The 288,358-nt window shown below is 36.3% G+C and overlaps 16 protein-coding genes, 1 long non-coding RNA gene and 7 other non-coding genes across 45 annotated transcripts in view; 17 read left to right on the plus strand and 7 right to left on the minus strand.

Moving 5' to 3' along the window:
• Positions 1-16,356: 16,356 nt before the first annotated feature.
• LOC132097922 (serine/threonine-protein kinase PLK2-like) lies at positions 16,357-22,493 on the minus strand. Its single transcript, XM_059503924.1, has 14 exons — positions 21,673-22,493; positions 21,306-21,413; positions 21,100-21,216; positions 20,881-21,010; positions 20,603-20,786; positions 19,920-20,118; positions 19,680-19,827; positions 19,509-19,603; positions 19,259-19,388; positions 19,082-19,162; positions 18,807-18,966; positions 17,822-17,951; positions 17,559-17,669; positions 16,357-17,000 (listed from the first exon to the last, which is right to left on the minus strand). Exons 1-14 carry the CDS (start codon positions 22,057-22,059, stop codon positions 16,809-16,811), a joined length of 2,172 nt encoding a protein of 723 aa, XP_059359907.1. The 5' UTR covers positions 22,060-22,493; the 3' UTR covers positions 16,357-16,808.
• A 502-nt stretch (positions 22,494-22,995) lies between these two features.
• On the minus strand, positions 22,996-26,346 carry LOC132097923 (ATP synthase subunit C lysine N-methyltransferase-like). 5 transcript variants are annotated; one of them, XM_059503925.1, is made up of 6 exons: positions 26,246-26,340; positions 25,618-25,797; positions 25,327-25,431; positions 24,429-24,569; positions 23,670-23,720; positions 22,996-23,379 (listed from the first exon to the last, which is right to left on the minus strand). In XM_059503925.1, the coding sequence occupies exons 1-6, from the start codon at positions 26,321-26,323 to the stop codon at positions 23,218-23,220; spliced, it is 717 nt and encodes a 238-aa protein (XP_059359908.1). In that variant the 5' UTR covers positions 26,324-26,340; the 3' UTR covers positions 22,996-23,217. The 5 variants fall into 5 exon arrangements, 2 of the variants coding, with proteins under 2 accessions (XP_059359908.1, XP_059359909.1); XM_059503926.1 differs by lacking the exon at positions 24,429-24,569; XR_009422799.1 differs by lacking the exons at positions 24,429-24,569; positions 25,618-25,797 and adding an exon at positions 25,045-25,094 and having other exon boundaries at positions 23,297-23,379; positions 26,246-26,346.
• Positions 26,347-27,107: 761 nt separating this feature from the next.
• LOC132097220 (ras-related protein Rab-3C-like) lies at positions 27,108-31,501 on the plus strand. The gene is made up of 5 exons (XM_059502860.1): positions 27,108-27,257; positions 28,452-28,673; positions 29,156-29,274; positions 30,339-30,463; positions 30,829-31,501. The coding sequence occupies exons 1-5, from the start codon at positions 27,240-27,242 to the stop codon at positions 31,017-31,019; spliced, it is 675 nt and encodes a 224-aa protein (XP_059358843.1). The 5' UTR covers positions 27,108-27,239; the 3' UTR covers positions 31,020-31,501.
• Positions 31,502-33,787: 2,286 nt separating this feature from the next.
• LOC132097925 (cAMP-specific 3',5'-cyclic phosphodiesterase 4D-like) lies at positions 33,788-139,482 on the minus strand. 8 transcript variants are annotated; one of them, XM_059503934.1, is made up of 16 exons: positions 138,777-139,482; positions 49,244-49,435; positions 49,045-49,081; positions 48,883-48,959; positions 48,735-48,743; positions 46,711-46,725; positions 45,314-45,458; positions 40,110-40,203; positions 39,597-39,772; positions 38,790-38,888; positions 38,532-38,696; positions 38,320-38,419; positions 36,857-37,011; positions 36,576-36,698; positions 36,229-36,411; positions 33,788-35,276 (listed from the first exon to the last, which is right to left on the minus strand). In XM_059503934.1, the coding sequence occupies exons 1-16, from the start codon at positions 139,052-139,054 to the stop codon at positions 34,788-34,790; spliced, it is 2,337 nt and encodes a 778-aa protein (XP_059359917.1). In that variant the 5' UTR covers positions 139,055-139,482; the 3' UTR covers positions 33,788-34,787. The 8 variants fall into 8 exon arrangements, with proteins under 8 accessions (XP_059359917.1, XP_059359916.1, XP_059359910.1 ...); XM_059503933.1 differs by lacking the exon at positions 138,777-139,482 and adding an exon at positions 112,846-113,376; XM_059503927.1 differs by lacking the exon at positions 46,711-46,725 and having other exon boundaries at positions 45,314-45,426; positions 48,697-48,746.
• Positions 139,483-142,401: 2,919 nt separating this feature from the next.
• On the minus strand, positions 142,402-147,711 carry LOC132097294 (cAMP-specific 3',5'-cyclic phosphodiesterase 4D). The gene is made up of 2 exons (XM_059502924.1): positions 147,624-147,711; positions 142,402-142,638 (listed from the first exon to the last, which is right to left on the minus strand). The coding sequence occupies exons 1-2, from the start codon at positions 147,663-147,665 to the stop codon at positions 142,402-142,404; spliced, it is 279 nt and encodes a 92-aa protein (XP_059358907.1). The 5' UTR covers positions 147,666-147,711.
• An 11,014-nt stretch (positions 147,712-158,725) lies between these two features.
• LOC132097943 (elongation of very long chain fatty acids protein 7-like) overlaps positions 158,726-288,358 on the minus strand; it is a 343,464-nt gene continuing 213,831 nt past the window's right edge. Inside the window, exons 2-9 of one of the 4 annotated variants that reach the window (XM_059503959.1) lie at positions 168,760-168,884; positions 162,928-163,010; positions 162,138-162,328; positions 161,192-161,272; positions 160,859-160,915; positions 160,265-160,370; positions 160,042-160,178; positions 158,726-159,943 (exon numbers count right to left, since the gene is read on the minus strand). In XM_059503959.1, coding sequence (XP_059359942.1) covers positions 159,716-159,943; positions 160,042-160,178; positions 160,265-160,370; positions 160,859-160,915; positions 161,192-161,272; positions 162,138-162,328; positions 162,928-162,991 — 864 coding nt within the window. In that variant the 5' untranslated portion in view covers positions 162,992-163,010; positions 168,760-168,884 and the 3' untranslated portion in view covers positions 158,726-159,715. Of the gene's footprint in view, positions 159,944-160,041; positions 160,179-160,264; positions 160,371-160,858; positions 160,916-161,191; positions 161,273-162,137; positions 162,329-162,927; positions 163,011-166,255; positions 166,449-168,238; positions 168,327-168,759; positions 168,885-288,358 lie in introns of those variants that run through there. The other 3 variants (XM_059503961.1, XM_059503958.1, XM_059503957.1) reach the window with 3 other exon arrangements.
• Positions 176,358-178,567, plus strand: LOC132097926 (NADH dehydrogenase [ubiquinone] 1 alpha subcomplex assembly factor 2-like). Its single transcript, XM_059503935.1, has 4 exons — positions 176,358-176,565; positions 176,862-176,951; positions 177,221-177,261; positions 177,467-178,567. The coding sequence occupies exons 1-4, from the start codon at positions 176,451-176,453 to the stop codon at positions 177,710-177,712; spliced, it is 492 nt and encodes a 163-aa protein (XP_059359918.1). The 5' UTR covers positions 176,358-176,450; the 3' UTR covers positions 177,713-178,567.
• LOC132097928 (small integral membrane protein 15) lies at positions 179,006-180,181 on the minus strand. Its single transcript, XM_059503936.1, has 2 exons — positions 180,069-180,181; positions 179,006-179,626 (listed from the first exon to the last, which is right to left on the minus strand). The coding sequence occupies exon 2, from the start codon at positions 179,589-179,591 to the stop codon at positions 179,367-179,369; it is 225 nt and encodes a 74-aa protein (XP_059359919.1). The 5' UTR covers positions 179,592-179,626; positions 180,069-180,181; the 3' UTR covers positions 179,006-179,366.
• depdc1a (DEP domain containing 1a) lies at positions 181,129-188,876 on the plus strand. Of its 2 annotated transcripts, XM_059503937.1 has the most exons (12): positions 181,130-181,392; positions 181,789-182,054; positions 182,137-182,269; positions 182,350-182,468; positions 182,733-182,863; positions 182,952-182,999; positions 183,136-183,273; positions 183,746-184,618; positions 186,033-186,205; positions 186,357-186,530; positions 187,427-187,606; positions 187,865-188,876. In XM_059503937.1, the coding sequence occupies exons 1-12, from the start codon at positions 181,345-181,347 to the stop codon at positions 188,006-188,008; spliced, it is 2,427 nt and encodes an 808-aa protein (XP_059359920.1). In that variant the 5' UTR covers positions 181,130-181,344; the 3' UTR covers positions 188,009-188,876. The 2 variants fall into 2 exon arrangements, with proteins under 2 accessions (XP_059359921.1, XP_059359920.1); XM_059503938.1 differs by lacking the exon at positions 183,746-184,618 and having other exon boundaries at positions 181,129-181,392.
• LOC132097931 (retinal Mueller cells isomerohydrolase) lies at positions 190,009-193,972 on the plus strand. The gene is made up of 14 exons (XM_059503941.1): positions 190,009-190,124; positions 190,412-190,494; positions 190,689-190,839; positions 191,032-191,139; positions 191,257-191,398; positions 191,887-192,034; positions 192,124-192,205; positions 192,299-192,431; positions 192,568-192,707; positions 192,887-193,016; positions 193,125-193,239; positions 193,378-193,472; positions 193,558-193,669; positions 193,759-193,972. The coding sequence occupies exons 1-14, from the start codon at positions 190,114-190,116 to the stop codon at positions 193,905-193,907; spliced, it is 1,599 nt and encodes a 532-aa protein (XP_059359924.1). The 5' UTR covers positions 190,009-190,113; the 3' UTR covers positions 193,908-193,972.
• On the minus strand, positions 194,119-200,673 carry si:ch211-198n5.11 (methylcrotonoyl-coenzyme A carboxylase 2). Its single transcript, XM_059503940.1, has 13 exons — positions 200,538-200,673; positions 199,431-199,748; positions 199,113-199,309; positions 198,494-198,672; positions 198,333-198,413; positions 198,024-198,202; positions 197,282-197,474; positions 197,098-197,189; positions 195,722-195,878; positions 195,432-195,554; positions 195,182-195,306; positions 194,969-195,050; positions 194,119-194,390 (listed from the first exon to the last, which is right to left on the minus strand). The coding sequence occupies exons 1-13, from the start codon at positions 200,555-200,557 to the stop codon at positions 194,304-194,306; spliced, it is 1,833 nt and encodes a 610-aa protein (XP_059359923.1). The 5' UTR covers positions 200,558-200,673; the 3' UTR covers positions 194,119-194,303.
• osbpl9 (oxysterol binding protein-like 9) lies at positions 201,490-228,042 on the plus strand. The gene is made up of 24 exons (XM_059503942.1): positions 201,490-201,642; positions 203,300-203,350; positions 204,857-204,935; positions 210,009-210,082; positions 213,891-213,986; positions 214,088-214,135; positions 215,134-215,163; positions 215,260-215,310; positions 215,849-215,887; positions 217,748-217,847; positions 218,122-218,226; positions 220,022-220,181; positions 220,539-220,645; positions 223,368-223,486; positions 223,581-223,666; positions 223,987-224,164; positions 224,272-224,356; positions 224,576-224,686; positions 224,769-224,832; positions 224,944-225,084; positions 225,240-225,318; positions 225,398-225,489; positions 226,253-226,388; positions 226,610-228,042. The coding sequence occupies exons 1-24, from the start codon at positions 201,532-201,534 to the stop codon at positions 226,682-226,684; spliced, it is 2,217 nt and encodes a 738-aa protein (XP_059359925.1). The 5' UTR covers positions 201,490-201,531; the 3' UTR covers positions 226,685-228,042.
• On the plus strand, positions 228,771-231,119 carry LOC132097221 (uncharacterized). 3 transcript variants are annotated; one of them, XR_009422691.1, is made up of 6 exons: positions 228,771-229,452; positions 229,657-229,688; positions 229,869-229,898; positions 230,090-230,139; positions 230,333-230,363; positions 230,537-230,720. It is a non-coding gene; the product is annotated as an uncharacterized LOC132097221 (long non-coding RNA). The 3 variants fall into 3 exon arrangements; XR_009422692.1 differs by lacking the exons at positions 228,771-229,452; positions 229,657-229,688 and adding an exon at positions 230,781-231,119 and having other exon boundaries at positions 229,696-229,898; positions 230,537-230,598; XR_009422690.1 differs by lacking the exons at positions 228,771-229,452; positions 229,657-229,688 and having other exon boundaries at positions 229,696-229,898.
• Positions 229,054-229,132, plus strand: LOC132098289 (small nucleolar RNA SNORD74). Its single transcript, XR_009422856.1, has one exon. It is a non-coding gene; the product is annotated as a small nucleolar RNA SNORD74 (small nucleolar RNA).
• On the plus strand, positions 229,287-229,362 carry LOC132098293 (small nucleolar RNA SNORD75). Its single transcript, XR_009422860.1, has one exon. It is a non-coding gene; the product is annotated as a small nucleolar RNA SNORD75 (small nucleolar RNA).
• LOC132098292 (small nucleolar RNA SNORD75) lies at positions 229,497-229,573 on the plus strand. The gene has a single exon (XR_009422859.1). It is a non-coding gene; the product is annotated as a small nucleolar RNA SNORD75 (small nucleolar RNA).
• LOC132098287 (small nucleolar RNA SNORD79) lies at positions 229,945-230,025 on the plus strand. The gene has a single exon (XR_009422854.1). It is a non-coding gene; the product is annotated as a small nucleolar RNA SNORD79 (small nucleolar RNA).
• On the plus strand, positions 230,174-230,258 carry LOC132098291 (small nucleolar RNA snR60/Z15/Z230/Z193/J17). Its single transcript, XR_009422858.1, has one exon. It is a non-coding gene; the product is annotated as a small nucleolar RNA snR60/Z15/Z230/Z193/J17 (small nucleolar RNA).
• On the plus strand, positions 230,398-230,481 carry LOC132098290 (small nucleolar RNA snR60/Z15/Z230/Z193/J17). Its single transcript, XR_009422857.1, has one exon. It is a non-coding gene; the product is annotated as a small nucleolar RNA snR60/Z15/Z230/Z193/J17 (small nucleolar RNA).
• LOC132098288 (small nucleolar RNA SNORD47) lies at positions 230,981-231,053 on the plus strand. Its single transcript, XR_009422855.1, has one exon. It is a non-coding gene; the product is annotated as a small nucleolar RNA SNORD47 (small nucleolar RNA).
• LOC132097933 (torsin-1A-like) lies at positions 232,556-235,135 on the plus strand. Of its 2 annotated transcripts, XM_059503944.1 has the most exons (6): positions 232,556-232,856; positions 233,213-233,335; positions 233,485-233,750; positions 234,220-234,395; positions 234,495-234,619; positions 234,783-235,135. In XM_059503944.1, the coding sequence occupies exons 1-6, from the start codon at positions 232,691-232,693 to the stop codon at positions 235,028-235,030; spliced, it is 1,104 nt and encodes a 367-aa protein (XP_059359927.1). In that variant the 5' UTR covers positions 232,556-232,690; the 3' UTR covers positions 235,031-235,135. The 2 variants fall into 2 exon arrangements, with proteins under 2 accessions (XP_059359927.1, XP_059359926.1); XM_059503943.1 differs by having other exon boundaries at positions 234,220-234,619.
• Positions 236,721-241,009, plus strand: LOC132097934 (calreticulin-like). The gene is made up of 9 exons (XM_059503945.1): positions 236,721-237,003; positions 237,341-237,442; positions 238,530-238,733; positions 238,828-238,922; positions 239,016-239,225; positions 239,453-239,566; positions 239,957-240,100; positions 240,204-240,296; positions 240,402-241,009. Exons 1-9 carry the CDS (start codon positions 236,910-236,912, stop codon positions 240,606-240,608), a joined length of 1,263 nt encoding a protein of 420 aa, XP_059359928.1. The 5' UTR covers positions 236,721-236,909; the 3' UTR covers positions 240,609-241,009.
• On the plus strand, positions 242,582-270,839 carry LOC132097935 (epidermal growth factor receptor substrate 15-like). Of its 3 annotated transcripts, none has more exons than XM_059503946.1 (25): positions 242,582-242,683; positions 245,181-245,222; positions 251,056-251,145; positions 251,398-251,445; positions 251,534-251,629; positions 252,037-252,099; positions 252,227-252,352; positions 252,570-252,629; positions 253,204-253,404; positions 253,549-253,694; positions 253,852-254,005; positions 254,736-254,821; positions 259,112-259,184; positions 262,732-262,893; positions 263,313-263,510; positions 263,620-264,003; positions 264,108-264,194; positions 264,440-264,542; positions 264,738-264,782; positions 264,865-265,184; positions 265,490-265,562; positions 266,760-266,830; positions 266,954-267,083; positions 267,194-267,378; positions 269,837-270,839. In XM_059503946.1, exons 1-25 carry the CDS (start codon positions 242,657-242,659, stop codon positions 269,975-269,977), a joined length of 3,111 nt encoding a protein of 1,036 aa, XP_059359929.1. In that variant the 5' UTR covers positions 242,582-242,656; the 3' UTR covers positions 269,978-270,839. The 3 variants fall into 3 exon arrangements, with proteins under 3 accessions (XP_059359929.1, XP_059359930.1, XP_059359931.1); XM_059503947.1 differs by lacking the exon at positions 269,837-270,839 and adding an exon at positions 268,800-268,913; XM_059503948.1 differs by lacking the exon at positions 269,837-270,839 and having other exon boundaries at positions 267,194-268,219.
• The window catches only part of LOC132097937 (tetratricopeptide repeat protein 39A-like), a 24,364-nt gene continuing 8,906 nt past the window's right edge, over positions 272,901-288,358 (plus strand). The window contains exons 1-6 of one of the 2 annotated variants that reach the window (XM_059503949.1): positions 272,901-273,156; positions 274,584-274,634; positions 274,846-274,896; positions 284,022-284,126; positions 286,388-286,519; positions 287,592-287,635. In XM_059503949.1, the coding sequence (XP_059359932.1) occupies positions 273,116-273,156; positions 274,584-274,634; positions 274,846-274,896; positions 284,022-284,126; positions 286,388-286,519; positions 287,592-287,635 (424 nt within the window). In that variant the 5' untranslated portion in view covers positions 272,901-273,115. Of the gene's footprint in view, positions 273,157-274,583; positions 274,635-274,845; positions 274,897-277,300; positions 277,618-284,021; positions 284,127-286,387; positions 286,520-287,591; positions 287,636-288,358 lie in introns of those variants that run through there. The other variant, XM_059503950.1, reaches the window with a different exon arrangement.

Here is a 288,358-nt window from a genome sequence, read left to right on the forward strand (position 1 = left end):
GTCAAAGCAACTGAACAACATTAATTAGGAAAACAGTATGTCAATACTGCAAAATTACAGTTAAAGGTAGTTCATCATTTAATTCAGTGATGTCATCATGCAGCTCAGTTCAGTTTAAATAGTATCTGTGCAATCATTTGCAATCAAGTCAATTATGTCGCTGTAAATGAAGTGTCCCCAGCTAAGCAAGCCAGAGGCGACAGCGGCAAGGAACCAAAACTCCATCGGTGACAGAATGGAGAAAAAACCTTGGCTCAGTCGGGGGGCCAGTTCTCCTCTGGCCAGACGAAATCAGAAGTTCAATTCCAGGCTGCAGCAAAGTCAGATTATGCAGAAGAATCATCTATTTCCTGTGGTCTTGTCCCGGTGGTCATCTGAGACAAGATCTTTACAGGGTATCTGTATCTGGGGCTCATCTAGTTGTCCTGGTCTCTGCTGTCCGGTGTTATGGAAAGTGTTCCCAGTTCCGGTTTACCTAATAAATGCAGCCTAAAAATCCTTTGACGGATTTGGATATTAGAAGCGTATTAGTGTGTTATGTGTAAGCCAGGTTAAAGAGATAGGTCTTTAATCTAGATTTGAACTGCAAGAGTGTGTCTGCCTCCTGAACAATGTTAGGTAGGTTGTTCCAGAGTTTAGGCACTATATAGGAAAAGGATCTGTCGCCCGCAGTTGACTTTGATATTCTAGGTATTATCAAGTTGCCAGAGTTTAGAGAAATGCAGCGGATGTAGAGGACTACAATGTAACAAGAGCTCATTCGAATACTGAGGTGCTAAACCATTCAGGGCTTTATAAGTAATAAGCAAGTTTTTAAAATCTATGCAATGTTTAATAGGGAGCCAGTGCAGTGTTGACAGAACCGGGCTAATATGGTCATACTTCCTGGTTCTAGTAAGAACTCCAGCTACTGCATTTTTTTATTAAGCATGCAGAACAACCACCCAATAAAGCATTACAATAATATAACATTGAGGTCATAAATGCATGGATTAACATTTCTGCATTTGACATTGAGAGCATAGGTCGTAATTTAGATACATTTCTGAGATGGAAAAAATGTTTTACAAATGTTAGAAAATGTGGCTTTCTAAGGAAAGATTGCTATCAAATAGAACACCTAGGTTCCTAACTGATGACGAAGAATTGACAGAGCAGCCATCAAGTCTTAGACAACGTTCTAGGTTATTACATGCAGAGTTTTTAGGTCCTATAATTAATACCAATGTTTTTTCCCGAATTTAGCAGTAAGAAATCACTCATTATCCAATTTTTTATGTCGACTATGCATTCCGTTTATTTTTAAAATTGGTATGTTTCACTGGGCCACAGAGAAATATAGAGCTGAGTATCATCAGCATAACAGTGAGAGCTAACACTATCTTTCATGATGATATTTCCCAAGGGTAACAAGTAAAGCGTGAAGAGTAACGGCCTTAGTACTAAGCCTTGAGGTACTCCATCCTGCACTTGTGATTGATATGATACCTCTTCATTCACTGCCACAAATTGATGGCGATCATATAAGTACCATGCTAATGCACTTCTATTAATGCCAACAAAGTTTTCTAGTCTATGCAAAAGAATGTTTTGGTCAATAGTGTCGAACACAACGCTAAGATCCAATAGCACTAATAGAGAGATACAACCACGATCAGATGATAAGGGCAGGTCATTTGTAACTCTAAGAAGAGCAGTCTCAGTACTATGATAAGGTCTAAATCCTGACTGGAAATCCTCACAGATACCATTTTTCTCTAAGAATGAATATAATTGTGAGGATACTACCTTTTCTAGTATCTTGGACAGAAAAGGGAGATTCGAGATCGGTCTGTAATTAACTAGTTCTTTGGGGTCAAGTTGTGGTTTTTTGATGAGAGGCTTAATAACAGCCAGTTTCTATCGAGATCTATAGTGCACTGTCTGATACGATACTCTAGCTGACGGCTACATGGTTACAATTTCTATCTCTAATAGTATCGATCTTAGAAGTAAAGTAGTTCATAATGTCATTACTGCTGTGCTGTTGGGGAATGTCAACACTTGTTGATGCTTTATTTTTCGTTAAATTTGCCACTGTATTGAATAAATACCTTGGGTTATGTTTGTTTTCTTCTACAATAGATGGAAAGTAATCAGATCTAGCAGTTTTTAATGCTTTTCTGTATGAAAGGTTACTTTCCCGCCTAGCAATACAAAATACCTCTAGTTTTGTTTTCCTCCAGCTGCGCTCCATTTTCCAGGCTGCTCTCTTTACGGTGCGAATGTGCTCATTATACCACAATGTCAGACTATTTTTCTTAATCCTCCTTAAGCTTAAAGGAGCAACTGTATTTAAAATGCTAGAAAAGAGAGAGTCCATAGTTTCTGTTACATCATCAAGTTGTTCTGAGGTTTTGGATATGCTATTGAATTGGGATACATCAGGAAGATTACTTACAAAGCAGTCTTTTGTGGTAGAAGTGATGGTTCTACCATACTTGTAACAAGAAGTAGAATTTACAGTTTTAGCTATATGAAGTTTGCACAAAACAACATAATGATCTGAGATATCATAGCTTGGCTGCATAATTTCAACAACATCAACATCAATTTCATGTGACAGTATTAAATCTAGAGTATGATTTCGACAATTAGTAGGTCCTGAGACGTGTTGTCTAACCCCAATATAGCTCAGAATGTCTATATATGCTGATCCCAATGCATCTTTTTCATTATTAACATGGATATTAAAATCACCAACAATTAAAACTTTATCCACAGCCAGCACTAACTCGGATTTAAAATCAGCAAATTCTTAAAAACCTTCTGGAGTCGATCTCCGCGTATACGCGTTATGAGGCATTTTCTCCTGGATAAACCTGAAAAGAACTTAAATTACACTTTCAGTTTTAATCGTACACATAAGAGCAATACATCAATTGAATCTGTAAAGGGTCTACTTTTATTTGTATACAGACATAATAACAACAAAACTTTGTGCATTTGTAAAATAAAGATAACAAACAAAGTGTGCTGTCTGCAGCCTTGGTCTGCGGTGATCTTCATTGAGAAATGTGTCATTAAAATGAGCTGTAACTCAATGAATACTCAACAAAGAGACATGATAGATATATCTATAGAAAGCTTGACATGTCTACTTCTAAACTATACAAGTGCTACCGAAAACAAATATTCTGTGATAAAGTAATCCATATGAAAACAATGTGATGTCCGTCTTTCACGTCTCCCTTCATTATATCTAATGCAACCACTTCCTGACTAAGTGTATAATCAAGTGAAACATTATGAAGTTTCAATAACAATATACACTATACCATTCAAAAGCTTGATGTAAATAATAAAAATTTAACAAATAAAATGTAAATGTAACAAATGTAACAAACAATGCTGTTCTTTCAATTTATCCCCCAAAAACCTGAATAAAATATTCTCAGCTCTTTTCAACATTAATAATAATAATAACAATAAATGTTTTTCTTTTTTGTAGAAAATCAGATTCTTAAAATGATTTCTGAAGGATTGTGTTACTGGAGTAATAATGCAAAAAAATCAGCTTTGAAAGTCAGCTTTGATTGTTCCTAATAAACTGTTTATTTGCACTCGCAAGTTAATATTACATTTTGTGGGATAATTAAATATATTCTAAATAAACTACAAAAATTAAATTATATACATTTATTGTGTCTTCACATTCTTTCTTGTAACACTTCCCTCTCAGACACAAACCTGACTGAATGGCTCATTATGCAGCTCATTATCCGGGTCTTTGTCTTCTCAGGTGTAAATCACAATATAATGCTAATGGTTCACGCCCTCTCGCATAGACCCTTTCTACACAAAAACTGTCTTAGAAAATTTAAATCAATATATTGTTTTCTGTGAGTGAGTAAACAAGATGATTTTCACATAATTTAGAAAGAAAAATTCTAGGCTACAATCTCCAGTTCTCAAAAGTCCCGGGAACCAATGTTCTGTATGTGTTATGGTCTTATTCAAGTAATTTAACATTATTAGTTTTTCACTAACCATGCATAAACATTGTCAAAACACAATCATGTACATACATGCTGTTCTAATATTATCATAACCCAATTTGTGATGATTACAGTTATATTAGATTTTAGCCATTTAGATGTTTATAAGCAACAGAAAAAAGCACAAATGTCAGGGCATGGCGAAACATCTCCAGGCCCCAAAAATACCCTTAGACCTCAGAGGGTTAATAAAGTCTGTATGGTGCCCTGGTGAGCTGTATACAGTAGCCAGTACAAACTTCACAGGGGATTAATTAATAAACACTTGTTTCTCTGGATAATGTTATATGAAGCACCATTACTTCAAACAAGTTATACTTGAAGTCTGCCCTCTGAGAAATACTGAAAACATTGTTATAAATTGAAGCAACACCTCCCCCTTTACATTTTGGACGTGGCTCATGTTTGTATATTTAATCTTGGGGGGTAGACTTTATGGTTTGTTTAACCGTATTGCATCTTTTTTTTTATTTGTTGAACCTCAATTAAATTGTTACTCTTAAATTGGTTGGGACGTTTTTGTATTTTCTAGGGGAACAGACACAGTCTCTATAGTGTGATATCTAGGTGAAAGAGTCTCTATGTGCTGAGAATTAACTGACTTCTGTGATGTTAAGCGGCTAGCAGAAGGTCGGTTTAGCCAGTCTGTCTGCTTCCTGACCTGGACTCTACTTAGTCAAGTACAAACTCTAAGATTATGTGCCATATTTCTAGAGAGAAGAGCAGCACCACCCCAGGAGGGATGAAGACCATCTCTTTTCAACAGGTCAGGTCTGCCCCAAAAGCTTGTCCGATTGTCTATGAAACCTATGTTATTCTGCGGGCACCACCTAGACATCCAGCCATTGAGTGACGACAGATCTATCACCATGGTAAGCTGGGAGGGGACCAGAGCATATTATAGTGTCTGACATCATGCTTGCAAGTTCACACACCTCTTTAATGTTAGTTTTAATAGTTCACGCTTACATATAATTAGCTGAGGTATGGAATGCGTATTTGGCGTGATGTCCGGGGAAGGGCTCCGAGCTCGGGAATGGCCCGAACCTAGAGTACCCCCCCCCTTCCCCGTCTATTTATAAAGTGAACTTGAAGTGAGGAGATGGGGTGGAGGAGGGATGCTGATAAACCGTCAATGGATAGAGGTAAGTCAGCGATATTTATACTATGGGATTGATTACTTGATTATGGTCCACCTGTGTTGATTAGGCTAAGTATCTGACGCGCTCCTCCCGAATCTTATTAATAAAATTACATTTTAGTGATCTCCAACTGGCGAAGTCGAACATCATTAGCGCCGGGTTGAATAACAATCTTGGAAACTATTTTAACCATGTTAAGGAAAGATTTGTGACTAGCTGTTTAGTTTCTGAAACAATGCATCATATTATGGTGGTTAAAGGTCCCCTGAAGTTCCTTGAAACCCGCAGCATTATTCTATGTGGTTACATAATTTCAATTGAAACAGGAAAAGAGAGCAAGACATATATAGCAGCCCCACCCCCTTTTACAAATAGCCTATAGCATTTTGTTTAAATCTGCAGGAGCCAGAGCTGTGACAAAATAGTGGTTATAATCATGCTGAGGCTGTGTAGTTGTAAAAGTTTTTTTTATATATGCCGACTGGCGCATATGATCTGCTTCATGCGATCGTATCTCTGGACTGGAGCCAAAGTCTGGGTCTGACTGTGTGCGCAGCCTCAGTTCGCATGAACCAATACGAAACCAGACCTCATTTGTCCCAATCAAAAGCATATTTACGCCATCTGAATTGTTCTCTATTACCTACATTGTGCACTAGGAGGCATTTACTGTACAGGAAATACTACACTGAGTGATCGATCTCAGCCACAGCTTCAGCATCTATCTATAGTGCAAGGGGCGGGTGCTTCGGATTCTAGAGAGTATTTGATTGGTCAGAAGATCTGATGAGAAAATGAAGTACTGTGTGACGTCAAAAAAAATGTTGAGCTGTTTTGGCGGATGTGATGAACTGAAAGCTTTAAATGCTTATATCTTCTATATGTCACTGTTTTGGAGCACACTGCCGTATAGATAACCTTAAGACTAACATATTTATACTAACACCCAAAAACTTTAAGCAGTGAGTTATGTTGTTTTATGGGAAACACACCCCTGGGTGGTTTTTTGAGCATTGTTATGTTGTTGCTAAACCACATAATTTGAGAAATGCAAAGCAGTTTCCAAAGTTTGCAACAGTAACTATTTTGTTGAAAACTGTGGTTGTAAAGGTAATGACATAAACAATATAATCTCATATACAAACACAATTGAAGGGTATTGTCGCTGAATACCATTTTGTGATAGGAAGTGCTCTTTACTGTTACAAGTTAACATCCTTTGGCTTCCTGAACTAGATTCAGAATTCGCTTTTTAGTCAGGTTTGTTAGCCAAGCCAAACGAACCATATAAGCCTATGCTAAGAGTGCAGCCACTGCTTGAACACAGAGAAGATAAATGTTTCACAAATGTGCTTACACAAGTGTCTCACTATTTACATAAAGTTTATGAAGTTTATAAAGCTGCTGAACCTGCTCCTGGTGCTGTTTTTTTTTTTTTTCACAGTTTCCAAGCACCTGGGCTGGCATGCCATAGTGCCAGCCATAGAGTATTTCATAAGCACGGCTGTTAGAACATCAGTTTATTGAAAAATAAAGCCTCTGGCCACAGTCTCTGAGCTCGCAAACCAGATGTGACACACTGACATGGCATAACAGCTCCCGGTGATTTCTCAGCCTTTCAGCTGCTGTTTGGGTTGTGTGTCATTTGAGGGGGGGCTTGAACATGTCTGTTCTTGACACATCCTTCTCAGACCTTAATGAGGAAGATCCAAGGTTCTGTCTGCCTCCGTTAAAGCTCAAGCAGACATGATCAATCTCTGCCCACAGACAGAGCACTGCATGAATCACACACCAAACACACACCCACCACTTTGCGTCAAGGTAAAAGCGATGTGCTATAAGCAATGATGCATAATAAGAATTTTATTTTTCAAAGTCCAGTTTTCTAATAATACTAGCCCGATTTGGGGTCATTCATGGGCACTAAAAGGTCACAGCTTCAAAAGCTTCACAAACCTGCCAAGGGCACCGTGTTGTCCACAAATCACTGAATGGGCTGAGCATCATCTGTGCTCAATTACAGAGCATCAGCCCTGCAGATCGCCAGCAGGAGATCTTATCCTTCTACTTGTAAAGTTCGAGCTGTCCTTGTGCCCTCAACCTATCTTTTAGTAATGAGAAACTTCCCCCTCAGGACAAATTGTGAAACCTAATGAGAAACAAAAGCAAAATGTCAGTAAAATTTGGAAATTTGAATAACATTTGCTTCATGCATGTTGATAACAAATCCATACAAAATTGCTGTGAAACTAAGTGCACTAATGGTAACGTCCTTGCCACACACACACGCCTACACCCACAGTATTGTTCTTTCATCCGACTGACAAACATGGGATATCCACTAGGATGCATGTCCAGGATTTCACAGAATAAATACACACCAACATTGTTAGTTCTGCCACTGTTGACAGAAACTTTCCAACTAGCATGTTTGTCTTGGGTGTATCCAGGCCTAAGAAGAGAGCAGCTGAGCACGAATTCTTCACACTAGGCATGTTTTCCGGTATTTCAGTGAGAATTTTATCTAAGATGGCATGTGTCGTTAGGAATTTTCTTCTGTAAGTTAACACACAGTTTGACAACAAGAGCAAAATTGTTCCTCGGAACTAAGATCAGTTTTAATAGAATAACCCATTTCAGAAGCAAAAACATAATTAAAGTGTTTCAGATTAAACTATACATCATTGTGCAAACAAATTGCATTTCTCTCTTATCAGCGCATATGCCCATATGCAGCATGATGTCATCCCATTTTTGTGGTATGTGATTGTCATTTTGTGGCAGCTTTTCTCCTGTAAGCAACCACTGAACCTTCTCTGGTAAAGATGCATTCAGACCACTTGTGGCCTAAGGGGAATCGCTTTTCCCCAAAGCCCTGACAAAAACAGACACACATTAAACTCTGTTCACTGATAACATTTGAAATGGCATTTCTCTGAAATCATATGGTTCAGAAAGTCAACATGCCCCAGGGATTTGGAAATCTCAGGTATTTTTAAGGCTGATAAAACTAGAATAGAATAAAAGTAATTGGAAAATTGTTAAGTGATAGTTTCACTCAAGGTTTGGGGTCAGTAAGATTTTTTTTTTAAAGAAATGTTTCTTGAACACCAAATCGCCATATCAGAATGATTTCTGAAGGATCATGTGACACTGAATACTGGAATACTGGCTGCTGGAAATTCAGCTTTGCATCACAGCACATAAAAATATGTAAAAGTACCAGTTATTTTAAATTGTAATAATATTTCACAATATGAATATTTTACAGTATTATCCAATCAATGTATCCCTGGTGAGCAGAGACAGCTTTCTTACCGACTAAAATCATCTCGGGTTACTTGACTGTAACCCTGTTCCCTGAAAAAGCGGGAACGAGATGCTGCGCTCAATAGCGCTAATGAGAACATTCTTTGTTCGAACGGTTGTGAAGCACGTGTGTCAAACACGCCAAGAATTGGCTTAAATAACCTCGGTAGGTGACGTCACATATTACACGCACCTGAAGGTTATAAATAGACGTGACACGGAAACACCCTCAGGTTAATATTTGTCTGAAAGGACGTCCGGGCACGTTAACAGTGCGGCATTGAGGCGCAGCATCTCGTTCCCGCTTTTTCAGGGAACAGGGTTACAGTCAAGTAACCCGAGACGTTCCCTTATCAAAAGCTACTCTCGATGCTGCGCTCAATAGCGCTAATGGGAACGAGAATACCAACACCGCCGCACTGTAAGTGTCTGGACCCCCCAGGGTTGTGTAGAGTGTGCGCACAAACATCAAAGAGGTCTCAGACATGACTCTGGAATGTGGACTCAAGGACATGGGAGCCCGGAGTTGCATGGAGCTATAGAATCTGACAAATGTGTGCGGAGAGGACCAACCTGCCTCATCACAAACTTGCTGCAATGGTGCACCTCTTGCTAAAGCCATTGAAGATGCCACCCCCCTGGTTGAATGAGCCCTAACTCCTAGAGGCGAAGTTTGATCACGTGCCTCATAGGCTAGGGCAATAGCATCCCTCACCCAATGTGAAATTGTTTGCCTGGTGGCAGCCGCCCCCCGGTTGCGCCCCCCATGGCATATGAAAAGTTGCTCTGACTTACGCCACTGGCTAGTGCGGTGGACGTAAATCTGAAGAGCACGTACTGGACACAGTAAGTGAAGTCTTTCCTGCTCCGGTGTCGTGAATGGCGGAGGACAGAAGGCTTCAAGAATGACCGGATGTATGGTCGAGAAAGGAACTTTCGGAAGATAATTAGGGTGAGGATGCAAAATAACTTTAACTCGCCCAGGGGCAAAATCTAAGCAGGATGGCAGGACTGACAAAGCCTGTAAATTCCCAATTCTCTTTAGAGAGGTAATGGCCATGAGAAAAACCATTTTTAGAGTCAGAAGTCTGTCAGGCGCTGATTCTGGTTCGAATGGTTCGAATGGGGGGCCAGCCAACCCTTCGAGCACTATGGCTAAATCCCATGAAGGGACCATAGATCTAGTGGGTGGCCTCAACCGCTTAGCCCCACGAATGAAGCGGGCGACTAGAGGGTGCTTTCCCACAGAAACCCCGTCAATTAAAACGTGGCAAGCCGAAATAGTGGCCACATAGGTTCTGAGAGTACTAGGGCCTGTGCCTGAGGACAATTTCTCTTGAAGAAACTCCAGTACTGAAACAATTTGGCAGTGAGCTGGGTCTACATGGTGTGTCATGCACCAGTCCTCGAAAACACGCCATTTGAGGGCATACGTTCTTCTAGTGGAGGGAGCCCTAGCACTTAGAATAGTTTCTATTACATTTGCTGAAAGGCCAGCATCTCTTAGTTGGTCCCTCTCAGGAGGGATATTAGATCTGAGAACCAGACTCTGGTCAGCCAACAGGGCGCTATCAGTAAGAGGCGAGACCCCTGTTGACGGACCTTGGCCAGGACTCCCGGCAGCAGAGCAATCAGAGGAAAGGCGTAAAGACGCAGTCTGGGCCACGCATGGGCCATCACGTCCAGACCCAGGGGAACTGGATAAGTCAGAGAGAAGTAGAAGGGACATTGTGCTGTCTCCTGTGTAGCAAAGAGGTCCACCTCTGCTTCGTAAAATCTTTCCCAGATTTGACTCACTACTTCGGGGTGGAGTTTCCATTCCCCTTGTGTCACAGCATGTCTGGACAGCAAATCTGCTCCCACATTCATATGCCCAGTAATGAAAATCACCTTGAGGGACAGGAACTTGTCCTGTGTCCACAGCAGGACCTGCTGCGCTAACTTGTTCAAGCGGCGCGAACGCAGTCCGTCCTGGTGATTTATATAAGAGACTACAGATGTGTTGTCCACCCGCACTAGGACATGGTAGCCTCTCAACTGCTGGAGGAAGTATTTCAGGGCCAGTAATACAGCCTTCATTTCGAGGCAATTGATGTGCCATTCGAGAAGATGATCTCTCCAGATCCTTTGGGCTGGACGGCCATTTAAGACCGCTTCCCAACCTGTGAGGGAAGCGTCTGTCGTTAGCATCTTGCGATGACAACACGGACCTAGAGTGGGACCCAAAGTCAGAAACCGCGGATGCCCTGGAGTCGTAGAGGAGCCAGAGCTGCATCCATACATTTCGTATACGTGCAGGGTGACAAAGCTAGGCCGAATGGAAGAACCCGATACTGGTAAGCTTCGCCCCCGAAAGCGAACCTCAGGAACTTCCTGTGTTGTGGCAAGATCTCGATGTGAAAATAAGCGTCCTTGAGATCGATAGTCAAGAACCAATCGCCTGACTGGATCTGAGACACAATCATCTTGATTGTCAGCATTTTGAACTTGTATGTTCTGAGGTAGCGGTTCAACCCGCGAAGATCTAAAATTGGACGCAACCCCCCATCTTTTTTGGGAACAAGAAAATACCGGCTGTAATAGCCTGACTGTCTGTCTGGCAGGGGAACATGTCCTATGGCCCCTTTTTCCAGTAGAGTTTGCAATTCCTGTGTCAACAAATGCACTCGTTCCGGTTTCACGGAAGTGGAGACCACGCCATTGAAACGCAGAGGACGATACGCAAACTGAATTCTGTAGCCTTTCTCTACAGACCTTTCTACCCATGGGGAGACATTTGGCAGTAGCTTCCACGCTGCCAGCTTCTCCGAAAGGGGCACTAATTTTGACACTCAGTTTTGTTGGGGGATGTTAGATGTCTGGTGTCCTGAAACATGGCAGGAGGCAACCGAGCATTTAACATTTCGCTGGAGGCCGCTGCTCCCCGAAACACCGGTGGTGGCGGAGATAAAACAACGGGCTCTGGAGGGTGCCAGGAAGGAGTCTTTATTCTCTGTTGGAATTTTACGCGCCCCTCCCGGAGGGGGCACACCCTCACGGTCCAGGGCGCGCCAGCCTCAGGACTTCTTGATGCTCCGCAGGTCCGGTCATTTAGAGGCGTTATCTCTTTAATAGATAACATATCACAGTGCTCGCATTCTCCCTCGAGCCCGAGGGCAGCGTGCTCTTCCCCCAAACACTCAAAACAGAATCTGTGAAGATCATCCTCTGAGATGAGCCTCTGACACGGAGGCACGCATCTCTTATTTGATTCTGTAATTCTCTCTTTTTTTTCTCTTTTAATATTCTACTGCAACGCAGTGTTTTATTTATATTTTCTATCTATTTATTTTCTTATTTACTCGACTCAAGCACACACATACACACACAATGCGGTCCTTGAAGACAAAGAAACCTGAGGGTGTTTCCGTGTCACGTCTATTTATAACCTTCAGGTGCGTGTAGTGACGTCACCTACCAAGGTTATTTAAGCCAATTCTTGGCGTGTTTGACACACGTGCTTCACAACCGGTCGAACAAAGAATGTTCTCATTAGCGCTATTGAGCGCAGCATCGAGAGTAGCTTTTGATAAGGGAACTTACCGACTCCAAACTTGCTAATCAATCAGTGACACTGTATATGGACCATTACCATCTGATACCATTACTGTACTGCAGTACTTTTTTGGCAAGGCTCAACTGAGCCTTTTAATAATGAGACTAAAGTGAGGCTAAAGTGAGACATGACATCATGTTTTACAATGTCAAAAACTGTTCAGACAGGCCTTACACTGAACATCTCTGACAATGTGTTGAAAAAGGAGTGATATAAAAACAGCGCTCCATTTTATAAATAAGTTACTTTGTTCTGTTCAAGATATGATTTCTGACGTCAGCAACTAGATTGGGCTTGTAAAGCAAATGGGAAGCCACTGTGCGTGTGTATGTGGGAAGCTTTGGCATTTTCAGAAACAAGAAAGTTATTCATAGTAAGACAATGTTGCCAATTTGGCTGGTTCCACGTGGAATACATGTGATTTGGGGCCCAAAGGAATTCTTCTCCCAAGACTGAAGGCAAGGAAACAATGTGAAACATCCCTTTTTGAGTTTCACAGCACTGTTGGTACAAACCTCTTTCCCTGGTATCTGAGAGCATTTTTCTTTGATCGAAATGTCAAGTACGCTGTGGATTTGATTACTCGAGTGATTGCAATATGCCTTGTCCAGATTATTTGAAAATGTTTCATCTTCCTACGTCAGATCGCTTCAGTGTACCCTCCATACACCGTTAACTCTTTCTTTAACTTCCAACCACATTGTATTTCTCCCTAAGCAACCTCACAGTGTGGTAGAGAGTGGGCTTATGAAAATTATTTTCGGTTGAAGTTCAAATGCCTGAACTCTTCTGATTATTGATTTATTTCCCCTTCTGCTTTCCCTTCAAGATGTATTCCACCCTTACAGGGTCAAATGTGAAATCTGAGGGATGGATCAGTTTGGGAAATGATATAGCACTTGAACTAAACAACATTTCATCTGGTTCTCAAGCCTGTGATGAATCTGTGAAGCCCACACATCAGCGCAACACGTGCGTAACCAGCACAGCTTTGTGACATTACTTCAGAAAGTACGTCGCACACATGCACATACGCATAAACAAATGCCAGAACAAACACTGGAGCACATATGCATAAACACGTTCACATCAACACATGCATACACCTCCATGGAGACGTTTGCCTGGCTGCAGAGTTGGCAGATCATTTTCTAAAGGAGTATTTGAGTCATCCTTGCTGAAGATTTGGCTTGTTAAAAGCCAGATTAATTTTTTTCAAAGGTCAGGGAGTAACACGATGTCTTTTAAAACAGCATGGTGACAAACCAAGTATTTCTTCCCTAAATAACTTTATAAAAGATTTGTAGAATTCTGATTATGTCCGTGTGCTAATATTGAGAAATGCAGTGAACAATAATTTCACTATTCTTGTACTGTATTTAATTTTGTACAAATGCCCGCTGGGAGTATGGTGAGGACAAACACTTAGAAAGCACTTAGATTTAGTCTATTTTTAAATTTAAATTTAGCTTTAATAGCTAATTCATTCTCTTTCAAGATAACCTGTCAAATGGTTTTACAAAAATTCAAGGAACACTGGCATCAAAACATAGTTAGCTTTTGGGTTGTCTTTCAGACAATTGCTTGATTGTGGGGGTTTTGATCCCAAGATAAAAGGTGCTAAATATATTCCACTTACATAATACGATGTGCCAGTAATATTCGTAATTCTCTGTTTGAGGTGTGTCTAGGTAATATTCTTATGTTTCCTGGAAGTTTGCCTCAAAAGCTTCCTTTAATTGTAAGATGGAAGTAGTTTATTTGAGATGTAATGCCACACGAATGTGTCATTTATTTGACTTGTTCCCAAATAATAGTGTAATGTTTCCTCCTCCTATTATCCAGCTGATGACTGTCTAGATTCTAGAAAGTTGACATCATAGTTGTTTATCGTATGCTTAAGTAACTTTACATAGGCTTTTTGATGATGGGCCTTGCCCTTTGTGTCACTCTGTAAACTGTCTGATTGTGTTACTTAAAGGAATTGAACAAGCTATCTGCAATGTGAAATACTGCTGCAAATTGAACATTTTAAATACATCATAAATTCAAACAATGGAATGTAGTCTTCAAGTACTTTTCAGTTAGCTACATAAATATTCAGAATACAAGTAGATAGCCAGCAATTAATTGAAATTACTTCCTTTCAGTGTGTGTGTGTGTGTATACATCTTCACAGAGATTATTAAAATAAGTGAAGTAATTCAAACAAGCAGTGAGTTATTTACATTACCTTTTCAACACTCGGCTGTATCTCAATTGCAAGAACTGCAGAAATCTATTTTACATTAGAATTGTGTCCCGTCTTTTTACATTCACTAATTAATATCACGCTGTAAGCATTCTGAACAAAAGCACTTAAAATTCCACTCATAGTATGTTCCTAACAGCAAGACGCTGCTTTCAGGACCATAAGTGCAAAAACTATTTATTACAGAGCATGCGGTTGTGCGCAAAGATAAACCGCCTGTGTGTCAATTTATACTACAGGTGCATCTCAATAAATTAGAATGTTGTGGAAAGGTTCATTTTTTCTCAAATTGTGAAACTCTGTGCACTAAATTGTATTGTACTCAATACTTGGTAGGGTCTCCTTTTGCTTTAATTACAGCCTCAATTCGGGGGGCATGGAGGTGATCAGTTTGTGGCACTGCTGAGGTAATAACATATTTTAATCTCATCTGCATTGTTTGGTCTCTTGTTTCTCATTTTCCTCTTGACAATACCCCATAGATTCTCTATGGGGTTCAGGTCTGGTGAGTTTGCTGACCAGTCAAGCACACCAACACCATGATCATTTAACCAACTTCTGGCAGTGTGGGCAGGTGCCAAATCCTGCTGGAAAATGAAATCAGCTGATCAGCAGAAGGAAGCATGAAGTGCTCCAAAATTACTTGGTATGTAACAGGTGCAGTGACTTTGGTTTTCAAAAAACACAATGGACCAACACCAGCAGATGACATTGCACCCAAATCATCACAGACTGTGGAAACTTAACACTGGACTTCAAGCAAATTGGGCTATGAACTTCTCCACCCTTCCTCCAGACTCTAGGACCTTGGTTTCCAAATTAAATACAAAACTTGCTCTCATCTCAAAAGACGACTTTGGACCAATGGCAACAGTCCAGTTCTTCTCCTTAGCCCAGGTTAGATGCCTCTGGCGTTGTCTGTGGTTCAGGAGTGCCTTAACAAAAGGAACAGGACAACTGTAGCCAAATTCTTTGACACGTCTGTATGCCTTGACCCTAGCCCCAAATTCTTGAATCGATTTTGCTTGACAATCCTCATAAGGCTGCGGTTCTCTTGGTTGGTTGTGCATCTTTTTCTTCCACACTTTTTCCTTCCACTCAACTTTCTGTTAACATGCTTGGATACAGCACTCTGTGAACAGCCAGCTTCTTTTACAATGAATGTTTGTGGCTTAACCTCCTTGTGAAGGGTGTCAATGATTGTCTTCTGGACAACTGTCAGATCAGCAGTCTTCCCCGTGATTGTGTAGCCTAGTGAACCAAACTGAGAGACCATTCTGAAGGCTCAGGAAACCTTTGCAGGTGTTTTGAGTTGATTAGCTGGTTGGCATGTCAACATATTCTAATTTGTTGAGATAGTGAATTGGTGGGTTTTTGTTAAATGTGAGCCAAAATCATCACAATTAAAACTACTTCAGTCGGTGTGCATTAAATTTATTTAACACACGAGTTTCATTTGAGTTGAATTACTGAAATAAATAACTTTTCCACGACATTCTAATTAATTGAGATCCACCTGTAAATTCATAATAGCATACAATTCTTACTTTTTCAGCTTATATGCCATATCTCGTGTAGTGAATTGAGTCGGTACACGCTACTAAAGACAGACTGCTATTGTTTCAGTTTTGCAAATTCAATATTGCTTTATCTAAATAACTTCCTCAACATCTTGATGTGGCTTTGTACACCTTGACACTGCGTGTATGTTGGCATTGTTACTTAAGAGCCATGAGTTCTTTTTCATTTTGCACTTGTTTTATTAAAAAAAAGTCAGAACCCACGCTGATTTTAGTGGCGTAGAATAGTATATTTGTTCAAGTATTGGATATCTACATGTGGCACTCAACTTAACCACACCCCCTTTTGAGTACCAACCCTCCCCTCCTAAATCTAATATGATAATCACATATGGTAATGCACATAAACTGATCTGTGTGTGTGTATACACACACACACACACACACACACAAAAAAACAATAATAGTATAAAGTATAAAAGAAATATTAACTGGACAAAAGTTGTTAGAATTTTTGGATTTTATTCATTAAATAAATAAATAAGGAATTATGTACACAATAAATATTTGGTAAGGACAGAGGGAAAAAAACAATAATTAAAAAGAAACAATAATTATGTTTGAAGATTAGGACATGCATGTGTGATCCATCAACATTTTACCACACATACACACAAGAAGTCTGTTTCTTGTCAAACAAGGCCTGGTCCCAGCCCAGATTTTCTTTTCTCTCTATTAATGTTTTTGATCACATCATTCTTCTTCAATCCAATCTCTGAATTTCAGCATTTGTAAATCAACAGAGTCTGTCTTGGTTATAAACCTTTCCATAGCTCCATCAGGTTCTCATCCAGTGGACATCAGGTTCAACAAGCCCTCCTCTGTGCCCTTGCGCCGAAAGAAACATCAGATCTTGCTGAGTCAGTGGCCAACTGTTCTCCTCATCTGTCAGTCTCAGTTGCATCTCTGCAGCAGCATGTTCAATGCATACTCCAGACGACTCCGCAGGTCCGCAGTGCACCCAGTGCTGAGCAACGTGCTCAGTTGGAAGGTGGTAGAGGTTCGCTCTTCATTTATGTACGTCAGCAGATATTCGTCCTGCTGTGTGCACAGGATGAGCTTGGTGTGGTCGTGGTAGAAGTTCACCTGTTGGAAGATGAAGAAAAAGGTTTTGTTATTCTGGAACAGACGTGAAACACTCTCAGAGGATGCAGGATGTTATTACAGCAGGGTTTGTGACCTTCTTCTTCCCACAGTGCTATAGTATACACAGCTTTTTATCTGAACAAAGACAGACCTGACTGATAACTACCCAGGGGTCTGATGGGCGTAAAACACTAGACAGTGGCTTTTTACATGAGGAATAAAGTTCTACCAACTGCTGCATTAAAGGAACAGTTCTCACAAAATGAAAATTCTGTCATTTCTGTCTTTCAGAGACCAGAAAACAGATGTCTTTTCCATACAATTAAAGTGAATGGTTACCACTTGGTCTGCCAAGCTCCAACACTGACAAAAAAAGCTAAATGTTATGATGCTTTTTGTCCCTTTTCACAAGTCCCTTTCATTTTATGGAAATGACCAACTTAAACATCTATCTTAACATCTCAATTTAAACTTCAAAAATGACAGCAAGTTATTCGTGTTCTGCGATGACATTATATACAGTTTTAAGAGCTGCTTTGTAATGAATAAAGATTTTACCTGGAATGTGCCATCGTTGAAAAGCATCAATAAAGCTCTGTCTGATTTCAGCCACTGCAGAAGATATATTCTGGTCTTCTGGGTGTCTTGTTCACTTATCATATCACCTCCCTGCATGAAAAACAAGGATAAACAATATATTAACACAACAATGTCTTGTACAACCTGAAGTCTAGACCAGAATATTAAGTCTTTGAATTCTAGACTGTAACAATTTTAATACTGAATACAAACATAAGGGTTGAATCTAAGAGCACACTCACATCCATCAAATTCTCCTCCATGTAGTGGGAAAAGTACTTGAGGATGGTGACCTGGGCCACAGCATTCTCGGGAACCTCAGTAACAGAGAAAACAGACCTCTGGCTGAGGGCAGCATACTGATAAACTGTCCTATAAAAAACAAAGACAACATCGATTTATCAACTACACAGTCAATTCAACCCAATGCTCCCAGTTTGTATCTGCAGCCTTACATATATATGAGGTCTATGACTAATGCTTGCCGTTTTATAATATTTCATGTTTAAAGCCATTTGTCTTTCAACTGACATTTCTAGGATATGGGTGTAGTTTTTCTTTCTTTCTGAAAACTAGGGATAAGAATCATAAGGAATAATATTGGGTATACTGGATATACACTACAATTCAAAAACAGGTCAGATTTTCTAAAATGTCTCTTATTCTTATCAAGGCTGCATTTATTTGATCAAAAATTCAGTAAAAGGGCTAACAAACATAATATTGGAAAATATTATAATATTTTTAGATATTTAAAAAATAATAATAATAATAATAATAATTGCAAAGCTGATTTTCACCAGACATTCCTAAAGACTTTTAGCTTGTAAACAGTTGCTTAATATTTTTTTCCTGAAAATATTTTATATATATATATATATATATATATATATATATATATATATAACAGATAAATATAAGTCTTCAATTTTCACTTTTGATAATTTGAATGCATTAACAGATGTATTGAATTTATAGAAGGTTAGATTTTTTTAAAACAATTACTGACCCCACATGTATGAATGTTGGTGCATATCAGAGGATATTGTATTGTAATAATTTCATAATGAGGAACTGCTAAATAATTATGTGTTGTGTAATGCCTGCCTTTTTAAAAAATGAATCAGATTGAAATTACATATAAACATTTGTTTGGGGTTAAACTTTTAATGAATATTTTAAAAAGAGCGGAACTGAGTTAACAAACAGTCAGCTTGAAGCACCTACTTCTTGTCAGAGAGGAGACTCATGTGTGTTCCGTTGTTGAAAAGGACGCCCACTGTATTGTCAGACAGCTGATAGCCAAAGCCATATTTGTTGGAGTAGTCAACCCACTTAGTCACCCACTTCAAGCTATTACAACCATTTCCTCTGGGAAGGCTGTCCGCTGTGGGAAACAGGGCACTGTTAAATGCAAAGATCGTATATTTTCTTTACTCTGTAGAATGGAATCGGTATAGAAACCAAGGTGTGAAGTGTAACGTATAATGTGTCTTATTTACCTTTAGGCATGTGTTCAAGACAGCCTCTCAGAACACTAATAACAGCCTCTGCCACAGTGCCAGTGGTGCTGTCTTCAAGACCTATGGAGAGACAGTGGGATACATTGCATCAGCTTGTGAAACTAATGAGCTGGAGTCAGACCCAACAGGTGAAACACACGTATAACACACACTTACATTCACTGCTGCTGCTGCAGCTGCCCAAGCTGCCTCTAACAATTAAGTGAATGGTATCTCTTGTCTGCGGCCTTCCAGCAGTTGCCTGGGTAACAGGCTTTCTTGTAGGTGCTGACGGATTTCCTCCTTCCTAAAGAGGAAAAATCGCAGCATATGTGTCATGAATGACCTAACACTTAACTTTCATTAATATCTCAGAGTTGGCGATGAATTCCTTATTATAGCCTACTATAAAGGGTACAATGCTCACCTCGGATGAGTGTGTAGTAATCTGATTACTGATGGAAGACTTTCTGAAATCTTGACGGAGCTTGAATATCTCTTCCTCTTCTTTGGCTAAGCGATCTGTCGGACGAAAAACAGTTATTCATGGGGTCATCTGAAATGAGTAGTGCATTAGTTAACTGTAGCGAGAACTTACTTATATTTTCATAGTACTTGGCTTTGTCCTTCTTGCCACCGAAGAGAGCAGCAGCTGCCTTTTTGAAGAAGCTCTTGGCTGGACTGGAAATGTGGAAGTCTGGGGTAGAATGGCAGCAGCTGACAGGCAGAGTTTCTGGCATGAAGCCCTGCGGCGAAATCACGACACAAACATTGGAGGAAAAGTCCAACTGCTTGGCTGGATATACTTAATCTACTGCGGCGCAACAAATAAACTTACCTGGGTGAAAAATTCATGGCGAATGATGTCATCCAGGTGCGGGCGGTCCACAGGGTTCTGTGCGAGCATGCCGGAAATGAGCTGTTTGGCGGGGAGAGAGAGCGAGGCCGGGATGATGTAGCGGGCCTCTCGGATACAGCGGTATGTGTCCTTCAGGTTAGTGGTCTCGAATGGAGGTTTACCCAGAAGCATGGTGTACCTGAAGAGGAAGAAGTGAAATGTGTCATTAAGAATAGTTGCACCAAAAAAAAATAGTAATTTACTAAATCTCATGTTCTTTGTCCATTTTTTTGTAATGAACATGAATGTAGATTGGTAGCTTGACAGACAGCATTTTTGACTAGAGCAACCAGCACATTCTTCAAAAAGGAACCACATTTTGTTTGTGTTCATTGGATGAAAGAATGACATTTAGGCTAGAAATGACACGAGGTTGAGTAAATGATCCCAAAATAGATCATCACTGGTGACAAACTGTAAACCACATGCTGTTAATATGTCATTCAAGCATAAAAGCTGAAGCATAATCACCGATTACAAAGGCATACACAACTAGAATGGAAAAGTAGACATTCATTGATAGAGCGAGTATGAATCGGCAATCATTGCCTATTCACACCAAGCGATTTATAAATATAGAGCATATAGAGAAAACCTTGTAAATCTGAGGGCGATAAACTTACATGACACAGCCCAAAGCCCACACGTCAGACTCCCAGCCGTGGCCCTGTTTGTTCAGCACTTCCGGGGACAGGTAGTTGGGTGTACCGCAGATCGTTTTGCGTCTGTTGCTGACTGGCTCCAGTTTGGCAGCCAGCCCAAAATCTCCCACTTTCAGCTCCATTGAGTCATTCACAAACAGGTTGCCTTTGAATGGTAAAACAGAAGATTTTTAACTACTTATAAACTGATGAAATGTTAATAAACATCATGCATGTACAGTGAGTGTACGCATACATACCTAGTTTCAAATCACGATGCAGGATTTCTAAATCGTGAAGGTATTTTAAAGCGGACACTGTCTGTTTCAAGTAATACCTCACTTCAGGTTCTGTAAGGACTTTACGTGCCTTCAGTATATGGGCCAGTGACTAAAAAAGATTACCAGGAGTCAGTCAGGGGGCATACTGTCATTTGCATTACATATTACACATTAATACACTTAGACTTTTAAACGTACTCTTCTACTGCAGTACTCCAACAGAATATAGATGTTGTCTTTGTCTTCAAAGTGGTGGTAGAAATGCACTATGTGTTTGTGACTGAGAGCTCTGTGCAAGTCAATCTCTCGATTTATCTGGAACAGCAGAATACAGAAGTGTGAGGTTTTGGATCGATCGTTTGTGCACTGCAATTTATATAGCCTATGCCACGTGTCTGTCCTACCTTTTCTCTCTGGTGCGGTTTTGACACACGTGAATGCGGGATGATTTTGGCTGCATAGACTTTACTTGAAGACAGGTCGGTCATTTCATAGCACTTTGCAAAGCCTCCCTAATGTCATAGAGAAAGTATAAGATAACTATAATGTTAAACAAGATAAAGAGATTTTCGAGAAGCAATGTAACCATAATCAATGCATGCACAGACAGACAGACACATTAAAAAGTAAATGCAAAAAAGTAATGCAACCATGCACACTGAATAGCAGTACATTTTCAAATAGAATAATACATTTCACATCAAATAATAAAATAATGTTGAATAAATAAAATATTGTAAACAATATCAGCATTAATATTGAGTCCATTACCTTTCCTAGAACTTTTCCCCGGCAGTAACATTTCCCAGTATTGGGGTCTGTAATAATTCTGGAATACTCTGTGCCGGTTCGACTGTTATCCTCTGACTTTTTCCATCCTTGCTCACTTATTTTATTGAGCTCACACATCTTGTCGTTGTGTGTCGTTACAGCTGGGTAAGAGGTATTCCTCAGCGTCTCCACGGCTCTGTGTGTTACTGTGTGTGCTGTCACAGTGCTGCTGGACCGGCGTGTCTCCTTGCTTTTATACCACAGCGCCGCGCGCGTCTGCTCTAGACGAACTGCGTCACGAGCGAGGAAGACCCTATATGGTGTGTGAGATCTGTCATCTGTGAACGACCTCACTGTATCCATTATTAAACATCCTAGACACCTCATAGACAACTACTAGGCAAAGATTATGGCTTAAAATCAGGTCTATAAGAGCTATGATCTATATCCACACAGCAATCTCTCGCATAGTGATAAATACACATCTTGTATGTCAGTCAAAGGCAGGCGAATATATCTACAACATTTGAGAAATAAGAGAGATATTGGCAGTTTACTGATGTTGCCAATTTATCGTGGTTCAATAAGCTAAATGAACGATGGTAAAGACATTTGTACGTTTGAAACCGTCTGATTCACAGAAGAGTGCCAGAGCATCACCATGTGGCCAAGTGACACACAACATCTTGCATGTTCCCTTTTTAAAGCATTATGGTAAGTTTTTGAAACATAATAACTACTAAACATTCTAGATGAACTATTACCTAAAATATAATTCAAATAGCATAGCTTAAAACACTTCAAATATCAGTATTCCCCATTGAAATGGGTATTTTGGCCATCAGGGCTTGAGCTTCTTGACTCTGTAAAAATTAAAATCATACAAGAATGTTATAATTTTGATGTTAAGTAGCTTGAAGTACTATTATTTATTATTTCGTTTTACTTATCAAAACATATTTAGTTGCATATTTTGTGTGCAAACCTTTTACTTAAAAGTGTTATATTGTAAAAAAAAAAAAAAAAAAGTCAAATGTGACACCCAAGTAATAACGAGAGCATATGCTTAACAGGAAAACAAGAAACATGTAATTATTTTTCCTTAATATTTATAAAAATTTTGTTTTTACTGCATTCATTAAGCTCAACCATTCAACCCTTTTACCCAGACATAAGAAATATATATATATATATTCAAAATTTGTGGGAAGAATAATGCAAGTCTGACGCACATGTAATAGACAGCCATGTAATCTTCATAATTTTTTTGGGACTTTGCTAGGATATAATAAAATACATATGAGCAGTTTGTTGTCAGCAGAGTAATTTTTAGTCTTTATTTCACGGTTCATTTTACAATTTAACGACAGACAAACAACATGTCATAAAACCTACCTGCAGTAACAGAAAAGGAAAAAAATGCAGTCCTTACAATAAAAAAAGTAATTATTCTATACTTTATTATGCGCGCATATGTCTTCTAAAAATGACTGGTACCTTTCAGGCAGTGCTAAAATGCAAAATGGAAAGCTTTTTGACACAAGGTCATGGTAGCTTGTGTATATCCTTTATATCATATGCCCAAGTCTGGTCTAGTCCTTCACCCTCAGTGGCTGTGGGAGTCCAGTCAGGAAATGGGAAGCGACAGGCAATCACACGAGCCTCATCTGGTAACTCCTTCTCCAGTTTCCTACCCAACACCTCCATCTGTAGTCCACAAAGCACATTGTATTGAGCAAGGTAATCATTGGCAAGACAGACAGGTATTTTCTGCATTAGTGTTTTGCATTTACAAGCATGACTTCTTCTTGTACAACACATAGTTTACAATTATGTAAATTCTCCAAAATTAGCCTAGCCTAATATATTCTTCAGAGTAAATCATAGCACTATCAAGAATATATTTAGATGATGTAATTTGTTGCACTGATTTCTAAAGAGACAATTTTAATACTCAGCTCAGTATAAATGGAGAAAGGACATCTGTGCATACTTACCACTCCGGGTGCCAAGAAAACAGTCACATTGTTATATTTGGACAAATCTGTCTGTGGAAGCAAGCGACAAAACTGAATCATCGACACTTGGACATGTGAAATTAAATCAGAAATAAAATATGCACGTGGTGCATGTGTATTTTTTCAATAGGTGTTTTTCCAAACAGTTGTAGATTAGTGCAGGTGTTGGTCTGAAACTGTTGACCTGTTCTCAACCATTTTGATGCAAAGGACCAAATATTAACAGTGTGTATATATAAATGTATTGTATAACAAAAAATTATTATGATGTTTTAAGAATGAATAAAAAGGTAAATGAGGAATAGAAATAAACGCTGAAATAAAATATATGATTAAAGTTTAAAAAACACATGGTTTGCTGCAAAAAATAATTTTGTAACAGAAAACACATAACATTAATTGGCCAAGCTGACATGGTTATTGACTGATATGATCATCAACTACATTATTAACAGAAATTTGGAGTGTTGATATAGGTACAATAAATTGATGAAAGATAAATAAAAATAACAGATATTGGGGCAACTGTTTGTGTGAAATCCCACCTGGTGCTTGTGCACATTGCTTTAATTCCCCTTTAATATCTGTTTTAGTATCCCTACATCCCAACATTTACCTAACCAATGGAGTTGGAGGCGGAGCTATTTATTTTACTGGCCAATGGAAGAGAAGCTGAAAATCTGTCTGAAAACCATTATTTTTATAATTCCACTGAACCTATTACATCCTTTACCCTACCTTCCAAAAGTCCTGGTTTATAAAAGTCGCAGTTCTGGATGGTATTCCCTTCCACTTTGCTTTGACTCTGGCATATCCAGATAGGATAGAATTGATTTCAAAGCCAGTGCACTGGAAACCCTCTACAGTGGCAGCAAATACCTACAAAACACATAAAGCCAAACCTACACTTCGAGAACCAGGGTCTGTGATATTTATGTCAGTTATATCTGGACAAAGCAGACTGCCTGTGGCTCATATTGTTTGCTTGCCATGTTTAAAAGTAACCAAGAAGAATATTTTTAACTGTAAGACCAATGATTCTTGCTATTAAATATGTGTGCAGGGGGAAAAGATTTTTCCATCCAAATTTGAGATTTAATGAGATCTATTTTTGAACACAAAAGAGGCAGCCCCAGGTAGGCTGCCCAGTGGCCATTATCTTGGTGAGAAATGACTGTATAAATAACCCAAAGATTAGTCATTTCATTTTTGAAAGCCAAGCCCCAAGATCTTAAAAGTGAGCAACATCTAAAAGCGAAGTCATGCAAAATTATAAATAGCCTGTTTTCCAATATTTTTCTTTGGTTTTTCATTTCGTATACATTATCTCCCACCCAGCTACTAAGCATCTCACCATGTATTTTGGTGAGAAAGTAGTCATCTGCAGAAAGCCATCAGAAGCATCTGAAACAGAAAGTGCTTAGAAGCACAAAACTTCATCTGTAAATCTGTTATAACACTTAGAGTTTTACATATATATATTATTAGGATTTTTGTTAGATGTCATTGTTAGCTTTATGATTAAACTATATGCATTGGTATTTTGCAGAATGATTGGTAGTAAGCACAGTGTTTGGAAATACATGTCATACAATCAGTTCATTATCATTTAACATGCTTAATGTTAAAGACTCACCAGTCTCCCATCACCAGATCCCAGATCTGCCAGACACCCTGCTCTCCCATGCAGGAGTTTCATTACATTCTGGGTCTGTGTTCTACTGGAGGGCAAATACGGCACCTAGGCAATATTAATTTCACTTACATCAGTGATTAATTGATTGATTGATTTTCTCTCTGCAGGACTATAAATCTAAACGTGGTAAAGTGCAAATTGTTGCCATCTAAAGTGATCAACAGGGTATTAAAGGAATAGCTGAGCAAAGTTATAAATAGCTGCCAATACATTGTATATGATTTTCAGTACCTTGAGGCATATGGGTACTTTCCGAAAACCAGGAAGTGCAAATAATGACCAGAGGCCATAAACTCCCACAAGCAAAGCACCAGATGTTGCTGTGACAAGTGGCTTTTCCTGAGCATGATTGGAGAGCTTGCAACTTTTATGCTGTAGGATGACCTCCACTGAATCCTCCATAATGGAAGACTAGCGGGAAAAAACAGAAAGCCTAATGTACATGACTCATCTGGAAAATAAATCTGATCAATTCTGACTTGCACCCCATCAGTCACATTTTATATGAAATGTTTTCCCCTCCACATGCATGCAGGTCATAGCTCAAAAGTACAAAGTACTTTGTAGAGGTCTTCAGCCACTAGAGAGCGCTACCAATCCACAGTGGAAACAAAGTTTAAAACGTTTGTTTACCAAAATAAATTATTATATAGCACAGTCATGAACAGAGTATGTAGGCGTAAGTAATATGTTTTACCACCTGAACGCTAATATCAGATATTCAATTTCCTTTAAAAGCATTGTCCACAAAAGCGTGAATGCGTTTACTTCAAGTTTACAGGACAAACAACCAACCCCTGCATAATTTACCAGCAACACGTTAAACGACAAGATAGTAGACGACTAAAAATCGGTTTACCTTTCTCATACCACTGCATTTACTGTGTGTTTTTTGTACGAGGAATACGTGACATTCCAGTAAACAACACATGCGCATGCGAAAGTGGGATGGGCATTAGTTCTACTATGACGAAGGCCTAGCTCATTAATATTAATAACATTATACTGGCATCCTTTTGCGAGGTATGATCCTATTAATATTAAATACATGATGACACTTTTTTTTGTAACCGCCCCTATAGCGTTAGCTCAGCTCATGGACATTAAAATGTGCGTTATAATTGTAGGATTCGTAAACTTTACATTTCTTTTTTTTCCTTTTTTTTTGTGGAGATCTCTAAATTAATTAGCAAGTAATGCCGATATACGGAAAATGCTCACGTGAGGATAAAATAGGCTGTATATATACAAATATATTAACCAGAAGAATCCCATTGAGAGTTCACAGTCTCTTCTTCCAGGGAGAACTTGTCAAAACGGCAGCGCATAGCGTTGAATCAACTGAAACACTTTCAATTACAATAACAGAAATTATTAAAGTGCATTATTATATTATTAAAATGAAATCTAATATTTTTGAATTTCACAATATGTTCTTCATGTTTTCTATATGAGGAATGTTTTTGTGTAGGCTACTCTCTCCCATTTTGTTCAGTCGTTTTTGTTCATTCACAATTGTAATATTGTATAATTGTTTGTAATATTTATCATATTATTTATTATATACTGTACACATAATCTTTTTATTATTTTATCTAGTCCACAAATGTAGGATATAGTGAATGTTTTGCTATATGATGAGATGCAGTTGTTTCTGATCCGCCCCCTGCTGTCTGCAGACCGCACTCACACTCTGGCCGGATGTGGGATGAGTTGTCTGCTGACGTCCATTGCGAGCATCACTGCATCCAACATTTATCCCAACAGCCGACTCCACCTCTCCAAAAACGAAAAAAAAGCTATAATTTATTAGGATTAAATAAGAATCCGTTCATTGTATTCTTTTTAAAACAATGGAGTTATACGGAAAGGTAAGTGAGAAACGGCGTTTTATATATATATATATATATATATATATATATATATATATATATATATATATATATATATATATATATATATATATATATATATATATAATGTTGTTTGGTCTTAATGGAGCCACGCAAAAAGAAAAATAAATAGCTAATTTAGTCATACTGTAAAAACTAAGTGTCGTTTTATAAGATTTGTCATTTGACAGCATCCATAATAATGTCCGGCCATGAAAGATTTATACAATTTATGAAAAGCAACATCAGTGACGACAAAAGCATTCAGCCGTAAAAGCTAATTTATTCATAAGAGCTGTTTATTCAAACATTCTTGGTTGTTTATATGTAAGGATATTGTGAATACACGTGTTGGTTACAGCTATAATTTACAACTCAAATGACTCATCTATGGCCCACTTCATATATAGTTTGTATCTATTATTATAAGCATTAGTTGTTTGAAGACTATTAGCGTTTAATATCCAGGGCTTGCCTGAAAATAAACGCTCAGCCCGGAAACTGAGCTGCCTACCTAGACAACATCTCTGGTGTATGATAGCCACCTTCCGCGTACGCACGCGCCTCTTAAACAAGTTAATCGCAATTTTCCCAGCTAAATGTGAACACATAAAGTTTCTAAAACATGATGTTATGTTTTTTTAGGACACAATTTTAGTCAAAAATAGAGTCAAAATTTGTTTATTTGTGTGTGCATGTGTGAATATATATATATATATATATATATATATATATATATATATATATATATATATATATATATATACTTCAGAACTTGTGAAAAATACAAATTACATTTTAGATACAAATCTTAAAGATGGGATTAATGGGTTATATTCTAAAATGCTGTAGGACACTCACTAGTCTTCACGGCAGTCATGGACAGCTCCTGGTGCTGACTTTCAAAGACTGACATAAAAAGACTGGTTAAAAACACAGAGAGAGCTGAGTCTTTAATGAAATCCAGAAGGCCTCTCTCTCTCTCTCTCTCTCTCTCTCTCTCTCTCTCTCTCTCTCTCTCTCTCTCTCTCTCTCTCTCTCTCTTTTTATAATATCATGTTACTACATATGAAATACTATAATTACATGTTTACCATATTAAGAGTTTACACAATATTGTCAGGCTGTAAACCTTTGATCTATTCATTACACTGTGTCTTTGTGTTCTCACAGATGGCTGCTACGCAAGACAACAAACAAAAGGAGAACTCTGATCAAAACTTTGATTACATGTTCAAGTTGCTGATCATTGGGAACAGCAGCGTTGGAAAAACATCCTTCCTCTTCCGCTACGCTGATGATACTTTCACATCTGCCTTTGTCAGTACGGTGGGCATCGACTTTAAGGTCAAAACTGTCTATAAGAACGACAAAAGGATCAAGCTTCAGATCTGGGTAAAAAAAAACGCACAGACTTTAAATCTTCTTTAACTCATCATTAATAATGTTTTTAATAGTTGGTAAAGCTTTGAAGGGTTGGATAAATAAATTTTAATATCACATGGGCTGATATTAACACTGGGTTATGGAAACAGAACATAGGCTATTGACACCTTATCTAGGCCTTTAAATCAGCATCAGCAAAACTGATTTTTCAGATCAGATCGTGGCACACTTTTCTATTTGAGTCTTTCAGTGAAAGCGCTACTACTTTTAGAGGTGACAAACCACCGTCTCGATCGTTTCTCAGACTCGAGCGCTCATTCATTTCACACATTTGTTGTATTGAATGTCTCTCCCAGACTAAATTAGACGAATAGTTCACCCCAAAATGAAAATTGGCTAAAAATATACTCACCATCAGTTTATTTTTATTTTTTGGTGAAGAATTTTTAACTCGGTCTAACAAAAAATAATGCTGGTCTTGTTATTTTTAGGACACAGCTGGGCAGGAAAGGTACAGGACTATCACCACTGCCTACTACAGAGGGGCCATGGGCTTCATCCTAATGTATGACATTACTAACGAGGAGTCTTTTGCTGCTGTGCAGGACTGGTAAGTGGATTTAAAGCTTAAATGGTGCGTTATGACAGCCAGAGCTTCTGCTTTCAAAAGAAGTATTCATGAGCTTTTCATTGTGTGGGTTTGCAGAGGTGATCCTGCAGTTTCCATCTGCCTGAAAGTGTGAGATATTCATGCCTGAAAGGGATAGTTAATGAAAAAATGAAAATGATGTACAGTAATCATTATGTCACCATCATGTCATTCTAAACTTGTATAAGAACTTAAAGGAAGCTGTTTTGAAGAACATTGGTAAGATGTTCTATATATGGATCCACTTTTCTTAAAATATCTTATTTTGTACTCCACAGAAGAAATAAAGAAAAGAAACAAATATTAGAATGGAACAACATTTTTGAGTGAACCATACTTTTAAGAGATAATTTTATTAAAGTAACTTCATAAAATATATTTTTGGTTCAGTGCTCAAAATGGTCAACGTTATTTTCAGAAAACAAATATTGTTTAAAAGTATAAATTCAATGATTTTAGTTTTATTTCCAATTAAATGCAAATTTTGTCATCATTTACTCATCTTGGTGTCTTTCCAGTGACTTTCTAGAAAGGAAATTGTGCACTGTATTTCAAGTCTTCTGAAGCCATACAAAAGCAATGCGTGAAAGATATTTTACTGTTCCTCTAAATTGCACATGAGCTTGATTTATCTTGTTAGTTGAGTAAGATGAGAAATACGTTTTGTACAAGAGAAAAAGATTTAAGTCATAATGACCTGCGAAACACAATACCTTAAATTGGTTTGAAAGAAATTGTATCACTTGAGTACAAATACCCCCAAAATACACTGTAGTAATAACGTGCCATTACATAAGGAACATGCTGCTGTAGAAATGAGAAAAAGGAAGAGAGAGGGACACAATCTGAAGAAGTGTGTTCGACATGCGTTTCCATTGATTCTGTGTGGCATGATGACATATTCATACAATAAAACTGTCAAAAGTTTTGGTATGAGTCTGGCACATCTTGTGCTGGAGGATGTATCAGTGGCATTTGTACTGATGACAAGCATGTCTGCTCGCTTTTGTCTCATCTTGTGTCAGGGCGACCCAGATTAAGACATACTCTTGGGACAATGCCCAGGTAATCCTCGCAGGAAACAAATGCGACATGGAGGAAGATAGGATAGTGTCTGTGGACAGCGGGAGACTGCTAGCAGAACAGCTGGGTGAGTAAAAAAGTTATAAATATATACATTTCTATACATCAGATGCATCACAGTTCCCCCAAACACATTAAGAAACACAACTGTTTTCAACATTGATAATAATGTTGTCTCGAGCATCAAATTGACATATTAGAATGATTTCTGAAGAATCACGTGACACTGAAAACTGGAGTAATGGCAGCTTAAAAATCTGATTTTCCATCAAATGAATAGATTACAAATGTACTCATTTTTGATCACCTAATAGAAGTCTTGATGAGCATATAAGACTTAAAAAACGTAAAAATCTTACCGGCCCCAAACTTTTGAAAGCTAATGTGTATTCCCTTGACATATTATACTTACCAATCTCTCTTTCCGAAAAGGATTTGAGTTTTTTGAGACAAGTGCAAAGGACAACATCAACATCAAGCAGACTTTTGAACGCTTGGTGGACATCATTTGCGACAAGATGTCAGACACGCTTGAGGCCGACCCCTCCGTCACCACAGGAACGCCCACAGCCAGACTGACGGATAACCTGACGCCCCCACAGCAGTCTGACTGTAGCTGCTAGTGTTGTCCATCCAGGCCATTCACTTGTCTTCTGACACAGAATAAGTTACTGAACCTCAAATCTTTGACCTGGCTTTTGGTGTTAATGACATAGCAAACTAGCAAGATTGTGCCAAACACAAGTGTCAAACCTTGTCCTTCCTTTATGCCATAATACCAGTATACAGGTCTTTTCAGGGGTTGTTAGTGTACCTGTATTCCCTGCACTGCAATATCTCTCCTATTAGTCATTTTAGCAAAAGCAGAAATGAGTTGAACTTTAGATGCTCTGCAATCATTCCCATGTCTCTCAGGGGAATTATAAATGTCTGCAAATTTATAAATTCTACTATATGTCCAAAATATGTGTAATAGATTGAGAGGATGTTGTACTCGCATTTTGCCGGTGAGTCAGTTGGATATGTTTGTGTGAGACCGCGTGTTCGGAAAAGCACTGCGAAAGCTAAAAAAATTTAGAAAAAATAAATGTGGCCTTGAAGTGGTTCTCTTGTCTAGATCCAGTCTTTCACACTGTCCTGTACAGACAGCTGCTATTAAATCTGTATCTTTGTTAAAATAAAATAAAATAAAAAAAAAATCTGTCTGAACCAGGCTTATTATACACAGGGTGTTTGATTTAATTTTAATTTAATTGATAATTGATGTTTAATGTTGCTAGGAGGAGGCGCAGAATAAGAATTTCATTGTACTGTGTGACGACAGTTTCCTGTGCATATGACAATAAAGATTTGAAATTTGAAATATAGTAAACTAAATTATAATAAACTATTATAGTGAACTCAAATAAGATTAAATATAAAAAATGTAAACTTAAAACCTTATTTTATTTCAGCTAGCTGCTAAGAAAAGAAAACATTTGTCATTTTCATTTAGTTTATGTTGACATACTAAACTAACTAAAACTGGAATAAAAATGAATAAACACTGTATTTAAAGATAAATGATATTATTAGAAAAATTATATATTTAATAAACACACAAACAATCAGATCAGGCATAATGTAACTTGAACAGTCCATCTGAAAAAATTTATAAAATAAAACTAAACAAATCATAGATTTGGTTATAGAAAAAGTATTTCAGAAGAAACAAGAGACAGCATTATAGAGTCAACCCATGCTTTTATTTTGGTGCATATTAAAAAAAAAAAAAAGGAACATTTTTATTGGATTTTACCAGTTTTCGTACGTAAATTTTTAGTTCTACAGTGCTATCCAATAGACTGCAATAAACAAGGAGTTCAATAAACAACTACACGGTCTTGTGAAACCTCCAGACAAGTTTTGTCATTCAAGTCACATAACAAAAAAATAGTTATCCCTAAATATCATTTGTCAAATTCTGTTTGTGTGTTTTTCTCATGATTTAAAAAGAGACGAGAAGGACGCACTGATTTCATCCATTTAGGGTCAATAAGAATCTACAGTATATGTGTCAAAATGAGTCCCAAATTGAGTTCTTGGGCTTTTTGTGAATGATCTGGAAATCAAAATGCCCTGTTATTCCCCAAACAGAAAGATGTTTTCTCTCATATTGCATGAAACGCAAAAGTCTTCGAATGTCTTAGTCAGACGAACACAGCATAGACAGAAACAGGATGGAGGTTCTTACAGCTGGTCGCAAACCCAAACACATGTCACTGGCCTGCTTTTACCCTGTCCGATGAGGTCTGACAACTTTTGTCTATTTTTTGTTTGTTTTATGCTGGGAGCATTTATGCCACTTAAACAGGAGGAAAACGACAAACAATTTCCAGCCAGTAGTTTCTTTAGTGCAGCAAGAGGATAAAATCTAAAGAGCTATCTGTAAGGCACAACCCTCAGGCCACGGAACCACTTTCTTTTAAAAAGAAAGAAAGAATGAAAAATGACCACAGTAATGACTATAATTTGGCTTTCCCTTTCTCTACGCAATCTCTCTAGAGACACATATCAATGGGATCATTACATACTAATAATAACAAACATTCTCTCAGTAAGAGTTCCATAATACAACACCATCACCAAAAGGGATGATATAATCATTTACGACCACATGATAAGAGCAACAATATGTACTGTACGGCACAATAAATACATGTTTGTAAACAGAGAGAAATTAAAGACAATGTACAGAATGGAGACAATTACAAAAATATGAACTATTAATAAAAAAGCAAACTTGGCAACTGAATCAGTTTTTAAATAAAGTAAAGAAAGCAACAAGAAAGGGGTCATTTCAAAAGGCTTCGATATTATACAGAGTTTTGTACATTTGATTAGGTATATTTACTGCACATGTATAATTCAAATAATATATTAGGAAAACTGACTCATAAGCCTGCACTGCCAATGCTACAGTTCAATTAAAAACGCTTTAATATGCTACAAGCACATTAAAGAGCATTAATAAATAATGCCAGCATGAACGTAACAAAACGAAGAGATGTTTGTACAGTAGGACACTTGACAGAGTGAGTAAAGCAGCAGTTAAAATCATTGTGACTGGAACTGTTTGGCAATGTCAAAAATAACCAAAATAAATACTAATTAGAAAAAGACAAAAAAACTAGATTCACACTTACAATGAGGCTTTGCACTGACGCTGATTGTCACATGATCACGTGACAACAGAAACCACTAAACTGAGCTTGATCATTCATGACAGCTGTTTTCTGTTTAACTGGCCAGGGACGTATGGCACCAAACAGCTGGCAGACATTTCTGAGAAACAAATGAGCAGGGCCATAATAATAATAATAATAATAATAATAATGATAATAATAACAATAATACTATTATTATTATTTAATTCTAATAATAATTCATATTGTTATTTATGAAGTGATAACCAGGATTCATTTTACTCCACTTGCTAGCAAGATAGACGACAATGATAGGTGACAAAAACATTTAAGGCTTATTCAAGCTATTATCTTATAATAGATTTATAACAGAGTTTTTGTTCTTGGGGGAATAAGATATTTATTTATTTATTTTAAGTTTAAATATTGTCATAATTAGGTATTATTAAACTGAGCAACTTATTATTTAAAAAATTATATTTAAAAACTATTTTCAGATCTGGATTGAATGCAACAAATTATGGTATAAAACTTTTCTTTTTTAAAATGGAAAATACTACATTTACCTATTTACCCCAAATATGGTAATTTAAATGAAAGTGAGTATTTTCAGTGTGAAAATGGTGTCTCACGAGTTCTTTTCACTTTGGTACCATGTTCATTCACTTCAAATAATGACCGATCCACAAACACAAACAGACGGCTAAATCCAGATTAATAACACATTCGAGGCATCAGGAAGACGCGAAGTTCAAAGCATGAAGGATTCACTTCTAAAGTGTTTGTCTGCTAAAATGCTTCGAATTGCCACTTTCCTTCAGATAAACAGGAAAAAAATTGTGTCTCGTTGTTGAAAAACAGCTGCTTTCGAAGGTAAATGTTTCTGAAATACTGTTTCAGTCAAAAAAATTAAAAAGTACCTCACAATCAGGAATACAAGTCGAGCTTTTCAACCTTTCTTTTGTTCAGTTTGTCTGTATGAATGACAGGTGGGAGTGGAAAAGACATTCCTGAGCGTAAAAACGTTTAAAAATAAAAAATAAAATAAGGAATGAAAAATAAAAAACAGGTTAAAGGCGGACATTTAAAAAGCACTTCTGAACAACGTATGCAAAATAGACAATGAAAAAAAAACTAATATCTTAACCATAAATAAGTGTTTCTCATCTCTAATATAAAAAAGTTCAGGTGCCGTGTCATACTGTGTTATGTGTTGGCAGTGTCATCTTCCTCCTCCTCCTCCTCCTCCTCTTCCTCCTCTAAAACACAGGTTTCTGATAGTTCCCTTTCCTCCTCCTGCTCGTCCTCTTCGTCCTCGTCCTCCTGCGCGTCCCCCACCTGTTCGTCCAGGGGGATCTCTGTACATTCGGAGTCCTGTGTGCAAAGGGTTTTAGAGTCACTGCAGCTGTTTTCCTCCTCTTCCTCGTCCTCTTCATCAGGAGGGCTGCTGCTGTCCTTCTCCGTGTCAGATTCTCCGTCCTCCTCTAGAGTCAGTTCAAACTGGAACTTCTCCTGGCCGGCGGTGCGTCGGCCCTCGCTGCTGGTGTCCAGCGCTGGAGAGGGGCTCTGGGGGATGGTGCTCTGGTACCACTCCCTGTTGTCCTCCAGCGTGTCCAAAATGTCCTGGGCGTCTGGGTGCACCAAGTCTGCCCACGTCTCCCACAGTGGATGCACAATGTAATCGATGAAGCCCACCTAAAAAAGAAATATATATATATATTTCCTTTGAAAGAAGGTTTGTGTACTGTAGTCAAATATTTATTAGTAGTATACACAATATATTGAGTTAACAGTTTTTACATATTATCTACTGAGGTATTTAAAAGGATTTATTAAATATCTGGCATGTACATTACCATTCAAATGTTTGGGGTCAGTAATTGAAGCTAGGACAAAAGACATTTATATAAAATATTTCTATTTCAATTAAATTCTGTTCTGTTAAACTTTCTATTTATCAAAGCATCCTGAAACAATTTATTGCAACTGTCAAATATTAAGCAGCTCAACTGTTTTTAACATTGATAATGAAAAGAAATGTTTCTTGAGCGACAAATCTGCATATTAAAATGATTTCTGAATGATCATGTGATACTGTAATGACTGCGGAAAATTAATTTTTGCTATCACAGGAATAAACGTTTTAAAATATATTAAAACAGAAAACAGTTATTTTCAATTGTAATAATATTTCAAGATAATCTTGTTTTTACAGTATTTCCGATCAAATAAATGCAGTCTTGGTAAACATAAGAGACTTACCAAATTCTTACCAAACCCAAACATTTGATGCATGAATTAAATCATGAGGAAACCTCTTTACTTTTTCTTTAAAATAAAATATAATAATTCAATCTGTTTATTTTTTTCAACAATATATTTTATATAACAAGACCAACTCCATGGGATTTATGCTGTAATAAATTATAATACACAAAAATAAACATAATCAATAAACCGGAAATCATCACATGGAAGTTTGGATGTAACATCCTGCCCTGAATGGTTACAATTGCTTTAAACATCTGACTCCATGCACAACGGTAACAAATAAAAACGATTTAGGAACATAATATAGAGTTAAATATATATGAAATATATGTGTTCCACTATTTCATTCGTCTTTACCCACTCTGAGCTGGCTTACCTGGGACTTCTCAACTGAAGCGTTGTGCTTGTCGCACATGGGGCTGATCTCCATGCCGCGCTCCCGCTCTCTGTCGCCCTGACTGAAGAACTCCTCCATGATGCGGTCCGTCCACTGCCTGTACAGCTGCAGTGGTTTGGTGGGGTTACTGAGGTCTGCACAGTGCACCATGTTCTGCAAGACCTGAGACACAGCCAAAAACAGTCACTTAGGCATTCAAATGAATATTTATACTCATTTACATATTCAATAGTATATTATCTGAGAAACACTACTTCAACAAGCTCAAATCATCATCTTTATTGCAATATCTACAATACAATATGAGTTTTAATAAAAGGACCGACCTGTATCCTGTCAGAGTAGTTATCCAGCAGCAATACGCCAGAACTGGTCACCTTTTTGGTCTCCACCATGGTTTTCAGATCAGCCAACAAATTCATGTGCTTAGACATGTCTGTGGCCAGAACCTGCAAAAAAAAGTCCATCAAGAGAACCCCTTTTTTCACATAAAATAAAGTTTAGTTCCATATTACAAGTATCAGTGGAACTAAACTGCAAAAACAGTCCAGTGTGATAAATTATAGCTAAACTGTAAACCAATAACACATTTAACATCGTGACTCACAATGTCGATGACCATCTTGCGGAGTGACTGTCTCTGTTTCTTGGTCAGGTTCTGGAAGATGTCACAGTTCTCTTCCTGCAGCAGTTTAAAACCTACAGCCAGATGATGATTCTCCAACACAGACGAATCATTATACATGAGGGCCAGCTCAGAGTCTGAGATGGGAGAGAAAAAAAGAGGAAGCACAATTCATTCAATACTGTACTAACTCGACAGCTCTTGTACTTGTAATTCTTGGTGAATGTTCTATGTATAGCAACCTAAATAATACATTTCAGTTCATTGGAAGGCTACAGTGAGCACACAAGTCATATGAACCATTTTCATCGTGCTTTTTTTTTTGGAGCTTGACCTTATAGAGCTGTGTAACGTTTCATCAAAATGTCTCGTTTAGAGTTCCACGGCTAAAAACAGCAGCATATAGGTATGAAACAACATGCATCCTCCTCTTGTGTTCAAGTTCCTGCTGAGCTTGTGACAAGCACTACTGGTCCCTCCATTAGTCACTGAGGGGATTTTACCAGTGTGTGGGTGGGACACGTGAGGTTTCTGATTCACCGATACATGTAGCCCACCTAGCACATGCATCCATAGAATGTGAAAATCACCCGATTGACAACTTGCTGCACGTGATAACAACTTAAACATATTGATTTCTCTTTGTGTTGGTCTGCTACTTTGAACAACCTTGATTAAGCTAAAAGTGGTTTTGACAGCGGTGGAAAAACATTACACACATGTAAATTGTAGGAAGCAACGTGACGTTCCTTTACGGACACAACAGGATATTTGATTTAGTATAGTATGTAGACTTTTCCCAGTCAACCTGGACCATGCAACTTTTTAACATTACATCACTTGATCACCAATGGATATTCTGCAGTGAATGGGTGCCGTCAGAATGAGAGTCCAAACAGCTGATAAAAACATCTCAATAATCTACATAAGTAATCCACACAACTCCAGTCCATCAATTAACATAACAAACTTTTGCTAAAATAAGAGTACTCTATCCATAATATTGCTATTATATCATATCTGATATATAAAGTCATATCCATTTGAATCAGTAGAGAAATATGAACAGGTCAAGCACTGTTCACAAGAAATAAAAAACAGCCAGAAGCAACAGTTTAAATGTAAAAGTCTTTGTTTCTTACAAACATCCAGATTTTCACTTTACAAGATGTTAATTGACATATGGATTACTTGTGGATTACTGTGATGCTTTTATCAGTTGTTTGGACTCTCATTCTGATGGCACCCATTCACTGCAGATGATCCATTGGTGATCAAGTGATGTAATGTTAAAATTCTCCAAATCTGATCAAACAAACTGATCTTGGATGGCCTGAGGGTGAGTAAAATTTCAGCATTTTTGTGTAAACTATTTCTTTAATGCCACAGCAGCAAAAGAAAGTTTAATAGTAAAGTGTCATGTGCTTAGAGCTAGAGCTACTTACTAGTGTTAATGAGAAACTGGTTGGAGACGCCAGGATGGTCAACATCATGTATCGCACTGGCAAATATGGCAGCAAGAATTTCAAGGTCTGTAAACACAGCCTGAAAATAATAGACACAGAAAGATTTTCTTAAATCTCACACCGTAGTCCACTTTTTTAATACCTAACAATCAGAAGAGACAGCATTGCATACTGGGACAGCAGTATCATACCTCAAGGGCAGGGGTTGATAACAGGACGTGAGTGGACTGTGTGACATCAGCAGCGTGGATGTTGTTGTGATAGGCAACATCAGCATGGTAATGGTCCTCTAAAGTCATCAGATAGGTGATAAACGTGTCCAGGGGAATTTTAAACGTCTTTAACAAGTCCCTCTCCTACAGAAAGACAACCCATATGGTTTGTCCTTGTTAGCAGCAAGACATTAAAGCAAACTTGAGCTTGAGTGAACAAATACTGTAAAAATATACCTGGAATATTGTGTACATCATAACCGTTAAAGGTCTGTTCCCAGAAAATTCTGACACTTTGAAGACATTAAGACCCCATTTATTTACATCTTCAAGCTCCTGAAATGACACAAAGTGAAACATATAGTTTGATTTCCTATATTGAACTTTTCTGCACATCTCTAATTTATAGCCATTTTATTTTATACACTACCATTAAAACGTCTGAGATTGGCAAGATTTTTGTTAATGTTTTTGAAAGAAATCTCTTATGCTCACCAAAGCATTTATTATATCAAGAATACAGTAAAACAGTGATATAAAAAAATTAAATAACTGTTTCATATTGTAATATTTTAAAATGCAATGTATTCCTGTGATGGCAAAGGTGAATTTTCAGCAGCCATAACTCCAGTCTTCAGTGCCACATGATTGTTCAGAAATCATAATATTATGCTGATTTAGTGCTCTAAAAACAATTCATTTTTTTATTATTATCAATGTTGAAAACAGTTGTGCTGCTTAGTATTTTTGTGTAAACAGTGAGACATTTTTTCTGGATTCTCTGATGAATAGAAAGTTCAATATAACTAAAGACTATAGAATACCCAAGATGTGTCACTCGTATAGTTTTGAATGTTGAAAAATGCAACGCTCAATATGGCTCTATCGAAAGAAGCCCCGCCTTCTGAGGAAAAGAGCCAATCGCTAATCGGTAAAGTCTTCTGAACGGCATTGTATTTTTCTTTATATATATTTAAGGCTTTATTATATAAGATAATTTATTCATTATTATTCTATATATATATATATATATTTGAAGATTACCTTGGCCAGCTCATCTTCTGTTTCAGTTTTGACTCCAAACCGAGGGATGCTAGAGTTGGTAAGGCTGGAACTGTGCGTTAACTTTTTTACACCACTAATCTGGGACATCGGCCTTTTCTTCTTCTCCTTGTCTTTCTGGGACTGGGGCGATGGCATTTCCACCTCGTGTTGCTTGTCTAGAGAAACAGAAATCGCTCAGAGAAGGTTCTAGCAATTTTGGAAAAAGAATAGTGGGCTCACTTGTGGCGGATTATTTAGCTACACGACCATCAGGCTACAGAGCTGCTGCCGACCTGCTTTTTGCTCATAATCAGCAGTTCAGTTGTCCTAGTTCTCTGAGTTTCCCTAAAAATTTCACACAGCTCAGCGCTCCTCCAGTCAAAATGCTTTGACTCGTTTGTTAATTTAAAAATGCAGTGCTTGTTGCCACATAACATTATAGCTGTATTTATACACTCAATGTATGTTACCATCCATGTTTGGTTTTTATTGTGGTTTTCGTGGGACACTCACCTAAGAATGTACTGGAGATGAACTCAGACACCTGGTTACCAGATCGGCTCATCTCTGAGAGGTGAGTCAATTCTCTATTCAACATCCTCTTGAACTGTTGAGAGATAAACAAACAAGGAGAATTAGTATTATTATTGTTATTATTTTTTAGATTTAAACATATTTTGTGTAAAAAAAATTATGACTGTTTTTTGAGTATCCATAATTATTTATGGAAAACTGAAGAAAAAAAAATAAAAATATCTAGTGTGGAGGTGTTGTGTAATAACATTCTAGCACCATTGTCCAAACACCCCCTCATTTATTCACTGCTCTAGTCACCATTTTACCTTTTTTAATCATTTAATGGATTTTCTGTTGTAAGCTATGTCGTTATCTGTTACAGATACACCATGGTTTCAAGGCTGAGTCCTCCAAAAAACCCAAAACATCTGAGTCCTCTCACACTGTTGAGATTGTCAGGTCAAAACGACCTGCTAGGTCACACCATATAAACGCCACAAAACCAAATACCCTTCTCCCACTTTTCTAACAACATTTGCAGACACCAGCTAGAGTTGAAAACCAACGCATACACAAAAATAAACTTGCTAATGTGCGCAAACAAACAACTAAAACAGCCCAGCAACAGCACATGATGTGCTGGTGCTTTTTATAGTAGTTTGGTTCAAATAGTGATACAGCCTAAACGAAATCTGGAAAGTAAAACTAACAAGGCACAGAATAGAAATTTTGTTTTTTTTTAAGCACTGTAATTATGAAGAAATGCAGATTTTAAAAATACATAATCTAAACATCAAAATACAAAAGTCCCATTAATTAATATTCATTCATTTAGATACCTGTCGTTAGATATCATGTTTCTTTATGCAACCTTTCTTCTTTATGTAACCAGATACTGAACACCAGTAATAAACAATAGCAGCCCATCAAACCACATTCCAATATAAGAATACAGTATTTTATGATTGATTAGCTTACCTTAATGTATCCCCAAGAAACTGACAGCAAATAATTTGCCTCAGGCATTTTGAATGAGTAAGTTCAGATAGCAGATAAAATTAGAAAACACTGGCTGATAGATAAGATGAACACAAACTGCTCAGCGAGAGGATCTCAAAGCTCCATGTATTTTTTAATCCACCTGAACTAAGGTTATGATTTTACACTAAACCCCATATGAAAAGTCCAGAAATTCCAGGGCATTCCTTGCGATGGCTGACTCCACTGTTAAGAAACCTGGCAAGATTCCATCTAAGACAGAGGATGGCGTGAAGAAGCCACGGCATTGTCTGATAGCATCTATCCGTGAGCTGCGCACTCAAACCAAATAGATTGAAAAATGTCTGCGCTTTGGAAGGAAAATATGCCCAGTTAACAGCTTCCAAATAAGGCTGCGTTTCACACAATCATTCAGGTGAGAGTCTCTGACTGCAGCCCTGCCAATCAGGTGACTCCTCCAGATTAGAATGAGCTCATCGCTGCAGCCGATTGGCCGAGCCGAGCTCGCATGTAAATCCTCTGGGAGTGCTTTCCTCCTCAGGGCCCCTCCCACTTCACCCTCTAGATGTCTGCAGCTCTGTGTTCTTTCGTACAAGAGCTTTTTAATACAGCAGATAGCTCCCCAAAAAAGGCACACAGTCATTATGTGTGGTTTGGGTTCATGCGTGTTCACGTCATGTTTGAATGTGCATATGTGTGTGGACAGATGCGAGTGTATGGTGGAGGGGTGAGGTAATCTTCATGACTTGATGTGAGGTTTGGAAGTGGACATTTTGTCAGCCAGACTCATACAATATTCAGTGAAGTTCATTCACATAAATCCACAGAGGGGAGTCAATGGAGAACATATGTCATATGAACAAGAACAAAACAAACCGATGACGGCGTGCTAGATTTGTCCTGCTAAATTGTTAATGAGCCCTTGAATAGAGCAAAAACTATGCCGGGAAATATGCCATTTTATTCTTTTACTGACTGTAACTGAAAAAAAAAGGGCTAAACAATACAAAAACTTTCACTGGCCCAGTAGTTTAGACTTTTTACTAGCCCTGCTCTATGGCAAGACCATTAAAAGTGACACTTGTATATTAAATTTAATAAAATAAAATAAAATAATATATATGTAAGTAAATAATACAATTATATTAAATGTAATTTATTTAATTCATTTATAGCTGTCATGAAGCAAATAAAAAATTACACTTATTTACACTTATTTTTGCCCCCCCCCCCCCCCAAAAAAAAAAAACTAAAAAATAAAAACTAAAATTGAAAATGGAAAAAAAAAATATTTTATGCGTTGTAATTATAATAAAATATGCATTTTAAATATATACATAATGAATACAAAAATACAAAAATGCTAATATTTATGATGGCTATATACATACAGATGCTTCTTCCTATCCTTGCTTATTTCTATCAGCAGAATTCTATCAAATTTGCAAAAATTCATTCCAATGAGCAAAATGCTCACATTTTCAAATCATAAAAACCTGCAATCTATATGCAATATAACATAAATATATAAGCCAGGGCCTAAAGTATCTGGCCAAATGTATGACAGCTGTGTATTAGATGTCCAATGGCCTACTATCCAAAACCACACTGTACCCAGAGAGCAAGTGACAAAAAAGTACCTGTAGACCTCGGACATTTTTAGAAACATGTCACTGAGGTATTGTACCAAAACCTGTGTCTTTACACTGAGCTGGACACATCCAGTGGCAGAAATAGGTGCTGACAGAACATGGACAGGGATTATTTTACACTTCTGGTCCCTGTGTACCACTAGTGGGATGCTGAGTAATTTGCAGCTTTAGTGGAGCAGATGAGCCGACGGTAATAGGCTGTTGCGGGTCCGTGCGGACAGAGGTGACTGTGTTTCTATTGTTGGAACATCTAGAGGGTGTTAAAACGTCTCCCAGCAAAGAATGGAAAGATATCACACAATTTGTAGCTGTGATTCCTTGAAAATGTGTTTTCTGGGACAGAGGCCTAAATAATGATTTGTTCCCTGAATCCATCCCTCTAGTTTAATAATATTCCTTGTAGATCAAAAGCAACGTTCATTCATTATTTCTTCTGAACTTGCGAGGGATTTGATAACGTCTATAAATTGTGAGCTCGAAATAACATAATGTTGACTTCAGTTCAAAATAACATAATTCTAATTCTAACATAAACTGCACATATACTATTCCAGCAGACTAAACAGCAACAACTAGCCATTGAGCACTTTTCGATGTATTACAATGATGCATTCATTTTCAAACCTCTCCAATATCCATAACACGCATACATACAGCTTTGAAAAGGGGGATTTCTCTGATGCAATTCAGATGAGCAAGTAATGAACAATATAAAAACAAAGATATCTAAAACAAATTCAGTATTATAAAATACCAGATCAGATAGCATGTAAACTGTACATTTTCCTAAAGTGACACTGTCCAACAGTAACATGAAAGCAGGTTAAATTAAATCAAAAGTTATTTAAAATTAACTTACAGTAAAATGACTTGAAGCACAAAATCATCCCAAAAAATGACTATTAATAATAATAATAACATCTGAACTAAAAAAAATTAATAAAAATAGCATGACATTTAAAAATAATAATAGTAAAATGAAAAAAAAAATTTCTGAAGCATTAGTTTGACTTTGAACTGACTTGGTTGTAGTAGTATAGTTAATATAATAGTGTTTAATATAACAGACAAACATATTATTATTAGAAATAATATTTTACATAAAAATAGGTAGCGCATATAGAAATTTTTAATAATATTTCTTAATATTTACATAATAATATAAAAATATAAAATAATATTGTTAAAACTAATATATTTTAATATAATTAAATATATTATATTAAGATATCTAATTATTTTATTAATAACATCATTATTCATAGATAGCATAAGGTCATTTTGAAATATCTAATATAAATGATGTACCTGGACTGATTTGTAACCCAGATGTCACTGCTTGATTAAAAAAAGCACAGTTCATCTTACAGATGAATCCCTATAGCTAAAAGAATACATTTTAAGAGCTATAAAACAGATCTAAATTGAATTCCTATGGTGAAATAGATATGTTTTTCTGTCACTGAAATGGAAGATGTATTCAAGCACCCAGGCTCATATGAACACTGACTGCTAACAGATCATAAAATGTTTTTCATAACAGTCTAGCTTTTTCTGTTCTGAAACAACATGAAAATAGTGTTATTTATTACCAGTAGAATATAACACTTGTGTGGAGAGTGTGAGGCAGTTTTATATGGGATATGCCACTATTGCTATTGAGCTAAAGCAACAAAGCAAACTGACAGGCCCTGTGCGTTTCCATGGATACTGGGTATTGAGGAGGGAAAGGTGAGGGGGGGGGGTGATCGGTCGAGTGAGACGTATAAAAATGCGAGTATTTGACGCTTCTTTTACTAATGTCTGCTCACCTCTGTCAGACCTTTAGCCCGGTTGTCTACGAAATATTAGAAGCATCTCAAATCTTGTTTTTTTATAAGGTGTTGTGGCTGAGTGGACTAGACAGGATCCACACTACAGGCTGATTAGCATGCTGTATGTGTACTGGGGCCTTGCTGGAGACTGTGAGCATGCTCAGTGCAGCCTGAATGACGATTCTGCTGCTGTTATTGCAAACAGTGCACTGCTTAAAAGACACCGAAGCATGACAATATAGTGACACTCAGTGATGTAAATCAGCCTATTTTTCTTTTACGTAACAGTTTAGTAGTTTATTATATGAACAGACTGCTGTTGTAGAATGTTAATCATCTCAAGCTCATTTTTAAATGAATGTACAATACTGTAAAAGCTACAATCACAGTATCATCAGGTCTACCAGAATTAAAACAAATATATATATATATATATATATATATATATATATATATAGCAATATCCTAAGTCTTAAAATAGTCATTTCATCTTAAGTCAATATATCATACTGTATATTGTGCACAAGTACACATATTTTTTTTTAATAAAATAAATTAAAATGAAAAATATTATGAATTAAAAAAAAATTATAAGCCCATGATATGTGCCCCATTTGTGATTGTGAGTGGAAACTAAAAAACCTGAGACACAATAATTGCACTTTATAAACTTGCAGAACTATCCTAGGGAATCCTAAAACGCAAAAAATTATTCAAGATGCCTAGATCTTCTTACCTTGTTGGATGCCATCTCGCCGACTGAATGCCTGGTTTGGAGGGTCTCAAGCTGGTCGAGGCACCAGTCCAGCTCCTCCAGGGTGTCTGTGGCCAGCTTCTGGTAGGCCTCCTCTGGAGGAAGAGAAGGAGGCAAGGAGTCAGATCTCAGATGCTTTAGGGGTCTAACTGAGGCTCCAAGCAGAGGGCCCAAACTGCTGTAGACCGCCATGTTGGGATATCCCGACAGAACGCATGGGTGATTCTTCATGCTGTGCTGAAGCCCTCCACAGTGAATGATGGGGCCCCAAATTGAGCCAAAATACAAGGTTTCCAAAAACACAGTAATCCAAACGAGGCACTGTAACGACCAGGAGTGGGAGTCAGATCTCGTGAGAAGCGGAGAACACTATATCCCTTACGAAAACATACACAGGGGCCACATAAACCAACACTCACGACGCTCACTAATAAAATGACAGTCAATGCAGAATCTATAGTCCTACATGTCGAGGAGCCCGGAGTCAAACCTCTCATCTCGGGACAGGGAGAATGTCATTGCTGTGGGCAGGCCCATCTCTGCGTGACAGATGTCGGTCTACATCCAAGGAGCTGAGGAGTGTGCGGTGGCCCCTAGGAGCATGCGATCCGACCCATAACAAAGCATACAGGTATAGTCTCATAACAATAACACACAAGCATGCTCGCTCATACATGCATTCGAGCACAAACGCAATGCATACTGAGGGTTGACACCAAGAGATGAGTGATTTGTCCCTGTTTCCAGTCTGCCGCAAAACAGAACAAGGGTGCTTGCATCTGCCTGCCCCCTTCTTAAGAGCAGTGGATGTCCTGCACGAGCACAGGGCAGCCGTAGAGCGTCGCTAGCCGAACGTGAGCCGAGCTTCCTCTTGAAACAGAAGCCTAAAGCCTGCCAGAGCCGCTGCATGCAGGAGAGAGAGGACTTCAGCTAAAACCTGACATGAACTTTACAGGATTTGGAGCTGAGGAGCTCAGGTCCTTCTGTTTGAACAAATTTTCAATTTGTTCTTGGAGATAGTGCTTTATGATTTAGGTTTATAAAGATTGCAAATAATTTAGTATGGAATTGTGGTCAGCATTTAAAGTTTGCTGAGATGGTATTATTAATTAAATACAAAACATCTGTTGCATGTATATTTTTGAAAAAGGTTATTATGACCATATGAGGGCATAAAAATAAGTGAAACAAAATAACAAAAGACTTAAAAAAAGATGTCAGTGCAGCTATGCTAGACATGTTGCTTACTGGAAGCAACTATGAAAACAAAGCCAGGCAGAATGCATGTGCCACATGTACACTCCTTTAACAAAGCATGCATTATCTTATTCATTGCCTGTCTGTGTGTGTCTCTCTCTCTTTCTGCATGTGTGGTACACAGGGCTGGGGTGCCACTTTCTCTGAAAGAGACTGCACTGACGTCAATGACATTCTTCTCATGCTTAGCGCGACATCATACACCAGCCCATGAGAGGGCACTGGCTCCACAAACAGGAGAGCTGTGGCGAAAAGCTGGACTGGATTCCTCCAATCTATTTTTTAAGTGAACAGTTTTTCTAGTTTCTTTTTTTTTCATGTTCATATGCATTTTCTGGGGCAGGGTTTTTCAAACGGCCATAATAGTGGGTCTGTAGAGAATTTCAAAGGAAAAATAAATATAAAAAAGATGCTTTAGCTCAATATGTACAGTACAATATGGTTAAAGGTGCTATATAAATACATTTAAATTATTAGAAGTGGTGCCTAGGCAACTAATCATATAATTTTAAGTAGTAAAATTACTAAAACTGAAATCGATTTAATCTATATAGAAATATAAAAAAATCTATATAGAAATATAAAAAATCTAATGTAAAACTAATAAAAAATGGCAAAAGCACTTATCAAAAATAGAAACAAAATTTGAAAATATAAAAATAAAACTTAATTCAAAATGTTATTACTATACTATATCATTAATATACTATATTAGTATATAAATTAGACCAATATGTATGGTTTAAGGTGCTATAGATACATTTAAATTATTACTAATTCATTGGATAATATTTTAAGAATTTATTTTGCATTCAGCACATAACAACAAAAATGCCAATTAATTTATTATAATTTTTTTTTGTAACAACATGTCGTCTTGATAACATGACTTTTTCTTTTTTTTACACTTAACATATATGGCTTTATATTTTAGAAAGCAGATTTTTCACAATTTAATTATATTTGTGTCCTTAGCATAAAAAGGTTTGATATCCCGTAATTCTAGAGAGAGACAACATGAAGCTAAGTCTTGCTTTAGGCTAGAATGGTGATAATTTACACATCACCCCTTAGGGATTTTTGCCTTCTGGAGACCAGGTTGTATCTTCAGCTTCAGGCATCATCTCATTCTACATTAAGTTATATGGATATATAGACAATCCACACCCACCAGACACTTTTAAGGGTCACATGACATCTACTGTAAACTCAGCACGGGGAGTTAAATTGTATAATGTATCCATCTGCTCACCGCCTCTAGTACAAATCAATATTTTAAATCTATAACACAGGTGCTTTTTATCTCTGCAGCTGGACATTCTGCTCAGGCTAAACATCCAGCAAGCGCTCTGTACTACAGTTCTAGTTCAAACACCTGCATCTCAAAACCAGCTTTTCTTTGCAAACCTTATAAACAGACCCCAAAAAGAAACTAATTTATACAATGAGCAGTGCCTCACGATTATGGCAAAGACACTGTCACATCCCAGGATGCTCTATAAAGCATTAACAAACGATTACAGTGAGTGAAAAAGTATCTTTAAAGCTTTGATTTGGGCATAGAGGTTATTACGGCATATTATTTAATATTTCTTATCCGCTTCAGAGTACATGACATGCACACTGTGATATGTGATGTCTGGAGGTTGCCCTCATGCTGGTTTAGACAAAACTGAAGGTGCCATACAAAGACAACATAATCCCTCACGTCAGACAATATCAAACAGTTCTCCACAAATTAAAACAACCCTTATCCTAACACTAAACAATCCGAAAGGCTCAGAGAAATTGCTCTTTATAATATATCATATATCTGCTAAAAATGTGAACCCAGTGATAATTGATTTTGATAAATAAAATAAAATGAAAATGAAAATCAGAAGTGGTGCCTCGGCAACTAACCGTTTCATTTAAAGTACTAAAATTAATAAAAATAAATTAAAGCTATTATAGAAATATAAAAAGTAATTTAAAACTAAATTAAAATTTAAAGCAAAAACTGAAAATATTAAAATAAAAGTTACAAATACTATATCAGTATATTAATAATACTAAAATAACACTGTTAAAATGGCAATATTTAAAATATAAAAGGGAAGATGCGACACCTGTGTAGGAGGTCTTTGTGATGGGTGGTGGGTTACACATGGGGGATCTCCTGGTTGAGAAAAAAGGAAACAAAAAATGTGTCATTGTGTATGACGCCAACAAAAGTAACACAGACAAATTCTGTCAAGATTCAGTGTTATGATAAAAATGTGTGCATGTGAATGTGTAAAACTAAAAGCACTCACTTGTTATTCGCCCTTTCCTGTTGTACATTTGTTAAAGCAGCAAAATTATTCCGGACAGTCCTTAAACTTGCCAGAACCTGGGAAAAGACACATAAAATGAGTTAGATTGTGTTTCATAATTTCTTTTAATTTCGAAATATTGACAAATTAATATTGCAATACCTGTGCAAAAGGGGTAACAATCATGTCATCACCGTGTCTGCAAAAAAATAAAAAAATAAAATACTAATTACAACATTACAAGCTTTTTTCTTTATAGTTTTCCTTATTTGTCTGCTTTTATGAATAAAACATGAACATTATAAAAATTAATGTATATGCCATTAAACCAGTTCTGCATTTAAAAGGGACATTTGCTCACATGTCACTGGCGATGGAGGAGTTTCTGGACATAGACTTTGGTGAGAGGTCATAGTCGCTGTCAGAGCGGTACAGGAAGGACTCTCTCCTCTGGCTGTGTACAAAGTTGGCTTGGAGGATGAGACCTGACCCCGGGCTGGCCATGGGATCCAGCGGACTACGTCCTGATGAGGTACCATTGTCCACATCAAAGCTGGAGAGACAAAACAACACGTCGGTTAGCGCTGATGTCAAATGAGAAAATAAGAGTAGATGTTAAAGTAAAATGTTTTTGGTTAGGTAACTTTTTTTTCTTGTCCAAATGAAAAATAAATTCCTGCTGTGGACAAAACTGTCAGGACTCATTTTCAAATAAACATGCAATTAAATAATATAGAGATGAAAAATGAAAAAGAAACCGAAATAAACTATATATAACAAAAACATAAAACAAAAAACCAACAAATGCCAAACAAAAAATACACACAAAAAACAAAAAGCAAATATTACACTAATACACATATAAAAAAAAAATAGAAAAATAAAACATTTAACAATAAAACAAACCAAATGTACCAAATAATATAGACATGAACAATGAAAAATGACCACAGACAAAAAAAAATTAACAAATATTTACCAAATAAACAAATCAAAAAATGTTAAAAATAAAACAAAACAAATATATCACATATAGACATGTCTATATCAAATAATATAGACATGGAAAATTAAAAATAACCATAGAACATAAAAAAAAACCATAAAAAACAACAAACAAAAAATATACACAAAAAAACAAAAAGCTAATATTTAACAAATAAACATAAAGCAAAAAAATAGAAAATTAAAACAATTAAAACACACACACACACACTCAAAACAAAAAATAAAGTAAAACTTAAATTTAATCCAAAGTAATGTGACTAACATTATATTTAAATACAGATTTATTAAGGTTGCTGGTATATTGTAGTGCAAAAACAAACAAACAAAAAAACCAGCTCTTCCAGAAAAAGTCACATTTTAGAGGGGCTTCCCCAGCAGAGGGGGAGAGTCATCCTTAACTTTCATCTCCCAAGTCCTTAGATCCACCCAACTGTGCTTACAACATGCTGACCCATAATCCCCGGGGAGCATTAATATAATTGCTCTGCCCTGGTATTTCACTGACGCGAACAGTGACGTGGCTGTACGCATTATTCTCGCTTAGCCACCACCATCACCTCCATGCAGGCTCACATTTGAGACGAGTAACGTGGTTCGGATGGATAAATCCATATCAATGGTTCAGCTGAAGATTGTGTGCTGTACTCTTTCAACCCAACACATCATGGTACTTGACTTTATTTTTGTTTCATTGAGAACTGACTTATTCACAGTTAAAACTAGAACTGGTGGTGAGAGGCCACTGATGTGCTGCCCTCATCTCTCTTGGGTCATATCACAGGAATGCTTACCGTCTCACACTCTCAACTCTAGACATGCATTATGAATGAGGCTGTTCTCCTTTTACTGTAACCCACACAAAAGCACTGATGCTTACTCTACAAAGCGGAATATGACCGCTTATAATAACCATAAATAAATGAACAAGCATCAAAATGAAAACACCTCACTGATTCTAAAAAAGATGGGACAAAACATATCCAGTGATTAGTTTTGAAAACAGCAACATTTCTACCTTTTTAGATTAATCTCAGATTATCACTAGATATATAAATATTTAAATTGTTTTTACATGCATCTCCATCTGTTCCCTGTACAAAGATCACTGCCTGCTTAAACTACACTTAACATACAAACACACACAGGTGTGCACACACCAACACATCTTATAGGTCCAAAAGCACAGCGTTGTGTGTACATTTGAGGGTAAGTATCTTGAAGTGTTTTTGTTCCTGATATACAAACACTCCGTAATTAATTCACACATGACACAAACACAGGAAACCATGGAACAATGGACACTTAAGAAAATTTGTTATACAGAGCAACACACAACACATTTCTAGCAGCTTTAAATCAGTGTCAGATAAAAACCTGTATCACATTAATCTTATAAGAAACATTTCTGTTGAACTCTATCCAAGCCGAGGAATAAGGGTCTTATCTAGCTAAACAATCTTGACTTTAAAGTGATGTTAAAACATGTTCGAAATCATTCTGTCAAGATATATAAAAACCAAAGTGGTTTGCTATACAAATACTTAAAACAATCACAATAGGGTGTTATTCTTCCACAGACTACAAGAACGACTATGGACGGCGTGCCAATCCATTTAATCATACTTTAGTGAAAGGATTAAATACGTCTGTCACTTAAAAAATCAAAGAGATAATTACAGTAGCTCTACTATGCTATCTATGGCATCAGATGTCCAACTGGCCAGCTCTACTGTTGTGCACTAACTGCCCAATCCCTTTGGCCACGCAGTTTAAGCTACTTTAATTAAGACTGGCTGTTCCCCAAATAACTGTTTTTGGTACTAAACCAATCTTTTCCAATTAGATCGGCAGTCAACAATAACAATGCTAAGAGTTCACAGAGTTCTCAATGGAGCTTAAATTATACTTTGAGTACTAATGTTTATAATTAAAGAAAATGACAACAGAAACAACTTGCTCAGTTTTGTGAAATGTAAACCAGACGCAAAACATTTCTATTAACTGATAAAAAAAATTATAAAAAATACAAGTGGGAAAAACAGGAACTAAACCTAAATACATGTGTGTGATTCCACAACTGAATGAATTATCCCTAATGTTAAAAACTGATTGCTAATGAACTAGTACGTGACTGCCTGCCTTCCTAAGCTCTATTTAATGGCATGTGGTCCATTGGGGGCATAAGAGAAGAACAAAAAAGCACAGGAAATATGGAGTCTGACCCTGGGACATTCAGAAAGTTGAACCCGTTGGTTTGAGACCACATGCAAAGAGAATGTAGAAGACATTGTTTTCTTCTGGTGATCACATGAGGCTGTTCCCCAAACACTGCTGGTTTTCTTGTCAATCATGAGACGGAACAGAAATATGCTCAAAATAGACAAATAAAAGCGATGCGCAGATAAAAATAGCAGGCAGGAATAATTCATGATTCAAATCAAGCTCTGTCAAAAGCATAAAAATAACTGTTGTTAAAATAACCATGCTCTAAAATAAGTAAAGGAAATATGGGGAAGTCAATCAGCCAAAGCAGCAAAGTTTTGATCTCTCTTCAGTGAGTTTTTTTTTTTCATTATCACAAATATAAAAACTTACTTTGGTATAAAAGTAACTCTTTATAACCTTTTCAGGTTTCACAAGTTAGACAAACTAAGAAAGTTCTACATCAGTATTATATCAAGATTTATATAAATCTTAAATGCAATGTGATTGACCGTGGATATATAAGCAAAAAACATTTTTAATTTCGAGTTTATTGAACTGATGAAAGCACAAACAAACTTTAAGTGTTAAGCAGATACAATTTTTCCATAAGCTGAGTAAACTCAAAAAATACTGAATCTACTGCCTTAAGTTTCAGATTTTTTTATAGTGTATTAAATTTTTTTAAGGTAATTTGGTCTTAAAAAGTGGTTGTCACCTCTATAAATAACTTCTATAAATAACTCATAAAATCTTTATGTACGGATTGAAATTACAACAGAAATAGATGCGCTCACCTTAACACACACTTCCATGAAATGCAAATATTGCACTTTGCCACATAAAAGCCGTTGTAATTTGATTGCTCTTGATGTGTTTATCTAACAAGGTGATATAATGTGTCAGTGATGTCAAAGCTTAAATAACTGGAGAGGAAATGGGCCATCTATTCCCTCTAATTAGGTGTCATACAAAACATAATAAATCTGCAAAGCCCTCTTTTACATAGAGACACAAATACACACAGATTAAAACACACTACACGAGCTGGAAGATGCAAGACTCTCTTAAATGCAACCACGAATCGGAAATTAGAAATGTCTACCGAGATCACTAATGAAAAGCCCATTTAACTGGTTTGAGTGCATAATATAACCACACAGTATGTAAATTGAAATGACGGTTATATTTTATTAGACTATTAGACTTTATTAGACTAGCAAATTACAATAGTATGAATGACAGGATATGAGATGGCAACTATCACTTAATGATTGGTGTGTGACGTGTTGAGTCCCTGCCATGCGTTAAAATAAAGCAAAATAAACAGGAACGGAAGACAATAGGTTCAATATATGAGGAGAAGGAAACATACTGACACACATACATCGCCCGGTGCACTGATAACATTAATAAGATGTAAGTGAGATTTCCTAGTGACATCTTAACCTTTTTTTACACACAACACAGACACAGACACACACACACTTAAAGATTCTGAAAGCAAGGTCGTGTTTGCTCAGCTGAGAGCCGTTATTCATGGACACGGAATGGAGCATTTCATGAGCAAAGGGGGACTGTAACCTGTCGCTCTTTTTTTTTTTTTTTGCTAGCCTACTTTATAAACCTTCAGACACAAACATAACAGAATTATGCACCAAAATAATCCTGTGAATCATCAATATGCAATATCTCAGAGTTTGCATTGATGGATGACTGCTCAAATTATTCTTCACAAACGCAATACATTTAAACAGATTCAAAACTGTTGTACCAAAATAATCAGTTCTCCCCAAACAATCACAGCTTGCTTCTTAAATAAGCAAATACAAATGGAGAACAAGATGGGACAAGAGAAACAAGGGTGAGGTATCTGCTCTCTGGCACTGCTTGCAAATATGCTGCAATCCAGCAGCAGCCTTCTCTGTGGAAATATCATTTTGCCATGTTTACAATGTTTTTAAGGTGATTGCACAAACATATTGGATAAAGTTTCGATCGTCATTCTATTTTTTTTCAGTAAAATGAGTAAAATGAGCAAATTTCATAACATATCTAATCATGTTCATTATACAAAACGTATGTAACAGGTGGTAACTGCATAAAAATAATTACAGCTCTTACAAATGAAATAATTAATTAGTTGAGATAATCTTATTAATACACTTAATATTATATAATTATAATATATAATATAATTATAAGATTTAATTAGAATATTCGGGGTGAAAAGTAAATGGGACCCAATATGCAATGTGCAATATATTTGATCTGAATTAATTATCTGACTGAAGTTTATTCAAACCATTTATATTTAACTTGAATAAAATAATTCCTCAAATAAAAGCCGGGGCCTTTATTTACCTGAACTGCAGAAGGTATCATTAGCTCCTCAGTTCTCGAATTGGATTCGCGTCTGACAGAAACGGTTCTCGGTTCAGTGTACTGGTGATCTGAAAACCGATGCAACCGGTTCTTGACTCGAGAACAAGAAACGCTCCGGCAGTGGGCCTGCACGTTCGTTATCTGGCTCTACTGCACAAATTTTCCCCCGGCCTTTATTTAAGACCGGCCTTTATTTGTCCGTGTTGACCACGCCCCCGGCCACTATAAGAGGCCCGGCGTTTATTTGACTACTGGTTTTTATTTGAGGAATTACAGTATATATAAAGTGTGTTTTAATATATATTTTAATTAGGGCTTGTAAGTAAACACAATAATTATATTAATTAACTACTGAGCAAAATAACACATTAAAATTATTAATGCATTTAATGCACTTGCCCCGGCCCAGACCTATGTGGATCATCTGCCATTTCATACAGTCGATTGATGACTAAATGAGGCAGGGCAATGACTTACTGTGTGATGGAGCCTAAAGAATATCCCTAAAATTCAAGATATGGGGCAAAATGCCACTGTTTGAAATTTTGTCTCATATTTACACTACATAGTTAAGGGATATAAGTGCAACATCAAAACGAGTGCAAATGCGATAAGTTACTCATCTTATAGAACAGTTCATTAAGAAGTTAATATTTTGTTATTTTAGACACAATGTTGTCTGTTTTGCTCAATTTTGAAGATACCAGAAGAAGATAAAGACAAAGCAGAAATGTTCGGTCTGATGGTGATAATCCGCTTCAAGTCGAACAAGCCTAATGATTCAATGAACCATTCATAAAGAACCATTTACTTCACTCCTGAATGAATCAGCCATTTGAACGAATCAAACGAATGAATAAATGACTCGATGACTTAATCATCAAGACATTTACCACCACCTACTGGCAGTTTTAGTTTATTATTTAAAGTATCATTTCATTAAAGTAATTATTTCATATTTTCATAGTAATAATAATAAAATTAAGAAAATAAATTATTAAAGTTATAGTTCACCCATCCAAAAATGACAATTCTGTCATAATTTACTCACATGGTCCAAAAGAGTAGGCTGTATGTAATACATTTGATCAAACTAAATATTTCTTACTGAACCTACTTTATGTAATCTCTGTTTGATGCTTTACACAACAATGACTTTAAATGATCTTTTCAGAGCAATTCCTCCAAATTTGATGTGTGATTAATTACCACATCATGTAATTAATTAGATTAAAAACTTTAATCTCTTACCAGCCCTAATTTTAATATTTGATGGTGTAATCATTGGATAAAGTATATTTTATATGTATAAAAACTAATTATTTCAGTAAAATAAAAAACACCTTAAATTAATAAAGATAAAAATGTGACGACGTAAAATTGACTTGACAAGCAGGCAATATAATGCAGCAAAGAATGTTTAAATCTATCCCACAGTTACACTTTAACAAGTCAGTGAGAGACAGAGAGTAAATAAAAAACCCAGAGGAAGAGTACTAATCGAAGAGAATGCATATAAAAGACAAATTCCTTAGTCAGAGTGAAACTCAATTTGTAGAAGGGAAGTGAAAAAACAAATGGGTTAATTCTTAAGAGGAAGCAGAGAGTTGCACAAGATGTTAAAAAGAGATATGGAAAGCCAAACGGTTGACGTAAGAGGGGAGAAGGAAACGGCAAGCATGGGGTAATAGGTTTAGGGAGGCAGAAGGAGATAGTCAGGAGGTTCTCCTTTACCCGTCTGTGTTCTTAAGTGAACTGGTGGAGCGAGACCGGGGCTTCATGATAATGCTCATTCTGGACATGGATTTCCCTCTGCTAGCGGCTACAGCTAATCCCAGCAGTTTGTTTTCAGTCCTCACGTGTGTCTCCAAGTGTGAACATGACTCGGTCGAGACGGCCCTGCCTCTGTTTGGTCCACTGACAGGAGCCCCTCGTGTCCCGGGACTCTCAAACTGACCGGACAGGCGCTCCAGTGTTTCTGTAACTCAGCAACCGGCTGCTATAATTCAAGACAATCCGTCTCTCCCTGACTCGCTCTCTCTCTCCTGAAACTCCCACCCTGTGTACTTTCCTCCCTCCCTTCCTGGCTGGCTGCAGGGCTCACTGCTTGGACTCGTGTAGTAATGACGTAGTCGGGGGTAGGGCGCTCCTCGAGTTTGATATGACTGAATGGATCAGACAACTTAACACCTCAACTTGTGAGATTTCAGTTGACAGGGAAAAATGAAAGGTAATGGGTTCCAAAGAATGGGAAGGAGTTCCCAAGTAGTATGAATTCACACTGAGTCAAAATATTTAGTGTGAAAAACTGCACACCCTGTCAAGACTGGAAATTTAAAACCACTTCATCCACACAAGTCATTCACAACGTACTGTGCAATAACCAGCATGTAATAATATAAGAGTCATTAAATGGCCAGAACAGACAACAAGGGCTCTTCAAACATCATGAACGAAAAAAACAAGACTAGTACTCAATGTCATGTACACATTTTTGATTAGAGAACTCTTGAACAAAGAAAATCGAACACTTGTGGTTGTCCTTGATAAGTTTGTTGGAGCTAGTCTAACGGTTCACACATTAACTCTTGCCAAGGGCCCTTAGAGGTGCTCCAGTGACGCATGACATGCATCAACCAATGACGGAGAAGCAGGGAGTAGCCTATCGCTCGCAGCTCTGCTCACTTGATGGTTTCAATAAACATTTAGACAACAGGCTTGATTTTATCTTCAGAGAAAGTTTACAGATCTCATTATGGTAAGTAATTAGTTTAAGAAAACTCTGTCAGTGCTAAATTATAACAAATTAAAAAAGATACTAGCCTTTAAAAGACTTTAATGGAGAGTGTGTGTTTGTTTCACTACATACAGACAGTGCAGTAACTATCACACAATATCAACAGCTGATATAGGTTTGTGCACATCGTCGCCCCCATGTGTTCACAAGAGATTAAACAGATAAGTACTAGATAAAATTAAGAACATCTCCTGACAAAGTCAATTATAGATTGCAAAAACAGAATGGAAACACAATTAAGTATTTATTGTAAGTGAGTGTTGTTGAAAATTACCCACTGATTCATAAATTGACACACTTTTTACACCACTGAATATTTCTTATTCTTTTTTTTGTAAATTACTATATAAATACATACTGTACTATGAAGTTTGAACTATAGCTAAGATAATACATATTTCTACATTGTTTATTATTATTATTTTATGTATAGTTTTAAAGTGTTGTTAAACACCCAGACAAAAAAATAACGCAAGCAGTTAAAAATAGCTCAATTCAAAGAAGAAGAAAAAGAGCTTAACTGGCTTAGTAATGAAAACAGAGCAATTATTGAAAATTTCTACCATTATTAATTAGAAAAAAAAAAGATTTTATTTATTTAATCATTTATTGATGTAGGGGCATGCTGTCACACTATATCAGGTAATGGAAACGTGCTACATATTTGGGGAAAGGTAATGTACAAAGATTTTGTATTGCCATATCAGCAACAAAGACTGTGTTAATAGCAAGATGAAAAATTGGGCGGGAGTTATTTGGAAAAGGTAATATAACCACAAAAAACAACAACTATTGCTTCAGTCAGCAGATATTGTAATAAACAGACCATTCTAAACATTACATCATATAAAACATAAACCCAATATCAACATGAGCCATTTGACATTTATAAAAATTAAGCCATTGTTCAATTACATAATGTATACCAGTGTGGTTTTATCATGTTTACTTGCTTACACAAGAGCAATTACAATAATATGCACTCGAAATTTAGCTTGATTGATCCTTAAGACAGTTAGGATACTTGAGACAGTTAGAAAAACAGACGACCACTGCAAAGAAATAATAATAAAAAATTAAAAAGAAAAGAAAAAGCATTAAACCATTGATGCAGTAACTGATACAGACCCAGTGTGTTCTTTTAACCGGTTAAAAAGGTACACTGTAAGCCATATATCTATTTAATGTGGAAGTTTGTATGTACCTGTGTGACCTGAACCAGTGTTTCCTTTTCTTGCCTTTCAGTGAGTTTATATCAAGCCGACGGCCATTCCAAGTAAAAGTGCTAAGAAAGAGAGAAAGAGGAAAACCACCAGGAGATTCACTAGCCATGGTGTCCTGAGAAAACAGACAGCTTGACTTATCCCAAATAAGAGAGCTTCAGCTTTGTGTGAGGAAAATGTCCACGTAACTACTCTGTCCTCATCCCATAATCCAATAACACCTGTCTGTTCTTGCATTCAGCTGGTATGTCGGCAACACAAGCTTCTGTGCTGGTAAACTATCCATGCAACTATGTTAAAAGTAAAAAGAACAATTCTATGCATCTTAAAAAAGCCAATATCTGGCACTTAATCCTCCAAGCATGCAGTAATTGTTCTTACTTTTGAGGCATGGGATTAACTGAATTTCAGTTGAGCAAGATACAAGAAGGTGCTTGTATAACAGGTTGCAACTGTTCATATATTTTCATACTAAGCATATAAAAATGTAACCAAGTTCAGAGTATATTCGGATCCTTATTATTATTTCAAATTCAGGTTTGTTCTGGCACTCTAATGTATTCAAATTTGAGCAAATGTTTCAAAAACACATTTAAATGAAATGCTGTTCTGAAATTTACCATAAAACCTTCTCACAGGGCCATAATAACAAAACAAAAAAACATTTAATATAAAAAATATATAATAATAATAATAAACTATCAAATCTCACAAACTCTAAAGAACCATTTCACATTGCACAACATGATAAACAGCTGTTTGAACAGTTCTGTGGTGACATTTGTTTTCATTTAGTGCTTTCAAAGGAAATAAAAACTCTTTAGGCCTTAAAGTTTTGAACCTACCCTACACTCTTAAAAATAAAAGTTCTTTATTGCCATGTATTGTTCCATGGAAACTTTCAATTGCACAAAAGGTTCTTTAAAGTAAAGAGTTTTTTAGATGGTTACAATTTTCTTTGCACCAAGGCAAAGTGGTTCTTTTAAGAACTGTTTATTGAAAGGTTCTTTAAGGAACCAAAAAATGACACTGAAAAAAAAAAAAAACCCTTTAGGAATCTTTAATTTAAAACGTGTAGAGTGCTTTTGTGTCATCAGCAAAGAAAGTGGAGAGAAAAAAAATGTAAAATGTCTATATGCAGGGCCTTCAGCTACTCTGAATAATACAAAAGCATCTCATCCTCTCGGTCTGCAGCAGATTTGTGAGATCTTGCTGTGAGATGTTACTTCACTCTTCCACCAAAGCAACTGCAAGTTCTCAAACACTTCAAACACACATGGTTTTCCATTGCAAGGACCATCAGCTGTCTCCCTGTAACACTGTCTTTAGCATCTTACATTATGGACATTGCAGTTTATAGCTCCGCCACATCGGCATCTTCGTTCTGGGCCTTTCTTAGAGTCAGCAGAAAGGTCCCTTTAATGTCCTAAGCCAAGGTACTGTAACTGTGACCTTCATTGCCCGCCACTTGTAAACAACTGGGATCTTAAGGATGGTTCCATAGGTATGCACAAACAAGCATGAAAATACAGATTTTTTTCCAATAAAAAACTGTAAAGCTTATTTTATTATCTTTAAAATACAGTATCGTGATTAAGTGATGTTTCTTATTTTTTTGCTATACAGACATCAAGCCAAAATAACTTTAACAAGTACTTAAAGTACTGCATTGGATAGTAGATGAAATGTACTGCTGCATCTCCACATGCATTCATCCCCATATCACACTCCCACTCACCTACAACCAATTATTAGTAAAAATAAATCATCAGGAGTTGAACTAAGAAAAACTACACTATTTTAAAAAGTGTTAAATATATTCTAAATCTGAAAATGTGCTAAACCTCCTACTCATAATTACTTGGAGGAAATAAAACCATGCAGAGAGGAAGACTAAACATTTGCGGCTGACGCCAGCTGAATGTACAACAGAAGGCAGACGATTTGAATGTGTCTGTGCCACTTTACTGAAAAAAATCCTGTTATATAAAATTACTTTGATTTTCCTTTTTTCTTGATCTGAAAACTGTGAATTTATACTTTGCATGTTATCTGATCTGTCCTTTAACTGTCCATTTGTGTGTGTGTGCTTTATTGGCATTAGCATAAGGCACATATCTGATAGCGATTTTCTGTTGTCAAGCATTTGTCTTTGGCCCAATACACAGACTTACACTCTCACACTTACAAACACACACACACATTTACATTTCTCTCAATGTGTACTGTAGTTATTGACACACACCTGCTCCTGAACCTTTATGAATAAAAATTAACACACATTTCTTATGTAAGTTTCCACAGTATCCGATATTTGCCCAGAACAGGTCACAAGTGCCCCTCAATTCTACCTATTTATTGCCATTTATCTAACCGAGGTCTAGATAAAACAGGTTTATCGGTGACAAGAAGCATTAAAGGATCTTTAAGGAAATCAATAGGCTCATAACCAACTGGTTATCACATCCAATAATTAACCACATATTTATATGCATTTTACTTTTAAATTCAGCATCATATGAATAAAAGCTCAAGTATAACCACTGACCTTCAGCATTCACATAGTAAGTGATCCACTATGAAATACGAAACATCTGGAATTCTTTTAATGTTACATTTTATGAGGACAACAATCAAATCTCACATGCTAACATCTCCTGAATTATAATCTAGTCCTAAATCGAATTATAAACATAGCAGCGGACTGCTCTGATGCATGTCTCACACATAAAACTTTACCATTTTCTCCGTGGTTTGATGTCAATAGGTTTGTTGATGGCATATGGCGAACCGTTGATGCAAGCGCTGCGGTAACGGGCGATCCTCTCCAGAGAACAAAGTTCTGAGTTTGCTGGCAAACTCATCGTAGAGTTACAATCAAGGCTGAACAGGTCCTACTACAGCTGAGCAAGCCTTCCTGGGTCAATCTGACCAGTAAAAATGAGAATGGAGAGTGGAGGGATTGAGTGAGGACTGAAGGATGAGCAGAAAGGAAGAGGAGGGAGAAAGAGAGCGAGAGAGAGCAGGAGGTGGGTGAACAAGAAGCAGGCAGGTGCTGAAATCACTGGTGAGATCATTAAGGTCAATCAGCCATTAGTGAACTTTAATAAAGACCATCCAGAGTCAGCGTGTGATTGTCTAAACGTATAAAATCTCACACACACGTTTCGTGGAATTGTCCTGACCTGCTCCAATCATACTTATATTGACTGGCATTTCTAAAAAGCTTTTATGTCCCAACTCTCTGGCCTTAATCAGACAGACGGGGCTGACGCACATCAAGAACACAGTCTCGCAAATGACAAGATGCCACGGACATTATATTTCTACTTTCAGCTAATTTAACCCAGTGCAAAAGCTTTAGATTGTTAATACAGTCTTTCATGTGTACTGGGCCTAATGTATTGTCATACACTGTATGTGTGTAACCAATTAAACTCTGGCATTCAAATGCATGCAACATTGTTTGTGCTACAGACATGAATAATTCTCCAATTTGTTGTCTGCTATTACTTATCTAAGCAATCAGACTACAGGTCAAAACCCACATGGTGGTCCTCTAAAGCCATTAAAATAATTAAATTTTGAAATGCACTTAAAAACAATCAGAAAACCTTAGCAACTACACAGCAATGCCCTGATAACCTCTACCCCTTAACATTGTGACCAAGCACTGCTGACGGTTTGTACAGAAAACATAGTTTATAATATCAAAATTGAAAACATCCAGCACAAATGACTGCACAGAATAACCCCTGATATTAGAAGCTAAACGATGAGAGATACTAAAAAACTGACAGAGCAGTGAGTTTTAGTTTTAGAACCAAGATTCCTCTCCCAGTTCATTATCACTAAAAATTCTGCTTTGTTCACTAGATGGCAGCAGACCAACAGATTATAACAAGCTCAGAACTGGTTAGCCCCTGTTGGGAGATGCCGTAACTACACCATAATGGAGGCAAAGCATCTATATCTAGACAGCCATTCACTAAAGAATGTTTTATAGAAAACATATAAATGCAAACATTTATTATAGGTGAGCCTGACAGAAATTCTGTAGCTCAGTAACTGTATTTTGTGAATTCTGTCAACCATTTATTTTGCAGTTTCTCCTTTAGTGTTCCTTAGATAAAAGGATAACATGATGGCATAAAAACAGTTAACTATTCTTGTAAGTATTGGCAAAGAACATGGAAATGCCAGTAATTTAATAAGACAAATTTTCATTTGAACAGTGTTCAGTCTGTTAAATATGGAAGCCTGTTCCCGCCACTGGATAAAAAATAAAGAAAGATGTAATTGCAACTCTATAAACTTGCAATTCAGACTTTTTTCTCAGAATTTTGAGACATAAATTTGCAATTCTGACTTTATAACTTGCAATTGTGAGAAAAAAATTAGAATTGCAAGAAATAAACTCGCAATTGTGAGAAAAAAAAATCTTAATTGTGACTTTATATCTCGCAATTCTGACTTTATTTCTCAGAATTGCTAGACATAAATTTGCAATTACCTTGTTTTATTTTTTATTCAGTTGCGGAAACGGGCTTCCATAATTAAAAGTATGTGCCTATATTAACATTGTTAGAAAAAAAAACATTTTATACTATAATAATAACCTCATATAGGATCCTCAGACCTTAACAATCAAATCATTATCTAATTCCAAATAGCCTGTCAAAATACCCAGATAATTCCTCAAAGAATTTGTTTTTAATTATTTAGTTTTTTGCCTCACAGTGCAGAGCTGGAATGTAATAAATAAATAACATAATAAAAATAGCAATAATGAATATTGAAATTAATTCAATTAATAGTTCCAGATTAAAAATATATATATAATCAAATATAATTATTAATATATTAAATAATAATTATAAATGCATACAAATATAATAAAAAATTACATTAACAATATTATCAAATGCTGTCTGCAATTCAGCATTTTCACAAAAGACGTGAAAAAAAGAAAATATTTTTCCAGAAGGTATTTTCATTTATGACCACTAGGGAGCACTCTATCACCTGCTGTGACACAGTTACTTTAACAAGGGTCTCTTCTCACTCTGAAACTGAACATCTCATTACAACAGAAGGGTGGGGGGGGGGGGGGGTGCAGTCACAGCATTAGAGAAATGTGTCCAGGGCCAGAAACCCATTACCACACGACACTTATGTAATGATCATAGTGTTTCAAAGCAAAAATCGAATTTGCCACAAAGTACATGAATATATTATATACACATAAATTGAATGAGTTGCTCCGAAATGAGCTTCAGGCATCCAAGTGTGGCGAAACCTCCACATTAACATGCGTTTTTATCGTTCATTACCATCAAACGACAATCAAAGCTGCTAGTGATGAATATCCCCATAAGCCCTGCCAAGTATAGCCTATAATAAACTCAGCTTATCCAGGCTAACCTGCTATGTAATGCCACTGCAACTGCCCTTCCTGAAGACAAAGTGTACGGCTTTGTTTGTAGGCTGGGAGATAGTTCCCATCATCCATCACTGTTCTTCAGTAGAAGGCGAGAAAAAGCCACGCCATCTCTCACTGTCAGTGAGCACCACTGACGTCTCGTCTGCCTCACAGAAACACTGTTCTCTAGTCTCCTGGAAGCAATGCCTATCGTTATCTTGAAGCTATTTTCTTGAGAGATGACAAAGATCTGGTCATGATTCTTGTACCTGTATGAATCATTCAGCAATGGTCAGGAACTGGAACTCCCCCTGGAGTATCTTAAAGCTAAATAACTCGCTCAAGGGCACGGAGGTAGCAGAAAAGTATTCTAACCTTTCTTACTACACCATTGCTGAGAAACTCACACTTTTCATATATATATATATATATATATATATATATTGTTGCCACGACTTACAATCTGCCATATTAATAATTATAACAATCCTGTACTATTTAAATGAAGTAACTTTAAAGGCCATTCACACCAAGAACGATAACAGTATTAGTGTTCACATAAACGCACCATCCTGTTTTGTGAATATTATTTGAGAGTTATTTGATCTGCAGTCTTATATTTGTAAGTTCTCAATGTTTTTAGCATTCATCAGCTGAATAAAATTTCTGAGAGTGATTCCAAAGGTATCGTTCCTCTTTGTCATTATCATTATAGTTGTAGTATGGACTTATTATTAGTTACCACTACAGTTATTGTCCTTGTCCTTTGAACTGAATAAATCTAACTCATCTGCCATTTTTGTTAATTTAACTTCAAAATGTTGCACAATACATACAATTTTTTATTGAATTAAATTTTAATTAACCTGCATTGAGGTTTAAAATTGTAATTGAGAAATTGTAATTGGTTGTGAAAAGCAAACCAATAATCAGGTAAATCTCTGCACATTTTTTCAGTATGATATACATTATCTAATAATATTATTTTATATTGTAGCAGCATTAAATGGAATTGCAAAACTAATGAATTTTCCCAAACAGATGTCCCAATCACATGTTAGTATGCAAATGTGTCCCCGCCTCAAAATCGCACCATTGGTCAAGCTACAAGTTATCATTCTGGACTTCTAAAACAAACAAGAGCATGTTAAAAACACCACAGAACCACAATTGACACAACTTAAGTCCTCAACCTACGAATGGCTTACGAATAAGACTCTTCACATTAGGCTGGGACAGGAAAACATTATTTGTATTTTATAAAATGACTTTTCAGCAATAAGCTTTTAGTATTAAGTCTTAAGCTTGTTCGCAAAGTAAAAGGCACTAGCCCTCATCCTATGAATTAATTTAACACCCGTAGCTAACAACTAGGTGTGCATACCTAAAGCTAATTTTCCAGCTGGTGCAACTCAATCTAATTTGTCTTCTCTGCTGCCTCAATCAGCTTTGTCTCAAAATACACAACTCTATAAAAAAAACACAAACTGCACATGCCCTCTGGGGATGCAAGTAATGCCCTGGCTTGTAGACTGTGCAGTACTCCTGAAACATGATGGATTTCATGGCCTCCCGAGTGGAGCAGAGGGGTTAAACAGCTTTCTCCCCAGTCACCAGGTTTTCACACAGGCCGGTCTGGCTGCACACACACAGCCAGACTGTCGAGGAAGAGTGATCGGCTAATTAGCCTGTCTGCATGTGGCCAATTGTCACATACCTGACTGGCTTATGACGTACCTCACAGTGCTGGCCTTTGGCCAAAGCTGTGTTGAAATCGGTTTACTCTGTAACCTGTGTGTGGTGTGATTTGCTGTATGTATATGTATGTGTATGTCGACCAACAACATTTCTCTTGGTTCGGGTTAAATTCAAACTCCTATAATGTATATTGCCAATATTTAAATGAACAGCTCATAGTTTATTTTCTAGTTCTTACTAGAACCAGGAAGTATGACCATATTAGCCCGGTCCTGTCAACACTGCACTGGCTCCCTATCAAACATCGTATAGATTTTAAAATATTGCTTATTACTTATAAAGCCCTGAATGGTTTAGCACCTCAGTATTTGAATGAGCTCCTTTTACATTATAATCCTCTACGTCCGCTACGTTCTCAAAACTCAGGCAATTTGATAATACCTAGAATATCAAAATCAACTGCGGGCGGCAGATCCTTTTCCTATTTGGGGCCTAAACTCTGGAATAATCTACCTAACATTGTTCGGGAGGCAGACACACTCTTGCAGTTTAAATCTAGATTAAAGACCCATCTCTTTAACCTGTCTTACACATAACTTACTAATATGCTTTTAATATCCAAATCCGTTAAAGGATTTTTAGGCTGCATTAATTAGGTAAACCGGAACCGGGAACACTTCCCATAACACCGGATGTACTTGCTACATCATTAGAAGAATGGCATCTATGCTAATATTAGTCTGTTTCTCTCTTATTCCGAGGTCACCGTAGCCACCAGATCCAGTACGTATCCAGACCAGATGGTGGATCAGCACCTAGAAAGGACCTCTACTGCCCTGAAAGACAGCGGAGACCAGGACAACTAGAGCCCCAGATACAGATCCCCTGTAAAGACCTTGTCTCAGAGGAGCACCAGGACAAGACCATAGGAAACAGATGATTCTTCTGCACAATCTGACTTTGCTGCAGTCTGGAATTGAACTACTGGTTTCGTCTGATCAGAGGAGAACTGGCCCCCCAACTGAGCCTGGTTTCTCCCAAGGTTTTTTCTCCATTCTGTCACCGATGGAGTTTCGGTTCCTTGCCGCTGTCGCCTCTGGCTTGCTTAGTTGGGGTCACTTCATCTACAGCGATATCGTTGACTTGATTGCAAATAAATGCACAGACACTATTTAAACTGAACAGAGATGACATCACTGAATTCAATGATGAACTGCCTTTAACTATCATTTTGCATTATTGACACAGTTTTCCTAATGTTGTTCAGTTGCTTTGACGCAATGTATTTTGTTTAAAGTGCTATATAAATAAAGGTGACTTGACTTGACTTGACTTCTGAGCTACACAAAAGAAGAAAAGGAGAAAATATTATACTTAGTGTATATTATACTTATATTTATAATACAACGTATATATCATTTTAATTTAGCAGTAAGCAGTAAACCTTTTTTTTCATGTATATGGAAAAAAGCCACATGGGTTTGGAATAAAATGACTATGAGTACTATGAATTATTATTTACATTTTAAGAAACTGTATTACAATGCACACACAAAAAAAAACAATCCTCAGTTTCACCTTGTGCACCCAATGAGCTAAAATGCTCCACAGAATTAGAATAATTTTTCACAACTGCTGGTAGTAGGTTTAAATGAACAAGACAGCTTGAATGCCATATGCGTCTGACCATGAACTCAACAAACAGATGAATTAATTTTGGCAGGCACAGTGTGAACTGAACCGTTAATGACAAAACAGACAGATGAAACAGTCCCTAACTTCTGTCACCGCTTGATGAACATTGCTCCATGGGAATTTTTGTGCGAAATAACAAGGATTTGTGGGACCCTCTTTGTCTCATCAGTTTCAGATTCTCAAGACAACGTGGTATAATAATGCCTGAAGAAAACTATTCAATCGTATTCACATTCATCTCTATGGCAGCTGTTTAATTGTCGCAGAACCCCTTTAAAGGGATAGTTTACACAAAAATGACAATTTGCTGGAAATTTACCTCAGGCGATCCAAAGATAAGTGACTTCAATCACAATAATGATGAATGGTGGATTTTTTTCTTAAAAACATGCAGCTTTTCACCTCACAAGATGTTCATTGATGGACTGGAATGGTGTGGATTACTAGTGGATTATTGTGATGCAAATCAGCTGTTTGGACTCTTATTCTGACGGCACCCATTCACTGCAGAGGATCCATAGATGATCAATTTGAAATGCTAAATTTCTCCAAATCTTTTCAGATGAAGAAACAAAGACATCTACATCTTGGATGGCTTGAAAGTGAGCAAATTTTCTCAAAATGTAAATTTTTGGATGAACTATTCAAGTTTGCCATTTAATCTTCCATCTTTGCACAAAGGAACAACTGACATTTTTGAGCCCTCAGTGGTAAATCACCTCAGCTCAGTCGTAAATGCCATGTGAATAATCATGACAACACAAGAACAAGCACCAAGCCCTAACTAGCTACTATCCTGAGCTGTTAACGTGTGAAACTGTCAAGTCTCACACTTTTAAGAGGCTCCAGAAAGAACTGGACAATGAAAAAAACACCAACTGCAAAAAAAAAAAATCTTATTTGTTCCTTGCAAAAAACATTTTTTAAATAACTTTTTGAATTGATTTTGAATGACCGTCAGTGGATGGTCAAGATGATTTTTAGAACCTGACAGTTTAGTTTGATCTGGATCAAACCTTGAGCACTTGGATATGCAGCTAAAGTTTAAGTAAAATTGCTTTATTTTTCATTCTTTTAAAGATGCAGTGTGTGCCCTAAAATATTTGATTCAGAAGATCAAAGTATATTAGCCGTCTGCCTTGCATGTGTAATTATATGACTCATTTAAACATTAAATAATCGGAAAATGTTACAGGCTTGTTATCTCATTGGGTGGAGTCAAGAGCTCTCAGCCTCTGTGATAAATCTTATACATGCTCGAGGAGCTCCGAGTCTGGGGCTTCAGGGCTCTATCACAGATAAAAGTCAGCTTTAATAAAAAATATTTCAATCATGAGGCACAAAGAAAATGAACACATGAGTTTTTTATAAAGCCCAAATGTTGTTTTATCACTGAATATTCATGTAAAATGACATTTTTTGCGACCATCAAGGCCTTTAAAAACCAAGGCAAATGTTATTACATCTGTATTAAGCTTAATTCATTATATTTTAAAGACTCAGCAGAGCGAGAGCAGCAAAATAGTCAAACTCTATTCAATGTTACCAAGGTTACTGGAGATGCGTTCAAGGAAAACCCAGATGACAAGTCTGAAAGGACAAAAACAAAGTCTTACATACAGTCACTAACAAAGACAGACAAGAGAGCGCAATACCCAGCACTGTAGTGCTGTGGGTCCAAATGGGTGTGTTGCCCATAGATTTGAATATTTAACTAACACAGCCAAACATAGCCCACATTTCTGTATATTATTTGATTTCAAGCTAGTATGCAAAAGAGAACACCTAGGTATTGACAGCACAACAGTAGACAACACAAGTCTCACAAAGCACAAAATCATGCAGCCTCAAATAAGCATTCTAGCTATTCATGTGGCAGTTTGTTTTGTAGCTGGTGTACTCATGTGAAGATACTAGCAGCATGTGGCTGTTGTAATAGAATTACACAAAGCTGAATGATCTCATATTGGTGACAGTATGAGAGCATAATGACATCATCAGCATAGGTTCTAGAACAAGAGTCTGCAGTTGAAAGACATTTAGTAGAGGCTTACTGTATATATCTATATATTAATAATTCATCATAAATATATAAAAACGGATATCAAATTGCCTCTGCATTAGGGCTGGGCGATATACACAAAAAAATGATATCTCGATATTGTCAAAATTTTTACGATATTCGATATATATCTCGATATGTTTGCATTTGCATTTAAATAATAAAAAATAAAACATGATTTTCTTTTGCCCATTAAAAAAAAAAAACTATTTAGATTAAACAGCTAATTTAAGCAGTTAAAAAATCTAGACCAAGAGGTCACTTACTGCTTTTTATTAAATGAATGCATGTAGGCCTATATGTAACTGAAGCAGTGCAAATTAAGTAACAGTTACAGAAAGTGCATTCTTCTTTTTAGTGCATGCAATTCACAATTTAAACTATGCAACTGGGATAAGTATTTTATTTAAAAAAATTTAACAAGTTTTTAAGCTAAGAACACAGGTCTGTCAACTGTCTGTGGTTTTAAGAGAAGCTCTGTGGCATGAAACTATGTTCCTACTGACACTAAAAACCCTCTTAGATGGGGAGCTAGTTGCTGAAGCACATAGCTATTTCTTATATATAAATATATATAAATGAATACCAAAGAATTTTGCATTCTCTCTGTCTATATTATGGAAACTGGTAAACATATCAGTGAAATTCCCCAATAGTAATTCCAAATGGCCATAGCCTATGTTTCTCTATTCAAACATCAGCGTTCGAGTAAGTGCATTTATTTTGCGATCACAAATGCAAACAATACAGTTGAGATCTCACGACAGAACACAGACCGGCTGAATGACGCTTTCATTAGATCGCTCAATTCCAGCTTGTTAGTGTTTTCAGATTATCGTCAGCGGCTCTTCCGCAATGAGGAGTGAGCACGTGCGCGTGGTTGCCAGATTGCTTAAAATAAGCAAACACCGGGCAGAAAATGTATCCTTGTAACAGTGGAGCTCTGATTCGGAGATTTAAACTCTTGTTATCTGGCAACCGCTATCATTACAGCTCTCGTAGTAGAGGGGCGTAGAGCAGTCAGCAGTTACAGGTTCCTTTTTTGGACATTCGGCGCGTTCTTTTGGGAAAGTATGCTTGAATTTGAAATATTCGATATTCCCGATATATTCAAATTGTACATCGTCGTCAAAATTATTCCGATGTTATCGCTAATATTCGATATATCGCCCAGCCCTACTCTGCATTCACATTTAATATTTTGAGTTTTTACCCTTTAAAGCAAAAAAAACAAAAACTATGCATAGGATTTTTTATATTTTTTATTAAGACAATAATTGTATCTCTAAATTCTGATTGGTTGAGCCTGTGAGTGCACATTCTATACTCAAGACCATATGAAATCAACACGTTGAGTGTGCAAAAACAGATTGCTTTGACTGACAAACATCTTTTAATTATACATCTGATGCATTTGTTTTGAATGTAATAAAACCATAAATAAACGTGTTGTCTGTCATTTATATATCTGTCATGTTGCCAACAATTCAAACCATTGGCAAGAGCAGCTTGTTTTTGTTTTTTTCAACAGGAAAGGCATGGTTTAATTTGAGTTCAGCACAACTTTGTTTTGAAACAAGAATGACGCAAAACATGAAAATGGGTTGACTGAAAAGTTATCAATGGCATAATGCATCTACAACAAGGATGAGTTGTTTTATTTAAGAATTTCTAAATACAATCAAACTACAAACCAGACTTTCAATTTCACTCTTTTGTTAAATTTCTAGTCAGCAAAATTAAACACTGAGTATGTAAAAGCACATTCACATCTACAGCCAGGATAAACTTTGAAACTGTCTTCAAGAACTTGAAAATAAATTCAAACTATGAACTAGACTTTAACTTTTGCTCTTTTTTTAGATTTTTGGTCAGCTACTTAAAGCTGAATACTGGCTATTAAGATTTTAGTATAGAAAAGCACAAACAAGTCATTAGCATAGACAACATGCTATCTTTGTCTAAAAGCTATGTGTAACAGAAGGTTTGGCTCCACTAGGTGAGAATGTAAAATGTAGTGTGGATTGTACTAAATTATAAACATCTGAATGTGAGACTTCCCTCACATAGTCTTTTTGCCAGAACTGTTAATAATGAAAAGACTGAATTTTACATTAATGTCAAATGTTCTGACTGCAGGATCAGAAAACTGCAATTTGCACTGTAAACTGTGATTTTTCATTGAAAAGCCTATGTAATTTGTCTGTTTATGGGAATCTGGTCCTAAGACAATGTTAAAATAAAAACAGAATATACAGACAATCTTAACTGTTGAAGGTGTTGTAAATCTCAGAGTCTGGCGTTCAGAAGAACCTGGAGGCTAAATGGCAGCATCAGTGAGGAAGGACCAGAGAAGATAAGAAGAAACACATCCACAGAATTATGTCATTGAATGTAAATCTCAAAACAAAGGCTTACAACTGCTCCTTGCCTCTCTGGTAGCTCCCTGTTGAAATGCTTCATGGACGTTCTTTCTATGTAACGTAACACTTACACTTTTTATGCTTTGTTATGCCATAAGCATTTCCACAATAATCACACTGCAGTACTGACCTTTCTCTTTCCAAAGATTAAATGGACTGAGGGAGGATGTTGTGGGGAAATTAGAACACAATGCAAATTGAAAAAGTCAAGGGCAAATTGCAGTTTCCTCTTAAAAGCTGCGTAATAAAAGTTCCTGGGCTTAGACTTGAGACTAGAAAATGATATACTGTTGAAAATTATATCTGGTTGATATATACTGTATATACTTTGTATGTATGTTATGAGTTTGCTGGCGATTTAAATTTGAACAAAATTGCCTATATGACTTTTAAATATAGTATATCACATTATTTTGTAGCAATAAGATATTGCAATGTACTGTATATCAGATTTCATCAACAGTATAACGTGTTCAATTGCTCCTTTCATATACAGTAGCACTATCAGTTCAGACAGAGTAGGCAATACTCATTTTTATATATATATATATATATATATATATATATATATATATATATATATATATTAGGGCTGTTAAGCAATTAAAGTTTTTAATCTAATTAAAATTACTCCCAGAAATTACTCCCAAAAGATAATTCATTGATAAGTCATTGTTGTGCAAAGCATCAAACAGAGATTACAAAAATTAGGTTCAGCAAGAAATATTTTGTTGCTCAAATGTATTACATACAGCCTACTCTTTTGGACCATGTGAGTAAATTATGACAGAATTGTCATTTTTGGTTGGGTGAACTATAACTTTAATAATTTATTTTCTTAATTTTATTATTATTACAATGAAAACATGAAATTATTTCTTTAATGAAATGATACTCTAAATAATAAACTAAAACTGCCAGTAGGTGGTGGTAAATGTCTTGATGATTAAGTCATCGAGTCATTTATTCATTCGTTTGATTCGTTCAAATGGCTGATTAATTCAGGAGTGAAGTAAAGGGTTCTTTATGAATGGTTCATTGATTCATTAGGATTATTCGACTTGAAGCGGATTATCACCATCAGACCGACCGGTGTGTGACATCAAAGAACCGCAAGAGCTTTAGAGAGCAGATGACTCACGGTACTTTGACGTCATACACCGACCGGTCTGTGCAGCGCCACTTCAAATCCAGTGAACCTATGGCCAATGGTTCATCGCGTTAAATGGTTCACCCAAATAGTTCAAAACGTGGATTAAGAAATGAAATGCCACTGTGGGTTGCTCGGATATGAACATTTCTGCTTTGTCTTTATCTTCTGGTTGGCAAAATTGAGCAAAACAGACAACATTGTGTCTAAAATAACACAATATTAACTTCTTAATGAACTGTTGTATAAGATGAGTATCACATTTACACTAGTGTGATATCGCACTTAGCCTACTCCTCGTGTGATATTTTTTAACTATGTGATGTAAATATGAGACACGATCTCAAACGGGCGTTTTGCCCCATATCTTGAATTTTAGGGATATTCTTTAGGCTCCATCACGCAGTAAATCATTGCTCTGCCTCATATTAGTCATCAATCGACTGTATGAAATGGCAGATGATCCACATAGGTCTGGGCCGGGTTATTAATTATTATATCATTTGTACAAAAGCAAGCCATGTATCAGGCCAATGTAGGAAAAACATTGGCTTGCAGCTGAATTTGAAAAGGAATATATTCTGTCTGTGAAGATAAAACTGTACTGTTTAGTGAGGCATACTCAATATAAAAAAAGGAAACTGACAGATCAATACAGACTTATGAAATATCTGATGGAGAGTTCAAAACTAATTTTCTGTACTTGACGGCCTCTAGTACTGGTTTTGATACAAATATTTTTCTTCTACTTTCTACTATACATACACATATATAGCAGTAAATATTACAAACAAATATAAAATAAATACTTTAATAATTAAGTATCAAATCTGCATGTTCACAGTTCTCTGATGTTGGTTATGGTCCCATGACATGCAGGTAAACAAATAAAATATTTATTTTTTTCAGTGAGTGTTTTATTTTAATTCATTTTAAAATTATTTGGTTGAGTTAAAAAATTAGCTTTTAAAAATTAAAAATTTTAAAATTATTAGCTTTTCATTAAACTCTCAAACCCCCGGCAGTTCTTTCACAAACCCAGTTTAGAAAGCATTGACGTAATATAATGTACTTCATGATGTTGATAACAAATAATGGAATATATTTTCTTACTTTCTGTATTTTTATACCAATATGGTACACAATTATCCTATTTAAATCAATGTGAAACGAGATCAAGAGTGTAACTAAGTCAAAAGTAAATAAGTATCTAAAATGTCATTAATTTCATTATTCACATTGCAAGTGACCCTTCTCCTGCACAGATTAACAGTAGCCAAATAAGCATGAATAAAGTTAACGGTCTTCATATTTCTCGCAACTTAAGGTGTCAAAATAAAATAAAAGGCTCTCGGAATGGGATTCACAAATGTGAGCCACCAATCCCACCCCTGCAGTTGTAAGACAGCTTTTACACAAGAGCACTAATGGCGATGAAACGTAAGGCTGTGCGTCACACGCTTTCAAGAACGGATGCCACCTTGGATCAACAACAGTATTTTACAGCACCATGAACCCTGTGTGTTTGCATGGGAAGGGGGTCTCTGAGTGATCTCCATTCCTCATAAAACCAAGAGATCATTGGAAGTGTTGTAACGACTGGGTGAAGGAGTGGCAGGAAGCAAGTGCGAGATTAATGAGATTTAATGAAGACAATGAGACTATACAAAACTGAGACACAAATAATGCTGGGAGGAATGCACAGTCCAAGATGGTGGTGAGGAATGACGAATTTGGAAGGCGGAGGTGAGTTGGCAGCAGGAGATGGTGACACAGGAACTGCGGGGAAACGAGCCGAAGGTAAGTGGTGTTGCTTTGTGGTGGGTTGTGTAGAGTGGACGGGGTTCCGGGGAGACATGGACATCCAACGCCGAAACACACAAGAAAGCAAGGCATAGGTTACAAACATGAAACAACGCTCTCACGAACACAAGACGCTAGACAAGCCAATATATAGGGATGAGTAATGAGTGACAGCTGTTGCTGATGACAATTAACAGAGACGCCCACAAACTAATCAGTGCTGACGCGTAACACACAGACTTCACCCTTAAAGTACAAAACCCAGAGATCACGGTTTACCAACCGTGACTAGTGTTCCCTCTCATTATTTTAAGTCCTTTTCAACACCTCCACACTGTCTGAGACGTCTTTCAGTACATGGGGCACTGCAAATGAATTGGGGTCGTAGCTTATTTGTTCCTGAGCAAGCTGTTCTCTGGATTACTTCTAGTGCTATGTGATATGCCATGCAAAAGTGCATGCTGTGAGCTCACAATAAGCTACTGAGTGCACAACTCAGAGGCATTACAATTATTCTGCTACAATGTTGTTTTTGACTTTGAATGAATGACTTTGTGTGCCTTAGGCCATGTCCACACGTACACATGAATTTTAATAAACAGTTTTTCCTTTTTCCGTTTTAAAAAAAATCTCTGTCCACATGAAAACGCAAATGCCTGCTATGATGCACTGTCAAGAGCATGCCAAACCAACAGATAGCGATATAATCTCAACTGTAAAGCCATGTTGGCCAATCAGAAGCCTGAAAAAGCCTTTCCAGTAGGCAGAGATAACAGCATAGGCTCTGACGTCACAAGCCAAAACTCCAGTTTCGCTGTCTACATGACAACACTGCAGCTGAAGTTTTTTAAAATCTTCACCCTGGCAGGCGTATTCAAAACTGTTCAGTTTCAATGACCTGGTGCTGCGTTTGTGTGTGGATGAATGGCCAATTCGCGTAGAAAAGCTGTGGTTTTAAAATTAGCCACGTTCGTGTGGATTGGGCCTAAAAGACAAGCATCCACATATAACAGAAAATTAGCATAGCAACTGCTGTCATCCCAAACAAATAAACAACACTGAAAAGGTGCTGTTGAGTAGGGGTGAAAGTTGCATGTAAAGTAACAATGCTGTTTTTTGGTTAGTCACGTAACCCATTGTCCCTTAAAGGAAGCTACAGCGCTAATCCTTAGCGTACTTTCTGTTGCATCCATTAAGCGATAAGCTATCATCAACTGCACAAACAGATTGTGTAAGACTGACTATCCATGTATGAAATGCGGCAGCCCACACACTGACATGAGAGATGTTTTGAAACACACAGGAAATATGATGGCAGCGACGAATCGGGTTAGCGATGGTGGGCCGCTAAAGATGCTAGCCGCTTCAGGCACTATTCTTCCTGCATCAACAGGGTTGGAAACACGGACGAGGCTAACTGCCGCCCGCTGACTGTGCTGACACTGTGTTCTTATTGTGAACTAATAGCGAGACACCCACTCGTTCCTAACTGTTGTCAAGGAGCCCAGCGGCAGATTCAATAAAGCATCTATCAGCCAAGCCTCTCCGCTGAGCTAAAGGGATGAGAAGTGCTACACAAGCGCCTGTATTTCCAGGGAAAATCAGCGCCTTGGCAAGTCCACGGTCAGGGATTACGTGATGGGCCTGCAGTAAATCAGGAAAAAAAAATGTCCCTGTGTTTGATAGAAGAGAGGGCTGCTGTAAAGCATTCATAATTTCATGATAGAAAAGAAACCAGTGCCATTTTCTAAATACTTGTTTTTCATGTTCATCACGAGAAAGCTTTTAAAAAACAAAATCCATTTAATTAACATCACAATAGATCGCATAATGCTGACTATTTCAAATAATTTTTGCAAAATTACAAATTGTTAAAGGATTTGTTTTAAATAAGACCAAAAAAGAAATATTAAAGTATCATAAAGATTTGTTCATTTTGGGCCAGTTTTACTAAACAGGGCAAATTAGTGTTAGAGCACAATTCCATAAAAGTGGCGATGGGAGGGGAAAATTTTCCATGTAATTTACTGACAATGCGCACATTAAAGAACACAGACGCAGTCAGATCACTTCCATAATGACCAGCGCAATCTACCAAGAGCAGCGCAAATTTAAACATTAAACATACTTTTTGGGGATTTAAAAAAATGGCACAAATAATTAATCTCTTCAAACGGTAGTAAATCTGCGTGATTCAATTTAATAATCTCCTCGCATAAATTTTGCAAAGGGAAATTCCACAAATACATATTCAATAAGGTCAGGCGCAAAAATAACTGTCCACACCTTTTCAGCGCTAATTCTTCTCTGCGCGTCTTTAGTAAATACTAACAGTACTATTTTAAAATCTGTATGCTAATTTGCATGTAGAAATACAGACTGTGTAATAATACAGATTAATCAGAAAAACAGAATTAATAAGTTATACATAAGCACTAAGGCCCTGTCCACACGAACGTGGTTATTTGTAATACCGCATCTTTTTCTATGTGGTTTACTGTTCGTCCACACGCAAACATAGCACCAGGTCAAGTTTTTCAAAAACTCCAGTTGCAGTGTTGTCATGTAGACAGCGAAAAGTTTTTGGCTTGTGACATCGTTATCTCTGCCTACTGGAAACTTTTTCAGGCTTCTGATTAGCCACCATGACTTTACATTTGAGATTATATTGCCAGCTGTTGGCTTGCCATGCCCTTGACAGTACATCACAGCATGCATTTGCGTTTTCATGTGGAGAGAGATTTTTTTAAAGTGGAAAAACGAAAAACTTGTTGAGCACCAAATCAGCATATCAGAATGATTTCTGAAAAATCAAGTGACACTGAACACACAGGAATAGATTACATTTTAAAATATGAAACAATATTTCACAATACTACTGTTTTACTGCATTTTAAACAGTCAGATAGATCTATTTTTTCTATTTGTATGTATTTGTGTGTATGAAAATACATTATTTTAGTACTACATGAATTATATTATATACAAATACAATAGCAAATAAAATTATTCAAATATAAACAGTGCATCTCATCCTTAAGAGTATGAGCTAGAAATGAACTAAGTAAAATCATACTTTTATTTTACAAGGTTTTTATAGAAGTTCTGCTCTGATAGGCTTACAAACACAAACTGCTCTGATGAAATTATAACAGCCTCCCTTGCTAATCTGCTTTTGATATATACCCTCATCTGTGAACCTGCTCAGGCGTTTAATGCTGGATGAAGCCGCAGGAAATGAGACCACCATTTAACAGTAAATTTACCCTGAATGGCAAGCTGGCAGATGAGAGCCCGGCAACCTGTGACTAAGCATCAATTCACACAACTGACACACATACACACCCAAACAGACATGTGCTCTCAATCACATACAGTACAACACAACCAAAACAATGAGCACGTAAAAAGTGCTGGATGTTCTTTGACGCACTGTTGTGTTGTGGACGCTGCCTAACCAAAAACACCAACACACATTACATGCTAAAGGAAAGTCTCACCATATCCAGGAATGCCTTCGGAGAGGAAGGCTGCTCAAGCATATCATTCTCCCCTCTCGAACCCTGTGATTGCGGCTGGACTTCATTGAACGACAGATTTTCAAGAGTTTCTCAACAAGCTCTTCATGAATCCTTCTCATTGAGAGAAAAGACTATGTGACTACTGTGGGTTTAAGTGGTGTCCGTGTCCATAATGTCTTCTTCCTGCCATCATGCCATGTGGAGTCTGGTTTGGTTTAATCCACTGTTACTTTGCCATAGTTTAATGTTGATGAAGAAAAAAAACCCATAACCTGTTACAAAATCAGTAATCAAGCTACTCTATTAAGCCTTTAAGAGAAGACAATTGAAACCCCTCTAAAATTTACAGTGGATTGCGTAACGTCTAGATAGAGCAGCCGTCCCAACTGATGTTCGTTGTGTTTATATGGAAAACGCTTGACCACATTCCTCCTTCCTATCCACGTGACGATATCAAATCTTTGTTTTTTCCTGTTGCCAGTGATATATTTCCTCTCGGATCACAAAGAGCAGGGCGCTAGAGTTCAGCAAGTATATAACGCCCTAAGTCCTACAGTGTTTCAATCACATCAGCTTTATCCACCTTTTTCCTGAACATTAAAGTCTGTTTTTGTTTTCCTGGTGTTTTATGTGAGTGATTCATGTACCTCAGGGGTACATGCAACTTCTTAAAAGTAAGGGCAATTTCTACACATAGTAGGTTTCTAAAAGACGATTTTTGCAGTGATGCCATAGAAGAACCTTTCAACAAACAGTTCCAAAACAACAATATTTATAAGAATCTAAAGAACCTTTTGTGCTTTCCCACAAATGTTTAAAGGTTCTTCATGGAACCATAGATGCCAATAAGAAACCTTTATTTTGCTTTTTGGTCCATAAAATTAAAGTCAGTGGGGTACTATGTTGTTTTAGACCCCACTGACATTCAAGATATCTTACGACAGAAGAAAATCAGGTTTTGCAATGGCATTAGTGCAAGTAAATGGTTTTTGTGTGAATCATTAAAAAAAAAAAAAAAAAGTCCGGCCAGTCGACAAAAAAAGTATTTCATAGATACCCCTCACTTTCACACATATGCTCCTGCTCATATATTTAAAACATTTTTGTTTTGTTAATCCGTCTGGTGTTCATTGTGGAGGCAATGTCTCTCTTGAACAAAACATCCCTGTTGTATGAGTGTGTGTTTGTGTGGGAGGAAAACACATTGCAGGCCTGGGTGAAACTACTGTTCATGTGCAGATCTACTTCCCTGTCGGCATGTGGTCATCCTCTTCGACCCCATGACGAGAGCTCCTGCTGCCCTCTTCGTTCCAGCAGCTAAAGCCTATCGATTCGGTCAGTGAAAGCTGGACTCTTTAGCTTTTTAACACAACAAATGACACCTCAAACTGAAAGAGAAAGAGAGAAGACCTTGGGATGCTGCACTGGGGTACGGTGACAAGACAATTTCTCTCTTTTTATCATATGTGACATGTTTTTAGCCAGAGCAAATATGGGTCAAAATGTTTATTTTTATTTTAAGGCAAAAATCATTAGGTTATTAAAGGGATAATTAACCCAAAAATTTAAATTCTGTCATCATTTACTCACCATTATGTCATTCCAAACCTGTATGAGCTGAGTTGAGAAGATATTTTGAAGATTGCTGGTAATCAAACAGTTGTTGGTTCCCATTGAGTTCCATAGTAGGAAACTAAATACTATGGAAGTCAATGGGAACCACCAACTGTTTGATTACCAGGAATCTTCAAAATATATTTTTATGTTCAGCATAAGAAAGCAACTCATACAGGAGTAAATGATGACAGAATTCCATGTTCCATCATGTTGCATGAAGATATTTTTTAAAATTACCTACTGTAAATATATCAAAGCTTAATTTTTGTTTAGTAATCTGTCTTGCTAAGAACTTCATTAAGGCAATTTTCTCAATATTTAGATTTTTTTGCACCCTCAGATTCCAGATTTTCAAATAGTTGTATCTCGGCCAAATATTGTCCTATCATAACAAACCATACCAATGGAAAGCTTATTTATTCAGCTTGTATAAATTTTAATAAAAAAAATAAAACTACTCTTATGACTGGTTTTGTGGTCCAGGGTCACATATATCCACAGAGACACAATAGCAGCCATCTCATCATACCTATTTTATACTTTTTTCATATAATCTAAATATCAAAATATTACAAAAACTGGCACCTGCCAACAAATGATTCTCGAAATTTTGGAGTCTGTAAGAATTCTCATATGCACACCCGGGTTGGATTGTCATGTGGGTTTTTTAATAATATTACTTTTGCAGTTTATAACATAGCTATCCTTAAATGAAAATAATCTGCAAAGTTGTTAATCAAAAAAGTGCATGATAAATAAAGATACTTTCTCTCAAAAGAGAAAGTCAGTTCTGAATGGCCTTTAACGAGTCGTCACATTTGCATAATCCCACCTGTCCGCGAAATACAAACAGTTTTACCAGCCCACAAAGACTTCCGCTAGTTTTGTTTGAATCATGTTGAGAAGACACTGTGTTCAAGGATACCACAGAAATACAATCCGAACCTTTTGTTGCATGCATGTCACCAAGGACTGCTTCTCTAATCTTTGTTGGGTTCTAATCTTCTTTATTTGGACTTGGTTTTTGTATTTTATGTCATTATTATAAGAATGGATTGGAGCACTATATAGTTTTATGTAAAGGTAATTTGTCAGTGGTAGCACTCGCTAGCTGGCTCAAGGACTCCTCTCTGTGCCAATCACAACAGGCTTGGCCAGCTGACCAATCAGAGCAGAGTAAGCTTATGGAAGGGAGGGGTTTACTCCGAACTTGCTTGGATCAAATCGTTTCAAAATCATTGTCAAATGACTTTAATATTAAATGTATATTCTGAGAAAATTACAATGTTTTTTGACCTTAGATGCATTTAAACCTGTTGTAAGGGACTCCAAGGGACACTTCAAAATACCATATGATCTGCTCTATAAATAAAAGATGCCCTAAAAAGAGTAATATTGTGAAATATAACTGCAGTTTAAAATACCTTTTCTATTTTAATATATTTAAAAATGTAATTTACTCCTATGATGGCCAAGCTGAATTTTCAGCAGTATTACTCCAGTCTTCAGTATTACATGATCATTCAGAATTCATTCTGATATGCTGATTTAGTGCTCAAGTAATATATCTTATTATCATCAACATTAAAAACTATTGTTGTGCTGCTTTTTTGTGTGTGTGGAAACTGATAATTTTGTATTGATCCTTTGATTCTGAAAAATATTCAAAAGACAGCATGTATTTAAGATAGAATTATTTTGTAAAAGTATTTACTGTAAATTTTGATCAACTTAATCTATTTTGAATATTAAAGTATCGATTTGTCAAAAAAAAAAAACCTTTTTAAATGTTCCATATCATGCAGTTCGATATCACATGATCGAACAAAGTAATCTGTCAACATAAGCTACAACTGACAGGAAACAGGCATAGAAGAGAATTTTAAAAAGTCTCCTGGAAGTAAATTAGAATACAGAATTGAAGAGAGAGTTTCTTTCTTTGTGAAAGAAAGTTTCAATTATATTCAGCAGTGGAGCTCTTTGATACTTGTCACAAAATAGCTTATTTGCTATTGTACAATGAAGGCATTGTAGGATTTATCTACCAAAAACCTACACACTTGTTTTAACACAGTAGTTCTCAACTGATTTAACAAAGTGTATATTGTTCAATGTACAAAAGCAAACAAAAACCCTTAAAACATTACCATGAACGGCATAGACCCAACAATAAGCAACTCCTGAACCATAACAATAAACATCTGAATTGGAAATCTGACAATTTTGCTAATGCATAAACAATAGCCAAAGTGCAGGAGCGCAGATGGCACTAGGGACGGAGGGGACATGAACCCCCCAGATTCATAGTAACCAGATCCGTCCCCCTCAGTGTCTCAATGAAAGGCTCTATTGGTAAACAGAGGATTAATCTGAGTTTCCGCTATTTACATTAGTCTAAGTAGAAGCGACCCGGCCTGCCGCTCCTTAAATGTGTACTAAACGATTTTTGAAAACACACTTTTGACCGCAGTGTCTGAGTGAGTCCCAAAACACACTTGTAGCCAATCAGCGGTAAGGGGGCGTGTCTTGTCCTGATAGCGAGAAGAGAGCACTCAATTTGAGTGCACACAGGACGCATATTACATTTAGCAGATGCTTTTATTCAAAATGAGCATATTAGCAGATCGACTACAGATTGAGAGAGATGGCAGATAAAAAAGAGGGTTTACAATCAGGCAAGAGGCAGGACAAGGGATGCACCGAAATGAAAATTCTTGGCCGAAACCGAAAACCGAAAAAGAGAAAACCAAGGCCGAAAACCGAAACCGAAAGAAATTATCCCAATTATTAGTACCATTGCATTTATTGCTATGACCGTGTACTAACTTTACTAAAATTAAAACATTGCAATTGCATAAATTAATATTAAAGTTTCAAAGATAATTACAATTACATAAATTATAAAAAAACATAAAAATGCATAATTACAAATTATGCAAATATTTATTAAGCACATTGCAACAATGCACAGTATAAAATAAAATTCAAACTAAAATTTAATCCCACTCATCTGTATATTAAATAATAATGTACAGGCCTACTGGCCTGCAGAAAGGTTTTAAAATTAACTGTTCTCTCATAAAAAGTGCATTTAGGTGAAGAGCATTTGAAATTTTTCTCTGTAGTACTAGAAAGTGCATTACTTCTCCAGTAGGCAAGACTGTTATCACTTCTGGGGATGGGGACTTCAGACAGATAACCATCTAGCTGTTGAGCAGTTGAGCTTGTCATCTGCCTGACATTTGAGAAATATTTGAGAGAGTGTATTTAAATAGGGCCAGGGCATAAATATACATTTTTATCAAATTAAAGCAGAAATCTAGCAAAAAATCTAGCAGAAATATGGCTACAATCTGATATTATGCATGTATATGTATATGTGTGTGTATTATATATGCAGAGACGAGTCTTTTTTTTTTTGCGCTCTGATCTCAGTCTCCTGCGCTTGGCGCTTCTCCGTCTCCACGCGGGTTCTCCGCATCCAGCGCGGCCTGGAGCATTTCTCGTGTGCTCTGCCATATTTCCGCGTCCAAGTAATGGTCTTTATAACGCGGATCAAGCACATTCGCGATGAAGTGCGGAGGATCCGAAAAGATCTCAGTGAGACGTGTGCTAACAGACTCTATAAGACTGTACTTTTCTTTGTTTTCACTTCGTGGTCCGTCTCAATCTCTTTGTTAGGAGACGCTTTAGTGCTGCGAATAAAGGAATAAGAATAGAGAGAATGTTCTCTATTAAGACCCACTGGTGTGAAGTGAATGACGCGGGGAGCTCGTGGTCTGCGCTATGCAGGTGCACGTGCAGGTCGCGGTTTCTGTTTGCGTCATCATAACATTTCGGCCGTGTTGTTTCGGTAATAAAAGTGTTTCGGCCGAAAACCGAAAATGCACTTTTTGGCCATTTTCGGCCGAAAATTTTCGGTGGCCGAATATTCGGTGCATCCCTAGGCAGGACCCACGTAAATATCGGGGCAGCTTTCCAGCGGTGGAGAGAAACTCAAGGATTGGGAAGGGCTCGAATCGGACGCTGAGGTTTCTTTTTGATAGGTGAGTAACGTTGATTTTGCGTTGTTTCACACAACTTATCCACATACTTGCCAACCTTGAGACCTCAGAATTAGGGAGATATTAAAAAGGACGGGGGGGGGGGGGGGTTGTGTGTCGTCATATATATCACATACACAAACGATGTGTCGTCATATATAATATCACATACACAAACGCAAAGAAAAATGTAACTCATTTATTTGACAAATTCAATTCCTTAAGGCCTCTCCTCAGGAGGTTAGACTCTAATTTGTTAGCTACTGTAAATGAAGAGATATGAAATAGCTAGATCTTATCAATAAACATTTATTAATTCATAGCCTAATGCAACAATTACATAAGTAAACTCTCAAAACATTATAATTATGACATTTCATTTTTAACTTTTCATGTAACAGTCTAAAGCTAAATAAATAGCTGTTCTTGCCTTTCATTTCAGACGTCTGCTTCTAGGGGCCGTTCACATATCGCATCTTTTTCGCGCTCAAGGTCGTTATTTCAACCGTAGGTGCGCGGCCGCGGTGAGCACGCTCATAATGGAAGCAACGTGGTGCTCTACTTTTTCCAGGCGGGTTTTTCCTTCTCATCTCCAGAAATATATCTAGTAGTAAAGCTAATGCGAGCCGAGGTGAGGCTAGAAATCAATTAATCCTTTGCTGATACTCAGGGGCGATTCTAGGGTCAGAGCTTTAGGGGTGCTGAGCACCCAATGAGCCCCAATGCCTCCACCCACCCTCTTTTCATACGAAAACAAAAAATATGTCTATTGAAAAATAACTTTATAATTTTAACATTGATTCAACTAACTCCAAAAAATTTTATTTTTTTGAGACCTTTTCAAAACAACAGCTTAATTGTAAGAGTTCACACAGACAGCCCCCTGTAACAAACACAAAACCTTCTTCACTCAGCTGGTTTTCCTGACCGTTAACTCCATGTGCCTCCTTTTGTATCAACAGTCATCAGATTGGTTACATTAGATTCAACTTTATTGTCATTGAACAAAGTAACAGGTACTTGGACAACAAAATGTAATTCATCTTCTGTAAATTATTTACAAATGGCCATCTCTAACATATCTGGATGCACGCCTGTCTGAACTTTCATAAACCAATATGTCATCAATAAATAATAATAAAACAAGCTTCATATCAAGAGTCATTTTAAATGTCTTTATTATTATTATTATTGGGCTTAGAAACTTTTTTAAATGACAAATTCCTTTCACAAGAGAAGCTTGTGAGTTTGAAATAAATAAATAAAAAATAAAAGCAGGGGACCATTGACTTGATAAGTAATTTGATACAACAGCAGCGGGTTTGCATTATCTGTTACTTTAACTTAACTCTTTTCAGCAGAAGAAAAAAAAAACAAGACAGAGGTCATTATGGACTGTCTCGTCTCTCACCTGAATCTGTCTTTTTTCTTTTAAAGAATTGTCGTATGTCCATTGCTCACTGCCACACACACACACACAGAGAGAGAGAGAGAGAGAGAGAGAGAGAGAGAGAGAGAGAGAGAGAGAGAGAGTAATGCTAGGAGTTCAGGAGTTAAGCCTGGTTCAGGTTAAATCCTGTGTGTGATGAATGAATAAATACAGCAAAAGAAAAACATAAAACTTTCTTTTATTGTCTAGTTTGATAGTCAGCCACAACTGAAAAATAACAGATATAAATCTAGGAATTAATAACAATTCTTTTAAAAAGCCACAGTGAGTGTTTTCAGTGATACGTCGTTTGTTTTCACTCAAAACGCCAGGGCTTCATGTTTCCATGACGACTGACGAGAAAAGACGCACGTGACGTCATGTTTACATGACTCCCGAGTATTAAATTAACGATAAACTTTAACAACAGAGACACACGTACGCACTACACAGGTACGCAGTTTATTTGTCGCGCTTCTGTTTTTGTTTCACGCTCTAGCAGTTAATAACAGAACTGCATGCGTCTTGCGGAAGAACATTGTAACCGGCGTTACTTCTCTCCGTTTATGACTATGGACGAGTCACCCAGGTCCTGTGCTACTCCACAGCGGCGGCGACCCGCCGGACTAAAATAGTCAGAAAATAAACACTTATTATAGATGTACCATAGATTATAGATGTATAGAACCACCATGGTGATTCAGGATACTGACTCCAGTATTCACCGATATGGTTTCGGAACTTAGTTGCATCATAACCGATCACAACACTACATCACGGGTTCTCACTCTGCGTGTGTTTCGCGCTGGATGACGGTCGTGCTGAGCGGTGCAGGTACAGAGGAGAAGTAGAAGAAGAGAAGAGGATGACACCATTTGCTATGCGGGGATGTTTTCATTTTCCTCATTAACACCCACAAACTACGGAGTATGTTTTGGACATTATTTGACCGTGTAAAAGACGAACAAAACTTTTAGAATAACAACATTTCTCACTCCAAGTTTTAGGGGTGCTGAGCTCCTTTTTAGGGGTGCTTCAGCACCCCTAAAAAGGGGCTAGCCTCGCCCATGCTGATACTTCTTCGTCTTCATCATGGAGAGCGCAGTTTGGTTGCATAGCAACGACAGACGCCATGGGAGCGCAAGCGTTTGGTCTAAAACGGCGCCCAGTGACGGATGGTGTAGCAATATTGTTGTCCGGGTGGAAATCGGGAGAAATTCGGGAGAAAGGTTGGTCCGGGAGATTTTCGGGAGGGGCTTTGAAATTCGGGAGTCTCCCGGAAAATTAGGGAGGGTTGGCATGTATGCTTATCCATGTTGGCTTTTGTTTGAATATGCTTGTGTATCATCTTCGCTTGTTTCCGCGATCGTCATTGCCATGGTTGCATATGTACGTGTGGGGTGAAGATAGAAAATAGGGGCAAAGCACGGTGGCCGAGAGAGCTCAACGCGCTGCAACTTCACAAAACGGTTCAAATAGAAAAAGCACCAGCAAATTAAGAAAACATCTTCATCAGTTTGACAGTAAACGTGCTGCAAATACTCACAACACAAATACAGAAATGCTCTGCAAATACTCAACACAAACAAAATTACCCCAACAAAAAGAAAATTTAAACAAGGTTTTTTTTACCATTTGTATAACCATAGTTGTACAAATACCATGGTTAAACTATGGTTAGAGTAGTAAATCCATGGTTAATTTGTTAATGATTAGAGTAACAATTTTTTTTGTTTGCTTTTTTTATATATTAAATGTATTTATTAATTCATTCATTTCAATAGTAAAACCATAGGCTATGTTTAGTTTTTGTAAGGTAAATTGTAAAAGTTAGCCAGCTTACATAACCTTTCACAGTTACAGTAATTGTGTATTTAGTCAGCTTATTTAGGCTAATAATATCCATTTAAAAAAAAAAAAAAAGCTAAGGAATCTATGACCAGGATTGTTAAAATAAACGAAGATCTTTTCAGAGCAAACATTGATAAATAATGTCCCAGCCTTGTTTGTCACTTTACGGTTCCCTTAAATATTAAATTTCTTTATTTGTTTGTATTGTGAGTATTTACAGCACGTGTTGTCAAACTGATGAAGATGTTTTCATAATTTGCAGGGATTTTTGTCATTTGCAGCACGTTTAGCTCTCTCGGCCACCGTAGCAGGTCCTGCTGGGGTATGGGTGTGTTTGTTTTGGTGCCAAAGAATCGGGTCAGGGCAGATGTAGGCTGAAGCACAATAATAATCGAACCATTATTTTGTACCCACCTTCTCACTACATGCTGTTCTGTTGTCAAACACATGACAATGGTGCTGCCACTGATGTTTATGTTCTCTGTGTGTGTGTGCTATGAATCCTGACCCCGGGGTCCTATGAGGAGCTGGTAGCTGCCTCAATTGTGCCTGTAGCGGTAACCATAGTGATCTTGTACAGGTGCATCTCCAAAAATTTGAATGTCATGGAAAAGTTCTATATTTTTTGTAATTTAATTCAAAAAAGCAAACTTTCTTATATTCTAAATTCATTGCACACAGACTGAAATATTTCAAGAGTTTTTTGTTTTAATTCTGATGGTGACTTCCAGCTTAGAAAAATTAAAAGTAGGAAACTTTGAAAGAAAAAGAAAAATTAAAATGCAAAGTAGGTTTAAATATGCCCTCAATACTCAAATACAACCTGGGCTTCAATGCGGCGTGGCATGAAGGCAATCAGCCTGTGTCACTGCTGAAGTGTTACTGAAGCCCAGGTTGCTTTGATTGCGGCCTTCAGCTCCTCTGTATTGTTTGTCAGATGTTACTTATCTTCCTCTTCACAATACCCCATAGATTCTCTGTGAGCTTCAGGTCAGGTGAGCTGGCTGGCCAATCAAGCACAGTAGTCTCATGGTCACCAAACCACTTGGAAGTGGTTGTGTCACTGTGGGCAGGTACTAACGTCCTGCTGGAAGATGAAATCAGCATCTCCATAAAGCTTGTCAGCAGATAGAAGATGGAAGTGCTCCCAAAATCTCCTGGTAGATGGCTGCATTGTCTCTGGACTTGATAAAACACAATGGAGCAACATCAGCAGATGTCACGCCACCCAAATCATCTCTGACATCAGAAACCTCACACTGGGCTTTGGATTCTGTGCCTCTCCAGTCTTCCTCCAGACGTTGATTTCCATATGAAATGCTAAATTTACTTTCATCTGAAAAGAGGACTGTGGACCACTGAGCAACAGTCCAGTTCTTTTACTCCTCACCCCAGGTGAAATGCTTCAGATGTTATTCTTTAGTTCAGGAGTGGCTTTGTTCTAGGAATGTGACAGCTGTAGCTCTTTACCTGAAGACATCTGAGTGTGGTGACTCTTGATGCACTGACTCCGGCTTCAGTCCACTCCTTGTGACACTTTCCCAAGTTCTTGAATCGGCTTTTCCTGATAATCTTCCCCAAGGTGGTGGTCATCCCTGTTGCTTGTGCACCTTTTCCTACCACACCTTTTACTTCCAGACAACTTTCTATGAATATATTTTGATACAGCACTCTGTGAACAGCAGCCCTTTCAGCAGAGACCTTCTGTGGCTGACACTCCTTGAGGAGGGTGTTGATGATTGTCTCTTGGACAAATGTGAAGTCAGTCTTTTCTATAATTGTGGTTGCATGTTCTAAACTATCCCAGGAGGTACCCTGTATTTATACTCAAAATTAATCAAACTAATCAAGCTCAAAATAAAATATTCAAATTTTTGAGATACTGAATTTTTAATTTTCTTAAGCTGTAATTCATAGCCATCAGAATTAAAACTATTGAAATATTTCAGTTTGTGTGCAATGAATCTAGAATATAAGAAAGTTAGCTTTTTTGAATTAAGTTACAAAAAAATAGTCTATGTCTGAGCTGTCGATTTTTCTGGACTGCTGGACTTTCTGAAAATTTGACTGCTGGACAGCTTGGTCCCCCCCAGTTAAAAAATCCCATCTGCACCCCTGCCAAAGTGTGATTTTACAGCCTATCATGTGAAACAAACTTAATGCTCCTGAATATACTAAATGCACAGCTTATCGCATAAATACTGTACATCAATGATGTGTTTATGGATGATTTTGCTCTTTGCATAATTCATCACAAAACACAAGTTGGTATGCACAAACATTTATATCTTTATTATCTTATTTATTGTTTTCTCCTAATTATGCATGATAAAATTGTTAGTTTCATCTCTTTCTTTCTCCAGCAGTTCATGGCCCTATCATTAAAGCCCTACAACCATTATCAGATCACAATCCACCACTGCTTTAGCTACAATCTGCTATAATATATCTATCAGATGGTGATTTATAAAACTGCTTAAAATCAACTGCCCGTTCTTTTCTTCAAATGCATTTGCATCAGGTATGCCACATATCACATAAGTCACATTTTTTACTCTTTGTTGCATAACATCCGTTAGGATAAAAGCTTTTAGTGTTAAAAATCCACAGAGCATAAATTTATAGATGCACCACTGAACTGCAACCTGGTTATAGTGCATTATGCAATAGCTTCTTTCCTTTTTTTTACTCATGATCTGTGACCATTATCAATCTCCACCATTTCCACTTCATTCACTTGTTAATTCAGTGCACTTACTGACAGCGAGAGCTAAATGAAATGCATGCTGGTATTGCATTGGGCGTGATCACTGAAGAGTGAGAGATGGAGATGTTATGACTGGGGCTGCTCACACTAGTCCTTCTCCCAGCCCCCAAAATAGACTTTCTGCATTGCGCCAGCGGTCCTTATCTTGCTGTCTGAAGTTTATTTTATCTCTCTACAGTGGGATCTTTCTCCCCCTTTCACTGCTGCTTTACACATTTCATTTTAACAAAGAGGGCCACCAGGAAAGAGTCACATAGCAGCACCTGAGGTCTTAAAACAAAAGCACTTCATAAACTTAGGCCCTTAAAAGCATCATGACCGCAGGGTGATCTATTAGACTATTAGTTCAGGTTTTACAGATTCATAGGAGTCTATAAACAACTGCATGGTTTCAGTAAAGGTCCTAAGAGAAGAACAACCTTTACTTACCAACATATTGCTAGAAACTACACACATCATCATATTCCTCATCAACTTATTCATCAGAGCTGCAACAGCACTGTTTAATTTACAGTGCAAAACAGACAAAACAATGACTCTAAAGAACTGGTTCCTTTTAGCGAATCAAACAACACGTTGCGCAACCAGGGTAGTCTGATTCACAAACGAATCTTATGAACTGGTCCTTTTAAGTGAATCGAAAACAAACAGTGCAACAAAACAATGAATCTTATGAAATGGTCCTTTTTAGTGAATAAAAAAGAAACAATGACTCAGTCCAGTTCTCAAACATGGAGTACAGGTTATTCAGTTTTTTAGGTGAATCAAAAACTCAAACAGCTCAAATTACTCTAATGAGTCAGTTCTTTTTAGTGAATCAAACACTTACAGCTTCCAAATAAACCGGAGCATAGTTACTGACTGGTTGTTTTCAAGACAGTGTGAAGTTAAAGTTGCAAATAAGACATTTTGTCAATATTTCATGAAAATAAATAACTGAAACCACATTTTTTGTTTGTTTAGTATTGTTTTCTAATGTATAGTTAAGGCCAATCATTGGGTTAGATTTATGCTGCTTCTAAAAAACTGTGAAAAGTCATTAAAAATCAGACTTTGGCAAGAATAGTTTTTAAAAATGATTTATTTTTTAAATAATCTCATTAGTTGTCGATGGAACAGTATTTATTTTTTCTAAATATTCATTGCTTAAAGATTGTATTAATAGAGTCATTGGAATCTTAAAGGTACATTAATTGTTAAGATGAATTGGAACTAGAAGCATTTAATTTGTCATGATTCCCATCCATAAATGAGTCTAATTTACATAGAAAGAAGCTTGCTCTGAATGACAATTACTTTATTTAAATACTGACAACGTAATACATTTTGAAATTGCTGATCAGGAAAATGTTCTTATAATTGATTATAGGTGTTCAACATGACTCATAAAAATAACAACATCGACATATGCACAGGAAACCCAGGTATGTTTCAACCTGTAATGACAGCCACAAGATGTGAAACAAGGCACAATGTACTGTTGTTAATGAAATACATGTAAATGAGCTCTTGAGTAAATCATATGAAACATAACCTGTCTGCAAAAGTTATAACCCAATTTCTGTGCCTGAAAGAAGCAGCAGCCGAATATCTTTGTTATATTGCAGGCGCTAATGAATTACTCACGTCCAGAGACTAATTTGCATAATTCCAATTCTCACCCAAAGGCATTATACTGGCTTTTTTATGATTCCTGAATTCTATTACTGTTGTGAAAACAAAACCCCACTGTGTAAAGAAGGTGAGAGATGGTGAAATAAATTGAGAGAAATCTTCAAAGAGCCAGTGCAATGAAAAGGAAGATAATATCATGGCTATCGATGTCATCATGTCTCGTCTGCTATCTGTCCTCAGGACTGTGTAATTACTGTCACAATGTAATTAACCTTCACCTCGTCTTGATGGATACTTGGGTGCTCACAGCATATTGGCGCCGACAATGGAAGCAAGTGTACAGAGATGTCCGATAATGGTCTGAGAGATGATTTGGTGAACCGCAGGTGGCATTTAAATGTCATGGGTCAAAATGTTACATGAGTAAAGAAGTAATACATCCTAACATCAAAAGAAAAAAATCTAATCAAAGAAGAGAAAGAATCTTTTTTAAAAAATCTATAAATATAACTAATCTATAAGTTTTTATTATTAATATATTATTAATATTATTATACACTATTTTATTATTTATATATATATATATATATATATATATATATATATATATATATATATACACACACATATATATATCATTTTAATTTTTTTTAAGAACAACTTTAAAATACATATGGAAAAGTTTAAATTATATAAAAATTTTAAAGGGTGTAGGGAAGGTACATACTGTATAACCGATGCCTATTTTAGTAGAAAAAATATCCGGCAATGGCTTTAGGAAATGACTGTTTTCAATACTGTGGAGGTGGGATATTTCTAATATTTCAAAGGCCCTTACTGAGAAAATGTTTAGCCAGGACTACATTTATTATGCTGTTTATCACGACTGCAATTATAATTATTTTTTGTGTCCTACAGTGACATGACAGAATTTATCCCACAAGGCGTTTAACAATTACCGGCACGCAGCGCTGATTCGCATTATTCAAATCATCCCTTTGTGCAAATCCAAACCCATTTCACCGTGACACCACTGTATCCTCCTCCTCACGGGTGACTCTGGTCAGAAACAGATGTGGAAACCCACGTTCGCTGCTCAACACCCAGTAAACAAGCCCTCTGGTGCTACACAAACAGCCAACCAATAAGTCTTTATCTCACCTCAGTCCATCAGTCCCATTTTTCCAATTCATTAGCTATAATCGCATTGAATGACTCTTTATCGAGTTTCCCACCTCCAATGCCAACGGCAGGAGAAACAGGGAGAATTGTGGAAAGCCATGAAAACAGAAGTGATATAAATAGCAGAAGGAGCAGAATTAATGTGAGAGAAAACAGATAAAGATATAGGGTGCATGATCAGGCAGCGTCTGGGAGAAGGGGCCAAAAAACAACTTGCTCATTGTTATTCGTGCTGATGCGGCGCTCGCTGTCTGCCACCTCATCAACTTATGGTACCAAGCTGCTTCAAAGGAAAAGCTAGCATTTGAATTATGTTTTCCATTAATTATTGATTTATTTTTACATTTATAAGGGTCGTAACATGCTATCGTTTCTACTCATCATCTAAATGCACTGGGGAATTGAGTCGTGATGCAGGCTTGGTAAATGTAAAATCTGCATCAACAGGACACATTAAAAAAGCGTATCATATAATGCAAGCTCATGCTGGAGCACTAGCTGTGAGGAAGACCCTGGTAGTCGAGGAGATTGATGAATTATTCAGTGCTTGCCTCATAGATCCTTGTGGCCAGTGTGAATAAGCTGTTTTGTAACTTCGGCTGGGCGGGATGTGGAAAGAGATTTATTATTGATTCCTTCCATGCACACAGGTGCTTTAAATGGCTGGAAAGTATAAAGCTTTCTCTCTTTCTGTCTTAAAAAAACTCATCCTCCATAATCCCTGCTGTATTAAACAAAAACATCCTTGATACTAATTAACATGAGTATAAACCTTAATAAACATACGAAAAAACAAAATAAAATATATTAAATGAATTCAATTAAAAATGTAATGCTAATATATATATATATATATATATATATATATATATATATATATATATATATATATATATATATATATATATATATATCCTGAAAAATTGTTTTTTTTATTACTGAAGACTTCAGTTAAAAATCTGCTTTGCCATCACAGAAATAAAATACATTTTTAAATATATGAAAAAAAAATTTATTTTAAATTTTAATAATATTTCACAACTACTGTTTTACAGTATTTTTGATCAAATAAATATAGTTTTGGTGAGCATAAGAAAAATTACAAATAAATAAGATACAAAAATAATAACTTTTGAACTGTAGTGTATTTATGAAATTATTCTGAGGTGTATAAATTCATAATACAGTGAATTAAAAAACAAAAAAAAAATAATAACAAAACTATGAACTAAACTCCACCCCCAAAATTTAGCAAGTAAAGATGTAAAGTATTCTACAGTTCAAAATGTTTATTGTAACATACCTTACAGTGCATTGCAACGTTTGCAGTGTAAGCAATTTGCTAATATTCCATTCCATCTCCTAACTTCAGCAGTCAGCAATTCAGTGCTCTCTTAAGCACAGCTATTAAACCAAGGAGGTGCGTGGGGCTCGTTTCTGCTCCAAATGATCAGAAATAGCATCAGTCAGGGGATTTCACCAAGTGTACACCGACATTATACAGCGCAACGGGTACAATTAGCACAGTGCTTATGGGCTGCAAAGGTGGTAAGTGGCTTTCTTTCTCTCTCTCTCACACAGACACTATCAGCACCTCTGTCAGACAGCCCTAATCACCGACTCGCTCCACAGATGAATGACTGCTCATTCATCTGCTCTCAAAAATTAGATTAAGAACCAAATTCAAAGGTGAAGTGTGGAATTCCTAGCGCCACCAAAAAGAACAGAGTGATGTAGTGATTACGTATGTTTGCAGTTATAGCATTTTGGAAATTACAACCATCACCTTGGTTCCCTTGACAAAAAATACAAATTTGGGTAATTAACATCATGCCACGAAATGCTGTTTTTAACCGTGAAATAAATCACACATAACAAAAATCAAACCGCAAGAGCAGAGCCAGTGTGGAAGCATTACTGAACAAGGAGCGAAATGGAAGTTCAGGAAAAGATAGAAAGATGCAGTCAAGTGTAAGGAGAAAACAGAGGTGGGAAAGGGACACCGCATACCCAATATAGCTGCAAAGCCATTAAAACAGTCTACATCCAGTGCTTTGACAGACTATGGTCGCCACCCGGTGCATTAACGACAGCACACAAATAGCACAGTCCTGATTAAATAATGCGACTGGCTCTAACTGTGCACTCGTTGCATAGAAGTGAGTGCTGAAGAGGCAGATGAGAGACTCGCTCTTCGCTGAGAAGGTAGCGTTGTCAAAGGGGAACATTCAGCGGCTGTTGACTATCGATCTGTTGATCTTTCGTGCACTGAACCCTCGCACCTCAGTTCTCTGCATGCAGATCTATGCTGAATCACGGCCTTTATGGAGATATTTTTACCACAGCATGATTAACAAAGGTATAACATATTCAAACTAAAGATTAAAACTCTGCAAAGCTACTGTACCAGCTATAAAACACCTCAAAACAAAATATCTGCTATGCACTTTGCACAATTTAAAATGTACTTGTATTAAGGCCTGTATCTAAAATGACTTTAATGAATTGTTAAACATCTCTCAATTACTGTTTGCTATTGCAAATGAAATAAAAAATAAATATTAGAACAGAAACAGATTTGGAGAAATGTAGCATTACATCACTTGCTCTTCTGCAGTGAATGGGTGCCGTCAGAATGAACATTAAACTGCTGATTAAAACATCACAATAATCCACAAGACTCGAGTCTTTTGAAGTAAAAGCTGCTTGTTTGTAATGAATTCATCATTATGGGGCTTTTCAAACTCTCATTCTGATGGCACCCATTAACTGCAGTCGTCCATCAGTGATCAAGTGCTATAATGCTATATTTCTCCAAATCACTTCTGATGAAGAAACAAACTAATCTACATCTTAGATAGACTGAGGGTAAGATATTTTTTGGTAAAGGATTATTTTAACCATAATATTGAATTTATAAAGACACTAGTGATTTTAGATTACATGTTTATTTATTTTAAGCAGAATTGTAAAGATTTGTAATACTGGCCCTTTATCAGTTATCAACAACAGCATAAAAATAATTATACATACATTTACCAGCATTTTCACAACTTAGCACTGCAAACCAGTCGGCAGGATTTGATTTGCACTGTGAAAATGGGTTACAAAACACATTCTAAGCAAATCTGCGCTATTAGCTGATCTGCATAATTCCTTTAGCGAATCTGGTGCTAAACCAACGCAAATGGTTCACTTAAACAATGTCACACCCTCAGCCTACTATTATTTTTGAAAAATTATATTTTTTCCTAAGCTGTATAAAATCTCAAAAACAAAACAGAGCATGTATTACAGATATGAGGCTTTGCATGATATCAGTGTAATAAGTAATTATGATAACACATGGTGTCATAAATATTGTAACCTTACAGGCTTGAAGATTCATACATAATACATTCATCTCTATGGTGGGGTCTAAAAATAAGGCTCTTTCCTGGCGGTAATAATTCATTGTGGATTCTGTCTCTTTATGTTAACAGACAGCTCTTTTCCAGAATGATGGCTCTGGCTTGAAAGGACAATACAGTTGGGGAACTATTCAAATGAGTGACATTTCCAGGAAGAAACGAATGCTGGACGCACCAAGAAATGTCAAGCTTTGGTATTTTTGTTAATTGGACAAATTCTTGCCAAACGACGGCTCAGTAATTAGTTTACTCCTCAGCAGCATTCATCCTGACTGCTGGCTAAACTATAGCCTTCTGTTTTCCAGTTTGTGTTTTGGGACCCAGATTTTCCCTATGGATTCCTGCCTCGTAGTTTACTAGAATAACCATAATCCTCCATTAAAAGCAACTACAATTGAGATTAATAAATAATTCACACACTGAAAAGTTGCCGGTGGTTTTTGTGGAATGAACAAAAATTTGTAATGTGATTTTTGCAACTTTTGCAAGCAGATCAAGTTCTGATGCCAGCTGGTTGACATGCTAAACTAGCTTGGACAGAATAAAAACAAATATTATAATGATTTTATTTTGCAAGAATGCACTAAATTGATCAAGTGTTACAGTAAAAACATTTATGATGCTGTTCTTTTACATTCTTTTGAATCATAGAATCCTGACTACAGTTTCCACAAAAAAAATTAATTAATATTGAAAAGAAAACTTAATAAAACTCAAAATGTATTCAAATTCAAATGTAATCTCAACATTAATATCTATTTTTATACTCAACATTACAATGTTAAACATTATACATTTACTTTCATTCATTATTTAAAATTCATTATTTATTTATTTATTTATTTATTTATCACATTGGCCAAAAATGTAATATCTGGTATTTCCCATAAAACAGCAAAAACCAGCAAACCAACATGTTTTTTTTTTTTTTTTTAAGGTTTTATTCAGCACAATCTGAGCTAAAATGAAAAATCTAAATCTTAAGTATTGCTCTCACTGAAGGGTCACTGTGTATTTTCAACCATCTGCAAACATTCATGCTTCCGCTCTCTCTCTTCATTTCTCTCTCTATATATCTAATTCACTCTCTGCACAGACCTTCTTACAAATGATAAATACCCTCTAAGCACTAACAGCACTCTTGGGGCTGCAGTCTGTCCCTCTGTTACGCTAAACACAGTAATTCAACGTGTTCTCAATGTCTGCCAGGGCCAATTAAAAATCAGGAATCCAAACCAGGTCTGCCACCAACAGCACACAAACAAACAGGGAAACACAAACTCACACAAGCAAACACATGCACGATATAAGAGTTTACCGACCACCAGGCTTCCCAGTAAACTCATAAAACATGGCGTTATGGATTATTAGGCTCCAAATATCTTATAATGCTTTTAACTTTTTTTTTTTTTTTTTGCATATAACATGTAAATTTCCAAATTGCCTGTAGCACTAACAAAAATTAACTGGAAAAGGAAAATCGTTTTATTGCTAATTTCTTTCCTCCCTTGCTTCTGGTCTTTCTCTCTTGTGTCTTCTGTTAATTTCTAGGCTCAGCAAAATTAGTTTAGAGTTCATTGCAAACAATTCAAACTATCTCTCTCACTAAAGTGAAATTGATTTTCTTCAAAATTTTCAACTATTTACTCTACTGATAGCAGCTCAATTAGATCACATTGCATACAGGAAAAGATAACTATCCTAATCCAGCATGCTTAAAGGAGATCTTGCTATTTTTTGCGGGTAGCCATGAAAGATATTTCACTACAGCTAAAAATAGCCCAACGGTGCATTTTAGCCGTTATTTCCATGCATCATTACTTTGTTTTGATTCGATCTGCAATTAAATCAAGCACTCTGGGATTATGTGCACTGTTGCTGCTCACCATGGAAACCGGAGTTAATTCAATATGTGAAGGTTGCTTAAGTCAGTGCAACACTTCTACAAAGCACATAGCAACACCAGACTGATGGCGGGGTGATGCAGGTCTGTTATCTGTAACCAGTAATCTGTGTAGAGGGGAGAAAAAAACGAAAACGAAGCCAGGTGATATCCATTCTCTATCAAGATGGCAAGCCCACTGCAAACAGATCTAAATGAATTTCTATAAATAGACTTTCTGAGAAAAGAGGGATCTTGGACCTCTCCTGTAATGATATACTGGTGCTAGAAGAGGGGCAACAATTATTTCTGAGCAAATGTTGACTCTGCCATGGATTGGAGCATATTAACGTCTGGCATAGTTTTGAAATGTAATTTAAAACACTGTTTGAGACTAGACTATTAAATTAGGCTAAAATTAGGTCTTTTTAAGACTATATTTCAACTTGGCATTCCATTAAAACAATAGTTGACCCAAAAATGAAAATTTACCAAAATTACTTATAATATATTCACTGTAGTTTGTTTCAGAACAGATTTGAAGATATTTAGCATTACATCACCAGTGGATCCTCTGCAGTGAATGGGTGTCGTGAGAGTCTAAGCAGCTGATAAAAACATCATAATAATAGACTCTAGTCTATCAGTTAATGTCTTGTGAAGGGAAAAGATGAGTGTTTATAATGAACAAATCCATCAAGACATTTTTAACTTCAAATACTTATTACCTTATATATATAGTATAATACTTATACTTATAATACCCATAATATTGCTTTTCCAATGAACAAATCATCTCGCCTGAATCAGGAAAACAAAATAACCAAAACAGTTCTAAGCAAATATGCTGGTGGATTCAGATGAAAGAGGACTACAGGGGGATGAATGTTTTCACTGGGGGAAGTGTTATTTTAGATTATGAGCTCATATTTTGGTCAGAAAGACGGTTTGAAGTTAAAATGCCTTAATGATGCCTTTTCACTTCATAAGATGTTAACTAATGGATTATTGTTTTTTTTATATATATATAAACTGTTTGGACTTCTGGCGGTACCCATTCACTGCAGAAGTTATGTAATGCTACATTCAAATAATGAAGAAACAAACTCATCTACAATACTGGATGGCCTGAGGATTAGTAAATAATCATAAAACATTTTTGTGAACTACTCCTAGCATCAGATCTGGATCCCTTTTACAAGAGTTATTCTTATCCATTTCCAAAATCTGCTTTACAACTAATCACCAGATAACAAAACCACAAGTAAAGACCACATATACCTCAAGGCAGCGGAGCCATTGCTCAGTTTTGACAGAGGTCTAATGTGGTGAGCATGCAAGAAGTCGCAAAGAAGCTGTGATTTGTCAGCGCAAAGGTTATTCTGTCACCCCTCCCTCCCCCTAAAACACATAAGGGAACAGACAGGTTGACGTTAATGTTGTCTCTATTCCCCTTGGATTAGAGTGTCAGTCCGGCAGGAGCAAAAATAAATAACCTACAGCAGTAATGCAGGGGGCTAATTCCGTGTGTGCAGAGGAGGAGGTTATACAGCACCTGACATTTATCAGCTATTCTGAGACAAGAACCGGAAAAGTCTCTTTAGAGACTATTTCAGCTGATTTCAGCCTTACACCATCTGTTGAGTGGGAAAACAAAAATTACAATATACTGTATGGAATCTTACAGCCTGGGTTTATCTTGAAACGTTTAAAGCGCAAGTGTCGTATCTTAGCATGATGGACTGAGGGCTTTGGTAGATGTCTCCATGCATTATTGTGCAAACATCTCCATCAGTATGGAGAGCAGTCAATCAGCCCCATGAGCGTCATGCAGCCTTCATATTTTAATCAGGCAATTAGCCAGCCAGCTAAACTCCTCCATGCTCTCAGAGTTGAGGAGGTGCACATCAACTCTTCCCCTGAGAGTGATCCATGCTTTTCTGCGTTCATTATCTAATATGGTGAAAACACTCCAGTCACAATCAATTACACGCACACACAAAATAAAGATATACTAGTGAAAACACCACTTTTAAGAGTCATTTGTTTGTAAATTGGACTGTATAAATCACGCTGTTTTTTTAAGGGCTATATTTTTGCTAGACCAATGGCAGACAGAGAGTGTGTTTCAAGAAACCTGTTTAGAAACAGTCATTATTTTTACATATCCAGTAGGTGGTGCATGTGGTGCATCTTTGAAAATAGATGTATAATTTCATGTTTAATATTGTTTTAATGCCTTATGTTTCAAATTAAAAAACTTTATTACATTTATCATTATTGTAAGGTATTGTAAAAAAAAAGTACATATAAAAGATTACTCCAAGCTACAGTATCTTAGATTAAATTAGATCCTCCGACTGACGTACATATGGTCAAATATAATTTGTAATATTGTATATTCTCTAAGGTTGCAAATAAATGAATAACAGGATCAGTCTCTAAACATTTCCAGGAATGAGCCTTTGAGTGTTTTCAGAAGAAATCGAACGGTTGAAGTGGAAGATATATTGCATTCAAAATGTCATCCAAAACATTGCGAGCACTCAGAGAGCAGAGAGACACAGCACGTACTGAGACGGCGGCCACAGGTCTCATCTGCAGCACAGCTAGGATTTTTCCTCCGCAATCATTACCTGGTGCTCCTAACAATAAACTTCATTGAGCCTTGACTTTAATTTCATGGGATTCTCAAAGCACAGCTGCCCCTTCACTGTTTCTTCTGATGGCCAGCAGGAAGGAGGTCACAGATTAGATTTTTACACTGATATTTTGTTTGAGTCATACAGTTTAAATGTCAGCATTTAAAGGTTTCATATTCATGAAAAAATATCACTTTAGTTCACAATGTGAAAAACCTGACAAATGGTAACAAAACTTTCAAAACATTTTTGAAAAATGAAAAATATTTATTTAACCATGTATCAAACATAAAAAAAATCATAAATAAAATATTGTGGAAACTGTCCTTCACTGTAATATACACTACCAGTCAAAAGTTTTTGGGCAGCAAAATTTTTAAGGACTTAAAAAAAATTATCTTCTGCTCACCAAGCCTGCATTTATTTGATCCCAAATATAGCAAAAGTAGTAATATTGTGAAATATTTGCACAACTTAAAATAACTGCTTTTATAAGTAATTTATTCCTGTGATTTTAAAGCTGAATGTTTACCAGCATTACTCCAGTCACATGATCCTTCAGAAATGATTCTTATATTATAATTTGCTTCTCAAAAGACATTTAGCATTATTATAATGTTGAAAACAGCTGACTGCATATTTTTTTAGGTTTCTTCGATAAATAGACAATTCAGAAGAACCGATTTGATCTGAAATATAAATATTTTGTAACATTATAAATTTCTTTATCATCACTTTTAATCAATTTAATGCATCCATGCTAAATAAAAGTATTAATTTATATTTCATAATTAAATGATAAATATATAATGATTTAAATATACTGACTCCAAGCTTTCGAATGGTACAGTGTATAATGTTACAAAAGCTTTTTATATCAGATAAATGCTGATATTTGGATCTTTCTATTCATCAAAAAAACTGAAGAAAAAAATGTACTCAACTTTTAAATATTGATAATAATAATAAAATAAAATAAAAGTTTCTTGAGCAGCAAATCAGCATATTAGAATGATTTCTGAAGGATCATGTGACACTGAAGACGAAATAAATGATGCTGAGAATATAGTTTTGATCACAGAAATAAATTAAATTTAAAAATATATTCAAATAGAAAGCAGTTATTTTAAATAGTAACAATATTTCACAATATTACTGTTTTTGCTATATTTTGGATTTTAAAAAAATGCTTGGTGAGCAGAAGAGAATTATTAAAATATAAAATATATATTTATTTTTATTTATTTATTTTTTTTTTTTTTTTCTTCTTTTTTTTTTTACTGTCCAAAAACTTTTGACTGGTATATGTTATATATTATTAGAATTTTTAGAGTAGTTTCTGAATTGTTTCTAAGCAATAATTTGTTTACAATTTTTCTAAATATTAAACCATATCTAAATATAAAATATAAAATATACTATTAAATGTTAAAAATGTATAATAAAAATATTTGAGGTATGACTGTGTATGTCTCTTCAAGTAATGTTTTTACTCATAAACTGAAAATTGTAAATCCAACACCAATTTGTTTCACTGTTAATATGAATACTGCTTTCTACTGCATCTGCTTTCCAAAATTTTCATGAACTGTAAAAATTTAATATAGGCTGAGATTATTAAGCAGTCTGTGTTCTGAACTCAGTACTACTCATGTCCTACGGAACAATCTTCCAAAGGTCACAAAATTAATAACTACACTAAAAGACTTCAAGTCTTCTCAAGAATATAGCTGAGTAGGTGTTCTTCTTAGTATCACATCTTAAATGAGTGGAAAGTGGTCGGTAATGAGATGTAGAAAGTGAACTGAGAGCAAAGATAAGGGTACATTTGTTTATTTATACAGTGCAGGGAAAGACTAAAATGTAATGTCTCTGCGAGAGATGACTAACAGGTTTCAAGTGCAGCGAGAAGCATGAAGATTGGACGATTAATCAATACCGCAGGCAAAGGATTTCTCAGAGACTGCACATCCCACATGCACAGGGATGTCAGCAAGGAGCACCAACCAACTACTGAGAAAATGAAAGTGGATGAAAAGGATAACCTTCTCAATCTGAAGTTTTGACATGTGATAGAATACGCAGGTTACACCTCAAACATTCGCAGAAGCATTCAAATATTGAACCTGAAAAAGCACAAAATGGCGTTGTTAAGATTTTACTTTGAAAAAAGCTTGTTGCTTTGGCTACAGCTGTTCAGTTGCAAACTTGGAAGCAAATTAGCATGTTTCAAAGCACAGGCTTCCAACAGAGTTTCTAGAACAGTGGTTTTGATGTATGAGTGGAGTCTGTAAAGTAAATCACATAAATAAATTAAAAGAAAAACTAAAAGAAAAATAATTATAAATGGCACACATTCTCATTAGCACAAGTATTCACGAAATAAAAAAGTATAATGAAACAGAATAAGTACACACAGCCTCTAAGAAATCTCTAACAAGGAAATCTCCAGGAGTCATTTGGTTTTCACCTCTCACAAAACTCTTTCAGTCATCTCTAAAGAACTGTAGATGTGACACTTGATACTGACACAGCCATGACTCCAAGAGATTCACTTTTTGGAGTTTGATAACAAGTTGGACGCTGGGGGACTGCGTGGGTAAGTTTGTTTTATTTCTTTATTTATTCCTTTCAAATCTTGAATACATGAGCTAGTATGAAAATAGCACCAACACTACTGCCCACTTTCAGTAAGCAGAACAAGGAAGAGTTTACGTTCTTGATAAATGTAGAATTAAATATGTATTGTAATTAGAAAATTCTTATAGACTTTTGCTCTTCAAAACAATTAAGGTGACTGTGGGAGGCATTGTAGGGTGTGAAAAGATAGATCTGATTCTAAATATATATACTAAATGATTATTAAAGACATTTATTGTGGATTTTTGTTATGTTTTTATCAGTTTTTTATACTCTCATTCTGATGTCACCCATTCACTGCATATCAGTTGGTGAGCAAGTGATGTAATATTAAATTTCTCAAAATCTTTTCAAATGAAAAACAAAATCAAGCGTCAATTTTCATCAATTTTTTTATTTTGGGTGATCTATTTCATTTATATACGTACAGCTTCTCTAAGTGGCAGTATATTAAAAATAGCACATATAAAATGTAAATTATAATGTATCACATTAAATATTTAATGATACAACATGTTATACATATTTTCAATATTACTATAATTTTTTATATATTAAAAAGATTATGTTAAAAACAAAAATGTATATTAAAATTCTAAATTTCAAAAAATGTTTAATATTAAATATATTATTCAATATATATAAAAAATATTATTCATCATAAAAGAATACATTAAATATAAAAAAATTCAAGCAATGTTATTTTCCTCATTAATCAAAAGCCGCTATCCTTGAACAATGCAGTGGTGAATTATCCTTCTGGGTTGGACTGCTAATCAATGTCATCATGACTGAAAAGCTCTACAGAAAAACCGTTTAACAACCAAACGCTGCAACACCTCCCGGGCGCAGGATACCACGATACGACTCTGGAATGACGACCGGAAATCCCAGGATCACTTATGCATCATTTCCATTTCAAACTAAATTGTACCTTCATTTCAGCAGCCATGTTCAGATCTGGTCGGTGCACAGGGATAAATAAGGAGAATCTCTAGCAGTGAGAAGAACAAAGGTTAGGTTGGTTTCAATCAAAGCCTTGCTTTTCATTTCAAAGGACCGAAACAGTGGAGGGACACTGCAGCTCATTAGACCACAGCTTAATCAGTTCTCTAAAAAGCTTTGAAAGCGCAGCAGAGCATCTGGGCTGCCAATGCCCTTCCTTTTTCCTGCCCACATTGATTCATTTTTTTCTCTTTTCAGGCAGCCCTCAGTACACCAATATTGTGCCAAGCCCAATCTCACGTACAACGCCTCACAGTTCCTTCCGGGAGACCTTCAGCTTGCGACAAACCACCCTGAAAATCCACATACAGTTTAAGGATCCTTTAAGCACAAAGAAGTGGATGGCGACCTCTCTGTTATGATGTGGCCATGGAAACAGACTCGCTCTCAGACTGTAGTTCATCCACAGTAGCTCTGTTTGTTTGAGAATGGCTTTAATTCTATTTGGGAATAAATGATTGGTCTGTGAGTTAATTTAATTGATTAATAATTTAGAAAAGATTTAATTTAGTGTTTCCTCTGCTCAAATCCGACTTGCCGCTCATTACTGAGCAAATTACACATGGGTGGAGGAGATAGGGAAAATGAAGGAAAAGTAATTTGCATAATTACTGCTAATAAACACGTTGCACACTGCAGATGTGCGAAATGATTAGCGCATGCATTCACGTCTGCAAATCAAAGAAACACATGCCAATTGCCATATTTCCATCAGATGTGACATTCATCAATACAAGTACCTTCCCTCTTGTCTTGTTAAAATTAGATGCACTAGGGATGAAAAAACTACCAATTTTCATCTCTTTCATTTACATCTATTTATCTATCAGTTAAAAACTCTTTAATCCATCCATCCTCTTTAATCCATACTCCATCCATCCATCCATCCATCTATTTATCTATGCCAAGCAAATATTAAAAGTTTCTCTTGATAAACTTTACATTTACAGTTCAAAATAAGTTAATTATACTTCCTTGCATTCAAATTGCAATTCTACATCCTGTTTGCAAATGTGATTCAAATTCAGGAATTAAAACTTTAATTTAAAATATATTCTTTTCATATCCCCCCTGCCAGAGACACGTCTAATAGTTCAACTATTTAACATGGAACGTTGTCTTATAAATCTTAAAAATAGAGTGAAACAGAATATAGCTAATGGCGGAAGTCCTCTGTCTGTATGTGTACAAAAACACATTTAAAAAAGCACACAGATTGAATTCAAATTAGCAAAATATGTATAATTTTAGCTAAAAGTATTTTATGGAAAAAAACTATTATTGCAGCAAATATTCATATTCCTTACCAAATAAAATAAAAAAACAGTGACTTATGGATTATTCATGACAACAGGTAGGTCACAGCAGAAGATTTAAAAGCCGTCACTAATTGTCTTGAAATGTATTGCTGAAGCCTGTGGATTTGTAACTGTTACTGATTTGCAGCTGTGCTTTAAAAAGATTAATTTAGAGACATAACTTTAGAGACACAACACGGTACAAACAAGTGGCTTTTTTTTTTACTTTTTGATGTCGCAATTCTTATGTATCTTATACACAAAGATCCATTTATATTTATATGTTAAAGGGTTAGTTCACACAAAAATGAAAATTCTGTCATTAAATCAGTGGTTAAACCTTTTTTATGAAGCTACAAGAATACTTTTTGTGTGTGCAAAGAAAACAAAAATAATGGCTTTATTCAACAATTACTTGAATCACTGATGTCACATGGACTACTTTAATGATGTCCATACTACCTGTCTGGGCTCTGAACATGGTAGTTCCCTTGCGGTCTATGCAGGGTCCAAAGATGAAGGAAGGTCTTGCGGGGTTGGAATGACATGAGGGTGAGTAATTAATGACAGAATTTTCATTTTTGTGTGAACTATTCCTTTAAATGCATGAAGAAATTACATTGACAAGCTTTATTTTGATGTACGTCAAATTAAATCTGTAAGCCTGAAACATTTATCATTTAACTTTATTAATACTGAATTATATATGTTTTTGTTATTTCTGCAGACTCCTTAGTGCCCCCTTTGCATCCAAGCGCAACTTGCACTAAACCACATAAATCTTTAAAAAGTTCCTCCCCGAAATCCGTTCCCTTGAAAGCACTGCTGCTAAATATATTAAATCAAGTTGACCTCACAAATCAGCTAATCAGTTGGTGGATGACTAGTCCACCCTCCTCCTGACCCATCAGTAACAAGCACACGCACATTACTGTGTTTGTATGTGTGTATGTAGAACAATAACGCAGCTGTGGCTTGAAACAAACCGCCAGCTAGAACAAATCTGAAGTGTCTCTTTATGTAGCTATGCATCAGTTCATGGCATCTCTCTTCTGCACAAATGTCTGCTGTTGTTGTCGCCATGACCTTCTGTTTTCTCTGGCTGATAGTCACCCTGTTGCATCTCTAGTCTAGAGAAAACAATCGCTTTGATCAAGTTATTGCCTTCTGTGAGTACAGCTCAAGCCTCCCACGCATTGCTGTTCTGCAGGGTGCTTGGTGGAAAGCACTGCAACTATGTTGCGAGATTGCCTCGTTTTTTTGTAATACCTCTGTATTGCATGTACGCCTGCTATCTGCTCGCTGCTGGTTGACTCGGGCACCTCGACTGAAGTCCAGCTTTTCCCACCCACGCCTTTTTTTTCTGCCTCTCCAGCACTTTTGAAACTTTTCCTCTAGCATGGCGCGCACTCACAACTCATCCATATGGAATCAACGCTCTCGGCTCTGCTGCTGTGAAAGCTAACAGTGATTTCAGCAAATCTTCAGAGTCCTTCAGCTGAAATGAGATAGCGGATGAGAAAAGGGACATACAGTATGACAGGGAAAAAAAATCAATGTGCAAGGCATTGTAGTGTAGGTGTGGGAGCTTCAGCTGTGGGGGGTTTAATGGGTGAGCTGCTGGGAGATTTGGACTCTGAACTTCTATAGGATCATGTGACACTGAAGAGTGGAGTAATGGCTGCTGAAATGTGCAAGTATAGTTTAAATCTGATAACAGTGGTATCATAAATTTCGCTAGTTCAAACATAATTGTACCAAAAAATATATTATTTTAGTATTTAGTATTATTTTATAATAATAAAAAATTACTATAATAAATAAAAATAATAATTAGTAGTAGTAGTATCAGTATTATAGTATTATTATCAACAATAAAGCAATAAATAATAACAGCAACAATATTCAGCCCAGATTCAGTCAAACGCAGCAAAGCAAAAACCCAGGAGTTTTTGAAGGTAAAAAAGTGGTTGATTCTGGCCAGGTCAATTTCCTGATTTCAACCCGATTGAGCATGCATTTCACTTGCTGAAGACAAAACTACAGGCAAAAAGACCCACAAACAAACAACAACTGAATTCAGCTGCAGTAAAGGCCTGGCAAAGCATCACAAAGGAGGTAAATGGTTGTAATTCCTAGTAGTGTTGTCAAAAGACCCGGTACTTCGGTACCAAGTCGGTACTAAAAAAATGTAAATGTGACGGTACCAGGTTTCTTTAAGTACCGGTAGTCCCGTTCAAACCCGGTTCAGCGCTATGATTTCCGCGAAGCAGAAAACGAGGACGATATCTCAAAATCCAGTCATGAAAATGAAACTTACATTTTAATATGGACAGTCATGGAATTTGTCAAAGTTAGCATTAATTAATCAAATCAAATCTCCATATGGACCAGTATCTGTAAATGTTAAGCTGCAAAAGTTGTTTGAAATATGAATCCGTGTTCTGCGCATCTCTGTGTGAATTAATGAATGGCAGAGACGTGCGGGTTTGTTTACTACATAGACTGAAGCGCATGACGCTTGCATTAATTTCAGCATCTGAGCTTCAGAGTTCAGAGTTTTCAGTTTCTCACACATGCAAAGAGAGAGAGAGCGAGAGTCTTACCACACTGAATCGACACGCTATATGTAAACTATTCTTTGTTGTCTTCTCCTGTCAAAATAATGGAGTTCATTTAGAATTATTCATTTTCATTTTTGAACAAACAGAAGACATACCGGTTTCTCCGGCAGTGGGTGGAGCTAATGCGCAAATGGCAATTTCATTGGCTGGCGCTGATCTCTAACCGTCCCTGTTTTGATTTCAGCAAATCATTTTGACCAACGCAGACAACATGATTAATATTCATGAACCCAGCAGCTCATCAATTCATAGTGCATTGTATATACATTAGTATGAAAGTAGAATTAGTAGTAGTATTATCTTTTAATAATAATTAATATGATCTATTACTATTTTTTTGCAGAAACCCTCAATGACCAAAAATATCTTAATCATCACCACCAGTCTTAAGTTCAGTTAAAAGGACAAATATGCATTCATTAGGCGTGAAAGTTAATTTTTACTTAAAGGCATTGTGCTACTAAATATTACTATTATTTAGTAAAATGTATGTGATACTGCTACTGTTGAAAAAATTTATAAAACTTTATTTTTTAAAGAAATAAATCATAATATTTCTTCAATGTTTTAATTTTAATAGCAAATCCCCTTTATTTACCAAAAATAAAATGTGTTTAAATTTCATAAATGAAAAGACAAATTAAATTTGGGAGAAACTTGTTTACTGTTTTTCATAATTATATAACTTGTAGAAAAACTTTAAACACAATTGTAAATAAGTATAAAGAATGGCATTGGTTTTATTTTTAGTGCTAAAAAGTTTTTTTTTTTAATTAGCATATTTTGTGTTTTGCTTTGGTACCGAAATTGGTACCGAGAACCGTGGATTTTCACTGGTATCGGTACCGAATACTGAAATTTTGGTACCGTGACAACACTAATTCCTAGCATTTTATATTTTTGTTCAACCCCTTGAATTAAAGCTTAAAGTCTGCACTTCAGTTTAATCTTTATTGTTTTATTTTTAATTCTGTTCTGGTGGTAAACAGAGGCAAAATTATGAAAATTGTGTCAGTGTCCAAAAATACAAGGACCTCACTATACATACATCAGAAGAACAATTTATAACTAATAATAAAATATACGTTAAAAATCAGTTCTGGATATTGGTTAACAGCCATTTAAACATAACAACAATCTGCAAGGTCATGAAAAAGCTTTAATGAGCATTATAGATTATCTTGTTAAATTTTTCTATAGTGGTCCTTATACCGTTTTTGGTTCTCCTCTCCATTCTGCATGCACACTTTACATCTCTTCAATCCAACCTGCAGTGCCTCTTACATCACTCCTCACATTCTTTAGTTCAAGGCCTCTATAAATCTCTCAAAACATTTTTTCTAACTTATTACTAAGGTAACTCACAGTGCTGGAGAGCAGGAAAGAAAGGGAGGTGATGGAATCGTGACTGTGTGTACTTCTGTTTGTTTTTTGTGCATTCCTGTGTGAGCGAGAGTATGACTATGCTGGAGAGCGAGGGAGAGAGAGAGATAGAGAGAGAGAGAGAGAGAGAGAGAGAGAGAGAGAAAACGAGCGCACAGCATGCATGCAGTGGTGCTGATGATCTGTATCATACATTTGTTGAAATATCTCTAGTTTGTCTCAGTGATAGTGAGAGGAAATATAACAAAGGGACTTGATTTGAGGACTGTTGTAAACGTTGCTTCCTCTCATCTTTTCAAAAATGTACCATGACTTTGAAGTGCTTCATTTTGTCACAGTGGGCATCCAGCCTCATACAATGTAAACCACATCCAGTCCAAATGGTTCGGAATAAAAGATTCAAAAGCCCTATCTGGCTTGGTAAAATCTAGATAAAGACCAACATTCGAGACACACTACCTTCTAAGCCACGATTCATAAGAAACATTAATTGACATCTAAGTCCATTAGGATTACAAGCGATTCCTAATAAGCGTTAAATTATTATTTCATTCTGTCATCTGACCATCTGTTCTTGCAAACAAGACACATGTAGGTCATTATCGTTATGCACTACCTTCTGAACTTGTACATGTGTTGTAATTTAGGAATGTATTTCAGGGTACGCCAGATTTACACATTCACAAAATAGCAAAAATAAGAAAGACAGTGGGAAAAAAAGCATGAGTTTGTCATTGCTAAGTTGTTAATGTTTTGCCGGAAACCAGAGTTGTGCGCCAACTTTAAATGTATGGAAGTAGAAATTCTACAAAATTCAACTAGAAAGGCAAAGTTGGTCAAGACAACTTTAAATATTGTCTTGATAAAGCTTTGTTTAAAACTTTTTTGAAAAAGATGGATGGATTGATCTAGATGGATGGATCAAGCTAATTCAAATCCAAATTTACACTTCTTACATTTTGTCCAAACCTCCTGCAAACTTTTTGATTAAAGAACCAAAAAACAAAACAAAAGAAGAAACACCTGGGATATTTCCTAATAAATTTCATTTCAAGTAATTTTCAAAGTCAGTGTACTTATACACCCAGTGAAATGGTGTAAAAAAAAAGACAAAAACAAAATAAATTATTTAACATTCACTCCAAGGTCACTTCACTGGAATATTGTGACAAAAGAAACTAAGTAGTTATTTCAATCTAAAAAAAAAACATGTTTAATATTTTATCCAATATATTAAGACAATGTGGACATGAAAATGTACTGGAAAATGTAAATACCCGAAATCAGAGAGATTTTTTTTATCTGAGGCCATCCTAGAAATCACCCCACAAATGGCAAAACCTCAGGCTCCATTTAACCTGATTGATGGAACCATTTCCCTGTGCAGGGGTGTTAAAAAAGGCGTTTGAATCCAAAAGCTGTTGAGCAAAAGGATCTCCTTTTTTACCGTTTACACAAAACAGCTCCCACACCTCTGAAATGTGGGCCAATTAATCGCATCTGAAACACAGCAGGGATTTTTCCTCTTTTAGATGGGTAACATTTACAAAGGGATCTCCTGAGAGCAAAAAAACAGATACGTCAATAATGCCTAGCTGTCCTAGTCAATTGACAAACAACAAGCACTTTCTGCACACCAGCAATAGCTAATTGCACATAGCAAGGGTGTATTTCTCATTATCGACAAAACCATGTATCTTTGACTTGGAATTCTGAGTATGCTTGTTACCACTACAAATTATGTCTGCAGATATATGACATGCTGGAAAAATTAGGGCAAATGCACAAGGCCATCTACATTTAAAACAGATTTAATGAGCATAGACACTGACACCTTGATTACACCCCTGCGGTTCTGAATGATGATATTCTCTGGAAAGCCATCTGTAACCAAACAAGCTGATAGACCTTGGATGAGCGCATCAATTCAAAGGCTTTCAAGAATGGCCAGAGTGTTTCTCTGAAGAGAAACCATCTTAAAGGTAGGGATCAATACAAATAATTGCAAAATCAGTAGGAATGTGTGATTTCATTTGCATTAAGGTCGCATAAGAAATGCAGAAGAGCCCTATTTACTGGATGCATCTGATACTGTAAACATTTCATTAGTGCATGTGTTTAATTTTTTTTTTTTTAAATGCTTTGACCTTGTAATGTTTACTCAAAACGGAACGTTCTTCTGGAAAAATCAGACTTCTCTCTGGTGACATGTGCAGTGCTACTCCAATCATTTAACCTGCTTAAAAGTGTATGCATATTGAAAAGTGTTTGAAGGTTTGAGAACAATGCCCACATTTCAAAAACCAATCAACAACGAATGCACAGAACTAAGTCCCGCTCTGCAGTTTTTTTGTTTCTCATAATCCATTACACTTGGATGTACATCACAGAACAGAAGAAAAGATATATCACTACTTCAGTTTCATCAGGGTGGAGACTTAAATGGCACCTTTTACATATGAGAATCGCAACGAGAAGTGTTTCTGCTCAGTACATCTCTCTGGTGTTGGATCAGAAACAGAAAAAAGGCCAAAGAACATCACAAAATTTCTGTTTAATGTATTTCTAAAGTGGTTTGTGACAGTAATCCGGATGACAAGGGGGCGGCAGGAAAGGAAGTGTGAAATTAAGATAGTGAACACAGTAGAATGCAATGTAAAAATCCTTCCTGGAGCCCAATAATCTGTCACCTTCAACAACAACGACAAAAAACAATTAGTTCCATCTCAATTCTGCTGGCAAGGAATTGGAAGATTACGATACTGGAGGATGAAGTGCGATATGTAGTTATTAATCCGTTCAACGTTCGCCTTAAGGGGGAAAGCCTGAAAGAGCTTTTATGCAGGAATGATTTATTCAACAGTGGCGCGAGAGCATCTGCCAGGTGTTATGGAAAGACCGGTAATATCAAAGGAGAACATGCACATTATTATTTGTTTGCCTGCACACCAAAAAGCACGCCAGCGGGCTGAAAACGGCAGTCGCCACTCAAAGTGACGCAGAACCCAGCAGGTGACAAGTAGGAAGCATATGGAAACGATTCCGAAAGACACAACAAACAGAACAAAACTCCTCACAAATTGAAACAGTTTGACAAGACGTACATACAAACGCTCCTTTTTCCAACTCTGATAAAAAGCCATAAATAAAAAAAAAATAAATAAAAACATGGCAGGCAGGGTCCTACCAAGTATGTGCCACGGTGAAGCGCCTCTGCTTGTGGTTGTTGTTGTTAAGAAGCATCCGTCGGAGGAGACGGGGGGAGTTCCGTGGCGACAGTCGGGGCGAAATGGAAGAGGGCGAGCGGCGGTGCCCTCGGGGTCGCTCCTGCTGCAGGAGGTTCTCCCTCAGGATCTTCACCAGGTCCTCGTTCAACCCGACGTGCTTGGGCATAGGCGGCACTGCCAGCGTGTCCTGGTGGCCCACGGCCGCTTGCTGGGCCATCCTCACGCTTCGTCCGTCCTTCTCCCGCTGCTGGGGGCAAAAACAAAAAAACGTCCACTAATCCAGAGGTAAACTCCCCAGGACGGGGGAGCGCAGGGGTGAGTGAACGAACTCGGACCGTCTCTGCAAGCCCCGTGCGGGCTGCTCAGCGCATGAATGAGTGACTGGAATTAATCGCAGAGAGAGCAGGAGAGCAGAAGAGTGCGTGCTCCTGTCAGGACGACTGCCGAGCTGTGATGGTGTGCTTCTGAGAGAGAAGAGGAGAGGGAGAGAGAAAGGGAGGGAGGGAGGGAGGAGAGACAGAGCGAGCTGTCGATCGGCAGCGCATCACTAACTGCTGACTGCAAGCCACCACTTTGCTAAAGAGCCATTCAAATTGTGTGTGTGTGTGTGTGTGTACAGTATGGAGTAAGCGGCCACTGATGCCAAAAGCAACTTTTTCCTTTCTGTATATTTAAATCTAACTAATTAATGACAAGGATGTGTGCATGCGGTCCAAAGAAAATAGTGTGCGTATTTGCTTATCCTTTGATCAATGAGCAGCTGTTCTAAATATGATTTTATGATGTAGACTTTATGCTGGCAAACATGTCACAAAAAGAAAAGCCTCGTGAGTTAAGGAGACACGAAGATTAATGAATCCTGACAGGAGCCGGCTATAAATATTGCTTATGATGATCACAGCATGCTTATTTTAATAGCTGCAGGAAAGAAATAAAAATCTCTTTTATATCTCTATCATTTCTCTTAGAAAATCAAACGAAATGGAGGCTTTTACTGAAAGCATTAGTTCACCCAAAAATAAAAATGCTGTCATCATTTACTCACCCTTGTGTCATTATAAACCTCTATGACTTTCTTTCTTCTGTGTAACATAGAAGAATATATTTTGAGAAATGGCCTCAAATCTTTGGTTTCCAATGTTCTTCGAGATATTTTCTTTAGCATCCCCCAGAAGAAATTCATACACGTTTCACAGAATTCTCATTTTTGGGTGAACTATCCATTTAAATTTCCTAAGATTTTTCTTAAAAGCCTAAAATCCAGTAATATTACAGATAAGATTTCAACAATGTCTCAAACTGTGCTCAGACTCTTCTGAGACCAAATAAGTACTTTCTTTTTTTACATTTCTGTAGCTTAAACTGTAGAGAATGGCACTGGCAGCTCCAAGGTCATGGGTTTGAATCCCAGGCATGAACTCACAGAACACTTTGGGTATAATGGCAAATGCATAAATGTAAATTAAGTGTAAAGTTCTCATCAGAAGAACAATCCTCAATTGTCTTGGCATCTCTTGTATGGTCTCTGTACTTTGTTTTAGTGTGTACATTTTTTATAACTTTTTTTTACAAAAATTACACTTTTAATATTAAGAAATGTTTATTGAGCAGCAAATCTGCATATCAGAATGATTTATCTGTAGGATCATGTGACACAGAAGACTGGAGTAATGGCTGCTGAAAATTCTGCTTTATAATAACAGAAATAAAAATTTTAAATACAATAAAATACAAAACAGTTCTTTTAAATAGAGACTCCAAAGTTTTGATAATAGTTTGGAACCCCATAAAGGTGAGTAAAAGATTGCAAAATTGTTTAAAAAATACAAATCACATACTCTACATGCACTCACTGGCTACTTTATTAGGTACACCTTGCTAGTACAGGGTTGGCCCCTCTTTTGCCTTTAGAACTGCCTTAAATCTTTGTGGCATAGATTCAACAAGGTGTTGGAAACATTCCTCAGAGATTTTGGTCCATACTGACATGATAGCATCAGTTGCTGCAGATTTGTTGGCTGCACATCCATGACGCAAATCTCTCATTCCACCACATCCAAAAGCTGCTCTATTGGATTGAGATCTGGTGACTGTGGAGGCCATTTGAGTAAAGTGAACTTATTGTCATGTTCAAGAAACCAGTCTGAGATAATTTGAGCTTTGTGACATGGTGCATTATCCTGCTGGAAGTAGCCATCAGAAGATGGGTACACTGTAGTCATAAAGGGATGGACATGGTCAGAAACAGTTTTCAGGCAGGCTGTGGAGTTTAAACGATGCTCAACTAGTAATAAGGGCCCCAAATTTAGCCAAGAAAATACCCCCTGCACCATTACACCACCACCACCAGCATGAACCATTGAGACAAGGCAGGATGGATCCATGCTTTCATGTTCTTTAAGCCACATTCTGACCCTACCATCTGAATGTCGCACCAGAAATCAAGATTCATCAGAACAGGAAACGTTTTTCCAATCTTCTATTGTCCAATTTTGGTGAGCCTGTGTGAATTGTAGCCTTCGTTTCCTGTTCGTAGCTGACAGGAGCAGCACCTGGTGTGGTTTTCTGCTGCTGTAGCCCATATGATTCAGGGTTCGACGTGTTGTGCATTCACAGAAGGTATTCTGCATGCCTTGGTTGTAACGAGTGGTTATTTGAGTTACTGTTGCCTTTCTATCCTCTATAACCAGTCTGCCCATTCTCCTCTGACCTCTGACATCAACAAGACATTTTCGTCCAACTGCTGCTCACTTGTTATTTTCTCTGTAAACCCTAGAGATGGTTGAGTGTGAAAATCCCAGTAGATCAGCAGTTTTTGAAATACTCAGACCAGCACGTTTTGCTCCAACAACCATTCCATGTTCAAAGTCACTTAAATCCCCTTTCTTCCCCATTCTGTTGCTCGGTTTGAACTCCAGCCAGTCATCTTCACCACATCTAGAACCCTAAATGTATTGAGTTGCTGCCATGTGATTGGCTGATAAGCAATTTGTGTTATCAAGCAATTGAACAGGTGTACCTAGTAAAATAGCCGGTGAGTGTATATTTCATATTATAATCAGTTTATTCATTTAAGCCAATACTAAAAAGATGTTCACAGATCTGACTCCTTTATTGTGCACTACATAAAATGTTGATGTATAAAGTCCAACAGGAAATACATTCAATGCATTACATCCACCCACGAGTAAGCACGCATAAGAAAATTCTTCATGATCCTTCATGGATTCATTCCATGTTCTGTAAGCATAACTTCAAACAGTCCCCTGAGCTGAAAATTGCACTTCACCTCCCTAAGAGTGACTGATCACATCTGCACCGCAGGAGGAATGACTTAGCTGGAAGATCAGGGGAGAATTAACACATAATCCAGGAAGACAGACAAAAATAGCTAAATGGACAGGAAGATTGGTGGTTGTGCAGGAAGCCTGCAAAGTTCATTGTGAGCAGAACCAAAGAAATCTGATGTACCAATGTGTCATGGTTGATGATCAAGTCTCATCCTTCTGGTTATGACAGTCCACCATAAAATGATGCATAATCAATGTAAAAACATGTACAACACAGGCATTTTATACTGCAAAATACTCCAAGAAATATATTAACAGAGAGAAAGGCTCAATTAAGTCAGTCTTAAAAGATATATCAACATCTGAAGTGGTCCCGCTGTGAAAATACAACACAGTATTGGAAGTAATGTTAATATTTAATCGATTCTTTTTCTCATTAAAAATTATTTGGATCAGCAGATTCTCCAAAAGCTGTATTCCAATTAAATCTCTTGATATCATGAAACAGCATCTCTCTCAGGTTAAAATGTGTGCTTGCCTGTTGATTTTCTGACGTGCAGTGTATGATCTTTTTTTCTCCCACAGTGGAATACATAAACATATATACATATATGTATATATTATATTAAATAGTTTTAGTTTATATTATATATGTATGTGTACTGTGTATGTGACTTGTACATACACTATATGGATAAAAGTATTTGGACACCCCTTTCTTTAGAACAGACAAGGCACTTCCAAAACTGTGGTAACAAAATATGGAAAATCATTTATGTATTTAAAAATTGTATTTCCATCTCCGTTGCAACAGTTTGGGAAGTGTCTAAAATGACTGTACCCATATGTACAAGTCATTGGTGTTCGGTGATTTTGGCTCAAGGTCTGTATTTAACACAAACCATTTGTAATATTATAAATGTCTTTACTGTCACTTTGATCAATTCAATGCATAACTGCTAAATAAAAGTATTAATTTCTTTAAAAAAAATAAAAATAAAAACGTACTGATCCTAAACGTTTGGAATGTTTGTGTATATTAAATTGGAAATAATGTAAATATTTAATCTCTTGTTAAGAAATAAGGCTTAAAGGTGCCATGTGCAAAAATTGAGCTAAAAATATTCAAAAAATTACCTACACACATCAAAAGTATGAGAAGAAATAAGGGCGATGATGTCATTAAAAAAATGTAAAGTTATAGTGCTGCAGAGATATCAACCTTAATTAGCAGTAGCATTACTAGCCCCGGCCCGACAGGTGTCGTAATACCAGTTTCGGCCATGGGAGGCGGTATGCGGGCAACATAACCACCAGCCAACCTGCAATACATGAATAACTCGCATGGCTTGTGGGCGTAATCTAACCTGATGTCAATCGTGTGGAAGGATGGTTGAAGCCCTTGGCAAGAGACCACCACCCGCTACAGGGAAACAACCGCGCTTGGAAACACAAATCAAATCCGATAAGAAAAGGAGCCGAACCAGAGTAAACATCGGCACTGCTTTCAATCGCTGGAGACAACTGATGGACCTGAAAGAAATGAGGTTCGACACCGAACTTGCAACATTTCTTTTGGATTGGTAAGTAAGATGCTGTTAGTATTTCGCTAGAAGTTTGTTTTATTTGTTTGTGTATTTTTTTTCGGGAAGTTATAACATAGAAATGTATCGAAGGCTGTTCTATAAACGTGCTAATGTTAGCGATGGCTAACCGTAGCTGCGTTTGATAATTAGCTTGCTATAACTTACCCATATTTTTATATCATAAGTAACCTGCTCTGTCTAGTCTGTTGGTCTCCGTGTCCTCTTTGCTTCGTGGTTTTTCTGTGCGTGAGAAAATTGATGTGTGGCGTGAAAGCGTGTGAAAAGAGTCAATTGCGTTTGTCTCACGGTGAATGCTTGAGAGTTGGCAGCTCTGGTTACGTTGGTTGGCGCTAGCTTGGTCAACATCAGCTGTCTGATGTTGACCAATGATGTTGACAGAATGCTGTCTGTCAAATTAATTTAATTCCAATAATGCGTATTTACAACTCAATGTAATATGAACAAAACGAATATGAACATATTCACTGGTAAAGGTGAAGGGGAGTAGCTTGAAGATGTCATGTTTCAAAATCACTTGACATCACCCAACGTTCCTCTGTAGGCAAAACGTCCTCTTATAGCAGCGGTTCTCAATTCCAGTCCTCGCGCCCCACTGCTCTGCATATTTTGCACGTTTCTCTTTGTTAACACACCTGATTCAGATAATCAGCTCGTTAGAAATGAACTCCGTGCATGAACTGTTTTTCAAATGTTCATTGCTCCCTACTCTCTGAGCAGGGGAAATCTGTTGAAGTTTACCTCACATCGAAACATTCATTCACTGATTTGTGCTGTGCAGCGTCTTTAAACATGGACAACTGTGACATCATATACCTCTGTAAATCAATACAATTTAAATTCACGTCTTGCACACTTCAATGCACTTTGATTGAAACATATAGCTACGTTCACTTCGAACTGGAATCATGGCTGAATATCCTGTGATGACCACTTCGCAGGGCACTTATGTTCGAATAGAACAAATGTCTGAAGGTCTAAGAGAAACGTTCAAAATGTGCAGAGCAGTGGGGCGCGAGGTCTGCAATTGAGAACCGCTGTCTTATAGGCTTCGGCTATGCTCTAGTGTTGTTGTGAAGGTAGGGGCGGAGCATAGAGACTATGCTGTTTCTCGTTTGTTACTCTAGAGTAGACCAATTCACTTTATTGAGGCATACTGCCCCCATCTAGTATGGAATGTGGAGTATGACTTGATTTTTTTGCCAGATATGACAGATGGCACCTTTAATAAGACCTACAGATGAGTAGATTTAAATATCTTGATATCATGAAACGACATCTGTCTCAAGGTGACCATGTTATTAAAGTGTGACCCTGGGCCACAAAACCAGTCTTAAAAGGGTTAATTCATCCAAAAATGAAAATTAAGCCATAAATTACTCACCATGAAGTCATCCTAGGTGCATATGACTTTCGTCTTTCAGACGATTTCGTTTGGAGTTATTGTAAAAATTGTCTTTGATCTTTCAATTTAGAATTTTCTAAATAACTCCAACCAAATTCGTCTCAAGGAAGAAAGTCAAATACATCTAGGATGACTCCAGGGTGAGTAATTTATGGCTTAATTTTCATTTCTGGCTGAACTAACCCTATGGTATATTTTTAGCAATAGCCAAAAAAACATTGTATGGGTCAAACTTGTTGATTTTTTTCTTTTATTTAAAAAATCACTAGGATATTAATAAAGATCATGTTCCATGAAGATACTTTGTAAATTTCATACTGTAAATATATTAAAACTTAATTTTTGATTAGTAATATGCATTGCTAAGAACTACATTTGGACTACTTCAAAGTCGATTTTCTCAATATATTTATTTTTTTGCAGCCTCATATTCCAGATTTTCAAATTGTTGTCCTATCCTAACAAACAAGCTTTCAGATGATGTATAAATCTCAATTTCAATAAATTAGGTGTTCTTGTCTATGGATGTGCTCATAAGATGTTGGTCCCTGGCCTCACGTGCCCCGTCTGAAAACTGCCTCTGGATTTCAGCTCATTACTTCAAGGACACAGGACACAGACATCCGCAAGTGCTAGTTCTGGGCTGTCAATCTCTGATCTAGTCCACAAAAAAAGGAGCAAACAGCACACACAAAAAATAAAAAAGGCAATAAAATACACCATATGGTGAGATCTATCATCTCTACTTCCTTTTACAGTGTTCCAAATCTCACAATACACTCATAACTTTTGCAATATGGGGATGCTATGATTTTAACTACTGATTTGATACCCCTCACCCTTTTTTGGACCATCAGTATGCACATTTGGCAACAGGCCACCTGAATGTGTGCATGTTCTTTGGGTTGTGTCATAGTGACTGGTAGAACACCGCATTGTGTGTTCGCTTCCCCTCCCCACTTCTCTCTGCATGACGTCTGTGTGTTTCTCCACTGTTACCCTTGGCAACATGGATGGAGAGAGACAAGTGTGTGTGTGTGTGTGTGTGTGTGGTAAGAATTGACTCAGAGCTAGAGATTTAACAGAGGAATGAAAGGAGACTAATCCGCAGAATGCAGCTCCAAACCCAGCACTGGTGATGTTCACATACATATGCATGCATGAAGGCCTCATACAAACACTCGGTGTGTCAATCTCTCAGAACCCATCCAGAGATGTGAAATACGTCTAGGTCTATGTCATATTTCACCTCTAATATCACCCTAATATCACCTCTTTTTTTATTGTTGTGGTGGCATTAATTTCATTGAATTAGGCACACTTCCCCCTTAAATTCTCATTACTGTAAGGCAAAAATCTCATTTGCATCACTGTGATATATAAAGTAAAGGAATAATAAATCATAATCATTATAATTTCATGTAATAATTATAATAATATCAGGGAAGAAATGGCAAGTTTATTTATATAACAAATTTCATAGACAATACTTCAAAGTCATAAAATAATCATAATAGATAATTAAAAGTAAAACATTGTGTTAGCAGCGCAAAAGGTCAAGGGTTCAATCCCCAGAGAACACACATACTGGTAAAAAAAATACCAGAATGCACTGTAAGTCGCTTTGGATAAAAGTGACTGCTAAATGCATAAATGTAAAACAATAAGGATTCTTTAAAAAACTGTTTTAAAATAGAATTTAAAAATAAATAAGAAAAAGTATAATTTTATTATAATAAGTATTATTATTATTTAATTTTTATTTAGATTTGTATTTATAATAATTTATGAAAATAATTTATTAATATTACTATTAATAATTCTTGTTAAATTTCTTTTTAATAAGAATATGTATTTTATTTTATTTTTTACATTTTTTTATATTTCTTTATATATTTATTATTTTTATTATTCATATTTAAGATATAATTGTGATTCTATGATCAGTTTAAACTACACATGATAGTATTCGTTATTGAGAAAAAAAATTTTTTTTTTTTTTTTTAATGATTATGTTACATGAATGCGAATTAAATGAGAATCAAAAATAAACTGACATTTTGAGCACCTCTGTTCCTCATCAAACTCGAGTATCTAATTAACCACTATTGGGAATCATTTCAAAATTACATAATCATAAGAAATACCTCCAGGTGCCTTATGTAATGACAATTTGGGTGGAAACCGTACTTGGTACTCGCAAAAAAAAAGCCTTAATTTCTTAATTTCAGGGTGAAATGTAACCTGAACATGTTTTGTGATATTGGTGGTGCCCCAACCATGCAAAGTTGAATCCTCGAAAATGCATAGACAGTCATGAATATATTGAAGATCCATAAATGAAAAGTGTCTGTCTTTTTGTGTGCAGAGTTGATGAGGCTGCACGACCTCTATGGCCATTTAGCAGTTCATTCGCACTGACTGACTAACTGCCTTCCAGCTGATAAGGGAGAACTCTGTGCCAGAGCACTTTGTGTGAATCATAGCTGTGGCACCCTTCAAACACAACAGTATAAAAAGACCCTTTTTAAAGTCTGACATGCTGAGAGAACGGTGGTATAAAAGGATGTCTTCAAACAAGTTTAATCAAAAGTGAAGAAGTGACACATCTTTTCACACACTTTGTGATTTGATCATTATTGCAGAGGTTGTCATACCCTTGTGCTGTCATCACTTCAAAAATCAAGGTATGAAAAACATGACCTAAAATTAGACTGCATTGTTGTGCTGGCAAAGCTTTCAATGGAATAATGGAGCAAATTTAGATTCTAAAACAAACTATAGCTTGTCCATTTATTTTAGAAACAAAGCCTGAACAAAGTCAATTCAGTCCACATCTGTACATGGACTAAATGAAAATGACAAGAACTGTCTACTTAAGGAACAGTACCTTGAAAAATTCTGCTTGAAACATGTGATCACTTATGAACTGTAACTGTCTCTGTTTACCTGAAAAATTACCAATAATAAATAAATTATTTTTATTGGTGAACTATTCCTTAATTCCTAAACCTGACTTGAAACACCAGACAGCACATCTTAGTGGTTTACAATGCACACAATTAACAAGCAGCATTTTAGAAAGCTTGAACATTTATTACAGTAAAACATCTCCCTCTACTGGACGAATGGGTTCAAACCATTATTTCTTTCCTCTACTCCTTGTAGGAGCAACAATATCTTTCCTTGCTAGGTTCTCTCCTTGTTTTTTCTTTAGAGTAGCAACCCTAAAATATGTACATGCATACCTATACAAGCATTACAGCACCAACATTAAATATATATATATATATATATAAATTAAGACAAATAAAATACAAATTTTATTTTGAAAAATTTAATAATAATATTATATATTTTATATTATTTCCATTTTATTCTGAATTGATGTTTTATAATTATTTTCCAAAGATTTAACACATCATGATAGCACACCACACATTGTTACACTTGATAATTAACTAATTAAATTAATAATGCGTAAAAAAAAAAGCTTTTAGAGACGCTTAGAGATTTTAGCTTTCTGAAAATTCATATTCATATTTATATTATCATTAATATTAATATTAATATTATTATTATTATGTGTTAAGATTATCCTCTATATTATTAAAGAACTTATAACTAATAACAATTCTAAATTAACATAACATCATAAAACACACTAGCAATATTTAAACGTTTTTATCATTTATTTCTTTGAAACTACAGGTAGCAGTATTTATTTGACAATAGCTGTAACATACTTAATGTATATTGCAATTTTACTTATTTTATAACTATAATTGTTCTTTCACTAAACTCAGTTAAATATCCACAACATGGTAATAAAACCTACAATAATATTATATAACACTCAGAACAGAAAAAAATAGAGCCATTATGCTCTCTTTTGGACACAAGATGGCATACTAGTGTCAGGGAAAAATATTACGTTCACACACTTCAAGAGCTACAGAATCTCTGAATGTGAAAACGGCTCATTTTTACATTCAATTCTGAAATTATAATTTAAAATAGCACTGGGAAATTTGGACAGCTACTTTAATTGTAAACCATTTTTACCTGACTCATATCAGAAAGGGGCCAATTTCCACGTTCAGTGTTTTGAGGCCTATTATCTGCTTCCAGGTTGAATCATCGAGATAAATTTTGATGAAGTGCTTAAAAAAATAAGACCTTTCTAGACACCTCAATATCTATATTATCATTCTGCACCATCACAAACACGTCTGATAGTTATGTGAAAAATTGGTAGACCAAAACAAAGCATCACATCCCTTATACAGTATATTACAGATAATAGTGTTTGCTTTGCACAATTCCTTTTTACACTCAACCTTTCTCCAAGTTCATCTCCTCCGTCCACAAAAACACAAAACTCCATCAGATTCACCTTTATATAATCTGTTTTAACGTGATAATGCTTGACTCATTTCTGTTGTCACCTTGAAAATGTTTAGGGAGCTTGTCCTCAGTATTGGGATCCATCAGCTGATGTCTTGGTCACACAAGTTGTTTTTCTATCGCTGGCCTCGGCAGGGCTTATTCTCTCCTTAATGATGCATCTCGCAGCTTTGGCACGAATAATATTTTGGCTGCATGTCAGATCTGCTTCTGTTATTCAACTTTCTGAGCCTCACAGTGGCTAGCCTCCTTCACACTGACACGGTTGTTTTCATGTAATACTGTCAGACACTTGAGACAGGCTCCAAGGGTAAATGCAAAATCAAGACATTGACAGCTCTTACGCACATGCATTAAAAATGCAAAACAGCACACCTGCCGAGGCAGGCAGCCGTAATTGCAAAAAGACGTTGGCTGTCTTAAAATATGGTGCAAAAACAGCTGGAAATATTTTACTGTTTCCACACAAAGGAGATCTTAGCCAAATTGTCTAACCTTATAATTATTGCAATGTTTTCCGTTCCAATTAAATACAGGTACGTGTAAATTATGTTTTGAAGTGTAAACATACATTTTTATCATATTTACTGTTGCTAGACCAGCTTAATTGAGATCAAGTCAAGAACAAGACCAGACAGTGTGTCAAGACCAAGACTTTGAGGGGTTGAGACCAAGGATAGACCAAAACCAAAACCAGACCAACACTCCTCAAATTCTTCTGAAAGATCCACAAATGTGACCCCGGACCACAAAACCAGTCATAAGGGTACATTTTTTTAAATTAAGATTTATACATCAACTGAAAGTTGAATATGTAAGTTTTCTTTTCATGGATGTGTGGTTTGTTAAGATAGGACAATATTTGGCTATTTGAAAATCTGGAATCTGAGGCTGAAAAAATTCATAAATACTGAGAAAATTTCCTTTAAAGTTGTACAGATGAAGTTCTTAGCAATGCATATTACTAATAAGGAAATAAGCTTTGATATATTTATGGTAGAAAATGTACAAAATATATTCATGGAACATGATCTTTACTTAATATCATAATAATTTTTTGTATAAAAGAAAAATCGTTCATTTTGACCCATGCAATGTATTTTTGCCAATTGCAACCAATATACCCGTGCTAACAACTGCATAAATAATGTTATGTATATAATGTTTTAAATATAAAATTTTGAATATAGAAATATAATGGTAAAATAAAAAGCCTGCACTGATATTAATGATAATTAATAAGATTAAATGATAAACATAAAGCTAAAACCGCCAGTAGGTCGCAGCAAATCACTTAATGAGTGAGTGATTAATTCAACGATTTGCTCAAATGTGTTGTTGATTCATTCAGCAACGAAACACATCGGTGTGTTGCTCAGAAATGCAGTACAGTTTGAGACAATACCGGTCTAGACAATACATCACTAAATGTTGCCATTCCAAAGTAGTAAGAATATCAGGCCTGCAAGTCCTTCAGTGATTCAGTCTTCAACATACTCTGTAGTTTATAAAAACGAATTAATTTAAAACAGACACTGAACACCACAAGGTTAAATCCACACTACATCTCTGTGCCTGACAGCACATTTTACAAACAGAGTCTGTAGTTCTTTAAAGAAACATGCTGCATCTGAGACAGACTACCTATGTATGTGCTGATTTTGGTTGATCAGGGAAAAAAAAGGTAATTTTCACATAAAGCTAAAAATTTATATTTAGTAAATGACCACCAGTATGTGCACTTGGATGGGTAAATCCAGTGCACATATTCCAAGTATGGGTTACCATACTTGGCCACGTCACGTCCATTCCTCTTTCCTTTTCCAAAATTTAAACAATAACAGTATTTTCATTTTTGGGTGAACTGTTCCTTTTAGAGCTGCTCTGTAATGAATTAGTGTCAAACATAATTCCTTATGTGAGGAAAATACACTTGAGACGGTCTCATATCTGCATGACATTTTTTTCATTACTTTTTCATTTTTAGCAATGAAAGGATTGTCAAAAGTTCAAATAGATCTGATATTTTTATGATTTATGACGCATTTACCAGGGGGTTGACTCATCTAGACCAAAATTATCTTGCTTTTGAATGTCGATCTCCATGCAGCGCTCTATACAAAATGCATTATACAAATGACAAGCCTTAGGTCTGCTTTTTTTTTTATCAAAATATTCAGACAGCAGCATGATGGTGAAAAATGTATATTTCACAGCAAGATATGAGTCTTAATGCAATCAATCAAAGTAACCAATTAAGATGACAATCATGACAAAGGCAGTGTTTATGTTAATTCACATGGTGGCACTTGCTGTCTATCCTGACACATGAACATTCGCTGACTTCTTATAAGAGCACTTGACAAAACAGCAGAAAGCAGCACTACACTACACCCAACAATAACATCAATGCATATTTAGGGTGGAAAATAATATATCACATTCACTGGCAAACTATTTAGAAAAAAGAAGGTTAGTCTCCTTGATGGAATGACCCAGATATGTCAGCAGAGCAGGAACAACAGCCTGGCACCCTGCAGAAACATCTAAACTATAGAACAGACAGCAGGGCTCACTGTGACCTTGTGACCTCATCAGGAGGAGACAGCTACAGGAGAAATGTCAAAACACCAAAACCTTTCTCATTAGAAACCAAAAGCCCATATAAGCATTTATTTTGAAGGGAAAAAAAAGTTTTTATACAAACATATTTAGAAACAGTTTTAGAAAAAAAATCTAAAGGTAAAAGTGTCTTCATAATACATACATACACACACACACACACACACACACACACAGTGCCCTCCATACGTATTGGAACAGTAAAGACAAAATTGCTCTGTTTGCTGTGGAGTCAAGAAATTTGAAAATAGAATATGAGACAAAACTACAAATTATCACATTTTATTATTGGATGTTTCAACACATACATGTTTTATCAACTTAAAAGATCAGCACTTTTAGAGTTTCATTCCCCTATCTGATGTGAGCATAAGTATTGGGACAGTTGCCTCACAGGTCTTTCTAAGTTATCAGCTGTGTACTTCATATATTAAATCATATAAATTAAAAGCAGAGCAGGGAACGTGTCTTATCAGTTATATCCATTGCTTCTGCATTCCCAGTCTTGCGTTCAATGACGACAGACAAACCAGGATGAGGGGGCTGACTTGGAGAAAAAGCAAGCAATTTGGATGCTAAAAGAAAAGAGGAAGTCAATTAAAAACAAAGGACACTGAGAGATCAAGAGTTTGGAAAGCACCGCCGATATCAGCAGCCAACAACAACCTGATTGGCTGAGAAAAACAACAGCAGCTGATGACAGGCAAATCAAAAATGCTGTGAAATATAACCCAAAATATGTGTCCATAAAATCACCAACAACCTCCAGAAAGCTGTGGTGATGCTCTGAATATCTACTGTCCGAAGGAGACTTTACACAAGCTTTCACTATGCATTCCAGCATCGGCGCTCCTACACTAATTTGTTGTGCGAGGCGTTTGTCCACCCAAAAATAACAAAGTGGCTTATCTTTGTTGCTGTTCCTCAAAGAGGAAGTGGTGTTTTGGAATTTCAAGGTTTGGCACATGGTCAGTTTGGAGCCTGAAGAGAGCACCGAGGACAGAGCATTTACCAGAAACAGGTCACGTTTTACTGAGGGAAGTGGATATAACACATGAGGCTAGAACTCCTAAAATAGATGAACGGCCTCCACAGTAATCATCATTCAGAACACATGCAGAAATGGCCTTCATTCTGTCTCACTCACTGACCAAAAACTCAAGAAAAACGAATGCACAACTAGGACTTACATCTGAATATATAAAGTATTAATATAAAAGGTATTTAATAATATAATCTAAAATTATTTTATATTATCTATTCTATATATAAATATATATACTTATATAATAAAAAACAATATATATAATAAAAATATTTATAAATATATCATAGAAAAATTATTTTAATAGATTAAAAAATTGTCATTTATTAGAATCATTGTATTATTTATTTAGAATCATTGTAAGTAAAAAATTAAACAGAGGCTAATAAATCACACAAAAGGTGTTCAACAGCTGCATTAATATCCCCCACAACTGAATGTGAGGGTGTGTATGTGTTGTCCATCTTTTTCTATCTGATGTCCTGTGATCTGTTCCCTGCCATTCCCAAAGACATGGATCTGTCTGTGGGACTCCAGAGCTGAAAGATTCCCCTTCAGGGGGTCTGACACTTCAAGGAGACGGGAAAACCAAGGAGGCTAGCAGTGAAGCTGGGTTATCACCTCTCTAGAAGCCATTTCTTCAAAAGGCTTTAGAAGTCATCACAACAAGCAGCAGAAAAAGCCACAGACACAGAAATCAAAAAAACCTTCACTGAAATGCTTCACCCTGTGGTTCATTTCCTCCTAAACAATGAAGCAATCTATTAGTCACCAACCTGATTTACGATGCCAATATGGACCAAATGTAAAACTAAATATTTAAGAGTTTTTAAGGCCCGTCTGTTTTGCCTGCCCCCCTAGCATGAAGCAAATATTAAACTTCATGTCCAGCAATTAATCTCATATACACCCACGTTTCATTGAGACAGTGACTTCAGGCTGTGCATTGCCAGAAGCTCCAGTAGGGTCCTCTCTCACAGCAAAGCAAAAAAAAATTATAATAATTGTAATTTGTGCTTTAATAAAAGTAAAAGACATATCACTGCATTGCTCTCTGTACCACTGTACAATTCTGTGTGCTAAGCCACACCGCCTGACTTAAATTATGTCCTGATGTAAACTACGTAAATTACTGCCTGACGTCAACATATAAGGAAACAATATAAAAGAGTCTCTATTTGTGTTTATCAAAGAGTGGTCTGGAATTTTCAAACCATGACATCTCATTAGAGAAGTAAGCCCAGTACGTACCAAAACTGTCAGAAGCCTATTTATTACACACAAAAGACCTTCAGTTCCTTTGATTTACATGTAATAACTTTAGATTTTAAAATCCTGACATGCTTTAATAGGGTATATATTATGCAACATGTATGATAAATGAGAAAGAGAGCAGATACTGTTGCAGCTCTCCAGGGGGGCAAGAAGAAGAAAACAAGACAGAAGATTCCTGAACAAGCAGCGCACGAAAGAAAGTTCAGGTAGCACCTTGAAAAGGTAATTGATCATCAGGAAAGCAGAGCGAAGAATTGCAAAAGAAAGATTGCAAATTGGCCATTTTTGTGTGTAAAAGGCAGAGAACATTGTATTCTGATGTTATTCTGCCTCACATTATCCCACTATATTATTTTGGTTTACAAATTACAAGCTGTTCTCATATATATCTTTATCAACAGCATTGACTATAGAAATAATAAAACTAAACACACATACAGTATATACAAGCCGAAGAAATATCTATCTATATATGCATACACACACACACAAAAAAAAAAAAAAAAAAAAAAAAAAAAAATATATATATATATATATATATATATATATATATATATATATACACACACACACACACACACACACAAACATACAGTACATGAACACATTAATGTGGAATAGGTCAGACAAAACTTGTAAATGTAGAGCAGAAAAAAACAATTTGCCATCTCAGAGAGCTGTCAACAATTGAGCTGGCATCTCATAAATAATCATAGGCCTTCTATCAAACCATTGAGCTATATGGATGGTCTTTGCATCTCATTTGCATAATCTACATTCAGCACAAGTACTCCTATGAGGTAAATAAAAAGTGAGTGACAGCCCGCTACAGTTTTTATTATAAATCCATTGTATTCACCAGAATTAACTACACTTAATCTATACCTTCTGGAATTATTTTACCAATACATTTATAATGAAACAGAGGGAACATCATGTTTAAATTCTCTTTAACTTGTTCCTAGAGGACCATATGCCCACCTGACATAATAAATGTAGCATCATCATATTTAAATGCTCTTTAAATTGTTCCTGGAGGACCAAATTCCCACCTGGCTTCATTAAGAAGGAAAACAGAGTTATTATGTTGGCAAATGCCTTGAGGGCTTCAAGTCTATGTATAGGTAAAGATGATTGGTTACTGACACTATGTATAGCAAAGGTGTACATACAGTGGTGTCAAAATGTCTAAGAGATCTTTCCAATTCAATATTTTGCACTATTATATTATAAGCTTTAAAATCAAGATAAAAGGTGACAAGAACAAAATTCTCCTTTTGCTTTAACATCTCAATCTGCATGAAATCTGCATGAACTGCATGTTTGTGTGTAAATTATCATCATGCTAGCCAGGATTTTTAAAGAATGCTCCAAAAAAGTATCATGTGCTTCAATAGAAAAACATCTGACCATCTGTACAAAGCAGTTCACATGATTAATGTTGCAAATTTAATTATTTGATTAGTGACCTAGAAATATACTTCTATTTACGTCATAATGTCTTAGTATTTTGGAAAATTTGAAACAAAATCTTTCCATTGAATTTCATGGTTAAATTAGATTTTGAATCCTGGTTTTCAGTGCTTTCTCAAACCTTGAGATCCCGCTGCATATTAAGCTGATCTTTATCCATCAAAATAGGTGGAAGAGACTATCTAGCTATAAAATGTTCTGTAAGTTAAACATCTGTTACATCCATTTTATTATTAAACAGAAGGGGGTTAATATGTGATGCACAGTTCCAGTCCTAACAGAACTATTCTTATTTGATATACTGACTGCATTCACAGATAAAATGCTAGATAGGATATAATCACTGTAGGTTGTTAACACAATGGAAACACAATGGAAAATCAATTAAACTGAACTAGTCTTGTAGAGTCAAACAAATATGTAAGCATGATGGTCTTATTTTCTAAAACACAACCAAAATTGTAATTGCTGTAGGCTTTATCTCACATCTCCCTGTAACCTTCCATTATGCTTTATGCTTTATGCCAGGGTGACCTCTAAGGAGAACGGCACGTACAGCCAGGCGACCAATCAGAAAGCAGCTTCTCTCGAGGAGTCCCACAAGTAATCCCGTACAACATTACCTTGATCGAAAGTATAAGATCTCATTCTGTTGTGCTGCAAAGCACAAATGCATGTGTGTGGAGTCAAAAAAAGATCACACATTCATTATTGACACTGAAGTCTCACCCTCTCCAAGCTTCCTTTGCTTTGTCTCTAAATGAATATTAATCTGCAAATAATAAAACACATCAGCAAGTGATTCAGATTCAGTGATCTCATTTTCCTCCTATATTAGGTGTGTGGGTTTCTTAGATCATTCATTCAAGAGCTTTCCATTCCTTTATAAACTGCATGAAGCATACGCAAACAAATAATAAGCATACAGATCTCTAATATATTGCATTTCAGTCACTGCTCCACCCAGTCCTGAGCCCAGATGATGCATGTTCTCTATTGTTGCCAGGGAAAGCGGCATAGTAAGCCAAGCATGAGTCATAAACACAGGTACTGGCTGCAGGTAGTCTAACCCCTGGGATCAGAGCAGCCAGCTTAAGAGACCGGACCTAATCCTCCAGGGGTGTCGTGTAACACCAACTTAAAACCTTGGAGGGAAAAGGGACATGATTGCATGCATTTGGATCAAAACAGAAGAGAACGGAGGTATGATTAAGAAACATTTATTCCTGAGAGTTATATGGTGGTATACATGGTAGAAATGTGTCATCTGGTAGAGATTCAGCTATACTCCTAAAACTGTAAACTAATATCAGACTTAACCCTTGTGCTTAACTCATGGTCTACAGTCAAAAATGTCCAAGCGTAGGAAATGAATGGGAAATACAGAACATTTTTATGTGTACAATCTACAAATCGTCCACAATTCAGAAAAAATTGCACAGCAATGAAGGGGTGAAACTCTAAAACATCAAGAGTGTAAAACGGATACATCCACTCACACACACTTCCACACACTCACAGACACACACATACAGAATTATACATACTCAAATTAATTGGTATGGCTATAACCATAGAGCCAAAATGAGTCAGAAGACTGAAATAAGAGGCTAAAATCAGATAGGGCTGAAACGAAAAATGAAAAAAAAATGATCGAGGCAAATTCCTCTGCCTCGAAGCCTCTTTTAATTTATTTTAATTCTCACGTCAGGTTCTTTCGCAATGATTTTTTTTAATGTGACACAAAACGTTTATGTCACCCACAAAGCAGAAGGAGACACATGGAATCAGCAGTGTTTTGATTTGAGGACGCGGGCAAACGTAAAGAGAACGTCGTGGCATGTGTCCACTGCAAGATAGAGCTAGAATACCACAACTAGGGCCCTATGATTTCCGCGATGCAGAAAACGCGGAGGGAATCGCGGAATCCAGTCATAAAAATGGAATTTAATGTTTAACGCGGAATGGCACTGAATTTGCCAAATTTTAAATGAATTATTCAAAAATAGGTCATTGCACTTACATCAAATCACGATATGGACTAATATCTGTAAATATTAAGCCGGAACAGTCTATTTAAATATGAATCCTGCATGTTCTGCGTGTCTCTGTTAATGAATGAAGCAGAAGCGCGTCTTCATTCATCACAAACACTGAAGCGCGCGTGACGCTCGCGGTAATTTCAGCGTCTGCTGTCTCACTAAATAAGGACGTGAACTCATGAACAACATCTCCAGAACTGCTCTGACAGTCACTTCATGAGCATCTGACCGTTTGATTTGAGTAAAACTAGCGTCTCATCACACAGAACTGTAAAGGTACGTCAACCCGTCAAAATAAAAGTCCGGTTAAAGACTATTGTCCAGCAGAATGTACATAGCCTACTACTAAAAAAAATCTAACTTTTTTTTTTTAAGGTTTAATCACACAACATTTCTTCCATGTTTTATTTTTTATAGTAAATCCCCTTTGTTTACCAAAAAGTTAAGTTAATTTTCAATAATTAAAAGATACATTAAATTAATGTTTTGTGTTTTTGCATCTCAGAAAATGCTTTATTTAAAACCCCAACTGAATGGCACTTAAATGCACTTAATTCATCTGTCAACTTCATTGTCATTGTTCACAGTACAAGTACAGACAGAGAAACAATGGGTAATAATTAAATGTTTATTTATGATGTTTGCATTCTATGCATTTAAAAAATAAAAAAAAAGAATTTTCTAAAAAGGAAACTTAGTTGTTAATTTTAAGAGACCCAGGAGTCTTATTTTCTCTTGCATAATTAATATTGCACTTTAATTAAGCAAAAACACATTTTATCCGATTACTCAATTAATCGATGGAATTTTTGGTAGAATACTCGATTACTAAAATATTCGATAGCTACAGCCCTAAAATCAGATCAGATGCAGAAGGATTAAGCTCTGATAAAGCATTCCTGTAAATTTTTGTTATATTTTTATAGAATTTTAATGTTTTGTGTAACAAAGTGCTTTCTATGTTCAGGTTTGAATGTAGTAATAATAATGCAAAAAAAAAACTACACTTCAAATCAACATATAATACAACAAAAAATATAAACCTTGACAAAAAGAATCTTTGAGAATGCCTTAATATACATTTAAATCCACAACCTAATAAAAGTAAACAATTATGTATAAAAACAACTAGGGAATTCACAAGCCTCTCTATAGAGTCCTATACAGGAATCTAGTGGTCACACCATGAAATTACAGGTTACTCTTTTTTTGCTCTCACCAGGAGGTGCTATTCTGACTTTAAAAATTTGATTTTAAAGGCTTAGTCTCTATTTTAATCTGAAATACTGTATTAATTGAAAAGAAAATAAATGTTTTTACTATTTTCAATGGGAAAAAATTATCATAATTCTTTAATTATTAAAAATATTATTGAACAAAAACCTATTAGATTGATTTTACTGAAGAAAACAAGTGCAATTACAACTGAGTTGTCCGATCACTTTTGACCATGAAGACCATGAGTGTGACTCTCAAATGAGGAGCGCACAAGGGTTTTAAATGGATATAAACTAAACATTCTGATTTTTTTAAAGAAGTGATTTGATGAAAAATCTAGTTAAAACCGCAGTATTGTGAAACATTTTAAAGTTAAAATAACCATTTTCTATTTTCAGATGTCATTTTGTACTTAAAGCACTTTAACTGTGTGGAAGTAGTGCTGAAGTCCAACTAAATATATACTGAAATATACTTGACTGTGCTAAACTGGAACTATTGAAAGTATACTTCAGGTATACTTTAAATATCTTGCATTTAAAGACCATACAATCCTCACCAGTAGTGACATTAAAACATATTTTAGGCTTAATATTAAGAAATGTGCATTGTTCAGACATAGTACTCCAAATAAAGTTTAATTATAATGTTTAAGTTAGTAAGTCTTGAGCAATTTGAACTATAGTATGAAATAAACATATTTTAAATATATTACTTCTTTACTAGGGATATGATCCTGCAGAAATCATTCCAATATGCTTATTGGTTGCTCAAAAACATTTCTTATTATCAATGCTAAAAACAGTTGTGCCGCTTAACTTTTTGTAGAAACTGTGAACTGTGACACTTTTGTTAAGGATTCTTTGATAAACAGAAAGATAACAGGATCATTTTATAAAAAAAAATAATAATAATATAGCATTACTAGATGGAAGATTTTGGTCATACCGCCCACTAGAGAATCTGGAGAATTCATGTTTGTACTTGCTCCCAAAAGAAGCTCCCATCTGTGAGGAAAGATAAGTCTGAAAAGTTTTCCATAAAAATGAGAAAAGAGGTGGGGGGGGGGGTGACCAGCATACATAAAAACTAGAGCAACATTGGTTCCCCTGAGCGCATCAGTCCTCTTCATTTCTGACATAAATTTCTTTTCAGTGCCACAGACCCCCTGAAGCCTGTTTTTCTATGACTAATAATGTCATGTTTGTTTCTGCCGACCATGGGAGTGAATTCTGTCCTTTGCTTGGGAGAAGTGGGTCAGATTCTTTTATAACAGTGCCAATCTATATAATATATTACTGATTCTTGTGCGGAATCATTTAAAAGGAAATAGGTAAAAGTGACGGCAGTTCTGCACTGAGAAGCCTCAACTGTGAATAGAATTCTAAAAATTCACTAATAATCCCATAACTGGAACCCTAGAAGGACCTGTCCTTTTTCTTTACTATGAATTTAAACATTTTTCATGTTAGCACACATCACCACAGTTTGATTCTTATCTGAATTCAATGTGAACACGGATCCACTTGAATTCTTGCCACACATAAATCAATCCACTCATGGGAGACAGTCTATCCATGTGTTTATGGATAGAATGAATGCTCTACCAGTGACAGCGCTGTTCATCATGGGTGAAAGCCTCGGCGGCAAGGCATCAGTTATCACTGCAATCAAATCCGAAGTGTATCACAGGACTTAGACTTACAGAGAATACAAATGTAACTGTATTGATTTGTATTGATGGCAGCACACATACTTTTAGGGCTGATGTCGCTATAAATTTGAATTGTCTAGCTATCCAAAAAAAGGACCACCCTTTTCACAAACACATTAACAGGCCAACTGTTTTCAAAATTATTAATAAGAAATGCCTCTTGAGCCCCAAATCACTAGATAATCAGATAATTAGAATGATTTATGAAGGAATATGTGACACTGAAGGCAGGAGGAATGATGCAGATAATTAAACTTTGACATCACAGGAATAAATTCGATTTTAAAATATTCTAAAATAGAAAACTGTTACTTAAATATTTTTTAACTGTTATATTAATTTCAAATAGTAATAAAAGTAATAAAAATCCAATCCAAAACTTTTAAACATTGGTTTATACATCATTATATAAATGGCTAAAAAAGGTGATCAGTCTAACTATCACTTTATTCATATAACTTTAACAGTCTGATGGAATAAATAAAACTTACTAATTCTGTTTTTGCTACTGAAGTTTAAAAAGTTTGCCATCTGTCTTATAACTCTCATACTCACTATTCGCAAAATTCATTTACACATTTGATAGACTTTCCATTGACATTCACTGGGAATCAAACATGCTGTTGCTAGCACCACGATCACACAAATTAGTCTAATTATAGCCAAATAAACAAGCAATAAAATAATTACAGTGTTCAGAATTGCTTAATTTTATATCACCAGCAAATTCATATTCCTATATTAATATCAATATTAAATGTTATTGCAAATCAGTCTAGTAGGACAGACTACTCGGTTTCTACAATGAGTTCTGCATGCACACCAGGAGCACTCTGGATTTAAAGCAACCATGTGCCAGGACAACGAGAAAGCTTTGTCTGCGTCTAGAGGCAGTTCTGCACCATGATGCATATCAGGTCTCTGAGGGATTTGGCTGTCTGCGTGTGCGGGTTTGTGTACAAAACAGTAGTACAACTGAGACTTCTTTAGAAAGCAAATCCATTCTGCCTGACAAGCAGAATATCTGCACTATAAAGATGTCAATTAAAAAACAGGATTAAAAAAAAAAACACTTTAAAATTAACATGTCAAATTAAATAAAAAAAATGATAATAACACATGAAACACATTGCAATGCACAACGCAGTGCATATGGGTTCATCCCACCATGATTCTACTATCTTTACGGTCCCCAATCATTAGCTAATCAGACAAGATCTTAAGCATCACAACTTACTGATCTCTCTGTTAATAAAGCCATCCATCATGATGAACTCTTCGAACCGAGAGGTCTAATGTAACAACACTCAAATACAGCTTCGCAGCAAACACATTCACATCTCAGGTGTTTCCAGGGACCAGTGCGACAATAAGCTCTTGGGATCAGCCGACACATGTGCATGGTGCACAGATATTGGATCCTTTTAACCAGTTCCTCGAGACAATGCACAAAAGCGTCAAAAAACAGAAAGGTTCAGTCATAATTTACAAAAACATCATCCCACATAGTCCTTCAAACATGTCAAAACAACCAAAGCACTGTTTTACAATCCATTTTACAGCATACTACATCAAGGAGCATAGAAATGGCATTGTAAAAGAGATCAATGCCATTAAAAAGCATTGTAAAAAGGTAACTGCAATGAAAGTTTTAGTCTAAAATCCTAGTCATAAGAGGGACTGAAACTAATTCATATCTGCTCTATTAATGCTAGATAATAATAATTTGATCAAATCTGGGGCCCCTTTCCTTAGGTATCTTTTTAAGGGTTGAATTGATAGCTTCATGGTTTTATTCCTTCACTCCATCTTTAATGTTTTGTTTGATTACGTATGTCTTCGTTTAAGGTGTATATTTTTCAATGTATCTGGTGCCTAGGGGTAGGTGCGATCTCTTTTTTTTTTGTTCTTGTTATTTTTGTAATTATTTTTTATATATATATATATATATATATATATATATATATATATATATATATATATATACTTTTTTTTGTAAAAACGGTCATATATAAAATTATAAAAAAAAGCATAAACCCTAGGTGTTGCTATTTTTATCCATGCAGCTGAAAACGTACATAACTACACAAAACATTAGCTTGAAGCTCCCCATGTTAAGTCAGTGAACTTCATTCCACAAACACTGAGACCAATTTTCTCAGCAAGGAAAACTCGAACTCGCAATGGCCTTGGATATTAAAATTGTGATAACATTCACAAAAGTGAGTCATACAGTCTGGTCGTGGTCTAAATGTGTGGGGTTGAATTTCACCCCCTCCGCGAGTCTCATAGGAAATCCATCTTCGGTAATGAGAAAATGGATTTAAATGGACTATAGAAGCAATTATCGGCATAATGATAGAAAGCAGGACTCGTTTTTCTTCCGTTTATACTGAACACTGACATCATAAATCAGAGGTGCTTAATTTTAAGACAAAAAAATTGATTTGTTTTTGCATACATTATGTTATGAGGTTGAGAGAGGAAGGAGGGGGAATCCTTAAGGAGTAAGGACAGAAAACAGTAAAATCTCCAACGTCTGTCAAGGTGAAAGATGTGACATTTACATTTACCACTTAATGCCAATGTGAGGGAAAAATATAGGAGGTAAGGAAACTTTTTATTGCTCTGAATGAAAGGTATCAAATATGTGACTAATGGTCAATTATTAGCTTGATTCAAGGTTATCTGCATATTTCTGCCTGTAACTTAGGTTCTCTGATAAACACTCACTTTTCTTCAGGGAACATTTGAACCGTTGGTCTCTTTAAACCAAGTACTAGACCATCAGGGACTGGATGTGAACGTTTGGTGTTCAGCTTGCAATGAATTAGTCAGTGATGGGTGTAAACAGTCTCATTCCTCATTTGGTGAATGAAGGGGGAGACGTGAAGGACAGCAGTTCTCCAGAGGGCTCTCCAGAGAGCAATAGACATGAAAAGTACTTGTGCACAAACTCATCAGTAGAAGCTATGCCTCTTGTTCTGAGTCTGGGCTAATTAAAAATATTGATTATGATTACCTTTTTGCTTGGCTATTTGATAACCAGTTTGCACTTTAACTACAGGACACTTAAACCTATTTATATATTATTCTGACCCACATCTGTGTCAGTGTCAGGATTTTGCAATCCATCTGTGTTCCAACTTGGAAGATTCCAGCACCAGACACTTTCCTGTCCAGACTGAAAACAAAAATGAGTGAAAAAAAAATCACAGCTAAAAGAGAAGAGTTTGAGTTTACCTGTTCTCACAATGCATTGCACAGCGTGAAACACATATCTTGTACTTGTATGACTTCTGTGATGCATCTCCAGATGGCATCCTATTTATGGTTTTTCTTGTACTAGTTTGCAAAAACTAACAATTTAAAGTTTAAGATATTCAAACATTTATATTTATATTCTTTTTATAAACATTAAGGCTCAATTAAATCAAAATGTCATGTACCGAGAAAAGCTGGCTAATTGGTATGTAGGCTTGCAATCTTTCTCTGCTCCATAATGAACCAAAATGTTTTATTTTTATTCTTTATCTGACAAAAATATGTACATGCTCCTTTGCATATAAAACAAATAGCCTAATAAATTCCACATTGTAATATATTATGGTCTATTAATGCATAAATTACTAGGCTATAAAAATGTAAATATATGCAAACTAATTGAAATGAAAAGTTAAATAATAATATACTGCATAAAACACGTTTAATGTATACAAAGTATTGACTTTTACCTAACTAATAGAAAAACCCCGGCTTTTTTACTTGGACATTATAGCCAAAAGCATACTCTCACCGTTTAAGTCCTTGAAAGGATGATGGCCATGACATTCTGGACTTCTTCAAACCGGGACGCTTTCCGGTGTCCACGGCATAGCTCCGGTCCATGGTCCTGGGATTCAGGTACTTCTCCGTGTCGGAAAAGCCTCTCTGTCTCACCCGGTAGTTCTTGCGCGGGCCGAAAGAGTTCTGGATCTGAAGAGGAACCGGGCTCTGTTGCCTCCACAGATGTTTTGGCGCATTTCCATCGGTACCAGGAGAAACCAAAGTTGACACCTCGCTCCCGGCGTCCATTCTTGCAGTTAAATCGACTCGTTAAAATTTGTCAAACCACGATATTTTTGTGAGATTGCAAATAGCTTTGGCGCGAAATGTCCGAAACTTGGAAAACATCCGTAAGAAAGCGTAGTGTGAAGTTCACCATTAGTGCTATTTACAATAAAGCGATAATATACCACATAAAATATATACATGAATATAAACCGAAAAGTCAATTTTGATGTTTACTATACTGGATTGACCCATTCTGTCCAATAGTTCATCGTCTTTGGACATCATCACTCGCTTCTATCGCAATGTCCATAATAAAACACAAAACTTCGGACAATAAACGCTTGTCAGGTCAAATTGGTTTCCAAATAAACTAGCAAATCTTCGAGGTCCATGCAACAATATCCAGCATCCCTGTCTCGCGCCTCGCCTGGACGGATAAAACATCCGTGTGCTCTCCTCTCCACTTCACAAAGAAGGGATGCTGGGAGGCGATCAATGTTTATTCTGCACAGGTTGACTGACAGACCAGGGGGAGGAGCCTAATGCTCTTCGCACAATGCAGGAACAACTTTAAGAAACAAAACTTATTTGTTTGTGCCGAATCAGTAAGATGGCTAAGAAAAAATCTACACTTAAATATTTTATAAAATAAAAAAAATTATGTACATTTATAATGTTATAGGTCTACCTGTATTGATTTCCTTTGCAAAAATGTAGTAAATATTTAACTCTGCTGTGAAAGCGTTTCTAATACAGAAGATCTGGAAGTGACAGTAAATTGTACAATGTTCTCTCTTCTGACTGCAGTTATCAATCTCTCTCTATTTTTTCCTCATTTTGAAAGTCATGAAAATACTACTGTGGCGATTTTCTTTTGCTATTTGAGCAAATGGGAATGCATTAAAAATATATTTTATGTAGTTTCTTATTCACAGCTAGAAGTCTACCCAATGATAATTTCCACTTCTGAGAAACCTGGGAATGCGAAGAAAAGGGACTAAATTTTCCTTAATATAGATTACAATTATATTTCAAAATTTTCCTATAGCCTACATAATTATATTTTAGAATTGTTCCCATTTAGTACCGTTTGTGTACAGTGACTTTAAGCATCCTGACAGGTTTCTTCACATGAGCTGAGCAATACTGACAGCATCCTTTAGGTGTCAGTTCAACCTGAGCGAACGATAATCACTAAACAACCACACAGAATGCTGAAGTTATAAGCATGAAATTACTTTTGACAGCAAATCTGTTCTTTACCCCTTCTCTCTTTTATCTAAGATAGATTTTCAATCAAATACAATGTGAATCAACCCTCAGTTTAGGCACTAAAACCAAAGCGCTGTTCGAATGACTGTCCTGCATCTGACATAGCATTGACAGAAAGGCAATTCAAAGATAAGTGTGTGTAATAGAGAGGTGTCAGATAAAGCGCTCTTTCCATTAGAGCCAACGGGGGAAAGACGAATTGAGACAATTTATCCAGTGGAGTCGGCATATTATAATATTCACTGAATTGTAAATAGGGGAGCATGACCTTGTGAATTACAGCCTGGCATAAAACAGGGAAATGATGCATACACACAATCAAAACGCAAGGCTTATTCAGAGCAGAAGATGCAACTGAACATTGGGCTGTGTAACACAATTAAAACAATAGTTCATACTAGTGAGTTTCAGCAACAGTTTCTGAAATGTAAGGCAAAATCTTAATTTGTGTATGGATTATTGCAATTTTGCTTATGTTTAATGCAAAGTGTTCTTAACATCAAGTCTCCAGTCCTCACAGTTGAAGACTGAGGCCTCCTGGGGTATTGAAATAATGATTAACCATAATCAGATGGGAAAAACAAGCCTCATGCATATAAATCCTATGTGGAACTGATGTTGCGTATCACTGTGCACTTGATTGACAGATTCTGTCTCTAGCTGACATGACTGTCAATCATCTTTTGCTGTAGATGCTAATTATGAGAAAGTTGCTTGCTATAATTGAGTTGTCTTTGGTTGGACTGTAATCATTCTTTGGACCACTGAACTGGTCCACCATGTTTTATCAAACATCATGAGGCTACAAAGCCATGTAAAATCCAAAGACCTACAATAAAAAGTGTATATATTTGTCATGTGTAATCTAAAGCAATGGAAATAAATGCAACTAGACATATATTTAGCTGAGATAGACAGATAAAGTGGTGTATTCTGTGCACATTTTTCAAGAAAAATAAGATCTGCTGACTCAAGAATATCAGGTTACATCACTTGCTCACCAATAGGTCCTCTGCTGTGAATGGGTGCCATCGGAATAAGAGTTCAAACAGCTGATAAAAACATCACAAAGAACACCCAAAAACACAACTCCAGTCCATTGATTAACCTCTTGTCTTCACTGGAGAAAGCAATTTTATGGATGGAGGCAAGAAGCAACGATCTGAAATTAAAAACTTGTTTAAAAAAACATGCAGCTTTTTGCTTCACAAAATGTTGATTGACTGGAGTAATGTGGATTATTGTGATGCTTTTACCAGCTATTTGGATTCTCGTTCTGACGGCACCCATTCACTACAGAGGATCCATTGGTAAGCAAATTATGTAGTGCATGATGTAAATTTCTCCAAATCTGTTTTGATGAACAAGCAAACTCATCTATACTTCGATGGCCTGAGGGTGAGCAAATTCAACTATTCATTCAAACTAAAAATGTCAATTTTTCCATTCAGCCTGTTAATAATTTGACTGTTTGTTTACATTAAATGTGTTCGCAGAGGCTACCTTCAAGTTTGTGATCCAATGCTCAGACAATTTACCTTGTACAAATAGCATTTCACTTCGTTTACACTGTTTGTATAGCATTTACCACTATTTGAATTTAGTATAAACTACATGATGTTTGTTGATATTTACTCTTAGTGCAAACAGTAACGCTATTTACAATCTGTGCAAACAGTATCCACCAGCAGTTCATGATCATGTTGATTTTAAGAACATTTGTTTACCTCGGTTCACTTGGGTCACCAATTATTTTCTTCAGTAAAAGTAGTGGAGGTTTTCTGATCTTTTACATGCATGCAATAAAATGTGCTTGCTAAAATGATGACACAATATAAACATTTAGGCTACTGTATAGCCTAGCAATCAGAATTATCCAAGTGCATCACTGCCTTTGACTAAAACTAATTCTCTTGTTTTTGGGTTCTTTGACCCATGATAATTACATTTGAAAGTAAAAGTCAAAATTGGCTTTTAATTCCGGCTAAAAAGTTGATAATATTGACTCATAGCAAATATATACATTCTTTGTTTCTGTTAAACGAAACAAAAACAATCACTGGCAATAATAAGAATATAACATACAGCCCAGCTGTTTACCTGCTTGTATCTGCGGAGGTGATGGCAATGAGTGGAGTTGCTCTCAAGGGGAGGCTGGTGGGTCGAGGCTGGGCCGTCTCAGTCTCTGGTTTTCTCTCACAGTAGTACTGCTCAGCCAGCCTGAAGGCCAAAGGGGGCAGCTGGACGGTTCGGCAGGAAAGCCTGCGGACCGCAAAGGGCTCCATGCAGGACAGTGGACATGAGTCTGGGAAGTCTGGGGAACAATCTGAGACCTGAGAAGGTGACAGTTTCATTAAGAGTCATTTCCCCAAACTCTTTAAAGTTTTCAGAGAATATATGAGACTTTTACAAAAATAGTCCACTCATTTAAGTACAGCTATATGAACTGGTAAGGTGTGAAAATGAACCAGTCCTCAGATGAACCTTCAGACTCAAGAACTTAAGTGCAGATTCTATGTATGCTTTAGAAAAATTACCTATTTGTTATTTAATATGTTTTAAGTGTGATTTTTAGCCTTATACTAAAATTATTAACATTAAAACAAGTGAATTGATTCATAAAAACTAAATGAACCATTTCCTCTGAATTTTATAATGAATGAGTCACCGGTATTCCATTAACCTTTTTACACATTCGAAAATATATAAAATACTGAATTAACATTGAAATCACAGGAATGGCAACATCTTATTTCAAACTAAAATGTATAAAAATAAAAAAGCCAAAATAAATTAAATAAATAAATATTTTAAAAAATCTTAAAAACAATTTCTCACAAGACAATTTTCTCCCACAAAAAGCAGCAACAACTACTATTTTAAAATGTAAACATAGTAAGAAATGTTACTTGAGCACCAAATCAGCATATAAAATGATTTCTAAAGAATCATTTTTTAAATAAATAAATACATACATATTTATTAAATCTTATAAAAAAACAAATGTCACACAAAATAGCTGCAAAATATTAAGAAATGTTCCTTGAGCACCAAATCAGCATATTAAAGTGATTTCTAAAGAATCATGTGACAAATATCCATCCATCCATTTATCATTCCTGTTTGTTGCGATTATAAGTCCTCTCTTCTTTTGACAAAATGCTCTGAAGACACATGAGAGAACCCTCACTCCCTCTGGACACAACAAGGAGATATCGATTTGATACAGAGAGAACAGCTCTCTTCAAACAGCCTCAGGGCAAAGTCGAAAACACAAATCACCATTGATTTACACAAAAAGGCTCCCCACTGATTTTCCCAGGGCACCAACCCCTAAATGCAATGAAAAACAGTTCAATTACCCTGAAAGATACATTATTTCATAATTTGTAGAAAAAAACATTCAGATATTTGACTGAAGGGAAAATGACTCGGTACCTGTGCTCAAAGACAGGTCTACAGGGTATTTACTTCTTTTCTAACATTGACATTTTCCATGTACAGAAACATCTCTCAGGAGGTTTACATTCAAACTTATCACCTCATACATTATTAATTACTTAATTGTGTTCCCTCAGATAGTGCTGCAAGCCAAAACAAGGTATCCCATGTGAATGGAAGTGTTTAAAATAGTTCTGGCCTCCAGGAACAATTAATTTACCTCTTCATAGAAAGCATACCTCTTCATTATATATATATATAAAAACACAAACATTATATATTAAATTGCATCTTTTTAACAGACTGTTTTAGCTTTGATAAATCAGATATTAACTAAAAAACTAATCTAAATTATAACTGCCCAAATGTGAAAATAAATTTATTTCGACTCAAAGTGAAAGCAGTAAACAATGTCTCATATTTCTACTCTAATGGCTGTAGTCACATCCCGTGAAAAACACATTACCTGCAAAGAAACACGCTCTCTTTCGGGGGGAACACCCCAATCTTATTGCCTGAATGAAATATTCAAACCATCAGCAAACTCATAAATAAATAAGTGAGTAAATACGCAAACCTCTGATCCAATTACCAGTGTTTTCACAGAGGCGTTGAATATATAAACATTTTAATTATCATCACTGATGCTTTGTAGAGCTCCACTGCGTTTGAAATATTGGAAATGTGATTTCAGAAAGGAACGATTAAGGTGTCACATGGGTAAAGACCGGCACCCAGACGAGGTGCTTTATCAAGTGAGATTTGATGATATTTAACTAGCAGGCTTCAAAGCAGATTTTATTCTTTCTTCTTTTACTGTGGATTGAAATACATGTTCAGAACTGCTCAGGGATTCAGTCGTCAGGTATCTGAAAGTGTTCATATGAATTTTAGGGAAGGTAAATCACTTGGATGTTTAATTAGTCATTCCAACACTAAGGAACAATAAACTGCTCATTTAATGAAATATATTAATGATGATAAAGACAGAACAAAGGATGATTTAAAAATTAAATCAACTCAAACTCAAACATAATGGCTCTTCTGACATTAAAACGTCATTAAAACATTTCAGATATCACAGAGTCCTGAAGTGAATCAGAGTGATATGAAGTTCTTGCCCCGGGGCTTTTGTGATGTGAGCAGTAACGCGGGTTACACAGGTGATGACAAGTGATGGCAGTTTCTTATCATGTCGCCTGGAGCTAAATGACAGCAGGTCAATGACAAATCTCAATTCATTAATCTTCTTATAAAGGACGACACTTCATCTACCTCCTTGTCTGTAATGATATATTTAAGAGACATATTTCAGTTTAATAACTTACATACAGGCAGTAAGACTAAAGGCCTCCCAGGGTAGAAATAAAATACGCTTTGTTTTATGTTCTCACGAACTGCTAAATAGCAGCCACTTGAAATACTTGCCACTACGCAATACAAAAATATCTTGGTCTAAAATATTATAGTGTACTGGGTAATACTTTATTTTAAGGACCAATTCACACTATTAATTCATTGCTTATTAACATGCATATTACCTAGTATACTGGTTGTTTATTAGAGTTAATTACATACATTTAAAAAAAAAAAGAGTAAGTAAAATATTTTACTTGTTTTGAGTAAGTGAAAGAAAATGCTATACTAGTAGCACTATAGCAGCTCCCTGGAGACCTTTGTTACACCACATTATATTAACATATTTTAAAAAAAATAATAATAATAATTTACCATCTTGTTTTATACAAATTATATTGCTATCTATCATCAAGAAGATCAGGCCCTTTCTTTCGGAACATGTTACACAACTCCTTGTTCGATCTCTTGTTCTGTCAAGGCTGGACTATTGCATTGCTCTCTTGGCAGGTCTTTCAGCCAATTCTATCAAACCTTTACAATTAATCCAGAACGCGTCAGCAAGATACATTTTTAATGAGCCAAAAAAGAATACACGCCACACCTCTGTTTGTCAATTCGCACTGGTTACCAATAGCTGCTCGCATAAAATTCAAGGTATTGATGTTGGGCTACAAAACTACCACTGGCTCTGCACCCATTTACCTAAATGCATTACTCCAGACTTATGTGCCCTCTAGAAGCTTGTGTTCTGCAAGTGAACATCACTTGATTGTGCCATCCCAAAGAAGCACAAGTCATTTTACGGACTTTTAAATTAAATGTTCCCTCCTGGTGGAATGACCTCCCCAACTCAATCTGAGCAGCTGAGTCCTTAGCCATCTTCAAGAATCGGCTTAAAACACATCTCTTCCATCTTTATTTGACCCTCTAACTGTAGCACTCACTATTCTAATTCTATTCTTTAAAAAAGTCTAACTACCTTTCTAATCTTTTTGTATTCTATTTTCTTTTAATTTATTATGCAATTATGTATATATATAGATAGATAGATAGATAGATAGATAGATAGATAGATAGATAGATAGATAGATAGATAGATAGATAGATAGATAAAGACCTCTAACACTAGCTTGCTCTATTCTTTTTCTATTCTATCTGTTTTCTTTTTATTTATTATATTATTTAAAAGCCTATGCTACGTGTATGTGTTAAGCTAACTGAGACTTGTTATGGCACTTATATATCATTGCTCTTTTTGTTGTTTTTGATTGCTTCCACTGTCCTCATTTGTAAGTCGCTTTGGATAAAAGTGAATAAATGTAAATGTAAATGTATATTACACTGAAAATATTTGTACACTGGTTTAATCGACCTTAATAACTAGATTATTAAGCCCTTAAAATGTGATTTTTACGAGGGGAAGGGGATTTGATTTTTAATGAGGGATCCCTTCGAAAAGCCATTGGGCTAGTTTTGGGTTAGTTTTGAGTAGCAAATGGGTGGGTTTTGTTGTGAAAACCTGGCAACCCTGGATTTGTGTTATGTTTTGAAAGACATTTACTTGATCAACAATAAAAACATTGATATAATGAAGAATAATTACAATTTAAAACAGCTTTTCTATTATTATTTTAATATATTTTAAAATGTAATTTATTTCTGTGATGCAAAGCTGAATTTTCAGCATCATTACTCCAGACTTCAGTGTCACACGAACCCTCAGAAATTATTCTATCATGCTGATTTAGTGTTCAAAACACTTTTATTATTATTTATATTGAAAACGGTTGTGCTGCGGTTGTGCTGCTTATTTGTGGAAACTGTGATACAGATTTTTTTTTTACATTATGAAACATCAATTTAATACATACTTTCTAAATAAAAGTATCCATTTATAAATAAATATCTTACTGACCTCAAACATTTGGACAGCAACACATATGCACATTCCTCATATAGAAGAATATATGCAAAAATTGCACTTTTAAGTGCTGCACAAGGACACTAGAGTTGATAGTTGAGGAACTCTGCAATACTCCAGTTCATGGGTCACTGCCTCTGGGGCTTCAGTTTTGGACCACCACTGGTTTACAGCTCAGATCATTAATCACTGCCACAAAACTGTTTGTAAGTACTAGTAAATAACCCATTTAGGGCAACCGATTTCCAAGGTAATGCTTTTTTGTAACAACAGTCACAATCCCTTCTGTAGGCAGGGTTTCAAGTGACAATATACTTTATATCACAGGTGAAAGCAGCAACATTCCCTTTGTTCCCTTCATTTATAAAGTGAAAACATCTTTGTGAAATATCATTTAAACCTGTACCATCTGTTCTGACTTTTAACCAGAGCTAGCTGCTCTGTCTGTTGGTGCCCAATGATGATAAATAAACCTCTTAACCGACTCCAATAACTACTCACTGCTTGTAAAATGTCCAGTGTGATCAATAAAAGTTACACGTATTGATTTTAATTGTCTGTGCATGTGAATGGCATGAATGATTTCAGTGCACTCACGCTCTCCAATTGACTTTCTTCGCTGCAGGCATTCTCTTGCATCGTTTGTCCCCCAGATAAAAGTTGAGGTTCCAGACTCAGAACGTAGAAAGTCCTAGAACAAATCAAAGGTGGTTTGTCATAACACAAATCATGAGACTACTACCAGCATACAAAAACATATTGTGCAGTTCTGGCATCAGAAATTGCATTTGAATAAATGCACTTTTCTTTTCATCAGTGAGTCTGTGGTCCTTGGGGACAAGCTGATAATCTAGGAACCAACAGTTCAAGAGCTAGCTTTGCATGAAAAAGAAATGATATTGTTTTCAAAAGTATAGAGTGCAATGTGCCACTTTTCTCTTTACATTTAGGACAATCATTCTATGTATTTGACCTTGGAATTATTGTGTACATTTCTTAAATTAGAGCTCCATAAATTATTCATGAGGCAGAACAAGCTCTGTCCTATTTGAAGTTGGCCAGTTCTACAAAGTCACAACAAGAAAAACCAAACTGAATCTTTGACAGATGCTTCCTGCTTTGAATAATCTTAAAACTTGAAGTTAGCATTTCAAGAATTTCTTCTAGGCATCCTTGGTTTAAAAAAAGGCATATACATACAGAATTGTATAACCGTAAAATGAGATTCTTAACTGTGAGGTATTTTTAAACACAATATTTCCTTTATAAGGGTGGGTGATTATTCATGCCAATGCATTATATTATTTGGGTAGGCAAGTCTTTTGATACAGGCGCAGTTCTGCTGATCTGAAGAAAACTTATATATATATATTCTCATTGAGTGCATCAGTGGCACCTTTCCATTGCACAAAAGGTGGAATATATAAATATAATATAATGAGAAAAGTTTCTTTAGATTCTTTTTAAAACAGAACCCCAAAATATTCCTTTATCACCTTTAAAACCGCCTTTTTTTGAAACTTTTTTCCTAAGAGTGTAGTGTTATATCATAAAGGCAACTGGGATAATAAAAATCAAAAGGACCTTTTAAACCAGAGAGTGTTTAGCCTTGTTGTGCTCACAAACCAAACAGAGTACAGAGGAAGGGGAAAAAATTGTTTTAAGTTCAAGCTGAAGCTGAAATCAACAGATTTAGCACAAATATACAAAATGTGATAAGCTAAACTTGGGAAAAGGAAAACAAACTACACACTAAAACAAAATTTGGAAAGAATGATATAAACAATATTTTCTTACAGAGCATTTCCCTATTCATATTGTAAATAGCTGTGCAACATGAAATGTCTAAGGAAGACAATGAAATGTCAAAGAAATGACATTTTCCCCCAAATAATCTTCATAACCTGAAGTCTCTATCACCATCTAGTGGCTATATTGGTGCAGAATTAATTCATTTCCCATATGTGTTAAGTTAGATAAAAATCTGCAGAAAATTTTTGATATAAACCTTATATTACTAGAAATGTGATTAACAGAATAGAACATATATACTTCAGAACTTATACTTGTAAATATGTAATATTTCTGAACTCCTGTTTGATTTTCCTGTAGAAATTTTAGTCACAAAACTACTACAGCTCCCTTGACATTGTACTATTTACAGTGGAAAATACAGTTTTTTATAAAGAGGGCCTCATGTCTCAGTAACTGCTGAAAATGTAAACTTTCTCTCAGACAATTATTTCCCCAGTCAAATATTTATGAGGGTCACAGGCTAAAATGGGCATATGTCAATTATTGTTTATAGAATAGTTTCCATGGGAAGCACAACAAATTTCTCCAAAGAAATCCATCAAGCACTTTTAGTTGATATGATCACGCAAAACCCGTGGTGTCCTCTATAAAATAAATAACCTTTAATTCATGCATTTGGCATGTTGTTGTATGGCAAGTTATTTTCCTTTTGCTTTCTGCAAGGAAGAATGATATTTGTATGCTACTGTATATGTTTACACTGCAAAGGCAAAAGCCACGTCATACATGCAATTACAAATCTAACGTATACAAAGATAACCATCAACAGGAAACCAGAGGGCTTCATATGTAACATTTAACACAGTATGGTCATATATTAACCTTTGTATATCAGCATTGCCATTACAGCATCTTTAAATGTCAGTTATTCCCATATTGCCTTGCCATCTGTGTTTCTGCTGAGGTTATTGAACTTTTAATGCGTCATGAGAGATTTGGGGAAAATGGCTGCACTGTTTTCCTTTTTATGTTCTTCCAGAAATGGCTTTTCAACCTCTCCACACGGGATGCTAGATGAGGCATTTAAAACAGTCCTAAAATCGAAAATGAGCAAAGGCTTTTTTATTCCATATAAACCGTCAGGGGAGAAGAAAGGATGTAAGATCAAGAAGCTGTCATGTTAAGAGGATCACAATAGAACAAGACAGCCTTGATGTATGCTAACAGCAATCTGCTTAAGCTTAACCTGTGATTTATTGTCTGTTAACGAATGTAAATACTATATGTATTTTTAAATATGATTAAGACAGTTAATGTGATGCTGACAAACTTTTGCCATTAAAATGTACAAGATTAGAATCCTTGTCATTCTGAGTTAAACTGACACCTAGCTGTGTGGGTGATGCATCATAAAAACATTTTGGCTTACCTATGCCATTTAAAAAAAAGAGGCAACCTGGAACATTCCAAATAAAACCACTTTAATTCAGCTACTAATATTACTAGAGTCTTCATATTTTGTGAGTGGAGGATTTGAAACTTATAAAGTTCTATTCAATTTTGATGTTGTAAATGAAACAGATTTCTACAGTATGTTTTATAAGTATGTCTTTTAACATCAAAATTCCATCAAAACTTGCTGTAGGTTTAAATTTATTTGTGAAATTTATAGCAAGTATTTGAATATATGAACATTTTCAAGTGAGTGAAAATGGTTTCCTAGCTTGTTTGAAGTGTATGGAAATACTGAGTGCAATTAACATAAAGAACAACCTAGACTTGCCTAGATGGCCTGTCATAGTTCATTCATTCTTGTCGCCACCTGAGGTTCCCTCACTAGTTTCCTCTCATGTATCTCACACTGACTTAACGGATGAGGATTAGCCAGGTAGATTCTGGTGTGGGCATATGCCCCAAAATAACATTCACATGACGGAAAAAGCGATCTGTCCGCTTTGGCACTCTATCTGGAGTTTAGATTGACCTTTAAAGCATGAATTTATATAATAAGCATGAAACAACAGCATGAACATGTGCTTGTCTCGAGTCACTGGATCATTGATTCTCAGACATGCCTGCACATTTTCCAACCATTTTTAATATGTTTGAAATAAAATATACTACCTTAATTGTACATAACGAGGGCTCCAAAACTGATGGCAAAGAAGCAGGAAAAAATGTCTGTTACCAAGAGGAATCAAAACTTCCCCCATCCCATAATATTTCAGTGAACCACAAAGAGCAATTTGAATGGGAGAAGCTTACACAAAGGTTTAAATGTTCAAAGCAACAAAGTGCATCGGACAGCCAACCAAAGGTGAAGGATTAAATTAAGTCTCCAGTTACATCCTCGCACACAAGCTTTTGAAGCATAACATTCACAGTTTGTGAGGGAGATGTGTTAGAGAACAGCAGGGGGCTGTACCCCTTACAAGTTTTAAGGCCAGTCGTTACAAGTAATAATTACCCAGCGCAGCTATAAATGCAGCGATATTGTGCTTTAAAATGTCATAAGGAACTGATTAGGAGCACAGATGTTTTAGAGGGGAAGGGTGGTGTCATCAATGACATCATTAGCTGGCCTTCTTGACATCATATATCATCACACACCCTTTTGAACATTTTGTTGTTTCAGATTCAGCATTTTTGAACATCGTAAAAGCACATTTCCTATTATAAAAAAATACAGGATCGTAAAATGAAATTCTTGTTTTGACATCTTGTCAATGTTCAAGTACACGGTGTGATTTTTTATTTTTATTTTTTAATAAAAAGTAGTTGTTAGACTTACACATGGTCAAAAATAGGTATGAAATTGCTGATAAACTAGTGGGATTTTTCCAGATGCAAGAATGTTTTCTTACATATCTTGAATGCATCCATTCATCAAGTTCGGGTTGCTTTGTTTATTATTTCTAGGATGTAACACAAAATTTATAACATGTTACGATGTGCAATAAATGTATACTTTTTTAAATAACTGAGTGACCAAATTTAATATATTTTAGTACTGTGATTTATTACATTTTAATGTATATTTTATATATATTGTATATTATTATTTAGTCATTAGTCATAGTGGTATATTTATACATTATATTTTACATATTATTTCTATTTTTTTTTTTATTTTACTCATTTTGTGACTGGCATAAGAGGGACAAGGAGGAGATTTAGTATCATTGTTTGTAAAATGTAAAATGATAAAATACTGGGTGGAAAAAAGTTGTTTAAAAATAATTTTAATACAAAACTGCATCTCTCTGTTCTCAAAAATAGTGGGTTCATAGTATGCAAAAATCATAATTTCATGTGACATGAAGTCAGAATCACTCCCACACAGTCATGAGCTCGCGTTTACACATGACTTCATTTCATAGGGGAAACACTGACATGTGGAAGGAAAACACAAGAGTGGCTACAATATCGTCAGTTGGACATGAGCCCCAATAAAGAAGCACATGTGGACCATAATGCCACACTTTACTATGATTATGATACAATAAGACATTCCAGTTCACTGCGAGTGCAGACTGTTTTGAGGTGCTCTATTTATAGACTAAACATCTCTCTTCTAAAAGAAACCTTTGCATGCATTGCAACGATGGGTTAGCTGAACAGGTCAGGTGGCCAAAAGTCACCTCACACCTGTCTCTCCTTTTCCACATGCAATAAAGCTCAAAACACATGCGCTAGCGGGCAGTTCTAGATCAGATGGATGGTGACAGTGAGGAAATCATGAGAAGACAGGTTTGTAGGGTACAGAAACATTCTCTCTGTACCTTTGGGAGGTACATACAGAAAAAAAGGGAGTGAATAAAGTGTGAATGGGAACTTACTGTTCTCCTGGGGAAAAGAGAAAAGGAACGGAAGTGACAGATGCAATCCTCCAGAGACTGATCCCGATAGTCCGATACAGTCCAGCTGAAACAGAACAGAATGTCTAAGTCCCCTTTGCTTCCTGTGACACTGTGCCTTGTGCTGTGATGCTCTTTGGTTTAAAGACTGAAGAATATCAGAGTTCCCAGCCTCTCAGCCAATCAGAGCACTCAGCTTCCCCCCACCCCTCCCTAAAGTTTCTCCAGCAGTAGCCAGCAGAGACTGGAGAAATGTTTTAAAAAGCAGGGGCCACTACAACATCACAGCGGGATGCTTATATGTCTCAAATTGTCAAGCACGAGAGCCAAAAGAGTGTTGGGTCACCATGGGAATACTGCAATCAGCTGAGAGTTTTCTTTCGGAAATGAATCGTCAAAATTGGACGTCAGACATCAGTTGCGCTACCCGCACTGTTTACCTCTGTGGTCCCTTTGGAGGCTGCAGTTCTCATTTCACATGTCCTCTGGCTGGTCTCTGCATTGTTGTTAGTGATCAGGAGAGAACAGGGCTAGTTGTCACACTTCACACTTCTGAAAAATTTAGAAGTCAATTTTTATATAAGCATACGTCTTAAAGTCAAAGCCACAAACAAGCTATTGAACACTTTCAGCATTATGTGGAAAAATGTGTTGTTAATTGAACTTAAATTGTTTAATTACATTGTTTTGTGACAACATGGCTTAACGGCAAAATAAAACAGTGAAGCTCTTATGAAACACAAAATTATTGAAGAAAAGCAGTGTGAACAAAGCAGGTACAAAAATGTTTATGAAAATAATACTGAATTTATAACATTTAAAAACTTGTTCTGTCCTGTCGTTCATGAAAGAACCCTTGCCTTGAGCAAAACATTATTAAATACAATTTAGCAGCATGTTGAAAACGACATTTCCCATGAAGCTGCAAAGACCTCTCCACCAATCAGAGAATCAAATCAAATCGGTGCGAATCCTGAAATAAGCTTACTTTTAAAAAAACAAAACACAAAATCAACCTCTTAAAATGAATATTTCGCTATTGTTTAAAGTACACAGTCTTGTCCTTTATTTTGACATATCTTCTAATACATTTTTGCTTCAATATAGCCTATGCATTAGCTTGAAATTTTGTAAATTAGGTGATTGATTTGGTTCATTGCGGTTTAACAAAGACTTTTGAAAAAGCTCCATGGGAAAAGTAAATGGAAAAAATAATTCACCAACCAAGCCTGAAAAAGTGGGCAGACCATGGATAATTGTGGAAATATCTGACCAGTCAATGCCACGATCGACCAATCAGAATCAAGTATTACAAAGCGCTGTGTAATAAAACATAAATAATAATAACAAATAATAAATAATCACACACATATGGAACTAATCTGCTCTATATCGTCATAGTCTAGTTATTGCACCCCAGTAGTTTATGTTCTCAGGGTCTAGCCACCTTCAAGTGGGCAAAGGGAAGCAAACAAATCATATTTTGTAATAGATTACTCTTGGATATCTAGCAACAGACTTTAAATAAACTCATTACTAACATTTTTTGTGAGGCACTGTCTGAAGTTCCTAAGTGATATGTTTGTTATTGTTTACATAATGTTTGATGGGAAATTGAGTTATCGGGGAATTACATTTACGAACGCGGCAAACGTCAGTGGGATTTATAAATATTGTGAACACGGCACCGAGCTCTGTCTTTTTGAGCTATGTCTGTCATGGTTTCCCATCTGCTCGAAATGTTTAAATACACACACACCAAACACAAATCTATCAGACAAGTCCAGATGTTTGATCCTCATGTGATGTCAGAGCAATTAAAGTGTCAACAACACTTTATCCATCTTGAAGGATACTTTATTCAAACATTTTGAAGAAAACAAAAAAAAAGGAACAAATTATCTAAAGTAAAAACATGAATGATTGAGTTACTTAGTTAGCTAGTTTGTTTGTTAGTAGCCTAGCATCTTTCTTGTATCCATATGTTTAAGCTGCAACTGCAACAAAAGCACTATTATGAGCCTTTTATTTGTTAAAACACCTGGGCCCTTATTGTTCAGCAAGACGCCATAAGGTCTTGAAACACGCAACCGTAATTTTATTCTTAATATGCAGTCTTTATACTTAGCCTAGAAATGGGAGAAACAAACCTTTTTGATGCTTCGAATTAAATAAACCAATGGCTTCTCAAAACGATTCACTGTTTCGAAGTGCTTGAAACACCATGCTGGTGAAGCTTGCTCTGGTCAAAACTGTGTGAATGCAACAAAAACTCAGACCAAAATATGCATAAAATTGTTTTACAAATATATTTCAAGCAATTAGCAATCAAATACCATTAAATATGAAGTGTCTGTATAATTTTTGTTATTTTATTAAATTGCAGGGCTTGTTTTGTTTTATGGAGGCCTCGTTTAACCATGCCAAAACACTACACTTCTTTTTAATTACACAAATGTCTCATTAAAATGTCCATAAATGTAAAAAAAAAAAACAACTGATCCGAGCTCAGGTAAAAACCATAGACACTTGTTATGGTTCGCTGCAACTCATTCATAAGTTCACAAAGATCGCCAAAAAATCAAATGACTTTGGCAGTTTGATACACGCTCCGAACCACTACTTGCTCCGAAAAAAATGATTCACATATAGGTTTCGAAGCTTCACGAAACAGTACTTACAAAGTGCCCATCACAAAACTACAAGCAAAAACAGAGATAAAAAAAAAACACTCACCTGGAAAGTAGCTTCATTTGACTTTAATAGACACCTTGGCATGTTTGTGTTTCACAGATTTGGACAGTTCTGGGGAAAATCATGGAGACATATTCCTTGAGAAACCCCTAATGGCAATCTTACGAATCAAATACAGATGGGACATTTACGCAAAGTTGAGACATTTGTAGTCTTTGAATATTAAAGAAGCTCAGAGGGCATGAAATATCCCCCAAGAGCAAGTACATCTGTATGCATTATAATGAGAAGCTCATTCAAAATTCCTCTGTGCAAACAACCTCTAAATCACTGGTTTATATATGCATAAAAGAGGGTTTACCAACCACAAGAAGTGACATTAACACCCATCACCTTGCACAGAATATAGTACACAAACATTTCCTAAATACATTTTTGTATACCAAAACTGCATCTGCTGATTCAGTAATGATCATGCAGCTGTGCAGTCCTTGTAAAGAATGTCGGATCACCATCAGTAAAAAATTTACCACATCTGTTTGACATAATCCTTCAGTCAACAACATTCTTGGCGGCTATAAAAACTGGTTTGTCTTTATTTGTCTAACTAAATGCACATCCATGTCACTCAGTCCACATGATGATGTCCAAACTGTTAAATTCAAGTAAATGATATTGAAGTCTATAGTAGAGTCTCTACAGTGCCATTAAATGGAACAAAATATCTAAATGCAGCTGATTGTTTAAAATAACAGTTTGATGAAGGGGGCTGTGCAGCATTTAGCATGTTAATTAGTGCATTTAATTTTCCCTGCAGTGTTTAGTAATATTTAATTAATTCTATGGTGACATTGACAGGGGTTTTACTTTGCAAATTAGTAAAATTAGGAGATCCCACCTCAAAATGAAAAGGTGTAGAAGATAAAGGCAGGTCTTACAAACAAATGTGAGCATTATTCATGGCAATCCAGATTTCTTCTGATCTGCTAGTTCACACATTCTGAGAACCATGACCTACTTTTAACTGCTACACCAAAATTACCCATGAAGCACCAGTGAAAAATGCTTTAAGGAGAATTCTGTTATCCAGTTTTATTTTAGCGGGAGGCAGCCACTCAAATGTGTTTGTTCTACTACAAAAAACTCTCTAAAAATATCACTTACCATGCTTAAATTTTCCATTGCTCAAGGAAGCAGATTTACAAGCTTGGGGGAAAATGTTTGATTTTACACCATCTTAAGACAGACATTACAAAGATACTTTTTTTTACTAAATGTGACCCTGGACCACAAAATCAGTCTTAAGTGTCAATTCTTCGAAATTGAGATTAGTAGATCAAATTTGAATAAATAACCTTTCCAGTGATGTATGGTTTATTAGGAGAGGACAATATTTGGCCGAGATCTGGAATCTGAGGGTGCAAAAAAAATCTAAATACTGAGAAAATCGCGTTTAAAGTTGTCCAAATTAATTCTTAGCAATGCATATTACTTATCAAAAATTAAGTTTTGATATATTTATGGTAGGAAATTTACAAAGTATCTTAATGGAACATGATCTTTACTTAACATCCTAATGATTTTTGCCATAAAAGAAAAATGGAAAATTTTGACCCATACAATGGTTTTCTGGTTATTGCTAAAAATATACACCAGCGACTTAAGACTGGTTTTGTGCTCCAGGGTCACAAATGAAAACCATACACAAAAATTAAAGGAGTGCTCCACCCAAAAACGAACATTTCCTGAAAATTGACCAATGAGAGTCCAAACAGCTGATAAAAACCATCACAATCTACACGACTCCAGTCAATCAATTAAAGGCTTCTAAAGTGAAGAGCTGTGTGTCTGTAATAAACAAATCCACCATTAAGGCATTTAACTTTAAACTATTACTTCTGGCCAAAATACCAGCCGTTATCCATAATAAGTAACATCCAATGAAAAAGTCCATCCCTTGTTGTCTTATCATATTTGTTTTCACTTGTAAACAGTCCATATTTCTCTCCTGATTCTGACAAGTTGACCTTGTCACTGGAGAAAGCAGTATTATGGATAGTGGACTTGAAGTAAAAAAAAGTTAAAACAAGTCTTCATAATGAATGTTGTTGTTGTTGTTGTTTTTTTTGTTTTTTTTACAAACACACAGATTTTAGCTTAACAAGATGTTAAATGATGGCCTGGAGCCATGTGAACTTGTAGATTATTGTGATGTTTTTAATCAGCTGTATGAACTCTCATTCTGATGGCACCCATTCACTGCATCTTGGAAGGCCTGAGGTTAAGTCATTTTAAGCATATTTTCATTTGGGTGAACTATTCCTTTAAGGTTTCCAAATTTAGAGTTTTATATCATAATAAAAAAAAAGTTTTATATATATATATATATATATTTAAAACATGTATATAATGATAGATGCTTTAAAAGAGCATCTTAATGACAAACTAGCACACTGTTTTACATATGAAGATACAGTATATTTTTAGTGCCAAGGAATATTAATTGACCAGAACTGGATTTTCCATTTATGTAGCCTAGTGTACAATGCTTATTTATTTTGAAGGTGACGAAGGAAGCAACAGTAGCACTAGTGCTGCTAGTGCTCCTGCTGTTGAACAAGAGGGGGTGGACAGTTCAGCTTTTGATTCAGAGCAGGAACCTTCAGGTAAAGTTTAAGCTATAAGCAAAACTAAACATGGCTATACTCTTTTTTTTTTTTTTTTTTACTCACATAAAAATATGTGCTTTTATGATTTATAAGGTTATAAGTAGTAGGATTGTGATCAATGGAACATACAATTGATGGCTGCATAATTAATATAGATTATTGAAAGTGCTTATTTCATATTGCAGAGAAACTCAATGTGCAGTGTGAGAGAGAGGGGGGTTAAGGGAAAGATGATAGAGACAGTGAATGCCTTGATACTTCTTGATACTTCATTTGATTATTTTACCCGTCCACAGTCTAAGGATTTTGATTTATTTTTTAAGTATAACCCAATTCAAACAACTGAAAGAGCCAAAGAGTTTAGCAGTCTGGTGGACACATGAATTGGGTGGTGGTGACTGCAGCAACAGAGGTGGCCTGGGGTGGAGTCAAATTCCCAGTCTGATTTACTGTCCCAGTCCGCCACTGCTTGTGCTCGTCAACATTCTCATCTGAGTTAACAAGACGATTACTGAAATGATCTCAGCAGGTCCTTTAATGACAGCAATGAAATGCAGTGGAATGGTTTTTTTGGGATTAAGTTAATTTTCATGGCAAAGAAGGACTATGCAATTCATAACATTCTGGAGTATATGCAAATTGCTATTATAAAAACTTAAGCAGCAACTTTTCCAATTTTCAATATTTATGTAATTCTCAAAACTTTTGGCCACAACTGTATACAAAATATTTCCCAGGTATAAATTTTTACCCCTTGACTGTTACTACATTTTCCTCCACATAGGGGAGCTGTGTTCTCATGGTGAAGACAGATTCTAGAAAATTTGATCTAAGTGGGTAATCTTGCATCTATATTTAAAACAAACACAGCCCTCAATGGAGACATACAACAGACTACTATTTACATAAAGATAAACAGCTCACTGCCGGGGTCAAATGCCTCAAAGTATAGCCAGTCCATTAGAAAATGCAGTTAAAAAATACAATAAAAAAACCCACCAACTTAAGTGAATACAGCAATTTTTTCCATAAATATCTAAAAGTTAATTAACATAATACTTTTCCTTGTACAAAATTTAAGCACCTGTCCCCCCCAAAAAAACATCCCAAGACATTCATGATGACATGATATATAAAATAAAAAGGTAACCAAATACATGTCATTCTTCACCAATAATGCAAGATGAGATCAATGCATTGGTTCCTTCAAGGACAGCTGCAGTACTGCTACCATTCACACAATGTCACATGTGAAGGGTAAAAGACTAATTAATATGCAAAAGTTGCCAACACTTCTTTTTTCATTGTACTTACTCATATTGCCATAAACAGGAACATAAATATATAAACACACAACAAATGGTGTCTAAAACTGCAATAAAAATTATGTGAATGCCATGAGTGAGGAGCTTGGAGGTATTGACTTGCATCTCATTAAATAGAACGGGGAAACACGTCAGTATGCAAAAAAACAATGAGGAAAATGAGTAGAAGCAGGAGTAGCCCACAGGGCAATGAGTTCAACTCAAATGCCCACCTGAGGGTAAAAGGCAATATCCAGCCCAGACTGCAACACACAGTCTGTACAATAATGTTTTTCCCAGGGCATCAGGTTAAATGATATGGTCTACGTATAAACAGTCTTATAAAAATGTAGCGAAAAGGCGGTTTTAGGTAGATTGTCAGTGCTGACTGGTTAGACACACAGCACCAGTTATTCTTTCTTGTGGTGTATGTCGTTGTTCTGTTGCATGGTTGTGTTTTGCAGGACTTTAGGTAGCCTTTTGCCTTTTGTGTATGCGTGGTACCAGAAGTTGAGGAAGAGGAGGAGGAAGATGATGCCATACAGAGCAATGATGTAGATGAATACGGGGTATGAGTAGGGACAGTCTTTCATGAAGAAGTACTGGCTAATATGTAAGGTTATGATGACAAACTGGATCTGGAAAAGAGAGCAAAAGCAAAAATAAAAATCCAACTCAAATCAGTCTAGCTGGTAGAATGAACAACAGAAATAGCATAAAATGTTGTAATACATACAAGCTGTATTGAAGTCAAATGCTTCTTCCACCATAAAAACTTCTGGTATTTAGGGCCCAGAGCTGACAATCCATAGTATGTATACATGATGACATGAACGATGCAGTTTAGAGGAGCGTGAAACGTCCCCAAACCACCTGCAGCATCAAACAAACAGACGTCTATAGGAAATTCATCTTTTACATGTATTCATGCAATCGTAAAAAAAGAGACAAATCCCTACCTGGAGAAAACCGGACTCCAAACCACCAAGTGAAAGGCATAATGGAATGATGGAAGACATGTAGGAAGGTCACCTGGTTGGGCTTTTTTCTCAGCACAAAGAAAACCTGTCCAGAAGAGGCAGAGAAGACCCGGTGTTTACATTCATATTGCACAATCTGATCTCAAGCACAGCACTAAATACTGTAGGTGTAAATAGGGTGTAAAATCATTTAAGAGATGTATTGCAATTTGAAGTTTCAGTGAAAATCCAATGCAATCACCCTATTTCTGTTACTTTCTGACAGATCAAAATAAAAAAAAATCTAAATAATTTTCTGTGGTAACTAGTAACTTCTCTACCAGAAAAGCAAGTACCTCAGGCAAAAGACACTAAAAGTGCTGTCTTCCATCTTTCCATTTAACCACTTAAAGGAGTTTTGTCTGTAACTCACAGTAACACTATTTTCATCCATTTTTCATAACCTGAGAGAAAACTAATATTGCTGACTGACAGTTTGTGAAAGGTGTCACAGACAGCTAGATGTGTCCTTCCAAACTGTAGCATTTTAGATGTAACAAAACCAAGGTAATAAATATGAAACACATTACTTACTGTGTCCATCAACTCAATAAACTTGGAGAAGAAATAGAGCCAACAAGTCCATACCATCTGCATACACAAAAATGTAGATCAAGCACAAATGCCAAACAAACCATTAAATACAAAACCTTTTATTTAAACTATACCAAACTTGAATGAATCACTAAATTCATCAGATATACAGATACATTGCATTACTCAGCAGTGAGTGTATTGCTTAGTCTGAATAGTCCTGTGTATCATTTAAGTCAAGTGAAATCAACCACATCCAAGCAAAACACCAAGCCTGGAGCATAGTTACAAGCTTCTCATACAGCAGGTAAGGCAAATTTCTTCCACTCTCACCCTCATGCCTTTTGGTGATCGAGAGTAGTCTACTAGTTCACAGCTGAATGAATACCCGGTTCCCCAGCCTGACATCACGAACTGCAGAAAAGAAATTCATCTTTGGTCATTTAATCTGGAAAAGAACTAAATGGTGCATTTACCAAAAAACAGATAATGAAAGAAACTGTTGTTTACATTTATTACATTTTGAGTTCAGATGCAAAACCCTCTAAGTGCAGTCTGAAATGTTCTTCTTCTAAAATTAGCATTTTTATCAGGCTCCTATATTTATGTTTAGTTATTTCACTTTAATTGCATAGAAAAAGACTTATACATTGCCAATAGAATAAATTTACTGAACCTAAACATAAGAGCGTGATAAAAATGCTTATTTTAGATAAGCACTTTGCATCTGAACTCTCCACATTAACTACATGCACCAACAAAGTGGGATAATGAGCAAAAAAAGGGTGAGTCAATCGCATTTTACTTAAAAAGTTTGTTATTTAGTAAAAGGAACACAGATTGGGGTGTTTACTGTCAATGAATTATGTACACCAATTATGCTAATAAATGTGTAAGACTGGCAGGTAAATGCACTTTATATACACATACATAGATTAGAATATACACATTTTGTAGTGTAAACCTCTGTTTAAAGACTTTACCCACCCTCACGACATACAAGCTCATATTCTGCAGAATTTGTTTTTTTCAATACAGTTTTTCAACACAAGGATTAGTAAATTTTAATTTTATAGTCAACTGAAGCAGACGCTTATGTAACTAAATTCATTCCAGTCATTTAAACGTTAACTTAATGTGTGACCTGCATTAAACTAACAATGAAACGATAACAACTCAATGGAATCTAACAAAACACGTTCATAAAAATGTGTCTATGTAAATTCCAGAGCAAAACCCAACAACAGGTTTGCCTGTTAGCAAACAGAAACAGATTTACCTCATAACACATGTAAATAGAATAAGCCACAACGCTGAAATTATAGATGACGAGGAACCTCTTCAGATCAAACGGTTTCCTGTTCTCCATTAACCTGGGCCCCAGTGACATCACAAAGTAGATGTAAAATGTAATAATAAGTGTTGGGAGCAGCGGTGAGGACATGAGCAGCCAGTCTTCTGACCTGGGGTCTGAAATCACATCATAAGAATATCTGCACTCCATGTAATGTCTCCATGCACTGCACAGTAACATCGATAGTAACTTCATTAGTTTGTGCATTGATCTATATGTGACACTCCTCTTGTTGTGCACCATAAGTGCTGATTCTTTATTAAAAACGATGGTAAAACATAAAACTATTGATTAAAAAAAGATGTAAATTATGTATGAAGAAAATATATTTTACATGTATTGCAAAATAAGCTTATATATGCACAAACAGTTTAATAAAGAGCACACTCAATTATGTGGGTGGGTGCTAAAGCTTATTTCTCTGATTGATGGAGATTTCACGGGTAATGTAGTTTTTCACTTTTAAACAGGATTATATAAAAAATAAGATGTAATAATGTAACCTGATGGCTTCAACAAAAGCATATTACCATCAGTTAACAACCTCACAGACAGGAGGTCTGTCTTTAATGCTTTTTATGTAATCTATTCCTCTAGAGAAAATAATGCACTTTTTCTTTCCAAAACCTGACTTCTGCACCCTATGGAAGTTAATGAGGTTTGAATGTGTGCGTTTGAATGTTTGAATGTTTTCTGATGTCAGAAACCTTCTTACCTGCATCTTCCATCCACTTGTCATACAGCTGTGCAACTGTGGATGTGAACTCACAGAACGCCATCACTGACAATGGTCAGAGCCTAAGGACACAAACACAAAGTGTATGTCTGATGGATGACTTAGGAGATTTAAAATAAACTCATCCAATAGTCAAGTCTAACAAAATTTAAGTCATTTAACTTAAATGCCACATCATTCGGACTGAATTTATAATTGAACAATCTTGAATTACACCTTAACAGTACAATTCCCTTCAAGAAAATGACATGTTGTGATGTAGAACCTAAATGCTTTAAAATAAAGCAGGAATGACTCTTGTATGGAGGCACGTGAAACGTTATATTGTGGTAAAAAAGCAGTTGGGCCATCCTCCATCCTCTACAGTAAACTCAGAGCTGAACAGGAGGGCGAGTGTTGGGACACAATGGTTAACAGTTGGTGTATGTTCAAGACAGGACATCCCATAAAACCATGGTGGTGGAATATTGAAGACATGCAGAGCGCAGAGAACAATGTACAGTAATATACCAGAAAACAGCTGAACTCCGAGATGCATACAATTGAGATTCTTAGTTGTTCTCTACATGATACAGAAAAGTGCATTTCAAATGTCATTATTCTATAATGAACGTACATGTCTGTGGCTGTGTATCAGGGGTGCAAAAACTAATTTTATTCCTTAAAGACAAATAAGGGCTGGATCTGCAAAAAATACTTCCAAGATCTACAGTCATGGCCAAATGTTTGGCAGGGACATAAATTTTGTGTTTTGCAAATTTTTAAGCTTTAGCTGTTGAGGTGTTCATTCATATTGTTTCTGGATCCTTTAAATAATTGTTAAAAGCTTCATTGGCCAAAAAATGACTTCAATGTTTTTGATTCTGACACAAAATGACCAGCTTACATTAATTGACTAATCATATCAGTAGCACATGTGAAAGAGTGAATGAGTACTAGTCAGGTGAAATCACTATCATACTAATTAGATTGTAAGAGCAGACTGATTGCTATAAAAGAAGGGAAGTAGAGCTTCCAATCATTGTTTTCTTGTTAACAATGGTTACCTCCAAAGAAACACGTGCAACCATCATTGCGGTTCATCAAAATTGGCTCACGTGCAAGGAAATTGCTACAATGAATATTGCACCTAAAAGAACCACTTACTGGATCATCAAGAACTTTAAGGAGAGAGGTTCGACTGCAGGGAAGAAGTCTTCAGGACATCCCAGAGTGTCCAGCAAATGCCAGGACTGTCTCCTCCTGAGGAGTCTGCTATGGCATCATGTCACCAGCAGTGCAGAGCTTGCTCAGGAATGGCAGCAGGCTGGGGTGAGAACATCTGAACGCACAGTGAGGACAAGACTTCTGGACAGCAGCCTGGTGTCAAGAAGAGCAGTAAAGAACCCACTTCTCTCCAAGAAAAATGTTAAGGACCGACTGAAGTTACGCAGGAAGTACAAGGATTGGACCGCAGAAGACTGATGCAAAGTTATTTTCTCTGAAGCTTCCTTCCAACTGTTTGGGACATCTAGAAAATCGATTGTTGGGAGAAAAGGTGAATGCTACCGTGAGTCCTGTGTTGTGCCAACAGTGAAGTCTCCTGAGAACGTCCATGTGTGAGGTTGCTTTTCAACCAAGGGAGTAGGCTCTCTCCTAAATCTACCCAAGAACATTACCATAAAGTATTGGATCAAGACATCCTGCAAGAGCGATCCATGAGGTGGTGATCTGTGCATGATTGAGCACCATGTCACCAAGCAAGAATGATTTAAAGAAGTGGCTCGTAGATCATTTACAGTGAAATTTTGGATCAGTGGACAGGCAACTCGCTGGATCTCCATCTTCTAAAGAACCTGTGGTCAGTCCTCAAAAGGCAAGCAGATAAGCAGAAGCCCACAAACTGTGATCAACTCCGAGAACTAAGGCAAGAATGGATCCCCATCTTTCAGGATTTGGCCCAGAGGCCGATCTCCAGCATGCCAGAGAGAACTGCAGAGGTTACGAAGAACTAGGTTCAACACTGTATATGTGGGCTTTTTTTCCTCAATAAAAGGCTTTCTAAACCTTATGCTTATTGTTTGTTTTTCAGTATACCATAGAAACATGTGGGGAAAGTGATCTACAAATACTGAAGCAGCAAACTTTGCAAAACCCCAAATATGTCACTTTTGGCCATGACTGTAAGTGTACATCAATTTATAGCATATATAATTTCCAGCAATTATTGCTAATTAAAAACCTAACACATTATTTGTTAACAAGAGTATTACATACAATGTGTTTCATAAAACTGAACTGTTTTATAGGATGCCATTTTCCCTGGTATCCCTGCATACAGTCCACTTAAATAACAGGTTACTTTAAGCTGAAGGGCCCCAAATTAAAAAACTAACACTACATTAATTTTGCCATTGTTCTAGAGAAGCATCAACCAAAGATTTTTATTTTCTCCATTCAACATACACTTTAATGTTTAAAGAGAAACTAATATAACGTGTTTCAGGGCACACCGGTCCAATTACCTGGAGAGTTGCATGCCTAGATACTGTAGCTTTTAATACAAGCTTCAACATGCCTGTTGCCATGAGACGGACAGGTTGCAGGTGTGAGAGGAGGACACTACCACACTACTCCACACAAGTGCATTCAACACTGGATGCCAACAGTTTAACTGCAAAGCCCAATACTAATCAAATCCAAACATAATATCTGAAGTTTTATGATGTTTGAGTGTGGGAAATGCTCTGTTGGCTTAGAGTCTTCCCATAGTCATAGCCAGAATTCCTTGTAGGTAAATTTTCAGCAATGAATAAATACAAATGAAAATAAATAAAATTATCTACATCATAAACAGCCTGATTTATGATGCCAGAAAAATTTAATACTGGTCATGCAAATATCTAAGTTCAATTCCAGTGCTGGATTCATCTGAAATATAGTCTGGCTCTTAAAATCTGTGCAAATGTGTGTGAATATAAATTTAAATAAAATAAATATATATATTGCACTATTCAAAATAATATATTGCACTATTTAATGACTCTAAAGTTAAATAATAGTTGTGTAATAACCATTAAGAAAAAGATAATTAAAACATTTTACATTCTCTATAAGCTATAAACATATTTAAAACTAAAATATCAAAATACATTTTTGTTACAAAAAACAAATAAATACGTTGAAATATAAAAACATTAAATATTAAAAATAAAATTAACAGATAAGTGTTAAGTGGAGATATAATTTCCTCATCATTACATGAAATCAACATCTTATCACATATGGACTTTACAAAAGAATGCAGGTGCGCGTGCACCTGTCTTACCGTGACAAAATAAAAAGTTCAGATATGTTTTCACGCACACCTCGAGGTCCTCCCGCTCTGCGTTCACCAGGACGCTCGTCTTTTGCCTCTCGGCCAGGAAAAGTAGTTTATAAACTTAAAGCTAATGGTTTGACCACAAGACCTCCACCTGTCACTCTTTCAGACGAAGAGTTCTGACTTCACTGAGAGGAGCTGGCGGTGGGCGGAGACGTTGACCTGATTCCGAGACTGAGGCCTCTGATTGGTCACATGTCGCACCAGGACTCGCAATACCTGCACGCGATTGGTGTCATGACTCCCATTTTAAAAGAAATGTATGAGATCAAATGTGTTTTGCCAAATAATTGCGACAGTTTAGTAATGTAACAATATATTGATTTATAAAATGTTCCTTTATTTAAAAAAAAAAAACGGTATTTGTATTACCATAAATTCCACTATACAAAAGATACGGTGTATGTGAAAAGCAAATCCCATAGAAGTGACACAAGCTCAAGACATTGTAAAACTTAAAATCCAGAGGCGAATCAGTAAGTGACAACCAATGGAAGTACTCAACACCCATGGGTCTTTTTTATTTACATTGACTTTATATGGACCCATTGATGCAATTATCAGCTGAATGCAGTAAGAGCACATTAATCTCTGAGGGAATGTATATAGTGGTTTATCTGGATATTAGAAAACAGAGCGATGGGTTTCTTGTTCTGTCAGTCTTCATCACTGCTCCAGGCATCTTCAAAAACAGGATTGTTAGCAACTTGTGCTCCACCCTGTAAAAATATGCATCCTGAACATTCAGTGATGTTTAAGTATCGCTTAGATGATGATACAGTTGCATATATAAGTTTATGAACTTGTAGCTTTTATGGAGTTATGGATGAATAAATTCCAGCTATTATTGCTAATTATTATTTAATTTTTTTATTTGAATGACAACTAGAAATATTTTTGTTGGACACTTGGTGAAAACATTTAGAATTAATATTTTTTAAACCTAAAAGTCTTCAAATATATTTCTCAAACCACAATAATCCCCACAAAATAAATAATACCAAAAAACGAATAAATTATAAAAATAAACAAAATATATACAATTTATAAACACAAATTTAGAAAAAAGATACTGTTGTGTAATTATTAATGTTGTTCCAAATACATGACCAAAAATAAAACTTATATCACTAAGCCATGTAATTGCTAACAGATAATATCTGTATTTCAGTGATGCAGTAATACAATGTGATTATGAAAATATTTACCAGATTTTTTTGCCAGAAAAACTGGTAGAGCAGGATGTTAAACACAAAACACTGAGTGAATGATAAACTACATGCCATCAAGATGTGACTCCAGGTAACATACACATTTCACATACCATGACTGATAGCAACTGCATCTGAATGCATACCATAATAGGCATAGTTTTTGTCACGTCCTCTGATCTTATCTTTTGGCTAAGAGACATAAGCTAGGTTGCAAAATGTGTTTACGTGAGCCCAAATTTGGATTCTCTTTCTGCCCCACCTACCCCAAACCTGCAGATCTGTAAAGATATAAACAGCTGGTCTACAGCGCATTGTATTTTTCATTAAGGTGCACCATTAATTCAATCAACCTCAGATTTTTAAATAAGGGCCAGTGAAAATACACAATATGTTCCATATAAAAAAATGTCTCAAACTGTTTTACCCTATTAGAGTTGGTTTCATCATCCTCAATGTCAGGCTGTCTCAGCACTGGGACCCAGGCCAAGATGTTAGAGTCTTTACCTCCACTCTTAAGTTTCTAAAAATGCACCCCACAGTTTCAGAGTCAATAATGAGTCTATGAGCTAATACAGATCTCATTAAATAATTGCAAAAAGCTTTAAATTGTTTTACTTAATGGCATACTTTTAGCTTGTTTAGTTTATTAGTAAAGACTAAACCACTAAGCAAGTCATCAGGATCAACATTACCTGATAGTCTGGGTGGAACTCACAGCAGTCGACGTTATTATAATGTCCCCTCAACATAGTGATCAGATCTCCCGAGTGAAGCCTGTACACCGCTACCGAACTGCCACACGGCACAAACACAAACTCCGGACTGCAGCCCCTCGATATGGTAAATTTGAGGCCTTTGTGACTCTCATTCACGACTTTCCCATAGTTCACCTGTTAGTGAGAAATAAGGATTTCTTAGCAACAAATGAATAGCTTAGTTGATAAAAATATATGCATCCATTTTTTTTTTTTACATATTTCTTGTCATTAATAAAGGAAGGGTTTAGGAAAACATGGGAGTGTCTTCAGATGATTGCATCTTGTTTTCATGTCTGGCAACATTCGGTCTCAGTAGCATTTGGAATAAATATTTTTGACTCACAGAAGGCCAATAACACTCAAGAGAAAACATTCCTTTTCCTGCATGAAAATAGGCTAAAAAAATATAATTCTTGATACTCTTGAAGAAACTCTTAGTCTTGAAGAAGTCTTCAAACAGCTACTAACTGCTACTCACTAATGTGTTTTCCCCTGTGGCACTGTTCCATAGGCAAATGCGATCATCTTTCCCAGTAGTGAGGAGATGAAGTCCGTCAGCTTTGAAGCACAATCCATTCACTCGCCCCTTGTGTGTTGTGTTCACTGGAAGAAAAGTAACATATTATATGTACATTTTATTTTAGGGCTGTCAAATCAATTAATCGTGATTAATTGCACCCAAAATAAAAGTTTGTATTTACATAACGTGTGTACTGTGTGTTTATACAACCCGAATTCCGGAAAAGTTGGGACGTTTTTTAAATTTGAATAAAATGAAAACTAAAAGACTTTCAAATCACATGAGCCAATATTTTATTCACAATAGAACATAGATAACATAGCAAATGTTTAAACTGAGAAAGTTTACAATTTTATGCACAAAATGAGCTCATTTCAATTTTGATTTCTGCTACAGGTCTCAAAATAGTTGGGACGGGGCATGTTTACCATGGTGTAGCATCTCCTTTTCTTTTCAAAACAGTTTGAAGACGTCTGGGCATTGAGGCTATGAGTTGCTGGAGTTTTGCTGTTGGAATTTGGTCCCATTCTTGCCTTATATAGATTTCCAGCTGCTGAAGAGTTCGTGGTCGTCTTTGACGTATTTTTCGTTTAATGATGCGCCAAATGTTCTCTATAGGTGAAAGATCTGGACTGCAGGCAGGCCAGGTTAGCACCCGGACTCTTCTACGACGAAGCCATGCTGTTGTTATAGCTGCAGTATGTGGTTTTGCATTGTCCTGCTGAAATAAACAAGGCCTTCCCTGAAATAGACGTTGTTTGGAGGGAAGCATATGTTGCTCTAAAACCTTTATATACCTTTCAGCATTCACAGAGCCTTCCAAAACATGCAAGCTGCCCATACCGTATGCACTTATGCACCCCCATACCATCAGAGATGCTGGCTTTTGAACTGAACGCTGATAACATGCTGGAAGGTCTCCCTCCTCTTTAGCCCGGAGGACACGGCGTCCGTGATTTCCAACAAGAATGTCAAATTTGGACTCGTCTGACCATAAAACACTATTCCACTTTGAAATAGTCAATTTTAAATGAGCCTTGGCCCACAGGACACGACGGCGCTTCTGGACCATGTTCACATATGGCTTCCTTTTTGCATGATAGAGCTTTAGTTGGCATCTGCTGATGGCACGGCGGATTGTGTTTACAGACAGTGGTTTCTGAAAGTATTCCTGGGCCCATTTAGTAATGTCATTGACACAATCATGCCGATGAGTGATGCAGTGTCGTCCGAGAGCCCGAAGACCACGGGCATCCAATAAAGGTCTCCGGCCTTGTCCCTTATGCACAGAGATTTCTCCAGTTTCTCTGAATCTTTTGATGATGTTATGCACTGTAGATGATGAGATTTGCAAAGCCTTTGCAATTTGACGTTGAGGAACATTGTTTTTAAAGTTTTCCACAATTTTTTTACGCAGTCTTTCACAGATTGGAGAGCCTCTGCCCATCTTTACTTCTGAGAGACTCTGCTTCTCTAAGACAAAGCTTTTATAGCTAATCATGTTACAGACCTGATATCAATTAACTTAATTAATCACTAGATGTTCTCCCAGCTGAATCTTTTCAAAACTGCTTGCTTTTTTAGCCATTTGTTGCCCCCGTGCCAACTTTTTTGAGACCTGTAGCAGGCATTACATTTTAAATGAGCTAATTAAGTGGATAAAAGTGTAAAATTTCTCAGTTTAAACATTTGCTACGTTATCTATGTTCTATTGTGAATAAAATATTGGCTCATGTGATTTGAAATTCCTTTAGTTTTCATTTTATTAAAATTTAAAAAACGTCCCAACTTTTCCGGAATTCGGGTTGTATATTAAAACACACATACGTGTATATATTTCAGAAATATTTACATGTATATATTAATCCTATTAAAATATGGATATATATTACATATATTTCTTAAATATATACACGTGTGTGTGTGTGTTTGTGTATTCATATATTTATATATACATATAAATACATTGTACACAGTACACACACACATTATATAAACACAGACTTTTATTTTAGATGCTATTAACTGTGATTAATGGAGCCCTATATATATATATATATATATATATATATATATCACTCACAATTATACTTTGATATACTATTAATATATATATATATATATATATATATATATATATATATATATATATATTAATAGTATATCAAAGTATAATGTGAGTGATTGCAGACAGGTCTATAAAGAATATAAACAGTTCTTTGTCTGATGCAGCAATATGAGTTGTCAGCATCTTTTACACAGATATTATTTGTCATTTAATTCTGTTTGCTGCAGTCTTTGCTGAGGCAAGTCTGATATCTTTAAAAAAAAACTTTCTGAATTTGCTTTAAAATGGCATATTAATTCTTATGCACTATTTAGGTAGCAATATTTATTCCCATAAATGCAATTTATAAAATGCACAGAGTAAATTATATTTTGAGTACAGCTTTATGAACAACCTATCAAATGCTTTTCAGTTAAAATCTAACTGATTACAATTCGTTCATAATGCAGTTCATTTTCCCGAATATCGTGTAAAGATTAAAACACATTTATCCCCATGAGGTTTGATAAAACAAGTGTGATTTCACCTGCTTCAGACGAGGCCTTGGATTTGTCCCCATTGTGCTGGTCCAAAGTAAAAAATACTCCCCGAGGCTCTTCTCACATCCCAGACACGAACCCTACTGTCAGTGCTGATAGGAAATCCATTGCACAAGAGTTACTAGCAATAATGCAAGATAAATAAATCTCCTACAGATGATGAGGTCAGATTCAGAACTGGCCTCTAAACAAGTTTGATCAGTCTGTTTATGTAATACTAACATAATCATTCTTATGCCCACCTAAATTAGGCAATCATCAGCAATCTCATTTGGGAATTAGATGCCAAACAAAACAGATGCCAAAATGCCTAAAAGTCTTCCTACAATCAGTTTCTTCCTAGAACTTTATGTGCTTAGTTCACATAAAGTGTAAAATAGATTACGCAAAAAATCTTAGAGAAGGCTGACACATAACTGTTTTTTTTTAATTTTCCAGGCAGGAAGGACCGTTTCAAAAGTCCCCAATTGCTAATTATCTCGCTCTCATTCACTTACACTAAGCAAACTTCAGTTGAGCGCTGAATCTTTTGAGAAGACTGATAACATTATGCATAAATACTGCATGTGAGTTGATTATAGAAAACAAAAAGAAATTTACCATAAATAATCCTCAATAGTCTAAAAACAACAGCATCATATAGCACAGGATGTGGCTGTTTATTGTTATAGCAGCAAATGAAAGGTGAGTGCATTGACATCTGTGCAGGTGTGGAAGTGCTTACCTGACCGTGGCCAGGATGTGCTCGTGTCATGGAGACCATCTCACTGAGAGTGACCTGCCAGGAAAAACTTGTTTTTATGATAATTGACACTTTGGCCAACTCTCAATGATTGTACACTACCGTTCAAAAGTTTGGGGTCAAAAGCGTATTTAATACTTTTATTCAGCAAGGGCACACTGAATTGATCCAATGTGACACTATAGACATTTATAATGTTACAAAAGATTTCTATTCTTAAATAAATGCTGCTTGTTTTTTATCAATTTTATCAATGTATGCTGAAAAACAATGATCAATTTCCACAAAAATATTAGGCAGTACAATTGTTTGATATAGATTGATATACAGAGATAAGAGTGTCTCTTGAGCACCAAATCAGCATATTAGAATGATTTCTGAAGGTTTGTGTGACACTGAATGACTACTGAAAATCTAGCTTTACATCACATTATTAAATATAAATATTTTTTAAATAGAAAACATTTATTTTAAACTATAACAATATTTCACAATAATGTTTTTTACAGACTTTACAAAATCTTAGTAACCCCAAATACTTGAATAGTAGTGTAAATCTTGCATTGCAGTATCTGAGATAAACAGAAAGGTCTGAGAAAATTGCTGCTAATATGGTCAGGATCTGATGTCTGTTCAAAACTTTTTAGCCTTTGGCTTTTCAAAGAGTACAATACCCCTTCACCAGGGCTGTCTCCATTTAAAAACAACTGACATAACTCACACTGAAGGATGTGGATGCGCAACCCAGACTTCAGATCACAAAGCTGCACTTTGGGGTCTTTGGTACCAACTGCCAACACAAAGCACAATAGAGCTGAGTGAGAAGAAGAACACAACAGCTCAGACACACTGTTATTGTAGGAGCTTTGAACCCAGTGTTAAGTGTAACACACACTGAACATGCCAAGATGTGTTTGTGGCAAGTAATTGCACAATATTTTGTTCTTTTAAAAGATTTATATACTGGAATGCAAATTACAAACTTTTGGGAAATCGTTGAATATATTCTTAAAAATGATTCTGATTATGCAGTTGCAAGAAAAAGTATGAATGTAAAAAATGACCGGATTTTTAACTAAGTCACCATAAACATAGAAATACAGTTTACTTAATAATGCTTAATTACATTTATATTTAAATGGTTTCCAGTTGGAGGTGTTAGTCAGAGCTGTCAGGTCAAATTTATCCGAAATTTTGATGTGAACCATGCCTCAAACACAAGAGAACTCAGAACACCCAAAATGAATAATGTTTGACATGCATGAAGTTGGAAACAGGTGTGAAATTCTTTAAAGTGAAAGTGAAAGTGAAGTGACATTCAGCCAAGTATGGTGACCCATACTCAGAATTTGTGCTCTGCATTTAACCCATCCGAAATGCACACACACAGAGCAGTGAACACACACACACACACTGTGAGCACACACCCGGAGCAGTGGGCAGCCATTTATGCTGCGGCGCCCGGGGAGCAGTTGGGGGTTCGATGCCTTGCTCAAGGGCACCTAAGTCGTGGTATTGAGGGTGGAGAGAGAACTGTACATTCACTCCCCCCACCCACAATTCCTGCTGGCCCGGGACTCGAACTCACAACCTTTCGATTGGGAGTCCGACTCTCTAACCATTAGGCCACGACTTCCCCCAAAGGCCTTGATGTCACACTTGACGTAATGTTAATTATATGAATAATTCAGCAAAGACAAAAAGACTGATCATATGTACAAAAATATGTATCAGGGCAGATCCTAACTTGTGATAAAAATTACATTATAGAGAAGATTGCATTTGGCTATTCAGCATATAATCATGTCACTTCTTATTTTACTATGGTAGATTATTAAGAAAAAGTCTACTTAAAACAAGTTTGTTTGTTTTTTCCTAAAAAATAGAAGTGGGGAGACAATTAATCATGAGTTCATTGAAACTCACTGGAGAAAAAAAAGAAAAAGAAAGAGATAAAAGAAAAGACAGAGACAATGGGACACGGAGGCGTTCATAACCTGTCCTTCTTGATTAGTAAATAAGTGCCAGGATTCCTCTCTTCTCATATCTAAAGCAGGAAATGTTTCACAGTCTCCCCATTTAATGATAATGATGCTAAAGATCCCTCAAATACTTCCACTATATCTAAAAAATATTCTACAGCAGATATGAGCATCTATCTAAAACATAGATTTTAGGAATAAACTTTCTTTTTTTTTTTTTTGAAGGGCATCTGAAGATGTAGAAGCTTTGAATGTGCTACTCTACAGCTCTAAGGATTCTATCAAATGCAGAAGGTTTGGTTTAGTCAGAGAACACACTGTGCTTACTGGCTATAGGAGACATGTGATGGCAGTAAACATTGCCATCAAACTGGAACTACTCAGCTGGCTGAAATAAATGAATAAATACATTAATAAATAAATGAATAATTAATCATATTCAGTAATACTTAATGTGATTAAATAATATTTTAAAAGGGAAATACACACATATAACTACACCCATGTTAGATGTTCTTAAGGGAGCCAAAGGCATTGAATGTTGCTTGAGCACCATTCCTGTGTGTCAGTTACAATGCAAATACCAGAAGGGCCAACAGAAAAGGGACGTTTGACACCACAGAAGACTGTTTGCCACTTTTTGAGCAGATTGGTGGTTCCACAAAAGCATACTGCTTTCAGTTGTTGGGTAATTTGCTAAATTACATTTGTGAAAAAACTGTTGGGACTTTGTGGACTGTGTAAAAGCAGGAATATTCTTAAAAATTAGATTAGATTCAACGTTGCTTTTATTGTGCAAGGACAGAGCCAATGAAATCCAGTTAGCAACTAACCAAACGTGAAAATAGCAATATGTGGATATACACACATACTAAATACTGTTTTAAATTTAAGGAAAGAAAAAAATAACTAAAAAAATGATGGACACACATAGACACACCCAAATAGAGTTTCTTTGTTCCAGACTTTCATGGTTTTGTCGAATGAACTGGATACAAACATACCAGTGTCATGTTTCAACGCTGAATTTATGCATATGCCTGGACCTTCACATAAAAAAAAAAAAGAGATGTGAAAGCCACACATAACATACTCCAAAAAAAACAAACAAACACACATTAAAATCTGAAAATATTATAGTGCCATCTGGTGGTCACTGGATCACCGAACAAGAATGGAGTCATACTGACCTGCCCACTGTGAAGATACAAGTGTATCAAGGCTTCTTGCTGTTATTTTCCAAGTCATAGATCACAATTACGTCATCAGATCCGCCTGACAACATACTGGAATAAAACCAGGCCAAATCTGCTGTATTTACGGTCTTCTTGTTATATGGGGTCATCACAAGAAAATAATTATGTGCTGCTCGCAAAGAAATGTAAATGTGAATTCTATGGTTATAGTACACGTAGACAACTATCATCCATCAATGACCTCAAAGGCTAAGAAGGCAATTTGCCATGAATACGATCAACATCTCTGTTGTGGTTCAACTCCAGACTCAGCACCCTAAAGATGGGAGATTGGGTTATGCCACTTTCCCAGTGAATTAAGTAAATAAAGCAGTGTACTAGTCCAACATTCTCATCTATGCATTAATTATTCCAGCAAACGTAAAAAAAAAAAAGAAAATTATACTGGAATGTTAACATCAACAATACCCAAAAAACAAACTTTTTAATGCACTTGTTTGTTTTGTTAATCCTTATGGTGGTATATGTACAGGTGCCTCTAAAAAAAGAGATTTTTTATTTTACTTATTTCAAAAGGTTATTTGATTATTAGATATTATTTATATTGAAAGTCAAATAGAGGAAAATACAGCATTACCTTCATGTAGACACTGCACATCTCAGACGAACTGGTTAGGTCGTCAAGCCCCGATTGCCTGGCATACAGAAAACTAAGCATCGTTGTAGAGACATTTAAGCTTGGATGTTTATGTGTGTACGGTATGACTGTGTTGTCAGAGTGAAATAACCATAACCGATGTCTGTTTAGAGTCTTTTACTTATAAATTGTCTCTGCTTTTACCCAAGCTTTTGAGTGGCCCATGTTTTTTTTTTTTTCGGTAAAACCGCATTTTTAAACTAAACAAATTCTTTAGCTTTTTAAATATGATTGTTGTGCATTTTGTTGGATAAGAGGCAGCCATGTTGTGACGTGTATACAACGCGAACTCTGATTGGTCAGACCGGGAGCAAGAACCAATCAGATGAAAGTATTAATGCTAGGTAATTGTGTAACCTACGACTCAAAGTAAGTGTGTATGTACACTAGGAGAGACTATATAAACAGATATTTAACTCATAGTGATGAGCCGTATTACATCTCTACTGCGAAGAACATTCGCAGTGGCAAAAGAGCATGTCGGCACGGATCATTTAGGAAATAAATACTACTATATACCCGAGCAGAAGTCCTGGACTGGTAAGTCACGCATAGGACTTTGACGAGTAATCTTGATCTCTTTTTAAACCACTGTCACACAAGTTTAAATTTTTTCTAATATTGTGAATTATCCATATAAAGAAAATTTATTATCTAAATGCTTCAAATAACTTCAAATAAAAGTAAATATTTTTAATGGTTGCCATTCTGTGCAATAGATACTTTCCAGTCATCTTCCAATCAAGCTAATGTTTTGGCCAGTGGTCATAGATAACTTATCTTTTTGCTGTTTTATTTGATACTTTTAAATGAACCTAATGCATTGTCTTCCTCAGGACGGGTCATCCGGACCAGACGCCTAGTAGAAGCAGCCAATCCAAATGAGTTTGAGTACATGGAAGGAAGCATTCCTTCTGAATGGGATGGTAATAGAGACAACATTAATGAACAAATACAATATTTTTACAATAATGATTGTTTCTGTATTAACTGTCTTAACTAAAATGAACTGTTTGCATATTTAAAAACTGATCTTAGTAAAGAAGATATTTGACGTAAGCCCATTATTAGATGTTTTATCATTTTGTATTAAACTTTAAAATGTAAATGTATTCATATATATTGTTATCAAATTATATATTAGCCTAGTTCCTTGTTGAACATCATTATCTCTTGTCTGTTCTTTTTCCCGTAGCTTGGATCAGGGGCAGGCGGAAGCAGCCACCTACAATAGAGGTATTTTTGTGTCTGGTTAAATTGAGAGTGCCTATCAAAACATTATAATATAAATAGAACAAAAAAATTAAGACCAGAAAGGTTGTTAATATTTTTTTTTTTTTTTTTGTTACATCTTAAAATAACAAATCTATAGTAAGTAATGTTGTAATGAACATATTTTTGGAAAAGTTTCACATTAACACTTGTCTGTTGCCCTCTATAGGAGTTGCTACAGAATGAATGTTACAGGGAGCAGATCAAAGTCAGAGCTATAGAGGCAGAGGAGAAGGATAAAACCCTGCAGGCAAAACAGTATGAGGAAGGTTTGGTGGCCCAACCTGTTCAGACTCAGGTCAAAGGTCATGCTTCTGCCACACAGTTTGGACAGACTGAATTCAGTGAGGAACCCGTAAGCACTGCAAACACATTCCAGCCTGGGTCCTGGATGCCTCCAGGAAGCAAAAAATAGGTTTATTTGAAACCTCCTTTGCCATCTTCAAGTAAATTTGCAGTTTAAGTGAAATAGTAGTTTTGCTGATTTTCAATGCACCTCAGCACTTCTTGATATATATTCAGTACTGGTTCTCTTGAGACAATTGATAACCACTGCATGTAATGACTGGTTGGCTTGCTATTTTTTTTTAGTTTAAAGGAATATTTTCTCCAGAGATTTCTGAAAATGTACAAACCCTCAGACTATCCAAGATGTAGGTAAGTTTCTTCATCCAAATAGATTTAGAGAATTTGGAGTCCAGACAGCTGATGAAAACATGACAATGTAACATCGCAAAGCTTTCATGAATTGAAAAGCTCCACATTAAGATGTTTTTAACTCCAAACCGTTGCTTCCAAGTAAATTATGAGTCCTCTATCCATAATATTGCCTTTTCCTTGTCTAAATCAGAAGCCAAAGCAGTTCTAAACAAATATGTCGATCAAATTTTGATGTGAGATGATGACAGGGGATGGCCTTTTTCACTAAAGGAAGCATTATTATTGATTCTAGACTTTGAAGTAAAAACTTCAGTGTTAAAATAATAGATGTTATCTTGCAAACATGCAGCTTTTTACTTCACAAGATATTAATTGACGGTCTGGAGTGATGTCAATTATGTGCATTATTGTAAAGTTTTTCCTCTAGTTCTCAAAGAACCTATCACTGTGGAGGATCAACTGGATATTAGTGTGATGTAATGCTAAATTTCTCCAAATCTGTTCTGATGAAGAAACAAACTCCTCTAAATCCTTGTAAAATGATGTAAAGAAAAAATGATATGCTGCTATTTTTCTGTGTGTATTGCATCAGGATTGTTTCAAAACCAAATGTTGTAGCACATTTTATGCATTCAGATGTGCTGTCTCACCATACTGAAAATTACTAATATACGTAGAGACTCATGTAGAATTATTTCTATCCGTTTCATTTTGCAATTTACTTAGAAAGTATGTAAATAAAAGTTGAAGCTGCACTTATCAAAATATGTTTATCCACAAGGGTTTCCAGTCAATTTACTTAAACAAAAACAGCCTGTTATGTTGCAAACTGGTATTTATTATATGATAACATAATTTATTATCATAATCATAAACACAGGCATTTTACATTTACTGCACTGTTATTATTCTAGTTATTTACTTTTAAAGTGAATGAATCAAAATGAATGAATTAATCAAAAGTCTAACAATCACAGGAAATTATGCATGGAAAAATAATGTGGTTAAGATTCAAGAATACTACAGTAATCACACAGACATTAGACAGTTTTGAGCCAAAATTAATGCTGAGATTTTTTATTAATAAAAAAAAAGCATAGTTAAGTGTTTTGTGGATTCAGCTTGGTAAAAACAATCAACCCAGTAATAAATGGAATGCAGAGTACTGCATAATGGTGTATAGCACAACAATGCAGTGCATTTTCCTCTGTATTGATAACATCCTGGAAAAGTACTGCAGTCCTGCCACTGAGATCAATCAACTCCCCATTATATGTTCCCTCTTAGGGTTTACTAAGGCCTCTTTCAAGCCCAGTCTTGCTCCAAGTCCCATAAGAACTGTCCTGGGTTAAGAGAAGAGCCATATATCGGGGACCGGAGTGTTACATTAAACCCTCTCTGTGCCAAGCTCAATCCTTCTTGGCCCTCTTAGCTTTGGCAATGTTCTCTTGACGCTTTTGTTTCTTCTTCTGCTCACGGTCCTTGGCCTCGATCATCTTGGCAAGTTTCCATGATAACAGGGCACTGGCGATAAACAGAGGGGTCAAAGCCAGGATAACAGTGGTGAGGAAGCCATAGGGGTCTTTGGCTGCCCACTCCACCACATATTCTGCCCATGCTTTGATGTCAATCATCGTCCTTGCACTGACTCGGTCTTCAGCAGCAGACCCTGAGAAGACAGAAGAGTTGTAAAATCACATCATTAGATGCAGGATCTCATGCAACGTGTAAAAAGTCATATTCTAAAATTTACATTGTAGTTTAGAGTCAATATTGCTCGCTGTAATAGCCTTTTATGCCTTTATTGACTGATCATATCATCAGCTAGCTAATTTAGCATGCAAACATAGTTTTGTTTTACCTAGTAAAAAAATATATACCTATTCATGTTTAAAAATTATTTGATAAAACAGTTAAACCAGTTACAGTTCTCTAACGGAGTTCGGTAGCGTTAGACATCATTGACAGCTAAAAGCTAGCAACATAGCTTTCTAGCAACTGTTCTACACCACCATTATGAATGAAAATTACACGATAGTAACTTTGTGTACATAACATTATACAGAGTATGTTGTTCAATGTAATCTGTTTATAAAAAGACGAGCACCTACCAGATAAACCGTTCAATATTTTCCGAGCAGTTATGAGTCGGTAACTGACTGTCGCCAGAAACGCCTAACGGCAATAAAAACCATAAGAACGGAAGTGAAACCCTTGAGGTGTGTGCATCGCAGCGTCAGAACGGAAACTACAAATGGCTTAAAATTAAAGTTAAAAGTAGTAACTATTAAATTTGATTAACTATTAAACTTTAAAAAACAATCTTCAAATATATGTCAGTTAGCATTTTCATTTTACCATTGATTTTTTTTCGTTGTTAACTTCTGTATTCATTTTGTCTTGCAAATAAATATATTGTAGAGCATGCAATGTGAATTATATAATTATTTATAATTTGAATTCTGTGTAATTATGAATATGATAATGAAGTGAAGCAGTACCTTTTTCTTGGTTTTTATTTTGTATTTTCATTTTTCTTTGTTTGGTGTTGTTTGATATATATATATATATATGATTATACATTTGATTTGACCAGTTCCAGATTTAAATACTTTGTAAAATGTATTTCATAATGTGTTTTGAATGAAGTAAAAAGTTTATTATTAAGTTTATTTCAAATCTTTTTTTTATTTAAATTTTATTTGACTTTTTTTATTATTCATTGCAGAACAGGGAAATGAGAAATGGATGTATTCTTACAAAGAACAATCCTAAAACAAGGACAGAAAACAATATGGATTTCCACACATCAGATGATGGTATTAGCCACACAATGGGAAAAAAACTCTTTTCCGTTATTTGTAAGTATCAAATGAAAGAGAGATAAAATGAGAGTCAAATTAAGCAAGAAAATGGGGGGAAAGACAAAGGCGATTTAAGCCATTTTTCTTATGAATACAGAATTTAGCTTTCAATATAAGGAAATTAACAACATTTTTTGCAGACAATAGATTTGGATTTTCATGATAAATAATAAAATTTTTGAGAGTTATTTTTAATCAGACCAATATTTTGACAGACAAAACTGTCGCCAATGAACATCCAATGGCTGTCGCCATATAGATCATGTGACTAAACAAACCATCCAATCACAATCTTCCGAGACGTTAGCGTTGTAATTTCAAACTGGTGTGAGGATTGAAACATCCTCTGATTATCTGTTTACACAGCCGTTCTATCATCTATTAGCGGGTTTAGCTATCCATATATTCCACAATACTATTAAATATAGCCTAATGTGTTCAGTAGATGAAAAATAAACTCTCCCGTGTATGTGGGAATAATGAAAACGGCTGTATAGGTGTTTAATACATCTTGATTTTTTCAATGAGTTCACACATCGTGACTCCAGGCCCATACAGGGCCACTAAACTGGTGAGTCTCCTGCCTTTTTGATCAAATTCGGTCTGGTGATGTATCACATTTGTTTACAAGTCAATTGCATGCATCTCAGTTTGATAATGCACATTTATTTAGCTGTTCAGTTTTTCTTAAACACTTGAGTGATTGTTTTATGAGCTATAAAAGTGCTATGTTTATTGTTAGGTGTTTCTTTAGCTATATATGTTGTTATAGTTCAAATTAAAACTATTTAACATGCCTTTTGCTACTTGTATATTTAATGTCAATTGTGAAAACATTTTGAACAAAATGAGTAGTAGTTATAAACTTAGAGAACAACCCTACATATTTTTATTAGTAGTAGTAGTATTTTAATATATATAAAGTGATTACAAGCTCATTATGTGATGTTATCTATTTATTTTCCAGTGGAATGAAGTAACCAAGCTTTTCCGGGCTGGAATGCCTTTGAAGAAGCACCGGCAGCACTTCAGAGTTTTCACAAACAGCTTCACTGCATCGGCTGCTGTGGACTGGTTACATGAACTCTTGAAGAACAACAGCAATTTTGGACCCGAGGTCACCAGACAGCAGACAATCCAGCTGCTAAAAAAGTTCTTGAAGAACCATGTTATCGAAGATGTGAAGGGCAGATGGGGCGTGGAAGACCTGGAGGACAACAGCCACCTGTACAGGTATTATAAACTGTTTTAGGATAGTTTGAAAGGATTTTGGTGAATAATATAGTAATGTTGTCTGGTTTAAAATATGTTTCAGGTTTCCATCAACATCTCCACTGAAGCCCATTCCTAACCGTGCCCCTGTTTTGAGGAAAAAGAGTATATCTATGATGGACAGGGAGAGTTTCTTCAAGTTCAGGGGCTCTAAGAAATTCGACAAAGAAATATTGGTAACTTTTGTTGTTTATGTTATTAATGTGAAATTTCATTGCAGATCTAGGCTATAATATCTACTTGCTATTTCACACAGGAAAATGTGGATCCAGAAGCACAGGAATCTCCTGTGGGATCTTCAAGTGATACGGAGCGCTGCAGGGAACTCACAGAGGACGACATTCAAGTCATCTGGAAGAATGTCACACTTACACAGTAAGCCCACCTCCCCCCACACCATCTGTCATAATTATTTTATAATTTAAAAATATAAATGAATGACTAATAAGCCAATAAGTACTAATCTGCTGCCATTTACAGGTTATAATAGTGGTTTAATGTTGTCTTTTTGCCCCTAGAAAATTCTGTTACACGTCTAACTGTTCTTAATATTAGAAGGTGTATTACATAAATTAAACAAAAAAACAACATTTTAGATATGCTCTACATGATGTTCTGTATCATCTTTTGAATGCTCAGTTTGCATAAGTTGGTGGGATCAGGGTCTCTTGAAGATGTTTTGGATCCAGCACAAGTGAATCCCCAGTGCATTATTTATAATATGACCAAAGTCAATAAACATGGAGTCGTTTCGTTGGACGATAAGACAGGTAGGCCAGCTGTGTGTCTCTTCAGTTTGTGGCGAGCATCATATTTTTACATTCGGTTTATTTTGCATTGTTTCGTCCCCCTCCATAGATGATTTGCCACACTGGGTTTTGTCTGCCATGAAATGTCTTGCAAACTGTAAGTTGTGCTACTTGTAAAATTAAGTGAATTTGAAATAAGGATTTAAAATGTTACTAAATTCTTAAATGTATTTTTGTATATATGATTAATTGATTTTATAATAATGGTTTGTCATTTTTCCCAATTCATCAAGGGCCAAAGTATGACTCAAACCAGCCATCTTACCCAGGCTTTGAGCGGGATGTGTTTAAAACGGTTTCAGACTATTTCTACAACCTTTCTCAGCCTCTGCTCACTTACCAGTACTATGAACTCTTTGTCAACATCTTGGGTATGTATAAAGCACATGATTGAACTGTTTTTAGCATTGATAATAATAAGTAATGTCTTTCTGTGCACATGTAATACTGAAGTATGGCTTCTGGAGATTCAGGAATTCTATTTTAAAATCTATTCAAATAGAAAATAGTTAATTATATTAATAATATTTCACCGTATTACGTTTTGGACACAGTAACATTTTGAAAAGAATCTTACTGAAGTATGGTTTGTTACATGATTGTGTTTTTTTTTTACATGAGCAGTATAAATGGGTTAATATGCCATTTGAGATTCAGGCCTGGATTCTTAATATGCTCATACACTTCATTCTTTCTTGGAAATGCCACCTCCTGCTGACTGCACTGCTTTTGATGATGTTCAAAACTAACTCTGTCTGCTCTGTTTTAAATGTCTCCTCTCATTCTTGAATGTCTTGGCCTGCCTGTTTGTTTTTTATGTTCTGTTGTCTGGTCCTTTGCTAGTTATGTGTGGCTACAGTATGGCTCCTAAAACTCAACGTGGGAAGCGTAAAAGCCAGGAGGAACCCAATTGCCCACAGCCATCCAAAACCCCATATGTGAGCACTGCCAACCTGTTCAAATCGACCGAAAGCCTCCTGCTGAGCTTAATAAGAAAGGAGGCCTTCGACGAAGCCGATTCGCCCATGAGGGAAGTTTTCAGTTCAAAAGCAGAGACCAAGTTAGAATCCCATAGAACACAGCAGCCCGTTTGTAGAGGTAGAAGGGCCAGCGATGGAGACCGGCTGGATGGTAGCTATCTAGAAATTCCTCAGGCTCACAAAACTGAAGTCCCATTTGGCAGGCTTCGGTCAAGAAGTTGCTCTTTGGAGGGAATTGTTGATAACCATTCAAAGAACAGACTTCTCAGATCATCTGAAAGCCTACAGCCCTGCAGCAGTGATAAATCATCCTCTCAAACAGATTCTCCACTAGACCCAAACCTCGAATTTGAGTTTCAAAATTCCTCAGTGTCCATAAACTCTTGTGTTCAAACTTCCAGCAACAACACAAGCTCACAACTCCCTTCAGATCTTCACAGAACCAACCAGAGACCCTCCAGGGCCCGGCCCAAAAGCATCGGTAACTTGTTTGACATAGAGGAAAATAGAGAAATTTCTGTTAGCAGCTTTAGCATCCACACTCCTGTGGCTGAAATCACCATGAGGCCAGATTCCACAGCCAGCATTGGCCTTAGAGGTCCTGGTTTGCTCAGTTTGCATGGAAGTTGCATGGACATTAGGGCAGGTCCGAGCTTTAGCAGACTCTGTCAGAGCTCTCTGGACCTGAGCAAACCTGCACCCACTTGGTCCCCGTTAGCACACCACCCCGAGCAAAGTAAGAGCATGTGAAAAACACAAATGAACCGTAAGGATGTGCTTCTCTGTTTGTGCTTGAGCATGAGTTTGTTTGTGCCTGTCAGACTAACGTGAATAATAATCCTTAAAGGGATAGTTCACCCAAAAATTAAAACTAAAAAATGTGCTCAACCTCATGTTGTTCCAAACCTGTAGGATTCAATGTACTTTCTTGCATGGAACACAAAAGATACTTGGGAGGAAAAAAGCTACTCTTATTTTTCTTGCTAAATATCTCCTAGAGGTTTTAAACGGTATAATGGAATTTTAATTTTGGAGTGAACTATCACTTATAACTTATTATATGGCACACTTTGGCTACTAAGAGTTTTTTTTTTTCATTTTTTTATATCTAAGTTTTTTTATTATTAAATTATTATTATTAATTTATTTGTAAAAAAAAAAAATTGCTTAAAAAGGTTAGGCTAGAGTGGTGTGTATGTCTGCATATTTAATTTTTTTTTGTAAGCAGTAATATAATAATTGTGTGTGTGCGTGTGCATATATATTAATTATATATATATATATATTATTTTATTTTTTTTATTCTAAACATTTTATTTACTCACTGAAATATAATATATAGATGCAATTGTGTTGCTTAAAGGGTTAATTCATCCAAAAATGAAAATTATGTAATTAATGAATCACCCTCATGTCGATCCAAACCAGTAAGACCTCCGTTCATCTTTGGAACACAGTTTAAGATATTTTAGATTTAGTCCGAGAGCTCTCAGTCCCTCCATTGAAGCTGTGTGTACGGTCTACTGTCCATGTCCAGAAAGGTAATAAAAACATCAAAGTAGTCCATGTGACATCAGAGGTCAGTTAGAATTTTTTGAAGCATCGAAAATACGTTTTGGTCCAAAAATAACAAAATCTACGACTTTATTCAGCATTGTCCTCTCTTCCGGGTCTGTTGTGAGCGTGTTCACAACACTGCAGTGACACTACTGATGTATGACGCTGCTGACGTGATATCTTTGTCAATGGGCACACCAGAAAACACGTCAGCAGCATCGTGAACGCACTCACAACAGACCCAGAAAAGACAATGCTGAATAAAGTCATAATTTTTGTTATTTTTGGAACAAAATTTATTTTCAATGCTCAAATTTTAACTGACCCTCTGATGTCACATGGTATACTTTGATGTTTTTATTACCTTTCTAACCATGGACAGTAGACCGTACACACAGTTTCAATGGAGGGACTGAGAGCTCTTGGATTAAATCTAATATATCTTAAACTGTGTTCCGAAGATGAACAGGTCTTACGGGTTTGGATGTTAATCCTAGGAAGTTTATATGTGTGGTTTAGTCATTGACACTGATTAAGTTAAAGTCCTGTGTTGTGGTTTATTTCGGTTACATATGAGTCACATGACGTTCCAGGTTTATTGCGGCCGTCACTGGAGCGGGTGGCCATCGAGGCCCTTCAGCTCTGCACATTACTCCTGCCGCCTGCCAGTCGCCGTAAACTTCAGCTGCTTCTGCGAATGATCTCGCGTATGAGCCAGAACGTCGACATGCCGCGGCTGCATGATGTCATTGGAACACGGACTCTGGTCAGGAAGAGTCCAATAGACCTAATATAGAGAGATAATTAAATTAAACCTTTTTATCATCAGTTACATTAAAGTGAATATTTTGTTTCCATGTCCTCTTGTGCACATTCATATATTTCGTATACTTCTAAATTTGTGTTTGTGTGTGCAGTTGGTGCAGACGTTCTCTAGATGTGTCTTGAGTTGTGAGGAAGTGGATGATCTGGACGAGCTCTTGGCTACAAGGCTGTTATCGTTTCTCATGGATCACCATCAGGAGGTCCTGCAGGTGCCTGTGTACCTGCGCAATGCTGTTGAAGATCACATCAGTTACCTCAAATCACTGGTGAGTGCTAACAAACCACATGGAAATTACTAATACGATATCTATTTCGTAGAAATAATGTTAATTTAAACTTATATTTATTGTAATATAATAAGCAGTGTTGTTTAAAAATATATAGAACTATAATTAACTACATTTTGATAAAGCGCTTACGATCACCAATGCTGCATTTGTTTAATCAAAAATAAAGTTAAAAGTGTAATATTGTAAAATATGGTTACAGTTTAAAATAATTCATATATTTTAATTTATTCCTGTGATGGCAAAACTGAATTTTCAGCAGTTAGTATTCCAGTCTTCAGTGTCACATGATCCTTCAAAAATCATTCTAATATAATTTGTTGCTCCAGAAATATTACTTATTATTATCAATGTTAAAAAGAGTTGTGCTACTTAATATCTTTATGAAAACCTCTGATGAATAGAAAGTTAAAAAGAACAGCATTTATTAGAAAGAAAAAGCTTTTATAATATTGTAAATATTTTTGTCACGTTTAATCAAATGCATCCTTGGTTAATAAAGGTGTTAATTTATTAACGCAAAGAAAAATTCTGACCCCAATCTTTTGAATGGTATTGTATACGTAAAAAATAATTTCAAAGCAACTTGCAACCTGAGGATGAAGGAATGGTGAGGGTTAGACAGAACCTGCGTTAAAACAAAAGCATCTGTTGTCACTTACCACAGAAAATAATTCTGACTCATCCCTCAGTTTATAAAATCAAAGATTTTTTTGTTTGTATAGTAATGGACATTGTATTGGAGGAATTAAACATAGAACATGTTAAATTGTATTTCAACCAAATTATTCATGAGAAGAGATGCCTCTGTTTATTTATTCATCAGTGCATTATATTTTGTTTTAACATTCATTTGCATGCGTTCTGGATCTCAGACCACATACCCAGGTTCTGGTGTTGCCATGGCGACCTACTCATTCTGCAGGCAGATCAGCACTCAGGAGTTTGAAGAGCAGAAACTCTCTGTGTCCCAGACCGCTCTTGCTGACCTACTGGAGAGTCTCATAAAGGACAAGACCATGTCTGTGAAAGAGAAGAAAAAGAAGCTAAAACTGGTATTTATTTACTGTACTTCTCATATCTCATAAACCTCCTGCTGTTTCCACAAAAGGGATACAAAATAAGACCTTAAACATTTTTATTACTTTATATTATTTTGTAGCAGTAAATATTACGGTAAACACAAAGTGAAATGTAATTAAATCACTGAAATATCCTCTTAACACCAAAGTGCTGATTCATAGTTTGTTCCAGTTTATTTTATGACCGCATACAAAAGCAAATAAATTAATTTGTTGTTGTTCTCCTCTCAGTTTCAGAAGGAATATCCAGACATCTACTCAAGACGTTTCCCCACATCAGAGAGTGAAGCTCTGCTTTTTGCAGATAAACCAAAGATAAAGCCGCCAATGCTGTTAAGCATCAAGAAAGCCAAAACCTTTAGTATTCGAAACTGAATACCTCTTAAATTAAGTATGAATGATATTTTGGGAGAGTGGTTGAGTTTAAATACCTCTAGTTAATCTGTTGCAGTATATAGTATAATCTGAACTGTAACTTTGGTTGAAGTGTTTTTTTTTTTTTTTCAGTTTCTTATGGTATTTCTCTCTAGTGAAGTGGCTTTTCTTTTTCAGTTTCAGTACAGATGTCTGTTAGTTTTCATGTTATTTATTTAAAGTGTGATTTGTTGCAAGTTACTGGGAGCTTTCAGACATTCATAGTGTCATATCTACAAAATCTCAGAGACCCACAGAAGATATTATGCAAATAGGTTTGACATGCTGTTTACATGGAGACTTCTTGAAACGAAATGAAGATTTTATTTTTAGTCTTGTAACATTTTTTACGTGTCACTTTTAGTCCCTTGTTGTTCTGTTATCTCTTTTTTGTGTGTCTTCACTATGCAGGTGCATAGAAAATGTTCACTCTGACTTCTAAAGACAAATATAAAGATTTTCTGTGTGATGTGGGAGTTTCCTGGCTACTAAGCTAGTAGGGGCCAATTTGCACAGGTTTCTTGCCTTCTCAAATGCGCTAACGTGTAGTCATTTTTTATGTATATATTTTCTTTCTAATCAGTACTATCTGCTGATTGCTTATGTTCCACTCTTATCAGTGTTTTATTATCTTGCACTCAATGTACGGATTCAGTGGTTTGCAAATTAAGAATGAAAGACTAAACATGGACAGTGATGATTTATGGTTTTACTGTATCGAGTTAATGAGCATAAGTGAGCCAGATCTATTACATTTTGTTATTACCTTATTGTATTACCCTAAATACTTATACTGTTCCTGATCTATGCAATAAACTTTTTAAATATACATTCTTTTGTTTGTGTGAAATAACATTTTTAATTACATATATATATATATATTATTTGTCAGTATTTAAAAGGTATGAATGTGTGCATGTCATTGTAGTCTCTGACTTGTGAGAAGTGCATCTGTGTGGACCTTCATCAGTAGTCACATCTAACTTCTGTTTATGATTGATATGGTGCTCTGAAAAACAAATCATGTGTCATCCAGGGAAGTAAACAAAGAAATGTGATTAATGAAATGCCTTTTCACATGCCACGTTCCCATGACTATGGACAATTGGCATATTTTTGTATTGTGGTTATGTGGACTCTTGTTGTTTTAAATACTAAAACAACAATGTACTTCATTACTTTCATGTCCTATCTTTTTTTATTCTTATTAAAAAATAAATATTCATAAAGCTCTCTGCAAATTAAGCCGGTTCACCACCAGTTTAAATTTGTTCTTCAGTGTTGGGGGTAACTCATTACAAGTAACGCGAGTTACGTAATCCAATTACTTCAAGTAACTAGTAAAGTAATGCATTACTTTTTCATTTACAAGAAAATATGATACTGATACGTCTCCAGTCCCCAAATTGAGAGAAACTGAGAAACTTTGTGAGAGGCACAAATAACACAAATGTATCTAATCCCATTTTATTAACTAATATATTTGCTGCTGACCTTTGATAAAAATGTCATTAGATAAGCTAACAATTGTGCTTCATTGGGTTTTATCTTTTATTTTTTATTATTGCTGATGAGTGTTGAACCTTTCTCTCCTGCGTTCTACTTTACAGATGTGAATTTACTTTTCCTTCAGCCTGAGGTTTATTTATTACCCTTTTTGGTGTGAAAGGGCTTTTATATTTGCTATAAATAGAACTTCTTATATTAAAAACAATCAAGCCCTGCCCATATTTAAAAAGTAACGCAAAAGTATCTTGGCTCATTACTTTCCTATAAAAAGTAACGTAATTAGATACTTTTTTAGGGAGTAACTCAAAAAAGTAAAAGTAATCCATTACTTTTAAAAGTAACTTTACTTCAACTCTGTTGTTCTTCAGTTGAGCTGTAGTGTTTTTCAGGAAGGTAAATGTTAGTGGAAAAAGCTCTTGGTCTGAACACAAAGGGATTTTTGTTTCAGAGCCTTCCAATCGTTCGGAGGAGGAGTTCTAAGACACTGTGGCTGTTTCTGGGAACAGAGCAGTTCTGGTTTACACACAGACAGCATCTCAACTCAAACTCCGTTCAACATGGTCAGCCGGTGAGTTATGGAACTTTTTAACTCTCAGTTAAACTGCTCAGATTCTACAAATGTATTTATTGTACATTTTTGGAAAGTGGCAAATTTTAAAAGTATTTCTTTTTAAAACGGATGTTTCCTTAATCATTTGTATCCTTTAAGCTTAAGTTTGTATTCCCTTAGCAATGTATAATTTAGAGGAATGTGCAAAATGCCTCAAGAATGAGTATATAAGTTTATTTGTTTTCTTTTTCTTTTTCATGTAACTTCATTATGTAAAAAATGTAGACATCTGTTTTCATTCACAGTCTTGAACACCCAGCCGGTGGCTATAAAAAAATCTTTGAGTCATGCGAAGAGTTAGCTGAGCCCATTCCTGCTCATGTCTCAGGTTTGCACGCATATAATCTTATAAATCAATAATTTTCAATTTAAGAACTTTCCAAATTTTACTTTCTCCATGCTTTCATTGAAGGGAAAAGTGTATGCAGCTTCTGCTGTGGCTGATGTAAAGACCTTGTAGCTCTTGATGTGGGAGCTGTTTTTTTTATTTGGTTAAAGTGAACCTTCTCTCTTTCTCTGCAGGCAAAATCCCTAATTGGCTCACTGGCAGTCTGCTCCGTGTGGGCCCTGGGCTCTTTGAGATTGGAGATGAACCTTTTTACCACCTTTTTGATGGCCAGGCTCTCATGCACAAGTTTGACCTGAAGGATGGACATGTCACTTATTACCGCAGGTAAGACCCTGTTGTACGTTTGTGTGTTCACCTACAGTAAAATCCAAATTGAGTTCATGACCTAAAAGTTTTGTAATAAGTTACTGGAATTGAAATGACTCGTATGCTGGATAATTTCTGTTAAAAGTGGTTTAATGCAGAAATTAGATTTTGCTTAATCAAATGCATATTTACTGGTACCTTTAACTTCAGGTTTATGAGAACTGATGCTTATGTGAGAGCCATGACAGAAAAAAGAATTGTGATCACAGAGTTTGGCACCGCTGCATACCCAGATCCATGCAAAAACATATTTTCCAGGTCTGGAGAGGATTTTCTATTCAATATCATTTGGGACTATAATAATAATGGCATACAAACAAATTTCCTCCAAATGGTGCATTTACTTTTGGTTCTTCCTTTTTTTTTGTACATCAGGTTTTTTACTTACTTTCAAGGCATTGAGGTGACAGACAACTGCCTTGTCAACATCTACCCCATTGGTGAGGACTACTATGCCTGCACGGAAACCAACTACATAACCAAAGTTGATCCTGATAACTTAGAAACGATAAAAAAGGTAGGCTTTTGTACTGTTGCCCAGTTTTGAGGCCAACTTTTAAAGGAATAGTTCACCCAAAAATAAGCATTTCCTGAAAATTAACACCCTCAGGCCATCCAAGATGTAGATGAGTTTGTTTCTTCATCAGAACAGATTTGTATTAAATCACTTGCTCACTAATGGATCCTCTGCAGTGAATGGGTGCCGTCCGAATGAGAGTTCAAGCAGCTGACAAAAACATCACAACAATCCACAAGTAATCCACATGACTCCAGTCCAATAAAAATAGTCATGCTGATTACTAATAGATTATCAAGCAGTTTTTATCAGCCATTTGGACATTCTGACGGCACCCATTCACTGCAGAGGATCCAATGCTAAATTTCTTCAAATATGTTCCTATAAAGAAACAAATCATCTACATTTTGGAAGGCCTGAGTGTAAGTACATTTTTTCAGCAAATTAAAATTTTTCAACTGTTCGTTTAACATCTCTACTTGCCATAGGTGGACCTTTGCAATTATCTCTCAGTCAATGGTGTGACAGCACATCCACATACTGAACCAGACGGTACTGTATATAACATTGGAAACTGCTTTGGGAAGAACATGTCACTGGCCTACAACATTGTCAAGATCCCTCCAACACAAGAAGGTTGGTATATTGCTTTGTTGGCCTAAAAGGATCTTAGAAATGCATTCTGTGGAGGTATTTAACTTTTCCTTAATCATTTATTTAATCAGATAAATCCGATCCAATTGAGAAGTCAAAGGTTTTGGTGCAGTTTCCAAGCAGTGAGCGATTCAAACCATCCTACGTCCATAGGTTGATAATATATGACATATGATATGACAAAATAATAATTAATTCTTCATAATTAAAATAAATTTTAATAAATTATATATTATTTTTTTTAAGCTTTGGCATGACAGAGAACTACTTTGTATTCGTTGAGACTCCAGTGAAGATCAATCTGCTGAAATTTCTGACTTCCTGGAGTATCAGAGGAACAAATTACATGGACTGCTTTGAGTCAAATGACAAAATGGGTGTAAGTCAGAGCTTACTGGCATTATATTATGCTGGAAATGTTAATTATATGTTTGGAAAACGAAAACAACAACAATAAAAAATGCTCTGGGTATTTTGTGCGGTAACTCATCCTCATCATTTGGTTGCATTCCCAGACATGGTTTCATCTTGCAACCAAGAATCCTGGAGAATACATTGACCACAAATTCAGAACATCTGCCTTTAATCTTTTCCATCACATTAACTGTTATGAGGACAAAGGCTTTATCATTGTTGACCTTTGCACTTGGAAGGGGTAAGACTGCTTGTTTTTTATATTTATTAAAGCATTAGCTAGGCTAATATCTCAAAATGGCCAAATAACAGACCAACTAACAAAACACATGCATTTGATAATGGCAGTAAACATGGCCAGAAGAGAGCTCAAAAATAGACCATGGTGATCATCTGTGGTCCCCTTTCTTTGGATGACAGGCATGATTTTGTGTATAATTATCTATATTTGGCAAACGTGAGGCAAAACTGGGAGGAAGTAAAAAAAGCAGCCATGAGAGCTCCACAGCCCGAGGTGCGGCGATATGTGCTTCCACTGGACATTCACAGGGTAAGAGATATCACGATCCTACTATTAGATTGAATTCAGTTAGTTTTTGTCTTTCCAGTGCAAAAGTGCTTCCTTCGTACAGCAGTCATTCCTTTGTTGTTTTTGCAGGAAGAGCAGGGAAAGAATTTGGTTTCGCTTCCATACACCACAGCGACTGCTGTCATGTGCAGTGATGGAACTGTTTGGCTTGAACCTGAGGTTCTTTTCTCTGGACCGCGTCAAGGTAAATAGTCAACACCTTCCTTATTTGGAAACGGTCATTATTACAGCTGAGAAATTATAGATTTTATAACTGAATAAAAGTCAGATAAAAAAGAGAGATTGAAAGAATGTTCCTCTTTGGGTTGTGTTTGTGTTTCAGCTTTTGAGTTTCCTCAGATCAACTACAAAAAATACTGTGGGAAAAGTTACACCTTCGCTTATGGACTTGGACTAAACCACTTCGTTCCAGACCGGGTGGGTGTGACATGATACTGAAAACATTTTCCATGTTCAGCATTTGCTGCATGTGTGATTGGTGTCGTTTTTTGGGGGGTTTTAGATTTGCAAGTTGAATGTGAAAAGCAAAGAAACATGGATATGGCAGGAGCCAGATGCCTATCCATCCGAACCACTGTTTGTGCAAAGCCCTGATGCTAAAGATGAAGATGATGGTATTCCACATCTGTTACTAAACAGAACATATATTATGAATCTTTTTATTATCCCAAAATAATGAGGTTTTTATTCTGGTTTTTCTCAGGTGTTCTTCTGAGTATTGTAGTGAAACCGGGAGTCACCCAGAGGCCAGCATTCCTCCTCATACTCAATGCCACTGACCTGACAGAAATAGCACGTGCAGAGGTTGATGTCATGATTCCTGTCACTCTCCATGGAATGTACAAACCTTAAAGGATCATTGCATTTCAGACTATACTTTAAAATTGATTATTGTTTAGTGTACATGTACATTTTTAATGTAAACAGTGTGATTGTTGCTATTTTAAATGGGCCAGTTATATGACCGAATATGCTTGTAATGCAACAGCTTTATGATAAACATGTACAGTAAGAAAAATAAAATTTCTACTAAAGCATTTATAAACAATGATTTAATCATAAGTAAAATTCCATCTTTCCAAACAGGTTTATTTTACATCAGTCAGAAAATAACGATAATAAGGCATCACTGCTGATTACAGCCTTTAAAATCGATATGTGCTTGACACTAACACTGTTAGTTTATTACTTTAGTAAAACAACTTGTACAAGTTTATAAAGTTCACTGAGGTTTCTGCAGAGGTAGAGTTACAGTCGAAGTAAAGGAGTCCTCATTTTCTCTCTGGACAATTGATACTCTTGTTGCTTAATGATTTTCAGACACTTGCTCAAAACCTAAAAAGGAACAGAGGCATGTATATTATAAAGCTTTGATTTCCAAACTTGAGAGCTTTTTGAAATTTTATTATAATTAAAACTATTAACTATTTTATAACAAAAGATATGAGCAAATGTTTTAAGCTAACAACAGGGAAAAAATATATTTGGGCAGTTAAACCACATCTAAATATATTAATGTAATTCAATTAGATAACAAAATATCAATAAGTTGTATTTATTTTAAATAAGTATTTCAGGTTAGGAACACTAGTTAATTCTAGTTTCTATCTCTTAGGTTTACTATAAGATGCCACTAAAACCCCTTAATAGCCGTTTTTCATTATGGCCTTCCAGTGAACAGTCTAGTGCTCTGTGCTATTTATTTATTTATTTTTTGTCTGAAATTTGTAACGTAAAAGATGAATTACCCCATTTATCATTTATTGTAGAAAATAAAAAGGGAAAATTAAACCAGTGTTCATATTTGTATAGCAAAAGTACAAACCGGTTAAGCAATATTTCTAAAGCAAAAGTAGACATCCAAGATTCAACCACATAGAAATGAAATAAAATTAATTTGTTAGCTCTTTTACCTTTCTGGTGTCTTGAGGTAGAATAACACCATCATCCCACAGTCTGCCGGTGGAAAAGAATGCTGAACTCTCTTCCTCCAACCTTCACAGGAACATATATACATATATATATTTAATTTATGCATTTTTAATACATCTTTAAATAAAAACAGTCATGAACCTTAAACATATCTGTCACTAATATATTTGACATCCTGTTACATTGGCTCTTACATCTCATTAATCTGTGTGATTTCCTCTTGAGTCTGCACAAATGTATCCGAGTGGCCTGGGGCCAAAATCGACACTCTCGCATTGGGCCACAGGAACAGGAAATTGGGGTCAAAAGCCCTTCCACACTAAAAAATAAAATAAAAGAAAAAATACAAAAAATTCAGAAAGATTTTACATTTTAACTACACTACGTGTTTTTTTTAGATTAAAGATCTAGATCTAGATCAAAATAACAGATTTCTATACTGACCATAGCATAGCTTTCACCTCCATGACATCCTCCAATAACCACAGTAATTTTAGGAACAGAAGCACAAGCCACAGCAGACATCATGGAACCCTGAGCCTTCAGTCTGTTAGTGTTGGACTCAGCCTAAGAGAGATGGGAAAGAAAATGAGTGGATGGCATGTAACTACTGAAAACTATTACACTTTCCTGTGTATCACGTGTATTTTAAATGAAATTACAAGTAATATGATTTCTCTTTTAAAGAATCGTTGTTGGGAAGTCTGCATATACGTAAATGTCTTTTGATGTACCTTGGTTTGAGAGAATGTGTGTGCAGGTTCTGGTGCTGTGTTTTGCAGGAAGATGAGAGGAATGTCCCTCTGATCACACAGCTGAACAAAATGACTGCCTTTCAGGGAAGCTTCATATGTCAGCTCTCCGTTATTTGCCACGATTCCAACCTGATGACTAAAGATAAAAAAAAGAAAAAATTTTTTTGCATGTTCTCAAGAAATCATAACTGCCGTTTGCCAATGCAAAAACTCCTCTGCTAATATATTCTGGGTGGTTGTTAAGCTGTGGTTTTTAGAGCATGTAACTATGCAGTACCCAGGGACTTCTGGGTGGTTTCTTACTGACTGAAGTGGAAAAAGAATAAAATATAAATAAATATTTTAATATAATAAAAAAAGAATAACACCTCTTCTCAACAAACCACATAATTAAAGGTACAATTCATGTCTGTAGCACAAACGATGCAGGATAAAAACAATATATATATGATTGCCATAGCAAGCATTGCCAATTAAATAAAGATAAAAGTACAAATTGAATATAAAATAACAAAACTAATCAGTTTAACAATAAAGTAGTGTTTATTCAGCATAAGATAACCCTCAATAACAGTGTTATCTCTGAAGTAGATTTATCCTTTTGGTAGGAGATTCAAATTGCCACAACAACAAAGTAGATTTCAAAAGATGTTCTTTGTGTGATCAAATAAAAGATGCTTGAAGAGACCAAGATTCCTTCTCTTAATCCACATCCTGCTCAGATCTGATTGGTCAGACATACAAAAGCAGGAATATTAGATTTTCAGGTTAACAGGGTTAGCTGTTTAATCTTTTCATTTAACATTGTACTGTCTACCATTTTTCTGTCAAGGCAGTGTCCTGATGAGATGACCTTGAAATAAGTTACCGTATTTTTAGGACTATAAGTCGCACATAAGTATAAGTCGCATCAGTCCAAAAATACGCCATGACGAGGAAAAAACATATATAAGTCGCACTGGACAATAAGTCGCATTTATTTAGAACCAGTAACCAAAAGAAAACATTACCGTCTACAGCCGCGAGAGGGCGCTCTATGTTTTCAGGGGTAGACAAGAGGAGCACTGAGCAGCATAGAGCGCCCTCTCGTGGCTGTAGACGGTAATGTTTTCTCTTGGTTCATTTCTCTTGGTTCATGTCAAATAATTTTTTGATAAATAAGTCGCAGGACCAGCAAAACTATGAAAAAAAAGTGCGACTTATAGTACGGAAAATACGGTATGCGCTTAATATTTTAACAGAGGGGGGGGGGGGGGGGAGTATTTTCAGTTCAAATTGCATTTACACAACAATCAAAACACCTCACCTTTTTTCTAATAACAAATGAACTAAAAACATGCTCCAAAAGCTATTACCCTTCAATTCTGGCAAACCCTGTCAGGAGTGGGGTGCCGTAACGGGCCTTGAACTCCTGAAACCGACTACCATCAGTCAGTCGACTCACAACCTAAACAGTATAAAGAAAGAAATGAGTAAATGAACACCCACAAATCATGTGATAGTAGAAATCTGAAATGGTGCATGTGCATGTGTCTTTACCAGTCTGATATCCATGCTGTGATTGTAGCAATGCGGTGCAAGGCCCATGAGATCATCCACGTTGTACAGGGGCTCCTCAGCCTGAGCGCTTTCCTCCTCTGGGAGCTCATAATTTAAGGTGGAGATGATGTTTCTGGTACACTCATATGCTTCATTCTCTGCTGCAGCAAAATGGTCCACACAGCCACTTACTCTAGTGATATAGACAAGGAGGCAAAAATCTGTACAGGATGCATTTATAGTATTGTTGCAATATTGAGTTATATATTATTAAAATTACTTTTTATTTGAAAATAACAATTTGATAATAAAATGTCATCTTATTTAATAGTATGGTCAACTATATTATATATATTTTTTTAACATTAATATGCTTTTTTTATAATTCTGTTTTTAATAGAGGAATGCACTTACGTTTTGTGTGTGTGTGTGTGTGTGTGTGTGTGTGTGTATGTATATATATATATATATATATATATATATAATTTATTTATTTGTTATGAATCTAATTGCTTTACAAATGTTTTAATATTCTATGCTGCTTTAAATATCCCCAAAAACTTGACTGCCAATCAGTTAAGCAAAGCAGGATGGTTTTGGTCTTTGTTAACCGCCACATTTTCTTCATTATTTTTATTTATCATTCAATAACATGGTTGTGGACAACATACAGGGATTGAAAACCACTGCTCTGGAGATAAAAATTTAAGAAAAAAACTATTAAAGGTAGGAAACAGCATACTCTGAGTGCAGCCTGGCTCCTCCCAGGTCCTCTGGGGAAACCTCCTCTCCAGTTGCAGCTTTCACCAGTGGTGGACCCCCCAAAAATATTGTTCCTATCCTGTGGACAATCACCGCCTCCTCAGACATAGTGGGGACATAAGCACCTCCAGCTGTGCATGAGCCACACACTACTGCCACCTACAGGTTATCATATCACATCATATTACATCAAACATTTAGCATTACAAAAAAACATAAGAATAACACAGAAAACTGGGAATGGATATTTGTTTTTAAATAAGAATGTTTTGCATGCATCTTTTATTACCTGAGGAATCTTCATTGCTGACATAACTGCTTCATTGAAAAAGGTGCGACCTCCATGGTTGCTATCGGGAAAGATCTCTGACTGTTGATAAAGCAGTTGCGCAACCATTAATGCATCATTAAGAGATAACAGAGTTCGCCATGGCAATAAATGCAAGTTACCTGAAGAGGCAGAAATGCGCCACCACTGTCCACCAAGTAAACAGAGGGCAAACGATTCTGCATGGCCACAACCTGCGCCCTGAGCTGCTTTTTAACTGTGATGGGATACGCTGTACCTCCTTTCACCGTGGCGTCATTAGCAATGAACACGCACCAAAGTCCATTAATTTTACCGATTCCTGTAGAAAAAATAAATAACACTGTTACTAAGGAAGCAGTTTGAGAGGAACCCCTATGCCCAAATATTTTAATATCAATCCATGTCAAATGATTAAACCTACTAATAATAATATAAAGTCTTTTTTTTTATATACATATATATAATAAAGTCTAAATAATGTTATGTCTAATTATAATAATACTAATCAACAAATAAACAACCCCTGGTGAAGTGAAAAACACAATTCAAAGAAAGGAGAATATGTAATTATGAATATCATATAAATGCCGATTAGTAGCAATATTACAACCTTCATTTAAATAAGCCTCTCAAAGAAGAATGACTGAAATTCAGATTCTGATCTCCTTTTAATGCCTAATTCTGTATTCTTTAATTTATTTTTTATTAACCACAATTAATAAATGATAAAACCTTTCACTGTATTATGTAGTGTATTACCTGTGAGACAGCCAGCTGATGGGATGTCTCCATAGGGCAGACCAAGTCCAGCAAAAGGAGAAAGTTCTAAATAATCTTCGTCATCCAGCAGCATGCGGAGTCTGTCACGAACGAGGACCTTTCGATTCCTCAGCGTATGCCGCGCTATGGCATTTTCACCACCACCCTTCATTATTTTTTCCTTGTGCTCAAGGTATCTGTTGAAACAACACAAGGTTATACAAGGTGGATATTACTTATGTGATGAAATTCATGATTAGGGAATAATATTGTAATGTAACTGCAGGGAGACCTTTAAAGCAAAGGAAACAGACTTACTTTTGCTGACAGATTAGGCTGTGCCTGAGATTGGCTTCATACACATGTCTGTGAACTGGATGAAATTCTCCATCTATAACTGGAAAGGCACTTGGCAGGCGTCTCCTGTGCACAGTGGAGCTCATACAGCGAGACGATGCTGCTGGCTGGTGTGTCCTATGTGTCAATTGTTGCCACAGACTGCCTGAAACAGGTGAATGTGTGCAGCGGTATGTAGTGCAGCTGAAAAGCTTGGATGATGTGTCCCATGACTGTGGATTTTGAGAGAATGATGTTCTGGTGAGCTGAATGAGTTTATTCCTTTTTATATGGAAAGACCTGGTGAAATAAGAGACATGCATTTTATTTGTAATAACTCCAAGAATTCCACATTGGGCTTGGGATTTCTATTCAAAACACCAACTTTAATAATATAATTGTAATAATTGTTATTAATAATAATATTAAATAATCCAGACAGATAGATAATTACAATTATAAATCATTAAATTACAACCTTTAACGTACTTAATTGAAGAAAAACAGGGTCACAAAGCATAAAGAAGTGGACGAATCATATAAACTAGACATAACAGAAAGACCAATGCATCTGGTGCATTTGTGATGACTGGAATCTAAATGAATAACGTTTAAGAATATTATATTACACCTTTCACTTGTTTTTTTTTTACTGTCACTGGCACAATGAATGTGGTATTTGTCATAGTATAAATCGTCATTCAGGTTTTGTGCGCTAAATTTAAATATATACTCTGACAGCAATGGGCAAGAAATATGAAGTAACAGTGCCAATGTTGAGCTGTAATATTATAGACTACAATCAACCACAAGATACTCAGGATAATACTCAGGATTCTATAAATTAATACAGTTAATAATAGTACAACAACAACAACATCAAAAAAAAAAACACCTTGCACGTTGCATTGGTCTTTCTATTATGTCTAGTTTATATTATTTGTCTAATTCTTTATGCTGCACGAGCCTGTATTTTTTTTCTTCAAGTGTGTCAAGGGTCGTTATGAGCTTAGTCGGATAGTAAACGCGAAGAACTTTCCAAAACGGTGGAAACACAGAAGTACACCTTTACATAGCAAAATATCTTACCTTAACATACAACAGTACATGATAAGGCGAAAGACAGATGTCTAAAATTATTGAATGTTTTATAGTGTAACGAGAAACTAAGTCTGGAAGGAAACAAACCGAAAGGAACGTTTGAGTTTGCGATATCGTATATATTATTACAGTGAAATAATGAACACTAGAGAGCAGTATAGATCAGTAAATGAGTGTCTATGGAACAGACTTTACTTGAGAGAATTCATCATAAACTATTCTGAGACTTTCTATTCTATTCTATTCTATTCTATTCTACAAGGCGGGGTTATTATAGTAAGGAAAACAAAAAAAACTGAAAGAAAAAAAAAACTAAATAATTATTCCATAAAAACATTAATCATTACTTGGAATAGAATATACTATTCTATTTAACTGAAATAAAAAAAAAATGCTTATTTTCTTTCAGCTAGATGTAAGTGCAACTTGATATAGGCTAATACAAATAAACAAAACGTAAAACAAATCTACAAAGACATATTTTTAAAACGAATAAAAATGACAAAAACATAGCAAAACTAATAAAATTTAATTTAATTCAAGATATTAATGAAAACTGTATTAGTATTTTACGTGCACCGACAGATTAACAGTGTCAACCTAAAAGCTATACCACACTTTCTCTTTTAAAAGACTATATATAGAAAAAGAAAAAAAGACTTTATAAACAAAAATAACAAGATTACCCAAACCTCTACACTTCCAGCTGGATATAATATAATGTAAAATATCACAGCTATGTTATTTCTAGACAGTAGATAGGCTATTTGTTACCAAATCTCCAGAGCTTCCAATTTATTAAATTTCTGAACATATGCGTATATATATATATCCTAGTTACATTTCATTCTCGTTGACTTTCACCATGCCATCTTGCACATATGTAAGATCCAGAAGTAGGCATAGTTCAGCACGTGACGTCAGACGCTAGGTTTTTGTCGCCGCGCGCTCCTCCTCGCGAGCACTCAGGCAAAGTGTAAAAATGGCGTCCATCATGGAGGGTCCGCTGAGCAAATGGACTAACGTCATGAAGGGGTGGCAGTACCGCTGGTTCGTACTAGACTATAACGCCGGGTTGCTGTCATACTATACTGTAAGTTTTTCTTGCATGGCTGTGTGATATGAGAGAGGGTTGATCACTAAGTTGCCTGTTCCACTATCGTTTAATGTTGGGAAGGAAATGAGCACTCGCAGGCCTGTCAGGAGTTGGAATCTCAGCTGTTTGGGGCGGGGCTTAGCTTAAGTGACCGCGACTTCAGCCAATCCGGGCTTTGCTGAGGAAGCCGTCAGCCAATGAGCATCTAGATTTTATGTGTTGCCAGCATGAAGGCCACCTCCCTTGTAAAAAAAAAATGCTTACGGTAGTAACGTTAGTTTAGTTTGCAAAAATTGAAGGGTGGAAGCGAACACGTCACCACTGTTTTGGATGCGTTTAACTGCAGGATATGAAATTTCTTAACGTACATTTATAGCTTTCAAACTTAATCCGAAAAGCTCTATAATGTTCAAACACAAGATAAATAGCTAAGCTAAGAGCTCAGATGTTGTCAGTAAATCATCCACAAGCTAACGTTAGAGCTCTCAGGTTTGTTAATGTGTACATATAAGCCATGTCATTTTTTGACAGTGATTGTTTATTGACACAGGGTTAAACATGTAAAAAAAAAAATAACTCTGATTTTCTTGGTGTACTGTCACGGTAATACTGAATGTGATCCAACAACTGAAATCGCCAACTGTCAAACTGTCTAACAGAGATATAAAGCGGAAAACTATTTTTTTATTATATAAATGATAATATTATATATGTTTTATGTTTGTATGTTATGTTTGTACACACACACACACACACACACACACACACACACACACACACATACACACACACACACACACAGTATAGACCAAAAGTTTGGACATACCTCATTCAAAGAGTTTTCTTTATTTTCATGACTATGAAAATTGTAGATTCACACTGAAAGCATCAAAACTATGAATTAACACATGTGGAATTATATATGGAATTATATACATAACAAAAAAGTGTGAAACAACTGAAAATATGTAATATTCTAGGTTCTTCAAAACCTTTTGCTTTGATTACTGCTTTGCACACTCTTGGCATTCTCTTGATGAGCTTCAAGAGGTAGTCACCTGAAATGGTCTTCCAACAGTCTTGAAGGAGTTCCCCGAGAGATGCTTAGCACTTGTTGGCCCTTTTGCCTTCTGTCTGCGGTCCAGCTCACCCCTAAACCATCTCGATTGGGTTCAGGTCCGGTGACTGTGGAGGCCAGGTCATCTGGCGCAGCACCCCATCACTCTCCTTCTTGGTCAAATAGCCCTTGATGCCTTCAGTGTGACTCTACAATTTTCATAGTCATGAAAATAAAGAAAACTCTTTGAATGAGAAGGTGTGTCCAAACTTTTGGTCTGTACAGTATATATATATATATATATATATATATATATATATATATATATATATATATATGTGTGTATATAATTTTTATATTAATACCTCTGTTTTGCATGTCTCATTTTCCAGAGTACTACCATTGTGTAGATACCATTACATATCATGTTAACATGCTATTTTTTTACAATATGATGTAAATTGGTTACACATATGACCTTAGACCCAGCATATTGTTACCTTTTTATGTCTTCAGCAAAGTGAGACTTGAATGTATTCCAGCCCTGTGTTGGTCGTTTGATAAAATGCTTCTTTAACACTCTGTATCCTTCTTCAGTCCAAGGACAAGATGATGCGTGGGTCTAGAAGAGGCTGTGTGCGACTTCGGGTAAGAAGCTTTCTTTATTGTTAAAGCAGGACTAAGTCCATCATTTCAGTGATTAACTCATGTCCGTTCCTGTTTTTGTTCTGGCTATTATTCTTGTTTAATTATGCTATTAAGTCAACCCTAGAAGCTGTTGAAAATCTGTCATCAGGATATTCTAGTACAGATGAACAATTAAAAAAAAGGATGCGACATGATTTTATGTTTTCTGCATTGTATTTTAATAGCGGTATCTATTAATGACGCTAATATCTTCTCTGCGGTGTCCACCATGGGTTCAGGTCCGGGTTTTGTGCAGCACTGTCAAGCACTTTAACATCAAATTTAGTAAAACATTTCTATGTGGTCCTCGCTTAGTATACAGTGATGGTAAAACAATAAAGAGAGCTTCTCAAACTGTTGCTGCAATACATTAGAAGCTCTTTGTATGGTTTAGCATTAGGATTTGTTTCCATTGTAATCATCAGACCCTCACACAAACCCGGTATATTCAGAGATGTGCATCTGACTCAGGATGTGCTAGAAATGCTTCACCTATTAAATGCAATGCTTTGCAAGCTCTTCACCAGAAGATGGCACACTCTTCAGTTCAATATGCAGAGGACAGTTATGAAATATGTACATTACAGCAGAGAGAAATTGTTATAACTTAAAGAGTTAATTTGTTAAAGGGAGCATGGTATTGTAAGTATTCTAGTTGTAGTTAATGATTAAAGAGGCAGTAAAAATGATCATCACCTGGTTTTGTGTTCATAATCTCTATTATGGCAAAAAAATGAAGATGGATGACGTTTCTCTGTTAATTAAAGAGTTTTGTGTATCTCCTTTTATGTATTGTGTATTGCATAGCTTTAACTGATGATCTCCAAATTGCCTGACAGTGAGCAGTTAACGTAAATTTAAGACAGGTTAAAAGTGCTTAGGGCGTTGGCTTATTTTTCTCAAGACCTGAAGTCTGATCTGAGCAGTTATTGCTGTCTTCCTGTTGGTAACCAGTAAGGACACTTCCTGGCACGTCTGTATTTAAAGTAAAAGCTTAGTGTTTTCCTTTTAGATTATCAGCATTTTCTTATTCAAAACAATGTCACGTTTTCAAAGTGCTCTGTTTAAATGTTTTGTAAAGTTAGAAATGCTTTTAGATTTTTGAATGATCAGGATTTGCTGTTGTAAACCATCAGGTATGAAAGAGTTAATAGTCTCATATTGTTCCTCTGGCCCTGTAATACTTACTGAATGTTCTGCAGTTTTTCACCTCACTCTCTCTCTCTCTCTTTCTCTCCATCCTCCTCTCTCAGTTTCCATCTGCTTCCCCTTTCTCTCTTGTCATTTTATCCTCCCTTTTCCACCTTGTTCCCCTCTCTTTCTCTTACTCCACCCATTCTCCCCCACCCCTTTCCTTCTCTCTCTCTGTGCGTAAGGGAGTGGGGCAGAGGAACAGATAGAAAGAGAGAGGGAGCGAATGACGTGTCCCTCAGTCTGAATGGCTATTGCTGCGTTCCTTTTTTGCAGGGAGCTGTGATTGGGATCGATGACGAGGACGACAGCACTTTCACCATTACCGTGGACCAGAAGACTTTCCATTTTCAGGGTGAGGTCTCCGTTCTCTTGTTCTTCTACGGCTTTTGTCTTTTCCTTCTCCTCTCTCATCTTCTGTTCTTTGGCACCTCCTGCTGTGATGCTTTTAACCAGTGTTTATAGTGCGGCCATCAGCCGGCTGCTCACGTGTGCCCTGTCTCTCTCTCTCTCTCTCTCTCTCTCTCTCCATACTGCTCATCCCTCCTCCTTCCACTCTGTTTATTTTTGCTCTTGCTTACTCATTCTACCCCACATGCTCTTTCTCATTTAATTGAAAGAGGATTATGACATCAGTAACATTCAGCATTCTAATGCAAACATGACCCACTCGCATCAGTTGCGCCGTTTGTGCCATTTGTCCGGCTTAACTCTTGTGACCACTGACTGGGACGATCTGCAGATCTCATAGTTTTGTGAATTGAGATCAGAAGCTCTCAGATTTTTTTCCAGGATCTGTGTTGAACTTCTGCTCAGAATTTCTTCTGAGCTGGAGGAACTCTGGAGTAGAACAGACAGTCTCACCGCAGAGTTACGCAAGGCTGTTGGCTGCTGAGCTCCAGGTTTTTAGCCTCTAGCCTCCACCTTCTCTCACTGGCTCATCTATCCTCCTCCACCCCCCCCGGCATCCGCCCTGCCGGGGGTGCGTTCACTCTCCCCATGCCCTCACCCACTGCTATGTTCCGACACTGTATGCTGTGGCTTTACAGTAAGAAGGGTAAGGTCACGCTCTGCTGGGACTCGTGTGATTGCGTCTTCTGCCGGGACCGTTTATCATTGTGGTTTGCATTAATGATTGGTTTCAACCATGCTTTGTTTTTATTTACACTTGAAGTTGGCTGGTTGCGTGTTATTCGTTCTCAAGAGTTACCGGTTTTGAAAATACGTACTTGGTGGCATTATGTTGAGTATGTTAAGATTGTCGCTTTTATGTTTCTCAATGATAGTTTTAGGCTCATCCCATCCAATGATAATTCTAAGGCATTGAAGGAAAATTATTATTTTTCTCTTTATTAATTTTCACTTTCACCAGCCAAATTAATTGCAGACATTCTTTGGTATCGTGTGACAGTTGTGCTATGGTATGCCAATCCAAACCTCTTTAGAAAAAAACAAACCAAAAAAAAAAAAAAAACCCTGACCTGCCGTGTCAGATTTCCTGATGTGCGTTTGCATGTGTGTATTTCAGTGAGTGTGAGTGTGGAGCTCGGGCTTCGGTTTCAACAATCTTTTCATACCATCCACCTCTTGAGATCCTCAGGGACTCATCCTATCAGTTCTCACATCTCCATTGAAGCAGGAGCCATTTACCCCAAAGCGGAAATGGTTTTGTGCCTCCTGATCTCAGTGGACCGGAATTGCAGCACAATCTTAACATCTTAATGCTCAATCATACAACTCCAGCATCTTTTATATGGTTTTTATAACTTGATTAACATTGTTCTAATTTTGCAATGTTTGTGGTCAGTACAGGGTGGGGTGATTTGTAAAGTGAGATGTGTTCGGGTTAAACCTAATCAAAAGTGTGCTGTTTATCTTGTTTCAACATGAAACATCATCAGGATTATAGCAGGCTGCCCACTGAGCTAAAACCAAACAACATGCGGTTAAGATGATACAGTGATAAAAAAAAAAACCTTGCTCGAGAAATCCTCTTGCTAAATGATAAAATGGTGTAATAAACACTCGCAGGACAGTAAAAACCATCTGAGCTTGAACTTTCAGAGCCGTGAATGTAAGAATATAGTTAAACACCCCATTCAGCAAGATACATCTGAGAATTAGGTGAGTTTGACCAGTCAGGATGGATACATATGGAGAGGTCCGCACAATGCCAGCTGCAGAGACAGCTCAGAGGAACTGTACTTGCTATTTAGAGGACCATCCATAATTCATCATACTCTTCTGTGGCCCAAGATCAGTCCGGCCTGAAAGCCCCTTTATTTTCTAAAAGCCTCTACCTGTCTTCCTCTCAGACACTTGACTGCAAAAACAAAAGCAGTTAAAAGCTCCCAGTGTCAGACACTGAGCTACTGCTGGCAGTGGATCAGCATTCACATTCATGCTCCAGAGGGGAAAAAAAACCACACAGGGAGAAAAGACGAGGAACCGTTGCATAGAGGAAGTGTGAGCTACTAGTGTCTGTCCGCAGGACAGAGCTGGCAGTGGAAAGATGCAGGGAGTCACATGAAAGCTGCAGTGAGTTTAGGAGAGACTGCAGGAGACCTCACGCACACATGTGCTCTCTTCCAAAACCTACTGAGCAAAGCAGCATTTTAAAGCTCTTTCCAGAAAAAAAGGCTGTTCAGAACTATAGGTATTAGGCAGTTCACTATATTTTCTGGACAGATGGACATCAACCAGGGAAGCACAATAAATAATTTATTTCATCTAATTATATTTCCGCTATTTTTACATTTTAAATGACATTTCCATCCTCTAATGGTCACTTAAAATAAATTTTTAAAATACGAATTATTTAATAATAATGTCAAAACAAGTTAATGCATGTCCTTTTTATTAATACTGTACATTATAATTTTGTGACGACTAATAGTTTTGATAATCTTTTACAATTATTTGAGTATTTATAATTTTATTTGGAGTGAGTAGGTTTTTGTTTTTTGTAATTCAAATTTAGAAATGGATGCTATTATTCTGCCAAGATGCATTCAACTGATCAAAAAGGACAGTAAAGACTATTACATTGTTACAAAAGATTTCCGTTTTGAATTAATGCTGTTCTTAAAAAAAAAAAAAAATGTTGCTTTAAACATTGATAATGCAGTGATAAGAAAAATTTGCAGCAAAATCAGCATAAAATTATTTTTGGAGGATCATGTGACTGTGGAGACTGGAGTAATGGCTGCTAAAAAATCAGCTTTTTTTTTTTTTTACAATATTGCAGTTTTTACTTTAATAAATGCAGCCCTCTGGAGCATAATAGACTTTCTTACAAAAAAACTTTCTAAAATTAATCTTAACAGCCACAAACATTTTAATGGTTTTGTGTAGAATTTTAATATCAACCATATATTGTTTACTGACGATGACATATAATCAATTAGTAGTAATTTTTTCACTGCACCCTTAACACACACACTTTTGTCTCGTTTGACTGTTACTCTTTGCTTCACAGTCCTTTAACATCTTGTATTAGCTTAGTGGCAAGTCAGGTGAAAACATCTTGCTATGTGACTACAGCTGCTAGTGTGTTGCAGAAATGTCTTTCACATTCACTAGGTTTAAAAGGACTTGTGTAAATGATGAGAAAATTAGTTTGAGATCTGAAGTTTCTCTTTTTCTCTTGAATACTCGTCGTTAGAAGGGCACATTGCATAAGGTGCCCTCATTCCACGCTGAAGTCTGCCATTGCTCTCCAGTGATATGGGGATGGGGAGGAGTACAAAAGATAAGTAAAATAAGTTAGTGCTCACACATTTGCTCAAAGAACATTCAATTCAAGTAGACAGCAATTTATGTGTCTATTTCTTTGATGATGTTTCATTACATTGTTTATCATTTAAATTATATTATTAAATATTTTATAAATCTTTAAATTATTGCTGTTATTATTATTATTAATAATAATAATAATAATAATAATAAAAAAACAATAATGATTGTAGTCTTTAGGTCAATGTGAGCTTGTCCTCGTTGCCAACTAACGGACAAGTGCAGTGTTTTGTAATCAACTCTACTACCTCACCTAGTGAAATCTCATTGGCTAGCGAGGGAAGGTAGCCTGGCATCATGCATCATGTGATCTCTGCTCTGGTGCCTGTAGCGCAGTGAGGGGCCATGTTTGTTTTGGACGGTGACTCTCACACAGATCTGGGACATTGATTTCAAGCATGTTCCATAGATGCGGGATGGCTTTGGTGGTCCTGTGCAAATGCTGACGCTTGTGTATTTTATTAGCAGGTAAAGAGAATATTTTCTTAAGATATTAAACCATTTGTATTTTTGATGTTTCTGGTTAACGTGTATTGATTATTAACCAATTCTGTGTATGAGTAACACTACCATTTCTGAAGGTTAGTCTGTCATCTATAAGGTCATAAGGTTTGTGCTTGTAAAAGCTTTTAGATTTTAGACCTTCTTCCATTGAAGTGTCAGCTATATGTTATGTCTGGAGTGTTTGTCTGTTCCCTGTCTATACACTTTTTATCTCATCAAATCAAGCCTTAGAGGTTTGATTCACCCCTTGTAGTGAACTACATATAGTTCTGATGATTTACCTCATGTCATTTGATGCTTTATGATTCTCTTTTTTTTCTGTGGAGCATAAAAAGAGACGCTTTGAGGAATGTTCATGCTGCTCTTTTTACATACAATGAAAGTGGATGGTGAACAGTGGCTGTGAAAAAAAAGAGCATTATAAAAGTGGTCAGTACAGCTTTTGCCCTATATTGTGAGTTCTCTGATGTCATGATAGCTTGGTTTAGGCCAAATTGAAGTCATTATTTACTGAAAACTGTCTCCTTCACTGAAGCGCACAAATCTTATTCTTGCGTGAGTGGCAGGTTTGATTGTGTGTAAACATGAATGAGAAAGTTCAATGGAATTAATAAAATTGTGTTTTGAACAACATGAGAGTGAGTAAATGATTACAGAATTGTATTTCACATGAATTATCCCTTTAGGGTACAATAATTAGTTGACCTGACCGTTAGAAACTCCTACTTGTACTTTATGCTGTGAGCTTTATAATTTTATGGTTGATTTATAGATCTTTTGAAGCGCAGAGGCTGTTTTTAGTCACACCTGGGCTTTTCTGAAATTTCATCCCTGGTTTCTACAAGAAACTTCATCATGAGTGTTATTTACCGTTCGTATTTACACAAGGGCAGAGGCTTTAATTTGTGTGTGTTCTTGTTTAACTTAAGCCACAACCCTGTCTTGTCTTCGTGTAACTCTGCCTGTTTTCATTAAGGAAAACCAGATAGGACAACAGAGCTGTAGCTGTAACTGTCACCTTTACAGTTGCACAGAGGGTCATTCTCCACCCTCCATTTCACATGCTGTGTGTTTGCAGTCTGCCTGCTTATTACTAATGGATGTGTTTTTGGATGTGTCCCCCCCCCAGCCCGTGACGCAGACGAGCGGGAGAAGTGGATTCATGCCTTAGAGGGGACGATTCTTCGCCACACCCTTCAGCGGGTAAGAGCCACATCAATGCCACATGTACCACATTTATGATCTCAGAGAGGAGAAAAATAAAATAAAATGTGCTTAAAGACCTCATGATTTTATGCTGTACTCTATATGCTGTACTGCTAAAATGTATAAAGTAAAAGTTATATATGGTGTTTTTGTTATATAAAGTATCTCTTTTGCCAGCTACCAGTTGCTTGAGAACTAAGTGGCTAGAATTTATACATTTTGTCTTAAATGTTTGTGTCCACGGTTTTATCCATTGTGTTGCTTAAGACTGTAGTGTAAAGTTATTTATTTATTTTAAGCAACCTTTAATATGTCTTTCTGTTTCATGGGAAATACCTTAATGAAAGAAAACTGCACTTGTCAAACCTTTTCCAATCCTTTGTGATAAGCAAAAGTCAGTTTAAGAAATTGTATTTTCCTAAAATAGGGAAATGTGTCTTCCCATTGTCTGTCATTATGAAAGCATAATGTATTTTTAATTAGAGTTTGTGTAAGATTGGCTTTTTTTAATGATCTGAAAACTACAAAAAAAAGGCCTGAAGAGGAGCTCTGAGGGTACTGTATGCATTAAACATGCCCGTCTGCTCCATACCAAAGGAAGAAACCAGGACAGGCTAAGAAAATCATGCAGCTTTATAGTTTTTCCCCCATTTTGTAAATAATTTTATGAATTTTTTAAAGATAAATTTCTTCCCTTTATATTCTTTCTCTCATCCTCTCCTCCCAAAGATCTCGGTGTTCCGACTCTACCTTAGCAATGTGTCATAAAAAAAAACAAGCAAATGCTGACTGGTAACTGCATGTATCTACATACAGATTATGTGCAGCTATCCGGTCACATGATCTCCAACAGCCAATGACAGCTCTGCTTATTCAGCTAGCCCCTCCTGTGCAGCGGATGACAGATCCAATCACCGTACTGTATTTTGTTTCCTACAGTCTGTAAAGCTTATGCTACTTTTTCTTCTTCTTTTTTTTTTCTTTTGAGGAAGTCTACTCTTCCTGGTCAAGTGTGGTTTATAGAAACGGTTCTGAATCAGCTGGCAAGTCAATAGGTATTTGTTCACCTTATTCCCCCCTCCTTTAGAGGGGAACTTACAGGAAAGGGTTTGCGAACTAATACTGAAAGTGTTTCTGTGAGTGTGGGTCAGATTTGTGGAGGCATGTCCTGCACTGGCAAGAACAGAGTGAGTATCTTTGTTTTGCCGGGATTTACTAATGCATTAAATCATGCTGTGTGTGTGAGTGTCGACAGGTAGGGGTGGGTGTGTGAGTGTGTGTGTGTTGACCAAGGCAGGAAAGCATTTGTTTGGTCAAATAGAGAGGGCATGGGTCACACTTAAATGTGTAGTTACTTTTCTACTAACTTGAGATTTGCAGTCTCAGCCACATTGTGTGTGTGTACGGTCTGTGCTGACATAATACAGCACATGACTTGGAGTCAGACTTGTGTGTTTGCCTTTCAAATGTGTCACTAGTGGGTTTGTCTCCTAAAAAGGCACAACAATAGCCTATGCACCCCAGGTAGGCCTAGTTGATTCATGCTGAAATATTCCCTGCAGTTGTTGGATGTTCAGATTTTCTGCCAAGAGTCAGACAGAAAGAGTGATTCAGTGGGAACAACTTCCTGTCTGGACAATCTGTGTGTTTAGGTGTGTGTCAACAGCTACCATGTAGCTCTCAGCGTGCCACAGCTTTCCTCTGCCAGGCACAGGATAATATATTTATGTAATGCTCTCTTGGGGGTTGCAAATGCTTGTTAATAGGCATTTTGGCAATTTGTTCATGCCAAAATAGCAGATCTCAGGCCTGCCCGGGAGGTGAAATGTTTATAGTGCCTGTAGGATATGACCAGGCATACTTAACTAGAGAATTGTGGGTCAATTCCCAGGGAACATGTTTTTAAATAAAAGTGTATGTCAGATATATTAGCATCATATAAGCATCATGTTTCGAGTCCGTTTCTGAACTGCCCTCTGAGGTTATTTATGTGCTTTTTGGGGGGTATTTAAGAAATGTTCCATTCTTATTCTTTTTAAAATAGAATGAATGGTTTCAAATACTAGTTTAAAAGTAAAAAAAAAAAAAAAGTTGGTTCTCATATTTATTTTTTGTTTTATAGTATTATTGCTAAAGATTGTTTTATTATATAATTTTTATCATTGATTAAATTGAAAGATTCTGCATGATTTTTATTAGTACTATTGTTGTTACTTGTGTGTTTTTGTATAGTGATTGCTTCTTAAGAAAATTGAGTATTGAAACGATGCTGTTAATGTTACCATGAATATTTCCATTGCACATAAATAAAAAGAAAAAAGAAAATCCACCATAACGATCATACCTAGACTTTTATCCACAATACATTGTTAAATATCTTTTGAATAAATGTGTTGGTCACATAGAAGAGCAGAGGTTGCATAACTGTTAGGATGCTAGTTTGCCAGAAACAACTTTAGTTTAATTTAAAGGCAGCAAAACTCTCATTAAATCTTTTATTGTCTACATGCATGTGTTCTCAGTAAACTCAATGAATCAAATGGTTTCATTCTGATATTCCACTTAACCTTTGATTCCGGGGTGGATTTGCTCTGCTCCTGTAGACTTTGACCTAGTTTTATAATGTTTACTGTTTTGACCGACAGTCAGCTGCCTATGGCTTTTCTTCATTTTCCCATGCAGTTCATTTCCGCCGATCTCCACCGCGATGTCTCTTATGAGGTCTGGCAAGATACAAAACTCGCGACAGTGACCCCCAGACCAGGGAGTACCTCTCTTATAAAGGCTGCTGCCAACATTGCCTGTGCTATCTAAACTTCACTCCTCGAAACCACCTGGGCTAGCCGCTATTAGCTTTAGTATTTCTTCTGATAGTTTACCTAAGAGGTCTGGAATAACTTAAGGTTGTATTTGTGGTTATGCTATATAGATGGAATCGTAGTTTGCCTTTCATAAGGTTACAGTAATAATATTTAAACATCTTGATCTATTTATAAGTAAGCTGTTTTAAGGTTTCAGAGAGAATCGCTTGTGTAATTTAACAAATTTGTGTGTGTTATGAGTTTAGGGAAGACATCACGTCTCCTAGGAGAAGTGTCATGACATAAAGTAAAGCTTTAAAAAGTAGTTATTTTATTTGTGTATAATAAATAAAATGAGCATACATTCTGTTGACAGTTTGTTTATTTAAAAAAAATATCTATTTTTTATTTTAAAATGTACCCTATTTTTAAAATGTCTAATTTAGTACTTTGGGTAAGTAAAACTGAAATGAATCCATGAAAATTGTCGGTTAATTGTATGGTATCATGATCAACATTAAAGTCAGTCATGACAGGTCTATTGATCATATTTTTCATTTCCCTTTTTTCAACCTATAATTGTTTGACTCCGTTACATAGAAAGGCTCAGAAATATTATCACACAAGATAGTGATCAGCTCGCCTCATGTCCTAGAAACAAACACTATTTGATGCAGTGTTTGATGTGGGTTATTTTTTGTTGTTGTTTTTTTTTTTGCTTTCTAGATTTCTAGTATCAGTAACTATCAATAACCAGTCACAAGCCTGTGCCCTTTATTCTACAGTTCAGTTCAGTGTCAGTCGCTCTCATGGTCTGATCTCTGTTTATGCCAGTTGTCTAATTGTGTGATTTAGTTAAAGCTGTTAGAGAGAAATGTGAACAGGCAAGGGGCAGTTCTGCTCAGTTCCTCTCGAAAGCAGAACGTGACTGAGCTTAGGACATCATGGAAGCTTTTATACGCTGTAGAAGGACTGAAACTTATCCCTCTCACTTTCACTTGCAGGAGGCAGAAACAGGATTCGTTCCCAGTGTTCATGACTTCGACAAGAAGCTAGCTGAAGCTGATGCGTATTTGCAAATTTTGATCGACCAGTTAAAAGTAAGGTTTTTTTTATCATAAGACCTCATCGTGACTCAAAAATGCCTTGTGTTTTGAGTTGACATTTTCCTCATACATTGCTGTCTTGTTGCATCCTATAGCTCTTCGATGAGAAGATTAAAGACTGCAAAGAAGATGAGTCGCGCAGAGTAAGACATATTCATTTTTATTTGTCATCAGAGGTGCATTGTCTTTCAGAGTCTTCCTGCAAGGCGCAGTATATACTGTAGCAGAGACAGTTCACTTGTATTACAATAACTGTGAGTAACAGGAACGCCCAATATAGCATCTCTATTGAAGGACATCCCACCTTCCATTTAAAAGCCAGAGTAAATTCATTTCTGATCAAAATGTAGAGCTTTATTATGATATCATGCTTTAGCTGGCACGTTAAACTGTTACTTATTAACTGTAAACCCAAAGAAAGGTAAATTTGGCCATTTTCAGGCTATATATTATGAAGTTTAAAAGACTAATATAGTTTCATGATTAAGAGTGGTAACACTTTACAATACGATGTCAATTCTTAACATTAATGATTGACTAACATGAATGAACAAATAATAAATATACGCTCGATCATTGTTCATGTTCGTTCACATTGCATTAACTAATGTTAACAAACACAAGTTGTGATTTTTAATAATGCGTTAGTAAATGTTGAAATTACCATTGACTAAGATTAATAAATGCTATAGAAGTGTTGTTCATTCTTAGTTCATATTAACTAATCTAGCTAACAAGCCTTAATGAACCTTATTGTAAAATGTTACCGAATAAATAAATCAAGTTATTTGTAATCATTCCTAATGAGGCACTAAATGCAAATCACTCAGTGATTGCAAATTGACTGGAAGACAGAAGGGGGTGGGTAGGTCGGTTAGCTGTCATAAAATTAAAATGTATAAGTAGACTGTTATTGTTCAAATGCAGAGAAATTCTAAAGATACTTCACATACCAAATTCGAAGCCAAGATTTTACAGAGAGTCACTTTTTAAGGGAATGAAACTCATGAGACTGTCTCAGGCTTTCATTTCTGCTTTTTGTAAGGTTTTTTAAAGGTGCTTCTTTGTTTTTAATCCAAGAGCATTTCACAGTTGTAACAGAAACTGTCCCTTTTCTTCTTCTTCATTGTCCTATTCACAGAAAATCGAGAACCTGAAGGACACGACTTGTGTAAGAGCGTCTGCACCTTCACCCTCTTAATGCGTTTTGTATCTAATTTTGGTAGTGGAATGCATTTTCATTCATTGTTTATTTTTATTTTTTTAGAGTATGGTAGAGTCCATCAAACACTGTATTGTACTACTACAGATTGCCAAGGTAAAACGCTTGTCTCTCAAGCTCAGAATGTGTATGCACCTGTGTTTTGTCTGCCCACTGTGTTAATATTTATGCATCTTGTGTAACCCAACCTGTAATTTTCCATAACTCTGTTAATGTTTATTTTGGCCGCCGTGAACATTCCAGCAGGTTCCATAGTAACGGTTTGGAGAGGTTATCTCCTACTTTAAGGCCATGTTCACACAGCAGCAGGATACGAATGTCAAGCTTGTTTTACAGTGCTAAGTATGGTTATGCTCAAATTGACCTAAAAATGTTACCTTGATTGGACTTGTTTATCAAAAAACATTGTATCAAGCTCCTGTAAGTTTTACTGTGAATGTGGACCTGTTAGTAAATACGGCTGACAATCTCAAACACTGACTGTGTGAACATAGCCTGAGAGATTGAGTAGGTTAAAATACCTTATTGCTTTAAATTAAAGCAGAGACCATTTGCATCTTTTTTTTTTTGCTTACTCCCAACTGTGGAGTTGCCTTATTTCTCAATTTGTGTTTTCTTTTTTTAAAATTTGAAGGATCAAAGTAAAGAACAGCAACACGCAAACGGACTGATAGTAAGTCTTGACATTCCTTAGCAATGAACTAGTCCAAATCAAACAGTGCTACTGTTCTCTCTTCCACAGAAATCAAGTTCATGAAAACTGAACCGAGATGTGCATGACCTTGATCGGAGGGCTCTGCCCACCATGTCTACATCTCTCTCATTTTTTCTCTGCTTTTATTCTTTCTTACACTACCTGTCGGGTAATTCTGGGCCTGCCCAAACAAATTAAACATCAATACTTCTTTCCGACATTGTGATTGAACCAAACTGCTTAAGCCCTGCAAATATAAAACACGCATACGTGCACGCAACATAATCATTGATTTTCCGTTGTCATACATTCTATTGAACCATGTGGGACAAATGGATACAGATCTATTACAACCTGCCCAGAGGCTCTCATTGGGTCAATAACCATCAAGGCTAGTGCTAAAGTCACGTAATCATCAACTGCATTTAATACTTCTCACAGACTGGTTCAGTTCAATATTGTACCAAATGTATAATTCGTATAAAATGTTTCATGCAGATTTTGTTAAAAATGCAAGCAGTGTTTAGAGACTTTTACCAAATGTTGTATTCTATGTTTTTGGAATCTGAGTTTCTTCCTTCTGAATCTGTGATTGCCATCTTTTTTCCACTGACCTGAGTGTCTCTGCCTCCTGATTTAATCTCATTCTACTAATTATGTATTCACTGCAGAGCTTTAATTGCTCCAGTTGGCTTTTAATTAAGAACGGCAGCCTCTGTTGTGGTACAACGAACAACAAGTTCTTTTGCAGAAAAGCCCCTCCAAACTCACTCCACTCACTCCCCTGCATGCCTTTTTTCCCCCCTTGTGTGTTTTCAGGTAAAGTCACCTCACTGCTGTACCCTGTGATGTCAATGTTTTTCTGTGCATGCTGGGTAGAGATTATTTATCTCTCTGCCTCTTCTGCCTATTTAATGTTTGATACACATGTGCTGATCTTGTCTTCATAATAGCCTTGTGTCTGAGTCTGTGCCGACTGACAGATGCTTAGTGTTTGGTTACAGTAAGGCAGAGATTGACTCATAGTGATTTTTGCACATTGAGTTGATTCAGTGTGAAGGACATGGTCCACAGCTGTTAGGTTACTCATTTGGACACAGTGTATTATAAAGCATTATTGACTATTTCTGTGTCTCTGTGTGGAAAGAATCTGGACACGTAAAATGGTTAAAGTCAACACAAGTGGTAATTCATGTAACTTGCATCACATGACTTGTTATTGACATATGACATCAATTTAATGCAGCCTCACTGAATAAACTTACTAGTGTTAATTTCATCATTTCATGCTGTCTTTAACAATAAATAACTTTATACTATATACTGCTGTATATACATGATAAATATACACAATACAAACACATATATTATTTAAACAAAAACCTCTATTTTGGATGCGATTTATCATGATTAATCATTTGGCATCACTAACTTATAAAATGGATATAAAATATTTTCAGTACCTTTAAAGGGATAGTTCAGCATTCACATTTAATCTCCCTTGTGCTGTTCAAAATCAGTGTGGAACCATGTGGAAAAATGTATCCAGGCCACTCTAAAATGAAAGTTCATTATACTTTCAAAGAATGACCAATAGAAGTAAAAAGTCATACAGGTTTAGAACAACATTATTGTAAGTGAATGATGCCCAAATTGTCATAATTAGATGAGCCATCCCTTTAAACAGTTCTGTTAACTGAATATCACAAGTCCTTGTTTCCCCTCAGGATTTCTGTGATAGTTGGGTTGAGCATTGGTAAATCTCCTATGAGAGGGTGTATTTATAACGTGTTTTGCTGTGAGAGCTGTGTTTTGTATCACGTCTGTGGTTCTTTGCAGAGCACCATAAACCCAGTGGATGGGGTATTCCAGGCTACCCCTCTCAACACCTCTGTAGTCAGTGCCAGTGCCATGCCAACGCAGACCACTCTACCCACAGGTGAGCTTTCTTTCTCTTTCTCCAGTTTATTCCTTAATAATGTTGTGTGTGTGTGTGTATGTGTATATGTATATATATGTATATATATATATATATATATATATATATATATATATATATATATATATATATATATATATATAAAATGCCTATTTTGAAGGCTTCTTGGCTTTGGTAGTTTGGATTTAGAAACTCAAAGGTTAGATTTGGTTTGCAAATTTTGTGTGCATTTATAAGGGCCATTGGCATATGAAGGGTGTGTGTTCATCTGTAGATGGAGCTCAGGTGTGTAAAACGGAACAGAGGCCTTCTTCTTTACCCGTGGGCCCTGTTGTTACGGTGATGGGCAGCCTTCAGACCCCCACTCCCAACAGCACAGGTACAAACCATATTTTATATATAATATAAAATTCTATTAGAAGTGTAAATAAGATTTTATAATGTTTTAAAAATTTTACATGTTTTTTTATCTTATGTTTTCTTGTTTAACTTTATACTTGCATATTTGCATCAAATTTAAATGTGTGTGTATATACAAATATATATATTTTTTAAAAATGCGTTCAAACATATTAATCCATATTAAAATGTGACACGTGTGTGTGTAAAATGTTAAATTTTTAAATCAGTTTTAACATGGATTAATATTTTTCTAATATATATATATATATATATATATATTACATTTTTATTCGCTCATATGTGAGCATGTTTTGTATTTTTTATTTATTATATTCATGCAGATGTTATATTTTAATCAGCAAATTCCCATAAGATTTAATCTGATCTTAGAATGAAGCTAAACTGTTTTTGGAAGAAAACAATGTATTTATGATAAAGTTAACTTACGACTCATTCAACTGATGCCACTCTTTAACGTGAGCAGAAGCAGTATTCCCGTTGTATTCCGCTGCAGTGGGGATGCAGGCAGAGCTGTTCTCTCTGCAGTCAGTCTGTTTTCTCCTGACTGTCATTAGTGCTGGATACAGGGAATCAAAGGGTCCAGCTTCTGCTGAGGCAGAGCAGGAAGAGCTGAGCTCAGCAAAAACACAGCCGATCGGTAGCACTCTGGACAGCAGTGCAGGAAACTACGCATAAAACACAGTCAAGAGCTGAAAAGTGCAGACTGCGAATCAGGGTTTCCATTTATATTCACGCTGAAAGTGCTTGCGTTGTAGGCAGGGCTGATTTAATTGGACATCTTGGTCTTTTCAACACAACCAAACATTTAATTTATTGTGCTGACAGCATCAGTAATGTGCATACTTTTTCTTACGAGTAATTTTCTGTTTTGTCTTTACATACCTGAACTACAAATAATTAATAATAATAATGTGTAATAATTCTAGCATTTTTAAAGATGTTAATGTCCTTAATTGATAAGATAAAACTAGAAAATGTTTTTATATTATTACATTTTAAATGAAAATGTAGGAAATATAAAAAATTTTCATTGCTATAAAGTATAAAAATAATACTAAAATACTAGTGTTTTTAAAGATCTTTTAATTTTTTTTATAGATGTTGTAATAATAAAATACAAATAAAGGAAAATAATGCAAAAAAGAAAATCTACTTTTCAAATCATAATGTATAAAATAAAAAAACGATTTTCACTAATATTTAAATTGTCATTCATATAAATATTCGTAATGCCAAAATAATAGAATTTGATGTTTTTTTATATGTTAGTATGATATCCTCAATTACGCTAATAATAAAATAAATTAAAATGATAGAAAATCTAATAAAACATGATTTTTAATTTAATACATTAGTTAAAATGTCGGAAAAAATTACATTTTGTCAATAATGTCAAGTATTACATAAATAGTACTTTATTATAAAAAGACATTTTTCATTGAATAATGTTAATATGTCAAATATACCCAAATGTTTTTGCACTTTTTTCAATCAGAGCTTTTGCTCATGAAATCAGCGTTGTACGTAGTGTAGTGCATTACCAAGCATGCAGATTAACTTTCCAGTCATGCTATTTATTTGAAGCCCATATGCTAGCCACTTATGCAAAAACACAAAACCTCAACCTATTTCTGAACTACAATGATTTCCGGCCATGGTATTGATTAAATGAGTGTGGTTAGTCATAGTTCCTCAGCACACTTGCATTTCTTTTCACATTTATTAGTTTAATTTTCTTCCTGTGGTTTTAGGGAGTGGTCCCTCAGCTCCCAGCAGCAGCGTGACTTCACCCAGTCACATGAACGTACCGCCCCACACTGTCCCTGACTTCTCCTATTCCAGCAGTGAAGACGAGTTTTATGATGCTGATGAGTTTTATAACAGCAGCACCTCGCCGAAACACTGCATAGAGTGAGCTAAACACACACACCACACTGAAACACAGAATAGTGTAAGTAATGTACAGAAACACACACATAAAACCTTCTATATAATTAAAACCCACTGAAGTGCTGCTGCACAAGTCAATTATAGTAACATCACCTGCCCACATGCACATTAACTAACACTGCATAATCTGAAAACAGCAAGTACTGCTTTGAGATAAACACACTCCCACGCACTATTTACGGCAAACAAAAAGAAACACACACTGACCTAATTAAAACAGTGCATGGACTCACTTAAACACACAAACTCTATCTGCCTTTGCCACACACTGTAATTTATTCTGGAATAAGCTGACGTGATGTTCTTGTGTATCTGCAGTCCGAACAGAACCACTGATGTGAACAGTGAAGACAGCACAGCCCTGAAACGGCCAGACACCAACGAATCAATCAACTCCTCCATGTCGAACGGCACCACTGATGCAGGTACACAACACACACGTCCCTCACGTTTAAGGTTCTCAAAATGAATCAGACCAAATGCTGTTGAAAGTGAAGTGTGTGTTTTTTTTTTTTATATATATTTAGAATTTAACAAACTTACCAGTTTTAACTAGAGCCCGACCGATATGGATTTTTGGGGGCCGATGCCGATATTAACTCGAAAAGAGCCGATTTATAAGCCGATATTTTGATTTTAAAAATAATCTGAATATTAGACCCATTTCCTATAAACTGCATTTACACAACATTCAATAGCAAAATATCTGCCTGTTCTATGTATGTGGGCTGTATAAACCATTTTCCAGAATGGACTATGTTAAAAAAAAGCCTTAGATTACAGTCTCAATGACTAAACAATTGCACATCAAAAGTATATATTTTTTAATGATCAAAAAACAGTCTGGTTTTAAACATTTAACACTTTTACTTCCAGTTGAAGCTGGTTTTAACAGTCTGTGTGTGTACTGTAAATAAATTATAATACTAAAGTTAAAGTATTTGCAGAAGTAGTCCCACACTTTGCTGCTACAGCATTCACCTTTTTCAGCCATCTGTAGGCAGAAAGAGAGACGGAGAAAGAATAAGCATGTGTATTAATAATATCCCCATGTATCATTACTCATGTCATCATTAGAATTATAATAATAATAAACTGGGATCTCCTACATAGGCAAAAATGAGAAATATATATTTTTTTTTTTATTTGTCAAGCAATAGGTATTACCTACTTATATTTAACAATATTATTTCAACATTTTCCTGTTATGTCTGTAAAGCTGCTTTGAAACAATATGTAAAAAAAAAAAAAAAAAAAAGCGCTTGTTCAGCTCACATTTATTTACATGTCCCCTCTGGTTTAATCATTTCTGACGCACCTACTGTAGTTACTGTAACTACACTATATTTGCTCTCACAGACACATTCACAAGAGACCCGTATATCTTCTCCTCTTCTCTTTGTGCAGTCTGAATCAAAACATCGTCTTGCCTACTATTACCGGAAGATTACGGAATCAATTCGAAGTTGAATGGTTAACGTTAGTGTCATGAACACACCGCTGTCAATTTTGAGAAGAACCACCTTCAAACAAGTTAATAGCAAGCATTTAAGGGGCCTGCTAAAAAGGAAGCTATTAGCGTTAGAGTAACGTAACCAGCCTGAATTCACCAAATTGTTCTCTGGACCTGAGGGTAGCCTCTTCTTCCTTGCTTCTCTCTTAATTCTCATCAGCAGGACTAGCGCTATCGCTCGCTTCTTACAACGGGACAGATACATGTTTGCTGCTGACCGAAAGGAGGAGGAACAGACTATGAAATAGCTCCCGCTAAACGTTTTTAAAACTCCGCCTATGCCATAGCGCAGCGCAAATCGCGTTGTATCTGAAGGGCAACGCTGAGCCCAGCGGCAAGCGCCGTGCATACCGCGTCCTGTGTGAAAGGCCCAATTACGCGGTCATTATGTGGGAAACACACCGCAATAGAATAAGAATAAGTTAAAGCTAACGTTATAGTTTGACCTCCTATTAACGTTCGCGCTCTTCCACTGATAAACATGGTATTAGCTTTGTGGCTAATCTAATATAGCAATGCATTAGCGGCTGTAAGTGATGTTACAGAATATTTAGAAGTGATAATGATAGGACCGTTAGCTAGAACTACCACACAGTTTTTATATACAGGGTATGAAATAAATCTACAATCATTTCACATGACGAACGACAGACTCACCGTCAAAACAGTTGATCGCTTTCTTCTGTAGTGGACTTCTGGCGTTGTTGTTAACTCTGGAGCTGCAGAGCTCCCTCTGGTGGGCACACTATGCAACACTCATAACATGAGTGAAGCATGAGACTCTGTTTCTCATGTTTCATCGGCCGTGATTTAAATGCAATTAGCTTATATCGGCCGATAATATCGGCCGGCCGATATATCGGTCGGGCTCTAGTTTTAACACCAACACCAAGCAAAAACTCGCCATGTGTTTAGTATAATTATGATTAATTAGACTACTTAATGTTTATTATAATAAATATTTATTAACAATAATTAAGATGTTTTTGAAAAAGGTATCTAATGTTCACCAATGTTGCATTTTTTGAAATACAGTAAAGGCAGTAATATTTTGAAATATTGCTACTAATTTACAATAACTGTTTTCTGTTTTAATATATTGTGATGAAATTAGATGTCATTTATTCCTTTGATGGCAAAACTGAAATATGATTTGGTGCTTTGGTTCTTATCAATGATTTTGATCAATTTGATAAAAGTTTTTATTCTTAATATTTTCTTTAAAAAGGTGATTTATTTCAGGATTCTTTGATTAATATAAAGTTTATTATAACAGCATTTATTTAAAAAATATTTTTGTAATATAAATTACTTAATTGTAATTGTTTACTGTCACTTTTAAACAATTTGCATCCTTAGTGAATAAAATATATTTTTTAATCATATGCATAAAGAAACTATAGTTTTCACAAAAATATTAAGCAGCAAAAACGGATTAACATCAATCATAATAAGAAATATCCCTTGAGCCCCAGATCACAATATTACAGATTTTTACTATATTTTTGATCAAATAAATGCAATCTTGGTGAGCATAAAAAAACTTATTTCAAAAACATTTAAATTAAACTTTTGGACAGCAATGTGTGCACATGTTTGATTTATGTTCAGTGTTTGCTGTGTGTTTTTCTCAGATCAGTTTGACAGTCATGATGAGAGAGATGATGACCCTGAGGGTGAATCTGTGGAAGAACACAAAAGTGTCATCATGCATCTGCTGTCTCAAGTGCGACTGGGCATGGATCTCACCAAGGCAAGCACAAACAACCTTTCTTATTTTTTACATTCTCACTTATTTTTATCATACTATTATTTCCACCTTTTAATCCATCTTCGTTCATCCTCAGGTTGTCTTGCCGACGTTTATCTTGGAGCGGAGGTCTTTGCTGGAAATGTATGCAGATTTCTTTGCACACCCAGATTTGTTTGTAAGGTAATGCACATCCTGTTTGTTTTATAGATATCACAGCTGTTCTACCATATGGGCTTATCATTCTTATGTCTGGTTACAGCAATGCTGTAATAATTGATGAATTTAAAAGTAGCAATGCTACTAACATGGCTACATTTTTGAGCTGTTTCCAATGTACTGTGCAATTGGTTCCAAAGTTGTAACCAAATGAGCAGAGGAAATAATTAGCCATGTCCTTTCAGAATATCTTTGCTCTCTGAAATAGAAGAATGATTCGTTCTAGCAAGCTGATTTTTTCAAATAGTTTGTTTTAATGAACTCATGATTGGCACATTTTGCAGTATTGCAGAGCAGCAGGATCCAAGGGACCGCATGGTGCATGTGGTAAAGTGGTACCTCTCAGCCTTTCACGCTGGTCGGAAAGGATCTGTGGCCAAGAAGCCCTACAACCCCATTCTGGGCGAGGTGTTCTTCTGTCACTGGGACTTGCCTTCCGAAACAGAGGATCCTGCTGCTTCTGTGAGTGTGTTTGAAGGTCTAAAAGCCAATGTTTGCAGCGTCTTAACAGACTTTATTTGTTGTCACTGTTTTCTTCTCCCTCCCTCGCTCACTGTCTGTCTTTCTAGGAGTCTGTATCAGACGGGCCAGTGCCGTGGAGTAGCAAAAACAGTGTGTCGTTTGTGGCAGAGCAGGTTTCTCACCACCCTCCTAGTAAGTGCTGAACTAATTACTGACTGAATCATAGCCACTAGTAGCTGAATTTACAAGTTACCAGAAATTACCTGGTTCTGAAAAGTAAAACAAAAACAATGATCTGTTTAATTAGTAACTTATTTATTAAACTCGTTTAAATTTGATAATGTTAATGCAATGATCTGTTGTGGTTTTTGGGTAAATAGACATTTTCCAACACCTTTGTTCTTTTTACAGTATCTGCATTTTATGCTGAGTGTTTCAGCAAAAAAATCCAGTTTAACGCTCACATCTGGACGAAATCAAAGTTCCTTGGAATGTCAATTGGTGTCCATAATATTGGTCAAGGTAGTCAAGGACGTTGTTAAGTAGTGATTAATACACATTAGTGCTATTGCAGTGCTTAACAGTCCTCTTCTGTTTCCCATAGGTTGTGTGTCTTGTCTTGAATATGATGAGCATTATATTCTTACTTTTCCCAATGGCTATGGAAGGTAAGTATTGTTCTATTTGATCAATTTATCACACTGATGTATTTTAGATTTTTTGATTTCTAGAGGGGGAAGTGGGCAGAGCATCTCATCCATCTGACTGTGCTCCAATAGATCAATCCTCACTGTGCCATGGGTAGAGCTGGGTGGAGAGTGCAATATTTCCTGTTCCAAAACTGGCTACAGTGCCAATATAGTTTTCCACACCAAACCATTCTATGGAGGAAAGAAGCACAGAATAACTGCTGAGATATTGTAAGTCAAAGGGGAACGTCCCAATAATTTAAATTTACAATTCCGCTGCTGTCATGGTTTCTTTGGTTGTTACTATAAATTCATGAAAATAAATGTGTATGCAAATGCATTAAGATTATTGTCATGTTAATTGGAAATGTTGTAATTTTTCTTAGTGCTCCCAATGATAAGAAGTCATTCTACTCCATAGAGGGAGAGTGGAATGGTGTCATGTATTCAAAACTGGCTACCGGGGTAAGTTTGAACCTTAGAAAACAAGAAAAGGAAGTCCCTTCAAGAAAAAAATCAAATAACATATTTGTTTTCCACCCAGGAAAATGCAGTATTCATTGACACAAAGAAAATGGGCATCATTAAGAAGAAAGTGCGGAAATTGGAGGACCAGTTGGAGTATGAATCCAGAAGGTGTGTGGGTCTGACAAGTTTTTTTCTCTGCTTTGTAAATGTTGCCTTCTTCATGGAGCCTCTAAAACAGGATTTGCCGCAATGCAAAACATCTCCAAAGTCCATTTTCTCTTAAGCTATAATGCAGAGACACACACTTTTTAATCTTGGGCTTGACTCTTGTCGCAAGTCATGGGAAACCGTCCTCAAAAAGCCCCATTTGAATTTTGTGTAATCCCTCAGGTTCTTAAATCTAATCTGTACAACCGAATAAGGTTTCTTGTTTCCCCGCTCAATCTGGGAAGGTTTGGAAAATGATCCACATTGAAAATCTGCAGTTGAAATTTCCATTGAATCTGGATATAAACAGTATAAAAAAAGTTTAAAACAGTTTTATGCCTTTTTTTATTACATTATGTATAAATAAAATTAAATATTTCAGGTTCTCTAAGATGGTCTTGCTTCCATTAAGGTTCAAGGGTCACACTGAAATTGTAAATTTGCTGAAATTTTCCAATTAAACGAAGACATTTTTCAATTTAACTTTATACACAAATAGTTATGTTAATATAATTTTTTAATGGAAAAAAGCATTTTGACTAGTGGACTTTTATAACAGTTTTTTCTTTTGTTTGCACCTGATTTATTTGCTGATCTTCGAAAGGCTTGGTTATTTTTGGGAGGCTCCTTTGGGGGCGCGCTGAAGTGATGGTTTTTTTCTGCTTGGGTACCTCTGTGAGATGATCTGATGCAAACTGCTGTTATTTCTCTGTCTGGCTGTCAGTTTGTGGAAGGACGTGACCGTGAACCTGAAACTGGCGGACATTGACGCTGCAACGGAAGCCAAACACAGGCTGGAGGAGAAACAGAGGGCAGAGGCCAGAGAAAGGAAGGAGAAGGAAATGCAATGGGAGACGAGAGTGAGTGTGCTTATGTATTCATTTTCTCCAAACATATTTCAGCTTTTATCCAAACCAACCTACTCATGTTGAATTCAGAATATCAGAACATACATAAATTTGATGTAAAACCCCTTTGACTGATCATCTTGATTGAGAGATTCACATGAATCTGATCAAATGATCCATATTCATTTCCAAACAATGTTTATTTAAAGAGTGATTTGTTTGTTTCCCTGCAGCTGTTTCATGAGGATGGTGAATGCTGGGTCTACGACAAGCCTCTTCTAAAGCGACTAGCATCGCAACGACACTGAGGCCATTTCCAAAACAGCAGAGTCTAGAAAAGAGAACTCTCTTGCAAACTACTTTTCTTATTCAGCCTTGGAATGACTGACGAATGAACCCTTATAGCTTAGCATTTTCAAAGTTTGAACGAATGATAAGAAAACACAAACTTAATCTATACAAATAAAAAACCTCCCTGCTCACTAATTCAACACTTCCAACTCTCTATCACCCTTTGAGGAAGAAAACACACCACGAACACACCGAAGACGTGATCAGAAGCCCTCACAAATCAAACAAGCGCTCTCGTCTCTGCAGAAGAAGAATGATCCCAGCCGACGTCTCTCTCTCTTTCTCCCACTCGAGAGGGGTTTTTATCGAACAAACTCTGAAAACTACAGCGTTCTGTATCTCAGGGAAGCAGCGGACTGAGGAATGAAGGCTGTATCTTAATGTTCGAAAAGTTTTAATGGTGGAAACACACAGTAAAGAAAATGAGAACTTGGTTCACATCCTGCTAGCTACAGCTTTTACAGATATTATATATTCTTGTTTTCCTTTTATCTTCTTTCTCTAGGGCAATAGTAACTGTTTGAATATACGTTGTGTACGGCAGCCATTCCCTTTATGTTCCACTTCATCATCAGCCTTTCATGCTACAAAAGCCACAATAAGAAAATGTACCATTTACATTACCTGGGCTGAAATTTGAGACAACTTTGCCATGGTTGTAATCCATTCCAATTTGTTTGTTTTTTTGTTAGGTTTTTTTTTGGGAGGGGAGGCTGTATTTTTTATAGAATGCTGCTTGAGTGTCCACATAATTTATCAACTTAGCATAAAGTTGGACTGTCCAGTAGGGAATCGCAACAGTGCACAATAAAACCATTTGACAAATCTGTGCTTATCCTGCTGAGGTTGAGCAACGTTATCACAAATGTCCCTACAATCTCACTTTCTGTGAGATGTCACATTGTAATTCAAATAAATATAGGTTTCACATAGTCATGCATCAGAAAGATCTGATCCTCTTTCTTGAAGGTAGAAGTCTGTAGATGCATGGAGTCACTCAGGTCAGTGTTTTCTCCTGGAATGACGTCTATACATTGTGTAACATAATCAACAAGTAAAATCAAATTGTATGATCCTTTTTTTCTGAGATGCAATTAGAGCATAACTGGCAAAACAATATTACTGCTATAGTTTAAAGAAAACCACTTGCTCTTCATATTCTGTAATAAATTGGAGGCCTTATGAAGTAAAGGTTACTTTCGCCTAGTATTGCTTTTCAGAAGCAATCCCAAACATTTTTTTCATTGCTTGACAACAATTGATTGTACCAGATTTCCATGTATCAAAATATAATATTAAATCTCAGTGAGACCAATTTGTGTGAATGCATTTCTTGTTACAGACATCCAGTGTTACATGATGCTGTTGTTCACTTTATTTGATCTACAGGGATTTGCAGCATTTTGATTTCCAAAGTAATGGGAATTACTTTTAAAAGCACAGTTAAGGTGTTTTTTTCTTAGTTATGTTTTCTTTATCTAGTAACTAGAAATAAGTGTTTAAAAATGTATTATTCAGAAATGACCAATTACTAGAAAAAGATACACGACAATGAAACGTGGTTTTTATTTGGTCAAATGTGGAGGAAACTTCAAGTGATATATAGAGAGAGTATACAAATTTCAGTTATTTCACATTAACTCAATTAAAATAAATACCGTTTGCTATAACTTTTAAGTATCGAGCGATATTGTATATTTGCACATATAATGTACTGAAACCACTATATATGACTTTACTAGGTGCATTAAAAGGAACATGAACAAGCCATTTAGCGCACTCCTCTCACATTATTAGACTGTTTAAATCACTGTCTATGGTTTAAATAAGTACGTTAAACGTGCTGTTGATATCACTGAACGTAAAAGGCACCACGTCGCCACCTGGTGTCATTAAAGTGCATTAATATAAACTGAGGAGTTTCCCAGAAACCATTGCGGTGAAACAGTATAAAAATCAAAGCGACGCGTTTGTTCGGTCTCATTCTCCTGCGGCGCAAGAAGTATAGAGCAGGTAATCTAATGATTTTTTTTTTTACAGTAATCTTCTGTAATGTGGGGTGTTATTTTATATTTTCGATGGTTGTGGTGCAACTGAAGTAAAGTTTATTCTAATTTTGTTTTAAATTAGTTTTTGTAAGAAAGGAGTTTATACGAATTACGGGCCACGTTTTACAGGCCTCGAATGAGCTTTAAAATAATTAAACTGTCTTTTCAGCTATGCTTCAAATAAGTTTAAGATTTTAATAAAATTACAAAAAAAAAACGAATTTAACGCTTAATTCAACTTTCTTCCGCGTGGATTGGAAGCAAGGCATTACCTCGTGTTAGCATGCGTGATGATACATGATGTTGGTAGGGACATCTGAGAATACTTGATGAGTACCAACATCTCTGACATGTTAAACTGCTCTGCGTGCAATCTTGCTGGAGTTTACGAGCAAAGCCTAAGTTTTCTTTATTTTTCCCACCGCCAGGTCCATTATCCCGAGGACTAATAAACGCGGAGTCAGTTGGTATGTACACCAAGTCTTATTAAACCTATTCTTGATGGTTGATTTGCTTATGATGACTAAAAATGTATAAGAGTAGTGGACAGGAGTGGTTTCTGAGAATTTTTTTTTTGCACTGAAGCATTGTGAGTTTTAATTGAGGTTAAGTTAACATGTCCCCGTTCTAATTTTTATTTTTTTCTTGCAGGAGTCGAGTAAATCTGGAGCAGCAAGGTATTTTCTTTCACCCAGGAAGAAGTTCTACATGTTGAATACTTTGCTTATGATGAATATTTACAAAAAGAAATAAGAGTAGTGGACAGGAGTGATTTCTGAGAACCCTTTTTCTGAGGCATTGTCAGGGTTTATTTTAAGACACCGTTGTGGGCTTTTTTTTTTTTTTTTTTCTAATTTTTTTTTTTTTTTTAATGCTTACAGGAGTGTTGTGAATTTGGAAAGCGGTGTCAAAGGTATATTGTTTTATGTATGGTTTGCTTTTAATATGTGTGTATGATGACCCTATTTGCTACTCTTGAGTTTACTCTGATGAAATGGCAACCACCAAGATACCTTGTCTGATGCACCACATTTGAATAAAGACGTGTTGCATGTGTGACCTTTTGTTAAAATTTGCCCGTTTTTGATTCTAGGAACAATGTGCAGCACAGTTGAATTGAAAGGTAAGCATTTTAAAGCACATCTAACGTGCCTCAAGCTGCGGTCAATTACTGTTCATGATGATTGTTTTATAAAACAATGGGAATCTCTCTGAATTGGACTGAAAGACATCGTTGTACTGAAACAGTGTTCATTTTAAGACCTTGTCCTCTTTGTCTTGGTTCTGTACTAACAGGTTTTTTTTTTATTACAGGTGGTTTAAGACATTGGCCAGAGAGATGAAGATGCCATCAGCTGAGCATGGTATTAATTTAGCATTTTTAATACTTGTCTCTCTGTGATGCAAATGATGACCGCATAGTTCAGCAGAAAATCCATGAAGAACACTAAGCATAGTCTTTCGCTCCTAGCTGATGCATCACCAGTTTTTGGTTTCTATATTTTAGTAGTTGCTTTTGTCTCACTCTTGCTTCTCTCTCTGCAGTTTGAATTGCAGTTTGACTTCTGCATGGGCGCAAGCATGTTTGGTAAGTTTGACACTTTGAAGTTGCTATCGAAGATAAAATGCAAATGATGACTGCATAGTTCAACAGAAATCCATGAAGAACACAAAGCATAGTCTTTCGCTCCTAGCTGATGCATCACTGGTGTTCCACTTCTGTATTTGGTAGTGTTTTGTCTTAGTCGTGTCTCTTTGCAGCAGGAGTTCTACAGGGGAGCTAGTATGTCTAGCTATGGCAGATTCAGCAGCTGATCTTCAGGGTAAGTCTAGTTAAAGTGACTTGTTACGATTACCAAAAGTGGTTTCAAACTGATGAGTACGAATCAGGTCTCTGATCTTTTTGAGGACAATGTAAAAACATTCTGATTTAAGGCCACGTATGTGTGCATTAACATGCTTTTAAAAGTAGAATTGTGAGTTTAATGGGGTTTTTGTCTCCTAGGCCTGATGACCAGCATGGTGTGCTGATGACCGTCACGGTAAGCCTTTTACTCTTGTAATTGCAAATCCGTAGCTCTGACCATTTGTGTGTGGGGATTTTTATTTATTTATTTTTTTTAGGGAATTCAAGATCGTCCCGGATGGCTTGTGACTTGGCAGTCGAAGGTATGATTATGAACTGTTTTCTTCAGTGTTTCTTGCAACCTGTGATGACACGATTCTGCCAAATGAATCTGCTGATTATATCCTTATACCGTTCCTTACATCTGAGGTTGACTTTGACTATACTTTAACATTGATATTTGCACTTGTGCTCTTCTAAAATATCTCCTTGTTTCTTGCAGAACAGTTGTTGGCACCAGATTTTTCAGAACAGGGTTTCAAATCTACACCCCAACCACCCCCCCCCCCCTTTTTTTTTTTTAAGCTAGTTCAAGTGTTGCCTACCTGTTGCAATTATTTAAAGTGTCATTACTTCAATAAAGTGGTAAAGCAAATGTCTGTCAAGTTTAAAGTGTATGATTGTATGTGTGGGTTTGATTTTACCTTGATCATTTAAACCGAACATTCAGGTATTTGGTAGCATGCAGTTTGACTTGATTTACTTTGAGTGCTGACTTGCTAAACCCAAGCTATGGAAGCCAGATTCTTTACACATTCTTTGCTGCTCAATGGAGCAAAATCGTGATTGCGCCTGTAAAGTGTGGGGTTCTATTTAAACCAGACAGGAAGTCGACCGGAAGTTGAAGTCGGCCGCGTGCTGCCATCTTGTAGCAGAATTTAGCTTGCGTTAGCATCCCATTGACTCCCATTCATTTTGGCGTCGCTTTGACCGCGAACAACTTTTACATCTGAGGCGTTTAAAGACTCCATTTGTCCATTTCTAAAGATACACGACAATGTACAAAGGGCTCCATTACTTTCTATGTTACATTATGCCCCCATATAAACAGTTTTTGTACAAATAGGCTAACGATTGCGTCATAACCACTCGACAATCTGTCGCACAGAGAAATTACCATACAGAAGCTCGCAGGCAATCGGGGAGACGTCAAGAGAGAAGCCCATAGATACAAGCCCTGGCGTTACTTTTTTTTTTAAATACTATACAAAATTAATCCGAATACTTACTCCTGCTCACTCACGCCAAAGAACTCCCCGCTCAAGCTTGCCGTCTCTGCCAGATTAACGATGGCAGTTTTCACGCACAGCTACTAGATTTACATCTGTCAGACAGGTAGCTGACGTCATCAAGCTTAGTTTGAGTCTGCGCGTCAGAAACGGAAGTGCTAAAAGTGGGCTTCACTTGTCTAAATTGAGTTCCAATGGGGTCGCTGTGTCCATTTATTTTACGGTCTATGATTTAAACCTTGCTTGCCTCAAGGCTGTCACTGTCCTGCAGGTAACCAAAAGCAATTGTCAAATGGATTTCATAAACCGTATTTGGAATAGCAACTTAACATTTTAATAAAACTTAGCATTTACAATGATTTTGATTTGTCGCTAACGATATCTGATATTCAAATTAGACCCAACCAACTCCATGGCAACAAACCTCACGTTCTCAAACTACTGCAAATGGTCCAATGTGCTCAGCGCTGAGAAAATTAGCTGTTGCCACGTAACGGTCTGCTACTTCATGAAGTTAAACCTGACTAATGACCCTGTTTTTAGTATTGGAGTAGTTTATATCCACAGTTTTGATGGAAATCGCAGGATCTTTTCTTCCAAGCCCCGCCCGTTTTATTCTATTCCAGTGAAGACTGTGACGACGTGTTTCAGCTCTGAGCGTTGAGCGCAGATGCGGCCTGGAGTCAGAGGCTCGGATCTGTGTGTATGAATGGACGCTACAATTACATCTAATAGCTCAATGTTACGGTCTTTGCGAAAGCTATATTTCCGTCGGCACCGATGTTTTCACTCGTAATCTTGCTCTCATTCCTGGCTATTTCGGCTGATGCGGATTTATTTCAATTCGACAGCATTTCAAATGTTTCTTCCTATTATTTCCATTACATCTATTGCAATATTTGGGAAGGGGATTGTCAACCACATCAGGATGATGCAACCCAAGAAGGTAAAGATATACTATAGCTATAATATATAATAAAGGTATATTTTAATATATGCTATGGTCAAATGTTTATAATATAAATATACAAAGCATGTATATAATTTACATAAAATTTAAGATGGCTTGAATAACCAACGTGTCATGCGTTGTTTTTTCTGCGTTTAGTAATGTTTTAACAATACTGAACACTAATGTATTATGTAAATATAATGTATGAATATATTACATATGGGTAGTAATAAAATGCATTTTAAGTTGATTTGGATAAACTTTTCCCAGTATCTCTTTAAAGAGTGGCAGTATTTGTAATGGTTGTAATTGAACTCACTGCAGGCTTATATAACACACTCTGTTCTCAGTGCCTACAGGGGACATTTGGTCAGGGCTTTCCCAGTACTATACTGGCATGCTGACTGCATGGTACTGCAGCCTGGGTCAGTGCTGTGATTCAGGAGACTGTAGGATTATGAATAACATCACAGGTGAAGCTATCAACATCATGCGTTATTGTATACAAATATTCAGGTTTTAACAATTGTTGAAATGATAGAAATATCAGAAATTCAAACAAACAGTTTGGGAAGTTCTGAACATGTATTGAAAGGAATTTCTGCATCAATGCATATTTCAGGATTGGAAAAAGATCTACAGGTGAAGCTTCATGGGCAACACCTGGTCCAGTCTGTGGTTCTGAAAGCCATTCAGGGATTCATCAAAAACCCTGAGTCCAACAAACCACTGACTCTGTCCTTTCACGGCTGGTCTGGGACAGGAAAGAACTTTGTGGCCCGGATAGTAGCAGACAATCTCTACCAGGATGGTATAAAGAGTGAATGTGTGCGTTTGTTCATTGCCCCATTCCACTTCCCTCACGCGAGATTGGTGGACGTGTACAAGGTAAGCAAAGGAGCAAAGGTTTGACAGCAACACAGCTGCCCGGGTCATTCGATCCGATTCAGAAGTCGTTTGTTGATTTAGTTCACCGTTTACAAACAAATGAATAGTATTTGGTTGCATTATAATGTCACACATTAGTATAAATATTTGCTACTTGTACTATAATTCATCTGCTTGGATATATTTAACTTGAAAAAATGAAATGCAACGCATTTCACATAGGCAGGGGTCCAATACAATCACTTTTTTTGGGCTTCTGGGGAACATTTATTGGATTACTGCCATTAGGCCTCAAAGCTGTTGTACAATTGTATGATTTTGCAATTCAACCTTGATACACTTGGATAGTTTAGTTAGAAAAACAGATTTTTTTTTTGATTGCAGTCCAAATTCTGAAATATTCACGTAAATGTTAGTGAATCTTGGACCTTACTTGTGTTTGTATTTGTGTGGGTGTGTTTGCGACCAGGGCCAGCTAAGAGAAGCCATTCGAGACATGGTTCTGCGATGTTCACAGACTCTCTTTATCTTTGATGAGGCAGAAAAGCTTCATCCGGGACTCATTGATGCCATAAAGCCCTACATGGACCACTATGATAATGTGGATGGGGTCAGCTATAGAAGAGCCATATTTCTGTTTCTAAGGTTGGTGTGTTCTTTACAGATGCAAAATCTGAAAAATGTCATTTGTTGCTGTGATCCAATTAAAAATCTAATGTCCGTTTCCTTAATGTCATGCTTTAGTAATATCGGTGGTGGTGCTATCAGTGAGGTGGCACTTGATTTCTGGCACTCGGGACAGAATAGAGAAGATATCGGCATGGAAGACTTGGAACATCTTCTGCATGCTGAAGCCATGGAAGCAGAAGGTAACTAGAGTCAAACACAGTGTAACAGAACTAATAAATCGAATTGCTAAACATATGACAAATCTCATAGATGATGCATATTTTAATTCATAAATACAAGTCTGTGATTTTTAATGAAAAACTGTTATGATTCCTATTGCTAAATTACTTTTAACCTTTGCAGGAGGTTTTGTGCAGAGTGAGCTGATGTCAGGCCATCTGATTGACTTCTTTGTACCATTCTTGCCGCTGGAGTACCGGCATGTGAAACTGTGTGCACGTGATGCATATGCAGCTCGTGGCCTTCAGCCGGATGAGAGGACTCTGGATGAAGTGGCCAAAGCCATGCTGTACGTACCTAAGGAGGAGAAACTCTTCTCTGCACCGGGCTGCAAATCCATTCCTCAAAGGATCAATTTATTTTTGCCATAACGAAGAGCAACATAAGATCACTGACATTAAAGAAACACAGAGTATACTTGAATGAAGCAGAAATGACTGCTGCTATCTGAAATGCAAATTATACAACACTGACAATGCAGAAAAAAAAACTTTATATGTAAAGTTTCAACTCTATATAGGACAAGGAGAGAGGGAGTTTGCTTATGGTAAATTATATTTTTAAGAATTCTTTATCTGAATCTTATCTACTTCTCCAAAGCAATGTTACAGTTTACATGCATTGATATGAACTTAAGCTGAACCTAACCTCTTTAAAAAAAATAAAGACTGCATTTACAGTAATGCACTTACAGTGGAAGCCTCTTTGTCAAGCAAACCATGTTTAAGTTTTTTACATTCACAGTTACATGGAAATTGCTTTTTGCAAACTTTTTGTACTTCCATACTATGTATTTCTGAGTAAAACAGGATGTTCAATAGAAAAAATTTGTGATTGGATGTGCTAGGCTTTCCATGGAAGTATATTATTGTCAAATGCGTTTTTAAAAGACCATTTTAAGTGTTTTTCTTTGGTAATCGACGGTATGCCACTAAGTTTTCTTTAACCTGGAATATTTCTTTTAGTTGCTGTTTTAGACCTTTTTATATTTTTGGCATATTTCAGTCACCGTTATTTGCATTAAAGATCATATTTCAAGACTTATGGAATAATTTAAAAAATCTCATTTATGTATTGTATATCTTTTTGGTGTCATGTATATTTAAATGTTTCAACCTTTTCAAAACTAGTGGGTTTTTTTTGTTCCTTGATATTTCCGTTTTGAACATTCTGATATGAAAAAGTTAAAGTGAGTCAGTTTTTGGTGAAGATATCATAGTGAAATGATCATTTATATGTAGGCAGAAAAACTCTTGACTTAATATCTCTATAAGATTTTGCAAACCACTACACCACATGCTTGGTTTAATAAAATGCAGTAGAAAGAAAAACCTATTACATTAACACGATGTTGTTTTTGTATAACTTTACAACTAAAATATCGGTGAAAAGCAGATTATGTTCATAAGAGCACGAGCTTACATGCTAACTCGTGAACGAATATTCTTTCGAATCTGGTCGGTTCATTTTAAAGAACGTGCTGAAACTGTTTCACAAGATGATCTGAACGAATTATTCCTGAATAGAAACAAACAATTCGTTCGCTAATCGAGTGGAAGCAGTTTTCGACTGAAAAATTTACTCGATGAGCCAAACACAGCTTCAAATTTCAAGAAATATAACAACTAAAACTGTTAGAAATACATTCAATACTTGACTGCACGACCATTTAATTAACATATATATGAAAGAGACTTGGTTGTAAGCATTTTATTAAAACGAGAGAAAAAAACAGTAACGCCATAACAGGTTTTATAATCTGCAAAACAGTAATATATACAACAGACTGCCTGATGTCAGGAACCACGTAAGAACGTAATGGAACCACATAGTCATATATACGTCCATAGACGTCGATCAGTGAATGGAACCACTGAAACAGTTTTCCGATACGGTTCATTGAACCGATTCGCGGAAATGAGTCTTCTCATCACTAGTGTTTGCCAAACGCGTGGTCAGCTGGCATTGGGTAGAAAGGATCTTCCAAAGCATTCCGCTAATGATCTGATTGGCTGACCGGTGTGACGCTGTCGTCTCCAGCTGCCGTCCAATCAGAGCCAGCCATCTGTTCCCAGTCTAGAGGCGAGACCGAGCAAAAGAGAAGAGCTCACGGTGATTTCTGCAGGCATGTGAAGATCCTAACAGAGCTTATTATATTCATATCCAAGCCTCGTATTTCTTATTAAATAGTTTACTTTATATTTTTACTGTTATATCTCTTTAAAAAGAGTATACATTTTTACTGCAAAGATGACAGCGTTATCGCTACTGTTTGTGGCAGTGTCCATCCCTTTAGTAACTGCAGAATCATCTGTTTATTTCCGAGAGCAATTTGAAGACGGAGGTAAGTTTGAAGCATTTGTGTTTTTATGCTTTTTGAATACTATCTGTGCTTTCTGTTGCTATCGAGCATGTGATGGAGTCACTATATGCCATTTTAATGGCAAACAACATGGTTATGTGAATTTAATAATAATAGTAATAATAATAATTTTAAATCTTAGTCTTGGTTTAGATAGTGTTATCTTATAACAAATAGTCGAGGCAGAACGGATGAATAATTATCAGTGGAGCAAACGTCCTTGATTTGATTTAATCTGATCTTTCTCATAATTATGCATATATGCATGCTAATAATAAAGCTTTTCATTTAATATTCATGTCACACATGCACATTTCAGACACCTGGAGGAGCCGATGGGTGGAATCCAAGCATAAATCAGACTATGGGAAGTTTGTCCTATCTGCAGGCAAATTTTATGGCGATGCCGATAAAGATAAGGGTGAGTGTTGTGTTTTTTTATTATTATTATTACTGGCACCAGATAATTGACACCAGTTTGTTTGAATTTGTGGCTTCCTCCGATTTGCATTATTGTATGATCTGAATAATACTCTAGGGGAGGGGCTACTGTCTGTGACGTAATTCCCTCTGCTCTACCGAGCTGTAGGCATGTAACACCATCTGATATATTTATTTCAAAACATTGCAAAACCACGTGTACTGTAGGACCCAGTTACCCTGGCACAGACCAAATTTAGTCCCATTTTTGTCTATGTGCTGCGCTGAGGTTGAGGAATTTAGTATGCTTTAAAGACTAATTGTGAAATCAAAATTATAAATGCATGTTATTAAAATATATATTTGAGGCTGTATGCATTTCATTTATTTCAAGTTGTTGTTTTTTTTCACATTAAAAAAAAGGACCAAAAATGATTTGATATTTAAAAAATTGTTTTTGTTTAAACATAAAATAGTTCTTGTTAAACCTAAAACTATAAATTATTACATATAGAAAGTTTTTTTTATGAGAGCAGTAACATTAAAGAGACTATTTATGATGGAAAAGTGTGTCATGATTGAATGTGTTTATATGATAGAACGTGTTCTGTCTACATTGTTCTTAACATTAATATTTATTTTTGTTGCATGTTATTTGGAGGACCGTGTTGGGCAGAATTTGTAATAACAAAATATTTAAATAATGTAGATAATGGATTAAAATTATTTTGTTTTAATTAAAATTATTCTTTTTTTAAATAAATAATAAATGTATAATTATATATATTTATATATATATTTATATAATTTATATATATTTATTATTATTAATCGACGAAATAATCTGCAGATTAATCCAATTCAATTAATCCAATCCAATTATTTTAAAATAATCGTTAGCTGCAGCCCTATTTTTGGAACTGTTTTTGGATTTTCTGTCTAATTAATAAAAGAGACAGTCAAAAGATTAATCAATTATTAAAACAATCAATCATCAGATAAAGCCCTACTTGTAAGATAATTTCTATGGGGATTTTAATAACTGAACAGTTATTAAAAGTTACTCGTATCTCACTGTGAACTTGCAGGTCTTCAGAGCAGTCAGGATGCTCATTTCTACGCACTGTCATCCCGCTTTGCTGATTTCAGCAACAAGGATCAGCCCCTCGTGATCCAGTTCAGTGTAAAGCACGAGCAGAGCATTGACTGTGGTGGAGGCTACATCAAACTTTTCCCATCAGACCTCAAACAGGAAGAAATGCATGGAGACTCCACATATAATATCATGTTTGGTGATTATCTTAATAACAACTTTATTGATGAACATTTTAAACATTGAGTGCTTTCGGACACACAAGATGATTTAACTTGTTTTGCCTCGTCCAGGTCCTGACATCTGTGGTCCTGGAACCAAGAAAGTACATGTAATTTTCAACTACAAAGGCAAAAATCATTTGATCAACAAAGACATTAGATGCAAGGTAATCCTATTGTTCATGTATTTCGTTTTCTGTCCCATACTGCTCCATGGCATCAGTCCCCCAAGTTCATATACCATGTGTTTTATCATCCAGGATGATGAATACACCCATCTGTACACATTAATTGTCAATCCTGACAACAATTATGAAGTCAAGATTGATAACAAGAAGGTAGAGTCTGGTTCTTTGGAAGAAGACTGGGACTTCCTGCCTCCCAAAAAGATCAAAGATCCCGAAGCGAAAAGGCCTGAGGACTGGGACGAGAGGGAGAAGATCGATGACCCTGATGACAAGAAACCAGAGGTAAGGACAGTGTCCTTGCTGTTTGTCCACAAACCAAACAGATTCTTCCTCTTGTTTGTCACAGAACAGATTCACTTTAAGCCTCTATTTAGGGCAAATATGCACAGATCACCAAATAAATTAGTGCATGCCTTGGATTTCCTGTATCTTAACAACAGCCGTTCCAATATGAAGTATAAAATGATATATTCCTTGCTAATATCATCTTTGTCTGTATGTTTCTGTAGGACTGGGACAAACCCGAGAACATCCCTGATCCTGATGCCAAGAAGCCTGATGACTGGGATGATGAGATGGATGGGGAGTGGGAGCCGCCCATGGTCACCAATCCAGAATACAAGGTACTATTGTTTCTTCAGTCGTGGTTTCTGTAACCACTAAGTAGAGACAGATATTTTTCCATATTGTGATGTGCACCTGAGTAAAACGGATTATAGAAAATAATAAAATGTATGGCAGGGTCTTCCGTCCATGAGCTTGAGCTTGAGGTTGATTTAAAAGAAAGCGTGGGTTTATGATTGGGGAAGCCATATAGGCTTACATGGATAAATTATTCACAATAAAATCAATAACATGCATTTAGTAAATTGATATGGTGAATTTCCATTTCACGCCTGCCTTAGTAGTGAAAAAAGATGCAGATTATGCCTAAAAACATTATTTTTGTCACAATGAATACTGGGTTTGTTTGCAGTTTTATTTCCAAAAATGTAATTTTGAATCTTTTCAAGGGTGAGTGGAAACCCCGCCAGATTGACAATCCTGCTTTCAAGGGGAAATGGGTGCACCCTGAGATTGATAACCCAGAGTACACCGCTGACAACGAAATCTATAAATACGATAGCATCGGAGTGATTGGACTGGACTTGTGGCAGGTAGCAATCTGCTTTGTGTCTCAAACACAATTAAAGTTTTCAGATATTTAATACTGTTTATTGATGCATTCTAAACCACCTTTCCTTATATTTTATGTTTTAGGTGAAATCTGGCACAATTTTTGACAACTTTCTGATTACTAATGACCCTAAGCTGGCAGAAGAGGTTGGCAATGAGACTTGGGGTGCTACAAAGGTATGATTCTGCAATTATTGTGTGTCCATCATAAATCATTTTTCACTTAATTGTAGTTTGGAATAGAAATTTCTCACTTGCATGTGCGGTTTATGTTTCTCTCAGGATGCTGAGAAGATGATGAAGGAAGGTCAAGAGGAGGAAGAGAGAAAGAAGCGTGAGGAAGAGGAAAAGACAAGAAAGGAGGAGGCAAAGGATGAAGAGGAAGAAGAAAAGGAAGAGGAAGAAGAGGAGGAGGAGGAGGAGGAGGAAGAAGAGGAGGAGGAAGAAGAAGAGGAGGAAACAGACTCTAAACTCAAAGATGAGTTGTAGATTTCAACAGGAACTTGTGAAGTAATGCCCCATGACTAATGGGGTACAAGGCAGAGAACTGGACTAATGCTGGACATTCCTTGTTGTTGTCTGTCGGATGATTCTGGCAGGATTTATTTTTTGTCTCATTCCACTACTACAAACCTATTTATAGATTTAGCTTTTTTTTCATAATTTTCATTTGCATGATGTCAAGCAAAGTCCCAAGCATTTTCAATCGGGCAGGGTTGAAGGCAGCCAACATAAAAAAAATTACACATCCCCATCTGTAGTGAAAGATACGATCCATAAAAATTCAACGCTCTTCTTTACAAAATATCCTGTTTGCTAAGCAATTCTGTGACATGAACTTGAATCATAACAGCCATCAACTGGTAGCTACGATACACTAGAATATTTACTTTTGCTGCCATTTTGTTCTCATTTCACTTCTGTTACGAAATATGTCGAGTTGTTTAGATAGACCTCATCACATCTGCAGCATTTTGACTTGACACAGTTTTGTTTGTGTGTGTGTGTTGGGTTTGAGAGAGTCCTCACTTTATTGCATGTTTCATCTTAACCCAAACCTCAAATTCATAACCTTTTACTCGCTCTTAATATCAATCTATCAGTGACCAAGTTAAAATCTTGGTCGTGTACTTTGCTAAACACTCTGTGGATCTCACAAGCTGATTCAAATTCAGCTAATTCTGATTCGCCTGGTTTCTCAAGAGTAATAATGAATAATTTCCATGTCTGACTGACTGAATATTTGGGGAAGGTGAATTAATATCAACAATAATTTTTCTGAGTAGCTGCAAAACTCTTGAGTGTGTGTTTGCTTTGGTGCTTTTCATTAACTCCATTACTGATTTATTGAATTTGGCAACAATGGTAATCAGCACCGTGCTGAACCTCTGGAGTGAGGAAAAATGGAAAGCTTGTGAGATTCCTAGGGTGTTAACGAGGAAAGCTCCATAGCGACTCTAGTAACACTTCTGCTCTCCAACAGAGATTTCACAGCCATTGTGAATATTGCACTGCTGTACTGCTTCAGATACTTCTCCCAGCAAAATAGATTGTGACCTTTTTTTTAAAAGATATATTTTGTACTTTTTGTGTTTGAAGGATGTTCCTTGACATTAAAGCTCTAGTATGAAAGTTGTTGTCCAATAATAAAACTACAAAAAGCTTAATATACTCAAGTGTCTCTTGACTGTAGTTTTTGAACACATAAACTAAATAAATTATTGTAAATTAATTACTTAAAAAAAAAAAAAGAATAAATAAATTTATGAATATAAGAAACGCATTCACTTAATTTCACAGCAAATGTGCACTTTTTGACTTTGTAGAATATTGCTTTTAGGTGACGAGTAAAATATGTCCGAATTAAAATTACATGGTGTGTGAGCTTTTTTATTATTATTTTTTATTTATTTACATTTTTTGTAGTAAATAAGCTGTTTTGTCAAGTGTAGGGGGACTGGGAGTGACACTTAAAATTATGACAAGTTATCAATTTATTAATGTAAACAAACATGAAAATAGACCACTTTGTAAACAAACAACTACTTTTTAAATGTTTTAAAATGTTAAATAATATTGTTTCAATGAAAAATAAAGGGACACATTTAAACAAACTGTTTAATTTTTTTCCTTTTTTTTAATACAGCAGCTTTAGAATTTCAACAAAATGTGAAAATTAACTGCACTCTAATTTTACACACACACACACACACACACACACAAAAAAAATTCCCATTTTTTTCTCCCCAAAAAGGAAAAATTATATTTTTCTGGGTTTAAGTACTACAAACTGAACAATTCACGGAGTCCTCATCCACTGATAATTCCCGCTCCATGTTTTGTATATCCTTCTCCGAGAACGAGAACTCCAGCAGTGCCATCGCATGTTACCCACCGCCTACAGATCTACTGAAAATCCAGCGCCGGGTTTTCTTCATCATCAATCCACAGAGCAATCCATTACCAGGTTTTGTAGCATCCCTATATTGCCCATTGCCTATCGCAACGCAGGATGAACTAGTGGGAACAGAAACACTATGGCTGCCAGTCTCTCCCTGACTCAGGTAACCTCCCTTTCTACACAAATACAGCGCTTTCCAAACCACTTTCCAGCTCGTTCCATACGTCTATCAGATCCGTCAAATTTGATTTGTGTCGTTTAGCGTGGAAAATGATCACACCCTGCTTTCTGATCGCAGCTGTTTAAAGTTGTTTTCAGCCATTTGCTTGGGCAGAGAAAAAGTTTCAGTATGATCTTTTAGGGACTTGCGTAAGGGCGTAGCTTAGTGTGTCAGTGTTGAACTAAGCTGTTCAAAGTTTATTTTTTCAGTTTTTGCATGTCATAGTTACTCTTCTTTTTAATACCAGCTTGTATTTTTACATGTCTCGGCTATGAACGTGCGAAAGTGCTCGTGAAATGTGTCTTTGCTTATGTAAAAACTTCAATTTTTGTCACAATAACTCGCTCAGGTTATAATATTAAAAACGTATTTCACTTATATCCGACATTTGTGTGGTCTATTGCATTAAACCATGCTCGGTGTTTTTAGAGAGGCATTGAAAAGCAGCAGGAAGTTTTGCTTCACTGCTAGCTTGCTTTTTCTCTTCTCATATATTAATAAATAGGAACTAGTCGTTGTTTTATGCAAATATGGCATGTACTTTCCTGTTGGAGTCATTTTGTGTATTTTTCACTTTTGTGGACTTCGTTATTCTATCCATAGAAACTTTTTGCTTCTTATCTGGAGTCTGTAAACTAATTAGCCAGCTAGCTAAAGCATTTGACACTCGCTAGCTGGCTAAACAGATCATTAACCTTCAAAGAAAAGAAAAAGGTTATAGTGGCGTAAAAAAGGGTTTAATAACATCGTAAAGAGTCAGAAATCTCAAACCAGATAAGTATGAATTATTGAATTATTATTTCCAGCTTGGTCTTTGTGTATAATGAAATATTAATGAAATAGCTTCAGTGACACTCATACAGCTGTTCTTCTGTAAGAAAGCTCTCTGGCAGCATATGCATTACATGCATAGAGTCACTTATAGCGGTTTTAATAGTCTAGACTCTAGAGGAATCCATGCATTGATTAGATCGATGGTCTAAAATGTTCCTAATTTTAGTTAGCATGTTTTGCTTTAATAATAACACTTCTCTTATGGCAAGGATCGTTTTAGTGTTAACCACATTGCTGCAGATGGTGTGCTCAGTTTTAGAAGCAAGGCACACATGCATGAAATATGCATTGCAGCATAACCTCATCAGGAAGACTTTAGATGGAGCAAGAGACATGTCTGATATGTCTTCGGTCTCTTCTGCTTTCTGTGATTCCAAGATCATAGGTTTTTTTTTTTAGGCATATTGCAAGGAGGCAAAAGACAACCATTAAATGATTCAGTGAGTCACCATGATCATATTCAAAATGTTGGTTTTTAGAATGTTAGATTTTTTTAATTCATATTTTATATTTTTACATTTTTAAAAAACTATATTATAAAAAAAATCAATTATTAATTGTGTTTCATATTTTCATATTTGCAGCTTTAATTACACCACATTATTTCTGAAATTGTTTAAATGCATCTTTTTTGTAATATTATTTAGCTTCTGTGTTGACTTTGTTTGTTTTGTTTGTTGTATGTTTAATCATGGTTTACTGAGCCTATATTTAGTAGAAGCATGGTAATTGTAAGTAGAACATGCCAGAATAAGTTTCAGGAAATGAGTTGGAATCAGAAAAGCCTGAAAGGCCAAAGTGATTGGAGTTTTTTTTTATTTATTTTTTATTTTTTTAAGAAGCACAACAAAAACTCCTACTCCTTTCTCAGTGGGACAAGGAAATGTTTGGTGGCACTTCACTGAATATTGTGTGCCAGCATCACATTAGCATGCACCAGTAACCACCTGATGGGAGACAGACAGAGCTGTTGAACTACAATCAAAAAACTGTTGGGATCTGGCAGAGCTTAGTCTAACATGGCTAGAAAAGCAATTTGGTGCTTATGCATCATAGTGATGCAGATGTCTGATATGCAAGATCATATGAGCTCCTAATAGCTTTTGATTGGCAGAGGGGTTTACGTTTACTAAAAACACCATTTAACAATCATGATTTGGTCTTCGTAATGTGTCTGAATTCACTTGATCTGTCCATGTGTTATAAATTCACCTTTTGGCCGTGACTAAACCTGATGCTTATGGTTTGGCTTGCAGTCAGCTGCGCAAATGTGCGTTACTCTGTCTGACTTTTGTGAATCACAACTCAACAAAAGCTCAGTGTTTTTATTGTGCAGAGAATGGCAGGCGACTTAAGAAAGCCTCCGTTTATGCGTGAATGGGTGTATAATCAACCTCTTTGAATAAAGAAAGGTGTGTGAGTGCTTGAAGTCAGTCTGAGATCATTTAAATATGTTCACCAGGTTGCCAGGTGGCTTTAACAATTCCTTTTCAGAGCTCTGAATGCATCAATGCTGCAAAGGAAGTCAACAGTGACTTATGTTTTAGAGAGATTGAAAAATGTCTACGGAATCATTTAAATCAAGTTTTGTGTTATTTGGTTGCAGCTTTCGAGTGGGAATCCTGTCTATGAGAAATACTATCGACAGGTAAGCATTTAATCAGCTTTTTCTGTGTTTTTATTTCGCTTTGGCACTATAGAGCACTTGGCTGAAGAAGAGAAATATAAACCTTGCCGCAATGTCAGTTTGAGCTAAAAGCACTCTGAGGCTTCTGCATCCTGTAAGTGTCTTTCTCTCAGTAAGAGGATGCCGTTATGAATTAGTGATGACACTTGCAAACCAAACTGGACATGGTGAGTGAAGCAGCTTGTTTGAACAAGCATGTGGTTTAAACTTCTTGCTGCCTGTTTCTTATTCGAGTGAAGATAAGCATTTGTGCATTGCATTGGTCCTTATTCATTTTCGGATTGTTTTTGGATATCAGTTACTCTATATACTGTGCAATAGGCCTAAAAAGGAATACCCAAAATGAAAATGTTGTCGTAAATCACTTAGCCCAAAGCCGTTCCAAACCTGTAAAAGCTTCGTTCATCTTCGGAACACAATTTAAGATATTTTGGATGAAAACCGGGAGCTTGTGACTGTCCCATTGACTGCCAAGTAAATTACACTGTCAAGGTCCAGAAAAGTATGAAAGATGTCACCAGAATAGAACTCAACAGTAACATTATGAAGCGACGAGAATACTTTTTATAAGCGGAGAAAACAACAAAATTCAACAATTCTCAACTCTGCGTCTCTCCATATCACCGTATGCTGCTTATGCTCTTCAGTGTCAGCCGTGCCATAAGGATGCGCTGTTTTCTTTCAAATCAAAGCATAAATACACATAGAAACAGCGCATCATTGTGGTGCACTTGATATGGAAAAGCGGCAGTTTGAGTGATGTGGAGAGACATAGAGGAGACTGTTGTCAAAGGTATTGTTGAATAAAGTCGTTATTTTTGTTTTATTCATGTACAAAAATAATTCTCGTTGCTTCTAGGGCTGGGTACCGAACTTCGATGCCTTTATGATATACTATGAGTATCGAAAAATTATTTATCTTTCGGTGCCAAATTTCGGTTCCAAAAGCCAAGCGGCGTTTTTCTTGTTTGTTTTTTTGGCCAAGCAGCTGTGTCTTTGTGAGCTTGTAGCATAGCCTAAGTGCATGTAAAGACCTAAATTCGCCGTGATTGGCTGTCCACCACCACGTGACGGGGACGATTTCTGAAGATACTCGCAGTCACACAACAAAAGTGTAGTTGTTTTTTCTCAAAACGTTTCCGTTTTACAATGCCAAAGAGGTCTAAAGAGTATTGCAACCAAAGCCGGTGTTACGGTTTAACTGGTTACCGTGTTATCTGGTGACCAACTTCCTGGTTTAAGTCTCTGCTGCAGATGTGCTGGAACGACGGCAGCAGATTCGGCGATTCTGAAAGCACCAACTGACGTGATATTAAGTGTCTCATAAACGCAGACATGCTCATTGCATGACTCTGATATTCTTCTAAAGATTACAAGTTATTAGTATGATCGCCCATTTCGCGGCTGAAGTAAGTAGGATAAACAAAAAAATAAAAATTAAGTACGTCTGTGATCACGTGGGTTTCGAACACGCGCTAAAAGACGGCGCGCCGCGAGACAACAGTCACAAACCACCGAGCTACCGATCTACACTGAATCAGCTCCAGGTCTCTGGATTCAAGACCGGACACTCGCCGTCACATCGTGCAGCTGCTGAATCAAGGAATTGTGACCGTGTTAACTTGTGACCTGTGTTTACCTATTATGAAAATAAACCATAGCAGAACGATGACTACATTTTATGGTTCATGATGTTAAAGAACATTTCATGACTTCTCAGACAACTGTACATTTGTGTCTACTGTGGGTTAATTATAAACTAAAGAAAATGTACCATGTTTTTACTATGGTAAATATGAATTAACGATAGCGTTTATAATTAACCCACAGTAGCCACAAATGTACAGTTGTCTGAGAAGTCATGAAATGTTCTTTAACCCACAAATGCAGTTTGATTTTGCACAAGTTTTTTTTTTTTTCATTCCTTTGCATTTTAGTTGGTTCAATATTAGCATGTACACTATCATTTGTTTATTTATTTATAATATGTTTATGTTGTGGCAAAAAGGTTTCTCTTTTTTTGTTAATTTTGGCCAAGTTAGGATTGATACCAATCCTGAGTGTCTGCTGGCACACCCCTATCCAAAAAGCACAACCAGTTGTATTAATAATGTTATCCTGAATGTGATGTGTTACCAGAATTAGTTTTAATTAAGGTGAAAAATAAAAGTTTTGTGTTTAATGTATTTGTGTTGATGTTGAAATGGATTTTAAAACATATGGTATCGAAAAAAGTATCGTTAGGAACCGGTATCGAAACTGAGGTATCGAAATTGGCACCGGATCGAAATATTTAAACAATACCCAGCCCTAATTGCTTCATTAACGTTACGGTTGAACTACTGATGGCAGATGGACTATTCTGACGATGCTTTTCATACTTTTCTGGACCTTGACAGTGTAATTTACTTTGCAGTCTATGGCAGGGGTTTTCAACCTTTTAGGATATGCGCCCCCCCAAGTTTGTCTAATTACATTCGCGCCCCCCACCCTCCCAAAGTGCGTGCAAACAAACATCATTGCTATTCAAGAGTCATTCTACGAAACGGGTGCCATTTCCACTTTGCAATTTTCAAAATTTTCATTAAGAACAAACTTATTTTTGAAAAATGGTTCAGTGTTGTGAAGAGGTTCAGTGTTGGGAAGGAAGACAGGGTCGGCGTGACTGGGACTCGCACGTTTTATTTACAAAACTCAAATCAACAAACAAAAGTCGCGCCAACAGCGCATTCACCGTAGCCTTGCTACAGCATACAAAATAATCTCACAATAAAACTTTTTCCACTCGTCACCTGTATTATGTGCTGCATATAGCGTGCATAAAAATAGTTATATTGAAACAGTACATATCTAGCTTACCTAATGTGATGGCTGAGCCTGTTTCTGAGAGCACAACATACCAATCCGTGGTTTGATACCCGACACGGCTATCTGCAAATCATCGTCCACTGTCAATAAGCATGAGCGATACTTGCTTTTGATGTAAGTTAATATAGAAAATGTTGCTTCGCAGAGCCAAGTTGAGGCAAAAGGCAAAAGTATATCAATTGCAAGTCTCGCAAGTTCAGAGTACTCTGTCTCCACTGACAGCCAGAATTCCGGCAGTGTGTTCGAGTCAAACAGTGTCTTCAAAGTTCGGTCACTTGAAAGGTCCAGAAGGGCATCCTGCTGATTTGATGACAGACTCACTGCGCATTCGATGAAGGGGTAACGAACCCAGTCGTACTGGTTCCAACTATGCTGCTCAGGAAAATACTTATTGAAATGTGCAGACAGGGCTTGTAGATGGAGAGTTATTTCTTTTTTTGTATCATCCCAATTAAGCTCATTTTCCGTGAGAAATTCATCCAAGGTTGGGAACATGTCTACATTACCCCCATCAACCTGCCCTCTCCATCGCTCCAATTTCCTCACAAACCCCACAATTTTATTGGACATTGTTAGTAGGTTTGAATTCGGGCCCTGAAGAGATGAATTAAGGGTATTGAGTCTATCAAAAATGTCAGACAGGTATGCAAGATCTGTGAGCCACTTTGGGTCAGTAAAAAAATTTGCAAAGGGAGATTCACAATCGAGCAGAAAAAGTCTTAGTTCGTCAAGCAATGCAAATATCCTCTGCAATACTTTACCTCTGGAGATCCACCGTACCTCCGTGTGCAAAAGTAACGATTCATATTCTGACCCCATTTCTTTGCATAATAGGCCAAACAGTCTTGTTTTTATGGGGCGAGTCTTGATGAAATTGACAATTTGTGTTGCTGTTTTAAGCACTGCGTTCAATTTGTCAGGAAGAGTTTTTGCTGCAAGGACCTCCCTGTGGATCATACAGTGGGTGAAACGCATATGCGGAGCTACTTCACGAACCAAAGCAGCGAGCCCCTTATTTTTCCCTAACATGGCTCCCGCTCCGTCTGTGCACACACCGACACAGTTGTCCCAACAAAGACCAAGTTCATCCAATTTACCATTGAGTTTTTCAAAAATATCTCTTCCGGTGCATGTTTTTTCCATAGCTGAGCAAAATAACAGATCTTCAAGCAATTTTCTCTCATGACGGTAGCGAACAAATACAAGTAGTTGCGAGGAGTTTGAGATGTCTGTCGACTCGTCTAATTGCAATGAAAAAAAAAATTCCATCCCGTATTCTCTCAATTAGTTGACATTTGATGTCGGTTGCCATTTCAGTAATACGGCGGCTCATAGTGTTGTCTGATAGTGGAATTTGTTCAACGTCACTGGCAAACTTATCTCCAAACATATTTCTACAGATGGCCATTGCTGCTGGACGAATGAGGCTCTCTGCAATTGTATGAGGCTTTTTGTCCTTGGCAACTAAATACGCCACCTCATATGATGCTGTAAGCGGTTTGGCTAGTCATAGTTTGTTTTTGATTTTTTAATCCTGATTCTTTACGGCGAAAAAAGTCAACCGGTTTATCTTTTAACGTCGGGTGTTTGGTTTGTAAGTGACGTATTAGTTTCACAGGTTTCAAACTGTCATTTGCAAGCACTTCAGAACATACAACACACTGTGGACGTGGTTCGTGATTAAGTGTGATGCACGTGAATCGGTATTTTATGTACTGTTCGTCATACTTTCGTCGTTTTGATGCACCCAGGCCTTTGGTTTTTGCTATTAATCCTCTCTGCGTGGAAAGCCCCGTTGACGTGGAGGGTTCGACATCAATTTGCGGAAGTTGTACGGGTTCAGTCGACACTCTTCTTCTTCTTTTTTGCCTGACGGTTCACCCGTTTTATCACTGGAATTATTACGTTTAAGCCACCGGTCCATTTTTGTTTTGTTTTAATATTTAGCTTGAACTCGATCGCGTCAACTCTGCTCCTCTGCTCTGTAGCCAACTAATATATCACCATGGCAACGTCACAGAGACTGAGGTCGCCCCGCATGATTAGCTGCGGGACTAATCAGATTGCCCCCTCTAGTGGATGACTAAAGATTTGCTATCTTAAATTCACGTTTCACTTAAGCCTCTGAATTCACAGTTTCTCGCGCCCCCCTTAACAGGTGTTGGCGCCCCCCTAGGGGGGCGGGCCCCACAGGTTGAAAACCCCTGGTCTATGGGACAGTCTCAAGCCTCCCGGTTTTCATCCAAAATATCTTAAATTGTGTTCTGAAGATGATCAAAGCTTTTATGGGTTTGGAATGACATTGGGGTAAGTGATTAATGACAAAATTTTCTTTTTGGGGTGGAGTATCCCTTTAAGGGCTCTTAAAGTGTCTTAAAAACACTTCTTCTTTAATTATTCTTGTAAGATGTGATTTGGTTATATGATTGAGAAGTCAGTTATAGTATTATGTAATATGAATGTGAATTATGACTTTATTTGGCACACACCCTGTTACATCCTATTTTCACACGTTCGATAGTAATTTCTATTAAGAAATTATTTTATTATGTAAGGGTGGGTTAAATTTATCAAAAGTGACATTAACAATTTGTATTGAAAAAATATTAGTAGTACAACTGTTTCTAGCATTGATCATAATAAAAATGATTCCTGATCACCAAATCAGCATATTAAAATTATATCCGTAAGACATTATGACACTAAAACTGGAGTAATGGCTGCTGAAAATTCGGCTTTGCATCACAGGAATAAATTACATTTTGAAATATATTCAAATAGAAAACAGTTATTTTAAATTCTAATAATATTTCATTAAATTACAGTTTATACTGTAAATAAATGCAACCTTGTTGTGCATGTTAGAAAAACTCCCCGACCCCAAAGATGAAATAATTTTTCTGCTTTATGCTTTTTTCCACTACAGGTAGATCCGTCTGGCAGTGGGCGTGTAGGAGCTGCTGATGCGGCCTTATTTTTAAAGACATCTGGTCTTCCAGACCTGATCCTTGGCAAGGTAACATCAGTTAGCGTGCCTTCGATATAGCAGTGTGGGAAATGCAAATCAGTGAATTGATTGATGAGTGCTGGAAACATCAAGATGACTTAAATAGAAAAGGATAGATAGTGTAATAATTTACTTACCTTCTTCATATTGCCATATTGATTTTCGGCAGTTTGTTGTGTTACTGTGTTCTGTGTTGCATATTGATTGGCGAAAACTTTTTTAACTTTATGCTTCTATCTAATTTTCTTATTTGTTCCACAGATATGGGACTTAGCAGATTCAGATCGCAAAGGCTCGCTAAACAAGCAGGTATTTTGAAAAGCATTCATATTAAGGTAAATAAAAATAGTTTGAGCTATACGTTCTCAACTATATTTGTCTGTTTGTCGCTTCTCAGCAATTTTTTGTCGCCCTCCGTTTGGTGGCGTGTGCTCAGAATGGACTTGAAGTGTCTCTTAAGAGCTTAAATACTGCAGTCCCTCCCCCAAAGTTTGTAAGTCAGACCTTAACTTCCTCTTCACCAGATCAGGAAAATGACATCACGCTTCCCTCACAATATGGGACCCTGCCTGTGAAAACCCAGCTAAAATAATTTTTTTGTGATTTTACTGTTTTCTACATAAAATCATCCTTTATAAATATGTAGACATTCTGTGAAAATATAACCTTCTTTTCTTTAATATTGACTGTGTAAGGCCATGTCAAAGATTGAAATCATAGTGAAATTAATGGTTGAAATCAAACTTTTATTCTTGTTATCTCATAGTTAGATTTGGAGACTTTAGCCTGGATTTCACAGACAGGGTCACATAAAGAGTTGGTGAATTTTATTTGCTTACGTGGTGGAAACGGCTTTATATCTCTTGTGAGTTAATGACTGTTCCTCTGTTTCCGGTCTAGCATGACACTAGCAGTCCTCTTCAGTTTGGCCCTGTGCCCACGGACTGCCCATGGGTTGTCAAGGTCAGATATCACAAACAGAAGTTACTATATAAATGTTGTCTTTAGAATTAGTCTAAATTAGGTTGACCTTCAGTTCAATGCACCAGCTGCTTAACTGCTCATTTATGAATGTTTGTGTGTCATATAGGCGGAGGAGAAGCTGAAATTCGATGCCATCTTCGACAGCCTCGTTCCTGTGGGCGGCATACTCACGGGTGATAAGGTTAAACCAGTGCTCCTCAACTCTAAACTCCCTGTGGACGTTCTTGGCAGGGTAAGACGAGGCAGGTTTATAATGATAGTGGATGGGTACGGGGAGACAACTTTTACATTGTTTTTTTTATATAAAGATGCATTTTTAGGACTGACCACCAGGGTGTGCTCAAAGTATTGAGGACTTTTAAAAGGCAAAAACCTAAAGTTTGTCTAAATTGTCCATTCCACTTAAAACCGTATTAAAATCTAACTACAAGTAATGGCTTCTGTTGTAGGTTTGGGAGCTCAGTGACATTGACAGAGATGGCATGCTGGACAAAGATGAGTTTGCTGTGGTGAGTTCTGTGACGTTAAACATAATTTCTTGTTTAGATATAAAGCAGTGTTGTTTTAGTATTGTTTAAATATTTCAAATTGGCTTCATTTTTATATTTCCACTTTTAAATGTAATTTTATTTGAAGTTTTGAGAATTCAAAGTTTTGAGAATTGTATGTGCTTTTTTTTCATATATATAAATTATAATTAAAAAATCTATTTAGCCTTCAATTGTTTTTATTTCAGTGTTTTAGTAATTGTCTTACTTTGACTGAGATATTTTAAAGTTTGTTTAGCTGCCACAGCAACATTTACAATTTTCCTTATTTTTTTTTATTATTTTTTTTATTATTCATATTTACATTTTATTTCTGCTATTTTTCATTTAAAATTTCGAATTCAGTTAAAACAGTCTTTTATAGTTTTAGTTTCAGTTTTAGTTAAAAATAATAACTCTATAAAGCTTCCTGTTTTGTGAAATACTCTTTTTACACTACTCTGATTCTATATTTGCAGACTTGTAGTATAACCTAAGAAGCTAGTTTATCCAGTGTTTGTAATTAGTATGTTCTGTGTGTGTTTGTGTGTTTTAGGCCATGCATTTGGTATACAGAGCCCTGGAGTCTGAGCCAGTTCCCATGTCTCTGCCTGCCGTTCTGATTCCACCATCAAAGCGGAAAAAAATAGCCACACCTCCTGTGATGCCCCTCTTATCATCACCAGCACAGCATAAAGAGAGAGGCTCCGCCCACTCTGGATCTAAAACACTTCCAGCTAAACCTACACCACCACAGGTGACATTCTGACTGGGTTTGCTTGGCTTTGTACCACCAACTTACTGTTGATTTAGATGTTATGAATGATATTTGCTGCAAGCGGATTTTGTAAATGTCCCAGAGCTTCATTAACAAACCATCTGTGTGTTTGTATGCGTGCAGTGGGTGGTATCTCCAGCAGAGAAAGCCAAATATGATGACTTATTCACCAAGACAGACAGTGACATGGATGGCTTGGTATCTGGTGCTGAGGTCCGAGATATATTTCTAAAGACTGGTTTGCCATCTGCCACTTTGGCCCGCATTTGGTGAGATTGCATTACTTGGATTTAAATCTCTGTTATTGGTTTAATTTTCCATAAATTCTCATGCAGAACTGTTTAGACCTTATCATTAAACACTAAAAATGTATGGATTTGTATCGTAATGTTACTTTTGTTCACTTTTTTGTGCCTGTTTCTCTAGGGAGCTTTGTGACATAGGAGACATCGGGAAGCTGAGTCGAGATCAGTTTGCATTAGCTCTATATCTAATCAATCAGAAGATGTCAAAGGGAGTAGACCCACCCCAGACACTCTCTCCGGAAATGATCCCTCCTTCTGATAGACTGGCACAACAGGTATACTGCTTGTTGAGTCATAGTTGTAGATCTTTGTTGTTGTTTTGAGTGTGAAAAAATTGAAGATTCTAGGATTTTGTTGTTGTTCTTTCTTACCAATCTAAGATTCCTTTGAGATTTTATAATTTTTTTTTTTTTTTTTTTTACACTTGCTGCTGTCTGTCTTTTGTAAGTCTGCTTTTTAATATTCTACAGTGCAAAGGTTTGGGGTCAATAAGACTTTTTTCTCATAAGTTTCTTATGATCACCAAGGCTGCATTTATTTATTAACAAAAAAAATAAAAAATAAAAAAAGAATATAATGAAATATTTCACATTTAAAACAATAGTTTTCTATTTAAAAAAAAAAAATTTACTATGTATTTTTTTCTGTGATGCCAAAGGTGAATTATCAGCCTTCAGTGTCACATAATAATCATTGATAATAATCATACTAATATGCTGATTTGGTGCTGTAAATACATTTTTAACATTTGCAATACATTAGGATTTTTTTGATGAATAGAGAGGTTAAAAAACAGCATTTTATGTAAAATATATATTTTTTGTACTTTTAATCAGTTTAATGCATCCTCCTTGCTGAGTCAAAGTATACAAGTTCTTTGGGAAAAAAATCTGACCACAAACTTTTTAATGGTAGGTTATGTTAGATTCATGTTTTTAAATATAAATTATGTGACTGATTTCCACCTTCTTTTAATAAAATTTCATTCATTTTTTGTTCTAACAGAACAATGCTGCCGCAGTACAGGCTGCTGATTTCTCTGCAATTAAAGAGCTGGACTCGCTCACCAATGAAATCATGGACCTACAGAAGTGAGTTACCGATCTTACTTTTCTCTCCCCACATATCCACAAGATAGCTAGTGTAGAATCTCAGTCCTGAACTTAATACATGTCTTGTAGACCCATGGATATTTATAAATGAAGTAAGTATGAGCAATCGCAGCTTTGCAGTTCTGTCTGTCTGTCTACAAGTCTTTATTATTCATAATATATTTAGCATACAGTACTCTCCATTTCTCTTTTTTTTATTAAACCCTGTGCCCATCTGTTTTAATTTAGTGTGTATTTGTATTTTCTACACAATGCCCTCACACAGGTGCATAGAAGATTATGAAACCACAAAAACAGAAGTATGGGTCTTAACCGTAATCTCAGTGTGTCAGTGCACCCAAATCTGTCTTCAGGTCATGATAGATGCACTTGAACTGATAAATGCTTTCTTTTATGAGCATCTCATTACTTAATATTCTTCGCTCTGTCATCATAACGTGCAAGGTCATCTCATGCTGAATTAGATTGTCTTTACCCTCAGACAATGAGAAAAATTTTGACATTTAGAAAAATGATTAATTTTAAAGCCATGGTTCATCCAAAAAGTAAAATTGTGTCACAATTGTGTCATTCTCATGTTGTTCAAAACCTATATGGATTTCTTGAAAAACAAAAAGTGAGTTGTTGAAGAATATCCTAGCTGTTTTTTTTTATATAATTTCAGTGAATGTGGACTGGTGCTGTCAAGCTCTAAAAACAAGCCAAGCACCATAAAAAATATTTTATATAGTATTTATATTTTTTTAAATTGCCTTTTTATATTTATATTTATATTTTGAGTTTTAATTTTAGAATGTTTTCATTTTTTTTTATTAGTGTATTTTTTGTTGTTTTTTCAGTTTTAGTCATTTTAATTTCAGTTAGTTGCCAAGGAAGCATTTCTAATTTTATTTATTTTATTTATTTATTCATTTTAAGTTTTTGTAGTTCTCAGAATTAAGTCACATGGGTTTTCAAAGACATGAGGGTGGAAATTCTTGCTTGAACTGATCATTCGTAATGAAAATTTTTGTAAGACATAAGAATAGTAAACATATTGAATGCTACAAGTGTATGGGTGGCATATACAAGCCCTTAAATCACTTCCTGTAAGCAATAATTCTCCAGAGATGTTAACACTCCTTGATGGGAGTCACTACCCCAGACAGGAGAGGTGGAGCTCACAACACTGAAAGAGGAAGATGCCCCCACCTCTGGTTTTCCTTCATCTCTGGTTTACAGAGTTTGAGCAAAAGCAGATACATTCACCTGTCAGCTCCCAGCACTCTCACTCTCACAGCAGTTCTAAAACTTCTCACTTCCTCCTTCATGGAAAGTGCGCAAGATAAAGAGTAAGTGAGAAGTAATGAGTCTGACCGAAATGGAGAGAGCAGAAGAGGATGATCAGAAAGGATAGAAAACAGAAAGATTGTGTACGATGGGCTGTTGTTTGTTGCTAAAATGATGCGTGCGGTTAGGGATTGCCTTAAATCTCCACGGCAACGGGCGACCTCAGGTGACAGGTAAGAACAAGCCACGCCCTCTTTATAAAAAACAAAAAAGGAAAGAAAATTACTTGCAACTTGCTCTGTGTTGTTTTTGGCTGATCCGGGCTGCTTAAGAGCCATTTTCTAGGTGGATTTAGGACTGTTGGCAAACTCTCGTTTTGCCCTGTATTATTTATATATCCCATTTTAGTCTTTCGGTTTTCTTGTTTTCTTCTTCTCTCTCTCTTTCCCTCCTGGGAGTCTCTGACTCATAGCGTGTGCATTTGACTCTTGGTCAGATACTTGGGTTTCTCTGTTGTTGGTAAGACTGTAGTGTGAACTCACTCTGTCAGAATCTGAGAGAAAATGTTGAGTCAGAGCTTAATACAGTTAATCTAGGAAAGGTGCTCTGAATCTTTTTAAGGAATATTTGTTATTCAACTGTTTTTTAAGGGATTTTTCTTTCTATTTCTTCTCTAATCGTTCTGTTTCACTCTTGCTACCTCGCTAACCTCATAACCTAAGAAAGATTCCCCATAAAGAAACATTCCAGCATCATCTTAAACCTGTTTTATTCGTTATTCTCTATAAATGTGTTTTCACACTGTGACCGGTGACTAAGATAAATATGCTTTCACACTAGAGCACTTTAAGAGGATGCTTGGTAATGAAATGGGTTTAACATGCAAATGCATTTAACAAAGTGTTTGGTTTCCCCACATTGTGCATGGATGGTGTGGCATAGTATTGTTAAAAACTGGGCTAACCTAATGGTTTGAATATAAATGATGAGTACCATCAAAAATCAACGTTATACTCTGAACTCCAGGTTGATTCTTTATATAGCTTGTACTTTTGTTAAAAGTCTAATAATTAGTGGTGCCAGCATTTATTACTTGTAGCTTAGGTTTTGTTGAACAAGAAATGCTATTACTTCGCAAAATTATAAGACTTTTTTTGCATGGTGAAAAATTTCCCATTTACTCTTTTGAGTTGGGCTGTTTTTGGGCATCAGGTTAGTAATAAGCAACTATTCAGAACACCCTAGCAACCGCATAGCAACAGTAATTTTTTGGCTCTAGAATATCATAAAACACCATATGAAGCATGCAGTTTATAGCAGAATAGCAGTTTCTAAGCTATATATGCATTACAGTATACCTGAGGGGTGTAACGGTTCACAGTTTGTTTGATTTAGGGGTTGTTTATTATTATTATTTTTTTCAACCATGTTTGCTGATTTTCAGTGTTTTATATTAAAACTTTGCGTAAGTTATTTGTTATTTTTTATTAGGCTTATAGCATGGTGTATTTGTATTCGTTTTGTTTATAAATTAAACATTTTATGTTTAATGTAAGTGAGTTTGTCGTACTGTTTTGTTGTTGTCAATTCAATAAAATGACGCCAAAATGCCGTTAGTTCGAAAGTGAAAGTAAAATGCGCACAAGCATTTACAAGCTATTTAAATGCGAATAAAAGTGAGGAAACTACCTCACCATCACAATTTGGAGTACGTTATATTTCACACAGTTTAAAGTCCAAATGAAATCAAAATTGACCATATTTACTTTGTTTGCATAAATTGATCATTTTATGGTGAACAATTCATCAATGCAATTCAATTCACACAAAAACATTTTTTGGCTTTATAATCTTTAATCAAAATCTGAAAATGCCCCTCCCCTCTGCATTGGAGGACCTTCCCTGATGACGTAGGTTTGACGGTTTGGGTGTCTGCTTAGCATCCGTAACCACGCCCCTCCAACTGACAGTAGACAGGCTGCCTGTGTGTTTTCGAGCATTGACAGTACGTGAAAAGAGAGATTGCAACGAGGTGCATTTTAGGTTGTGGCACTCACGAAACACTTTTCCCATTCCCTACAATTCCCTCGTTACGGTCCAAGATGGCTCGAATTTTTACATTTCGAGGAAGGAGGGATGACAGAAAGGTCACGGATGTGCTCAAAGCACTTTACGCGTGAACGCTTCAAAAATTGGACAGAACACGAAATGGGGTTTGTGAGATCATTAACTACTTTTCTAGATCCAATCAGGTGCTAGTTGGGAAATAAAGGCACGCCCACTATTTTTTCCTCATTTAGTATTCCGTTTCTTTCGGAAATACTTCACAACACTGGCGAAAAGTCGTTTGCAACTAATGGTTCACGTGGACTTTAAAGTCTTTTTTTTCCCTAATGTAATAGGATCACTCCAACGAATTGTTTTGTAATGCGTACCGAACCGAAAGCATTATACAGAGCGGTTCAATACCTGTATCGCTACACGGCTAGTATGTATATACAGTACATATAATAGTAATAAGAATATGTTTCTTGAGCACCAAATCAGCTTGTTAGAATGATTTCTGAATGATCATGTAACACTGAAGACTGGAGTAATGGCTGCTGAAAATAACTTTGCGGTCACAGGAATAAATTGCAATTTAATATCATTAAATCTCATCAACTCTAGCTAGACATCAGATAATTAATGTGTTGGTGTATCACTAGCATTTTAGAAAAAAGTATGTAGTTGTATGAGTGAAAACACCTCTAATGTATTCCACCCCACATCCCTCTCTCTCTTTCTCCATGCTTCCCTCGTCCCATTATTCCTAACGTTCAGAAATCCATCTGCTCATGTGCAGCTCTGACACACTCACTCACGGACAGCCTCTCTTGTCTCCCACATACAAGCTCCAGCAGCAGATGTAGAGATGGTGCTGGAGGGAGATGGCGGCTGGCTGGCTGTACCCGCCGTCGCCACTGTGATTAAATACTCATGTCTGTGCTGGTCTTTCAGGGAGAAGAGCGTGGTGGAACAGGACATCAAAGAGAGGGAGGAAACTATACGACAGAGGAACAGTGAAGTCCAGGTAATGATGATTTGAGTGAAAATTGAAAACAGAATTAAATGTTTATATTTTACAGGTGATGCTGACAGAGACATTCAGATGTGCATGCATAGACAGATGGCTTAACATTCCACAATGAATTGAATTTTTTTTTTATTGCATTTTATTTTGATATATATATATATATATATATATATATATATATATATATATATATATATATATAATATTTATTTATATTTCATACATCATAATGTCTAGAGTTTACTGACCACTTATTAAATCAATAATGGAGAACAGAAGCCAGTTATTTTCCAAATGCTCTCTTCCTGTCTGTCTATTTTATCCTTCCTATCATCTGTCTGTCCACTCTGTTCATCGTGGATCGGATTTCTCCTGACTGACTGTCAGCAGAGTTGAAAGAATTTCTATACTGTATCTGTAGTGGCTTGTACATTTTAGTGCTGTTCATTTCCATCTGAGCTCCCTCCTTCCCCTTTCACCTGCTTTTTCCCACTGTGTAATAATTAAATTTCCTGTGTGTGTCTAGCTGAAAATTAGCGGGTTTGTAGACTGGAAGATGCTCTAGTCTGCTGAATTAGATGCCAGGTACAGATTCAGAGGTGTTGTTCATGTTAGTCTTTTAATATATGGTAATGTATTTAAAAACATAAAGCATGCCAACACTAGTCTTAAAATTCATTATTGACAGATGGCTGCCTAATGAGCCAGAAAAACAAAAGTGTGTGTGTGTGTGTTCGTGTAATCATACAGGAAGAGGTGTGCGTGTGTGTGCGTGCGTGTGTGTGCGTTTGTATGTGCATATGGATATTAGATGGCATACTGATAGCACAGCTGGCCCCGCTCTCTAGGGTTCTCCTTTCCTGTCATTAAACGAGCCCACTTTTCATGCTGATTTGCAAAAAGGTTTTCTTTTCCTTTTTGAATCTGAAAATGTGCCCATGACACTTGTGATCTCTATGCATAACATAATTAAAATGACTCTTTCTCTGCAGTCTTAATAGGACAGTTCAGTTGATGTCCACTAAACCAAAAATGCCCTTATTGCTTATAAGTTCCCCTCTCAAAGAAAATAAGCACTGCTTAACGATCTCACCTGTGCAAAATTGCAACATTAAGAGAATAAAAAATCAATATTGGAAGCTGTCAGAGACAAGGGCTTCTCACAAATTATGTAATCAATATTTGTTTAGGCTTTTCATAGATTAGCCTTGAAAAACTCAGTGCTGGTGGGCAGCTCCAGACGCTGAATAATTAAATAAGAATGTGTGCGGAGATTTAGTTTGAGCCTCTGCTTTGTTGTTTAAACCCTGGGATGATGTATAAATTCTATTTCTGGGGCTGTCGGCTCCCAGCGCTGCTTCTGATTGGACGAGGAGACGTTTGTGCATTAGACATGTGAAGGTTTCCATCTTCCCCGTGAGCGGTTATTCAGTTCTGCTGCTGTGGACCTGTTATTTTTAGAACCCACTCAGTCACAGTCGCCGAGCGTTCTAACAGCACCGCAAGGTGAAAAGGAAATGACAATGGAAATGGCATGGTCCTTTTCTTTTCTTTCTGATCCGATTCCTTATCCCTCAGTATCTAACCCTTGCTTTTGTACTGTCAGATATTCTGTATTTTCACTGTGGTTCCTGTAGATTACTGTATATGTTACAGAAGGTTCTGTCTCGGGTTTATCTGCCAACTATTACTGACCATGTGATCTGTTTTTGCACACAAAAATAGCATGGTTCTCTTAACAGCAGTTTCAATTTATTAGATCTACTCTTGTATGTAAAAAAATGAATATACCCTTACCCATTTGCTAACTTTGTTTTATCATAGACTTCTTGTTTTGTTAAATGTGTAAAATCTAATACTTACACTACCAATCAAAGTTTCAGGGCCAGTGTTATTATTATTTTATTTCTTTAAGACATTAATACTTTTGTTCACAAGGATGAATGAAATTTGATAAAAAGTGATGGTAAAGATAAGTGTTACAAAAGATTTCTGTTTCAAATAATTGCTGTTTTATTCATCAAAGAATCTTAAATAAAATGAATCACAGTTTGTTAAGCAACACAACTGTTCTCAACATTGATAATAATAATAAGAAATGTTTCTTGAGCATCAAATCAGCATATTAGAATGATTTCTAAAGCAGCATGTGATCCTGAAGACTGGAGTGATGACTGCTGAAAATGCAGCTTTGGCATCAAAGGAATTCCATTACATTTTAAAATATATTTAAAAAAGAAAATGTTTTTACATTTATTTTTAAATTTGAAATATTTAAGAATAGTAATATTTTAGTATATTTTTGAACAGTAGTGTATTTTTCAGTTTCAGTTCACTTGAGTTTAATGAACTTAACCCTTTGTGTATTTTGTTTTCTATTCACAGATATGTCAGCTATATTGTATTATTTTTGGTTACACTTTATTTTCTAATTTGCCCTTTTTATAGTGTAATTATATAATTATGTACACAGTAATATTTATTAATAACATACTATTAAGGGTAGGATTAGGGTTTGAAGGGTAGGATTAGGGTTTGGTTTAGGTTAGTTGAGTGTAATTATATATAATTTACTGTTATAACTATAATAAGCATATTTAACTTGTAAAATGGGCAGTTGGGCACTAAAATATTTTTTTTTTTGTTGTATAAACTATTTTAAGAATAAACCTAACTCTAAATAGCACAAAATCTGAACTAATTTGTTGGTTGCTTAACATGTTCAGATGTTCTCTTCCTGTTTAAGTGGGCAGCTCTTGGCATGAATAATCTTCAGTGTGGACCAGACTTTATGATCCTTTTCCAGATAGCACCCGCAGACCTCACAGTCCTCCTACGTGTCTACACTTTCCCACATGGGCTGTTGGGTAATATTCAGCTCTGAAGTCTGCGTTATTGTAGGTTCAACATAAGGCTGAATGGTGGCAGTGAAGACAAATCACACAACGTCCAATGGGACATCCTGTGGTCTTGTTAATTTCATAGACACACGAAAGTGAAGACCATGAAACCAAAAGTCCACTTTAAGTGCCGCATTCTGAACATGTTCAAAATTTGTTGTTCAATTGATGTTCAAAAGTCTGGATATGTAAGGCTAACATTAGAGTTTTCATTGTTTATCCTTTCTGTTTCCAGCTTCTTTCTTTTCCTTTCAGACTTTACAAGGATCAGAATTGAATTTGTTCTTTGTATAATGTTCTTTTCACTTCTGTGAGGGAACAGTTGTTGAGAAGTGAAAGCTGCTGTGCTGTGTAAAAGCTAAGGTGTCTTTCCTTAGTTTGAGGATGAGTTGGTTCAATCAGTGGACCCATTGTGTTACTTTTGAGCACATAATTGCAATCTATTTGTTTACTTTGCTGAGTGATGTGCCACTATAACTGTTTTACACACTCTCTTAGTAGTGTTTTTTTTTATCTTCGCTTTAAGAGCTGCATGAGCTCTCTGACTGTTTTCAGTGTTGATGAAGTCCTGTTTATTATTAGACCGATAAAGATGTGTTGAAAGGCCTCTCGACACAACCTCTCTCCCTCTTTGTCTCTCTCAGGACCTGCAGGAGGAAGTTCAGAAGGGCTCGGAGGAGCTGAGCCGTCTGCAGGCGGAGCGACAGGAGGTGCAGGAGAAGCTGGAGAGGCTGGACGAGCAGAAACGCTCTCTAGAGGAGCAGCTCAGACTCCTTCAGCAACAATGCAGCCAGGAAACCCAACTGGTATGAGACAGACGCAGAGAGAGAAATGAAGCCTGTGTGTATTGTGGGTAATATCAGCCCAAAAAGTATGCACTGGTTTTTAAAAATCCACTTAAAATATGACATGACTGGGCACCTTTGCATGCTGTTTTGAATGAGTTTTGGACATACTAGTCTTAGTCTTGCATGCTATTTTGAATGACATTTTCATATTCAGATTTGTCTGTGACCAGAGAAAGAAAAGAGTGGAAGAGAAAGGGCCATACAGTCCAGCAGATTTCACACCATTTCACTTTATCCATACAAATGCATTCTTGCTACCTTTCCTTTAAAGCCACAAGTAAACTGATCTCAGATCTTCTATTGTACTTTCTGCAAATTTTCAACCTGTGTGTGTGTGTGTGGTGTGTGTGTGTGTGTGTGTTTGTGTTTGTGTTTAGATCCAGTCATTGCAGGTGGAGCACTCCGAGCAGGAGCAGAGAATCGGTGACTATGAAGAGGAGTTGACCAGAGCCAGAGAAGAACTGCTCCAACTGCAGGAGGAGACACGTCAACTGGGAGAGAAAGTTCAGTCTGCCCGTGATCAACTCTGCCCCCTTGAGGATGCTGTTAAAGAATCCCACACACAGATTGCTCAGGTTAGTGAGCTTTTTATCCGTTTCTGTATTGTATTTGGATCAATTGTTCCTGAAGTCTTCTTTTTATTGATGAATATACACATTATACCATGCAAATTACTTATCATAGGAACAGAAACGTTTGGCCGAGCTTAAATCCGAGGAGAGAGAAGTGACCGCAAGACTTACGTGGAAAATCCTGGAAGAGCCGGTGCTCGTCAACGGAACAGCACCCCCCCCTGAGCAGCCCGAGCAACTGCAGTGGCCTCAACCCACAGCACAGCTGCTGGAGAAACCCAAAGACGACAAAGTCCAGGACGAAGAGGAGCAATCGTCTGTGGATGAGCCGCAGGAGCTCAGAGTCACAGAGGAGCAGCCCGGGTCAGAGGCAGAGGAGCCATCCACCAGCCCAAAGGAACAAGAGCCTAAAGCTGACTTTTATAGCTCTGACCTTTACAACAGTGGGTTATGCACTGCCAGCCCCACTGCTATGGCCTGGCCTCAGGGGAACACGGTCAGAAACCACTTCCTGTTATTGTTACATTTACAATGTCACTCTTGCATTACATAACACATAGGTTCTTGTGTGTCTGCCTTTTTATACCACTCTGTTTTCAGGAAAGCACAACACAAACTAACCCAGAGCCAGAGATCGAGGAAGAAAAGGGAAAGCCAGAGGAGCAGCTTTCCACCAGCACCCCAAAGGTTGATTATGACAAATCATTATGGTTGACCATTTCCAATTTTTTTGTAATTGCAATTATTTTTAATATTAATTGATATTTATTATTTTTCCTTCATGTTAACATTTATATTTATTTTTGGAGTGGTGTGGAGGTTATATTGTCAGTACTGGTCAGAGCATGTTGTTTTAGACTGTGAATATGTGTAGCCATAATTTTATCATAATCATAAATAAGTTCATACTAATGGATTTTGTTAATGTCTAGGTGGAAACTGTGGAGCCAGAGAAGAAGGAAGCTGCCCAGCAAGTTACTAAGCCGCCCAGTGGTCCTGGCCTTGACTTCTTCCATTCGGACCCTTTCATTGACAGTAAGAGCTGCACGCAAAGTAAAATCATCACATTCACACAAATACAAAAAAAAGGTTTTTATGAAGATTAATCATGCAGCCATAGATTATCCTTGTAATAAGTGTACTATAAGTTGCTTTGAATAAAAGCACCAAGTAATTGACTAACTGGCAAAGTAATGTAAAACCTATTTTGCACCTTACCAATTTTTGCAGATGATCCATTCACTGAAGACCCTTTCTCAAAAGTTGACATTTTAGGTAAGTATAACAATGTGTTTGCAAAATATAAATTTTTAGCACTAATTGATTTTGGCTCTTACAGTGCTGTTTTGCTATTCAGATCCTTTCGGCGGGGACCCTTTTAAAGGCACAGACCCGTTTGCAGCAGATAACTTCTTCAAGCAGTCCTCAGTTGGTTTCCCCTCAGGAGATCCTTTTGGGTCTTCCGATCCATTCAGTGCCACCACAGGCTCAAAAGAGCTTGATCCATTCACATCCAGGACCAGTAATGCAGTCACTCCAGACCCGTTTGTTTCCGGTAGTGGTAACATCCAAGACACTGATCCATTCGGATCCAAAATGGATGCCCTGGGAGACTCTGATCCCTTCAGTTCAACTGGCACAGGACACGATCCATTTGGAGGATCAGATATTCCAGCAGTGAGTGCTGTGGAGCTAAACTCTCTATGAAATCTCATTCCGATGTGTTCTGTTACGTTACAGCTTCTGTCATGCTTGATTTATGATTTAGTTCTATTTTTACAAAAGTGACAGCCTATAAATTCAGCTGAATGCACTTTGAATCACTTTTTATACCTAATTCTTGGTGGTACAAACTCTAAAGCAAGCTTTTGAATAGTCCCAGATTATTAAGATTTCAGATATGCAGTATTTTATTAACATGACTTAAAATATTTGGCAGAATTTTGGCTGAATTCCTCATCCCTTTTTCCTTTTTCTCTCAGAGAGATGGACCAGCAGCAGCCAATGATCCTTTTGCCCCAGGAGGAACTACAGTAGCCACTAACTCAGATCCAGGTAGAGAAAGCATTACCAGGCTAGGTTAACAGTATTTATTTCACAATTATAATCAGTGTTCATTTTGATGAACCAATATCAATTCTTAAATGGATAGTTTACCCAAAATTCTGTAATTATTTACTCACCCCCTTGCAGTTCCAAACCAGTAAGACCTTTGGTCATCTTCAGAACACAAATTAAGAAATCCGACAGCTTTCTGGCTCTCCATAGAAAGCAGTGGAACGGAAATGTACCCATATGGGAACATTTCACTTACATTGCTCTATATGGTAGGTCAGAAAGCTATCAGATTTTGTCAGAAATATCTTAATTTGTGTACCGAAGATGAACAAAGGTCTAAGATTGATGCTTTAGTCTTTACTGTTTTCTGTTGATACATGAACAAAACTTCACTAAACATTATTTGTAGATTGCGTGACATGCAATAATCGCAATAAACTTTGTGCTTTGTTACTTTTGACATTAAACAAAGCTTAGCTTACAAATTCTGTCAAATTTATCAAAGAATTCAAACAATAAATGCTGTTTTGATACTCCTTAATTTGGTGTAACAGAACGCTGTAACTTTTTCCTGTTTACTGGTAGAGCATGGAAAAACATCAGAACATTCTGTTGAAAGAAACGACAACTAACTGAAATCTCTGTAATCACTCAATCGGTTTCAACCGTGGAAAAAACGTCTATGAAAATTGTTTTGAAACAATGACACGTAACATTACATTTACCTCAGGAAAGCTTCAAAGCTCATTAGCTAACTAGGAAAAAAAGCCCTGCAGAGAAGAATTTTCCTAAATATATGGATTAAATTAGATACTCATTTTATTTCATTATTTAATGAATGTTAATACATTAATAAATCTATCGTGAAAACATGTTATTATGAAAAACACTATTCAAATGTTTGTTTCAACAACAATTTGGAGTAGAAACCTAATTGTATCATCAGAATGTTGATTTAAAAACTGCCTTATGTGCAGTTTGTTTCTATGCAACTTGCATTTTAAAATAAATGAATCGGCTGATAACAATTCATTCTCCGTTTTAATGTATTTATTTATTTGACAGTTTACCTCCTTACGTTTTGATCTAGTTTGTAACTGCCTACTTTGGTGATGATGGTGCTCGTGAACTACCAAGAAGCCTCCAAAATATCTGCTAAATATATTTCTGTTTGTGTATATGACTTTGTTTCAGATCCCTTTGCTGCAGTATTTGGCAATGAGACTTTTGGAGGAGGTTTTGCAGACTTTAGCAGCTTAACAAAAGTAAGGACCTTTAACACAAACAGAAGCCCAGTATTCCAACTCTGTTACCATTCAGTTCACCCACATGATTTAAATCAAGCTGGAAATGGGTTACAGCTGTTGAACTTCTCCTTTACATTGCAGTCTAATGGCAGCGATCCATTCGACTCGAATACAAACAAGAATTTATTTAAGGAGGACACTCAGTCAGATGTTCCTCCAGCATTACCGCCCAAAACCGGAACACCCACCAGACCTCCACCTCCACCCCCAGGTAAGCTGGTGTTTTATCAGAATGAACCCGATATGATTTGATTTGCCTTTTTTTTTTTGCGCTATTTTATTGTACTTTGAGACATTTTGTGTCTGTGTATCTCCTTGAAGGTAAGCGGTCCAACATCCACCGATCAGAGTCGTCCGAGTCATTTCAGAGGCGTGGTCTGTTCAAGGCTCAGGGCTCTGGAGAGTTCTCTTCCCTTCCTGCTAAAGACTCGGTACCAGACCCCTTCGCCCCTTCCTCACCCCACCAAGCCCCACGCGACCCCAACCGATTCGCCAGCTTTGACAAAGTGAGCTCCTCCCCCTCTCCCCCTCCTGACCCCCAGTAGTGACATTTCACCTCCTCCAAGCAGCAGCCTTGACCTCTTGACCCCACACAGCCTTTTGCTTTTTGCATTTCTTTCCGGGAAAACTTGTCATCCAATACTCCGACAACTCTACTTTATAATCTGTTTGTGAAAAGCCACAAAACATTGTCATTTTTTTTTATGTGACGTTTATTTGTACATATAAATGAGCTTCTAATGAAATTATTTATCCAAGCTTATGCTTCTACTAAAAAGTGTTACAAATGTTTCTGTTAAGCTAAGTTACAAAAAGAATGTATTTAAATGACATCACAACATGCCTAACTTCACGCCTAAGTTCTCACTGGCTGTGGAAGGAGAGATGGGGCTGCTTGCTATTGGCTGTTTTCAATTTACCCGTCGTCTTTTGTCATGTTCTCCACCATTGGTTGAGGCTTGATTCCATCTTGCACGTTCATTGCCCGTCGTACCTTGGTTGACTGATTTGCCTTGCCTTACCTTTATCCTGCACGAACTAATCAGTGTGTCCACCTGTCTTATTGGGCTGCTCCTTCCCATTCACTGGTAGAGCACTTCCTGGTTTCACCTACGTCCCATGATGTGTGTTTTTTTTTTTTTAAAGAAGAGATACAGTCTGTTTTGTTTTTATACATAAAATTTGCTTAATATATTAATCAGCTAGGGTGCTGACAGCACTGGCTGGCTCCTTTCTGTATTACCATTTTTTACATTTAAAATTAAAGCGCTTGTCTTCTCAGAATTTACCACTGTGAGCTTTCTTTATCAGATAATGCATCAAATAAATGAAGCTTTATAAAGACAATTCTCTGATATTTTAAAATGAAGAGACCTCAGGAGAGGCATCTTGAGATTGTTTGTGTTGTCATGTCTTGGTTGTCTTGGTCTGGTGTTCTGTGTGTTGAGATGCTTACCAGCTAACTGTTGAGATGACCTATCTCCATCCATGGTTGTCCACACCTTCTCATCTGTGTGATATACCTGCATGTTCAGCATGATGGGCTATATGAGCAATCTAGGCCTTGACACATGAATACATCATAATCATTTTATTATTCATTAGTCATTATTTTTCATTACTTTGTAAGAGTTCAAACCCAAAGTACAACATTTTTAAATAACTTCTGATATTGTGATCCACAGAAGACTTTTCAACAACATGTGGGTGACTATATTTGCATTTTTTGAGTGATTTGATATGAAGTCCCGTGTGTCAGCAGCCTTGTGAGCTAATGTTAGCTGAAAGGTTTATGGATTGCATCGTGGCACACATCTTGTATCTCTCATCCTCCTGTGTCAGTAGCTGTACCACATTATCACTGTTTTATGTTTTATTTTTTTTGTCCCTTATTGCTTCCACATTTGTCCCCTATTTGATGATGAAGAACGGCTTTGGTGATGTCGACACTGACCAAACAATACTTAAAGGAATAGTTCACCCAATAATATAAAATTAATGAAAGAGTAAAGATAGATATAAATGAAATGTGTAATATTAAATATAATTTAAATTATATTCAATTAAATTATATATATATATATATATATATATATATATATATATATATATATATATATATATATATATATATATATATATATATATATATATATATATATATATATATATATATATATATATATGGGAATAGTTCACCAGAATTTTTTTTTTTTTTTCAAAAACAAAATGTGTATTATTGAAATGTTTTATTTTTTAAACAATAATAAATGAAACTATTCTTGAGCTATTCCTTTAAATAGATTAAATGAATCTAAATGTATCTAATTTGTTTTAGGTACATAAATCTGTAATCTTTAACAGACTGGTTTGTATGTTGTAGGATAAAAAAAATTGTTTACCCAAAAAGGAAAATTGGCTAAATAATTACTCACCATCAGGCCATACAAGATGTAGAGGAGATTGTTCCATTATCGTAACAGATCTGGAGAAATTTTGCATTATATTACTTGCTCACCAATAGATCGTCTGCAGTGAATGGGTGCCGTCAGAATAAGAGTACAAACAGCTGATAAAAACATCACAATAATCCACAGGTAATCTACATGACTTCAGTCCATAAGTTAACATCTTGTGAAATGAAAAGTTGCTTGTTTGATATAATGGTAAATTTCTCCAAATATGTTCCAATTTAAGAAACAAACTTGGATGGCTTGAGGGTGAGTACAAAAGCAATTTTTTTTTTGAGTGATCTCAATTTTACTATTCCATAACTCTTTGAACGTTTAAAATTGGTACTTTTAGAAAACATAATTTACACTAACTTTAATAGTTGCATGACCCCTCTTCATAGATGGTTAGATTTAGACTAATAAATATTTCTAATGAGAAATTACTTCATGCAGGTGCAATAACAGGGTATCTGATGGGGTTATGGTGTGTGTGTGTGTGTCTGTGGAGCAGTACCCCACAGAGGAGGACATGATAGAGTGGGCGAAGCGGGAGAGTGAGAGAGAAGAGCGGGAGCGCGTGGCTCGTCTGACCCAGCAAGAGCAGGAGGATCTGGAGCTGGCGATAGCCCTCAGCAAATCCGAGCTGTCCTGACCCAAGCTTCATACAGCACCACCCGAGCCACATTAATGAGGAGGAGGAGGAACGGAGGAAGAGCTGGAATCACCACAATTAGAAGAATCCTTCACCTCCATCTCCAGTCATTTGATAATCATCTAGGATTCCAGCTTCTTCTGAATGTCCACTGAGTTCTCCCGGTGTCCGGTTGGCTGGATAATATATGAAGGCCAAGTTAAGATGGAGTTAAAGGTAACAGACTCATTGCAGCCGATGTGGCTTGAAATCTCTGGTGTGACTCACTCCCTTTGTTTTTAAATAACCTCAAATCAAGAGAGCACCACTGATCTAAATCTGTAAGATCTGATGTCCAGTTCGATAATAATTGAACAAGTGTTTCTGAACAAATCTATACCCATCTATTTGAAGTTTATTTTAGAATGATTATAATAAGGTTACCAGTGCAGTGAATGTATGTAGATCTGTGACGTAGAGGGTTAAAAAGAAATCCAGAACAAGTGTTCCATGGATCGTTCTCTTGCTTTTATGGGCAATATTAACAGTTTACAAGCAGCCGAATTGGGCAGCTTCATTCGCTTTTCAAAGTTTCAACAATAGTTCTCTGACACAAGAGGTTTTTATTGTGGGCATGTCTGTCCACTCTCAGGGACGTATCCCACAAGCCATGAAACCTCATAACCACAACCTGATCAGTGAAGTTCAGCTAGAATTGAAGATGAGGTGCTTGTAACATTATCATCTACTGCAACTGAATTTCTACCCTACTAAAAGAGAACATTGATGAAATTTAGAAAAGAACAACCATGCAACCACCATTTTACCTATTATAATCTTAACAGTACAGCATTTATACTTTACTCAGACTCAATCTGTCCTTTTGAAGCTACTAAGGGCCTTTTTTTTAACATTGCAAATTTATAAATAGCTGTTATAAATAATGAAAATGTACATACTTGTGAAATGTTTGCCAGTAATCTTACTACAGTGTATTCATATCCTAAAACATATTTTATTTGATCAAAAAACATGTAGAATATAGGAAGTTTGCTTTATAAAAATATCCCTTCTGTCTTGTTCCTAATGACAAGTGCTGAAGCAGTCGGATAAAATGATTTTAAAAACATGGCACAAAATGTGGAGCAAGTCTTGTTATCAGATTTTCAGAAAACTGATTTTATGAGTTAATTCGAGCCATGGTAAATCAAGCAGTGATATTTTCTGTAGTGCCTACCTGTTCAGCTTTGCCTTGAGAAAATCAACTTGTGCTGAATCAGAAATGATCATTTGTTAATCCTTTAATAGCATTACATTTCTCGAAAGCACTCTTAATTCACAAATGCAATGTTTCCACTGTTAATTAGGATATAAGAACCAGCTGCTTTCCTTTTATTCATTTTGTACAACATTGTGACTTGACAAATATGATTAAAACACTCTCTGGGGATCGATAATGCACAATTGGTTGCATTTTCACGTGCACAAATCAGTATAAGGTTAACAGATGGTAAATTTAAACCTAATACCAATGCAGTTATCATTACATTTGCAACATGTCATAAACATTTCAGTTGTCTGTATGTAGTTACACCAGTAGGTGGACTCACTGAGATATGACACAATTTGTGTGAAAACAAGAACCTGCTTTCAAGGTTCAGTCTCGTGGGTGTAGTTGGATTCTGAAGTGGGCATTGGATTCTGATGCCTTTATATATGAAGGCATCTGACAGCAAAATGGAATGATGTGCTCTTTTTTTTTTATGCTTTGTCAGATTCCCAACCCCCTTTGGCCTTTGACATTTTGGTTCAGGACTCTATCTTTGCTTTGGGCATAGAAATATGTGGCTGAGGTGAAGATAATGAAAGAAGGGAATAGCAAAGCTTGTCTAATCTGCCTTTTATTTGCCCAACCCAGCATTTACATGCAATACATGAAGATTTGAAGCATTACCGTTAATCAGGCAGAAACACAGCATTAAAAAAACTTGCACTACTCATTTCAAACCAATGCTTGGCCTTCTGTTTATGGCTGCTGCTTGTTTGTTATCGGCCCTGCATATTGTTAAAAAGTTCTTATGCTCTGTCTATTGTTGATTATGTATGTATGTTTGTATGTATGTATAAGCTTTGTGTGCCTCTAAAAGAAAACCACTTATATGTTGGCCACTGACTGCCTTTTAAGAACAGGCTAATTGTATTTTATTTTTTTAACGTCCCATTATTGGAGGCAATTGTTTAAATGTTAAGTAACGTAATTAAAACAAACAAAATAAATATTAAACTATTAAAAATATATATGGTGGTGCTTATTTCTCTTTGATCAATCTGCTATCAGTTTCATATTTTAAAGTATTTCCTAACTTCTTTTTTTTTTTTTTTTTTTAGTTAAGTTTGTTTTTGGTAGGCCCCTCGGTCCGTTGACCAAATTAGTGAATTTGTATGATACTTGATATTTTCTAAATAGGATACATTTTTGTACGAATTGCAAAACAAATTCATATGGTCCCTCATGAACAGTTTTTTTTTTTTTTTTTTTTTGAGATCAGGTTGGCATTCTGGATTAAAGCTAATAGACAAATATACTAAAAGCCAAAACTCAAATTTTGATTTTATGACCACAAAGTTAAATATAGCCTTTTGGTTTTATAAAGTTTGTCTTTCATGAGCAAAGCTGAGGAGGTGTTAAATACATTTAAGTGTTTTTGCTGACTTTAAAATACATTAGTGTTTTATTTTTATTTATTTTTATTATTGGCTTTGCGTGTTAGAGACGCCAAGACACTGTTCTTTACGGGAGACATGTTTATACCCACCAGAATTCGTTTTATAATTCGCAAACACACTCGTAGTAGGGTAACGTTACTCTGTGAAAGTTGAACCCGGAGGACTTTAAGACCTGGGAAAAGTTACAGCACAGCGTTCCAGCAGTTTTAGCAAAGGATCTCTTTATTTGTGTAAATAGGTTTCTCCACACCTCCCTGTCTGCCTCACATGTTGAAAAAAAAGAAAGAAAAAAACACACGGCCCGCTGCTGTGTCTCAGACAGAAGTTCAGTGATCACCTGAGGTAACCTAGGACAGGTAACGAATGTGCAGGTAGTGACTAGCACACTCTCTACTGTCTTACTGGATTTACTATCTCCTCTTCCTCTTTGGAATGAGTTTCTGGAGACGCAACAAGAAGAATGACGGCAAAAAGTAAGTTTGCAATCTCACAGTTTTTAGACCGGTGGAGAGAATTATGTACGACAGAATATCTACAATACAATCTCAGCATTTCTGAGATTCTGTAGATCTTAATCGTGTTCTAAAATCATTGCCTCCTTACATCACATAACAAATGGCATTCATATTTCACTCGGATGTTAGGAATATTTAGTAACACAATAGTAGGCTAACTGATTTATTTTAAGAACATTATGCTTAACATAATTATTGTCATTGTATATTCAAATGTGAAGAAGACATCAATGTATCTAATGTACATTAACCAATAATCTGTAGGCTACGTGTTAATGAAAGTATGCTCTCTATGAAGTATCTATGTTTGGCACCCAATACTTGTATTTACCGGTAAATATTAGATTATAAATAATATAAAATAAGTGTAGTTCAATAGCAACTCCCTAATTGTAAAAACCGGATATCATTAAAGTTACTAACTTTTAAGTAATCTATCTAGTGATGGGATTTGCTCTTCTTTACTCGGAGGAGCCTCAAATTTAAAACTGTAATATAACACTTTTACCTTTAAATAAGAGTAATAACGAAAACTACTACAATATATAATGCTTAACAGTTTTATTTTTATTTACTTAATCATATTAGATTGCCTTCTTCGTGAACTCCTTGTTAGAAACGGTCGTCCTAAAACATATTAAGTTTGGGAATTAATTATATATTCAATTAGACTGTTTGTCATGATTCTCATTAATATAATGCCACGATAGAATAAACAACCATTAGAGGCCTATTAGAGTAGTAACTGTTTTCTAATGAATATAAATGGTATCATTAGTATGTTGCAAAGTAATTTGAGCCTTAACAATATTCTAAGTCGGGTTAATCAAAAGACCTAATGTTAAAAACAATGTAGCAAGTGATGTCATAATATGGATGAGTTTTGGTGCAAGCTGATTGGATGATACCTATTCTTTCATGCTATAACCCCATCTTCCTGTTTAAAAAAAAAAAAAAACAATGACTTCACAGATGCTGCTTGCTGCTGTCTGTTAATGCTTAACTGTTTATTGTTTTATTACAGAGAAGTAGATGTTCCTTTCACATCGTAATTTGTTACATGTAAAAAATGTTCATTTTGCTGAATTGAATAAACATTGATTTCTTTTTCTGAATTTCTAAAATACAACTGTTTGCATATAGCCATTCAGTGGGAAATAAAATTTCAGTCAGTGCTATTTCCTGTTCACTAACAGTGCACACTACTGGGTTGTCTTAATAAGAGACACTGGGAATCATGTTTACGTAAACTGTTCAGAGTTGAAGAAACATGATCTTGAGAGTTTTTTCCAGATATTTTTCTGTCCAGGAAACTGTGTCAGTAATGGTTTATTATTGAAGAATACAAGATCAGATTTTGTTCACAAGCTTTCATTTGCTTCTAGAGATCAACTCAAGACTGAAGACTCGCCGGACAGCCCCACGTCTCCATCCCAGTGAGTGTGCCACGCTTTAAATCAACCCATGTTTCCTCACAAGATCTACTGTCTTTGACACTGACAACAATTAAGATTGGAACACATGTACACACACATACTCTCTTTACTGATTGGAATTGCTATCAACTCAAAATAAAAATGTCATTTGAGAAGTTTTTGACTGATAATAGTAGCAGTAACTATAAAATTGTTTCCTTTTTTTATTTAGGTCACCTATTATAGAGAAAGATGGGCTGGATCCTGTCATCCCTGATTATGGGTAGGATTCTGCCTCCACATTTCTTTTTCTAACTTCATTTTGAACTTTGCACTGCCGCAGCCATGTTTTGTGAACAATCTTAGTTATTCATGCATAAGTGAACACGAATACAGATTAGCCTTTGTGTTGCAACAGGTAAAATGACACGATCATGTTACGTCCCACAATGCATTGCATTATGTGTGTATTTAAATATAAGAGAAGCATAAATTAGTACTGAGCATGTGAGTAATAATAACTTATTTTTTTGAAGCTTTGACTGTAGATACTGGTCATATCTATTTTTTTATGAAACACATATTCTCATATTGGCAAGCTGTGGGGGTAACATCTCGTAACATTCCCACTGTCCTCCACATTATTGTATTATTCAAAGGTTCCCTCCAGATGGCTTCCACATCAAATACACTAAACCCATTACATAGGGCTGGGATTCCGATTCCGAGGCGTTGGGAATCGAGAGTCGATTCCAAAGGTTGTAATCAATTCCATCAAGGGGAATCGACTCCTCATTCAGAGTACTTTTCAGTTCAACAAAGCTTATCTATGGGAGTCTCGCTAACGGAAGGCTACATCCGACAAAGGCTGGACACATTTAAATTCACAAAAATAAACAGAAAGAAAACGAGCCGGCACAGATCATTTGAATTTTAGGATGTAGCCTTTCGTTTCAGAACCACAATTCACCTAAGCCATAATTACAACAGTTGTGAGATAAAAGATTACTTTCAATTTTATATATATATATATATATATATATATATATATATATATAAACGATTCAGAGGTTATTTTACGGTGGAACTGGCTTGTCCACAATTTTGAGCACTGCATGAACGAATAGATCATGACGTCACTTGATCCTATTACCATCTAAAATATATATATTTTTTTAAACATTTCTATCAGCCAATGATAATTATAAATAATATGTCACGAGCATAGATCAGTGGACGAGAGCGCATCTGATTGACAGAGCTCTATCAGTCATTAATGTTCTGGTTATTTTTTTCAGTGTACGGTTTGTTAATATTGTGCAAAGTATACAAAGTAAACTTCATCATTCAGCTGAACTGTGCACATTTATTTTAGACACTTCATGTCTTATTTAATTTTTAACGCATGTCCTTGCTGAGCTGGGCTATGACTAATTTCACGGGCAAAGCTGAAAAAACTAAAATCATCATATCGTCAATTTATTTATTTTTTTCAGTTTCATATTATATTCAAGGATACATTATACAACCTATCCTGCATTCATCATGGTGAGATTAGGTTCCTTTTAATCTATAAAAAAAAAAGAATTGGAAAAGAATCGAAAACAATAGTGAGGAATCGATTCCATTCGATTCCAGGACCAGGAATTGGAATCGGAATCGATTCCAAAAAATGTGGAATCGAACAGCCCTACCAATACAGATTGAAGTTCTGTCACATCAGTCAACAGAAAGCTAATTTTTGTTTTCTTAAAGGATTATCTCACTGAAATGACCAGGTCATGCCTGTATGGTCATGATTATTCTGATCTAAAGCTGAACGTGCGTAGCACACCAACAGTATTGCTCTAGATGCAGATAAGCTAGCTCGTAATCAGAGCAATGTGCTAAAACCTTTTGCATGGACAAAGACCATTGGCATTTTCTTCAGAAATGTAAAAAAAATCACAGAACTGATGGTTGCAAGTTATTGATTTATACTGTATCTGCAGATTTGCAAATCATGTCTACAAAATCTCCCTCGATCAGTTCAAATTAACACCTACTACTCAGGGGAGGTAAATGTTTTTACTGTGTATTTGATAAAATAAATGCAGCCTTGGTGAGCATAATAAACTGATTTTAAAAACCAGCCCCAAACTTTTGAACAGCACTGTATTTAAAATTTAGTTTTTTACAGTACATATTTCACCAGTGCTGGCTTCTGTCCTGTATTTTTGGCTCCATATACATTTGAATTTTTTCCTGTCTGCTGCTTTTGGTTTCACAGCTCGGGATGTGCTTTCATCAGCCAGTCAGCTTTGTCATGTGGCTCCAGAGTATGCAAAATAGAAGCATTTCATCTTGTATCCATTCTTTTTATAAACTTCCATCTCCCCTTCTCCTAAACATGCCCCAGGCTATGTCACTTCCTTGTGCTGATGCTGCGGTCTGCATCTGTCCTCTGTGTCTCATGACCACCGATTTACAGGCCTGTCATTGTCTTGAATGTTATTGACTGCTGTGGAGTTCAGATTGTCACTTGACTGCAGAAGCGTGATTCCCAATTTAGGAGCATTTTGCTAGGTGGATTCTTAAGAAATTGGAACCGCCTCCATTGCATCATTGACCTATCAGAGGCCAGGATGTAATGTATAGCATGAGGGTGATACTGAGAAGAGGAGGAGATTGAGGTGGTGTGTGTTTGTTAGAAGGAGGGGAGACCGCGAGAAAGAGGCGATGAGAATATTCACTTTCTGTCTGTGTGATAGTCATCCCAATCTTATTAAGCTCTGAGTTCCTTTCCCACTGTCCTCTCTGCAGCTTGAGTGAGTGAGAGTGTGGAAAGGAAGCTTCTGCTCTGCTGATAGGAATCAGTAGGAAGGCCTGCTCTCTCACACATACTGTGAATTACTCTGCGTCTCTTCTCTCTCCTTTTATTCCTCATTCATCTGGCTTTACTGCACTCCTCGAGCTCACTGTACCAGATGAAAATGTCAGGAGAGGCAGAAACTCAGTCAAACGGGTAAGAACGTCACACAGCTGAGAGTGTGCTATTGTGTGAATGTGTGTTTTAGCAGTGATTGAGGATCATTTAACTGTTCTCAACATGAGAATGCATTTTCAGCCTGCATGACCAGAAAAACAGGGACGGTTTGGAAATATTAGACTGGTAATTGTTTTCGATGTCCTTGCTTTCAGAGCTGCTTGTATTGTAGAATTTATTTGTTAAAGTGTACAGCACAGATTTTTTGTAATTGTTGTGGGAGTGTTAGTCTCTTAGCACTGAGTATGTGCATGTGTGTGTGTGTGTCAGCTTGTTTATTCTAATCATTCCGGTAATGATCATCAGTAGTCAATTAGCCCGTGGGCAGCATCAGCTCTTCAGAATCGCTTAGCATCACCACAATTAGTTTGTGAGCACTGTAGGGTACAAAGAGTGCAAAGGTTCGTTTTACCTCTGCTGTAGCTTCTAAACAAATCTAAGACCACTTCCTTTTGCTAGCCAGGCTCATTGTAGCATGCACTGTTCTTCATTCATTCAAATCATCTAGCTCTGATATCACATATCTGCATCGGGGAGGAAATGCACACTCTGTTCCACCTTTGGGGGATGAGAAATGTTTAAAGCTGATTGTTGCTATTCTAGTTTTACTCATGGAAATATAAGGTTTGCTTAGACTTTTTGGGGCCAGTAACTTCATTAGTCTAAGAAAACTGTCTACTAAGGTCAGATACGTTTTGGTTAATGTACTGCACAAAAAAAGTAGGTGAACAAATGGTCAGTACTATAAAATTGACCATTTATCAGTTATTAATTAATGCATGTTGATAAAATGCATATATATATAAAACATGTTTCTATTATGTAGCCAAAATGGCAAATATTACAATTCTATTGTATTTTTTTCTGAAGAACAAATAAAACATTAAAATCTGATATCACCCCATTTCAAAACAATACTTTTAAACAAATGTTTTATGTGATCATTAAATTACAGCAAAGGTAATCTAAAAGTAAAAACAGGGGAATGATCTTGCACACATAAATTTCGATTATCATTACTAACAGTAGTGCTGATGTGTATTGTAGATCCATGTTCAAAATGTGCATCGTGCCTTTTAAATGGTATTAGACTACAAGACTATTTGTTTAATGTATACCACCCTATTTATAACTCACAGATTATGATTTAATGCTGTAGATCTTTGACATTGTTTGAGGAGGAAGCCATGCTCCATTAATAGCAGGAGAAAACATGATAGAAGTCATCTGGCAGGCATTAGGAGGTGGAGAGACCGGGCAGTCAAACCAATCTGTCCTTCTATAGGTAGCCCGAACCATCTGCTATTGCTATTGGCCAAGCGGATTCCATAAAGAGCGTCTGTATTGGCCGTCATTTGAAAAGCAAAGATGTGGCGCTCATTAAGTCACACTTATTGATTTGATTCGTTTCAGTGGAGAATGGCCAAAGCCATTGTCTTTTTACATACTCTCAATTCTCAGTTCATTTGTCGACATGCAGAGTGACTCTATGAATGGTTGTTTCAGGGCTGAAGAACTGTAAGAGGTTGTTGGGTTTTTATTAGATTAGGAGGCGTGCTATAATCTTAGTAGGGCAAGGTCAGGACCATTACAAATTTCAACTCAATTTAGAAATTAATTTTAAATGGTGCTGTAATTTGAAGAATGTGTCCCTTATATAGAGATACAATGGGCTTTGATCATGTTCATCTCTGAGGCATTTGTCTTCTCATCATGTGTCTGAAGAAGCAGTGGAACTGATTTTGTTCTCTGATAAATGATGATTGTGTTTATCAGTATATGCTAAGAAATGTACATTTTGCCCTATAAATAATATGTATGCCATTACATTATTGTAAATATTTAACCATTAGATTTTTATGCTCTTTTAAGTACTGTATGTCATGGATTTATATTTTTCCCTGTCTGCTGCCTTTCACATCACAGCTCAAGATAGTTGCTAGAAGTTTAGGACTGGTGGTGCCATCACAAGTTTGTAAGCAGTTTACACCACAGGTGATTGATTATTGAAATGTGCTATTGTGCACATTTCTAATCTATATTTCTGGCACTTAGTCCGAAATCAAATGCAGTCTAGTATTTTGTTTGGTTTGAAACCAGCTTCTTGTCCTTTAATGATGTTCTGTATAGGTTGAAAATCAGTAGTATAAATTAAATTTGGTAAACACTTTACTGGCAATTCACAAATACTGTCCCGTGGCCTAATGGGATAGTAAGGTGTCTGTTGAATCTCTGTGGAAGTGGTACAGTAGGTCATCCGGGTAATTTTCACCTACTGTTTTGCGAATACTATGAATTTGGACATACTACTCTGTTCATATGTTGTTTTTCATCTACTATATAGTATGAAATTAGGCATATTAGGACACAGCGTCAGGCATGGTTCATTCTGTGATTTGACTAGTCATGTGATCACAACATGGCAGCCCCCATCAGGCATCCTGTTCTGTGTAACTCTTATTAGGCCGCTGGTTTGACTGGAGATGTAAGTGCACATTAGTTGAACAATGTCAATGAAAAGTCTATGTCATATTCATCTCAAAATACTGTTTACTGAGGAGGAAATAACTTTTTTCTGGGTATAAATCCTGCTCAACTTTGTTGCTTCATCACTGATTGAAAATGGATGACTGATGGTGTTAACGCAACTTTAGATTGCCAGGAATTAAACACACGGAGTATGTGATTCATTAATCTTCCATGAAGAAAAGAAAAAAGGCTGCTGCTTTACTGTTAAATTGCAAAACCTCTGGAGAGTGTGGTTATGTGAACTGTAAGAGTTGTTCAGTCTTGCCAGGCAACCCGTAACCCGTGTTTTTCCAACCTTATACCTGTGAAAGTGCACTGAAACGGCAGTCAAACCCGTGACTTCCCACCTGTACACTCGTACTAGATCGATGTACTCCGAGTTCCAAGTTATGATGTCACACAGCACGCGAAACAACAATGGCAGCCCCTACGGATAATATTGCCTACGGATGCAGTATTTATGCAAGTGGTGCATGTTGAAAAAACGATTTTAGGACAATGTAACGTTGCAATAAAATTAATAATCTAGCTACAATTTCTTGCGCTCAGGAAGTTTGGCGTGACTTGCCTGGTTGTTAGTCGTGGTTTGAAATCGTGACTTATGAGCTCAAAAACCTGCCTGGAACGCAGCTTGTCTATCAGTGCATCTGCAAACCCACAATTGCAGTTAACTGGCACATGCAATTATAGAAATGTATAAATCAGTGTTTATATGGATTTATAAACTTATGTAAGCATAAAACTTTGTAATATACACAGTAAAAAAAGTTCAAAACAAAAGCTTAGGTTTGATTTCCTGAAATGTGTAGGTAAAATCTCACTGAACTGTGAAATTAGTGCTAATGGAAAAAATGAAATAATGCAAACAAATATTATTTTTAACATAATGATGAAGCCATTGTTATATGTTCTAAGGCATACAGTGCATTAAACATATAAAGCCCCATTGATGACCAAATTATAGATTAAATCTACAAATATAAAATACAATTTTACTCCTAATTAAATTCTTAAAAAAAAAACATAGTTTAAATAGCTGCAATATGGTACTATAGGGATTCTAAGAAACATAAGCACTCTGTCAGTATAGTGTTTTTATGCACAAATCAATAGATAGTACACCTTGTTTTCCCAGACTTTCTGTACTCACTCCTCATCTCATTATTACTATACACTTTCCTCTTCACATTCCCAGTGTTTTTTTTGTTTTTGTTTTTCAGTTGACAATACAGATACTCACTCACCTGTACCTTAGTGCATTTGAAGGTGACATCTGCTTCACTGCACTTGTATCTAAATTGAGAGGCTCTGGGGGGATTCTCTGCAGCAGAGAGCTGTGACTTCACACTCACACAGAACAAGCTTTTTGGGGACAGTGTGAGATTTTCTGCAGATCCTCAGAAACTGAGTGAGCCTGTTTCCTGTCCAACATGACACCTGATCACTACTTTTTTCAAGCTGCTTCACCAGCTGTTGTGTTGCCTCAGAGTACAATGGCCCTGTCCCAAATGGCATCCTTTAGACTTAACCAGGAAAATAATCACTAGTGTTGACTTGTTGTTCAATTTTTAAAGATGTAGATGTTTTTGTTTTTTAATTGTTTTATTTTAATTGAAACAGATTTGGAGACATTTAGAAAAACTTCACTTGCTCACTAATAGATCATTTGCAGTGAATGGGTGCCGCCAGAAAGAGAATCCAAACAGCAGATAAAAACATTACAACAATCTATAACTAATTGACACAACTCTGATCAATCAATTCATGTCTTATGAAGTGAAATTCTGTGTATCAAATCCATCAAGACATTATTACTTGTACAACCCGAATTCCGGAAAAGTTGGGACGTTTTTTAAATTTTAATAAAATGAAAACTAAAAGAAATTCAAATCACATGAGCCAATATTTTATTCACAATAGAACATAGATAACGCAGCAAATGTTTAAACTGAGAAATTTTACACTTTTATCCACTTGGGACATTATTACTTGTACAACCCGAATTCCGGAAAAGTTGGGACGTTTTTTAAATTTTAATAAAATGAAAACTAAAAGAAATTCAAATCACATGAGCCAATATTTTATTCACAATAGAACATAGATAACGTAGCAAATGTTTAAACTGAGAAATTTTACACTTTTATCCACTTAATTAGCTCATTTAAAATTTAATGCCTGCTACAGGTCTCAAAAAAGTTGGCACGGGGGCAACAAATGGCTAAAAAAGCAAGCAGTTTTGAAAAGATTCAGCTGGGAGAACATCTAGTGATTAATTAAGTTAATTGATATCAGGTCTGTAACATGATTAGCTATAAAAGCTTTGTCTTAGAGAAGCAGAGTCTCTCAGAAGTAAAGATGGGCAGAGGCTCTCCAATCTGTGAAAGACTGCGTAAAAAAATTGTGGAAAACTTTAAAAACAATGTTCCTCAACGTCAAATTGCAAAGGCTTTGCAAATCTCATCATCTACAGTGCATAACATCATCAAAAGATTCAGAGAAACTGGAGAAATCTCTGTGCGTAAGGGACAAGGCCGGAGACCTTTATTGGATGCCCGTGGTCTTCGGGCTCTCAGACGACACTGCATCACTCATCGGCATGATTGTGTCGATGACATTACTAAATGGGCCCAGGAATACTTTCAGAAACCACTGTCGGTAAACACAATCCGCCGTGCCATCAGCAGATGCCAACTAAAGCTCTATCATGCAAAAAGGAAGCCATATGTGAACATGGTCCAGAAGCGCCGTCGTGTCCTGTGGGCCAAGGCTCATTTGAAATGGACTATTTCAAAGTGGAATAGTGTTTTATGGTCAGACGAGTCCAAATTTGACATTCTTGTTGGAAATCACGGACGCCGTGTCCTCCGGGCTAAAGAGGAGGGAGACCTTCCAGCATGTTATCAGCGTTCAGTTCAAAAGCCAGCATCTCTGGCTGACTGATGGTATGGGGGTGCATAAGTGCATACGGTATGGGCAGCTTGCATGTTTTGGAAGGCTCTGTGAATGCTGAAAGGTATATAAAGGTTTTAGAGCAACATATGCTTCCCTCCAAACAACGTCTATTTCAGGGAAGGTCTTGTTTATTTCAGCAGGACAATGCAAAACCACATACTGCAGCTATAACAACAGCATGGCTTCGTCGTAGAAGAGTCCGGGTGCTAACCTGGCCTGCCTGCAGTCCAGATCTTTCACCTATAGAGAACATTTGGCGCATCATTAAACGAAAAATACGTCAAAGACGACCACGAACTCTTCAGCAGCTGGAAATCTATATAAGGCAAGAATGGGACCAAATTCCAACAGCAAAACTCCAGCAACTCATAGCCTCAATGCCCAGACGTCTTCAAACTGTTTTGAAAAGAAAAGGAGATGCTACACCATGGTAAACATGCCCCGTCCCAACTATTTTGAGACCTGTAGCAGAAATCAAAATTGAAATGAGCTCATTTTGTGCATAAAATTGTAAACTTTCTCAGTTTAAACATTTGCTATGTTATCTATGTTCTATTGTGAATAAAATATTGGCTCATGTGATTTGAAAGTCTTTTAGTTTTCATTTTATTAAAATTTAAAAAACGTCCCAACTTTTCCGGAATTCGGGTTGTATATAGGCTACATGTATGTGTTTGTATTTATATATATACATATAAACAGCACACACACACACATATAATATGTAAACAACATTACATTTCTCTAAATCTGTTCCAATGAAGAAACAAACTCATGTACATCTTAAATGGCCCGAGGGTAAGACGTTTTTCAAGAAAAAATAATTTTGGGTGAACTATTCTTTTAAGACTGAGGTTTAGGAAATTATAATTTGTTGTTTTTTCTTTCTGTATTTGTGCTAGGTCGGATAAATCTGACCTGTCAGTGGCTCTTCAAGACTGCATGGTGGCATTGGATCTGTTCCTGCGAAATGAATTCGATGAGGCTTTGACCAGACTCAAGAGCAGGTAAGACCGCCTGTGTGTTTCACAATAAGAGTTTGACCTACTTTTTACTGTTTTTGTGTGAGGTTCTGGGTTTGGAACATTTATGGAACTTTAGACCTCAGAACACAATGAGACTCTATAATTTCCTTTACTTCCTACTTGTGTGTTTGGGTGTTAGGCAGAGAAACCTTGGATTATACGGTTTTATAATCAGTTTGAATCACTGTTCTTGGTCCCTTTTGGCTCTTATTAAGTGTTTGAACTTTTTTGTATCTTGTTCTATCCATTACGTGTTTAAGTGCATAATCTAATAATTTACAGAATTGTTCTTTGTACATCATTTTGTGAGACGAGTCTTCATCCACAATCAGTTTCTCAGGTAAATCCCACATAACCCAAAACCTATTGAATGAGTTCAGCTCTCTGGAGATTAATCTCTAGGTCTTTTCTTCTTCTCACACCACACTTTGTTTTCATAGGTGTTCTGTGTCTTATAGCATCTCACATTTCTGCCTTACTCACTACTGTGGCTGGGGTGTGTGCCCTTGTGTATTATAAACTATATAATTATTCAGTTCATTTTGTTATCATTGCCATCTTTCCATCTTTGTCCCCTGGGTCACTCCACTTTTGTTGGGTTGCATTCAGGATCCAAAATAATTATGATTATTTTATTTTATTCAGTGAGGGTCAGAATATAATGCTTACAATTGAATTTAAACTATGTATCATGTTAGTTCCTAATAAAGCTAACTTATTTACTCACCATAGGAAATATTTACTCTCATGAGTGTTAATTTTGGACACTGCTGCTAAATAGTTCTGTTTCATCTGTGAGTCTGGATATCAGGTATGATATTAGTTTGACACATTCATGTATACAGTTCAAACATGCATAATACATAAACATAGACAAGCTGTTCAGCAAGTCATTGATTCGACAATCAGAGGATCTCACTTCTGCTGCTCACTGTTTAAACTTGCAAATAGTGAAGTCACAGTTTTGTGATTTACCTAATAGGTTTGTTTTAGTCGCGTCCCAACCCCATTCCAGTCAGCAGGGCAGGGCTGCTACATGCATGGAGCTAATGAAAGGTACACGTGCACAAGAGAGAAAGTTACAGAGGCAGAACGAGAAACTCAAAAGCAAAACTATTAGAATCCATGTCTGTACAAGTTCATAGTTTAAAACAACTCTGCTGATAGTAGAGATGATCTTTTTGCAGTCGCACAGTGGATTTTTTCTTGTTTTATAAACTGAAAGGCAGACAGACATCATAACTAAAATAAGCATGAACAGAAAACATATTTAGCACTCCAAATAGGGTTTACAGTGGTGTTCTCTGTGCTGCTGCTGCTGCTGCTGCTGTGTGAAAGTATTTTCTGTCTCTACTTCCACACTTCTTGGTGCTGTGTTTTGATCTGATTTGACTTTGAAAGGATAATTACTGATTATGCATACAGATTGGTTAGAAGATCAGGCCAGTGTTTGTGATTCCTTAGGAAAACAGCAACAGCACAAACACTATTTCAACAGCTGATACCCATTTGCATGTCAGCGGCTGTTTTGTTCTGTAAGCGTTTTAACTATAGAGTTCACAAAAAAATCAGTGATTGAAACTTTTTACACATCAGCTCATTCAGAAATTCATAGTAAGCCTCTATGTATGATTTTAGCATGCACTATGTGTGTTGCATTCATGGTACATTATTAAATGTATTGTTTGGTTAGGATGTTATATATGAAACATTCCTGTTACCGTCATGCCAATGTTATTCCAGTTCCACCTGTGTAAAGGAAAGAGTGGTAAACCTGTTTATCCAGGCATCTCTCTACCCAGGAATGTTGGACTAGTAATGTCACATTCTATTGAACTGAAGAACTGAAACTGCACTGTAAATAGACACTAAATTGAGTTTAATCCTCTCTAGAATACATGTTCTTTAAAACACTTTTAACCACTTTGAATTCAATTACAAAAAATATTGTGATAAGTTAAATAATAATAGTGTATTTTAACAAAATCTGTATTCACATTTTTAGTTTACAATGTGTATTGTATGATAGTTTTACTTGTTCATAATGTCATAAGTATTAGTGTTTTTGGCATTATGTTACAAGACCATTTACATGACAACACTTTCCAGACCTCATTTGTGTTATTGCTGATGTTATTGAGTGTCTCAGTGGTGAATTTTCTTTTACTGTCACTGTTACACCACCCTCTCTTTTGTTCTATATATAGATCTAATGCACAGTCTTTCTTTGTGTTCTTTGGCAGAAATAAAGACAGCATGTATCATGCGCTTACGTATGCCACAATACTGGAAATGCAGGCCATGATGACCTTTGACCCCGAGGACATATTGGCTGCAGGCAACACAATGAAAGAGGCACAGGCTGTGTGTCAACGGTGTGTTGTCTTTTATTTATTAATTTAAAATAAAATGGAATTTATTTAATTTATTTATAAGAAACGGAGAGAGTAACATTCTAGTAGGTGTACATTTATTCCAAGGGCTTTTATTTCAGGCCACAGAGACCCTACTATTAACAGCCTTACACTATTTTTAAGTATTACTATACACTATTTTCAGGATCTGTTGGTTATGTCACATTAGTATTAGTGACATAATAACACAATGCAGCAGGTCTAGGGCTGTCACCACATACCAGATGGCAGAGGAATTTCAGAGACCCATGACACACTGTGTTTGTGGGTGGGGGGGGGGGGGTCTGGTGTATGCTTGTGTTTCCAGGCAACCCACACTTCTGTGACTCTGCCTCGTCATCCAGGCCTTGTAGCACTGGAATGCCACTGTCATCTGATCACACACACACACATACACACACACACTCACTCAGAGCTGCTCTTCCGCTGCACTTTCTGGTCCAAATAATAGATTCCAGGTAAAAAGCATAAACAAAAGACTCTCCTTCTGTTGTTTGTACTATAAATAAAGTGCTAAAATAAATGCTTGGCTGTTGCTCAGTGGCTAAACTGTTAGCATCCATGTAGCTTGTTTTCTTTGCTGTGGCTGTCACTTGAGTGATACAGAGTGACTTATAATACACAGACCTGTTGTTGTCACTCATAAAACTTTTAGGGTGTACCTGGCCTACTTATCTTAGCCCCCCGGCATTCATATGCATGTCTTGTATTTGTGTAAATTTAATTTAATTCATGTTTGTCCCTCAGAGGGTTGTCAGTTTACTTGGACAGAAACCAGATAGCCATTGTGTCCTCCTCGGATCCAACTGCTCTATTTATATGCCCTATTCATAACAGTGAATCAAGCTGAGTTTTTTACTTTTGGATCGAGTGTAAGTTTGTCTACCAGCTTTCACAAAGTAGGACTATAACAGAGAGCACAAGGCTGACCTTAACCAACTGTGCCATCTGAGTGTGTAACCTAGTAACCACTACTGATGGATCATTGTTTTGTTTTAGGACAGGACTGATAAGGCTTTGTTTGTCTTTACAGATACCGTAAAAAGTCTACCTTCAACAGCAAAAACTTTACAGAAGGTGGGTGCCTAAATACATATTTTGCTAAATGATTAATTGGCAATAAGGATGCATCAGTAGGAAAAAATATATATTATTGCAAACATTAATTAATACCCGTTAAAAAATCAGCTATGGTGGGTAACGCTGTCAAATCACAAGCCAATTTGGCGGGTTACTTTTCATAAATAATTTTCACTCATTAATTTCTTGGGGAAGTTCATGCAAGACAAATTTGCGCAGGTTTTGTGGAAATACTGAACTTGTGAGACATCATGACATTATTGACTATATTGCAAAAACCAAACAATACACACCAAGTGCACAGATAATGGACTGCGCATATGCATTTAGAGTGCGTTCTTTCACTGCATGATTCAGTCTGTTAATATGCATTAAGTATGATCACATAGTTCAAGATAAGGGCATGTTCAAAAATCAGCATGTTACAAATGTTTGATATTGAGTTTATACAACAGTTCAATAAACAGTAAGTTAATATCAAGAGACTTTCATTTAAGACACATATTGGTTGTTTCTGCTCTATTTTGCCAACAAAAATTATTCCAAACACAGCCACAGTGCTGTTTTACATCTCTGAGCAACATGACGATTTGGATCCTGAATGAATCAACCAAATAAATGATTCGGTTCAATCACAGTGACATGCTGCCACCTACTGGCAGTTTTAATTTTACATTTAAATTATCTTTTTTTAAAGGGGTCATATGATGCAATTTCAAA

The sequence above is a fragment of the Carassius carassius genome, chromosome 21, assembly GCF_963082965.1.
Source record: "Carassius carassius chromosome 21, fCarCar2.1, whole genome shotgun sequence".
In the NCBI taxonomy this organism is placed as follows: Eukaryota; Metazoa; Chordata; class Actinopteri; order Cypriniformes; family Cyprinidae; genus Carassius; species Carassius carassius.

Coding starts and splice junctions, on each gene's coding strand:
- LOC132097931 (XM_059503941.1), top strand. Junction 192,206..192,298: donor AAACCATCCTACGTCCATAG/GTTGATAATATA, acceptor ATTTTTTTTAAG/CTTTGGCATGACAGAGAACT. Junction 192,708..192,886: donor GACCTTTGCACTTGGAAGGG/GTAAGACTGCTT, acceptor TTTGGATGACAG/GCATGATTTTGTGTATAATT.
- LOC132097220 (XM_059502860.1), top strand. Junction 28,674..29,155: donor GGATCAAGCTTCAGATCTGG/GTAAAAAAAAAC, acceptor TGTTATTTTTAG/GACACAGCTGGGCAGGAAAG. Junction 29,275..30,338: donor TTTGCTGCTGTGCAGGACTG/GTAAGTGGATTT, acceptor ATCTTGTGTCAG/GGCGACCCAGATTAAGACAT.
- LOC132097926 (XM_059503935.1), top strand. CDS start 176,451: ATGAGCCGTATTACATCTCTACTGCGAAGAACATTCGCAGTGGCAAAA. Junction 176,566..176,861: donor CGAGCAGAAGTCCTGGACTG/GTAAGTCACGCA, acceptor TGTCTTCCTCAG/GACGGGTCATCCGGACCAGA. Junction 177,262..177,466: donor AGCAGCCACCTACAATAGAG/GTATTTTTGTGT, acceptor TGCCCTCTATAG/GAGTTGCTACAGAATGAATG.
- si:ch211-198n5.11 (XM_059503940.1), bottom strand. CDS start 200,557: ATGTACTGTTGTATGTTAAG. Junction 198,673..199,112: donor ATCAGCTGGCTGTCTCACAG/GTAATACACTAC, acceptor TTTTTTCTACAG/GAATCGGTAAAATTAATGGA. Junction 197,190..197,281: donor ACAGCATGGATATCAGACTG/GTAAAGACACAT, acceptor TATACTGTTTAG/GTTGTGAGTCGACTGACTGA.
- LOC132097923 (XM_059503925.1), bottom strand. CDS start 26,323: ATGCGCATGTGTTGTTTACTGGAATGTCACGTATTCCTCGTACAAAAA. Junction 25,798..26,245: donor AATGCAGTGGTATGAGAAAG/GTAAACCGATTT, acceptor TTTTCCCGCTAG/TCTTCCATTATGGAGGATTC. Junction 25,432..25,617: donor AAGTACCCATATGCCTCAAG/GTACTGAAAATC, acceptor AATATTGCCTAG/GTGCCGTATTTGCCCTCCAG.
- LOC132097922 (XM_059503924.1), bottom strand. CDS start 22,059: ATGAGGTGTCTAGGATGTTTAATAATGGATACAGTGAGGTCGTTCACA. Junction 20,119..20,602: donor TGGGCTTTGGGCTGTGTCAT/GTAAGTTTATCG, acceptor CTTCCTCTTCAG/GTACACCATGCTTCTGGGTA. Junction 19,163..19,258: donor CTGCAGCAGCAGCAGTGAAT/GTAAGTGTGTGT, acceptor GTCTCTCCATAG/GTCTTGAAGACAGCACCACT.
- LOC132097933 (XM_059503943.1), top strand. CDS start 232,691: ATGTTTTCACTCGTAATCTTGCTCTCATTCCTGGCTATTTCGGCTGAT. Junction 233,336..233,484: donor GATTATGAATAACATCACAG/GTGAAGCTATCA, acceptor TGCATATTTCAG/GATTGGAAAAAGATCTACAG. Junction 234,620..234,782: donor TGAAGCCATGGAAGCAGAAG/GTAACTAGAGTC, acceptor TAACCTTTGCAG/GAGGTTTTGTGCAGAGTGAG.
- LOC132097925 (XM_059503934.1), bottom strand. CDS start 139,054: ATGGACGCCGGGAGCGAGGTGTCAACTTTGGTTTCTCCTGGTACCGAT. Junction 37,012..38,319: donor CCAGTTTCTCATTAACACTA/GTAAGTAGCTCT, acceptor CTCCCATCTCAG/ACTCTGAGCTGGCCCTCATG. Junction 35,277..36,228: donor CTTCAGTTGAGAAGTCCCAG/GTAAGCCAGCTC, acceptor TTTCTTTTTTAG/GTGGGCTTCATCGATTACAT.
- LOC132097935 (XM_059503946.1), top strand. CDS start 242,657: ATGGCTGCCAGTCTCTCCCTGACTCAG. Junction 264,004..264,107: donor CCTGGCCTCAGGGGAACACG/GTCAGAAACCAC, acceptor CTCTGTTTTCAG/GAAAGCACAACACAAACTAA. Junction 264,543..264,737: donor TTCGGACCCTTTCATTGACA/GTAAGAGCTGCA, acceptor CAATTTTTGCAG/ATGATCCATTCACTGAAGAC.
- LOC132097294 (XM_059502924.1), bottom strand. CDS start 147,665: ATGCAAGAGAATGCCTGCAGCGAAGAAAGTCAATTGGAGAGC. Junction 142,639..147,623: donor AAGAAAGTCAATTGGAGAGC/GTGAGTGCACTG, acceptor TCACCTTCTCAG/GTCTCAGATTGTTCCCCAGA.
- LOC132097928 (XM_059503936.1), bottom strand. CDS start 179,591: ATGATTGACATCAAAGCATGGGCAGAATATGTGGTGGAGTGGGCAGCC.
- osbpl9 (XM_059503942.1), top strand. CDS start 201,532: ATGGCGTCCATCATGGAGGGTCCGCTGAGCAAATGGACTAACGTCATG. Junction 215,311..215,848: donor TACTACTACAGATTGCCAAG/GTAAAACGCTTG, acceptor TAAAATTTGAAG/GATCAAAGTAAAGAACAGCA. Junction 226,389..226,609: donor AAATGCAATGGGAGACGAGA/GTGAGTGTGCTT, acceptor GTTTCCCTGCAG/CTGTTTCATGAGGATGGTGA.
- LOC132097934 (XM_059503945.1), top strand. CDS start 236,910: ATGACAGCGTTATCGCTACTGTTTGTGGCAGTGTCCATCCCTTTAGTA. Junction 239,226..239,452: donor CTGATGACAAGAAACCAGAG/GTAAGGACAGTG, acceptor ATGTTTCTGTAG/GACTGGGACAAACCCGAGAA. Junction 240,101..240,203: donor TTGGACTGGACTTGTGGCAG/GTAGCAATCTGC, acceptor TTTATGTTTTAG/GTGAAATCTGGCACAATTTT.
- depdc1a (XM_059503937.1), top strand. CDS start 181,345: ATGAGTTCACACATCGTGACTCCAGGCCCATACAGGGCCACTAAACTG. Junction 182,864..182,951: donor TTCGTTGGACGATAAGACAG/GTAGGCCAGCTG, acceptor CCCCCTCCATAG/ATGATTTGCCACACTGGGTT. Junction 183,000..183,135: donor CATGAAATGTCTTGCAAACT/GTAAGTTGTGCT, acceptor CAATTCATCAAG/GGCCAAAGTATGACTCAAAC.